At 47.1% G+C, this 281,804-nt stretch overlaps 9 protein-coding genes across 13 annotated transcripts; 4 read left to right on the top strand and 5 right to left on the bottom strand.

Annotated features, from left to right (window-relative positions):
• Positions 1-25,314: 25,314 nt before the first annotated feature.
• ARF6 (ADP ribosylation factor 6) lies at positions 25,315-26,773 on the bottom strand. The gene has a single exon (XM_008502186.2). It carries the CDS (start codon positions 26,448-26,450, stop codon positions 25,923-25,925), a length of 528 nt encoding a protein of 175 aa, XP_008500408.1. The 5' UTR covers positions 26,451-26,773; the 3' UTR covers positions 25,315-25,922.
• A 12,058-nt stretch (positions 26,774-38,831) lies between these two features.
• NEMF (nuclear export mediator factor) lies at positions 38,832-61,198 on the top strand. Its single transcript, XM_030452411.1, has 33 exons — positions 38,832-38,950; positions 39,801-39,869; positions 40,120-40,222; positions 42,271-42,396; positions 42,489-42,637; positions 43,411-43,478; positions 43,616-43,702; positions 44,667-44,743; positions 44,923-44,993; positions 45,080-45,155; positions 46,195-46,257; positions 46,582-46,659; positions 47,319-47,527; positions 48,942-49,130; positions 49,827-49,890; positions 50,571-50,659; positions 51,199-51,302; positions 51,707-51,769; positions 52,310-52,422; positions 53,317-53,374; positions 53,733-53,791; positions 54,260-54,380; positions 54,505-54,781; positions 55,648-55,690; positions 55,776-55,825; positions 56,178-56,325; positions 56,641-56,718; positions 56,803-56,991; positions 57,451-57,483; positions 58,448-58,554; positions 58,627-58,670; positions 58,769-58,848; positions 60,944-61,198. The coding sequence occupies exons 1-33, from the start codon at positions 38,892-38,894 to the stop codon at positions 61,019-61,021; spliced, it is 3,222 nt and encodes a 1,073-aa protein (XP_030308271.1). The 5' UTR covers positions 38,832-38,891; the 3' UTR covers positions 61,022-61,198.
• Positions 61,199-62,328: 1,130 nt separating this feature from the next.
• Positions 62,329-77,624, bottom strand: KLHDC2 (kelch domain containing 2). 3 transcript variants are annotated; one of them, XM_030452289.1, is made up of 15 exons: positions 77,450-77,624; positions 75,377-75,544; positions 75,114-75,281; positions 74,259-74,338; positions 73,483-73,600; positions 72,039-72,154; positions 69,109-69,190; positions 68,937-69,020; positions 66,655-66,735; positions 66,488-66,546; positions 66,041-66,150; positions 65,384-65,456; positions 64,385-64,472; positions 63,347-63,399; positions 62,329-62,640 (listed from the first exon to the last, which is right to left on the bottom strand). In XM_030452289.1, the coding sequence occupies exons 3-15, from the start codon at positions 75,267-75,269 to the stop codon at positions 62,517-62,519; spliced, it is 1,224 nt and encodes a 407-aa protein (XP_030308149.1). In that variant the 5' UTR covers positions 75,270-75,281; positions 75,377-75,544; positions 77,450-77,624; the 3' UTR covers positions 62,329-62,516. The 3 variants fall into 3 exon arrangements, with proteins under 3 accessions (XP_030308149.1, XP_030308150.1, XP_008502761.1); XM_030452290.1 differs by having other exon boundaries at positions 75,377-75,603; XM_008504539.2 differs by lacking the exon at positions 75,377-75,544 and having other exon boundaries at positions 77,450-77,622.
• Positions 77,625-78,042: 418 nt separating this feature from the next.
• KLHDC1 (kelch domain containing 1) lies at positions 78,043-107,160 on the bottom strand. Its single transcript, XM_030452291.1, is given in 14 exon segments — positions 78,043-79,037; positions 79,160-79,212; positions 79,536-79,620; positions 84,538-84,610; positions 85,366-85,478; positions 87,970-88,028; positions 94,050-94,133; positions 96,260-96,343; positions 97,245-97,323; positions 99,111-99,229; positions 100,126-100,243; positions 103,279-103,349; positions 107,039-107,047; positions 107,049-107,160. Coding segments are annotated over 14 exon segments (1,215 nt in total). The 5' UTR covers positions 107,142-107,160; the 3' UTR covers positions 78,043-78,862.
• A 220-nt stretch (positions 107,161-107,380) lies between these two features.
• POLE2 (DNA polymerase epsilon 2, accessory subunit) lies at positions 107,381-130,127 on the top strand. 3 transcript variants are annotated; one of them, XM_030452286.1, is made up of 20 exons: positions 107,381-107,549; positions 108,934-110,164; positions 112,477-112,577; positions 114,862-114,937; positions 115,939-116,016; positions 117,231-117,324; positions 119,273-119,347; positions 120,241-120,324; positions 120,879-120,935; positions 121,332-121,380; positions 122,566-122,638; positions 123,209-123,381; positions 125,102-125,191; positions 125,392-125,446; positions 126,255-126,314; positions 126,415-126,492; positions 126,882-126,990; positions 128,734-128,910; positions 129,019-129,086; positions 129,883-130,050. In XM_030452286.1, the coding sequence occupies exons 2-20, from the start codon at positions 110,097-110,099 to the stop codon at positions 129,899-129,901; spliced, it is 1,584 nt and encodes a 527-aa protein (XP_030308146.1). In that variant the 5' UTR covers positions 107,381-107,549; positions 108,934-110,096; the 3' UTR covers positions 129,902-130,050. The 3 variants fall into 3 exon arrangements, with proteins under 3 accessions (XP_030308146.1, XP_030308147.1, XP_030308148.1); XM_030452287.1 differs by lacking the exon at positions 125,102-125,191 and having other exon boundaries at positions 129,883-130,126; XM_030452288.1 differs by lacking the exon at positions 107,381-107,549 and having other exon boundaries at positions 108,942-109,060; positions 129,883-130,127.
• A 1,045-nt stretch (positions 130,128-131,172) lies between these two features.
• On the top strand, positions 131,173-144,643 carry DNAAF2 (dynein axonemal assembly factor 2). The gene is made up of 3 exons (XM_008504544.2): positions 131,173-132,771; positions 141,262-141,408; positions 143,220-144,643. The coding sequence occupies exons 1-3, from the start codon at positions 131,173-131,175 to the stop codon at positions 143,760-143,762; spliced, it is 2,289 nt and encodes a 762-aa protein (XP_008502766.2). The 3' UTR covers positions 143,763-144,643.
• A 1,478-nt stretch (positions 144,644-146,121) lies between these two features.
• MGAT2 (mannosyl (alpha-1,6-)-glycoprotein beta-1,2-N-acetylglucosaminyltransferase) lies at positions 146,122-147,661 on the bottom strand. The gene has a single exon (XM_008504545.2). It carries the CDS (start codon positions 147,632-147,634, stop codon positions 146,273-146,275), a length of 1,362 nt encoding a protein of 453 aa, XP_008502767.2. The 5' UTR covers positions 147,635-147,661; the 3' UTR covers positions 146,122-146,272.
• Positions 147,662-152,845: 5,184 nt separating this feature from the next.
• LRR1 (leucine rich repeat protein 1) lies at positions 152,846-162,155 on the bottom strand. The gene is made up of 4 exons (XM_030452032.1): positions 161,953-162,155; positions 161,777-161,875; positions 156,812-157,539; positions 152,846-153,846 (listed from the first exon to the last, which is right to left on the bottom strand). Exons 1-4 carry the CDS (start codon positions 162,130-162,132, stop codon positions 153,594-153,596), a joined length of 1,260 nt encoding a protein of 419 aa, XP_030307892.1. The 5' UTR covers positions 162,133-162,155; the 3' UTR covers positions 152,846-153,593.
• A 2,673-nt stretch (positions 162,156-164,828) lies between these two features.
• Positions 164,829-165,387, top strand: RPS29 (ribosomal protein S29). Its single transcript, XM_008504540.2, has 3 exons — positions 164,829-164,952; positions 165,086-165,185; positions 165,272-165,387. Exons 1-3 carry the CDS (start codon positions 164,891-164,893, stop codon positions 165,278-165,280), a joined length of 171 nt encoding a protein of 56 aa, XP_008502762.1. The 5' UTR covers positions 164,829-164,890; the 3' UTR covers positions 165,281-165,387.
• Positions 165,388-281,804: the final 116,417 nt, after the last annotated feature.

A 281,804-nucleotide genomic window follows, 5' to 3' on the forward strand; every position in this document is an offset into this window, starting at 1 on the left:
CAACTCCAACCTTTGACACCTTCGAATGCTTCTGGTGAGCGAGTTCCTTGTAGCTGTTGGGTGTTCCTCACACTGCTGCTTGTTGCATAGCAGTGGCTTTGAGATTTCATTCCAAAGGAAATGCTGTCACAGGAGCAGCCTGTGACATCCTGCAGCCCCGAGTGCACCCTTGGGAGGTGGGATCTGCTGGGATGGAGCTGCTCCTCACCCTGGTGCACAAAATGGTCCCTGAACAAACGTTCCCTCCTTAGAAACCTGAATTTTGAAGCTCAATCTGCTGAGTTCTCTCAGAACCTCAGCTGTTGGGTTTGGAGGAACCCGTGTTCACAGGATCCTGGGTGTTTTGGGGGATTTGGCCTGACCTCAGGTTCCCTGTATCTCCAGGAAGAGCGTTCCTGGCAAACTTCACACTCCATAAAACTCTGCCCTGTTTTGCAGGCTGCAGCAGCGATAAGGAGTGAACGTAATGGGCTTTGACTGCTTGTGTTATTTGTTCTCCTCTTATGAAAAGAGCTCCTTAATTAATTAGCTGGTGGCCTGCAGGAAGATCTTCACTGGTGTGTACACTAGTGTGTGACTTCCCTGATGGAAACTCATCTTGCAGAAGAGTTGTCCAGAGGTGTCTTGTAAGGACTGTGCCATTTTCTGCTTGCAGCTCTCTGGGGAGGAGGGGAGGAGCAGTGTTTCCCAGGGGTTTGGTGCTGATGGAATAGTTATTCCATAAATCATAATATTTTATCTATGGGTGCTTACAATTTCAGCACTTCCTTTTATTTAAGGGCTTGGATCTCTGAGAAGGAAGAAGAGAGGAAGTTGTGCTTTTCTCCTCCCCATGCTCCTCTGTGTCCTTTGTGCTCATAGTGCTCAAGTTGTGAATGTTGTTGGGCAGGTGGGGGAGGGAATGGGTCCTGTCACCCCCTGCCACCGCCTCCCCCTCTCCACCAGGGGGAATGTAAAACCCAACAGCCTCTTCTGATGGCTTCTTGTTGCAATATGTCACGACACAGCTGAGGGGCCTGCTTAACCTCAGCTCATAGAATACAGAATCTGCTGAGTTGGAAGGGACCCCTGAGGATCCTGGAGTCCAACTCCTGTCCCTGTGTAGGGCACCCCCAGGATCACCCCATGTGCCTGAGAGCATCATCCAAACCCTTCTGGAACTCAGGCAGGTTTGGGGCTGTGACCACTTCCCTGGGGAGCTTGTTCCAGTGCTCAGCTCTCCTCTGGGTGTAAAACCTTTTCCTGATACCTCACCTAAACCTCCCCTGATTCAGCTTCCTACCATCTCCCCCAGTCCTGTCCTTTGTTCCAGCAGTGAAGACATCAGTACCAGATCCACCCTTGGTGCTCTGTGGTTCTATTTATGTCCTTGTTACAAAGAGCCCGGGGTGGATGTGTTCATCCAGGAGCCATTCCCCTGCATCCCTCAGTGCTACTGGGGCCACCACCCCTCCACCCACTGCTCCCAGGGGGTTGGTGGCTTTGCTTGGGAAGTTGTGTCCTCTGCAGCTCTATCATCATTTTCAGTGGCACAGAATCCTGGCCAAATGGATTTGCCTCTTAGAAATGGAAACTTCTTGCCCTGTGGCATTCAGAGGTCGTGTTGGAGGAGGCTTTTCATGATGATGGATCAGCCCCCAGAGACCATGATGAGTCCTTGGCCTGCAAACTCTGTCTCTGGGTCGCAGAGAGGGAGCAGATGTCCCCAGGCTGGTGGCTGGGAGATGCCCTGGTGCTGGTCAGGAGCTGCCACTGATGGTGAGGTTGTCACCACCTTAGTGACAGGGAACACGGGGAGCTCCCATCCCAAGCTGTGCTCACCTCCTGCCTTGTAGGTCCCTGAAGGGGCACAGCATCCCAGGGTGGCACAGGTCTGCCTGGAGAAACTAAAACCCAACCCAAAACTGTAATCATTTCTTTTGTTGGCTGCAAAAGGGCTGGGTGGCACGGTGACAGGGATGGTGATGGATGCTGAGGTGGCTTCTCAGCCCTGGTGTGTGGTGCTGGCACAGTCCCAGGGGCAGGAGGGGAGGGTTTCATCAGTTTTTCCTGGTGCTGAGCAAACTGTGAGGTTTTTTGCAAAGCAAGTGCCTGATCCTACACTGGTGGGCAGCTGCAGTGAGTAAAAGTGTTTGGGTGCTCCCAACCTTGGAGAAGCACCCAGGACCTTGGCAGGGTGACTTTGGCCCCTGCTGGTGTCCCAGCTCTGTAGTCTCATCCGAGGATCTTCCTTCTCCTCCCAGCCACCATCCCATGGGATGGAAGGTGCTGATGGTGGCCACAATTCTGGCAACTTCAGGAGCCATCTCTGGAGGATGCATCCTGCTGCCCCATGGGATGAAAGATGCTGGAGCCTCATGGGCCTGGAGCTATGTGACCCCCGAGCAGCATCTCCATCGTGGTGTATGTAATTAGTGTGTGCTGATTATTTCTGCCCTCACGGGCTTCTGTGTGACACGTGGGGGCAGCTGTGGGCTTGTCAGGGTGACTTGGAGTGGGTGTCCCTGAAGGGCTTCAGTTCCATCAGGGTTTTATTCCTCTTGCACTTCTGGGTCTGCTTCACTTCTTGTTGTCCTTAAAAAAATAATAATAATAATTAAAAAAAAACAGCAAAAGCAGGGTAAGGGAGGAGATGGCAGTGTGTGGGAGGGAGGTGGGGACACCATGGGGAAGCAGCTGGGCTGGAGATGGCTCTTGCTGGGATGGGATGTGGTCCCTGGTGCCCTGCCAGCTCCAGATGGGAAGTGCCAGCAGCCCTGTGCCCATGGCCAGCCCTGCGTGTGGCAGGGCAGGGAGGACACGTGGCATGGCCCTCTCCATGTGCACCACCACGAGCTCACCCCTTTCCTTCCTCTTGCCATGAGCAGGGGAAGGGAAGAAGCCACTGTTCTGCCCCCCCTGCCTTGGAGGAGGTTTTGCTTGTGGAGATGCAGCCTTGAGGCCTCATCCCAGCACATCCCCATCCTGGCACATCCCATCCTTGCTGACCCCGTGCTTCCCATTGTGACCCAAACCTCTGACTCATCCCTCCCATGGGCCAAGCTCAGCTGCTGTGTTTCTGTTCCCCTTCTCAGTGGCAGGAATCAGCTGCTTTTCCTCCTGCTCTGACCACCTCTTAAGCAGAATCCCAGCCTGAGGACCTTCTGCTCCAGGGGGTTCCTTCTCCTCTGCTCCTCACCTGTGCCTCCACATGGGAGGAAAAAAGTGTCCTGGAGGGGATGGATCTGACCCTGGGCTCACCATACACATCCTTGCCCTGGGTGATGTGTGGACCTCTTCAGGCTCCAGGAATCTGTTCTGAAGCCATGGATGAAGTCCTTGGTGACATTTTCTGCCCATTTTGCCCCCCTGGCAGATCAGGCTCGCCCCAGCTGATGTTTGGTGGACTCCAAAGGCCACCAAGGTCATGTGGAGGCACTATTGCCAAACATCCCTGTGGATTCCCAAGCTCCAGCCACCCTCCATGAATGCAGGATCCCATTGGATGCTTTAAATACAAAGAAAGCACAGAAATAACCCAGCACATGCTGCACTGAGCATCTTCTGAAGGAGAAGCACCACTGCTGTGCCTGGCAGGCTGTCCTGGAGGAGCTTTGGGCTCCACCTCCTGTTGATGCTGGTTCATCCAGAACTCCCAGCCTGCACCTGAGTCCAAGCTCCTGAGCAAGACACCATCAGGCAGAGGTAAGTTTGTCAGCTGGGTGGGCAGGAAGGAGGAAGCAGCTCTGAAAAGCCATGTTTGGGGAAGCAGCAGCTCCCTGCACACCCATGCCACCACCTCCATCCTCTTTGCTGTGCTCCCAAAATACTCCTCGTAGGGAGATCCATGATGGAGAGCATGGCTCAGCTGTGCCCTGGCTCCTGCTTCACTGTGCTGGGAATGTTCAAATGGTAGGTCCAGCATGGATAGGCTTTGGGCTGTGCATCATCACTTTTGGGGGGAATGCAATAGGGTTTTTCTGGGGGGAGGAGTGCATCACTTTTAGGGGATGTGCATCATCTCTGTGGGATGTGCAGCATCTTTGGGGGATACAGATAATTTCTGGGAGAGCTGTGTGGTTCTGGGAGTTGCTTCCCACTTTGGCTCATGGCCTTTTCCATCTCATGCAGGACCTGGAAACCTCCTGGGGACCTGGCAGAAGAAAAAGAAGCCAATAAACATCCCATGCCCAGGAGCTCCTGAGGGTGGTTTCACGCCCCCCAACCCATTTTCCCATTTTCCATCTCCCCACCCCATTTGCCATTCCCATTTCCTTTGGATTGGAATGCAAAGAAGGGGTTAAGCAGCTACAGGCTCGTGTGGATTTGGGCCAGATATTTAAAGATCCAGGGCTGGGAAAGGAAAGGGGAGGTGTGATACTCCCCAAACACTCTCTACAAACACCTCAGGGGCTCCCACTGCATCCGTCCCTGCGTTCCTGGCAGCGGCTGCTGGGGGGGAGAGGCAGGAAAAAACCTTCCTCCTATTTTTGTCTCTTTGGTGGTGTCGCTGGAATAATCTGGGATCAGAAAAAAAAAATAATGTTGCTGTGCAAAATTAACCTGGTGAGAGTTAAGAAACTTAAAAAAATGTAACAGCCTGGGAATGCTGCAGGGTGATGGATGGAGGGAAACCACGTGGTGATGGTCAAACATCATCCAGGGGATGAGCAGCACTGAAGTGACACAGAGGGATTTCATAGCCATGTCCTTAATATTCCTGGAGAGGGGGTTTGAATAGAATCATAGAATACGATCATGGAATGGTTTGGGTTGGAAGGGACCTTAAAGCTCCTTCATTGCCACCCCCTGCCATGGTCAGGGACACCTCCCACCAGCCCAGGTTGCTCCAAGCCCCATCCAACCTGGGCTGAGACACTGCCAGGGATGGGGCAGCCACAGCTTCTCTGGGAAACCTGGCACAGGGGCTCAGCACCCTCAAATTAAGGAATTTCCTCCTCATGTCCAACCTCAATCTCCCCTCTCTCTCCAAGTTTTAACCCATTTCCCTTCTCCTCTCCCTAACCCCCATGTCCAAAGCCCTCCCCCAGCTTTCTTGTAGCCCCTTCAGATATTGGAAGGTTGCTCTGAGCTCCCCTGGGAGCCTCCTCTTCTCCAGGCTGAACAACCCCAATCCCTCAGCCTGGCTTCCCAGGGAGTTGCTCAGCACCCTGACATGAGGGCACCTCCCAGGGTGGGTTACCCAGCCCAGGGGACATGCTCAGCCCCGTGACAGTGCAGGGGACACTTTTCCAGCCCTGTCAGAGATACCACGAGGCTCCTCAGCATTTCCAACATGTTCCCTCAGTGCAGCCCTTGCCAAGGTCCCTCTGGAGGGAACAAAATCAGTCAGGGAGGGCTGAGCATTGTAGGAAAAGTTGAGCTGAATGAGGAGCTCAGCAAACATCCCTCTGCTGAACTGGGACCAAACCAGCAGAAATTGCAGATAGAAATCAAGAACTCTGAGCAGCAGCCCAGCTCCCAGCCACCCTCCTCCCTGTGCAGATCTCCTGCCCTCATCCTCTCCTGCCCCTTGGACAACTTGGCAAAGTCCAAAGCTAAACATTAGCTCATGGCCTGGAGCAGCTGCTGACAGCAGACGTTCCACCCTCAGTTGTGCTCTGGCTGGGTTGGACCTCGTCCCCTTGGACTCAGCCTCTACCTCTGGGCAGTTTCCTGCTTGATTTAAGGTGCTGCTTGTTGCTTCCACATCTGTCTGGGGCCAAACCACCATTTACACACCATTTCCCCCAGAAATGCAGCATCTCCCCAGCAGCACATCCCTTGTGGTCTCCATCAAACCCCCTTCCCAGCTTTACCTCCAGTTCCCCTCACACTGCTTCTCCTTTCTGTCCCACAAGCTTCATCCATCCAAAAATATCTGATTTCAGGGTGTGACCTTGCAGCTCGAGTTCACCCACATCACTGCAAGTACAAATGTTTGGCCTTCTGGTTCCTGATGGTGTTTGTTGGGGAATTTGTGGTTCCTTCATCCTCTTGTTGTGGGTTTTTTTTTCTTTTTTTTTTTTTCTTTGGCAAATTAGATGGTGAGTAAAGCCACGGGTGGCTTTGAGAGCATGGCTGGGTTGGAGAGCATCCTTCCCACCCCCTGCTGTCCCCTGGGCCAGGGTGGAGGAATCACAGAAGATTGGAAAAGATCTCTAAGAGAAGTTGAGGTTCAGCTTGGAGAAGAGGAGGCTCCCAGGTGAGCTCAGAGCAAACTTCCAATATCTGAAGGGGCTCCAAGAAAGCTGGGGGAGGGCTTTGGACATGGGGGTTAGGGAGAGGAGAAGGGAAATGGGTTAAAACTTGGAGAGAAAGGGGAGATTGAGGTTGGACATGAGGAGGAAATTCCTTCATTTGAGGGTGCTGAGCCCCTGTGCCAGGTTTCCCAGAGAAGCTGTGGCTGCCCCATCCCTGGCAGTGTCTCAGCCCAGGTTGGATGGGGCTTGGAGCAACCTGGGCTGGTGGGAGATGTTCCTGACCATGGCAGGGGGTGGCACTGGAGGAGCTTTAAGGTCCCTCCCAATACAAACCATTCCATGATTCTGTAATTCTAAGTCCAAGACTTGATCTTAAGGGGGACCAGAGCAGCCTCTTCTTTTTTCTGGGCTGAGGGTTGGACACTGATTCTGAAAGTCTTTTCCAACAGTGGCAATGCTGTCATCTGGCAGTGTGACACAGAACTCAGAAGCTGGTGTCCCCTGTCCCCCAGGGACCCCCTGGCTGTGCTGCCAGCTCCTCTGGGGGACCTGTGGGGCTGAGCGGGAGGAGCTGGGTGGTTGCAGGGTTAATTAATTGGATTTGGGTGCTGTGACAGAAGGGCTGAGGATTAGGAATGAGGGTGGGGGTGGGAGCTTCCCTCGGGGGTTTTTGTCCCCGGGGATTATTGGTGGGGGTGAGGGATGGGGTTGGGTGTAATCCCTTTCTGCAGCATCGTGGGGGCCTCTTGCTGAACCTTGGGGTTCAACCCATCATACACAAACCTGGTGCTGGGGGCTTGGTGCTGGGATCAAGGATGCTCTGGGCACCTCTGCATGAAGGGGCTGCTCTGTCTGCCACCAAGTGAAGGGAAGGGGCTAAATGGAGCTCCTCAAACCCACCCTGTAGCCAGTGGAAAATGATGGAGCCATCCTTCATCTTCCTTGGTGTGTCCTGAGGAGTTTGGCAACAGGCAGACACATCCTACAAGATGGGGGCTCCAGGAAAGCTGGGGAGGGACTGGGGACAAGGGCAGGGAGGGATGGGATGAGGGGGAAGGGTTTCCAGCTGGAAGAGGGGAGATGGAGAGGAGATGAGAGGGAGAAATAGTTTGGTGTGAGGGTGCTGAGCCCCTGTGCCAGGTTTCCCAGAGAAGCTGTGGCTGCCCCATCCCTGGCAGTGTCTCAGCCCAGGTTGGATGGGGCTTGGAGCAACCTGGGCTGGTGGGAGGTGTCCCTGACCATGGCAGGGGGTGGCAATGGAGGAGCTTTAAGGTCCCTCCCAACCCAAACCAGTCTGAGATTCTATGCCTTACTGGGGGGCAAAATATGGCCACAGTGTCACCCCCTGGGGTGGAGCAGGTGTCACCATGGGGTTTGTGTTCAGCTGGATCAGAACTTTTCTCCAAGAGGTTTTGGGCTGGTACCAAAAGGCAGGAGAGCTTCTTGGGTTTCCCACTGTGATGAGGAGCTCTGGACAGACACCATGCAGGACTTAATTAGTTTCCTGATGCTAATTGCCAGGAGGGGAGTGAGGAATGCCCGTAACTGGAGGGGAACTCATCCACGCAGAAGGGGATGGAGTTACCAACCCATGCACAACAAAAATCCTGCTGCTCACCCTCTCCATAGCAACAGGAAAATATGGGATCTGTTGCTCAGCCAGCCAAAATAAACCCCCAGGACGTCCTCCCTGAGGACATGGATTGTCCTCATCATCAAACAGAGCTTCCCAGAGATAAAAACTAAGGTTCAAACCCAGGTTTTTTAAGGTTTCAAAGACTCCAAGGAGCTCTTTGGTGGGATGGGGCTTGGTTGGAAGCATCTCATGGAATATTCAACCCTGAGGTGTGGGGAAGGATGTGGGGTTTGGGGGCAACCTGGGTCAATCCAACTTCTCCCATCTCTCTTCCCAGCATGCCCTAAATCCGGCCAAATGGGAAGAGGGGTGGGAGAAACAGATGTTCCCCCAACACAACATCTGGTTGGCCACCTTTGGACCAAGCCCATTGCTGGGCTGATGGTGAAGGTCAGGGTGGTATTTAGGATGGGGAGGGAGTCCTTAGGGGCAAGACACTTCCCTTAAGCAGCAGAAATACTGGAATAATAAATGATAATTAAAAATAATAATAATTGAGGAGCAAAGTTCTGCATGGATTAGATGGTTTGGAGAAGGAAAGTGCCAGGTCTGGGAACCTTCATCCACTCAACCCTTAACTGGTTGAGTTTTTGCAGGGATGGGGAGAAAAACCACACACACACCACCCCTCTGAGCCTTCATGATGGGGAGGGAAATGTAAGAGAGGGGCTGTGGAGAGACCTCAAGAGTTCAGCTGAAAACTGAGGAAAATTCAGATGTTTCCACCTCCAAGCCTGAAACATCTCTGCTGGGTTGGTTGGTTGCATGGGTCAAAAAAAAAAAAGAAAAAAAAGGCCACGTGAGTAGGGAAATAATATTGAAATGAGCTGAAAGTTAATTAGGTCACATCCTATTAATGCAATTTGTGAGCTGGAGATGCAAATTGCAGTCCCTGGGGTTGGTGGAAACCCTTGGGGCCATCCTTGTGCTGAAATCTGGGGGTTAAACATCTCCCTGATGGCATCTTGGGGGCTTGCAGAGGTACCACCCATGGGTGGAACTGCTGTCCTTGGGGCTGTGTGTAAGAGACGGGTCAGAACTTAAAAAAAAAAACAATAAATAAGGGAAGATATGGAGAGGGAGACGGGTGATGGGGGGACAGGGGTGTCCTGGTGGCTCTGTAAGCTCAGGGGTGGGAAATAGGAGCTTGCTGGTACCCCAGAGATTCAAACTCCTCAAACAGTCCCAGCTGTATTGTTATATTGTTATATTATTATATTGTTATATTATTATATTATTATATTATTAGTAGTAGTATATATTAGTAGTATATATATTATTATTAGTGTATACATATTAGCATTAATATTGTATTATATTATCTTACATAATACAGTTATAGTATTATATTATTATAATATAGTTATATTAATATAATATAACATAATATAATATAATACAATATTGTTAGTATTAATTATATTATATATTACTATTAGTATTAGTATATATTAGTAGTATATATATTACTATTAGTGTATACATATTAGTATTAGTATTGTATTACATTATCTTACATAATAGTTATATTATTATATTATTATAATATAGTTATATTAATATAATGTAATATAATATAATATAATACAATACAATATTGTTAGTATTAATTATATTATATATTAGTATTAGTATATATTAGTAGCATATATATTATTATTAGTGTATACATATTAGAATTAGTATTGTATTATATTATATTATCTTACATACTGCAGTTATATTATTATATTATTATAATATAGTTATATTAATATAATATAATACAATACAATACAATATAATATTGTTAGTATTAATTATATTATATTATATATTACTATTAGTATTAGTATATATTAGTAGTATATATATTATTATTAGTGTATACATATTAATATTAGTATTGTATTATCTTACATAATGCAGTTATATTATTATATTATTATAATATAGTTATATTAATACAATACAATATAATATTGTTAGTATTAATTATATTATATTATATATTACTATTAGTATTAGTATATATATTATTATTAGTGTATACATATTAGTATTAGTATTAGTATTGTACTGTATTATATATTGTAATGTATTGTATTATATTCTCTTACATAATATAGCTATATTATTATATTATTATAATATAGTTATATTAATATAATATAATATAATATAATATAATATAATATAATATAATATAAAACAAAACAATATTGTTAGTATTAATTATATTATATTATATATTAATATTAGTATATATTAGTAGTACATACATTATTTCCAGTGTTGCACACTGAGGCTCAGCCTGGAAAACCTGAGGGTGGGTGATGAGGAGGCAGCAGGATTGTCCTCTGGGTGCTGGTGGGGAGGGAATCAGGAGAAGTTGACACCCCCTGGTTTGCTGGGTGAGAACCCCCCCATGGCTCAGTTTTGGGGTGCCAGCCTGGTTCTGCCTGCACCCTTGTTTTGAGGGCAAACCCCAGGTTTTCTACCCAAGGTGGTGTCCAGGAGACATCCTGGGTGCTGGGTGTAAAACCATTGGGTGGTTTGGGGTGGAATGGACCTAAAAGTCCCAAGGCCACGGGCAGGGACAGGTCCTGCTGGGTCAGGTTGGACCCTGGGACAAGCACTGCTTCCCTTCCCCCAGACCCACGAGGGGCCCTCAGGAGCCCTCAGAGAAAACAAATCTCCACTTCCAGCTTTGCAGCCTCCAGAAATGAAAGGGAAAACTTCCCCCAGCCCCACCAGGAGGCTTTTTGTTGGTTGGTTTGGGGTTTTTTTTCTTTATTTACCCATGAAGCATCCTCCTGCACCCCACTTCACCCGTGGGTCTGCAGCCCCCACATGGGATTTTAGTTCTTGGTTTGGGAGGAGAAAGCAAGGCCACAGATATATTGCTTGGCAACCAAAGAAAAAACACCACCAAAAAAACCCATAAAACCCAAAAATAAACCCAAACCCAAGTATTTTAATTATATATATGTAAATATTTATATATTTATATTATACAAGATATATTATTATATAGTTTATATAATAAATTATATTTATATAATTTAATAATTTAAATATAATATATTTATATTATATATTATATATTATATAATAATATATTATATAAATATAGGAATATTACATAGGAATATTATGTAATATATAATATATAATATATGATATATAATATATATAAAGTTATCTATATATAAATTTATTATACAATATATATTAATAATATAATTATATTAATATTATTATTAATATAATAGTTATTAATGTTATTATATTACTATTCAAGATTAATATATAATATAATATATAATTAATTAATATGCAATATTAATATTATACTATTATGATATTATAATAATATTAATAGTATATATTTCTATAATAAATTATTTATTATATAAATTATAATATTAATCATTATATATTACATAATAATATATAATATATATTATAGATTTTATATTTATATTTATAAATATATATATATATATATATAAAACAGTTTAAAGCCCAGCAGGCAGCTCCCTGCAAATGCTGTTGGTGCATCTGGAGCTCTGTGGGTTTTGGGAAGAGGGATTCTTGGGGTGCTGGGGTTGTTCCCAAGGCACAGTTAAGGCAGAAGGGTTCAGCCCCAGCCCATGGCAGGAGGGTTGTGTCTGCCCCAAACCACCACCAGCACCTCCAGCTCCATCCCATCACCTCCCCTCAGCAGCACCCAGGGGATTTAAAATTAAGTGAAAAAACGGAGATATTGGTGTCTGGAGAGCCAAGGTGCTGGAACCCCAGATCCCAAACACCTCCAGCTCCTCCTGGACATCTGAGGCAGCCCCAGGTGCCCTGCAGGGACTCAGTGACCCAGGGAGGGGATGCACTGAACACACCCCAAAAAAACCTTTGTAATTTATTTATATTTATAGCTATGTAGATAAAAACATTTTTATATGTATTTGTAGCTATAAACCTTTGCTATTTAATTATATGTCCTTATATAGAGAGATTTTTGCAGTTCATTTATTGATCTATACAGACCTTTGTGATTTATTTATATATATATATGGAGATACAAATATAAACCTCTGCAATTTCTTTACATCTGTAGGTAGACATTAATCTTTGCAATTTAATTAGATAGATATTTCTATATAGGAATTTTTTGGATTCATTTTTAGATATACACAGATATTTGAAATTCTTTTTTTTATATAGGTAGATAGAAATAGAAACCCTGCAATATGTTTGTATTTAGATTCATATTTATATTTATATTTATATTTATATTTATATTTATATTTATTTATATTTATTTATATTTATATTTAATTTATATTTATATTCATATTTATATCTTTATATTCATATTTATATTTATATTCATATTCATATTTATATATCAATATTTAAAATGTATTTATATATACTTATAGGTATAAACCTCCACAATTTAATTATCTATTCCTCCATCTAAAACGTTGCAGTTCATTTTTAGATGCATACAAACCTTTCTAATTGGTTTATATGTGCAGCTAGATAAAGACATAAACCTTTGCAGTTTATTTTGACATGTATACAAACCTTTCTAATTTATTTCTATATATAGCTAAATCTAGATATAAACCTTTGCAATTAATCTATACATATAGCTAGATATAAACCTCTGCAATATATTTATATTTATATTTATATTTATATTTATATTTATATTTATATTTATATTTTATTATTATATTATTTATATTTATATTTATATTTATATTTATATTTATTTATAAACTTAAAAGTTATGAATATATATTTATAGATACAAACCTTTGCAATTTAAACATATATTTCTCTCTCTATTTTGCCATTCATTTTTAGATGCACACAAACCTTTTGAATTTATTTCTCTCTACAGCTAATTATGGCTATAAACCACTGCAACTTCATTCTGTGTATTTTTAACATTTATATGAAATTCTGCACTTTATTTTTAGGTATATACAAACCTTTCTTATTTAGATAGATAGATACCTTTTATTTATACATTTATCCATACATTTATACCTTTTATACGTTTTATTTTTATTTATAGAGAACCTTTGCCACTTATTTTTCAGCAGGCACAACCCTGTCTAATTCATTTATTTAGACCAAGAGAAACCTTTGCATTTTAGCTGGAGACACCTTTGCAGTCTGAGCAAGCAGCAGCCACCTGGCTCATTTTTGGGTTGGTTTTCTGTTTTTTCTGAGTTGTTTGGGGATGCACAGAGCCCCTCCAAAATCTTTTGGTTTATTATTATTATTTTTTTTTTCAGATATAATAATAATAATTTTTTTTTTTTCACCCTGGTGCTGCCTCCCCAGGTTCCAGCAGGATGGAGCAGGGGTTGGATGAGCTCACCCCAATCCCCAGAATTCAACATAAAGTGATTTTGATTTTTATTTTTTTACTTTTTAAAGGCATTTTTTGCAGGCAGTGCCTGACCACGGCCAAAGGGAGAGTGTTGGGTGTTGGCTCTGCTGCAGAAACATCATCCTGCTCTTTTTCTTTTTTTTATTTTATTTAATATTTATTCCCCAAAAGCTCCAAGCTGACAAAGGTTCTGGGGGAGCTGGAGCTGGATCACCCCACCCCAGCAAAGAGCTGCTGCTCCCCCTCCACGGTTTGGGCAGCACAGATCCCACCAGACCTCCTGGAGATGATTATTTTTTATCCCACCAGAGTTCCTGGAGATGTTTTTTGGGTTTTTTTCACCCCCTGGGAGATGCTGAACCCCACTTCTCCTGGAGTATGGACCAGAACCCCACAACCCCCATGCAACCCCTCTCCCATCCCAGGCAGGGTGTTTGCCAGGCCAAGTGATGCCAGCACAGCTGTAACCTGGATTTGTCTCTTTGGAAGGCAGCTTCACGCTGAGCATTAATTGCTTTTAATAACTATTCATTATTAATTGCAATTAATTACTGAAATTACCCTCTGCACCTTCCCCTGGCTCTGGCAGGGAGCTCTGAACCCTGATGCTTATTTCCAACACTGGGGTTTGTTCTTGGGTTGTTTGGTTTGTTGTGTTTTTTTTTCCAGCCCCATTTATTTCTCACCCAGCCTCACCTTCCAAGCCCCAACTGCATTTAATTTTATTTTTCTTGTGCCACTTGGCAAAGATTTTATTGACCCTGGAGAAGCTGCACCCCCCAGAGCCACCCAGCAGCCCCATCACCCCCTGGATCCCTGACCTGAACCCAAAGGGAACCTGGGGAAGGAGCAGCTGGGGCATCATTTGGGTTGGTTAGTTGGTTTTTTTCCCTTGTTCTCTCTGTGTTACTGGTGGAAAGCTTTGGCTGCTGGCACTGAGCTGACTCCAGACACACACTCTATGTGCACATACATTCCTTGGCCATGCGGTCAGCCCGGAAAAGATTGCAACTCCCAGGGAAGGAGAGCAGGGAAAAGCTGCATCAACCCCCACCAGAGCTCTGCAGCCTCCAGAAAAGCTGCAGTCAACACTTTTTTGCTTTTTTTTTTTTTTTTTTTTTTTGGTGCTAAAAGAGGAACAGCTGAGGGTTGGAAAAGCTGAGATGGATGGGGGGGAGGAGGGCTCGTTGGGGTTTTTTTTGGGGGGGGAAGGAGAGAAGAATCCTAAAAAATCCTCCTCCCTTCTCGTAACTGTCCAGGCAGAAGGATTTTGTGCAGCAGGACAAAGCTTCTTGGTGCCCTTCCCACTAAGATGCCACCAAACCAACCTCTCCCACCCTCCCAGAGGTTGTTGGTTGCCTCTCCAAAGCACAGCACAGTGGTGGCTTGGGTGCCACCCAGCCAAGGGGTGGCCAAGAGGACCTCACCCAGGTCACCCGGGGCCAGCTCAGCAGGACAGTGCCAAACCTCATCCCTGCTCAGAGCCATAACCACCTTCAAGCACCAACCCTGCCCAAGAGCAGCCCACAGGGAGAGTTTTGCTCTGATCCTTCAAGATTCATGCTCCAGGTTCTGTTTCCACTCCCTGTTCCCCCCAGACCAGCCCTCCCAAGTCAACACTCCACAAATTTGGCCAACTCAGGTCTCCACCACAGCCCTGGACACCAAACACCATGGGTTTTGGCAACACCAGGGTGGCCAAGCACCAGCCTTGCTGCTCCAAGGATGGGGTGTTTGAGCAGGGGTGCTCCCATCACAGTGGTTTGGGTTGGGAGGGACCTTAAAGCTCCTCCATTGCCACCCCCCTGCCACGGTCAGGGACACCTCCCACCAGCCCAGGTTGCTCCAAGCCCCATCCAACCTGGGCTGAGACACTGCCAGGGATGGGGCAGCCACAGCTTCTCTGGGAAACCTGGCACAGGGGCTCAGCACCCTCAAATTAAAGAATTTCCTCCTGATGTCCAACCTCAATCTCCCCTCTCCAAGTTTTAACCCCTCTCCCTTCTCCTCTCCCTACCCCCCTGTGTCCAAAGCCATCCCCCAGCTTTCTTGTAGCATCCTGGGATCAGGTGCTGATGGGATCAGGAGCTTCAGGAGCAGTGGGACTGAGCCCCCAAGCATCCCCCCACCCCACTTTGGGTTTTCCTGCTGAAACAGCTTCACCTGGAGCGGATGGGAAGCACACAAGGTCCCTCACTGGTGCTGCACCAGCATTTGCATAATTTCAATTATGTTGCCAAAAAAAGAAGATCAGGCTTTGACAAACAGCAACTCTGCAGAACCTTGGAAAAAAAAAATAAATAAAAGAAGCTGAGAAGATGAAAAATTGTCATCTCGGCCCCAGGTAGCCCTGCAAACTCTTCCCTTGGCTGGCATAAAGCCAAGGGTGTCATTGCAAGGAGGGGAAGGATGCTGTAAATCCACTGAATTCCAATGGAAATAAATGTGCCTGAGGAAAAAAAAGAAAAAAAAAGAGCCTCCTCCCAGGCTTGCTGCCTGGTACCTGTCACCCTCCCACCCCTCTGCATTGCCCAGGAGCATCCCAGGGGGGACAACTTCTGCCTCTCCCCAGTTTCATAGAGTCAGAGAATGGGTTGGGTTGGAAGGGACCTTAAAGTTCATCCAGTTCCACCCCCCCTGCATGGGCAGGGCCACCTCCCAGTAGATCAGGTTGCTCCAAGCCCCATCCAACCTGACCTGAGACATTTCCCTCCTCCACCAAAAGAACCCCAGGGCTGATGGAGCTCCCTGTGCCCCACTCCCACCTCCCAGTATCTGCCATCGGGGGGGTTGGGACATTGCTGCTTCCCAGGAGGGTGGAACAGGATATTTATCCTTCGTGAGTCACCTCACCCTCCCTATCTGTCATCTGCAAGTGCCCTGGCTTGAACTGCAGGTTTGGGAGCAGTCCCGACTCATGCAGCCTCGCTGAGGCTTCCCTGGTGCTGGGGTGCATGTTTTTGGCAACCTGGAGATGGTGAGGAGCTGGGAGCTGGTAAACACATCCCCAGATTTGGTGTCTCTAAATAGCCCCTTCTCTTTTCAAGGCAGGTGCTGGAGGAGGGTGAGAGCTCAGGAGTAAACCTGCTTGCTGCAAACCTCCCAGCCCAACCATGGGAAGCCCCAGCACAAGAATTCCAGGGCCTGGCATTAATCAACCTGAGCCACTGGCATTGCCTGAGGAAGGTGCCAGCTTTGGAGGGGAGATGTCAATTCCCAAAATGCTCAAGTGTTGGGAAATACCAGGTTGTTGGTTGGTTTTTTTTTTTTCCAAAGTCCCAGCAGCTGAATAATGCATCAGGCTGCTGAGGAGTTGGCAAATAGCGGGTGGAACGAGTTAATCCACAGATCCTGCTCAGATGCCAGCACTCCAGCAACATGATTAACCAGTTCCACTACTCTGAGCTTTTCCAGAAGAACCTGGAGCCACTGGAGTGCCTGGAAAAGGGGAAGGAGAAGCTATGGAGCCCCTTGTCCCACATGGCACAGTGAGGCTGGGGGGGGACAGCAGCACGGTGAAGAGGTGACCATGAGGAAAAGGTGAACATGGGGTTGGAGCACAGGCTTTCAGGCTCTGACCTTGGTTGAAGGAGGAAAAGCAGCTTCCAACAAGGTGGAAAAACTGCAGCTTGTTCTCACAGGGAGAGGCATCCCCCTCCTGTAAATCATTAATAAAATCCATGGTGGAAACAAAAGCTGAGAAGCTTTGGTACTGCCTGAAAGTATCAAGGGGAAAATGCAGATTGTTTCTTCATTAGGTATCAGCCAAACAGGTAGGGCAGGAGCTGAGATCCTGAGATTGCAGCTGCAAGGCTGCAGACAGCATTACTTCAGGGAGAAGAGCTTCTAGTCTGAGATATTCCCATCCCTCCCTAAACAGGGCCAGAGAGCTGCAGGTCCCAGGCAGAAAGGCAACTTTGCATCCCAGGAGCATCACCTGGGCAGCAGCATCCCAACAGCGACCCTGGCTGACACACACCACATCCTCAAGATGCCTGGAGGCAAGGGCTGGAGGACTTTGATTTCATTAACCCATCCAAGGTTGTAAGATGAATCAGAGTGGGATCCAGGGAGGGCTTTTTGGCATTGACTCAGCACCTTCCACCACACAGCATGGGACAGCAGCCACTTTCTCCTCAGCTCTTGCTGAGCTTGGCCCATCCTCCAGATAGCAGGGGCTGGAGAAATTCATCCTGAACCCTTGTATCAGGCAATAAGAAGAAAATCAAGCACACCAGCAGCACCCGTCCTGCTGCTGCCCCTTGAAATATTTTTATTTTCAGGCATGAAAACCAGCCCAGTGCAGATCCTCACAGCCAAAACAAGACTTCAGGTTGAAAATACAAGTAGCTACGTGATGCAGAGGGTATAATTTGAACGTTTAAACACGGTGCAATTTGCACACTTAAGACAGACTTGCTCTGGGGGGGAAAAGGTAGAGCCAAGATCACTGCTCTGCTTCCAAAAGCTTCCTGACCAGAGGGCCAGAGACAGGCTCTGGGTTTGGTTACACTTAGGGCAGGAGATTGAAAGCCACGAGGACGTGATAGGAAAAGCTTCCCAGAGAGCTGGGTCTCTTCCAGAGTAATCCATGGGAATAGGGACTTTCCTGGCTGATGTTCAGCTCTGGGGATAACTGCAGCAGCACCTCGGAGGGGCAGCAGCTGGGAGCGAACGGTCACGGGGAGAGCGTTGGCTCCACAAGAGATTCCCCCCAGGTTTCCAAAGGGAAAGACAGAAAACTCCTGAGGGGAAGAAGAGCAAACTTTAACAGTGCTGGGGTTACGCAATCCCACGCTCCACTTTTCCAAAGTGCAAAGTCTTCTTTTGAGAAAGGAAGGCAAGCAAACCTGAGCTTCCAAACTGGAAGCTGTTGGCACCAAGCGCTGGCGCCAGTTCCACCTTGCTGCCTGACTCCAGAGCTTGGTTGCTCTTCATACACCAGCTTCAAACAAACTCCAGAGGTATTTTGGGGCTGGTGTTGGTCCCATACACTTCCCTCTTCTCTGATCCTTGTCCTGGAGGCTGACTGACTGCTCCTTGCTCCTGGGGACCCTCACAGGCCTGGGGACAACCTTCACTGCACCTCAGGCATGTGAAGAGCAAAGGAGCTTTCTCAGTTATTCCTAATTAAACCTAGGGAAATGCTTTCTGGGCTCCTGAGGTCTACCAGCCAGCACACCCCATCCATCCTGCTCTCCTGTCACTGCAGGTGCCCCTTGGTGTAGGACAGCCAAGATGCTGATCCGAGATCCTTTACTTATCCTCTCCCCTCCCTACCAGAAAAAAAAAAAACTTGAATTATGAGTGCATCCTCACCACACAGCCAAACAACCATCAGCCTGCACCACGTTTTGCTGCAGCTTTTCCCCAAGTTTTCATCTCCTGCAGCAATGAGAAAACCTAGAAAACTTCCCTCCTGCTCCACCAAAAGAAACCCCAGGATGCAGCCAGCACCTGGCTCAGGCAGCAGCATTCCTCCTCCAAGTGTGATTTCAGACAAGGAATCCATTCTAGGCACAGACACAGCAACAAGTTCAGTTCAGCTGCTTATTTACACCTCCCTTTCCTTCTCTTTTTAACCACCAGGGAGTTTTCACCCAGTTAGGGCAGGAGGGGTCCCTACACTGAGCCAGGAGCTGCTGGTGGTTCCCTTGGAGGCTGCACTCAGCTGAATAATCCTGCAGGAAAATAAAGTGTTCCAAGTGTTACCAATTCCCAGGCATCACCAATTTCCATCTCTCACAAATTAAATCCTGGTTGGGTTTTTTTGGTCTTTTTTCCCCCTAACTAATGCTGTCCTAAAAGATGCAACTAAAGGCAGCAGTGACAGAGAAGGTGAAGCTCTGGAATGGAAAATATTTCTCTTGAGCAAGGGCTGAGGCTGTTAAACCACTGTGAGACTCTGAGGCTGGAGACCTCAGCAGATGACTCACATCTCAACTTTTGTATTTCCCCTGCTCTCTCTCTCTTTTTTTTTTTTTTTAAGGAGGCCAGAGATACCTGTTCTTAAGCAAGAACTTAAGAAGAGACTTCCTGGACAATCCACCACATCCCCAGCTCCCCACCTAAAAAAAAAAAAGCCTCCTGTGTCACCCCAGCTCTGGGGATGCACCCCTCATGTCCCAGCATCTCCCCAGGGCTCTGACTCACCAGCTTCACCCCTCCAGAGCTGAGGGCAGGGCTAAAATCACACAGGGTTTGAAAGCAAAATGGGCTGTGGAGCTCAACTCACCCACCCCAACCCCATTCTGGACTCACAGAGCTGAGCAGGGCTCGTGTTGTGCTCAGGAGGGCAGAAGAATGGAGTTGAAGAAGTGAAGTGGAGCTCTTTGAAAGCTGTTGCTTCCCCCACCCCAAGGTGAAGGGGAAAAGCTTTTGGGGTTCTTGTTTCCAGCAAGATCCAAGGAAATATCAGGTTCCCCAGTCTGAGCCTTTCAGGCCAGACAGATACTGGAGAGGGATCCAAGATAAAAAGCTCAACCCTGTGTTAATGGGAAGCCTGAGTCACCGTGCCCACACCAAGGCTGCTCCAACACCAGGTTTTCCCCTCCTGGCAGTCACTTCTCCCATTCCCAGGGAATTAACACCCGGGTCCAGCAGCCACCAGCTACCCCAGGTCTCCCAGCCAGCTCTTTTGACCATGGAACTCATTATTTTTAAACAGAACGAGGTTCCATCACCCCAGCAGGGGTTGTTTCCAAGTAGGGATGGCAGGCAGGTTTGGGTTTTTTTTCCAAGCCCTGTTCCATGAGGATTTTTTGCCCTATGACTGTGGAAAAAAAAAAGCCCTGGTGAGGGGTGAGTCAGGGGCAGCCAGGCTCACCCCTGCTGTACCAAAGCTCCGATGTGCAATGATAAGTGCTGACATCTTGACAAATGACTACTCCAATGAAAAGAGACACGAGTTTACTCCTCTGGAGCCTTGTCTTCTAACTCCCCAGGACTTTAATTAAGTCACAGTAAGTTCATTTCCACAGCCACACCCTTAACTGAAGCTCAGGTAGAGAGGAGCCCAGCCTAAACCCCCTGGAAGGCAAAGGCTTGGAGGAGGATTGCAGCTGGGGTGGGCCCTGCACAGACCCAGGGACTCCCACCTGCCCAAAAAAACAACAAAAAATTTCCCTGGTCATTCCCCAAAACCTTTTTTAACAAGGAGATGGCTCCCAGCAGGTGATGCCTGGCCTCACACCTGCAGCTGCTGGAACTTTGCTGCCCTGCCTGGGGCCAGCAGCTCAATCCCAGGAGGATGCAGCAGGGACAGGAACTCCATCCCAGGAGGATGCTCCAGGGATAGGAGCTCCATCCCAAGAGGATGGGGCAGGGACAGGAGCTCCATCCCAGGAGGATGGGACAGGGACAGGAGCTCCATACCAAGAGGATGGAGCAGGGACAGGAACTCCATCCCAGGAGGATGGGACAGGGACAGGAGCTCCATACCAAGAGGATGGGGCAGGGACAGGAGCTCCATCCCAGGAGGATGGGGCAGGGACAGGAACTCCATCCCAGGAGGATGGGGCAGGGACAGGAGCTCCATCCCAGGAGGATGGGGCAGGGACAGGAACTCCATCCCAGGAGGATGGGGCAGGGACAGGAGCTCCATACCAAGAGGATGGAGCAGGGACAGGAACTCCATCCCAGGAGGATGCTCCAGGGACAGGAGCTCCATCCCAGGAGGATGGGGCAGGGACAGGAGCTCCATCCCAAGAGGATGGGGCAGGGACAGGAACTCCATCCCAGGAGGATGGGGCAGGGACAGGAACTCCATCCCAAGAGGATGGGGCAGGGACAGGAACTCCATCCCAGGAGGATGGGGCAGGGACAGGAACTCCATCCCAGGAGGATGGGGCAGGGACAGGAGCTCCATCCCAGGAGGATGGGGCAGGGACAGGAACTCCATCCCAGGAGGATGCTCCAGGGACAGGAGCTCCATCCCAGGAGGATGGGACAGGGACAGGAGCTCCATACCAAGAGGATGGAGCAGGGACAGGAGCTCCATCCCAGGAGGATGGGGCAGGGACAGGAGCTCCATCCCAGGAGGATGGGGCAGGGACAGGAGCTCCATACCAAGAGGATGGGGCAGGGACAGGAGCTCCATCCCAGGAGGATGCTCCAGGGACAGGAGCTCCATCCCAAGAGGATGGGACAGGGACAGGAGCTCCATCCCAAGAGGATGGGACAGGGACAGGAGCTCCATCCCAAGAGGATGGGGCAGGGACAGGAACTCCATCCCAGGAGGATGGGGCAGGGACAGGAGCTCCATCCCAAGAGGATGGGGCAGGGACAGGAACTCCATCCCAGGAGGATGGGGCAGGGACAGGAGCTCCATCCCAGGAGGATGGGGCAGGGACAGGAACTCCATCCCAGGAGGATGCTCCAGGGACAGGAGCTCCATTCCAAGAGGATGGGACAGGGACAGGAGCTCCATCCCAGGAGGATGCTCCAGGGACAGGAGCTCCATCCCAAGAGGATGGGACAGGGACAGGAACTCTATCCCAGGAGGATGGGGCAGGGTCAGGAGCTCCATCCCAGGAGGATGGGACAGGAACTCTATCCCAGGAGGATGCAGCAGGGACAGGAGCTCCATCCCAGGAGGATGCTGCAAGGACAGGAGCTCAATCCCAGGAGGATGGGGCAGGGACAGGAGCTCCATCCCAAGAGGATGGGGCAGGGACAGGAGCTCCATCCCAGGAGGATGGGACAGGAACTCTATCCCAGGAGGATGCAGCAGGGACAGGAGCTCCATCCCAGGAGGATGCTGCAAGGACAGGAGCTCAATCCCAGGAGGATGGGGCAGGGACAGGAGCTCCATCCCAAGAGGATGGGGCATGGACAGGAGCTCCATCCCAGAAGGATGGGGCAGGGACAGGAGCTCCATCCCAGGATGCTCCAGGGTCAGGAGCTCCAGCCCAACCTGATGCTGGGGTCCTGGCCATCCCCTGCTGCACCTGCCTGAGTCCTTTTATCTGCTCCACAAGAACCCATAATCACTCAGCGACCCTTTTGTCCACCATTTTCTACACTGCCCTAACACCTTCCCTTTTCCAGCCAAGTCATTCCTTCTGTCCAGCACAGCACCCAAGTCCCTGAGGAGCTGGACACCTCCCCGGGCTATGTGGGGTGGTCCCTCAGGCAGTATGAATTTGACACTAGAAAGTTACCTGAAGTTTGTTAGCTGCCTGGTGAGGGTTATTCAAGAAGTGTCATCCTTTCCACTTATAAAAAGAGTGGCTCCACTGAGCCTCAAAGGAATCACAGACAGGCTTTCCAGCCCTGAGATACAGAACAGAGACCTCTTTATGTCACAGGACGCTCTACTCCAGCCACCACATTGCCCCTTTCTGTTCCTCTCATAATTAAATATTAAGTAACATACCAGGAGAGCTCCGCTGTATAATTGCTTTATTTTCTGCTTATTAGTTCTTTACCAACACTACAGCCATATTTGAGAACACAAAATTCCTGTTTTACTTTTGTTTGTTTGTTTAGGTCAGGGAGATCACAGTCTACAAACTCATTCACTTCATCAGACACCATTTTAACGCCATCCAAGAACTTCACTCCATGAATTCACAGGGACACAAATCGATGCACTTCAAACCCCAGATTTCAAAGCTTGGAAAATCTTGGAAAATCATTGGGATCTCTTAATAAATTGCCAACTTGATCCTGCAGGCTACGTTTACTGCCCCAGAGCCACTAGTTTGTGGTGAGGTTCAGCTACAACCCATAAGGGAAGGACATGTGGGAAGTGAAACCTTTTCTCTTTTGTTCTTTAGCAATGGCCATTTCTTTTTTTTTTTTATGTCTCTGCCACGTTTCTGTAACTTTTTCTCCACCCCCCCTTCCCAAAATAGGCATTAAAAAAAAAAAAAATAATAATTTCAGAAGCATAATCAATTTTCCTCTCGTCTACAAAAAGAGAACAACAAAGTTACTACGGAAATACAAAAACTCTGAATTCAACACAAAGTCTGATGGAGAAGTCTGCCCCAGCACTTGAAAACACAATAAATCAACTTAAAAGGAAAGAAAAAAAAAATAAAAGAAGCTATTGAAGTTTTTATGTTGACTGAGAATAGATTTAAGAAAGTTCAAGAACCATTAATAGAGCTTCAAGTTTTCCAGTTTAGGCATTTACTTTGTGCTTGGCTATTTTATTTATGCTCCAGAAGAAAACAGTAATCATATTCTTGTATTTCAGTAACCATATTCTTGTATTTTTAGTCTTTATACCACCACACTACTTGTTAAGTTACATCAACAGAGATTAAAAAAAGAGAAAAAAAAAAAAAAAAAAGCTAGAAAATAGAGCAATGACATTCCAATGGCAAAAAGCCTTGAGTGAAGAAAAAAGAAACCAACCTCACCTCCTCTTCTTCAGAGCTGAGATGTCAGAGCTGTTGCACATTAAGCTTTTGCAGACTCTCTTTGACTTAGGAAGGTTGATAATCAATGCTCTATCTTCTAGCACCAAGAACCCATCCAGTCCCATTTGCAACCCACATCAAGAGAAGTCGTTTTGAAACCATATTTAAAGGAACTTTTTCCAGTGGTCCAAAGCATTCCACTTCAGGAGTGAACTCAGGGGTTGTTTTATCTTCCCATACATCTTTGGTAAGAGCTCCATGTACAACGTAGCACGCAGAGTCCACGCTGCAGAAATGTAGTGTAATGCCCCCAGGTGTCATGTAAAAACTCTTAAAACTCATGTCCTTGGACACAAAAAGAAGGAAAAAAAAAAAAAAAAAAAGCCAAAAAAAAATTAAAAAAAAAAAAAAAAAAAAGCCATTTTCTTCTGGTTTTGTAGCATACATTCTTAGAATTCCCCAGTTAAGTTTTTAACTCCTTGAGGAAATCTGAAGTTAATCCATAAGGCTGAATAAGAACCAGCTGCTTTAAGGTGTTCTGTTTATTTTTGCACCCAGCATTAATACTTGGTTGAGTTTTATACCAATACTCCTGGCTGGGTGGGTTTTTTTTTTTCCTTTTGCCAGTCACACTTGCTACCTGTGGGCTGGCAAATGAGCTGCTTGCCCTTTAAGAACTTAATTATGGAAGTTTACATTCATAGTCGTTTACTCTCTCTCTCTTTCCCCTTTCTCTCCTCCCTGTTCTCATTAGCAGTTACTCAATGGGCTCCAGACACAGTTCCTACAGGAGGACAGCAACAACCCACTACCAAGAGGGATGGAAAAGGCTGCAACGACCTGCACAGAGTTCACTCTTGGAAAACTAAACCCAGGAGGGATTTCCTCAAAATGGCTTTGACCCAGATGTCAGAATTACCCAGCTGGGTTACAGCTTAGCACTGAGCTCGCCCCCTTTGGAAGTCTACAAAAAAAAAACCCAAAAAACACCAAACCAAACCCACAGAATCGTTCAAAATCTCTTTCTCCACATCATGCATGGCAGAGAGAATGAGAAAAAAAAATCTGTAAAGATTTAGATGTCTTCAGCTGCCTTGAGGTGAAAGCAATTAATCTTGAGCCCAAGACAAGCAAGTCAGTGCTGGGTATTTTTGAGGTGTGTTTTTTTTTGCCTAAACATCTGTGATTTAAAAGTAAAACTTGTTGCAAAGCTTATTGCTGCATTTTCTGGAAGGAAGCTGTCTTGGACTGAATGGGAGACTGACCCAAAAACTGCAGCTAAACATCATTTGAAGTTTACAATGCAAGATAAAAAAAAAAACCCACAATCAAGCCAAAAACCTGAACAGCCTCTCCTCTGGAACTATTACATCATTCATGTCTTATTTGCTATATTATGGTTGCTATGTGGTATGGGGAACTTATTTGCATCCCTTCTCATGCATGATGTATGGTACAGAACTTCCCAGCTGACATTTCAAAGGAGTTCTTACATTACTCAGTGAGCACTTGTGCCTGATCTGCACTTTGAACAGGTTACAAATGGTATTCTCATACCTGCCACTGCAGGCAGGAATTCCTTTGGGTATTAAAGTCTTGAGATATGAAGACAGACCCAGAGTCACAATTTAGTTACAGATTAAACAGAACTTTTTTTTTTTTTTTTCCCCTTAAAAAAGAAAAAAAAAAAAAAGAAAAAAGTCCTCAATATAAAAAGACAGACTGCAGTTTGATTTTTTTTTTTAAGCAATAATTTTCAGTTTACTAAGATGAAACAGACCTATCAACATATTCTGCGTGAAGGCAAAAAAGTAGCAATCTACAGCAAGTGATAGAAGGGAAAAAAAAATGTATAATTCAAAATAAAATTAAAAACAAAACAAAAGAACCAGAAAGCATACACTGAAAACAATACCCCCTCCCCCAGCCATCCCCCAAAATAATCAAACCATCTTAAAGGCTATCAAAAGAGGGAAAAAAACCAAAGAAAACGACAAAAAAAAAAAGTTACTTAGCAAGTCTACAATGTGCCTTTCCCCTGGAAGTCTGCCATAGCATCTAGTGCTTGTGTTCATGTCACATTCGGAGATTAGAGCATCCTAACGCCAAGCAAGAAGAGTTAACCCAGGAATCCAGTCAGGTGTGCAGAAGGAAAGGGTGGGAAATGGAGAAAGGTGATCGTAATCCTATGGATGCTTTTGTTTTACTTTTCAGTAGAGAATCATTCTTCCGGAAAGCCATGTGGGTTATTTATTTTGTTTTTTTCTTTCTTTTTCTGTTGTTTTTGTTTTTGTTCTGTTTTGTTTTCTTTTTAATTCTTTGTAGACTAAATAGTTATTCTCTCATTAGGATTTATAGTTGGATGTTAACCATGTCAGCCCTTCATAGAGTCCATCCCCTGTAGTAGCACAGGAGGGCTGCACGTACCAATTCCTATCCCTGATTCGGGTCAGGCCCAGTTTCTCCTGGATTTCATGGGGTTTCATGGCATCAGGCAGGTCCTGCTTGTTGGCGAAGATGAGGATGATGGCGTCCCGCATCTCCCTGTCGTTGATAATGCGGTGGAGCTCCTGGCGGGCCTCGTCGATGCGGTCGCGATCGGCGCAGTCCACCACAAAGATCAAACCCTGCGTGCCCGTGTAGTAGTGCCTCCAGAGGGGACGGATCTTGTCCTGGCCCCCTACATCCCAGACGTTGAATTTGACATTTTTATAAGTAACCGTCTCCACGTTGAAGCCCACGGTGGGGATGGTGGTGACAGACTGACCCAGCTTCAGTTTATACAGGATGGTGGTTTTACCGGCCGCGTCCAGACCCAGCATCAAGATCCGCATCTCCTTGTTACCGAAGATCTTGGACAGCACCTTGCCCATCTCGGCGGCATCCAAGGGGCCCGGCGCCTCCGGGGGGTGAGGGCTGGGGCGGGCGGGAAGGGGTTGGGAAAGGGGGGGGGAAGCGGAGGGTCAGCGGCGACCCACCCGAGCAGCTCGGGCAGGGGCCGGAGCAGGGCGGGCCGGGGCCGGGGAAGGGTGGCAGGGCAAGGGCAGGCGGGGCTCAGCGCCGGCCGTGCATGGGGCGGCTGCGGAAGGAGCGGGGCGGAGAGGGAAGGGGGGGGAAGGGTTGGGGAAGCGAGGGGAGGCCTGGCCCGGGCGCGGCGGGCGGGAAGAGGGCCCGCGCCGCGCTCCGCTCCGCTCCTCCGCCGGGGCCTGAGGCGGCGGCGGCTCCGCCCGGCTCCTCGCCTCGGCTGCCGCCCCGGCGCCTCAGCTCATGGATGCCGGCTCCAAGGAGGGGGCGGCTCCGCGGTTTTGCCTGCAAAGGGGACGGAGAGAGCGTGAGACGGGGCAGGGGGCGGAGGGGGCCGTGCGGATTGGAGGGGGTGGTGCCGCCGAGAGCCGAAGCCGCCGGGCGGGTTACCTGAGGGCGGGTTACCTCAGCGCGGCCGCCGTGCTCGGGGCCGTCTCCGCTCCGCTCCGCTCCGCTCCGCTCCCTCCGACAGCGCCGCCGGAAAGGGCGCCGCGCGCGCCCGCCTCACTTCCCCTCCGCCCGCGCGGCGGCGCCGCCCGCCCGCTGCGCATGCGCCACCGGCAGGGCGGGGCCCGGGGGGGAGGGGAGGGCAGAGGAGAGGGGGGTGAGCGAAGCTCCGCCCACTTCCGGCTCAAACCGCTTCCCGCGCGGCCTCAGGGGCCGTGACTGCGCCTGCGCAGCCCGAGCCCCGCCCCTCCAGCGAGGCGGGGAGCACGCGGGGAAGGGGCGATGCCCCTCGGGCTGCGCATGCGTGGGGCGGGGAGCGGGGGGCGGGGCCGGGGTGGGGAGAGGCGCCACGCGAGCACACGTCAGCAGGGGCGCGCGCGGGACCCCCTGGGCCGCTTCTTAAAGGGGAAGGGGCGGGCACGGAACCACCACACACACACACCCCCCATATAACCCCCATCCCACATATCGAGGGGACCCGGGACCACCCCCACACAGACACCTTGGGGAGTCCCGGGGCACCCTCCACACGCACACACCTCGAGGGGACCCGGGACCACCCCCCCCCCCCCACACACACACACACACACCCCATCCCACGCCTGGAGGGGACCCGGGACCACCCCCACACAGACACCTTGGGGGGACCCGGGACCAACCCCCCCCACACACACACACCCCCCATCCCACACCCCCCATCCCACACCTTGGGGGGACCCAGGACCAACCCCCCACAGACATCTTGGGGGGACCCGGGGCACCCCCCCACAGACACCTTGGGGGGACCCGGGACACCCCCCGCACGCACACACTTCGGGGGGACCTGAGACACCCCCTACACACACACACACACACACACACACACACCTCGGGGGGACCCGGGACCCCCCAGCCAGTCGGGCGGACCCGGCTCCTCGGGAGGGGGTCCCGGTGGCCCTGCCTGCCCCCTCATAGGGGTGGAGGTGGTTGGGTGGTTACAGGTGGAGAAACCCCCCCGCGCCTCCCATCGCGGGTCCTGAGGAAGGATGAGGCTAAGAGGGCTCTGGGGTTGAGCGCCCTGCGAGGGGTGCGAGTGCTGAAGGGACCCCCGGAGGTGTCCCCCGGCCAGCTGGGTGCTCCGGTGGCCCCAGGGGTGGTGTGTTCAGCCAGGTTGCCGGGCAGGAGGGGGAACACGAGTGGGGAGGTGACTCCGAGGAGTCCTGCCGTGGTACCTGTGACTTCCTGGGGTGTGACTTCAAAAACAGCCACCCCTGTGTAAAACTGAAAAGCTGGGGGATTTTTTTTTTTTCTATGCTGAGGGAGGTGAGACCCTGGCCTGGATTGCTCAGAGAGGTGGGAGATGCTCCATCCCTGGGAACATTCCAGGGCAGGATGGATGAGGCTCTGAGCAACCTGATCTGGCTGGAGATGTCCCTGCTCACTCTTGGAATGATTGGACTTAGAAGTCCCTTCCTGCCCAAGCGATGGTGGGTAGTGTCATTGTGTCTCCTTGTTTTGGACCATTCCCTGTGAGGGTGCTGAGCCCCTGTGCCAGGTTTCCCAGAGAAGCTGTGGCTGCCCCATCCCTGGCAGTGTCTCAGCCCAGGTTGGATGGGGCTTGGAGCAACCTGGGCTGGTGGGAGGTGTCCCTGACCATGGCAGGGGGGTGGAAATAAATTATCTTTAAGGTCTCCCCAAACTATTCTGTGTTTCCTTATGACTCAGACCAGGGCAATTCCAGCTGTTTCCAGGCACCAAAGCATTGCAGTGTTCATCTACCTGGCTGCAATCCTCCAACCTTCCGTGCCAGCAGAGCCCTGTGCAGCAGCTCCAGCACCCTCCACACATCCATCAGAGTCACGTTGGGCTGGTTTGACAGGCACAACTTGTCACAAACCCTGCGTTGCCTGGTGACACACCAGCAAGACCAGTAGAGGTGAGCAGGATGAAGCTGGTTCTCCAGGCTTGGCGTGGTGGAGCAGGGGGCTGCCCACCCCATCCCTGCCTGGGGGGGAGGAAGGCAAGGGGAAAGCAAACTCCTGGTGGTAGTTGCTTCTGAACTGAAGGAGTGGGACGCAGCATCCAGGACACAAAATGGGCAAAATGCTGTGGTTATTTTGGAATTGATCTTTGGAGAAGCCAAGTGACGTGGACACCTCCTGGCCTGCACAGGTCTCAGAGAGCACAAGGTCTGCAGACTGCATCATAGAATCATAGAATCACAGAATTGGCTGGGTTGGAAGGGACCTCAGAGATCATCAAGTCCAACCCTTGATCCACTCCCACTGCAGTTCCCAGCCCATGGCACTCAGTGCCACATCCAGGCTCTTTGGAAATAGCTCCAGACACGGAGAATCCACTACTTCCCTGGGCAGCCCGTTCCAATGTCTGATCACCCTCTCCAGAAAGAAATTCTTTCTCATCTCCAACCTAAACCTCCCCTGGCACAACTTGAGACCCTGCCCTCTTGTCTTGCTGAGAGTTGCCTGGGAAAAGAGCCCAACCCCCCTGGCTCCAACCTCCTTTCAGGGAGTTGGAGAGAGTGATGAGGTCTCCCCTGAGCCTCCTCTTCTCCAGCCTCAACACCCCCAGCTCCCTCAGCCTCTGCTCATAGGGTCTGTGCTTGAATCCCTTCACCAGCCTGGTTGAATGTCCTTCTGTCCCTTCAAAAATACCAAATACTGAGCTAATTTTGATGGCAGGCACATTTTGGACAATAACAGGGCACATGCAAAGCCATCCCCACCCCTGGGAACAGCGAAAGGGAAATTGTTTGGTGTCTTTGAAAGTCTGGAAGAATAGGAGGTTTCCTTGAGTGCACAATTAAACGGATGACAACAAGAGTTTCCAAGGAAGCTTTGCTCTTTTCATGCAGCAAGCAAAGAGGGAGGATGCCAAGGAAAACATACCATCCATGGCCTCTCCTAACGAGTGTGTGCAGGCTGTGCTGGGGTGGGTAGAGTTTGCTGACGCTGAGGGGTGTCCTTGATCTGCTTTTTTTCAGACCCCATGCCCTGGTGTTTGAAGCAGTAGATGATACAGCAGGGGATGGTGCTGGCATGGGATTTGCAGCAAGCTGGAGTGATCCCACTGGATCCAGCTGGTTCAGCCTCCTCTCACTAGCATGGGATGTTTATCTAAAAGAGATTTTTAACTTCTGAGCAGGGCTAAAATTAACCTCAGGATGTGGATGTTAAGTGGGTTTTGCCTTGGCTCTGCTCCGTGGGACTGTGTTTGTGCTGGTGAACATGAGCTGCAGTTTATTAAATTAAGCTGTGGTGGTAGGAGAACATGGGGCTTGGCCAAAACGTCTGGGGAAGGAGATGTCAGGAGCTCTCAAGCACAGCTTTTGCCCATGTGCAGGCACCCATTGCTCGACCCACTGGGCTCAGCACAGTGCTTTCTGGTGTCAGGAAATGGCTCTGCCTTGCTGGTGGTTTTGTTCCGAGGCATTCAGGGGAGGGTGCAGCCATGTGTCAGGTTTTATCTGCTTGAATTTTTAATAGCTGAGAGTTTGGTGCTTTCTCCTGGGATCCTCCAGTGGAGGAATGTGGGTGGATCTTGAGCACTGAGTAGGGCTGAGCTGGGGTAGGACTTTTGACATGGGGGTGTAGTGAGAGGACAAAGAAATGGTTTAAAATTTCAAGAGGGGGGATTGAGGTTGGATATTAGGAAGAAATAGTTTGTTGTGAGGGTGCTGAGCCCCTGTGCCAGGTTTCCCAGAGAAGCTGTGGCTGCCCCATCCCTGGCAGTGTCTCAGCCCAGGTTGGATGGGGCTTGGAGCAACCTGGGCTGGTGGGAGGTGTCCCTGACCATGGCAGGGGGTGGGAATGGAGGAGCTTTAAGGTCCCTCCCAACCCAAACCATTCCATGATTCTCTGAGTGTTCCAGTGCCTGGCAGCCAGCAAAGCAAGCAAAACACCCAGTGGTGTCTGGGACATTTGGGCTCTGCCACCCACCAGTTGGTACCACGAGGCACAACCCAAAATAAATAACTGTGGTGTGAGGAACTGCTTTTCCTATCATCTTCTCCTTCTTGTTTGGCCCCCAATGCCCCGTTCCTTGGGTCTGTCCTCTTGGATCATGGCTTTTTTAGGCTTGTTGGTGACTGCATTGTCCCTCATCCTTGGGGGCTGTCTGCAGGTGAGGCTTTGGCTTCAGCTGAGCTGCTTCTCTCCTTTCCCACCCCTGGAAGCAGTGGGAGCTGTGCAGTCCCTGCAGGCATGCCAAGGCAGGGGAGATGCTGTAGCACAGGAGCAGTTGTGGAGCTGCTCTCCAGCTGACTAAGCGGCAGTGCCACTTCCTGGGCTGCTCCTCTCCCCGCAGGGTTCCTGCCTGCCCGTGCTTGATACCTGCAAACCAGAGGGTGCTCCAATCTCTATTATCCCTCTGCCAGCACAGGCCCACTCCTTCCCTCCTGCGTGCCCTGCCCTGGGTGGGCTGTGGGGGCTGTGGGCAGCAGGTTCTGCTCGATTCCCCGTGTCCCTTTGGCAGCTGCGTGTCCCGTCCTTCCGCAGATTCCAGGGACAGGCTGGGCACTCCCTGAGCTTTCCCACTGCTGCCAGGCACCAGCCTGAAGCCTGAGCACAGTGCTGCTGTGTCACCTGCCCAAAGTGTCCAGAGTTGATCCTGCTGCCACCCAAGCCTGAAAACCCAATAAAAGGAAGCGATTCACCGCGCTGCGTCGCACTCGTGGAAATCCAGAATTTAGGATGTGGGAAAATGGCTTCGTGCTGGAGGGGAGAAATGGGGATCCACTCAGGCAAATGCTTCTTCACCTGCTCTGGGTTTTATTTGTGAGGCTCCACCCTGCCCTTCAGGGAAACTTTCTGCCCCTATGGTCTGGGCACCAGAAGATTTTTACATGCTTTGGCATGTGGGTTTTTTTTTTTTTGGTCAGGAATTATTACGGCTCTTTGGGATGATACATAGCAAAAAAGACATCTGAGAACTCAGCAGTTTCAATAGTTAAGATCTCAAATTAGTCACTAATAAACTCTGTGCACGTCACTCCTTGTAACTCACATTTAACCAGTCCTGCAGAGAATGGGTGAGAAGCTGGCGAGAGAGCACCACCTGCTTTTGAAACATTTTAATGTAGAATCTTATTAGTTCCCACAAATGAACAGAAAGGATGATAAACAGGAAGCAGAGTAACTTAGTAAAGCAAATAAAGGCTTTACTTTGTTTTCTGAGGAACCCCACTGCTCTGTCTCTGCCACAGAATTGCTGCATCTTACTTTGGAGAGCCAGGAGATAAGGTGGCTGATGTCACCAGCCTCTCAGAATGGGAATTTGTTGCACCATGAGATGTTTTGAAAGGCAGCTTATTTTTTAAGGTAGCAACTTAAGGAACCGTGGGATGAAAATATGTCAGCAAAGATGGAGAAGTGTGTTGGTGTGAGCAAAAAAAACCTCTTAACCTCAGTGCTCAGCCTGCAGAAAGTTGATACAAACCACCCCTCAGGGTGAAGAAGTGCAGGTTAGGCCTTTATCTGCTCGATACAGTGGAGGTTCTTACCTTGCTGGTTGATTTTCAGGGTCAAATACCAAAGAAAAGTAGTTACAACCCCTGAACATGTTCTAGATTACCTGAGAAATGTGACTTCTCAAGAGAGGTTTGGTTTCACATACCTGCTTAAGAATTAAAAACCTTCTCTGGCCCTTGGCAACACCCAGGGAGTTACTGGGTAGCCTGCAGAAGTTAAATATTTTATAAGTAAGCACTGTCTGACAATGTGTCACCAGATTGAGTGCCAGCATGGATTTACAGCCCTGAGAGTCAGAAACAATGGTGGTTATGAATTGAATATGGGTTAAAGCCTGGGGAAAAAGATGGCAAATATCTATGGGAGCTTTTGCTAACTCACCTGCTCCTTATCTTTTCTTCTTAAGGAATTTTGGGCAGTGCAGATACCAAGGTCTGTTGTTTTGTGGGGATGTGTTTTCTCCTTCACCTGTGATCCAGGTGCTGTCACAAGAAAGTGGTGAATGAAAGTGACACACCTTTAACTTTATGTAATAGCCATCGCACCAGAATGAGCAAACCTCAAGGAAATGAATCGATACCCCCCTTTGATTTTATCTCTTCGAATGTAACCCCCTTCCCAGTCAGGCTGGACTCAAACCTTATTCAATATGGTGAAGGTCATCCTGTTTACTTTTCTCTTTTGGCAGAGGGAGATGGGAAAAGGCTCCGTTGCACTGATCCTTCAAAGACCTTTGTGGCTTTCCAAGGAAGGAAAGGGGAATATAATAACGCTCTGGGTTTAATATCTTTGTTAGATAAATTATTCTGTTGTGAAAGCAAACAATAGCCTCGATGTTACAACTGCATTCCAATGCTTTCTTATCATCGAGGTATCTGATACAGTGGGCCAAGTGTCCTCTGTGGGGGTGGATTGGGTTTGAGAAGCATTTTCTGGCTTTGGTCACTCCTGCCTGCAGGTGGGGAGTGGCAGAACTGGTGTCTCAGCCCCAGTTCCTGTAATTCTGCCATGTAATTCTGTGGCTGTGCAGTCACAGCTGGGCTTGGCCAGGAAGCTAAACCTGCAGTCAGTGTGGGCTTTACCACCAGCCCGGCATTAAACAGATCCTTGGGCTCTTCCCATGAGATTAACATAACAGGGAAGGAGCAGAGGTGGAAAGGGAATGCTGAGGGTGTCTGACTGCAGCAGGTTCCTGTTTGCCTCCACATGTGCTGAAAAGATGTCATGGGGACCCTGATGAATTACTAGAAATCCTGCAGCCCCCATCAGGAGAAAGTCCTGTCCTGGGCTCCCTGGGGTTCCTCTAGCCTCCCGTGGGAGTAGGGAAGAGCTATTCCAAAGTGGATTATTTCCCTGCAGGAAAACCAGTTTGCCCTCCTGGCTGTTTGGGTTTGTTTTGTATCTCAAGCACATCAAAATGCCTTTGCAGGTACTGCTGGCAGACAAGCTGGCTTCTCCTTCCACAGGCTCTTTTCAGGACCAGGCAGAGGAAATGGAGCTGGAGGGAGTACAGCCTGACCACATTTCCATATGCCAAAATCCTGCATCTCCACCATGACAATATCAGCCTGACAAATCATGAAGCCTGGAGAAGAGTCAAAATAATTTGTGAGCCTTTTCCTACCCTCTCTGATTTCTGCATTTTCACACTCTCTACTTCCCAGCAGCAAAAAAGCAGAAGATACACCAGTGGCCTCCAGGACTCAGCTGGATGTGCTGCCTGACCCCATGGAGACCTTCATCACCCCAAGGTTTTTGGACACCCAGCCAGACCATTGCTGATGCCCAGATGTACTTCTGAGCCATCCTGATATCTTGCAAAGCATGGCAGTGACACAGGGGGGGCTGAAAAGCTGAGGGTGGGAATGCTCTGCAGTCAGTGCTGCAGGCCAGCAGAATTCTGCATCCGTGCACTAATGCAATGTTGGGTTTTTATTTCCCAGGGTTTTATTCAAATGTGTTTTAGTTGTCATTCAAAGGGTCTCAGTTGCTAGCAGTGCTTGGCCCTCACGTGGGGTGGAGGTTTGGATCTTGGTGAGACCCCAAAGCTGGTTCTTTGGGAGGCTGGAGTCCAGCTTACCCAAAGCCTCAGCTCCTGCATGTGGAGCAGCTCAGAAGGAGCCTGGAGCAGCTGCTCCCGCTGAGCAAGATGCAGCCCCCAGCTGTCAGATGAGCACAGGCAGAGCTGCCCCTCAGCTTACAGCTGAGCAACTTCAGTCCCCCCACTACGGAGGCTTCATTTTTAATTTCAAGTGGTTTTTATTTCTGGGAGCCACAGCAGGGCAACACCTCTGCGTTGCTGTCAGGACTCTATCTCCGTCCTGCCTGTTCCTTGTCTCTCTGTTTGCCAAGCTCATTCCCATCAGATTTGTTCAGGCAAAACAGGTAGTTTCACACCCATGCTATCTGTATTCATCCCTGCTGTGCTATTGTATGGGATGAAAAATTTGTGTATATGTGGCAGGAAGAGACAAGTCCCCTTGGTAGTGAGAGGAGGAAGGGGTGGGAGTGGGCTGCCCAGCTCCGGGCTGTTAATTCTGTGTAGACAGCTTGGCTTTTCCTCCATTTGTGGAGCCTACATCCTCCTCATCTCCCACGACCCCTAAGTCATTATCCTAATGCCTTTAACCAAAACTCCATCTGTCACTGAGAGCTCTTCTTTAAGTAGATAATAGGAGCCCAGAACATGATGTCTTCTTCAGCCCTGCCGCCCCTAAGGACTTCAGGCTTGTGGAGCACTGGGGAAGATCTTGTTTGCCTGTTCTGAGATGGGTTTGTTGTCTGTGTACTTCAGCCATGGACATTGGTCTACTAATTAGTATCAGGCAGTCTGAAAGAAATGCTTATTTACCTCCTTGGTGGCTGCTGCTGGGGCTGGCCTTGGGCAGGAGGTGTGCCTGGGCCTTGAGGAGGAGGAGGAGGTATCACTGTGCTTGGGCTGGAGGTACACACCCATGCCTTGACCTCTGGACTGAAGAAATGTGACACAAAAACACCATCCTTTGGTGTTTTAGCCCTTTAATCAGGGCTAAAGCCTCAGTGGGGAGAGCCTGGAGTGGTTCCATGGAGGTGGAGGCAGCGGCAGGAGGCTCAGCTGGAGTTGGTGATACTCTCCAGCAACATTTGTGATCTCAGCAGCTGGTTTCTCTCTTCTCCATGGAATCAGGGGTGGTTGCTGCCCTCAAAGGTGGTCTGCACACCACCAAAAATCCCCCTCATCCCTAGTGAGACAACGGGACTCGGCCTCTTTTGGCACCTTTCCCCTGCATGACCCTAAGATTGTCAGCTCCAGGACTGTGTCTATGCCAGGGGGCAACCACAGAAGGCTCGAGTAAGGCTGCAGAAAGGCACAAACATCTCCCACAAGATGTTCAACCCAAAGATGCTGCCCTTGGCCTTGCTCACTCTGGTGTGCTCATGTTTTGTGTGATTTCTTGCAGTACAGGACCCAGCCACACCATTGGGATCCCAATAAATGTAACCACTGAAATGAGAAACCACAAGCAGCAGAATTTCCTGTCGTGTTTCGGGCTCAGAGACCCCAGTAAGCATCCCTCAAACACGGATGAGCTGGGGCTCCAGCTCTCAGGAGTGTCTCATTAGTCTGCTCCATCAGGTATTTACTGTCACAGCTCATTTGTGTCTTCAGCTCTGAGGTTATTACACTCTTGGGAAAACACTGAAGAGTCAAGAAGCCTTTTCTACAAGGAGTATTTCAAAGCAGGGAGTGGGACATCTCGTCAGTAAATGAAGTGTACTGGAGATGGGGCTCCTTGATGTGCCTCACTTGGCTTAAAATGAAAATAGAGCATCACCATGTGCCTCTTCTGGCTCAAAAAAAAAAAAAAAAAAAAAAAAAAAAAAGCCTGGGCTTTCTCGTCTGCTTAAACCTTCTTGTTAAACTCAGAAATCTTTCCTCTCTGTCCAACCACCCATTTTTACACACAACATACCGCCAGCCTGAGATCTTGAGATGCCAGAACTCGGTTCCCCACTGCCACTGTGTGGCCAAGCTGAGCCTGTACATGATGGGTGTTGAGGAACCCGAAAAAAAAAAGCCTAAAAACAGCCAGGCACGGTGGCTTCTTCCCATAACTCAGTTGTCAAGGAGGCTGAAACTGATGGATGGCTTGAGCCTCAAGCTCCTCTGCCGAGGGGAGGATCTGTGATACGTTTGGCATCAGTGTGGTGGTACTGGGGGAGCTGGGGACCACTGGGTCACCAAAGGAACTGGTCCAGGGGGAAGATGGAGCAGGTGAAACTCATGTGCTGGTCAGGATTGGGGTTGTGCCCATGAAGAGTTCCTATAGCACAGCCCAGGCCAGACAGGGGCACCCAGTTTTCTTTTCCCTGTGAGGCAGTGAGGTGTTGGGGCTCTCTTGCACTGACAGACCTGAGAATCCCATCCAGGACAGAACAGCAGCACCCACATCTCGTGGAGGGGGTTTTCCAGGGGAAGAGAGGGGAAAAGAGTGGAAAAAATAACACTTCTGAAAGGGGAGAGGGTGTGTGTCCAGAGACACTTTTAAATTCTTTCATTAAAGTGACACAGAAACACACACACCCCCTGCCTGCCTCCTCAGGTGTGCTGTGGGGAGGGATAGAGAAATCAAGTTAGGATATTAAATTAAAATCAGATAAATTACAGCCATAAGTTTAAGAAATTAGGAAACATTTCTTTGGAGAAAAAAAAAAAAAAAAAAAAAAGAAAAAAAAAAAGGTTGTCAAGCACCAGAACTGCCCAGGGCAATCACCACTCCAGGAGGGGTTTGAAAGCCGCAGCGCTGAGGGACATGGGTGGGCCAGGCGGTGCCACAGTCGGAAAGCTCTTTCCCAAAACATTCTGTCACTTTTTAAATAAATCAAGAAACCCAAGGAAGGAACCAGGGCCGGAATAGGGCAGGGGGTTGAAGGGGTAAGGTTCATAAGGACCCCCGGGGATTTGAGAGGGTCTGTGACAGGCTGTGAGGATGTGTGAGGGGCAGTGAGGCTCTGTGAGGGGCAGTGAGGACCTGTGAGGGTCCGTGAGGGTCTGTGAGTGTCTGTAAGGGGCAGTGAGGATCTGTGAAGGGCAGCAAGGGGCTGTGAGGGTCCGTGAGGTGCAGTAAGGATCTGTGAGGGGCAGTGAGGGTCTGTGAAGGGCAGTGAGGATCTGTGAGGTTCCGTGACAGTCTGTCAGGGTCTGTGAGGGGCAGTGAGTATCTGTAAGGGTCCGTGAGGATCTGTGAGGGGCTGTCAGGATCTGTGAGGGGCAGTGAGTATCTGTGAAGAGCAGTGAGGATCTGTGAGGGTCCGTGAGGGTCTGTAAGGGGCGGTGAGGGGCCATGAGAGTCTCTGAGGTGCAGTGAGGGTCTGTGAGGGTCTGTAAGGGGCAGTGAGGGTCCATGTGGGTCCACGAGGGTCCATGAGGGTCTGTGAGAGGTAGTGAGGGGCAGTAAGGGGCAGTGAGCATCCGTGAGGGGCTGTGAGTGGCAGTGAGGGGCTGTGAAGGGCAATGAGGGTCTGTGAGGGGCAGTGAGTATCTGTGAGGGTCTTTAAGGGGCGGTGAGGGGCCATGAGGGTCCGTGAGGGTCTGTGAGGGGTAGTGAGGGCCACTGAGGGGCAGTGAGCATTCATGAGGGTCCGTGAGGGGCTGTGAGGGGCTGTAAAGGGCAGTGAGGGTTTGTGAGGATCCGTGAGGGTCTGTGCGGGTCCGTGAGGGGTAGTGAGGGTCTGTGAGTGGCAGTGAGCGGCAGTGAGGGTGCGTGAGGGTCTGTGAGGGGCAGCGAGGGTGATGGTCCGTGAAGGTCCGTGAGGGGCGGTGAGGACCTGTGAGGTTCTGTGAGGGGAGGAGAGGTGGCAGCGCGGGGCTGGCAGCGCCGGGCGCGGTGGCGCGCGCCTGTAGTCCCAGCTACTCGGGAGGCTGAGCCCGCCGGATCGCTTGAGTCCAGGAGTTCTGGGCTGCAGTGCGCTATGCCGAGCGGGCGTCCGCGCTAAGGCCGGCATCAATATGGTGAGCCACGGGGAGCCGAGGCACACCAGGTTGACTAAGGAGGGGTGAACCGGCCCAGGTCGGAGACGGAGCAGGTCAAAGCTCCCGTGCCGGTCAGTAGCGGGATCGCGCCTGTGAATAGCCACTGCAGCGTAGCCTGGGCAACACAGAGAGACGCGGGTTCCTTTTTTCCTAATCAACAACCGCAAACAAACACACAGATACACGCTGCACACACACCCCCGCGCTGCTAAACACACCCGCACCCGGTTACGCTACCGCCTCCTGCCGGTCTCATCCCGCACCACCGCCCGTCCCTCGGCGCATGCGGCGGGGAGCGGCCCGCAGCACCGGGCATCAGCGCAGGCGCGGGGCCGGGAGAGCTGCCGGTGGTGGTGGGCGCCATGAAGTCCCGTTTCAGCACCGTTGACATCCGCGCGGTGCTCGCCGAGCTCCGGCAGAGGTACCCGGTACCGCTTCCCCCCGCCCGGGCTGCCCATTGGAGCGGGAACCTCTCCCGCCCGCCGCGGCCCTGAGGAGCGGGGCCCGGCCGTGCCGGTAGCGCCTCTTTCCCCTCAGCGGGGCCCGATGCGGTGGTTCCTGGCCCGGCAGCCCCCGCTGTGGCCTCGGGGCTGTGTGGGACGGGTCTGCCCTTTCCTCCTCCAGCCCGGTTCCTCAGAGCGCTGAGCTGGGAGGGCTCTGTGCACACCCCCTGCTCTCCATCACCTCCTGACTGCCCTGCTCCTGTCCCCTCCGCCCCCAGCCTCTCGGGAGCCATCGTGAGCTCTCCTGGTTTCATGGGGAAGCTCCTACGGCCCTGTCATCAACTCTCCCGTCCTTCTGGGAAGCCCTAATGCTCCTTACATGCACGCCTCGTGGATCTCGTACCCTTCTGGTGTCCAGGGCAATCCGCATGTGCAGCTCCATGCTGGGGAATACAGTGCTAAAATCAACACTCCCCCCTCGGATTTCTGTGCCTGAGCTGGCAAAGAGCTCCCCAAGTGACACAGAAGTTAGCCTGGAGTAAATTTGGTATAAATTTTGTGTCCCAGCCCCCTCCTCTGCTGTCAGGGGTGTCCGCAGTGGCTGTTTGTCCTTGGACTTGTTTAGCTCGTACATTTTAATAGGAATTTCTCCATCTTTTGGTTGCTGGGCTTCCAGCTCATTCCATTAATCTTCCTTGGCTGCTGTTTCACTTTATGCTTGTTAATTTATCATGACTTGCACTTCTGTGTATTTTAATTAACGCTGGGATTTTTTTCAGCTGCTTGTGTGGTTTGTGTTCTTCAAAGTGTGTGTTTTCTTTTTGACAGCTTATTGGGAATGAGAGTAAACAATGTTTATGATGTGGATAATAAGACATATCTTATCCGCTTTCAAAAGTAAGAACTCCTTTAAATTTCTTTTTGCTGTTACTGTAGATATGAGAACTATTTTATTTATTTTTTTTTTTTGCACGTATGCATAGCCAGATTAAATTTTAAAAAATGGGTGTCCTTTCACTGTTGATTGTTTTCTGCAGATGGTGTGCCACTGGTTTGTGGTGCTTTGGTCTGATTCCAGTGCAAACTGGTGTGTACTGGGGGGGTGGCTGCTGATGTGCCAAGCAAAGAGTCTTTATTTTGTCAACAGACCAGACTGCAAGGCCACACTGCTGCTGGAATCTGGTATCCGCATTCACACCACAGAGTTTGAGTGGCCAAAAAACATCATGCCATCCAGCTTTGCAATGAAGGTAAACTACCCAACAGTTTAGTTTTAGTAATTTGGCAGCATTTGTGTTGTGCTCTTGGGAGTCAGGAAAGAAATAGTGTGAGGAGAAAGTAGTGGAAGGGTTTGAAGCAGGAGAGAACAGTGGAAGGGTTTGAGGCAGGAGAGAATAGTGGAAGGGTTTGAAGCAGGAGAGAATAGTGGAAGGGTTTGAGGCAGGAGGGAATAGTGGAAGGGTTTGAGGCAGGAGAGAACAGTGGAAGGGTTTGAAGCAGGAGAGAATAGTGGAAGGGTTTGAAGCAGGAGAGAATAGTGGAAGGGTTTGAGGCAGGAGAGAACAGTGGAAGGGTTTGAGGCAGGAGAGAATAGTGGAAGGGTTTGAGGCAGGAGGGAATAGTGGAAGGGTTTGAGGCAGGAGAGAACAGTGGAAGGGTTTGAAGCAGGAGAGAACAGTGGAAGGGTTTGAGGCAGGAGAGAATAGTGGAAGGGTTTGAAGCAGGAGAGAATAGTGGAAGGGTTTGAGGCAGGAGAGAACAGTGGAAGGGTTTGAGGCAGGAGAGAATAGTGGAAGGGTTTGAGGCAGGAGGGAATAGTGGAAGGGTTTGAGGCAGGAGAGAACAGTGGAAGGGTTTGAAGCAGGAGAGAATAGTGGAAGGGTTTGAGGCAGGAGGGAATAGTGGAAGGGTTTGAGGCAGGAGAGAATAGTGGAAGGGTTTGAGGCAGGAGAGAATAGTGGAAGGGTTTGAGGCAGGAGGGAATAGTGGAAGGGTTTGAGGCAGGAGAGAACAGTGGAAGGGTTTGAGGCAGGAGAGAATAGTGGAAGGGTTTGAGGCAGGAAGGAATAGTGGAAGGGTTTGAGGCAGGAGAGAATAGTGGAAGGGTTTGAGGCAGGAGAGAATAGTGGAAGGGTTTGAGGCAGGAGAGAATAGTGGAAGGGTTTGAGGCAGGAGGGAATAGTGGAAGGGTTTGAGGCAGGAGGGAATAGTGGAAGGGTTTGAGGCAGGAGAGAATAGTGGAAGGGTTTGAGGCAGGAGGGAATAGTGGAAGGGTTTGAGGCAGGAGAGAATAGTGGAAGGGTTTCAGACAGGAGAAATTAGTAGAAGGGTTTGCCTGGTGGATCCTGATCAAGCAGGTGACCAAAGACAAGGGAAGAGCGAATGTGTACCTGGTGTCACATCATTGATGTTCAGTGCATGAAACAGTAAAGATTTAAATAAATAGAATTTGCCAGACCACCCAGACCTTTTGGAATTTTACTCCCACAAAGTCTTTACGCTTCCAGTTGGGCTATCCAAATTTTTAGGTCCTAGGTGCAGCACTCTGAGTCTTGCTGCTCAGTCTGCTGGATTTGGAGGGTTCAGCTCTTGCTGCAAGGTGTTGGGCTCTGTTCCTGCAGGTAGATCAGCAGGGATGGACCCTGAGTGCTGACTCACAGGGGTCTGCTTTAGCCCACTGGGTCTGTGTAGCCACTGCTGGATGTGGCCTCGCTGAAATCAGTCAGCAAAGGTTCTCCAGGGTGGCTTTGCATGTCGTGTATGGATGTGGGGATAATCCAGGTTCTCTTTGTAAAATAAACAATTTTAAGTAGCTGCTTGCTTGTTGAGCTAAACAAATAGCAGGTTTTAATGGCCAAAAAAAGGATTAATGTTAAGAATCTGGAACAATTATGTTACCTGAAAATACCAAGGCATTGTTTTGATGAGAGCTGTCGTGTGTCTGTGTTACCAAGGTCTGTGTTTTTGACCTTATGGGATTTGTATTAAGTGGTCAGTGGCACAGGAGGGATCTACAGCCAAGAATGTTTATCAGCATAAAGATTTATGAGGAAATTCTTTACTGTGAGGGCAGTGAGGCACTGAAAGAGCCTGAGGGAGTTGTGGAAGCTCCATCCCTGGCAGAGTCTCAGGATGGGGCTTGGAGCAACCTGGGCTGGTGGGAGGTGTCCCTGACCATGGCAGGGGGTGGCAATGGAGGAGCTTTAAGGTCCCTCCCAACCCAACCCATTCCATGATTCTATGAAAACATCAAGAGAGGTTTTCATCACCTCACAGACATTTTCTCCATCGTTGGCAGTGCCGTAAACACCTGAAGAGCAGGAGACTGGTGAGTGTGAGCCAGCTGGGCATGGACAGGATTGTGGACTTCCAGTTTGGGAGCGAGGAAGCTGCTTATCACCTCATCATCGAGCTGTACGACAGGGTGAGTGCACAGCTCCAGCCTTGCCCTCGTGTCAGCAGCAGGCAAGGCTCAGGGTGGGCTTTGCTGATGGTCCTCCTCTGGTGTGCTGGCAGGGGAACATCGTGCTGACAGACCACGAGTACCTCATCCTCAACATCCTGAGGTTTCGCACGGATGGAGCGGATGACGTCAGGTTTGCGGTTCGGGAGCGGTACCCACTGGAAAATGCCAAAAGTCCTGAACCTCTGCCAACCCTGGAAAGGTCATTGCTGTTGGGTGATTGTGGAATAAGACTTGGGACTGAAAGGCAGTGTGTCTTTGGGTAGTCTGTTCACATGTGGGAGGGGATTCTCCCCCTCTGCTCCTGTGAGACCCCCCCTGGAGCTCTGTGTCCAGTTCTGGAGTCCCCAGCATCAGAAGGACACAGAGCTCCTGGAAGGTGTCCAGAGCAGAGCCACTGAAATGCTGGGAGTGCTGGAGCAGCTCCCTGGGAAGCCAGGCTGAGGGATTGGGGTTGTTCAGCCTGGAGAAGAGGAGGCTCCCAGGGGAGCTCAGAGCAACCTTCCAATATCTGAAGGGGCTACAAGAAAGCTGGGGGAGGGCTTTGGACACGAGGGGTAGGGAGAGAAGGGAAATGGGTTAAAACTTGGAGAGAGAGGGGAGATTGAGGTTGGACATGAGGAGGAAATTCCTTAATTTGAGGGTGCTGAGCCCCTGTGCCAGGTTTCCCAGAGAAGCTGTGGCTGCCCCATCCCTGGCAGTGTCTCAGCCCAGGTTGGATGGGGCTTGGAGCAACCTGGGCTGGTGGGAGGTGTCCCTGACCATGGCAGGGGGGTGGAACTGTATTATCTTGAGGATTATTTTATCCTCCCAACTTAAACCATTCTATGATTCTGTGATACTACAGGGCATTTGGCACTTTCTTTTTTTTAACTGAAAATGTTTTCTAGCTTCTAAGTGAGAAAAAAACATGTAATCTAAACAGTCTTAAACCCATTGTCCTTTGGAATTGCAACTCTTCATTGTCTTCTGCAGATTAACTGAAATGATATCAAATGCACCCAAAGGGGAACAACTGAAGAGGGTTCTTAACCCACATCTTCGTAAGTAATAGTGTGCTGTTAGAAACTGAAATGGGGTCAATCCACATTGTGTTTAGATGAGGTAGAAAATTTGAACTACTTCACATGCACTGTGAATGCTTTCTACAGATGATTCTTTATTATTATGTTTTTAACAGCTTATGGAGCCACTCTCATTGAGCACTGCCTTATAGAAGCTGGATTTTCTGGTAATGTCAAAATAGATCAGCATATGGAAAGTAAAGGTATGTAGGAAATTATATTTTAAAGAAATAGGAATTCTTATGTCTATGCAGTATTCTTTTCCCAAAGAGATGAGTAATCTTAACAGCTGCAGTTCTCACCAGATGGTTACATGTTTTAATGTTTTTAGGTTGGGGATCAACCTTGTTCACATTAAAACTCTTTGAGTTGTGTACATCGTAGTGATAAACCATCAGAGTCCTTCTGTAGTCTAAATGGTTTTATAAGTAGATAGCACCTTACACATCAGGTGAATTCTGGCTGTGTGAAGGGATGTTTCCCTAGAATCCTGTAGAGAAGAGTTAGCATCAAAGTCTCCTTTTATCTGTAGCAAACAGTGGGGTTTTGGTGAAGCAGCAGCTTTCCATTTGTTTGGAAATTATGATTTGGGTTGTAAAGTTGGAATAGATTTTTCTGTATTTTTTTTTTCTTGTGTGCTTTGTATTTGCTATAAATCAAAAGGAGCTTTTACTTGCTACTGGATTATGGTACTGTAATTAATCAACTTTGTAACAAACAAATAACTTCGCTCAGCTGCTGATTTCTGCTTTGCCTCTGCTGTTTGTTTTCTTGAAGTGCTAGCATTTGTGTTGTCTTTTTTTCTTTTTTGATCCCCTGAAACTTAAATCTTTATGTCTTAGATGTAGAGACATAATGACATAACCTGTGTAGGCATTTTCTATTAAAAATTCCCTAAGTGTAAAATGTGTTCTACAGCTTCTATTTTAAATGAACAGCAAGTGTTGCAGTGAAGCACCAGAGGTGCAGGATATCTCTGATTTTATTTTTGAGACATGCTGGAATCCTTTTTAACATGGTTGGGTTGGACAGGTTGCTTCAGGCTCTTCACTGGAAGAGCAGTTGCCTGGAGCTTTTGCTGCTTTGCTTCTGAGCTCTGTTGGTATAAAAATATCTTTCTGTTTGAGGTGCTTTAAAACTTTCCTTTCCTCTCCCCTCTCTCTTTAGAAAACATTGAGAAAGTGCTTAGGGCTTTAGAGAAAGCAGAAGAATACATGGCACTAACTGACAACTTCAGTGGCAAGGTGAGTCTCAGCTGGGCAGCTTGGTCTTGGGTTATGTAGGAGCTGCAGAATGGAACTGTCTGGCAGGAGTTGCTTGGTCCTGGTGTTAGCAGCTAGATTTTACTCCAGGAGCCTGGCCATGGAGTGGGAAGTGGGAATCCTTTTCAAAGGCAAATGCTGATGTTTTTGTGTTCTTTTAGGGTTATGTTATCCAGAAGAGGGAGAAAAAGCCTAGTCTGGAACCAGACAAACCAGCAGAAGATATCTACACGTAAATATTTGAAGTATTTCCTTTTCTACTAGTCTGCATAACATCAATTAGCTTTCAGGTGATAATATCAAATGTGTATTTTACAGATATGAGGAATTTCATCCTTTCTTGTTTTCTCAACATTCAAAATGTCCGCACTTGGAATTTGCCTCATTCAATAAGGTACAGTGCTGTTGCTGATACTGTACTTCAGTGCTTTAATTGACTGATGCTAAAAAAGAATAATTAAAATACAGTGCAAGGGTTGCTAATGAAAACACAGGCCTCAGAAGAGGCAATTAATTATATGGATAAATATTTTATGCAGAAGAGGCCAAACAAAACAGCCTTCAGGCTCTTGCTGAGCAGTGTTGTCTTTGTTAACTCAGCTAAATCCTGTAGCTGGAAAATGGCCTGTGGCACAGGATGGGTTTGTGTGGAACCACCAGGGAAAGTGGCTGCTGTCAGTCCTCCCCAAAGGTTTTGTCAGTGGAGAGTTCAGAGGCTCAGTTACCTTGGGAAGCAGACAGTCCTCACAGTAATCATTTATGCTTTCCTTGTGACTGCTTTGAAACCTTCAGACACCTGATTTAGTATTTCCTTGAGTGTTGTCCTTCCTGCTTCTTGACTCATTAACATCTGAGATCATTAATTGTGTGTTGTTCCTGACCTTGATCTCCTGAGTTCCCATTTCACTTTTCTTCTTCTTGGCTGAATTTCTGTCAGCTCCTTCACAGCACTGATGATCTAAGCAGTCTAAAACTTTCCTCTTTTTTTCTTTTTTTCTTTCTTTTTTTTAAGCACAATCTCTGGCAACTGAACACACCTCCAGGAGCAGTTCTTAGGCATCCTCTCTAGGGCTTTGTGGGTTTTGTTGTTATGTTTTGGTTTTTTTTTTGACAGACCTATTGAAGTAGCAGGAATTCAGGGCAGATAACTCTATATTTAATCTGAAGAGCACATTGTGTCAAACAGCAGCTTCCTTTTCATCATTTCCAAGCAAAAATGTGGGCCATAGTTTGTTTTGTGATATACTTGTGCATCAAGTAAATCAGTGTCTCACTGAACTTGTCTCATACAGAGATAAAATGAAGGTTCCTCAACACTGTTTCAGCATCTATCTTGTTTTCTAGTGCTTTGCTTCACCTCTCTTGAGCAGAACCTCCTCTGCCTGCTTGTTGCTGCAACCTGGAGTTCCTTAAAACTGATTTTTCTCTTGCAGGCAGTGGATGAGTTCTACTCCAAGCTAGAGGGACAGAAAATTGATCTGAAAGCCTTGCAGCAGGTATGCTCTCATCCACGAGTGGGCTCTCTGGGCTTCAAATGCTTCATTTGGTTCTTGCAGCTTGGGCTGAGGGAGGTGTCCTTCCTTGTTTTTTATATTTTATTTGTCCTTCCTTATGGAAAGGCTGAGTCAGTGGTGGTCAGGGAGTAGATTTCAAGAGGTACTATGTAGCAGGTGGTTCTGTTTGGAATACATTTGGCATTACAACAGTATTTTGGAATCTCTGCATCTGGAATTCTGGGCTGGAATGCTCTTCTTGCAGCAATTAGGTGATAGGGTGCCATTTGTATATATTTTTTTCCCCATTTTTCTTCTTTTTGAAAGGAAAAACAAGCATTGAAGAAACTTGAAAATGTCCGTAGGGATCATGAGAACAGACTTGAAGCTCTTCAGCAAGCTCAGGTAAGACTGAGATTGATTTTTATTTTATTTTTAACTAAGAAGATGGAATTTTTTTCTTGAATGTCTCTACCTGCTGTTCAGCATTGCTCTGGCAAGGTGAAGCTTTTCTGTGGTCACTGAGCATTCTGTAGCCCTTCATGGAGCCCAGACTTACCCCACAGGGCTCAGCTCCCTTACAAGTGCTCTCTTGCCAAAATGTGCTCCACTTGCAGGAGCCCAGTTGGTTCTTGTCACAGAACCACAGAATCTTTCTGGTTGGAGAAGACCTTTAAGGTCATCGAGTCCAACCCTAATGCCACCAACTGGTAACCAACTCTACCAAGTCCTGTGCTTAAACCATGTCCCTCAGCACCACATCTCTATGTCTTTTAAATACCTCTAGGCATGGTTATTCAACCACCTCCCTGGACAGCCTGGTCCAGTGTTTAATTACCCTTTTTAATTACCTTTTCCATGAAGTTCCATCTCGTATCCAGTCTAAACCTCCCCTGGTGCAACTTTGAGACCATTTCCTCTTCTCCCATGTGATCACCTCAACTCCACTCCTGGATTTCATCTCTATATTAATTCCTCCTTGGATTTATTATTTTTGTTTTGTTAAACTGTTGTGGTCTCTGTGTTTACCTTCAGTGGGTACAAACCTTTCTTCTCTCCTGAAGGAAGTTGATAAGATAAAAGGAGAACTGATAGAGATGAACTTGGAGATCGTCGACCGAGCCATCCAGGTGGTCCGTAGTGCATTAGCCAACCAGATAGACTGGACAGAGATTGGGGCAATTGTTAAAGAAGCTCAAGCTCAGGGAGATCCTGTTGCCAGTGCCATCAAAGAGCTGAAGCTTCAGACAAATCACATCACCATGCTGCTGAGGTGAGGACCTGGCAGATCCCCTGGGACAAACTCAAGTAGAACGGACTGCGTGGGCTGTGTAGGAGACAGATGGGTTTTTAGCTTGTGCATTGGTATTGGAATTGTTTGGGTTTTCTTACAGCAGCACGAAGAGAGCATAGTTCTGTGAGCACAGAGGGATGCCTTCTTTTTTGCTTTCAGAAATAAGTTATTTGGTTACTGCAATAGCTTTTGGTTTAGTACTTTTAGAGTCTGACAATATTTTAAATCACTGGAAGGTGTCCTAAAGCAGTATAGGTCCAAAGCTCCAGTCTGTCAGCCAACAGTTAACTATCTGATTTACAGTTTGTCAGCCAACAGTTAACCTTCTCTGATTTACTTCTCTTTGGTCTAAAATTCACATGAAATCCCACCCCTTTTGATGCTGCTCACTGCTGAGGGCAGCCCAGTGAGGGGCTGGTGTGAGCTGCAAGTTTTGATGCTGATTCTTGTAAAAGTTCTTACCTGTATTGAGATGCTAGAGCTTAAAAAAGGGAGAATTTCTTTCTTACAGCTGGAACTTTTGGTGTGAAAGCTGTAATGTGGCAGAGTTAATTTGTGAATTTTTAGTTACATCACATTCAGAAACGTTAGTGTGTAGAATAACCTGGTTTTCAGGAGTGAGCTCTGTGTTGACAGCTGTCACCATGTCTTTCCTCTCTGATGTTTTTTTTTTTTTGCTGATCAAACCCCTCAGTTAACCCAGCAAATGTTGAGTTGTGCATCCTTTGGACCATGGAGATACATTTTCCTTCATCAGGAGTGTCATTGTGCTGCTCCACCACTTTTTGCTACACAGAGAGTGGAGCACAGAGCTGTACTGAGCAGGATCTAATGTCCTGGTGAGAAGCAAATACAAACCCAGCTGGTGTGTGCTCAGCAGACCTCTCTGAAAACAGTGGAGCAGTTTGTTTTGGGGTTTTTTTGATGTTTTAAACCAGCTCATTGCTGTCCTGTTCAGTGAGTCAGCAGGATGGTGTAACTGTTCTCTTCCCATGCAGTGACCAGGCATGGAATGCTTTGTGTTTCTTTTACTGTTTGAATGTGGATTTCTGGACCTGTTTTTTCCCTAATTTGACATCATGTATGTGTATCTTTTCATGGAAGAAATTGCCTTAGAAAATGTCATTTTCTTGGACTGGAAAATTTGGCCTCTTTATCTGCTTCTTTCCTTGTCTTTTTTTCCCCCAAACTTCGGTTGACTCCAAGACATAAGTGGGATTGTGTGTACAGCATCCTGGGGCCTTCCTATGGCCTGCAATTCACATGAGATCCCAGTGAAAATGTTTAAGGGATCCTTAGGCCATTTCCAGTCTTCAGGAGAAAATAGGAGTAAGTGCCTAAAAACCAAACTAGCTCTCTTTATCTTCATCTCATGATGTTGTGTCTTTTTTAGGAACCCATATGTGTTGTCTGAAGAAGAAGAGGAGGAGGAGGAGGATGCTGAGGTAGAGAAAGAAGAAACGGAAGAACCGAAGGGGAAAAAGAAAAAGAACAAAACCAAACAGCTGAAGAAACCTCAGAAAAACAAACCCTCATTAGTTGATGTTGATCTCAGTTTGTCTGCATATGCCAATGCCAAGAAGTAAGGTTAACAGTGAATTCATGGTTTGGTGATAAAGTTTTATGTATGCTTGCAGTAATTGGTGATAACCTTGCAGGAAGGGCTCTGGGTATACCTTGTTAAAAATAAAAGAAGAAAAGTTAGAGCTCAGAGCCTGCCCTGTGCTCTAGGATGTGCATTTTCTGGTCCAAACCCAAGAAATCTCACTGTGGCTCAGCAGCTGGTCCTGGCTGTCACATTAATTTTGAGCACAATTCTGCAGAGTGACACATGGCACAAAATGGCTGCTTCTGCTACACATAAACCCAAACACAGCCCTCACTCTCTCTGAGGAGGGGACTGACTTCACCTGGATGCTTCTCCCAGGTGAACACTGAGCTGAAAAGCTGAGCTGAAGAAATAAAAATCTGTAGTGAAGTGAGGCAACCAAGTGCCACTAATTGCCAGGGAGTGAGCATGAGCTTGTGCTTCAGGACTCACCTTTTATTGGCCCCCTAATCCTGCTCATGTGCAGTGGGGGCCCACCCTAATTAGGCACAGGTGGGCTTGACACAAGCTCATGCTCACTCCCTGGCAATTAGTGGCACCTGGTTGCCTCATTTCACTACAAAAATCTTCTCAAGGCTGTCCAGAAAATGTAAAGGAGTGTGATGTGTGTATTCTAAAACTGAGCAAATCTGCTGGGGTTTCAGTTACAAACAAGCTTGTGTTTTGCAGGTACTATGATCACAAAAGACATGCAGCTAAGAAAACTCAGAAGACAGTAGAAGCTGCAGAAAAGGTATTTTTTTCTTTATTAATCAATGTCAGATTGGAAGGGACCTCAACCCTTCTCATCTTCTTGTTTCTCTGAGATGTCTCAGCACCCCCTCAAGCTGAGACTTCAGACTTTCCAGAGTGGGGGAATCCACCCCTTTCCCTGGGAGACCATTCCAAGGTCTGACTCTTCAGACGTGTTCTGAGTGACACTTTCTAGAAGACACTTATCAGCAAATTTCCTTCCACTAATCAGTGGAAAATCCTAACCTGGACTTGTTAATCCTGATGAGGCAAAAGGCAAAACCAACCAGCCAAGGGTTGCTTCATTCTTGTGCTTTAAACCTGACCTAGCAGAGGATTGCAGATCCCCCCTGTGTCACCTGGTTTCCTCCAGCAGCTTTGTGAACATGCAAGACAGGTGCTTGGTGGAGGTGTTGGCAGAACAGTACTTATGGAGACAGGAGTGGAAATCCATGGAAATCCTCATGTTCCAAGAGCTGATAATCTTCACGGGGGGGAGAAGGGAGGCAGCCATCCAGGGTGGAGGTGGCTGAAGGTTTTAGGAGAGTGCAGGCCTGTCAGTGGCACTATGTGGAACCTGCACCCTGGAGACATTCAGAGATGTTTCCTACTGACATTCCTGCTGTCCAGTGACCAGATTTGTGATTCCTGTGCTGGATTCTGTGTTTTCTTTCTAAATAGGCATTTAAATCAGCTGAGAAGAAGACAAAGCAGACACTGAGGGAGGTGCAGACAGTCACCACCATTCAGAAGGCAAGAAAGGTCTACTGGCAAGTACAACTTCATTTTTAGGTTGTCTGATGTACTGTGAGCCTGGGCAAATTTAGAACATCTGTGTCAGGCTGACTTTTCACTGGCTTAGAATTGGAGCTAATTATGATTTCTAAGTGTTACACTTTGTACTGATTCTTCTTACAATTGCCTCCTGAAGGTGCTGACCTGATCCTGTGAGTGCCTTTGCCTGGAAAAGTTCCTTTCAGTGGACGTGGACTTGTAGTTTTTTGCTTTGAACACATTTTAGGAATGTGGACTTAGTCAAAACAGGGAACTTCACTCTTAATGTCTGGCAGCTCTGACACCACAACAGTAGATTATAAAAAAAAAAAGAAACAAAGTCCCCAAAGCTTTTTATAGGCTAATAACTGGAATACTAAAATAAAAAGGGTGACATGACACTATTTGCAGTGTCTTCTGTTAGGAGTAGATGCTAAGATGGATATGCTTAGAGTTTGGTATATAAAAAAAGACCTTTGTGACCTTCTATTAGTTCCAGGTGTTTCTCACACAATGGATTGATATGATTTGGCAGGTTTGAGAAGTTCCTGTGGTTCATTAGTTCTGAGAATTACCTTGTTATTGCTGGAAGAGACCAACAGCAGAATGAGCTGATTGTGAAGAGATATCTTAAACCAGGTGAGAGTCTGATGGAGAGGAGTACATCAGCTTCTCTCTTAGTTCTCCAGTTGTGTAAATGTACAAGGATGACATGGAAAGCTTGGTCTGATTTGTTCTCAAGTTGGATCTTAAGTTGAAGGGGACTTTGGTGGGTCCCAAAGACTCTGTGTGTGTTGTCCATGAAGTGCTGGGTGGGTCTGCTCTGAGATCAGAGCAGGTTGGGTGGACTCCCCTCAGGAGCAGAGGAGCTGAGTCTCCCTGGAGCAACTGGGATGGACTAAAAGGCTTCTGTAGCCTCTTCCCACCCTGCTCCTCACGGCCAAAATGGCAGCTTCCAGTTAATGTTAGAAACCTTCACCTTAACTCAAGTGCTCTTGTGTAGTGACCATGTGTGTGAGTGACTGGAGTCACTTCTTTTGCAGGGGACATCTATGTGCATGCTGATCTCCACGGGGCCACCAGCTGTGTCATCAAGAACCCATCAGGTACCTTGTGTGGGGCTGGGGCAGGGGCTTCTCAAAGTGTCCCTGGGGACACTAAGGGCTCATCCCTGGGGCTGCAGGGCTGAGCCCAGCCTGGCCAGCTGCCCTCCCACCTTCCAGTGGCACCCAGCTCTAGGAGATGTGTCCTCTAGGATGTGAGGGGCATCAGAACTTCCCAGGTCAGGTTGTCACTGACTGCTGCCATGGCTCCATTCAGCTCCTGGGGGGATGGAGTGATGGGGATGTGCTCACAGAGACAGGAGCTGGTGATCAACAGTTTGGGTGCTGATCTCAGCAGAGAAGTGCTAATCCAGTGGGACGGATTAAGGGAGACAAGCTGTGCAAACCCTGCCCGTGCCCCACTCCTGGGAGGTGGTGGAAGATGGTCTTCTGCTCTGTCCTTCAGGCTTGGCCAGGCTGTGTTGTCTCTGTCCAGGGCCCCTGGAAAGCTCACACACTGGATTAGGACACGTGTGGAAGTTGGAGAACTTCATGGGTTGTGTGTGGATGAGATTCACTGATGTGCTGGGTGTTCCTTTGTAGGTGAACCCATCCCTCCACGAACCCTGACAGAGGCAGGCACCATGGCCCTGTGCTACAGTGCTGCCTGGGATGCCCGGGTTGTCACCAGTGCTTGGTGGGTCTCCCACAACCAGGTGAGGATGCTCGTTCCTGAGCTTGTCAGGCAGAAGGCCTGAAGGACTTGCTGTGTGGCTGCAGACAGAGTGGTTTTGTGGGGGAGCTGATGGATGGGGCTCAAACTTCTGTTCTCTGTTCTTGTTTGTGGGGTCTCCCTGGCTCTGCCACCCCTGCTGAGGGGTAATCTTGGGCATGGTGGGCATGTGGGAGAAGAAATGCTGCTGGCTTGGCTGCTTGCTAACAAAAGGGAAGGACTTGTATTGAAAAGGGAGATTGCATAATTTTATTTTTCAGTTAGGTTTGTGTATTAACTGCAGTCCTGCTGTGCTTCCAGTTAACTCAAGTGTAGGAGTGGAGAGATTACAGCAACCTGAAGGTCACAGTGCCTCTTTATTTCTTGAATAACCCAGTTGTGCAGCCTGGAGAAGAGGAGGCTCCATGGAGACCTCACAGTGACCTTCCAGTACCTGAGGGGCTACAGGAAGGCTGGAGAGGGATTGTTGTGCAAGGGCCTGGAGGGATAGGATGAGGGAAAATGGGTTTAAATTAGAGAAGAGCAGCTTTAGATTGGATGTGAGGAACAAGTTATGTCCCATGAGGGCAGTGGCACAATGGCACAGGGTGCCCAGGGAGGGGGTTGAGGTCTCATCCCTGGAGATATTCAAGGTGAGGCTTGAGGAGGCTCTGAGCAACCTGATCTAGGTGAGGGTGTCCCTGATACTGCAGGGGGGTTGGGACCTGCAGAGGGACCTGACAACCCCAATTATTCTCTGGTTCTACTCACCCAAGACTTCCAAAAAGTAGTGCCAGTGGTGTGTGAATGAACTGAAACATCTCTTTGGAAAGTACCTTACAAAGGACTGGAAGAACTCCTCAGAAATAGAATCCATGATTTATTTTTTTTTTTTTAGGTTTCTAAAACTGCACCTACAGGAGAGTACCTGACTACTGGGAGCTTCATGATCCGAGGTGAGACACTAAGGCACAGTGTGTGTTTTGTCTGAAGATGCTGTGTGTCCTGCAGCAGCCACCAGAGCTGCCCTCCTCACCATGGACAGATTCCACTCTTCTCCCAGAACTGTTCTGGGTGGTTTAGGCTGAACATCAGGCAGCTGCAGCAGCATTTCTGGCTGAACTGTTGGCAGAGGATTGGTAGTTAAGCTGCTTTGGAGTTTTCTTCTGTTCTTTTGTCATCAAGTGATAGAATGAGCCCCCAGTGTAATTTTTGGTAGCCTAGAGCCCTTAATAAGAATGAATTTTGAAAACAGATCATGGGATATAGCTGTTAAGCCTCCTCATGACAGTCTGCCATTATTTTTTTTTTCAGGGAAGAAGAATTTTCTTCCACCTTCATATCTGATGATGGGCTTTAGCTTCTTGTTTAAGGTATGGCTTTCTCTGTGCAGCTCCTGCTGCCTTTTCTAATTTGGTTTGAGCTGTAGGAGGCTGATTTTTCTGATTCAGTGTATTCCCAATGACTTCTTTCCTCACTGGGACAAATCCCATGAAGTGCTACTTGCTGAAGATTGCTCTGCTTCCATTTCCCCCTCATCTGTGCTGCCTTCATTTAAACCAGGCAGACACTGTGAGCATCACTGCCCCTGCCAGATGTTGGTACCATCTCTGTTTGAAGGATCTGCATGTTCAGGGAGCCCACTGGCTCTCTGTCTTCTCTATTTTCTTCAGTTGTCAGACTTGGCTTTAAATATGCTGGTACAGGGTTTGTGTGTTTTGCCTTTTGAACAGCAGAAAGTGTGCAGAGGTGCAGCATAAACCCAAATCAGGTATTCTCTGGGGGAGCCAAGGTTGCTGGAGCTGTTCTAAGCCTCATGTTCCATCCCCCTCTGTTGTCAGGTGGATGAAAGCTGTGTTTGGAGACACCGGGAGGAAAGGAAGATCAAAGTCCAGGATGAGGATCTGGAAACAGTTTCCAGCAGTGCTGGTGAACTGGTGTCTGAAGAAGGGGAGCTCTTAGGTACTGTGGCTGTGTGCAGCTCTGACAGACAGCCTGGGGGTTGGCATTTAATTCCCTGCTCTGTGTGAGGGGTTGTTTTGGCATTCCTGGTGTGAAGTGTGTGTTCCTCACCTGTCTGCTCCAGAGGGAGGAGAGAGCAGCAGCGAAGAGGAAAAAGCAGAGGCTCAGGAAGCCCTGGAGGATGTGGAAGCCATGTCTGAGAGCCATGGTGGTGAGGGTGTTGCTGACCTTGAGCAGGGCAGAGGAAACACAGCTCCTGCACCAGAGGAAGGTGACTCTGAAGAGGAGGATGGAGAATCTGAAGATGAAGTGGAACATCCAGAGTCAAAGAGCGAAGTGAAGGAGGAAGAGGTAAATTACCCAGACACAGCAATCGACCTCTCTCATCTGCAGTCTCAGAGGTAAGTGAAGAAGCAGCTGTCCTTGTCAGCAGCGTGGCCACTGGTGAGGAGCTCCATAGGGTTCACATGCTGCCAAGACAAGGGCTGGGATGAGTTGCCATCACTTCATCCCACATTCAGCTCTGCGGGCTGCCAGAGTGCAGGGCAGTGAGCCTGTACCACCAGAATGCTGCTGTACTGTGGACCTTTCTCTGCCCCTGCCCTGCACAGCTCTCCCTTGCAGGCTTTTTGCTTTGGGCCCCCTCCTGAAGCACACACACACATGCACACAGCTGCCTGGTCCCTGTTTGGGGCTGTCTGGCTCTTTGATTGGTGCTATTCCCAGTTTTGCCCTAAGCACCCCATGAGCTCCCCACACTGATTTGGCTTCTCAGGAGGTGGCTGCCCCACTTTTCTTTTCAGAGGTGTTCAGACCCAAGAAACTGAGTCACAAGCTGTTTCTCCTCTGCCAAACTGGTGCTGAGCTCCTGCTCTGTGGGTGGCTGCAAGATGAGCTCCCTGGAAATGTCCCTGGAAATGGCACTCAGAGTTTGTAGGGAGCGGGTGGAAGCAGACAGCTCTGCAGGGAATACCCCAGCTGAGCAGGGCTGTGTGCAGGGGGAGCTGAACCTCAGAGGTTCTGCTGTACCCAGGCTGGCTCTGTTGCTTCTTTGTGTGTGTGTGACAAGCTGGCAGAGACCTGAAGATTTGTTTTGTAACCTCAACCTGGTGTTGCTGCCCATTTCCCTTCCCCAGGGCTGGGATTTTCAAGAGCTAGAAAGCCAAAAACGATACAACTGAGTTAGCCAGTGTCTGGGCTGTGGTGATGAGTTCATGGCTGAGCTGCTCTTCATCCCCTGATGGGCTCCATTTCAATCTCTCCACAGAGCCCTGCAGAAAATCATCCCTCAAGAGGAAGAACCCAACTTGGTAAGGTCCCAGCTCAGATGTTTGGCAAAGAGCAGTGTGCACTGCTGCTGGACATGATGGGCTCTAACTGCCTTTCACTTCTCAGAGTGACAGCAAGTCCCAGGGGCGAAGGCATCTGTCTGCCAAGGAGAGGAGGTGAGAGCTGGTTTGTGTCTCCACAGTTTCCCTGAAGCACCATTTTCCCTCTCCAGAACCTGGGTGCAGGCCATGGCTTGCATCTCCCAGGCTGGGCTGCTCCATGCCTCTTGTCCATCCTGGATTTCCAGTGTGGGTCCTGGCTGTGGGGGAGTGACTGCTCCTGTCCTTCAGGAGTGCTGGTTGGGAACAGGTTGTTGTGTTCTCCTGGGATCAGGAGGTTTTCCAGGGAGAGACTTTTTCCCTCAGGTCCCCCCAAGGCCCCCTGGCAGGGAAGCAGGGTGGTAAAACTGACAGGAGTCAGCAAGAGTGAATGTTTTCTTGTCACAGCAAGAGTGAATGTTTTCCTTAGAGAAATGAAGAAAAAGAAGCAGCAAAATGACTCTGAGAACTTGGAGCCACCTGAAGAGAAGCAAAAAGAGCCAGAGACACAACCTCCTCCTGCTCCCAACACCACCAAGGGGGTGCCAGCCCCCCAGCCCATCAAGCGGGGTCAGAAGGTAGGAGGGGCAGGGACCAGGTTTACCCAGGGGGTCGAGTGGTTGCCAAGTGAATTGGGGACAGAAATACCAGGTTTCTGTCAGCTGTCTGTGGCTGCCTGATAGTTTTAGACTCCTGGTGGTTTCAGGATGCTGCTGCTGGTAGCCACACTGTGCTTTCCTCCCTGAAACCAGAGCCTCCTGGTGAGCTGTTCTCAAAGAGGTTCAGGAGGCCTGGAAGGAAAATGCACGTGGGGTCAGCAACTGGGTGTTTCTTGATGTAAAATGCTGCAAAATCCATTGTTTCTAAAGGGGTTGGTGTGTTTTCTTCTGCAGAGTAAAATGAAGAAGATGAAGGAGAAGTACAAGGATCAGGATGAGGAGGACAGGGAGCTCATCATGAAGCTACTGGGGGTGAGTGAGAGGACTTCTGCCTTCCCCCCATGGTATGGCTGCTTGGGTCAGTTGCTCTGAGCTCCTCAGTGTGTGCAACCACAGTCTGCAGGGTCAAACAAGGAGGAGAAAGGGAAAAAAGGGAAAAAGGGGAAAACGAAAGAAGAGCAAGCCAAGAAGCAGCAGCAGAAACTCAAGAGCACACGCCGAGGTGCTAGAGGGGACAGGGAGATGGAAGGAATCCTGCTGCATGAATCTCAGGAGCCAGCCCTGGAGGAGCAGCAGGATGAGAAGGTGAGCAGCACCCTCTGTCCACATATCTGTCCCTCCTCACTCTGCTGTGGCTCTCCTGCCACTCCAGCTCCCTCCCACCAGGGAGCCTGAGCAGCTGTTGCTGTTTTGGGGACAAAACCCCTGCAGCAAACAATGCACCCTGTCTTCCCTGCACAGCCACTCCCAGGGCTTGGTGCAGCCAAACCCAGTGCTCTCCAGGCCTGGTGCTGTCGGAGTCAGGGTCTCTGAATCATCTCTCCTCCCAGCTTGGTGTGTGCTGAGCAAATTGGAGCCTTGAAAGAAATATTCCTCTCCTCACCTTTGCTTCAAAATCCATGAAATGCTTTTTTGCAGTGAGGATGTGGCTTTGGGTGTACTGCTGAGAAATCAATTTATTTTCTCATGGGGCTGGGGGAGGAAAAAAACCAAACAAATCTGTGCTCATTTCAGCTCTGATGTCTCCTTTGTTTGTGTGTGCAGGAGGAGCAAGACCAGGATCAGCCAGGACTCGAGGTAGGTGCCTGTCATTGATGCTCCACTTAACTGCTGAGGGGAAGACTGCTCCTCAAAGCTGCAGCACCCAGCAACCTGAGAACAGGCCCAGAGGCAGAGGATTTTTCCCCATCTCTAGAAGAGTTCAGGGCCAGGTTGGATGGGGCTTGGAGCAGCCTGGTCTAGTGGGAGGTGTCCCACCGTGGTAGGGAGTTGGACCTAGGTGATCTTTGAGGCCCCTTCCCACCCAAACCAGTCTGTGACTGTTGTGTGAACCCTCTGAAGGACACAGATCTGCTATTCAAGTCCCCTTCTTGTCTGTGACTGCTCAAACCAGCAGCCTTCTATTTTTATAAAAACAACCTCTTTTTTAATTCCTGCCCTGCTCCTCATGTACATTCCCTGGGGAAACTGTGGGCTGGCTGAAGTGTCTCCCTTGCCTTTGCCTCCAGAGGTGTTTGCACCCCCCCAGTTAACTGGGCTCTGGGCTGGAGCACAATACAGTGCAGAGCCATCTGCTCTTTCATTTACAAGTTTATTTACATTTTAATTGGCTTCAAAGCTTTCTGTGATTACAGACTGGGGGTGTTGCTCAGGGCTGGAAAATAATAAGTAGATTTATTTCAGAAAGAAGGGTAACAGTTGTCAGGGGCAGGAGGAAGCTTGCAGTGCCCCTGGGAAGTTCTGACTACATTTGGAGGTCCCATTTGGGTCATTTAAATACTAAATGGGTCACTTAAAACTAAATCTGCCCTGTTTCAAATTATGGGGGTTTTTTTGTTTGTTTTTTTAAGCAGTGAAAGCTGATCAGTCATGATCAGCATGGCTTGGTAATTCCATATCAGTGAGAGGGGCCAGCAAGGTGAATTTAGTGCATTTTTGTCACAGTGTGAGCTGTGACACGGGTGGGCTTGCTGGGGTGGGGGAGACCCTGCAGTGAGAGCAGGAGGTGGGGACACTGGTGGGTTTTTCCTCTGTCCCTCAGGAGGGTGAGGCACTGCTGGACTCCCTGACAGGGCAGCCACACCCCGAGGACATTCTGCTCTTTGCTGTGCCCATCTGTGCTCCCTACACGGCCATGACCAATTACAAGTGAGTTGCAGCTGGTGCTGAGGGCTTGGGGGCAGCCTGCCTGTTACTCACAGAAACCTTTTCTTTTGGAAGGTATAAAGTCAAGCTGACTCCAGGCACCCAGAAGAAGGGAAAAGGTACTGTGTGAAAGCACTCAAAGCCTTCTCCCTGCTTTACCCTTTGAGACCAGCAGACTTTTACACACAGTTTACATCTTCCCTGTGTTTCTTTACAGCTGCAAAGATTGCCTTGCATAATTTTATGCAGTCCAAAGAAGCCAGTGCAAGGGAAAAGGACCTGTTCCGCAGTGTCAAGGTGACTGCTTTGTCTACTTTCTGTTCTACTTTCTTTTCTACAGCAGCAAAATGTCCACTAGTGCTATTTTGGGGTGGGGGTGGGTAAACATTTCCAAAACCAAGTGTGCTATTGCTTTTTTTTTTCATGCAGTGTGGTTTTTGTCAGTACCACCAGGGAAAATGTACTGCTTAGGATGGAAACTGAGCACTGGGCTTTTGGTTTCTGTATTGTGTTGCTCTCCATCTATTGTAATCCATCTTCACAGCCCAGACTGCTCTGGCAGCTGCTTGCTGGCTCCCAGCAGTTCCCTGATCAGGAGCAGCAGAGTTCATGGTGAACTCTGTAGCCCTCTGCTAAAAAAACCACCATTAATGGCCTTGAAATGAGGAGGTAGCAGTGCCCAGGGAGTCAGTGGCCCAGCCAGTGTGGAAATTGCCCAGAAAACCATGAAGTTCCTAATAAACCAGAGGGTGAGGGCAGCAGCTGTGTTTCCTCTGGAGGGAAGGTGGCAGAAATGGGCACCTCAGCTCCCAGTGCCTTCCTGCTGGGTTCAACTTCTCCCTAAAGCGGGAGGAGCCCTTCTTGCTCCTAGGGCTGATCCTGAGGCCTCGGGGCTTAGCCCATTCCTGGACGATGTCCTAGGGCTGTTCCTGGGGCTCCAGGATCTACCCCTTCTTGCCTGCTCCTGGGGCTCCTTGAGCTGTGGGCTTCTCGATCCTTACTGATGAGTGAGAGCTGTCTCTGTGGGTGTCAGCTGCTCTCTTATTGGCCCCCTGCTCCTGCACATGCTCAGGAGGGAGGCCAGACACAGGTGAACCCACACCCACTCATCAATAACTCAGGGCACCTGGTCCTGTCTCACTACATTTCCCCCTTCTTTTTTTTTTTTTTTTTTTTTTTTTTTTTTTACACAGACATTTACATAGACATTTACATATTTACATAGCACGATTTTTTATACACAAGAATACACTTACAGGATTTTTCTTCGGGCCCCGCAGGACACTCAGCTAAGAGCATCAAGGGGGCGCCGAGGGGCAGTACAAAACACACTTAGACATACAGGATTTTTACAGGATTTTTCTTCGGGCCCCGCGGGACACTCAACTAAGAGCATCGAGGAGGCGCCGAGAGGTTAGAGGATTTTTACACAAAAATATAACTTACAAGATTTAAACATATAACTTACATATAACATATAACTTATTTTACATATATTTTTAGGGAGAATTCTCAACCCTTACACGTATTTTGGGGAGAATTCTCAACCTTCTTTCTTTCAACCTTCTTTAAGGGGAATTAAGCATACCCATATATTCGCTCGATGTCAGCCCCTTTCTGGCAAAGTCTCTGCAAGCTGTCTGAGCACTCTTCACAAAGTCTCTGCAAATTGTCCCAGGCACTTGCCCTCTATTCCGGGGTTTCTTTCCTCATGGGCCTCGGGATTTAACCCTTCCTCATGGGATTTCCCTCTGCTCAAGGGCTTAGCCTAGGCATATTTCACAAAGTCTCTGCAAGTTGCACCAGGCACTTTTCACAGAGTCTCTGCAAGTTGTTCTTCTAGTTATTATTCTCCCTCCTGTATCTGCTCTTCTGGCTTGGTTTCCCTCTGTTCCAGGGTTTCTTTCCTCATGGGCCTCGGGATTTAACCCTTCCTCATGGGATTTTCCCCTCTGCTCTGGGGTTTCCTGTCCAGAGAGCTTGTTGAACATACCTTACTGGGAGAATGTTCTTGCAGTTTCTGTGCCAGCTAGGTTTTCTGCAGGCTGCCCGCATTCTCCACCAGATAAAGCGGGAGGAGCCCTTCTTGCTCCTAGGGCTGATCCTGAGGCCTCGGGGCTTAGCCCATTCCTGGACGATGTCCTAGGGCTGTTCCTGGGGCTCCAGGATCTACCCCTTCTTGCCTGCTCCTGGGGCTCCTTGAGCTGTGGGCTTCTCGATCCTTACTGATGAGTGAGAGCTGTCTCTGTGGGTGTCAGCTGCTCTCTTATTGGCCCCCTGCTCCTGCACATGCTCAGGAGGGAGGCCAGACACAGGTGAACCCACACCCACTCATCAATAACTCAGGGCACCTGGTCCTGTCTCACTACATCTCCCCTTTCATCTTTTGTAGGATACTGATTTGTCAAGAAATATCCCTGGTAAAGTGAAAGTGTCTGCACCTCATCTGCTGAACAGGAAAAAGAAATGATGCCATCATTCCCCACTGCCAGCCAGCAGCCAGGGTGGACAGACAGACAGACAGACTCAGTGTCTGTGGCAGGTGGCAGACGAGGAGCACAGTTCTGCAGCGTGGTTTGGATGGACTCAACATAAAAAACATAAAAACCTGCAAGTAAATTGCTGGTGTTTGTTCAGCAATGTGACCCCAGGCTGTTTGTTCTCCAGTGCTTTGGGTGCTGGAGCTGAGCAGTTCCTTTCCCTGATGGCTGCAGTGCACCATGATGATTTCTTCCCAGTTCCTGCTCTGTAGGGAACTGGAGTTTTTAGTCCTGAGGAATCCTGAGGAAAGGCAGGATTTTATTTTTCCCAAAAGATGCCTTTGGGCTGCTGAGAGGTGGAAGGTCCCAGCCCCTCAGAGAGAGCACTTCCCCCAACTGTGCTGTGTAATTATTGCCCTGGGGAGGTGTGGAACACCCCGGGAAGGAGAGCAGGAAAGTCAGAACAAACCCAGGGAGCTGTGAGGCCACAGCTCAGCCCTGACCCCCTGCACCACCCCGAGCTCTTCCTGAAGCCACATCTAAAGCTCACACAAGAAACCAGCACAGGAATCACAGGACAGGAATTCTTTTGTTCTACAATTCAAAAGTTTTTAATTTTTTTTTTTTTTTTTGAGGACAGCTTAAACATGATTTCAGCCCTTCCCCAGAGCAGCACAAGCCTGTTTCTTGTCCCTGATGTCACCTGCTGTGGCTGTGTCAGCACGGGCAGGCTCTGCCCTGTCCCACAGCCCCTTCTGGTGTCCTCCCAGCTGGAGGTGAGCTCCACAGGTGACTGAGGCAGCTGATCACAACTGGAGGCATTTTCAGTTATGCTTCTCTCTCACCTCCTCCTACCTGAGGTTCACAACTGAAGCTCCACAACATAAAAAAGAGTTCCAAAAAAACTACAAACGAGCAGAGAGTAGTGGGGGCTTTAACAGCTGCAGGTTTACCACAGTTTATCAACTCTGACACGGTACAAAATCCAAATCCTGAAGCATTTGTGGCAAAACATTAAGCAGGCAGTTTCCTAAGGCTGTCAGCTTCAAAGAGGGCTGCTGGCTGTCACAGACATCTTCAGCCTAGATGAGAGCAACCTTCCTCTCCTTACCATGCTTGGGTATTCCCTGCACAAACACTGAAGCCCTCAAGTCCATGCCAGGGCCTCCACAACAAAAACTCCCATGCACTCACACCCCTCATTTTTGCCTCATTTTGGGGTGACCCTCACCTCTCCTTCAGGGTGGCCAAACCCAGCACTGGTTTTAAGCTTTTAGAGCACAGGCTACATCTCCACTTGCATTAAATACATTTATTGCAAACATCTTTACACAAAAATAGGTTCTCTCTAAGCCATTCACATGCAACTTAAAAGGCAGGAAGCAGCTACCTACAACAAAACAGAGGTTTAACCTATACACGTTTCATGTTTGCCACACTCAGTAAGGTGATTACAGCTCAGCCCTGCACAGCTCCCGGGGGGGCTCAGGACCCCGAGGTGTTGTTGCTCCCGAAGCGCTGATTGACGCTGTGCAGCAAGTGCTTGGGGAGGCAGTTCCAGGAACTGGCCAGCATCTCCTTAAAGCAGATGACTGCTTCCAGGCACAGCCTCGGGGAGAGGGAAACACAGAATCACACAACAGTCGTGCTCGGGAAGGACCTCTGAGATCACTGAGGCCAGAAATACACACACACAAAAGGCACCCAAACCCAACCCTGAACAAACACAAGAACCACACAACACTTGAGCAAATAACAACCCCATCCCCTCCACCCAAAAAAAAAAGCAGAACAACACTAATCCTACAATCTCAGCCACTAGAGCATGCCCTGAAGTGCCACATGTACATGGTTCATAAGCCCCTCCAGGGATGGTGACTCCAGCACCTCCCTGAGCAGGCTGTTCTAGAGCCTGAGCACCCTTTTCAGTAAATAAATTCTTCCTAATACCCAACTAAAGCTCCCCTGCTGCAGCTTCAGGCATTCCCTCTGGTCCTGTCATTGTTCACTTGGCCAACACCCACCTCCCTGCAGCCTCCTTTCAGCTGGGGTTGGGATGGGTTGAACACAACCTGCCAGGTGAGCTTGATCTTTACAGCTGCTGAGTGAGGGCTTCTGCTCCTCCTCAGTGCCAAATGTGTGCTCTGGAAGGAGCCCCACTCCATCCCCAGCAGCAGCTGCTGTTCTTTCCCCATTTTTTAGGGGAAAAAAATGCTTCCAAGTGTTTTAGGGACATAATCAACAGGCCTGGCAGTAACCCCACACTGCATGTCTTCGGTGGAGACCCAAAAGTTCAATGCTGAAGTCTCCCTTACCTTACAAGAGATCTGGGCTGGAGGGAAAACACGAGGATTTCATTACTGTGAGCCTGTGGGGGGAGAGAGAGAGAAAGGATCAGTTTGGTTACAGATTCCCACTGCTGCAGCAGGAGCCAAAGCAGCTAAGACTCCAGCAGATGGACCTGGGACAGGAAAGCAGAGGGCCTGGCTCTGGGGCTGGACAGGCTGTGGGGGAGTCAGCTGGACTTGATGGGAATGAGATCTGAGGGCAGAACTGCTCTCCAAATCTTACAGTGTGGGAATGCTGGGGGGAATACAGCAGAATCCCAGAAGCTCCAGTGCCACCTCCTGCAAAGGGATGCAGCTCAGTGCACAAGTGGGGCCCTGAGCCCTGTGCCCCTGCCCAACCTTCATCTGCCCAGGGGGAGAGAGCAGGAACTCCAGCAGGTTGGTTTCTAAGTCTTCAGGGTTCTGCACTGAGGGGGATGTGGGACACAGGGGCTGTGCCAGGCTCAGCAGTGTTTGGGTTTATTTTTTGAATGGTTTTTCCTGGTTCTGGAGTGCACATTATCAGAAGTGCTGTCCCAGTCTTGTTTGCTTGTTCCAGCCCCAGTCTTGTTTGCTTGTTCCAGGTGGCACCCACTGGGTCTGTCCCCCACCTCCCTTTTCCAGCCAATTGGTGTTTTTCCAGACCTCAGGACAGCCCCAGCCTGGCTGAGGAGCCTCTCCCTGTTTGCCCTCTCCTCACCAGGACTCCCTGTAGGCACCACACTGAGGAAATGACTTTGGGAGGGGCTCCCAGAGAGCACAGGACAAAGGTAAGGAAGTAAAATAGCTGGGAGGCAACACAGGCTGCAAGTGAAACACAGGTGCAAGGGAAAGCAAGTCATAGTTTGTTTAAATAATAAATAACCACCTGGTTCCCAGCAAAGCTGTTTATGCACCTTTCTGTCAGCCCTCACGAGACCAGGCTGCTGACTGCAAGCATTTCCCACTGGCTGGAGCCAGGGGACAGCACAGCTCCTGCAGGAAGGGCCAGGCTGCACAGGAAGGGAAAACTCAGAATAAACTTACAGCTTTTGAATGGGCAAGCAAGTTGTTGGCACAGCCCCCAAAGATGATCACCTCTCCCTCTTCGCTTGCACAAGCAGTGTGCCACAGCCTGCAAAGAGAAGTCAGCACTTTGTTAAATCAAAGAGAAAAAAAACCCAAAACAAACAAACAGAAAAACCACCCCACCCACTAAGGCAGGAGGAGGGTTTGTATTTAAAGCTGTTAACACATTCAAGTTTGCCCTTCCACTGGTAAGCTGCAGATGTGACTAATGCATCAGTTTATGTTCAGAGAAGGAAAACCAGGCAGCAAACCCCAGGCTGTGTAAAGAATCCAACAATCACACAATTGTCACAGTTAGAAAAGCCCTCTCAGATCACATCCAACTGTCACCAAGCCTCCCAAATAAAATATATATCATCTCAATATCTGTACCACCCAGCAGAGCATGTCCTGATGTGCCTCAGTTTTTTAAATCCCTCCAGGGCTGGTGACTCCAGCACCTCCCTGGGCAGCCCATGCCAGCACCTGACTGCTCTCTGAGTACAGAAATTCTTCCTCAAACCCAGTGTCAGGTCAGAGCAGGGCTGCAGAGCTGTGGGTGAGCCCAGGAATGTGTGAAACCCTCAGCCCTGTGGCTGCAAGGAGCTGCTCACACAGCCTTTATTTCCACATTCCCCTTCAGTCAAAAGAGCAAAGGAAGCCACAGTTTGCAGTGCCCGCAGGGCAGCAGCTCAGCCTTGGGGCTGCCCCAAAAAACCAGATTACCAGCAGCAAGGCCAGGGAGCAGCACTGCCATAACCCACTGACCTCACACCACAACACTTCCCCAGATGAGCCTCACACCACTTCCAGCACCAGTTCTACACTGGTCGTCATCACCATCACCCCATTTTTGGGGTAGCAATCAGCATTTTTAACATATGAAGCAAAATAAAGAGGCACGTGTGGCCTCCTGGACAGCCCAAACAGAGCTTCCTTGTTTTCTTCAGTAAGTTTCCAGGGAAGTGCCAACCATACCTTGGTTTTTCAGAGTAGTTATGCTCAAACTGTATCCACTCGTTCTTGCTGATACAATAAATCCAGGCATCACCTGAAAACAAGCAAAACCCCAAACACAAGCAGTTTTTTGGTAGTTCTTTCACATTTACTGCAATACACATGTCCTCTGGTGTAACACAGCTCAGTTTTGTTCTTAAATAACTCAAGCCTTTTAGGAAAAACTGTGATATTTTGGGCTATTTGAGAAGAGGCATTTAATAACCAGAGAATCCTAGATTCACAGATAGGTTTGGGTTGGGAGGGACCTTAAAGCTCCTCCATTGCCACCCCCTGCCATGCCCAGGGACACCTCCCACCAGCCCAGGTTGCTCCAAGCCCCATCCAACCTGGGCTGAGACACTGCCAGGGATGAGGGAGTGAAGTCAGAAGGGAAAAAAGAGAGCTGTAAAGCTCTTCCTAATTGTACTCTGCACTAGACACATCCTTAGAGCAGACTGATTTCTGTAAATAACAGAGTCTGAGTGCACTCAGTGACTCCCACTCCATGAAATTAGCTGCTGACCACAAGCAGCTGGATCACAAGAGCAGGGAAGGAATTTAAAAAGAATTTAAGGTGACTGAGCACAACTCTTCAAGAGCACAAAGAGAACATAAATTCCTTTTGGAATGACTTACTTAATGGCTGCTTGTCAGTGGTGAATCCTCCAAAAAGAAAGAGGTGATCTGAGGAAATGGGTGTTAAGGAATGCCATGATCGGCCAACTGGGCAAATGCCTTGGGTGATTCTGTGTGTCAATAAAAACACCACAAATTACACATGTGCTACAACAAATCCCTGCTGCTCTTCTCTGTTCTGAATCTTTCTCAGATATTGGAAGGAAGCAGCTTCATACAGTGCATGGCCCATGACCCACCAGCAAGTTTCATTTCATTAGGCAGAGTAAATTAATTTTACTCTTATCAATACATAACAAATCCTGACAGCCACAGCCAGCAGCTTATCAGGAGGATCAGTTCTACCTGACTTTACTTGCTGGAGTTTCATCAGAATGATCTGAAGTGAATAAAAATGTCATCTTCATGTGGCTTTACAAACCAAAGACCCGCAGGTTGAGTACCTACATTTCATTCCACTCCCACGTATCCAAATTCAGGTAGTAGAGATCATTCATTCTGGACTCCTACAAAGAAGCAGATGAGGGTTGAAAGAATTTGTTGAGTTTTTGGTACAACAGAGTTAAACTGGGCAGGGGCTTACTCTAAATCTGCCAAAAAACCCAGGGGCTTACTCTGTATCTGCCACCAAACACGAAGCCTCTGTTCCCAACCGTGGCACAGGCGTGAGCTGCTCGCGGCGATGGAGTTTTACCCTGGGGAAAGAGAGGGTGAAGTGAGAGTGTTGTTATTATTATCTGATAGGACTTGGTTTGTTAACCAGAGAAAGAAAATGCCATTTCAGCAGAAACCTGCAGCAGATGAAGCTGAAGATGCCTGACACACACACACAGAGCAGCAGGACTGTGGCCACACCAGCACAGAGAGGCACAGAGAGGGGCAGGGGTTGGGCTCCTCTCAGGGTGTCCTGCTCAAACAAGGTCTCAGAGTTCCTCAAATCAGTCACCTGAAGAGATGAAAGGCTCATCTCGAGTCAGATTTAAGGAACAGAGGAGTGAAAAGGAACAGAGAGTGAAAAATCATCCATCAAGTCATTCTGTGCACACAAAATTGGGGTTTTTTTGATGGCTCAAAGTTCAGAAACTCATTAGAATGGGACTCTAGAAGTGGAAAGATACAGATTTTGCTTCCAGACAGGCACAGAAGACCTCAGCTTGTAAATGAGACACTGACACAATACATCATTAAACAGTATTGAGTTACTTCTGAAATATTTGAGAACTGCATGCAGCAAGACAAAGGGACTCTTTGGTGATGTGAAGAAGGAGTTACGTATCTCAGATTTCATTTCCTCCAATTCTGTGGCAGTATCACCCCATTTCCCTGTTCCTGCACACTCCTGGGACACCTCAAATAGTGTCTGTTTGCAATTAAGGAGTGTTTTGTTTTGACCTCAATCCAGCACCCAAGTGAATGCACCAAACCATCACCTTAAAGTGGGGATGACAGGAAACCACACATTCCATTTTCCTGAGCTCCCCATGAGCACAAAGCCACTGAAGCATGAAAAGCAAGCAAGTCAAGAGGGATAAAGATGAAGAGAGAAAGACAGGCTAAAATAAAAGGCATAAGGAGAGAGGTAAATGAATGGTTTAAATCCAGTTGAAATGGCCTCAAGAATGCTGCTGAATAGGCTGCAGGTAATTTTTATTTTGAGGGGATGTTCTAAGATGTTCTACCAAACCCCTCTCTCAACAGTCCTTCCCCTACATCTTTTAGGCAAGACTGCAAGCACAAGCTGAAGGCACCTCGTGTATATGGGGGAGAAATTACTAGTTCCACTTCACTGGCAAGAGAACAAGGCACAAGGAATGAAGAGAGGTGGCTCAGGAAGGAGGAGAAGGCAGCAAAGCCCTGGTCACACAGTCCTAAGCTTCCTCTCCTGGCCAGGTGTCCTCCCCTGGAGCCTATCCCAGGATGGAAGCCAGAAGACCAGAAACCAGGAGAGGTGCAGACGTGGTCCTGTGGTCCTCCCAGCAGGTGCAGCTACAGTGAGTGACCTGCAAGTCACCCCGTGGAGAAAACAACCCAAGGAAACACCCTGGAGACAAGATCAGCTCCACAAGATCCATCTGTGGTGTCCTGGTCTCCTCAAGGCACTTCTCCTGTCCCCCCGTTAGCTGGCACTGAGCCTTGCAGAGAGCTCTGCCACCTTTTCTAACTCCTGGCATGCATGGGATGATTGATACCCTGGAGAAAGCAGGATCAGAGAGCACCTGACACCTAAACACCTGCCAGTAAAAAACTGGTGACACAAGAACAAGGCTGTAGGGTGGAGCAGAAAAGTAGAAAATTGTATCTTGGGCCAATTTCCACACTTGTTGCTTGCAAACTGTTAATAGATCTTCTAAAATAATGACAGGGAGATAAAGACTAGAGATGGTCTGATAAAATGATCCAGGGGCTGGAGCAGCTCTGGCAGGAGGAGAGGCTGAGGAGCTGGGATTGTTCAGCCTGGAGAAGAGAAGACTCCAGGGGGACCTTAGAGCTGCCTTCCAGTACCTGAAGGGAACCTCCAGGAAGGCTGCAGAGGGACTTTTCCTCAGTGTCCAGGGAGAGGAGAAGGGGAAATGGATGGAAAGTGCAGGAGAAGAGGTTCAGGCTGGAGCTGAGGAAGAAGTTCTTCAGCAGGAGGGTGCTGAGACTCTGGAACAGATTGCCCAGAGAAGCTGTGGCTGCCCCCTCCCTGGAGGTGTTCAAGGCCAGGTTGGATGAGGCTTGGATGAGAGGTGTCCCTGCCCATAATAAGACCCCCTGAGAGATGCAGCAGGTCAAGACAGCTTCACTCAGCAGGTTAAATGAGCCATGCTTATTTTCACAGGATGCTCCAAGAGGTCAGGCACACAACACAGGGGTTTTTGTTAAGAGCTGCAACTGACACAGGACAAGGAATTACCGTAGTTATAGGCTGGCTCCAAGTGAAAGTTTCAGTGTCCAGAACATGCACGTGGTCGTTCCACCCTCTAGGGAGACCTGAATTCTTTAAAAATATTAAATAAGCAACTAGTTTTAATAAGTACTCATCAAATATTGACATTTAGACAGCAACTACTTTCAGGTTTACTTACCCAAAACGAGGTTTCATCAAATTCAAAAGTTCCCCGTTGTTTCCCTTCAGGGAAGTACCCATAGCCTCCAAAAAATATCAGCCTGCAACAAAACATGCATCAAGGTCTGTTAGGAGGCACATCACATCTGGCACAGCACATCTGTTGCTACAAATTACAGCTCTGCAAACGCTGTGCTCAACCAGAAGACAGAAAAAGCAGGGAAGCTCCTTTGACAGACTCAAAGCTTCCAGTCAGTTTGCAGTGCCAGTTTTCCAGGTGTGGGGCCCTGGTTTTTGCCCAGCTGACACTCCCACCCACACTAAATCCCTCTGCAGCTGCTTCCCAGCCCTCAGGCTTTCAAGCTTTGCTCAGGTTTCAAAAGTGTGAAGCTCCCATGCCTACCAGAGGCTCCCAGGCAGCAGCTACTGGAGTTTATTCCTGCAGCTTCCTGCCCTTTTCAAGCCCTCTCCCCCTTTTTCTCTCCTCCCAAAATGTTCACAGACACCCCTGGAAGAAGGGATGGGCACTGTGGAGACCAGCAGGAGGAGACCCAGCAGACCCTCCCCCAATGAAGCTGCCTGAGAAGCTTTTAGGGTATTTTTTTGGGGGGGAAAAGACATTTGTCTTTGCCTTTGTTGTGTTTAATTTCAAAGCCTGAAGCAGCCAGCCCCGTTTTTATTTACCTTGAAGTTTTATGCTGGGGTTTTAGCACTTATTAGAAATGAATGGCATGGTTTTATCAGGAAGTCTTATCAAGTTATGAAGTAATAGGGAACAATCTCCACCACCTGACTGAACACCCACAACAGCCCTGCACAGGTTTACATCTGAACAGATCACATCAAGTATGGGAAAAATAACTTTTCCCTCCACATTAAAAATCTGAATTCCACCCCCATGGGCAGTCTCCTGCCCTTCATGAATCTCCACAGCAAATCCCATGGCAAACATCATCACAGTGACTGCTCTCTCCACATAATGGATACAGCAGGATTGGCATCTGCAAATCACCAAGGCACCTCGAGTATATGGGGGAGAAATTAATAGTTCCACTTCACTGGCAAGAGAACAAGGCACAAGGAATGAAGAGAGGTGGCTCAGGAAGCAGGAGAAGGCAGCAAAGCCCTGGTCACAGAGTCCTAAGCTACCTCTCCTGGTTCAGCAAAACCACCAAAAGTGGCTCCAGCACAAGGACATTCTGGATTTCTTCTGCCTCAGGAGAGTCCCAGACCAGCTGTGCTGCCAGGCAGAAGATGCCTGTGCTGCCCAGGTAGGGTCTGGGAGGTGATGTGACTGTCCTACCCTGATGTGACAAGACATGAAGAAGCAACAACCCTTGCTGATTGTGACCAAGGAAGAACCAGAAGCCACATCAGACCACAGTGCTCACAGCCTGTGCAGAGAGCTCTGGCTCTGTAGGGATCACCTCTTCCATCTTCTCTTGCAAGGGGACAGTCCTGGCTACGTGAGCTGTGCCAGAGCATTTTGGAGTCCTGTTCTCTGGAAGCCAGTGTGGAAGTTCTCTGAGAAACCAGTCCTGGCTAAATGCTCCAAAAAGTGAGCCAACAGTCCCCACCCTCCCCTGAGATAATGTTAATTTCACCTGCAACCTCCAGAGCAGCTGGGATACAGCAAGCTTGTGGAAGCAGAAGACAACCCACCTACAGCAGGGGCTTTCCTTGACCTGTCCTCCAGAGCCAGAAGGCAGGACTGATCCCATCACACAGCTCCCTGCCTGCTTGGGGGACCAGCACTGCACCAAGAGGAGAGGAGGGCAGAAGGCAACAGCAAGGTTTCACACATCAGCTCATACGTCTTCAACACCTCCTCCCTATCTCCCTCATCTTTTCCAAGGTTTGCAATGCCAAAATGCCTTCTGGCACCTCTGGGACACCATCCCAACCCCTGAGATCAGATAATGGCAGCAGCAGCTCAGTTAACACATTCCTGGGTTGTGCAACCAGCACGAAACACACTGAACAGACCATGTGCACCACTGAAAAAGCCAGAGGCAAGATGAATGTTAAACATGGCTTCTGCTCTTCAACTACCACAGCAACAGGAGCTGCTCTACAAGGCATGACCAAAAAGACTGCATTTTGCCTGATAAAGGGAATTCTGGATCAGGCTTGTGTGACAAATAATTCCTGATGCAATTGCCAAGAGGAATGACACTGATACAGTAATCATGATGCAAAGGTTTCAAAGGGATGCACCCAGAATGCCCCATGGCAGATCTGCTCCTGAGGAGCTGACTTGGGACTGGGTCTCACTGGGACACTTTGCAACTCACATCCAGAATCCCAGAGTGTCAGGTGGGAAGGGCCCCCAAGGCCCCTCTGCTCCAACCCTTCTCATCTTCTTGTTTCTCTGAGATGTCTCAGCACCCCCTGGAGCTGAGACTTCCAACTTTCCAGAGTGGGGGAATCCACCCCTTCCCCTGGGAGACCATTCCAAGCTCTGACTGTCCTCATGGGGAAACATTTTCCTCTGGTGTCCAATGGGAATCTGCCCAGGAGCAACTTGTGCCCATTGCCCCTTGTCTTGTCCATGGGACTCCTTGTCCATAGGGAGTCTCCAGCTGCTCTGGACCCCCCTTGAAGTCCTGGATCATGGGCAGGAGCTCTCCCCTCAGCCTTCTCTCCTCAAGGCTGCACAACCCGGTTTTGTATTTACCCAAAATGGGATTTTTTGTAATCTACCCAAATTGAGAGTGAGGTTTTTTTGCTTCTCAAGGCTTAAAAGGATGGAGAAGTTTTAAAAGGTTGGCTGAGGGAGAAGAAATCCAGCATTGTCCTGAAGCATGTAGGTGCTTGCTTGCATGGAGGCAAGAAGTCCTTCTGCACCTCTTGTTCAAACAAAACACACAACAATAACAAGACCAAGAGTGATTAAAACCAAACACATGCACAGGGACAGCTGTGCTGATTTGGTTGCTGGAGCCTTACTTGTTTTTGTAAACCCAAACTCCAAGTTTGTCCTTTGATGAAGGGGGTACCCCCTGACACTCTACTCTGACCCACTGCAGCACTTTGTCCGTGGATCTGGAATTTAACATGTAGAACTGTAGAAAATAAAAAGAAGTTCTTTTTACCCACACAGTTAGCTTAAAGCTTAAATCCAACAGAGGTTAAAATATTAACTTTTAATTAACATGTATTAGCATAGAAATACTTTTAAAAGTTCTTTTCCCAGCTGCAGAGAACACTGACAATGTTTGGAACAAAATATGGATCCAAAGATCCTTATCTGTTTGCAGACTTGAGCTCCAAACACTTCTAAATGAAAGCAACAGGACTACAAATATTGGGATGTACCATCCAAAAGCTGAAATGGGCTAAAAGGAAGGGGTTTACAAAGTAGCTACTGTCTTGTAATAAAAGTCTTTAAAAAAGAAATGTTTTTTATAGTATCATCCCTATTACATCATTTTACACTGATAGAATTAGCTGATACAAACATATAAACTAACTGAGAGGTTAAGAATCCCCCAGCAGAAAGGAAACCAGAAAGCAGAAAGTGCTTGCTGACTGCAAGCACTGCATTGAGGCCCTTCCACTTTACAGTTAAGAGCAATGCCAAAAAAAAAATTGTTTAATATAAACCACACTTCTGGAACATCAGAAAATATTATCAGAGACTCCAGGGAAAAAAAAAAAACCCAAAACATTTCAAACAGCAACAGAGCAGTTACAAATCAGCTCCTGATATTGTTTCAGAACTCTGGAAAACCCCATCTTTCCAAAGGAGCAAATGCAATACAATTCACAGGGTGAATTGCTCAAGAGCAAGTGACATGAAAACAAGTAATAGGTCATGGTGTTTCTTCAGTGGTGTAAAGCTACCAGAGTGCAATCAGCATGTGAAATGATGCAGAGCTGAGGGCTGATCTGTTTTACAAGCACCACGTTATCTGACCTGACAGAGAAATTAATGCACTCAGCTGGTTAATGTCAGCCAGCTAATCACCTGCATGGCTAAAAGAGCCAAGCAGTAAGCACCAGAAAACCTCTCAGGCAAGCACAAAAAAGAACATGGCTTCAAGCAGCTGAGCTCTAGGGAAGCTGCTGGCAGGATGAGAGAGCTGGTTATCTGCTTCCAAGGACTAGAGATACAGCCAGGAAATGAAAATATTATGTTGCAGAAGCCATGTAGGACACAGGAACTGGATAGATGTTCAGCATCCTTTGTTATTAACATCTGAGCTCTGAAATGAGATTCCAGCCTGTCCAGTCATAAAGAAAATGTTTCTGTGATTTAAGATGATACATTCCAGGCTCTGGATGGATTTTAACTGACTGAGAAGGCCATCTCTGCCTTATAAGAAATGGGAACAAAATCTGTTGAGGAGAAACTTCTTGATGAGAAGGGGTTTACCTTTAAATTACTGACCTTGTTTGTATTGCCACGTGCATGGTGTCCTCCAAAGAGGTACACAACCCTGTCTACACACACAGCACAGCTTCCAGACATGGAAGGGGGAACATCTCCCTCTGTTTTACTCTTCTTCCTAGAAGCACAGTTGAGAACATTTTAATCTGATGAAAAACAAACAATAATGATTTCATCCAGAGAAGAATTTTCAGAACACTACCAGGATGTTTTAAATTACAACAGGTCACTGTCGACCATTCAGTTCTGAGTGTTCTCCACACAGGTTGAATGATTTACAGCATTAACTTGGTATGACACAGGGGGTGGGGAGAAGGCAGTTTGATGAACACATGTTTTGTAGGGGAGGAATCCTGTCTGCCCAGTCCAAGAGTCTGCTATGCCCTTCATGTTCAAAATCCCAGAAAAGATCCTCAGGCAAAGAGGATGCATCTGTCTAAACTGAAGGTTTCTATTTTTTCTATTTTCTTTGTAAACATTATAACCACACAGATGAGTTTCCAGCCCATGGCCAAAGCTCTCTCCCAGAGGGAACACAGCTCCACAGCACAAGGCCCTGGCTACAGAACTGCAGCACCATGGGTTCCCTTGCCAATGTACCCTGGTGAAAATAAAAACCTCATGTTCTGGAAATATTTTACACATTTATGCAACAGCTTCATAGGTGGGAATAAATAAATCAGATAATTATGTATACACAGACCCAGAAGGCACTGTCTATACTAGCTTAAGAATTTATCTCCTTCCCCCAAAAAACAATTAAATGAAGGCTTTACCATCTTCCAGTTTCCATGTTGTAGATCCATATTTCATCTCTAGGCAGATAGAAGTCATAAAATCCCCTAACTTGGGCATTCTGCAGAACAGGTCAGAAAAGAAAAAGCAACATCAGAAGGGTGCTCACCAGGCTGAATTCCAGACACCTGCCAATGTTTGCACCCCAGCACAGATCTCACACAAACCAGCAGGAGCAGAGCCAGCCCCACTCCTGTGGCTCTCACCTGCACAGCAGCCCTTGGAAAGCAGCTGTCAGCCTATTTTAGCTTCTGCTGGGGACCAGCAGAACAACCTCCCAGCCAGAGAACTGGGTAAACAGAGGTTAAACCTCCTCTTCATAACCCAAGCAGGATATCTAAGGTGCATAAATGCAGCAAAACTCCCTTTTTCACTTCCTCCACCCCCTGCATGACACCACAGAACAAGCTTTGTCTCGAGCTACTGATTTCTTTATTTGACAATTCACCTTCATTCCAGTGCAAATCATACCATGACTTGGTTCTGCTGGCAGTAACACCCACACTCCAGTGTGCTAATAACTGACCCGTGATCCTTAACACACAATATATGGGATAATGCTGTAAATAAAAGCACCCTTTTGCATGTCCTGCATTTTGAACCAGACAATATTTCTTTCCTTCTCCTTCCAACAGACACATGAGTTTACACAGCCACACATCCCCCCAAAATCACCCATTTGTAACCCCCACCATTTGCAATATTCCACATTCTGATTTCTTAGCTTTTCTTCTCTGGGGGAGGGATAATTTTAAAGAGTCACTCCCAAACTAATGGGGACATAATTCCCAGCACCAGAGGTGGCAGAAAGCTGGCATATCCAGGAGAGGACTTACCTTATATCCTCCCCAGACATACATGCAGCGCCCATCGGTGACGGCCACGTGGCCGCTGCGCTCCGCGGGGCTGTCGTTCTCCAGCTGCTCAAAGCTGTCCTCAGCTGGAGCTGGGAGCTCTTCATCTGCCTGCAGGTCTTCGTTATCATCAGCCATTTCACCACAGAGCTACGTGCAAAGAACAAAACAGAGCTTTGGAAACCATCCGGGGAAACCACCCAAGGTTAGGAAAAAAAAACCCAAAACAAAGGGAGAAAACGCACGGTGCTGTTTCTTTCAGAGTGATGTTTCTGTGGAGGAAGTTGTACCAGCACTCAGGAAAGCTTCAGATGGGCATTCCTTGGTTGTGTGTAATTTATAGTGGTTTCAGTTGCCAGTTTGAGCCCGGGTTGGATAGGGCTTGGAGCAACCTGGGTTAGTGGGAGGTGTCCCTGACGATGACGAACGAGATGATTTATGAGGTCACTTCAACCCTAACCAGTCTGGGATTCTGTGATAAAAAGGTCCTTATCTGGATTTTTAAATCACACTTATCTAGATACACATGCACAGATGACAAAAAACCCAACACACAGTGGAATAAATTTGAAAGCTTTCCATACAAGATGGTTCCCACAAAAGTGAGAACTCCTGCAGCTTGCCAGGTAAAGTCCCTCTGGACTGCCTAAGCCAAGCCTCCCCCACACAACCTTCCCATAGCTGGTAACTGCAGGACATGTCACCTGCCTTTAAAAACAAAACAAAACAAAACAGAAGAAACCACACCACAAAACAAAGCCCCCTGCTCCAAACCATGAAGCAAGCCAAAACCTGGAGTGTCCTGGAGAGACATCAGCTACACACACCCAACCTGCAGCTCCCGAGCACTCTGCAGCTTTGGGGAAAGAGCTCCATGCCAGGGCTTTGGTACTCCAGGAGCCCCAGGGCCACACTGTCCCCCCCCAGAGCTACACTGTCACCCGCAGAGACACACTGTCCCCCCCAGGGATACGCTCTCACCCCCAGGGCCAGGTTGTCACCCCCAGAACCAGGCTGTCATCCCCAGGGACACACTGTTACCCCCAGGGCCATGCTGTCGACCTCCCCAGAGCCACACTGTCCCCCCAGGGACACACTGTCACCCCCAGGGCCAGGTTGTCACCCCCAGAACCAGGCTGTCATCCCCAGGGCCATGCTGTCGCCCCCCCAGAGCCACACTGTCCCCCCAGGAACACACTGTCCCCCCAGGGCCACACTGTCACCCCCAGGGACACACTGTCACCCCCAGAGCCATGCTGTCACCCCAGAGCCACACTGTCCCCCCAGAGCCACCCTGTCCCCCCAGGAACACACTGTCACCCCCAGGGACACATTGTCACCCCCAGAGCCATGCTGTCACCCCAGAGCCATGCTGTCACCCCAGGAACACACTGTCCCCCCAGGGCCACACTGTCACCTCCAGGGACACATTGTCACCCCCAGGGACACACTGTCACCCCCAGGGACACGCTGTCACCCCGGGGTCACTGGAAATTCGGGAGGCAGGGAGCCAGGAGGAGATGTTGGGGTCACCCCTGTCAGCTCAGCCACTACCGGAGCAGAGGGACCCCCGAAAAAGCTGAATTCTCCATGGTGGAGTACCATGGATCAGCCGTTCCCAAACCCCCTTCTGCGTTTGGGTTTCCTACAGCTAAACCGACCCCACACGAAGGTTTCTTGAGACAGGACAGTCCAAGCAATGGTTTGGTGCAAGCAGGCAGTGCAGGAGAAGTGACCAAGGACCTCCATGAGCCCATCAAACCCCGCACCACACCGGATCCCGGACACCGGAGATTTCCCTTCCAGCTGAACCGCGCAGACACTACACCACCCTCGGCAGGCTATTTCTGAGCTTTAATTACTCTTTAAATTAGAAAGCCTTATCCAAACGTCGGTCAAACCAGCCTGCTTCCAGTTAACCAGGTTCTGACTGACCTCTCCCCACGGGATCACCACGCTTTGCTTTGCTTTTTAACAACTCTGCCCTCCTTCAGCAATTTATCAGTCCCTTTCAGTGCTTTAACAAAACCCCCAAACCCTCGATGGGCTCTGCCCAGCACACTCCTCATGGTGTTTTCCCCATATTTTATTTTATTTTGTTTAATTGTCGGGACGGAGCCATCACGCAGCCCCCCGGCTGAGCAGCAGCCGCAGTGCGCAGCGCCGGGCGCCATCACCGGACCGACCCCTCAGCAACCCCCCGGACCTTTTTCCCCATTTCTCTCGAATTTTGGTCCCCGCTCTCCTCACCCCACCCACGTTCCTTCACCCTCGGCTCACCCTCACCAGACCCACCTTCCCTTCCCCGGGGCCCTTACCTCGGTACCGGGGGGCTGCGGGCCACCCCCTCCTTCCCTCCCTCACCTCAGCGACAACATCCGCCGGAGCCGCCGCTTTCGTCAGCGCCGCGCAAGCGCCGGGGCGGCCCGGGGAGGGGCAACCGAACCGCGGGGTTCGGCGTTTTCGGGGGTTCCGGTAGAGTTCTGGGCTGGAGCACCTTCCCTGAGGTGCCCCAGGGCTGTGGAAACACGGAGTGGATCGTCCGCAGGCCCGGGACCGCCATGCAGGGTGGGGGAAAATGGCACCTGCACCTTCCCCTCCCCAAGTAACTGCGGGACCGATGGAGGTTCCAGGGTGTTTGTCAAGGGAAAAAAACCACGTTGGCCACAAATAAAGCCACCGAAGTAATAATAAATGTTTAGGCAGCTGCTAAATTGGACTCGATGATCCCGATTGGGTCCCTTCCAACTCGGCGTATTCTGTGTTTCGACGATTCTATGAATATTTCGGCACTGCTGCAATGCCCTCGCAAAACGGCCCCTTATGATACGATTCCACGCCAAACCCCTCCCTTCCCTTTCCCCGATGAAGTTTAAACGGTACAAGTGTCAAAAACTAGTCAAAACTGGTCTCAATTCAACTCTCTATAAAATTTTAATGACTGTGCTCCTGTTAACTAAATATCTAAAACAGAAAAATAGCAAGTACTACATATGCTCTTCTTTTTTAAACAATAAATAAGCATATTTTCTTTTAAACCAGAATTTAAATATAAACTTTACACATCCAAAATACCATATACAACCTGTTTCAAAAAGGACTCTGATTACAGAAACATAGTAAAACTGTGTTGTGTTCTGAACTGCACGGAAGGTTTCCTATACAAAGGGTGATGCTGCTCACTGCAGCTTTCTCTTCAAGTTCCACAGTTCTCTGAACCAATTTTCCTACTTGGACTAAGATGCCTGGCTCCATCGTTTGGATGGCCAGACACCAGTCTGGTGGAATTAAATCATCAGATTCCATGGTGTTAGCAAATTACCTTTTTCAAGACTGATAAGTGTGAATCTCCCCAGGATGCTGTGTTGAACTAAACTGTGTTGAGCTGGTTTTTCAGAAAGGCTGAAGGAAGATTTTTAGACTGAAGCAGTGTTTTACCCAACTGAAAACGTTTTGTATCACCTGTCACCTTCAAAAAAGAACAAGTGGTATGTGGACTCTCTCATTAAGACCACAACAGCAGAATTTAACAATATATACAAATGAAGTTTTATATCAATTTTCTACAATGCAAAAAACCAAAGGAGACTTCCATAAAAAGGATTTCTTTGTTCTCAATCTTCACTTAGAAACTCAGCTTAACATACAGTTGTTCTGTAGGATTAGTAAAGTTCACTAACAAAAAACTTTGTAGGCTGTAAATAAACCCAAGTGTTCAAGGTGGTCACTGTTCATGTGGTGTTCAGCTGACTTTGTCTTTCTGTTTCAGCTTTCTTCTCTTGCCTGTGGCTGGCTGCAGCCCAGAAGGTTATTTTTTTCAGCACCTGCTGCAAAAGTTTGGATGGCAGACACGGGATCTGATTCTGTAAGAGAGCTGCATTTTTACCAATGCAGTCAAGACACAACCTGGAGGAGAAAAAGAAAATAAAATAAAGATTTCAGCAAACAGGCTGTAACCTCCAGACCTGTAAAAGCTCAGTCCCACATGGATTTCCAACAGATTATTTGTGCCAGTAACCTCAACTCACCTGAGGAGTGAATAAGGTTGAGTCTGGAATATCAACAAATCACTGCAGTGACCCTGAGCAACAGAAAAAAAGAACTGTTAAAATGACACAAACTGCTTGTCTCAGAAATGCTGTGTTTTCTTGATTAATGTAAAATTTACTGCCACATGCATGATGTGAAACTGTAAATACTTATATAATTATTTAGAAAGAATCTGTATAACAAACTCCTTTTTATGAGCCCAATAAGGAAGAACCTCTCTTCAGTTCTTTTCAAGAACAGTCAAGGTCACATCTCCTAATCATTATGAATGAACCCAGTAGTATCAGTAATTGCATTATTTTATTTCAGTTTTAATTATTATAGTACTAAAGTTTCATTATTCATTTTACTGACTGTGTCCATGAAGTGCAAGTCATCTTTGCTTCCACCAAACACCATCACTTCTCCTTCTTTCCCCAGGCAGGCTGTATGCCACAGTCTAGAAATAAGAGAATAAATGGATTTAAGTGATGGAGTAACAGCAAGCAGTTACCAGCAGAACAAATCCCAAACTAAATATTAAGGGTTTCAGAGAAGCTGTAAGTTTACTTGCATATTAACCTCTTCATCTCACAGACTCTCCTCCATTCTTCATATCCAAGTTTCTCTTCAAATTACTCATTATAAGGGTACAACTTACTTTTAGCTAAAATGTAAGGTCATTTCTCCAATCCTGTGGTTCCACTACTTGAGCACAGAGCTCTCTTACTGGCCTCACCCAGGAGAATTTTACTATTTTAAATAATGTCTTTTACAAGTTGCTGAAACAATACAGCCTTTTATTTACCCAGGTGTGTCTCAAGGCAGCAGACCTTCCATTCTCTGGGAAGGATGGAGGAAAAGCCATTGGGAGTTTCTCTTTTCTGTCTGGCTATTTATTTGCACAGAGTATGTGGGGCCTTAGTACCTCCTATTTTTTGCTCAAATATTACTGAAATGGGTCAATTGATTCATCATGTCCATGGGCAGGAGAGGCAGCCAAGCATGTGCAGAGTACCTAACCCTTACTTCTTAGGAAAGCAAGACAAATACATTATTCTAAAAGTCTTCAGAGGTTAAAAAATACTTTTAAATTATGATATTATTAATTTAACAATATAAGAGGAGAGAGCAATATGACTATCTCATGAGAACCTTGCTGAATTATTACATTTTGTACAGCCCAATGTAATTTTTTGTTATTATTTGACTTTTTGGCACTGTTACCTATACTTTGTCTTATTTATCAGTACTTCAGGAGAAAGTGGAAAAAAATTTAGTAAACACAGTAACTATACAAATCAAGCTTTTGGAAAAAACAACCTTTTAGGAAAGGTTAGGAAAAAATAACCTTTTTTTTTTTTTCCCCCACCTTTTTAAATTTCCCACTATTTCTCTAATTCATAACTACAAATCTCATGGCTTCAATATTGTGGGGTTAGAGAGTCAGAATACTGACTCTTATCCCCAAGCACTAGGATGAGAGCTTCAGGAGGCAAGTTACCCTCTTTCAGTTTTACACTTCCCCCCCCAAGATCCCTGGGGATCAGTTTCTGTGTGTCCATTACTTACATCACACCCACAAGGTGTTAGGTAATAAAAAAAACAACTTAAAAAAAGCCAAAATTTTGCTTTAACAATGATTCTGCTACTTCAGCAGCTACACCTTGCTGGATTTACTGTAATTTTGCTACTGGTGTATGGCCACTGAAGTAAAAACCCCAAGGTGATCATCACCACAGAGCCCTTGAGGTCTGCTTCACCAAAACAACACCCACCACTAGAACTCTCATGCAAAAGGCAACGTTCTCACTTTCTCACTCCATTCACATCAGGAATTATTCCCCCTTCTCCTTAGGCTGAACTCTTTCCCACCTTTTCTCTTCCTCATACCTGTGGATAGATCTGTCTCTGCCTTATCTGCATTAGGATAATTCTGGCCTGGACTTCATCACCGAGGAACACTGGGAAGCCTTTCCTGCCTTCACTGGGATGACATCCTAGCTTGCAACCTGATGCTTTTATCTACAGACTGACAGAGTTTATGTCCTCTCACAGCTGCTCTAACTTATCACCTAAACATTCTGATAAAGCATGTTATTTAAACGACACAGATGCTGACTTGATGTAACCTTTTTACACAGCTCTTCTAACTAAAACAAGAGAATTGCATTGTCATGGAAACACTGGGAAACTCCAAGTTAAACATACAATTTGCTCTCTGTTTTAACCTGGCATGCAAACTGTTAGCTCAAGGACATCTGATGGACAGAGAAAGGAGAAGTGTTTTCTACCAATACAGAATCACAGATCTGTAACCTAGAAAACAAATTTTTTTTTAGAAATTACTAAAAATAGAGAAGGAAATTGTTCTTGATGGAATTTAAGGAATCACAGAATTCAGTGACTCAGTCATAGAATCAAGTCTGCAGAAGCAGCAGGAAAATATAGGAATGCATGTATATATAATAATATACATTGTTATAAGTTATTTTACAAAACATTCTACATATCTTATAAAATAATATAAATACATAAAAAAAATAAACCTATACATGTATGTCAGGGCATTTTCAATCCTGCTGCAAAGTTGTATGAGTGCTATAACTGACTTAAACCTTTTTCAGCTGCAGAGATCCTGCAATAATCCTGTGTAAGAATGGGGATACAATTATGGTAAAGGAAATCACATGCAAACTAGCTCAATAAATAGACAGGCTTTTGACAGAGCTCCTTTTATCCATGTTTCCAGGACTTCCTGGAAAAGGTTATTCAAGTATCTTTTTTTTTTTTTTCCTTTTTTTTTTAGTAATTATTTTTTAAAGAGGGCAAGGTTATTTACTTCAATAAAGAATTAGGTCAATGAAAAGCAACTGTCCTCAGCCTACAAACTGCATACCAAAATCTTCAGAGGGTGGGGAACCAAAGGACACCTCTGGGTTTGAGGGTGCTCAGAGTTTTTGTCAGCATGTGACCCAAAATGTCTCCTGAGAGTGTGTGCAGCAGGGTCCTCAGCAAATCTAGCAGTGTCAGCCTCAGGAACCCTCCTGCTGCAGCAAGAAGGTGGCTTCCCCAACAACCTCTCTGCCAGGATGGGATCTACCCACTAAAAAAAAGCCACTTGGGAGTTCAAGAGTTCCTGGTTCCTAACATCCCATCCCCACCACCTGAGGCACCAACATTATTCCAGCTTCACTGCAGAACAAAGGCTCAGCTGCAGCTCCCTGGGCTGCTGCCAGCTCAATGTTTGCCCCTTCCTGATCCTTTTTCATGATGCACCATTAAAAACAACCCCAATGAGGTGAGGCAGGCCTGTTATGAGACCAGCCATGTCAAGAAGTGAAGAGGAAGGCAGACAGGATCCTGGACTGCTACTGAAGGGCTTTGTCCCTTGATGGAACAGGTCACTGATGGCAAAAAGGGCAGGAAATACTCTGTGAAGCTAAGGGCTAAGTTTAATGGGGCTTGAAAGAGTATGAAAGCAGAAATTTGGTTAGCAATATACTGGATTAACAATAACAATATTGTTTAATAGTAATGATATACTGAAAAGACACCCTGGAATAGGAAAAACCAGGAGAATTTATTGAAGGAAGGATATTTCAGGAATAGAAAACAGAATTTAAGGCACTAATGCAAATGCCAGACATTTCAGATATGCTGAAAGACCTAAAATTGTGCTGGTTGACTGTATAAAAACTAAATCCATTAAAAACTGAGCATTTGCTATGTAAGCAAGTCAGTTCAATAGTATTTACATGATAAATAGAGAGAATGCTTCAAACACTGTTTTGTTTTTTTTTTAAACAAAGTCTGTGCTCTGACACAGCAGGCACCTGTTTGCAATGGCATATTCTAAATAATCTCCAGGTTCAGAAGATGAAACTTCCTTTCTTTAGTCAGAAAAAAAATAAATCTTTCTTTTTAATCTTAAATTAGAGAGGGTAGGGGAACAGAGTCTGGAAGAGACAGTATTGCTGCCAGGAGGAACAATACATGGTCTAGAAGTAGGACCTTTTTGGTTGGCAACTAAGTCCTCAAAATAACAAAACTGCACAGTCACTTATGGTGCTGTTTAGTAATCAATTCAGTGTTATCATAATTAGCTGCTTCTTGTCATAATTAGCTGTACAGACTGGAGAGTTGGGCTGATTCCAATGGGATGAGGTTTAACACGGCCAAGTGCCGGGTCCTGCACTTTGGCCACAACAACCCCATGGGGAGCTCCAGGCTGGGCACAGAGTGGCAGAAAGGGACCTGGGAGTCTGGATTGCCAGGAAGCTGAACAGGAGCCAGCAGTGTGCCCAGGTGGCCAAGAAGGCCAATGGCATCCTGGGCTGGCTCAGGAACAGCGTGGCCAGCAGGTCCAGGGAAGGGATTCTGCCCCTGTGCTCAGCTCTGGTGAGGCCACAGCTTGAGTCCTGTGTCCAGTTCTGGGCCCCTCAGCTCAGGAAGGAGATTGAGGTGCTGGAGCAGGTCCAGAGAAGAGCAAGGAGGCTGTGAAGGGATCCAGCACAAGTCCTGTGAGGAAGGGCTGAGGGAGCTGGGGGTGTTGAGGCTGGAGAAGAGGAGGCTCAGGGGAGACCTCATCACTCTCTGCAACTCCCTGAAAGGAGGTTGGAGCCAGGGGGGGGTTGGGCTCTTTTCCCAGGCAACTCTCAGCAAGACAAGAGGGCAGGGTCTCAAGTTGTGCCAGGGGAGGTTTAGGTTGGAGATGAGAAAGAATTTCTTTCTGGAGAGGGTGATCAGGCATTGGAATGGGCTGCCCAGGGAAGTAGTGGATTCTCCGTGTCTGGAGATCTTTCCAAAGAGCCTGGATGTGGCACTGAGTGCCATGGGCTGGGAACTGCAGTGGGAGTGGATCAAGGGTTGGACTTGAGGATCTCTGAGGTCCCTTCCAACCCAGCCAGTTCTATGATTCTATGATTCTGCTCAGGGAAGAAAAAGCAACCAATCAACCCAAGGTATTTTATAACTCCTGAATCCTGACAGGTTCATCAAAACTTTCATGGCCCTCTCCCCCATGTTTCTAATAATGTATAAACATGAATCAACTTTTATTATTATCATAGGTTACCAATTCCTCAAAAGTTAAGTTCTATAAAATTTCTCATAAGAAAGTAATTTGGATATTGGACACCAGGTTAGCTGGGCACCTAAATCCTTCACCACAAAAAATATTTTTATGCCAAGTAAGCATCAACTATAACAAGCCATAAAGTGATAATGCTCTGAGGTATGAAGTAAAGCAAACTATTCAACCATACTGCATTAATTTTCTAAAATATTCTTATAATGTAGTATGAAAATACTGTTCAATAATATAAAATTTTTCAAAATGCCTAAATGTCAGCAAACATTATCTCTTTTTCTATACCTAGGCCTACTCTTAGGCAAATGGGTCAGTTGTTTCCATCCATTTGTTGTAATGCTGTGAATCCAGCCATCACCTACAAACAAGAAGACACATCAGTATTTTTTCTTAGGACAAAATACCACCATTCCTCTGTATTTATACAAAGAGCTCTGTGTTTTAAGACATAATCACTACATTAACTTACATCTTTTCTATTTTTTGTAATTTAACTTAACCATTCATTCACAAAAAGCTCACTGAATAGAAATCTGCAATTAAAATATGCTTTACTTTTTTTCTTTAAGATAGATTGAGAAAACAGGTCAATGTCCCTCTGAAAAATCACCCCCTCCCAGTGGGATGTATCTGTGGCACTTAAAGCTGTTTTCACTAATTTCTGGGTTTTTTTTTTTTCAGGAAAAGCAGCTCTCTGTTCTAGAAAAGGAACTCTAAGACTGTACCACTTCCTATTTAACGTTTTGTAGCTGTGATTTGTTACTCATTCACAAAGCTGTCTTATTTGACATTATTATTTGCATCTTCTTACTGCAGTTGCTATTGATATCAGAAGTTACTCCTTGTTCCTATCAAAATGAATAAAACTGCCTTTAATCTTTTAGATGACAGACAGTTTGATGAAAGATTTATTATTATATGTTCTCACTCTACTATGCAATATGCCTCTACATTTCTATAAATACAGTAAGATAAACAGAGAGATACTCAAGTGCCATGAAAACTCTGCCAGATGATTTAGGTGTGAGTAGTTTGAGAAGCACAACAAATGTGCATGCTATACAAGATTAGTACTGAAGTTTACAATGGGAAAAGAATATTTAAATTACTTACTTAAAGGAACATTATCAGAACTTAGTCCACCAAAAAGAAAAAGTCTGTCATCTCCTATTGGAGTCAGTGTGTGCCAGGAACGATCTTTGGGCTTCTCTCCACTGATATTAATTCTTGGTGAAAAAAAAACCAACAACAAAAAATAATAAGTTTTCAAAGAATGGTGAAAATTAACCTTCCAGAAAGCATCATAGTTAATTTAGTTTGTCCTAAAAGAAGCTTGGCTATTTTCCCACTTTAAAAAAAAGCACTTAAAACAATCTGAATTAATTCTCAAGAGCAGTGTTCAAATATAAAAGAAATAATTTCTTGTAGGATCTGCTCTCTGAACAAGCAGCTATGTAAATATCAAATGTAAGGACAAAAGCACTGATGGTCACTTAGTTTGTTTGTTTTCTTAAGATCACTAAAGTCACTCCTTAAGGTACAGCTGAAAGCACTTAGGACAACAAAGAGAGGACTGTATGTTCAAACAAACTGTATGGGCTGTGTAAATAAACAGACTCATTTATTTGAGATAAAATTTAATTAATTCTAAAGGGCTACAGACTCACCACTCCTAGAAAAATTATCTTAAATTACACAAGGATTGTAGCTTTATCTTCTATCTAAAAGCTCCCACAACTCGCCAACTGCTGTAGCTTTTAAGACAGAAAAGTGGATCACCCAAACTGAGAGAAACTCTAGTAAAAAGTGGAATTCCCAAATACCAAACAGATGTAGTTTTACTACTCTAAAAAATATGGACAGATACAGTCCTTCCAGGTTATTATCTGTGGTTTGCAATTCAGCTGCAGAATTAGGTATGCTTGAGCTGAGGATCTGAACAGTCAAGAACCTGAACGTAAGGGTTGCCCTATAGTGGGTGGCCTGAATTCACCTCATCTTGGTTTAGGGAGTCAGGGGTACAGCTGCCTCAGGAGGATTCAGCAGAGCAGAGTAAGGGCCTTCAGAGGACATCAGTCCACCCTACTCTCTTGGTACTAAAACAGGGGCAACTTCTGCTGTAAAGCCCCTGAAGTCACACACAAAGAATCCAGACCACTGCACACTCCCTATGTCCTCATTTTGGAAAAATGATGGAAAAAGCAGGTACAAACACCTGGAAACTCCCAGATGGAGACTATCCAGAGCAGGTAAGAAAGGAATGTTCAATCTAGGTAAACCTTATCTCAAAGAACCACTTTTTTTTTTCTCCTGCTACAAGTGAGGTGAGTGTAGCACCCACAGCTGTGTGCACACTGCTTCATCTCCAACAGGAACAGCAGAGACCCTCATCTCCAGCTCCTTTGTAATCAATGAAGAGAAACAGGTCCTTGAAAAGACATTTATTTTGGATGTCTACCTTAGCAGCAGTTGCCTCATGCCTGAGAAGTTGCCTGTTTCTCTTAACTGAGCACAGAGGAAGCTCAGGGTGAGAAATAGGGCACCAGCAAGAGGAATTTCACTACTGGTGACTGCTAAGGAGTTCTCCATCTGGAAGCCAAGGCTGTAAAATCCCAGATAATTAAAAACTAATTGCAAAACTGCCCTACTAACTTCAGCACTGAAGTCAAAGCCAAGTCACAACGTTGGGAGTAGCTGCTTTGCACAACTCTTGTATAAGCTGTTTCCAAAACTGGGAGACTCTGCTGAGATCCACCAGGCTCTGGGGTTTAGAAAAATGCAAACCAGGTACTGATGGGTGAGAACACTTCAATCTTTCACACTACTGATAAAAACCTGCTACAGTAACAGAAGTAACTTAATATTGAACATTTTTTAGTAACAGGGGAAGCAAGGTAATTTCTGGGTAGCAGCAAGAACAAAATTTGCAATCTCAGGCTGGAAGATATTCCTGGATAAGAAGGTTTAGATCAGCAGTCAGAGGGGATTAAAGGCACCCATCATAGGAGCACGTAAAGCCCTGGAGCAGAATCAGCACTGACACATACTCAGCAAGGGTGGTTTTGATAGTTTTTAATGAAATTACTATCAGGTTACCTTGAGAACAGTAACAGAATAGCAGTTATCACCCATCAGATACTGGTTATCACCCATCACTTACTGGTTATCTTCTAGTTTGTCAGCTAACAATACAGCCACTGATTCTACACACACAGTAGGCAGCATTAAAACTCCACATGCAAAACAAATCTTAGGCAATATATTAATACTTGATTTAGCTTAAAACTGAAATATTGAGGTCATGCTTTTCCTTCATTTTTTTTTTAAATCATTAAGATGCTTATCTTTGGTAGGAGGGGGGAGATCTTTACCCAGTCTGTACCCTAATGAGCCAAATATAGGCAGTAAAAACAGTATTCAAAAAGACATCAAAACTAAAATTGCATATGGATCAATGTACCCATCCTGAAAACAAGGATGTTAAATCACTACATGCTGTGCTTAAAATAGCCTCATCAGGGCTTTGGTGCAGAACAGAAAAAGCTTAGTAACCACTATCAAATTAAATTAAATTGAAATCACAATATAACAGCTGTTAAGGCAGTCCCCAAACTCCCATTCCCCTCTTGGAAAAGCTACAAAATTAGCATTGGAACTATTTAACAATATGTTTCAATCTGCTGCATTCAACTTTAAATGTTATAGAGAGAAACCTACCTTCCAGACCAAGTCCAAGTGTCTAAATTCAGGCAGTGCAAATCATTCATCCTAGTTTGCTAAAACAAAGAAATAAGAGCCCAGTTTTGTTATATTCAGCAAATGATGAGCAAAATATTTCAATGAGGCCTTCCCAGGACAGAATATTCCACATAGCAATATTTTGAAGAAAACTGAACCCATGTGCTTTAAGACAATTCTCTTATTACGTGGCAGATGAAAAGCATTTCTGCTCAACAAACCCATGCAACTCAGAAAACTGTCAGGAATAATTTATAGAAATGCACAGCAGTATGGGGCCAATTTTAGCTTTTCAGAGTACTTTAATAGTGTGATATTCAGTTCCTGCAAATGTATTCAGCTTTCATCCATAGAACCCATGGTAGGTAATTGCAGAAGGTATAAATGCTTTACATATATTTTCCTTTTTTTTTTTTTTTTTTTAATGCCTCCTCCTGCCTTGCCACTTATTTCTTGATATCTTCTAGTAGGTTCTGTACACGAGATCCCACAAAAAGTTTATCACACCTGTGTTTTTCTCTTTTCTGGAAGGCAAGCCCTTTCACAAAGTTACTAGCAGCAACAGCAAGGTTTTATGACCCTTGAGGATTTGCCATAAAAGTCATAATATGTAACAAAAAGAACAATGGGAAATCAATATACTTGCATATCTGCCTGTCCTTTGAGATGAAGAAAGGAATTGCCTTAGAAACATAGTGGGGTGGGGAGAATATAAGAAAGAATTTCTTTCCTTTGGATTGCAGCAATCTTTCCCATGGCTTGCAATTCACTTGGCTGCTTTTTCTGGTCCCCTAAGGTACTACAAAACAGTATCTGAGAAGTAGGGAAATATATCTTGCCTTACCTTCCAATTTCTTTTCTCCTAGGGTAGTCCATAGATCTATTAGAATAAGCCTTTCTCCAGCTTGCAGATCCTTTGAGGCAGAAACTAGACTTGTCATTTAAGTCAGAACAGGAGTAGTTTTACCCTCGAGAACTCAGCCAGTTAGTGAGTTTGAGAGACTTCCAAAGCTGTCCACCAGAGCTATGGGAAGCCTCTCAGGGTACTGCAGGAAACAGCAAGGTTTTCAGGAGAGCTACGACCTCCTCTGATCAAGTACATGCTAGCCCTTTTCTGTCCTAGGGGAGAGAACTAGTACAATATAACTAGTTAACTAGCATTTTGGAACACCTTCAGAGAGGCCAGCAGGCTAAGGAAAAGCAGAACATGAGGGCTTTTGTGCATTGCCTGAGAAATTTGATCCCTGCAAGAGGGTGACTGTAACAACAAAAGGTGGTCCAACTGAGAGCCAATGGGACAGATCTGTCTTCCATGACAAGTCTGTTCAGTTTCCTGCTCCTTCAGGTGGCTTGGAAGGAGACAAGGAACAAATTACACAAGCAGAAAGCAAACTGTCATTACTGAGTATCTTCTGCTGTAGCTGCAGACAGCTTTAGAGACACTGAAAATATTTAAATCATCTCAGAATAACACAGGTCAATACAGAGTACATCTATTAAAGAAAGGGAAGGAAGAAAGTTGTTATGTTGGAAACAGAGGTTTCAAGAAGATCCTGTTCAAGACCTCCTCGCTGACTTTCCTTTCCTAGGCATTAGGCAGAAGATGGAGTGGTTTGCAGTTTCTTGGTCCCTGGGAAATCAATGTATTATAATCTTTAAGTTCTCATGATTCAACAGATTGACAGATGCATCATTACATCAACCTCATTCTGAATTCAAAACACGGCAGCAGTCGGACATTTATGACTCAGATTGAGTCCTTTAACACAGCTTTAACAACTGAATATTCCTTTCTACCCAACCCTTCTTTGGGCAACTGTCAAGCACACAGTCAGGTTACAGTACTCTCACTTGCTACATGCAAAGTTTTCCTGCAGTTTCTCATGTACTTCCAAATGCTGCCTACTATATTTAAACATTTAGCTGATAATCCCAAGATGATTGTTAATTGGCTTAAAAGCCTCAAGCCTCCTAAGAGGGTTTGCATTTCCTTTTGACTCCTTAGACATTCTACTTATCTATGGCATGTTCATTTATTTGCAGCCCAGTAAACATTAACCAGGATCTGCTTTGTCTCAGGATTAGCTTTCCAGCAGGATGGAAGGCATTAAGGGTAACTTACTTACAGCTCACTGCACTTACACTAAACTCTGTGCAGCTCTCTGCTCTGAGATTTACAATGAAACAGCTACTACAGCCCAAATCTTTGTTAAGAGAAGGATCAATGTATCTTCTGATCTTCAGCCACAGAAAGGGTAACAGGAAATATAAGCATGCATATATTAAGGCACCTGATGTGTGAAGAGCTGCTGGAAAGGCTTTGTTTTATTACTTCATCATTCTTTACATGAAAACTTTCCACTTAAATCAAACACGAGACTTGCATCAACTTTTGGACTAACTCTCCTTCCTTCTTTCCCACTTTCTCCCATTTCTGTGTTTTTCAGGGGCTTGCTTACCTGAAGGAACAGAGTCCACATAATACTTCTGAGCCTGTTTTCAAATGACTGCTGGTACAATTGATTTTGATCATCATCACCATCTTCTTTTACCAGTTCTAGCTCCAAGTTTGGAAAAAGGTGCCCTTTCCTCCCAGAAAGATGAATAGGAGAAGCCTCATGACACTTCCTGGCCCTTTCTGGTTCCTTGTAGAGCCTTTTCCCTGGGAAGATTTGTATTATGGTGAACTAGAAGGAGAAGGAGGAGCAGAGCAACCCCGTATTTGCTCCTTAATTTATGGAGAAAAGCAAGACTTCATCCTTTGGGGAGGTGTTACTCCTGTTGTCATGAAATGTAGTGGTTTTCTGATGTCTTTAGCTTTCCTTTCCTGTTTCATGAATTACATTAATTCCTCAAGCCCTGCTGAATGTTCCTTAACCTTTCTAAGTTTCCTTTTATTTATTTCTAGGACAGAAAGTGAATCAACCATAACCTAGAGGTGAAAATTACACTTGCTGCTCTGCCACCAAGTGAAATACAGCTTTCCAAATTTCACTCTTCACTGACATTGTTCCCAAGTGGTTTCACTGAAATTTAGCCAATGGTTATTAAGGAAGCTGATGCTACCTGAGGAAGAGAAAAACCTTTTCAGATCAGAGCCTTCTTTTATTTCTGAATCCTGTAGTCAAACAGGCAGTTAAACAGAAGCCAGAGGGCACGTCCTCTTAGGGCATATGTAATCATGCAACAGAACAGTGAGGAAGTGATAAGCAAGCTCCAGTTTACCAATAATTCAACTTGCAGGGGCTGCATCAGAATCCTAGCTTGAGTTAGTTCAGTTGCAAGAGGCACAGTGCAGCCACCCTAACTAGCAAGGACACTCAGTGCTGTTCAGTTTCTGGGCTGAAGACCTCCACACCCCACAGAGATTGTCCTTGCTCACAAACAGCCAGAGGGAGCAAAGGCTTTGAAGGCTGAGGAAGAGTTCAGAAATAAAATGGTAGGCCAGAAGGTCCTGAGCTGCATGTTTTAAGTTTTCACATCTAGGTTTCTTTCCCTCTCAGGTCTGCAGGCTGCTAAATGAGGAGCAGGATTGGGTTCAGCTGTGGTTAGCAGGAGTTCATTTGTACAGCAGATGTGCAAGTCCATAGCAGAGGCACTGGGCTCACCTGGCCTGGCTAACCCTCACACACAGGATTCAAGACTGAATTATTTTTCAGTCTCTTCTAAATACCCTTTCATTTCCTTACTTGCCTGCAAATCAAGTTTGTCCAAACCTACAGCTCTGGAAGCTACTACCTGCAGTTCTCCCTCAGGCTTTAGAACAACTGCAGAGATTGTGAGCCTGGGGGTAACACCTAATGCAGAATGGCAAGAATAAAACAAGGATCAGTTGTGGTTACTTTCTTTTCTGATTGCTTGTGTTCTTGGGTAAAAACTTTTCCTGCAGCTGTGGGAGGCAATTCAAACTGGAAAACTGGCTGGGCATTGGGTTTCTGGTTTCTGTCTGAGCAAGCAGGAGTAAGCCATTTTGTAACAGAACTGTAGACTTTCCCTGAGAAGAACACTGCATTTAAGGGCAGCTTTTCCAGCATGGAAAACAAGGGGTAGTAGGGAACAAAGTACAATTTTAACACTGTTTTATTTGCACCCACTTGAGAATATAGGGTTATGGCAGCTTTCCAGGGTGAAGCTGGCACATGTTCATTGTGGGGCATTGCCAACCAACAGTTAATTCCTTCTCTTTGATATAACAAAACTATAGAAACACAGCACTGAGGGCTTCCAAAAGCTTCTTCACTGTTACTTTTCATAATAGTAGAGATAGAAGGCATTAGGTCTCATCCTCTGGCTGAACATGATTAAAGGCTCTAAATTAGCTTTAGTGAAAAGAGCTAAAAACTTAAATTAAAAAAAAATTGGGAAAAGGACACAGTAATTTAAATCAGGGGGGTTTTGCTTGCATTACAGAATCAGTTTTTCACATTCCTGATAAACTCCAGCTCAGAAGCCTTTAAAATATAACTTCCCTATGCAACAGCTACAGAAAGAGACAGTCCATTTTCCAGCCCATAAAGAAACTATCCTTGCAAAAAACTTTACAAATGATAGGGCAGCCTGCATTAGTTAAGAGCACCTACTGCTATCCTTATCTTCAGAGACAGGACAGGAATATGTATTTTGCATTAGATTGCTGCCTCAGGCTTCAATTCTTACATTAATACTTCAGCAGAGAAGAAATAAAGAGAAAATCTCCTCTGACTAGAAAAATTATGTTGGTCAGAAGTTTTAGTATCTCTTTGCTTACCAGTGGTGGCTCCAAGCTTGTTAAGTTATTACAGATAACCAGGGGGATGATGTCTATGGCTTTTTTGTGTTTGGTTTAAGTTAAAAAGGAACAAGGAAGAGTTAAGATTATACAGCAAGAATCCGGCCTTGATTTAAATCTGCACTGATTGGATCCTACACAGCTCTTACACTGTCTTTGACTGCTTCTTAGGGCACAGCAGATTTAATATTCTCCCACAGTGTATTAAATGGAGCAGTCTTGGATCAGCTACCAAGAAAGCAAACACAAGAGCTTTACTCTTGTGGTAAAGAGCTTAGGTTGGATCCACAGAATAAAGCTGTGAGCAGCAATCTCTAGGGTATGCTGGATGTGCTCTGTATCAAGGGCATGCTAAAGGAAAAGCCTGAAACTGCAAAATTGATTTTCAGAGAGCAGAGAGGCTGTAACAGCACTGGGATGACCTGTGCCTGCAGTGGCCTGGGCTATCAGGCAACATGCTGCAGCATCCTGCACCAGCTCAGAGGTATGGAGACAAGAGTTTAATATCCAAATAATCTAATCACAGGCTGCTCTCCCAGACAGCTGTATTTCAGTCACTTATGCACAACAAAAAAGGTCAAAAGTTTAAATTATAAAGCCAACTGAAATCTCCTATTTCCTACCTTTCAGAACCATATGTTTTAATTACAAAATCCTGTATCCCAACAGCTATTCTGAACTCCATTTTCCCAGAAGGTAAACATCAGGGTGTTAAGAGATTTGTCTCTGAATACCTGACTACTTTTACACATTTCCTCTTCCTTTAGCAGGGTGGAGGGAGCACAAGCTAAAATCCCAGTTATATTTATTACTTGCTAGCATTTCATTAAGTGAAATGGCAAGAAAAAGCCAGCAGGTTTGATGTATAAATCTGCTAAGCTGTAGCAAGCACAGCATGCCCACATCTCATCATTTATTTAAACCTGGTCCATCAGCAGGCTTACTTTTGCTCAAAGAACCATCTCCTGCAGAAGTTATGCACACAATAACCTTTTTTATTTATTTATTTATAAACATCTGCATTTACCATACAGTCAACTGTTTTTTCTCTTTTGGAGACAATGTATGCTTTACCATGAATACTCCAGACAGAAAGACAGACTCTTCTTTTTTTAAGGTAGAGGGGGATGAAAAAAAGTACCCTGGATTTAGCATCCCTAACCTAAATTTAGGCTAAAGACAGGTTGGAATTTATTTCCTACCAAAAAAAAAATAAATTGCTATATATATATAAAAAACCTGCCAAGAAAATAATATTACTGCCAGGAAAATGCTTTAAATAAATACTAACCAGCACACGTCCTCCAAAGATGTAACCTTTATTTCCCAGCACAGCACATGTATGAGCTGCTCGAGGCTGAGGTGGATCTCCACCCTGAAAGAACCAAAGAAAGATCCTTCAGAACATCAGCAAGGTGCAAGTGGCAAGTCAGCTTCAGAGAGACTGCAAAACTAAGGCCAGTGTGCAGCAACATGCTGACACAACTGCAGCTTTAAAAGGAAATCATTTGTAGTCATGTCCAAGACTCCACAGACATGAGAAGATAAATTTGCCAAGGACAGCTTTAATTGAGTTCCCTCAGTTGCTAATGTTTAATATATTCCCTCATGGTCTGATTTATCATTGCTTTGCTTAAGTAAAATTCAGTTAATTTATCTTTGATTCCCAAGCATAAAATTACAGCAGTATATCAGTTATTGTTGAAATCTCCTGTGCAGCTTTATTTTTCCAAAGGGTGAACCATGAAGAGCTGGTACTAAAATCTCTGGGAATCAGATCATAGAAGTTTATGCTACATCCAATAGCTGCATGCCAAGAAGTCTTCCCTGTGTAAATCAGGAAGATAGTAAAGTAAATTAGCTTTACTTTTCAATGGTAATTTCATTTTTTTTATTTAGTTTTAGAAACTTTAGAACATCCTATGAAGACCATAAAGTAGTGTCAGACATTCAGTACAACATAATTCTGAGCTTTCACAAAAGCTCACCAGGATTTTATGAACCTTTATAGCATAGAATCATATTAATAACAATAAAGAGAGATGTGTGCATTACTATCATACTGGGAGAGTGAGTACACATGCCCCTCTGGGATAATTAAAATAACATCTTTGCTGAAGAATATCTGACCTGTTTACTCTAGAAATACAGCATGACTTGGAGATATTTGTTCAAAAGATTTTTCAACACTAACTTTTGAAATGAATACAGCAGCTCCACAGACACAAAGCTCAAAGTAATGAGTGTATAACTCTTGCATACTAAATATTTATCTTTACTTCACAAATTAAAACTGAAGGCCTAAACTAGCAAAGCAGGGAGTTTACTCTGCATCCTCTTGCCTTCTTGAACTCTGTGAAAGCTGAATGGTGGACCAAGGGAGAGTGGATTTCAAGCCCACTGTTGCTCTTCCCTGTGAGGGTGCTGAGCCCCTGTGCCAGGTTTCCCAGAGAAGCTGTGGCTGCCCCATCCCTGGCAGTGTCTCAGCCCAGGTTGGATGGGGCTTGGAGCAACCTGGGCTGGTGGGAGGTGTCCCTGACCATGGCAGGGGGGTGGCAGTCAGCTTTAAGGTCCCTTCCTGCTCAAAACCAGTCTGAGATTCTGGGGCTTTGAGACTTTTTCAGCCCAATATATGAAAATTTATGAAAAGGGGAAGCAGGGGAACAGAGCAAACTCCCCAGCAGACCCTAATCTCTCAGGGGGTCAACTCTCAGCGATCTGTTAGGTTATCCATGTTGCAGATTAATTATACACAGACAGACTCATCCAAATGGCTTCATATCAAAACAGTTCAGATGAATGGGGTTTGTTTGTTAACCTCAGTTTGATACCAGTTAAAACCATTCCTGTGTTCTTCATTCCTAGGCCTTTGCTGGGTGTCAGGTAGGACAGACACAGAACTGGCTCCAGCCATGAAACTCTTCCCTAACCAACACCCTGGCAGGATCTACAAGGGCACCTGAAGTTGGTTCACTCATCATCATCCACCTCTGCAGGACCCCAACTTGCTTTGTGAGGAGCCTCTGCACCCCATTCCTCAGCCCTGCTCTGGTATTCCTAATAAATGCTTTTCTGGAGTATTCCAGTGCTTTGTCTTTCCAGCTATGGAGCACTGACAGCAAGTTTATATTCTCAACAGTAATTTAAAGCTTGAATATAAAGCTTTATCTTAAAACTACCCCCTAGATACAGAATATTGTATCATCCAATATATCCAGATTTCCCATACCTCTCTGAAGCTTATGATATTTTTTTTGCATCAGAAACACATTATAGAGAAAAACACCAGCCTAGCAACACCCTCTGGAGGAAAATAAATCATTTCAGTTCTGCATTTTCCACATTTTCAGAGGCACTAAGTGTCTCCCTGTTTAATGCTGTAGGCCTGAGCAATACTAAGCATAACCCAGTTAGTTTTTGCAACACCCATTTCTAGAGCACAATAAAGTATTCAAAATGCAGAAAAATCACAATTGTGTCAAAAGACTAAAAAGCACTCACCCTAATTGCTGGTTGAGACCAAGTTTGTGTGGTTGTATCAAAAACATGAACATCATTATGCCATCCCCAGAATATCTGTCCTTCCTAAAAAAAAAAATAAAATTACAAAGTAAGAACATTTTGGGTTAAAATCTTTGTGTCTCTTAAAGATAACAAAACCAGAAGTGATCTATTGAAACAGAAAATAAAAGACAGAATTTTATTAAAATAAACATGCATTAATAGTTCTAATAATGATGCAGCAGCTCAGTTCTAGCTGGAGGTCAACAGCACTCAGGAAAGGTAGGGCTGATGACACTTTACAAATGGGCTTTGGGTCCCAACACCACAGCAGACAAATTCTTCTAGGTTAGTTTTAGTTTAACATGCTAAGAAATAAACAGACTGTACAAAGTTGTACACTTCTGCAAGTCACTATTTAACACTTGATGTAAGCATCTATACTCCCCTGAATGCACATCTCTTATTAATTCCTGTTACTAAATAATCAATCCCCTTCCTTCTCTTAACTGTAAGAAATCACTCTGGGAAAGAAGCTAATCCAGGCACCTTCAAGTAATGGCATTTACTCTGGATAACAAATTACAGAGATCAGCTGAAAGTATTTGTCACTTCAACTTGTGAAGCTATAAGTTCCCTATTCAAGAAAAAATAAATCCAAGGAAATAAAGTCTAAAATTTTCTGGGAGCTGCATATTTAAAACATGTCTTGAGATGCCTTTGTTCCTCCTCTGACAGCATTTTGGTTCAAAGCACTCCAAGCCTAGTGCTGAGTACTTGGAATATTCTGAACACCCACTGCTCCCCAACCTGCAGTTATCTGAAGTTTCAAATGGAAGTAGAAGATTCTAATTTGCATTCCTGCTGGTGCTACAAATAAAAGACAAATCAGACAGGGTTTTGTACTGACTGAGCACAGTACAAAAGATCCCATTTTGACAATGAGAAAGAACAAAATCACTCTGAATGGTGACAAAACTCTTACCCAAAAGGCATCATGGACATCAAAACAGTCACTCAGTTCATTATGCTTCCTACAGCCATAGCCACCAAAATATATTAGCCTGGAGGAATAACAACAAAAAAATAAATTAAGTGGGCTGTTTTGTAAGTTATATTTGAATGAATACACTGTAATAATTACTTTCAATTTTTGGTTTATCTGCTGTACTATTAGCAATAAAAAGAACTTTCATACTGCACCTAATTACACAGCAAACCTTCCTGAGATGAAGGCAACCAATTATATAACAAGCCTGACAGAAATCCACAGAAATAAGGAAGGAGGCTGAAGATACCTCCACATCTTTATCCACTATTCCTCCATGCACAGGTTTATTTATCAGTTACGTTTTCAGACATGATTCTCTAAATGACACCTAACACACAAGGCAGTGAAATGCCCATGCTACAGCTCGACTTCCTACCCTTTTCTACTGAAATCCCTGCTGGATTTCAGCCTTCCCTGCACACCTTTTCACAACTGTCCCCAAAGTTGAGCCCACAGCCTGCCTGTGACCCACAAAGTCTCTCTAGATTATAAAGAGATCCTTTCAGCTAAGCCCTGTGGAACAGATTGCATTGCAAGTATGGTTACACACCTCCCAGCCTAATATTCCACCCATGAAATGGCCATCCATAAGTAAGGGCTCCTAAAGTTTTGTTTAACTTCAACATTTGAGGATATTTGGTATAGCTGTTAGTGATCTTGGGAGAAGGCAATTTAGGAAATGATGGGATGGTGAAGGTCATTCCAGACTGACATTCCTAGGGAAACAGAGTTACTCAAAGCATCGTGCAATACACCAAGACATCCTGACCTGCAAATTCACATCTGGTGGAGTTTTAAGGTACACTTCTGAGCAGGTGAAGAGCTTGTCTCCAAGTATTCTGTTCAACTAAAAGGTTACACTCTGCCACCTAAAGTAGGTGATTTTCTCAGTATGAGGGTTACATGATGCTCTGCATAGATTAATTTGGTGTTGAACACCAAGTTAAGTTGTTCAAATATGTTTATTTTTCTGTACTTTGCAGTTAAAGTATAATTACAAAACTAACCTCTAGTACTATACAGTTTATGCAAAACCTCCTAGATGTGGATTTCAGAAAAAAAGAAATAATATCTATTTTATACTGCTCACTGGATATCATATTCTTACTTACAGTAACTTTTATGACAAATAACTGACATATCACTTTCTTGTGACCAGATATGCCACAATATCCAGACACTTTCCATAACAAACACAAAACCTGAAGTAGAATATTTATTTTTAGCTAAGTACTTTTTCTAAATACACTCAGTACTCTAAACACACTCAATAACTTTTACATCACCAACACCTAGGCTGACTTAGGTCTTACAAAGATACTCAGTGAAATGTCTGCTATTTTCAGGATTTATATGCTACTGAAATACTTGAAGATGTACTTCATGTATTTTACTGCAGGTAACAACTTAATGCTAACATAATGAAAAACAAACAATGTTATATTTATAGTGGTTTTTAACATATTAAAACTTGAACCATAAGTAACTGCATAAACACATTAAGTGTTTTTAAGTCCATCAAGTACATTTAAAATACACAGATTTTTTTATCTAAAGTCTCAAAGCATTCCAGAAGCTTTCACTAAAATTCCCACCCCTCTCCTAAAGGGAGTTTATACTTACCATTAATTCAGCTCACATGTGAGAAAACTGGCAGAAAGTTGTTAGGAGAGTTACACAAAATCCCATAGCAAGTCAAGCTAAGAATTAGAGTTTCATGAATCCCAAACCTGTGTTCTCTTCACTTTATAGTACTTCCTCTCTGCAATTAACACACATTAAATATTCTTAATATGTTACCTGTCCTTATACACCCAGCAGGAAAGCTTGTCACGTGGTGTAGGAGGTTGACCTTTAAAATTTGTAATTTTTTTCCACCTATAGGTTCCATTTTTTGTTCGCAAATTAACATAATAAAGCTTAAAAGAAAAAAATTGCAACATTTTCAGTATAAATGATGTTAAAAAATCCAGCACAAATCACCAACAACCCACCACCCCCCAAAATACACTACTGCCTTTGGAAAATAATAATAAAAAAAAGAAACTGTGACATATACAATATGTATTAACACCCAGGGAGAGTCCAACACACCACAGAACACAAAGTGTGAGAATTAGCAGTGAGCACTCAGCCAGACCAGGAAAATCCTGCTCCTTCCAGAGGAACTGAAGCCTCTGGAAAAAAATGGGCAAGACAAACAGCTTCCAGTTCAGTTCTTCTGGCAGAACTGTCAGTGGTTCTGCCTGACCCAACAGAAAACTCAACTGAGATGTGATTACAGGCTCCAGTTTAATTATTTTCTGGTCAGGACTGAATTCAGGCTCCTTTACAGTAAATGTTACATCAGCTCATTCCCTCTATTTTGCTGGTTCAGTCTTCCTGATACAAAGAAAACTGGTAACTATGTTTTTCTTATCATCTGATTATATAGGAAAGGTTATCACTAAAAAAGAGGGGAAATACAAAAGATATTCTGAGATCAATTTCAGTTATTGCTGCCAACATATTTAGAAAGAAAAAATTAAATCAAAAGTAATTGCAAAAGCACTGTCAGTTTTCAGATATAGACACAGGAAACTTCACCTAGCAAGTCTTATTCTGAAGTTATGATTCAATGAAAAATCCCAAAGCAATATATGGAGTTGAATATTAAAACAAAAAATGAATTTTTTTGCCAGTTAAAATAAAGCTTTTCCTTAAATTTTCCTTGATTCAAATGCAAAGTATATTAAATAAAACCACAAGGCTTTATCCAAATAAATAAATAAACAAATTCAAATACATTATGCTCTAAAAGAAAAGAATACAATACCCGATTACTGTATCCTTTATCATCAAATCCACCAAAAATGTACAGCTTCCCATTAATGCTTGCTCCACAGCTCCCTGACATGGAGGTAGGCAGTTCTCCTTCCATTAAGTGCATTGTCCTGCAAGTTAGCACATATATTAAGTCTTGTAACACTGCTTCCAAACATCCTAAAATTAATTTAATATTAATATTTTTCTACTTAGACCTAAAAATACAGCTTTTGCAATGTTTGGGCCATTATAGCACTGGAAGCTACAGATAAGAGATGAAGTCATGCTCCTGTACTATCAAAGTAGATTCATGTCAATGTTGGGCCTGCATTTATGAAGCTGCAGTTCTTCTGAAGGTGAAGCCCATGTTCAAAGAATATTGAGATTAAACATGAATTATTCAAAACCTGGCAATACTCTTAAATCCCTAAAATGCCTGGAATGAGCACTTGGCATTGCTGTTATTTTATAAAGAGACAACTAAGGCAGAAGTAGAAATAAAGGTCAAAAGCACCCACTGATTTTGGTACTCCCTATCCTACTCCTAAAACTCCATTTTGCACTGGGATTAGAACAGAAAAAAATCCCCAATAATGCAAATTTTAGCAATGAGTTCTCTGTTCTTCAGTTTCCAGCCTTAAGTCTCACTTACAAACCAGTAACTCCTCTGAGCATTAGCCCAAGAGCACACCTACAACCTTTCCTCCTCATTGCAAGCAGCTTTGCCAGGATCTCCCTCCAGTTTCTACAGAAGGCAGGGACCTGGTGTTTCCCACACACACTGTGTGTGATGTGATGTCTGTGGTGTTTCCACCTTCTCCCCACACCTTCAGCCTCTGCAGGTACAGCAGCCACAGCTGGAGGAGTTGCTGGCACTCAAATCCTTGCCCCAGCTTTGCTGCCAACATCTCAGCTGCTCTCACCCCTAGTTAAAGCTCCCTTCCCCTGATGTTTTCTTCTCAGCTTTTCTCACCTGTCTCTGTGCCTTCCAAGTGGGTCTTTAGCCCAGTCTCAGTCCTGGCTTCCCACCTTCAACGCCTGATTCCATTTCTTCTCTCTGCTAGATTTTGCTGACCCAGTTAATTCATCCCCTTCTTCAGTCCATCCACATTTACATCAGATGTCTTCATCTTCTACCACTGGTGGCTTTACTGATGAATTCTTACAACTTTCAAACACAGAGTCATTAAGGTTGGAAAAGACCTCTAAGATCAAGTCCAACCATCAACCCAACACCACCAGCCAATTAAAGCATGTCATGAAGTGCTATGTCTTCTGAACATCTCCAGGGATGGTGACCCCACCACTGCCTTAGGCATCCTGTCCTAATGCCTGACTGCTCTTTCAGTAAATAAATTGTTCCTAAGATCATCACAGAGTCATGCAATGATTTGGGTTAGGAGGGACCTTAAAGCTCCTCCATTCCCCACCCCTGCCATGGTCAGGGACACCTCCCACCAGCCCAGGTTGCTCCAAGCCCCATCCAACCTGGGCTGAGACACTGCCAGGGATGGGGCAGCCACAGCTTCTCTGGGAAACCTGTTCCATAGTCCCCTGGAGTCTTCTCCAGGCTGAACAATCCCAGATCCCTCAGTCTTTCCTTGCAGCAGAGTTGCTCCAGCCCCTGGATCATCTTTGTGGCCCTAATATCCAATCTAAACCTCCCCTCATGCAAACAACCTCCTTTGAGGTAGCTGAAGTGAGTGAGAAGGTCTCCCCTCAGTCTCCTCTTCTTCACACTAAACAATCCCAGTCCCCTGAGCCTTCCTAAGACTTGTGCTCTAGTTCTAATATTTGACCTTAGCCCAACCTAAAAGAACTGGAGGCAGCCATTAAAAGGAAAAGCTTTTTATGTGCTAGATCTCCAGACAGGAATGATCCACATGTAACCTGTCCTTGCTGGAAATGGAGCTCACTCAAAGCTGCTCAGGGCACTGCTTCCAAATCTCTTTGTTGTGGCACCAGCACTGCCCCAGCCCAACTTCCCCCTTTCTGCTTTCACTCTCTGGTGCCTGCTCGTTCTCATGTCATGCAACTGCCTGTGCTGTAAACTGAATGAGATCAAGAATGGATCCAGGTTAAAAATAAACAGATCCAAAAAAAGAAAAGTTATATCTAACCCAGATGACTTCTGGGATCCAATTTCCCACATGACTGTATGAAGAGCTGCACCAGAACAAGTGATACAGGGACACCAGGGGTGAAAATCAAGATAGAGTGTGAGGTTCCTTTTAGCCAGTCCTTTAACCAAAAAAAAAAAACCAACCCCAAAACAAAGAGGAAACCACCACAGTCTGAATGAGGGTACTTTTATCTTACTTAAAAATGAAGATTTTATATGGAACTTCACAGCTTCATGTGCAAACTGTTGTTTTCCAAGTCAGTGACTCGACCAGACAGATGTGGAACTTCATACATACTGTAAAACACCTTCCTGACCAAGCCCTCCTCCCCTTTTCTCTCCAAATTGTTGGGCTGAACATGGGCCCAACATATGCATCTCCTGAATATGTGTATGCAAGAAATATATAAACAGGTGGTAGAGCAGAAGGGCAGCTGGCAGAACACACATAGAAGCCCAAATGAATACTACTATACCAGGCTGAATGGAATTATCCTAACAGAAATCACTGGAAAACTTGTAAAAGAGGCAGTGTTATCTCTCCCCACATATGATATGTAAAAAATGAATGTAAAATGTAAAGATTAAATGACTACTGATGTGCAAAGTCTGATTAGTTTGAGCAATTTATGCAAATGCACTCATAACACAATTAGTTAAAAATATATAATCGATATAATTTTAAATAAATCAAATATCACAACATCCAGTGGTTTAGAATTCATTTTAACCTAAAAGTTTATGTATGGAGAACTAAGCCAAAATAAATGCCCAAATAAAATCATCTGTTTTCATTACAGAGCCTTATGTCTACCATTTCAAACATTCTTGAAAAAAAAAAGTTATATTTACAGAATGAAGGAGTTTCATACAGTTAATTTGCAAATAGTTGGTTTTCAGTCTTTACATTAAATATCTGCTATTTAAACTCCAGGGAACAGGACCAGTAACTCACCTGATTTTTTTTTTTCACCACAGCTAATTGGAATATATGCAAATATCAACTTTATCTCTTAACTAAATATAAACGATGCAACTTACCATAACCCACTATCCATTTCATAGATCCAGAGCTCATCATTAGGCAGATAAACTTCATTTTCTTCAATTGACTGAAACAAAGCCAAAAAAAAAAAGATTAAAGCAAAACTGGAAAATGTTAAATCAATTATGCATTACACACCAGACATTTTAAAATTAAATACCAAACCACGTTACTTAGCAACACAGAATAAACCTGAAGGAGATAATCTACCAGAGTATAAATCATACCCCAGCACTACTGCTCTGATCATTAAAATCGTAAACAGGCAGCTGAATAATGCTTGTGTTTTACATTTTTATCCTAGGAGTTCAAAAGAGATGCTTTTCATGTTTTGAAGGTGTTAAAAATACTGGGCTGGGTATTTCCTGATGTAATGGGAGCTCTGTTGGTTGTTAATAGCATCTTTAGTCACTCTTTTTAAGGTGTGAAGATTCTAAAACAATACATTTGGTGTATCAGAGATAGGGAGAGAAGTGTTTCAATATTCAAAAGGTAATATTAAGATAATAAAGAACCAATTTGTAAAAATAAGAAAATAGCACAACAAAAAGGGAAACGAGTCATTAGGAAATATACCCAACTGTTACTAACAGGTAATGTAACAGTACTATAATGTGAGCATGGATTTAAAAAAAACAACCCACAAATCTTATAGACTGTCAAAGCTCCTGCCCTGTACTAAAATGTTACTAAAGGAAGTTTTTTTTCAGTCGCTGATGTGATCACTCTGAGCAAACAAAAGACATCAAAGCATTAATGCTGCTCTTCAGGACTTCTTGCATTTTTATGTGAGAGTTCTCTCCCACCTGAAGAACATTTTTCCTCATTCCACAACCCTTATTTTTTCCTGAAACTGAGACTTTGCCACACTGTTTAGATGGGCAAAGACCTCAACAACTAAGCAGCAAATTAGAAAAAAAGTATTAATTTAATAACTTAATTCCTCACTCAGGCCCACTTGCTAAAGGCAGGGATTTACCAACTTAATGTTTTGCCAAGAGATGTGTAATAACAGAAAGCAGAGCAGATTTGGAGCTCCTGATTTAAAGCTAATTATCTTTTGTTTTGGGAGATACTTCTAATTAGGAAGCAATTCTTGGCATAATGTAAAAATATAGAGAAAAGTGTAATCAAAAAGCACAAAAAGAACAGTCACTTGCAGAGACTGAAGGAAGGGACTTGGAAGAACAAGATGCCAAATATAAGAGAGCTTAACCTATGCCAATTAATCCGTCTCTGGAAAACAGATCTAGAAAGACTTCCACACAAAGGCCATGTAAGAAATAAACATTATTTGTGAAATAATTATGAGGAATAACAAGCAGGAAAAGGAAGCCCCAAAGAATGTAATTGCAACACTCAGGCTGGGTTACAATTACACCATTAATCATTGCCTTAGCATTAGAAAGAAATGCAACTGTGAAAGAATCAGCAGCCAGACAGTGATAAAAAATAAATCATAAAGCAGATCAAAATTAAATGAATGTGAGGAACAGAAGCTAAATACAAACCTGAAATTTAATTATGAATAGTTTAGTTACTGATATTGATTACCTAACTTCAAATTATACTTTATTATTACCTTCCTAATTCAAAAGCTGCCAACCAGACTATACAGACTATGTTTGGTACAGTTTACCCTGGCACATACCTTTCCTACGGTATGCTCTCTGTTACATGCACCTTGCACTTTTCACAAAGGGCAAAATCTACTCAATTTAATCAAGATAAGCCAGCAGTCAGAGGCTGAGCATTTGCTACAGAACCAGCTCTGAGCAAATACAGTGATGTCAAAGTTTGGTGGGCAGCAGTCCACCACAAAAAAAAAAAAAAAAAAGAAAGATAATTTACCTGTGTAATGTGCTGCTTAAAAAGCAGCAATGATTTTTTTAATACTCTCCACAAGTAAATATAGAAAACTACTACAAATGTCTGCAGAGTTTATCTGCTAAACTTAACACACCTGTGCCATAAACCCAGGATGCTTTATAAGAAAAACCTCTGAAAACACTGTGCTAACCAATCCCACCTCAGTTTCTAAAGATCACAGAGTATTTCCAGCGATTTAGGTGCTGCACAGTGATCGAGAATATTGTGGAGTTTAAGGTGAGACAAGGACACTAAATCACTGCCAACTCACATTATGTTAAAAAATGCTTATTCTCAAGGTGGGTAACTTCTGGATGTTCTAAAAATACATATTCAAATCCTTACATGAACTGCAGTCATACCAGAGGGAAGAAGAGCAGTGAGAACAGCTTATAGGCTCCTGAGGGTTCCTCCATTTTATTACAGTTTGGCATTGGCAAGCCTGGTCATGCAATAGGGTAGAGAAACCCTGCTGCCCTGTTTCCTACCACAGCTCAGGGTGTGTGTTTCTGTCAGTAACACCTATTTGTGTTGTCAGGATTTCAGTAGTCCCCAGCACCACATCCCTTTTGAGGTCAAACAGATCAAGCTCAGCAGCTGAGCAACTCTTCAGAATTCACAAGGTGCCCAGCCCTACCCCACCTAAAGATTAGTTAAAAAACAAACAAAACACCAAAACCAAACAGAACAAAAAGAAATATCCCACTTCCAGAAGCTAAACAATAATGTCACTCAAGAAGATACAATTAGCCAACAGTACCCAAGAGCCCCAGAAATTTCCTTTACCCTACTACTGAAAACACTCATAATTTACAGTATTAACACTCACATCCAGGAGCCCCCAGGTAGAATTCCACCTGAGTTCAGAAACCTTTGCCCATTTAAGTTTACCTTTGTTTGTGAAAAACATAAATAGAATACTGAACATGTTAATAGAAACATGTTTTTGAGCTGTTCAAGACCAGGAATAACACCAAGCACCACTGCTTTCACGTTTCAGGGCCAATATGCAGACACTTCGGATAAAATAAACTGTATTTAATGTGGTATCATTCAGAATTCTCTTGTGGACAGAATTAATCCAGAGTTAAGAGTCATAAAGATTGATTTGTGCCAGAACTAATGCTCTTTCAATAGAGAAAAAAATGCAGAGGAGGCTTTAATCTGCCACCAGCTTCTTTTTAAATTACCAGAACTGCTTTCTGAGGGAGGAAAAGGCATTGTACGCAATACGCGACTACTAATAAATAAAAAATGCAGTGACTCGGAAACAAGAACGTAATTTACACACTGGAAAAAAACTCAGCCACAAATTACATCCGTCACCCCACAAAGGACGGGACAGCACAGAGGAACCGCACACGTTTTTAGGGCAGAGGAAGCAAACCGGCTCCACCAGCTCTTGCCCCGTGATGGAAGCCGCTCAAAACAGAGCGGCAGGCAAGCAGGGGCGGCGGCCAGGGACATTTATGCTTAGAGAAGAGGACACAAAAACAAAACACCGCGAGGGGAGCGACACAGAGAAAAGGAAACCCCACTCTTCGCGCCCTTCCCCTCAGAGCCGCCGCCATTTCAAACGCCCGCCCCGGGCAGGCGCGCTGCCCCCGCAGCCAATCAGCGCCCGCGTTGAGGTAAACAGCGCGGAGCTGCCGGCCCCGCCGAGGGCTGCACCCGCCGAGGGGGCGGACGGGGGCGACAGGGGGGACCCCTCCGCTCCCTCACACCCACCTCCCCCTCGCCCCCCTCACCCCGAGGCTCCTCAGGCCGCTTTTCCCCCGGCGGCTCCTCGCTTCCTCACCCGTATCGTCGGCCAACCCACTCGCCCGCCCCCCGGCTTCCCTCCCCCGCTCGCCCCCAGCGCCCGCCGTCCGCCTTCTCCCGCCTTACCACGTATCCCCCCCCACACGTAGAGAAAGTTCCCGTCCACTACGGCGCAGTGACCGCTCCGCTCCTCGGCCACGCAGAACTGCTCCGCGGAGTCTGCCGCCATCTTAGGAGGAGGAGGAGTAGGAGGAGGAAGCAGCTCGCCTTGCTTCAGTATTCGCGTCCCGCCACCGCCTCCTCCGGGAGAGGCTGCGGCTCTCCGCCGGTCGCTCCCCTCAGGCGGACGGGAAGCGAGGAGGGTCCAAAGTGTGGGGCGTCACCCTCCCCTCAGCGCAGGGGCTGTGGCGGACTCTGCCTCTGCGGCTTTACCTCAGTCCCGCCGCGGCTGCGTGCGGGGTCGGGGTTTGTCCCGGAGCAGCCGGGCAGGCCTTAAAGGCGGGTGCGGTGCTGTCCGGCGGCTCTCCGCCCTCCCGATGCCCGCCAATCCCGCCGTGCTGCAGCCAGGAACGGAGGTGGTCGTGTGGATGAACTTTGTTAGATTTGTCCTTGCACGGCTGCGGATCCTGGAAGTGTGGTGGGTACAGGTTTAGTGAGCCCCACAGATCCAGTGCTAGAAGGGAAGGAAGAGTTGGGTCTTAATATGAGAAATGGTTTAAGAACTGCAGCAGAACTTGCTGTCTCTCTGGAGGTAAAAGTTGGGCTCCTGACAGAAGTAGCAGCTGTGGAATAGTAGCTGATGTTAATTAAAATAAAACACTTGTATTAGGAGTTAAGACTGTTGACCCAAGAGAGAAACATCCTGTGGATGCAGCGATGGAATTAATTGAATTAATAATAAAACAGGTACTAGAGTAGAGCTTGTGAGAAATTAGAGCTTTAGCATCATGTAAAATGACACTGAAGTGTAATTGTAAGATTTTATTGTAAAATGACACTGAAGTGCAAGATTTTCTTACAAAAGTGGGACACATACTTCCTCTGCTGTATGTAGGATTTCACTATTTCTGTCAATAACTGCTAATATTAAAATGATTAAGTGTAAATTATGGTTAAAACAGGAATAAGGGTTTGGACGACTTAAAAATACGGGCAACAGGCAAACTGTCCCTATGTAGGTCAGGTAGAGTGTGATATATCAGAAATGAGCAGAGTCAGCAGCCCGTGGTTTTGCCACTGGAGCAGTGACAGATAGGTAAATGAGTAATCTGTCATGCTCAGTCTAACAAAACAAGTCCATCGATTCCCCTTTGGCAGGAGGTACGTCCAGTGCTGTCTGATTATAAACCAGGAGGCTGTCTCAGCTGGCTCTCAGGCTCTCAAACCATGTGTGCTGGGACTGTAGAGCTGTGATGTCCAACTAAGTCATGACAGTAATGGAAATGGAGAGCTTGCCATGGCTTCCAGAGCTCAAGACAGATGGCTCAGTGGAACAGAATCTACACTCATGCTGGAATACTTTTATATCTCTGGTGGGAGGCTCCAGGCAACCTAACAAAACCCCCAATATAGCAGAATGCTGCAGGAATATGCTTTATGTTCTTGGTTTACTCATATATTAATTTCTTTTTAGATAAGGGAAGTTCCTTCATCAGGTGAATCTTCCTTCTTTAGGTGAAACATGAGCTGAATGTCAAAACCAGATTTTATTTAAAGGAGAATAAGCAGTAATCTTAGCAAATAGAAGAACTTATGTAAGCACTGGCTTGGGAATTTGCACCTAGCTGCATGCCTGAGATGAAAACTGGATCGTATTTCCTGCCAAAATAGCTCATCACTGTCAGATGGGAGCTTTCCCACTAAAGAAAGTAGATGCAGCTTCACCCTTGAGCTTACTCCCAGGTGAGGAGGAGTGATTATAAATTATGCAGTTGAGAATGGACAATAGAAGGTAGGCTGGATTTTTTTTTTCATTTGTCTTTATATTCCTGCAGTCTTTTGATCACGGAATTTTCTTTCAGAGTTGCTTTGTGAGCCTTCTGTGGAACAAAGCTGTGCTTGGAGAGATGGAGCTCAGTATGTTCAAATCAAATGCCATTTTTTATCTGGAGAGGAGGTGGCTGCCCCACAAGATGGAAACTATATGAGGTGCAGTGTGTTTATTTATCATGCTCTATTACCAGGATTAGGTATGTTGCAAGATTGCTACTCCTCAGGGCCAAAGGAAAAACCCTGTACAACAGCAGGTCCCTGGTTTTGTTTAGAAACAGCCATGGAGACAGTTGTGTGCTTGTTGGCCAAAGACAGAACCAGCTGGAAGGGATCCCTGTGTGACAGTGCCAGCACATGAATAGGGATGAGCTGAAGAACAAAGGGTTTTTACCATGTACTGAACTCTCAGGGAGCTCTTAAGAAACTCAGCACCCAGGCAGCACGCTTCTTGTCAGTAAGAGCATAAGGGAAAGGGACAGGATCCCAGCACACCCTTCCAGCTAGGAAAGAGCCCTACAAAGCCATAATTAAAGGAAAAACAGAGTTATGAAAGAGATTAAAGATATTACACAACCAAGCAACCAACTGCAGAACCACAGTAAGGCTGCCACCAGCCCAAATTCAGGGCTGATGAACCTTTGGAGGGGCTGAGTGATGAAAAGAATGGGAGAGGAGCATCCCATGGCAGGCTGAAGTCATCAACGGGTGAAAACAAGACTCAAGTCACAGGAGTACAAGCAGAGCTGGTTGTTAGCCGTGTCTGATGGAGGTTTTATGGTGGAGAGAACTGAGAGAGACTCCAGGTGATCCAGCACAACCCATACCGGGACAGCCGAGGGGGCAGAACTTCTGCCCATGAGGCAGTAAAGTAATACCGTGGGTCATTGTATTACACCGTTGCCTTATTATTATCATGATTATGAAGTTCACTGCACCCTAACTCTGGTGGGTGACGCCGCACCCATCCATCCCTTCATCCAGCAAGTCGCAAAACCCGAGGCACCGGCACCACCTTCCCGGAGCCCGGGGTCCCTCATGCCCCCCAGGAGCTCACAGATGGAACCCCAGGCACTCCCCAGCCGAACCACCCTCCGCCCCTTGCACCCATCTCTCCCCGCAGCCTCCGCCCTCCCCGGGGCCGGGCCAGGCCTTGGAGGGGCGGTTCGGTTCCGTTTGGCGCCAAGCGCCCGTCATGGAGCCGGAGAGGCTGAGGCGGCGCCTGAGCTCCGCGTTCCGGCTGCGCGGGCTCCTGCTGCGGGCGTGAGTAGTGCCGGGATGGGCCACACCGTGGGGGTCTCGATGGGATCCCCGGTTCTCCCCATCCCGGGTCGGGCCCGTCCCGGCAGAGGCTGCCGCGCTGGTACCGCTTCCTCCCCTTCCCTCCTCCCCGGGGTGGGTGTTTCTCCATCCCGCCTCCTACTTTCGGGGGTTTCGCCTTGTGGGATTCGGTCAGGGATGGGTCCGCACCCCCCGCATCGCCTCCTCGCCCTTCTCTTCCTCGCCCCCTCTCCTGCTGCTCTGGGCTTCTTCATCCATTTCCCCCCACCCAGCACCTGCTGAGGGGTTCAGCAGCACCCAGGGTCTGCCCTTGGTACCTTCTCTGATGGGGCTGCTGGGTGTTTGGGTTGGTTCGACTTTTATATATATATATATATATATATATATAATTGTTCCCTGCCAACTCTGGGATCACTTTCCCATCTTGCACTTGCCAGTTTGGTTGTTCAGCATCTCTTACCAGGGGTAGAAATGGTATTTCCAAAGGTACATCATAATTTGTGTTAGTTAGAGATTGCAAGGAAAAAGAAAAGTGATTGCTGCTTGCAGAGGAGGGTGTCATGATTTATAAGATTGCCTGGGGCTCTTTTGCTCATATTTTTCCTCCCAAGATGGTGCATTAATATTAGTTCCATTTTGTTGCTGGCGTGGATGGGATGTGATTATTTTGGACAATGTTCTGGCAATTTCATTAGTGCAGGTTCAGAGCTTCCAACTCCCACTACAAAATGAACTGAGACATTTTGAAGGTCAGGCTGGTAAGCAAAATGCCAGTTTTGATTCACTGACAGGGGATGTTAATAAGAAAATTGTTGTCTTTAACTGTGAGCCTATAGTTTGAGGATGAGGGAAGAAGTGGTTTTCGAATTCTCAGGTTATTTAGAATTAAAGTAATTCCAAGACAGAAGAAATCCTACTTGCAGCAAAAGAAATCCCACTTGTCCAGTCCTAATCCCCTCTGTTCAAGAGAGACTTGAAAAAGATGGAGAGATTTTAATGGAAGACCACCAAGATAATCCAGCTCTGGGGTCCCCAGTACAGGAAAGAGAAGGACCTGTTGTGGTAGTTCCAGAGGAGGCCACAGAAATGATCTGAGGACTGGAACACCTCTGCTTTGGAAACAGAGAATTGGAGTTGTTTAACTTGGATAAGTCTCCAGGAAGACCTTAATGTGGCCACTCAGTATTCAAAGGGAGTTTATAAGATGGTGACAGACTTTTTAGCAGGGCCTGTTGCATTAGGACAAGGGGTGATGGTTTTAAACTAAAAGGGAAGATTCAGGGTAGATGTAAAGAAGAAATTTTTTATCATGAGAGTGGTGAAACACTGGCCCAGGTTGGCCTGAGAGGTGATTCCTGTCCCATCCCTGGGAACATACCAGGCCAGGGTGGATGAGTAACCTGAGCTACCTGGTGTAGTTGAAGATGTCCCTGCTCACTGCAGGAAAGTTGGACGAGATGGGTCTTACAAGTCCCTTCCAACCCAAACTCCATGATTCTGTTTAGAGGGTTGGAGAACTTGGTGTGGAAAAAATGCAAAGGATTTGGGGTTATTCAGCCTCACGCAGGGAAGGCTCAAGAAGATCTAATCCCAGTCCTTCTACCAGGTGGTTTTAGGGAAGACAGAGGTACTCTCTTCTCAAGGATGTACAGTGACAGGGGAAGAGTCAATGGGTGCAAGCTTAGAATAAAATCTTCACTGTAAGAACAACTTTGGAGTAGAGAGGTAGTGAAATCTCCCTCACTGGAAGCACTCAAGACTTGGCTTGGTGGAGCCTTGAATGGCATAATCTTAAATTCCTGATTTTGGCAGATGTGTTGGACCAGCTGGTCTCCAGAGGGCACTTCCAATGCAGACTTTTCTATAATCCTATTAAAAAAACTGTTTACAAGGAGAGTAGCTAACCAGCAGGACAGGGCTGAGAGAGGCTGTGAGACCTCTGTCCTTGGAGATGTTCACAATTTGACTGCAAAGTGCTGAGAGCAAAGTGACTGATGTGTTAGAGCACAAAGCTGGACCAGGTCCCTTAAAGGTCCCTTCCCACATGAGTCTTTGTGTGATTGTATGACAATGAGGTTTTCTCATCTCCTTTTTATCTCCAATGTTTTCAGTCCCCTTAATTTGTTTTCCTTTGGTTTAAACTAGTGCTATGTTATGCAGCACTAATTACTTCTGCTTTTTTTAGTCACAAGGCATTTATTAATTATGTGCATGTCTGCCAAAACTGGCATGGTTTGTAGAAATTGTATTGAATATTAACTGCTTTTTGAGCTGACTTTCTTCATTGGAATTAGGGATGCTCTGAAGTATCTTACTGAAGCTCTTCAGTCCATCAGTGAAGTAGAACTTGACAATGTAATTGAAAATGTCATCGATGCTGTTGAAAAACAACCTTGTAAGTAAACAATTTCTTTTCCTTAAGCCTGCTAACTTTATCTTGTGCTTATAAGGTTATTCTGACAAAGACAGAGTTAGTGGCAGTGTATGCACTCATGTGTCATTCTAGTCTACTGGGCTGATCAAGATAAATGTATCTGTTGACATTCTGTATTGTTAAATACTGAAGTTTGTCATGTCAGCAAAAAGGTAGTGTTTTGCTATTTAACAAGTTGGTGGCCTGGGACCTCCTGAATTTTGCAAGAGTAGGGAAATTTTTCAATGCTGGTTGCTAAGTGCACCTTGCTGAGTTTGTAGTGACATCTTTGCATCCAAAGCTGTCGTTTCAAATATTAAAATAAACCATAGAAATAATGAGAAATTAAATCACTTGCTATTCAGTAATCCAGGTCCAGATCAGGGTCAGGGTTACTCACAGCTGCAGGAAGGAAACAGTTGCATTCCTGCATGCAGAGATCACCATCGTGACTTCCAAGTGGAGTGGGAGATGTAAATGTATCAAGAGAATGGTCCAGCATGTTAACCTAAACCAGCTGTGGATGGGTTTAACCATCACCTGGATCTACCATCAGCTGCTGATCTGCTGTTACACCAGCCTGATCTCCAGATAGTAATATTTATTGGGCAGAAGAGGCTGGTAACAGCTGGGGCACTGTAGCACTGGAGAAGCTGTACCAGCTGTACCACTTGGAATGTGAAAATGGATCAAATTCTATAAATTATTAAGTCCAAAAGTGGAATCCAGAAGACTGGGAAATCTCATAAAACGTGAGGCACTCAAAGAGCTGAGCTTTTGCTGGTGAAGTTCTCATGAGCTGTTTGGTTCTGGGCACACCTGAAACTCCATCATCTTGGCAGGAGTACTTTGTCTGGGGACTGCCTCTTGCTTAGTGGGATCACTGTGTCCTGATGTGCAGATTCCTGTTCCTAAGCACCTTGAAAAGCATGGGGTTGTATTTCAGAATACACCTGACACAGCCTGACAGCACAAGGAGCTGTAGCACCTTTAATTAAAAATGTTCCTGACAAATATGTCACAGGTACCTCGTGTATCTCTGCTTACTGAGATCAGGAGAGCCAGGAAACTGGTTGGAACTGGCTTCTAGGTTTTGGCCAAGGAGATTCAAATCTATATAAATATGATCTAAAATGGATACTGGACCTTAGATGAGTTTGGGAAACCTCCTCAGCCTATCCTAGTTTTAATCTGAATTAAATCATGGGTGGGCACATGCCTGCTTGGTAGTTTATGTAGAGCACAGACTGCAGAAGTTATGGCTGTAGATTCTTGCCCTAACAATGGATTATAGAAGATCAAACAGGGAGTAAAAGCAGTTCAAAGAGCTGTTTCCTGATCTAGCATAAAGCCTGGTGGTACAAATTCACACATTCAGACTTTTGAACCAATTTGAGTCTGTACAGGAAGCTCCAGGGCCAATGTAGAACGTGCAGTCAGCACACTCACCAACACCTGACTTTGTCCAGGGGGAATTTTGTGCTATGAATTCCCATATTATCCAGGTAATATTCATGAGTTGTTTGAGGTTAGGGCTAGAGATGCAATTCAGATGTGCTGGTGCCATTTTTGTTCTGCTGGTCATCACTGTCTGACAGGAATTGTCACCTTACTTCTGCAGCTCTGAACTGGGAATTCAAGGAGAGGGAATTCAAGGTTTTCCTTTACTGGTTTCTGTTCCAGGAGCCCAGCAGTTATGTTCAGCCATGCTGACCAGGTTCTTTTGTGAACCTGCATTGATTGGTCTTCCCTTTAAATTCAGCAAAACCTAAGTGCTTAGAAATGTTTTTAATTTTCAGTTATCAGTTTACACCCATTAAGACAACAATGTGCTGATGTCCAAAATTTTGTTCAACTGTTTGAATACTTTTTTATTACAGCAATCTGTGTGCTAATATCCTGGAACAAAATTAACCTCCAGAATGTGAAAGCTCAGATCTAACACATTTGTAGCATATTTGGTGCCTTTGTATAAACTAGAATTTAAGTTGTTTTCTATGTTCAGGGAATTAATGGGGAGCACAGTTTATGTGGGGGTTATTTTTTTGCTCGAGATGGATCCTTCTGCTCAGATTATTAAGTGATCCATTTGTAAAGAGAAAACATCATGTGCCATTAGCTTATTGAAAATAAGCTTATTTCTGTAATACATTCCTCTGAGAAGACCAAACCATTTTTTAATATAAAATATTTGAGACCTACTTAACTTTCATCCTTACTCCTTTCCCTAGGCTGCAGTTTTAATCCTTCAAAATTTTCTTTTCAGTGTCATCTAATATGATTGAACAATCCACAGTGGAAGCAGCTGTTCAAGAGTGCAGCCAGGCATCAGATGAAACCATGTATGGTGACATGATTTTTTAATTTTATTGGAGGTTTATGGGAGTTGGGATGCATTCCCTTAGTTCTGCTTGGGAAATAAATGTCAGGCATTTTCTGCAGTGCTACACATGCAGTAATTGCTTTGTGCTTTTGTCTCCCTGGCACTGTTTTTTGAAGGTTAGTAGCAATCCTTCTAGGAAATTTGTTCTCCTGGATAGGCCTCCAGGGGATTCTAAATATAATGCTGATATTCTGGGATTGAAATGCTCTGGTTATGTGTTACATGTGGCACAGGTTGAATGTTAACCTATGAAATAAACTAACAGTTGTAATGCAGAGAGAACTAGTTACCTCTCTCCATGGCTTTATTGCCTTTTTTTCCTATTTTCCTTTATTTTTTAGAATTACCTAAGGGCATTTTGATGTCTCTAAGATACTTCTGTTCTGAAAGCACTTGGAAAAGCTTTCACCCAGGATGCTTCTTTCTGCTTTCTTGTATAGCAGGGCTAATTTTTGAAAACCATGATAGATTTTTACTCTCTGATAATAAAGCAAAGAGCAATTACTTGAGCTGAGAACTTCATTTCTGATTGTGATGAATGTGTTGCCTTTAGTATTTACATAGTGTTTAGTGTGTTGACATCACCATGGGAAGAAATGGTTTGCTGAGCCATCACTCAGATGCTGCCATCCCTCTGCTTCTCAGTGTGAAGCCAATTTGGATTTTATTTTCTTCTTTTATTTTCTTCTTGTTGCTGCTTTACACACTTGATGTATTTTTCACTCCAGAAGTGAAACCTGTGCAGAGAGAGCTGCATCCTTCTCTCATTTTTAAATACATTTCTGAAGAATTTCCTTTGTTGGGTTAGAAGGGGCAGTAGTATCCAATAGATGGAGTGATGTGGGAGAAATAGTGATTATGCAGGGTGATAGTAAAAACAAATACAGTTTTATTCCATGTGTTTTGCTCCTCTTTGTTACATCCACCTCTGATAATGTGGTAAATGTGTTCTTATTTCAGAGAGAATGTTTTCAACATTATTGGAGCCTTTGATATTCCACGTTATATTTATAATTCAGAAAGAAAGAAGTTTCTACCGTAAGTCCTGCATATTTTGTTTCAAGCACTTCTTTTAAGAAAAAAACTTCTATTTCTGCATGGTTTAAAGTCTGTTTTTTGATCTTTTCCTCTTGGTTCTGCTCATCTCAAGCTTCATTTGTCTCTAAAGAGCCAGTCAGACTCTTGTGATAAATCCTGGCTCATATCTAAATGTGCTGTTGGGTTTTTCTTAGTCCAGTTGGAGGAAGCTGAGCTGGGGATCTGGATCTCTGTGGCAGGGTATTCTCTGCTGCCTGTCATATTCCTGGCTCTGAAAATTAGGTGTTTATCAGAAATTAAAATGTCCAACCATCTTTATGCCATCCAATGAATAAAAGAGAGCCTAAGGCTAAGGGTATAAACCAATAAATGTATAAACCAATAAATGTACTTTGTTTTGTTTTGGTTTTTTTGTTTTGGTGGGGTTTTTTCACATTTGGCTGTTTTGTGGGGTTTTTTTAATATTTCTGTTCTGTCTGTTGCATGTATTATTTCCTTGGATTTTAGCTTGCAACTCCCTGAAGCCCTGAGGGTGTTTCTGAAGAGAGCTACAAAAGCTAAAAATGGGAAATTAGGAGCAACTGGTGATCTTCCAGGTTGGAGGAAGGAAGAAATAGTTGCAGGAGTTGGTTGTAAATGTTTTGCCAGCTAAAGAGTTTACCTTTCACAGCAGGCAGCCCTGGCTGCTGAGCCAAAAAGCTTGGAACAGTTTAGCTGAGGAATGGTGTGTGGTGTTCACTGCCAGAGATTGCAGCCTCTGATCTGCAACTCCTTTTCCAGCTTTGGTCCAGGATTCTGCCACTCCAGCACCAGCAATCTGTGTGTTTGCAGTGGGTGTTTTATTCCAGTGCCACTTCCCAGTGCTTTCCAAGCCATCACAGGCAGAGAACCCCATGAAGACAACTTGCTAGCCAAGAGGAAGAAAATGCACTTGTTCCTGGCTGCTTAAAAGACATAACTGCTTTTAAAAAGACTGATTTCTGCAGAGTTCCATTCAGGTGCACAGATAAATCTCAAGGACTGAGTTAGAGGGACATAAAATGCATGTAGCCTTTGAAATGCAGAAGCAGAGGGTCCATAGCAGAAATCTGCTTCATTGAGTAAATAAATTATGCAGTAGTGTTACAGCTTTTGCAGCCTCCTACAACTTCTTGATCAATAAGTCATTTCTGCATGGGCCTTTTTTAATCTTGGCTTTGTTAAACTTCTTGCAGCCTGTCAATGACCAACTTGCCAGCACCAAATTTATTTGGAACTGCCAGAGATAAAGCAGAGTTGTTTCGTGAACGTTACTCCATCTTACAACAGGTCAGAAAAAGGTTTTGCTTGTGTATAAACAAATAAAAGCCTGGGTTTTTAATATATTTTTACATGTAAAGCAGTCCTTTGTGCTGAGGTGCTTTTGAGGGGTACAGTTTAAATAAAATCTGAATAAGAGCAGGGTCCTTCCTAAGTTGTATTGGTCTCTGTAACTCTTCCCATGCAGCATGATGAATTCATAGCATCACAGAATAATTGGGGTTGTCAGGGCCCTCTGCAGGTCCCAACCCCCCTGCAGTATCAGGGACAGCCTCACCTAGATCAGGTTGCTCAGAGCCTCCTCAAGCCTCACCTTGAATATCTCCAGGGATGAGACCTCAACCCCCTCCCTGGGCACCCTGTGCCATTGTGCCACTGCCCTCAGGGGACACAACTTGTTCCTCACATCCAATCTAAATCTATTTTTCTCTAATTTAAACCCATTTTCCCTCATCCTATCCCTCCAGGCCCTTGCACACAGTCCCTCTCCAGCCTTCCTGTAGGAAGTTCTATTTAGCATCATGTCATAGGAGGGGATTATATGTTGTTATGTGTGTCCTGCTCTCTTCCCTCCTGTAGGCTGTCTCTGTGCTACCTTCAACATGTCCTTGTCTGCAGGGCTGGGTGAGATAATGCAAACCTGAAGCTCTGCAAAGCTCTCATCCAAGCTTTCCTTCAAGCACTGAAGTTTGCTTCTGCTTCAGTTCAGTTATTCAGCTTCCAGTTTTCAAAATGCTCAAGTGAGAGCCAGCCCCCCCCCTTGTCACCTCTTGGTGGCACATGCATCTTGTGAGCAGCTGCAGAACAGGGTTTCCCAACCATGACTGTGCTGGCTGTGGGCACTGAACCATAGAATCCTTTTGGCTGGAAATGACCTTTAAGATCCCAGTAAGTTGGGATCTAGCTGCCTGCTTGCTCCTGCTTCTGAATTGCATCCCAGTGAGAGCAGGGATGGGGTGGGAATTAGGGATGGGGAGCAGGGATGCAGTCAGCTGCCTGCAAGAGCTGCTGGACCAGGTGGTAGCTGCACTCAGACACCCCCAGCAGCAACAACTCTCTATCTACCAGGGGATTTGCTGCTACTAGGAGGATGTGTACCACAGTTTGGGAACCTCTGTCCTGGAAGACCAGTTAGCCATTAACTAAAGAAGCTTTGGTTCAAACATGAGTGATCTGGATTAGTAAAACCTGCTGGAATTGGCACACTCCCACCAAACAGCAGCAAGAAGTGTTTATCCTCAGTTTATCCTCTGTTGTGCCATTGCACCTCTTGGCCTGGTGGTTTTGTGGAGCCTCTTGGCTGGTTTTTTTTTGGGTTTTTTTTTTTTTGGTCTCTGGTTTTGTGTGTGGATGTCCCAGGGACTCCATTCCCACCTCCAGGAAGGGTCACTGGACGTGTGAAGGACACTGATAGGAATCACTGTGTGTGCTGCATGGGCTGGTAGCCATGGGCTTGTTCAAGGGGAGGCTTTCAGACTGCAGGAAAAACTGGAAGAAGTGAAAATTTCTGCAATGCATTTTTTTCATGCTCTCTGCAGTTCTATCTGTCAGTGTAGCTTGCTCCTCTTACTTAAAAAAAATGTAACTTGCTTACTTACAGGCCCTGCTCTAAAGAGAAACCTCCTGGTTTTCCACACAGTTAGCATTTAATACAGCTTACTTCCCCTTGCTTTCTTACCCCTTCCTTCCAGGTAGTCACAAATAACTTCTAGAGGCATTACAGATGCTTTGCTGTTACTTTTTGGGCTCAGTTTTAATATCTAGTGTTATTGATCATCCATTTCTCAAGCAAATTCTTGTCAAAAGAATTGATTATGCTCACCAAATTAAGTGTTGCTGGATAAAATGGAGGAAGAGAACTGTAAAGAATACTTTGTAATAGTGGTTATAATGAATTAGCTTTTTGACAGTGCTCATTTATTTGTAAACTGGATTACTTCAACCTTGGTTTCTGCAGAGGACTCACAGGCATGAGCTGTTTACACCTTCAGCAGTCGTTGTTCATCCTGATGACAGTAGGAGCAAATTCCAGGTAAAAAGCTCTATTTTTAATTTTTCTTGGAAGGGAAACTGTACTTGTGTTACACCTTAATGCAGTAATAGTTCTCTGGTGACTTCTTAGTTTGACATCCCCTATGGATTGAGTTATTTTCAATCATTTTCAGCCTGTCTGCCAGAAATGCAGTTGGTTGGCTCAGATCAGCATGATGCCCAAGCCACTCAAAAGCAGCTATGGAGTGCAAGAGAAATGTGGCTTCCTAGGATGGAAAGGCATTAGCCATTCAGCTGGTGACACTTTGCTTCCCTCTGCTTCCCTGCTTCTTTCTTAAGTACTAAATTCCCAAACCTACAGTTGAACAAGGTGATGACTTCAGGGTGTTCTGTTCCTACCTGAGCTTTCTCATATTAAATGCTCTCCCTACATTAGACACTTATTACTTATTTTTGAAAAATGATGAACATGTGTGTCACTGGGTGCCAAGTAACAGCTTTTGCTGGAGTGTCTTCTGTCATCCATCTCAAGTTCCCTCAGAAATATAATTGGTGTTGCTGTTCAGGCTGGCCCTTGGGTTCAGATTGGATCCTGATGAGGATCCAGTTACTACCCTTACTGTTCTTAGGCAAAAGCATAAATTGCCACTTATTCTTTTCAGTTTTAACCCAGTGGCAAACAAAATAATCTCAAGAAATGTACACTTGCTCAGTAGTTCTTTATGCCAGCAGCCACTATTGGGAATCTTTCCCTAAGCCCCTTACATTTGGCATTCAGAAACATGTCTCTGATTTTTCTAATGAGCCTGTTATTCTCTCACAGCTCATTTGTGTATTTCTGTAAAAACATGAGCTCTGTGGTGCTTTGTTGTGCTTGCTTGGGAATAGATACATGAAAAGTTTGATTTAATTCTTGTTTGCCTTTGGTTCCAGCTTAAAACAGTAGAAAGTCTATTGGGTAACACAGCCAAAGTGGGAGAAGTGATTGTGCTGGGGATGATCACACAGCTCAAGGAGGTAGGTTGCTTGTTCTTTGTAGAGTATCTGGGTCACCAATCATTCAGTGTTATAACATTAGAAAATGAGAACCTTAAATATTTCACCACTTTATCCTGTCAAAGTGGTTCTCCCATCAGTGTCAGTGGTGCAAGATCCATTCCCTGAGAAGAGACTTTTCCACACACAGTCAGTTCTACACCAAATCTGAGGGGAAATGTCTTTCTTCTCATTACAGAGTTTTGGAATGCTTTATGTCAGCAACCAGAACCAGTTCTGTTTTCTAGACATGCCTCTTCTTGAAGTGCTGCAGCTCCCAGTTTCTGTGTTTGGACTTGCTCTGATTGTAGGGCAGGGGTTCACCAGCAACTCAAAACTGCAGCAGCTCAAAGGGAAGGTGCAAAGCTGCATTTAAATCTAAACTACATTGTTTTCAGTCCTGCCAGTGTGTTTTATGCTTGCAGTATTAAAAACTGCTAAATTATTACTCACTGCTGAGTGGTAGTAGATACTTCTGATCAAAGCATTTAGATGTTTGGATATATTTTGCTTTATTAATTGCTACTGTTTTTTAGGGCAAGTTTTTCCTGGAAGACCCTACAGGAGTTGTCCAGCTAGACCTCAGTAAAGCCATATCCTTTTTCTGTGATGTAAGACCTATAGGCCTGGAGAATTTAAAATTGAATAGTAAATCAATACCCATAATTACAAATTACACAGTGAGGATTGCAGCTCTGTCTTCTCCCTTCTTCTCAAATGGTTTGGTTGCTGTAGCTCAGTGCCCTTTCCCAGAGGCTCTTAGGACAAGGTTAGTATTCCTCCTAGTGGAAGCAGAAGGTGTTCCTTGTTGAAGGGCTGTTTATAACCTTTACCTGCTCAGCTGCCTGGGGATTGCCTGGCTCTTACAGCAGCTTGGGAACTTCCAGGAGTGTCCAAATGTCTGACACCACCTGGAAAGCAAACCTTGGCTAAAGAACTAGTTCAAGGGTCGTGATCTAAGAAAAATATATTTCTTAACCTTCCTGCACCAGTTCCACAGTGGTTTATATACTGAATCATCCTTTGTTTTGGCAGAAGGTAAAGCAGACTCTTTCTCTCAGCTTGTAGTAAGTTATTCTGTTAATGGGTGTTTCTGCAGTTATGTGTCTGCCAGATGTGGCTGAACAGACAAGTCTGGCATTGAGGCTTGACCAGAAGCTGAGTTTGTGCCTGTGATTTTTGGCCATAAGCCTTTTCTGTTATCTCATGGGCTCTGGAGGAAGAAAACCTGAAACTCCTCTCAGTGGGGTGTGAGCATCCACAGCAGCTCTGAGGATTGGCCTTGGTCAGCCTGACTCCAGCATGCTCAGAGGAGATAGAGCTGCATTAGGTAGACAGAGCAGAATAATGAAACAGTATGATTTAACAGTCTGAAAATGCTGCTTTCTGTTGGCAAAGCTTTGGTCCCTATGAGGCTTTGGGGAGTCTTCTCACTAAGATGATGGATGATGCAGTCTTGGAGCACTGGACATGGCACAGGGTGCCCAGGGAGGGGGTTGAGGTCTCATCCCTGGAGATATTCAAGGTGAGGCTTGAGGAGGCTCTGAGCAACCTGATCTAGGTGAGGGTGTCCCTGATACTGCAGGGGGCTTGGGACCTGCAGAGGGCCCTGACAACCCCAATTATTCTCTGATCCTATGTTTTAGCAAAACTATTGATCATTTCTATTTGTAGGTTATTACTCCATGCACGATACGTAATCCCAGTCTGTTTTCTAAGAATTATGATTAAAATCTCTAAAATTAACTAAATAAAAGCCAATACCAAGAATGATAGTGGGGACAAGTATCACTTTGTTCCTTCTGTTCTCTCCCAGGTGAGACAGCTCTCCAGAAAGGGTGCAGTTTGATGGACACCCTCCCAGGGCAGGACCAGCAAAAACGATTCCTGCTCCCCTACATTCTTACCCAGTTGGGTTGATAAGGTTGTTTATGTGGCTGTGCAGTAAATCTATTTCAAGAAGTGACTGGGATTAAAAAAAAACAAAACCAAACCAAAATACAAACCAAACAGTAGTTGGTTTCTTGCTCAGCCTGTTTTTCAGCCAGATAGTTCCCTGGTCTGGGTCACCACGGAGCAGCACAGGGACTGGTGCTATCAGAGGAGAGGGGTTGGTGGAGGTTGGGACTGAGCTTTGCAGCACAGCTGCCAACTCTCTGACTAATGTCTGGGACATGTTGTTAGAAGAACTGAAGGTTATTTTGTTGTTTGAAAACCTCTTAGGTTGGTATGAAGATGAAGTTTTTCATGTGAACGCTTTTGGATTCCCTCCTACTGAGCCTTCTGCTACCACTAGGTATAAAACTGACTCTCAGCAGCCTCCCTCTATATTTTGTTACAGGTTTCTAAGTGAGAGGGCTATTATTTTATCATTTCTGTGACACTGAAGTGTGCTGTTCTTCCCCCTCTCCAAATGCTTAGAAATAAATACAATTTGAAGGAAGCAGTTCTGGTCTCCTGGGAGCAGGACTAAAGCCTGGAACATGAGCAGAAAAACCCTTCCAAAGGCTGTGGGGTTCTGCAGGTTAATAACAATTGAGATCTAAGCTCTTCTCAATTGCAAAACTAGGTAACTATGACATGAGAAGAAGGAATTCTTTGTTGCTCAAGGAAGGGATGGAGAGAGAAGCAGTGATAAATATTACCCCCAGAGATGATCTGTTAAATCATAGCAGGGCAGCACCCCTGCTTTACATCCAGGTGACTGCCATTTCTCTTCCTTGGTTTCTCCATGAAGTCCTGGGTGATTATTGATAGCATCTGAGCTACCAATGATAACAATAAAAATAGCTTAAGTAAGTCTTAATCACAACTACTAAAGATTTGGGAAGAAGACAGAGCTAACTGGAATGTTTTAATGCTGTAGAGCCTTCTATGGGAATGTAAACTTCTTTGGAGGGCCTTCTTCATCTTCAGTAAAGGCTTCTGCAAAACTAAAGCAGCTGGAGGATGAAAATGAGGATGCCATGTTTGTGTTTCTTTCTGATGTATGGCTGGACCAAGCAGAAGTACTGGAAAAGCTTCACACAATGTTTTCAGGTAGGTGAGAACCTCTTTGACTCAGATCCTTGTTTCAGAGAGAGAACTGGGACCATTTTACTTAGTCCTTGGCAGCACTGAGGGGTGGATCTGATGAGTTCTGGTCCTTGGTCCTCATCTATAGCTGTGTCCCCTCCTTGGCATGGAGCTGGGAAGTCTGACTCCATGGTGAGTTACCTCAGGGAATATCCCAGCAGAAAGCTAATTACCTGTGTTGGAGAATTAATTTCATGCTGTTTTAGCTTTGAGAACTCTTCATTGTGTGGTTGCTCACATTTTTGATTGCAAGAAAGCTAGAATAAGCCCAAACATTGCATTTTTTTGGTGGGATCCCACTGAACCAAAGCCCAAAGCCAGTGAAGCCTCATTCTAATTTTAGTGGCAGCTGTTTGCTTTGCATGGTTGCTGTATTTCTTTTGGATCTTTGTCTTACAGTTTTAAAAACTGGATTGGCTTGGATTATTGCAGGCCAACACTTCCTTTTCATAAATCACTTCAACCTTATTTTGGACAGTACCCATTTTCTGTGCTGTGATAAGAACATTTCCCTTGCTCCTGAAAGTTTTGTTTAGGCTTAGTACAAGGAAAACTTTTTACTCATTGGAGCTCAGCAGTCCCTTGAGTGCTTTCTGGTTCTACCCATGAAAAAAATGTCAGTTTAAAATACAAACTGCTTCTTCCACGCATCAGTACATGAGTGATGTTGACAACAGTTGGGCAGCAAGCATCTGCCAGCTCTCTGAATTGCTTCTTTGTATTCCAGAGGAGTTTGGGAACAGCTTGTCCTGTCTGTGTTAGGTAGAATGGAAGGGTGAGAGAGGGTGGCTGCTTGGAAAATAAAATTAAGGGTGGGGAAACTGCTGCTCACCTAAAGAAAACTGGAACAAATTGCCACACTGGGCCAGGAGTTAGGAAACCAGTTCACTATCTTGATCTAAGTTGGCAAGGTCCTTGAAGCAAGCTGAGCTGGAGCTGAGACTGCATGTGCTGAAGTAATGAAGGGACTTTGGCCAGTGAGGTTGATGTCCTCAACTCAACTGGCAAGGATGCATACGGTGTTATTCTGAGACCTTTTTTTAGTAGGGAAGTAATAAGCTTCATAATTACAACCTAAAATTAATAGCTGAGTGGAATAGCAAGGAATAAAAAAAGAACACAAACCACCTCAATGAGCCAGTCCTCTGGTATAAATAATTATGCCCTATTTACCAACTGGATGGAAAAATAGTGAAGTAAATCCAAGCCTGGTTCTGCATTTAGGAAAATGGAGAGCAACGTGGAGCATGAGATGAATGCCTGAGCAGATGCTTTCATTTTCCTTTTAGTGCTGGGAATCAGGTTTTTTTTTTTCATGCTTTGCTATAAAGCATGTGTTTCTGGGTGATTAGTGATATTGTGAGGATTCATCAGGTCCTTCAAATGCTCAGGCAGTTCCAGTTCCAGCTGCTTTGTAATGCCAAAGAGAGAATTAAGTGCTGGTATAGCCCTTGGGTCAGAACAATGTGTGGATGTTAATAGTAATCCACTGCTGCCTACTTCCAGTTCTTCTCTCTAAGGAAGGAGTGCATCTTAAAATGCTGAATTATTATCAGGGGTATTAAGAGCAGCAGAGCCTGAAGTGCTGCTTCAGTTTCTGCCCTTGGTGGGATGGAGTGGAGGCTGAGAGCTGGCAGACAGAGGTGGATGGATGTTACACTCATAGATAACTCTCTCTTCCCAGGTTATTCCTCTGCACCTCCAACTTGCTTTTTCTTTTGTGGGAATTTTTCCTCTGCACCATATGGGAAAAGCCAAATTCAGTCACTGAAAGGTAGGGAAGTCTTTGTGTGCAGCTGGCTCTGTACATTAAATTAAAATAATGCTGGCAAAACAAATAAGGAGAGTAGAAAAGAAACCTTTATTTTCTAAGTGACACATTTTTAATGTACTGAAGTACAAGGGTGATTCATTTAATATTTGTTTATTGTCTAACCAGGTGTTGTATCATAGGTTGTTTTTTCCTGACTCTAGGTTCTTTGAAGGCTCTTGCAGATATTATATGTGAACATCCCAGCATTCTTAAAAGGTACACAGCAAAGTGCTATGAAAATGGACATTATTTATTTTGTGAAATACTGATTTTAATTACTTCAAGAAACTGACAGATACCATGTTTTCTAATTATGGTGAGCCAGCTGTGATCAGATAGCAAGCTGGTCTTGTAAAAAGCCTGTAAGTTTGTTTTAAGAGCAGCATAAGGTTTGGATTTTATCTAAAATAGAGCAAATAGAGCCATGAAGTGACCAAAGGTAAAACTGCATCTCCCTGGGACATTTTCCCCATGATCAACCTGTGATTCCACAGCTGTGTTTGAGCAAACCCTTTCCCACTGAAATTCCCTTGAAATCAGCAGGGTTCTGCTGCTTTATAAACTAATACTGAACTCTTGATGCTGCCATGAGCACCCACAAGCTTTCTGTGCCAGCCCCCACATCTGAAACACTGACTCCTGCCTTCCTGGGTCTCCATGGCTCTCAGTTTGAGAACTAACCAGAGCAACACAATCCTGCAAAGGAATCTCTTTATTCATCCCTTCTCGTCTCCCTGCTCTGTGGGAGACCTTTTGCAGGCCTGGAGAACTAAATCCTTTCTGCATGTTTGTATATAGAAAGGAAAATGAAGCAGGGAGGCAAACAGGCTGAGGCTTTTCAGCTTCTGATCTTTGAATTTAGAAGAGCAACCCCTAAGTAAAGCTTGAATGAGCCCCAAAACCAGGACTGGGCACAAGCTGCATGATTGTTTGCATGCAATGTGGAGGAACAGCAGTGTATTACCAGTGCTGAGTTATCTCTAAGGTCATTTTGTATACAACTGATATGTTGAACATTTTACAGCAGTCGATTTGTGTTTGTTCCTGGCCCTGAAGACCCCGGACCTGGTTCTATTTTACCAAGGTCAGTTTGCTTCATCTTGTCATTTTTTTTTTTAATTTTGAGTTAAATGGTCAAAGCAAGTAAGTGTCTCAGTTGATACATTGGTTGCTGTTTATTTTAGGCCTCCCCTGGCTGAAAACATTACTGAGGAGTTCAGACAGCTGGTGCCATTTTCAGTTTTCACCACAAATCCTTGCAGGTGACAATGGAACTTACTGCTGTTTTTCCTGTTATTTTTTTACTAAATGACTAAGTTGTGTGCAGATGTAATTAAAAAAAAATAAAATTACAAGTTTTGGAATAATTTGTCTTAAATTTTCTTGTATTAACTGTAATGAGTTTTAAATAGAACAAGACATAAATAAATTAGTGGTGAAATAAAGTAGTGCTAAAAGTTTGATACTGAGTATAAAAATCCTGCTCAAAACCATTTTTTTCCTCAATCTGGAGGGAATGAAGGGAAGATGGGAAAGCATTAATTCAACTGTTCTTTCGTTTGGCTGTGTTAGAGGGAGATCAACTTTATACTGCAGCTCCCTGGGGTTTTTTTTTTGGGTCATCTCAATTTATTTTATGTTTTCCATTTAGGATTCAGTACTGCACCCAAGAAATAATTATCTTCCGTGAAGATCTGGTAAACAAAATGTGCAGAAACTGTGTCCACTTCCCTAGCAGCAACATGGACATTCCCAACCATGTGAGTGACTTTTCTTCTTCTTGCCAACATCACCTTGACCCCTTTTTTTCTTTTTACCTGCACTCTGGGTGCTCTGCATTCTGATGGCACGTTGCAAAAATAACCAAGAGGGGTTGTGAGAAGGGTTTATACATTTAGTAGTGGTAATTTTCACTTCCATCTTGGTAGTAAAATAGCTGAAGGCTGATGGCATTGAGTCACTGTCCCACTGCAGTGCCCTTCAGCACAGGACTTTGCAGCAGCTGACCTTGGTGTAGGTGCATCAGCCACACCAAGAAACCTTGATTCCTAAAGGCAAAGTTTAATACAAATTACTTTTTTTTCCCCTAAGATGTGACCAATTACCCAGTGACATTTGCAGTAAAAGCAGCATGTCACTTTCCCAAAAGGTCATCTGCTTCCTCTTGCCTTCTCACTTGAAATCTTAATCCTGCTTCTGATCCATCAGAGCTCCGAGTTGTGGCTCCAGTTAAGGAATGCACGGCAGGAGCTGATGGGGACTTCCTGAAATAACTGGATGACAATGATCCAGGCAGTACTGCTCATTGCAGGGATGCATGGAGCCAGTTTCTGTTTATTCTATAGTGGCTTTTTTATTTTGTTTGACTCAGAAACTTCTTTCAAGCTCTTTCCTCCTTTGCTCCACCACAACAGTGCTTGGTTTCTTTCTGAGCATGGGGAAGCCACCATGGGCACTGATGCCCCTTGGTTTGGGTGTTTATGTTTGCATACCTGGGTGTGTATTGTGCAAACCATCATTTCCCTGTACTCACACACAGCTTTCCCCTGCTTGGAAGGGAAGGAATTGTGAAGGAAATGTGGAATGACTATTGCACTGCTTTCTGCAGATAAAAACATGAAGTTGCTTTTGCATATTTCAGTTTTTCTCTGCCTTTGCTGCCTGTCATTAGTCTGCTTGGTTTTTTTTTACTTTAGCCATCAGTGTAAAAAGATGAATGAGGGAAATTTTACTAACAATAGGTTGAATTACCAGTGACTTTAGGCTTAGTGCAGATAGTGGAATAACCAAGCCTATGCTTTGTCCATTGTTTTCTTCCAGCAGAACCCCCCACACCCCAAATTGCTGAAGTGATTTTGACCCTTTGGGGAAAATGGAGCCCAGTGGCAGCTGTGTTGTTGATTAAAGATAATAAAAGCTTTCAAGGGGCTTGAGGAGAGAGTTTCAGGAACCAAAACACCCTGGGCTGGGAATCTGCAAGATGGAAAAGCAAGGGAAAGAGGACAAATGATGTCTGGAGCAGGGCAACTCCCAGAACAGCCCATGGGAATAGAAATAATTTGGGAATCAAATTATTTCCCCAGTTCAGGGAAAAGTCTGTGTTTAATTATGAGGTTTGTGATTAACCAGTGCTGCAAGCAAAAGCCCTGAAAGGAAAACAACACACAAAATAAAAGTTATGGCAGTGTTGGTACTTCCTGGGTTGGAGGAACAGGTAAGCAGAGTCTGTGGTTTGTTGGAGAGTCTGATGGATGAAATAGTTATGGCATCTTCAAGTGTTGGCCAATGGGTTTTAGAGAGGATTTAATGTATTTAACAAAATCCCAGCACAACAACCAAACCAGCAGCTGCCTGTAGAAATCACTAATAATCAGAGGGAGTGAGATACACAAAAAACACTTCTATATTCAAAGCTTCTTTATTAGCAGAGCATTAACATCTGTTGAAATGAGTTTGACTTGTCCCAAACCAGTCCAGGCTGACTATTGATGTGTCTCTTGCAGTTTGTAAAGACAATATTGTCACAGAGCCATCTGACACCACTGCCTCTGTATGTCAGCCCTGTGTACTGGGCCTACGACTACTCCCTGAGGGTCTACCCTGTGCCAGACATGCTCGTCATTGCAGACAAATATGACCCATTCACTGTCACCAACACTGACTGTCTCTGCATAAACCCTGTAAGATTTCCTTATTCTTTACTAAAATAAGAGGGGGAGTCACCTGGACTCCTGTCATTTGCTGTTTGTGCAGAATTTTACTGTGATGCAAACGTTTTTCCTTTACAGGGTTCATTTCCAAGAAGTGGATTTTCCTTCAAGGTATTCTACCCCTCCAACAAGACAGTTGAAGACAGGTAAATATAGTCAGTTTCTCATTTTGAAGTATTTTCTTAGTTGTTACCTTTTAATTATCAGGAAGAACACAGAAAATTGGTTCTGTAAACAGAGTGAGTATCAATGTTCTAGCAGTTAACACAGGCCTGTGCTTCATACTTAGTGTAAGAAATCCAAGTGCCTGGAACTAAAACAGTAAATTTAGAAATCAGTCAGATAACAATGAGAAGGGTGAGCCAAAAGTAAAAGGGAATATAAACTGTACTTCATGATTTTCAAGAGTTAAGACCCAATTTGAGAGCTGTTTCTGGAGATGATGCCTGTTACATAGGTTAATTACACTTAGGAATAATTCTTGATTTGTTTTGTCATCATCAAACCACTTCGATGCTTTTATTTCATGCATTTTACATCTGTATTTACTCATTCCTACTCTGCTCTTCCAATGGCTGGGCAAAAAAGGCCATCTGAAACAGCAAAAGCTGTCAAAAAGGATCAAAAGCTTGAAGCATAAAAGTTTGTCTTGGATTTGAAATAATGATGATATAAAGCAGTGGGAAAAATGTGAATTTCTCTTGTTGGGTTCAGTTTCATGCCTTGTGGCAGAAGCTGTTTTGCTCTAACATGGGTGTGTAAGACCCCAAACTCCCAGGGGAATTGCTTGTAGGTCAACCCATGGAACTTTGAATATATAAAATATCATCATACCATGAGATGTTTTGAATAGCTTTAAAATATTACTGAGTCTTTTGTAACATTATTTATTGTGAAGTAGCTCTTAAAAAATTAAATACAGTTTTTGTTTGGTATTTTCAGCAAGCTTCAGGGGCTCTGAATTTCTGCAAGACTGAGAAAAAGGAGTGAGCCTCTGCAGAGCCAGCTGTAGCACTCATAGGTGGATTGATTTTAGGATGTATTCCAGGCTGTTTGTAACAAATGCCAAAGCCCCAAATGATGTATTTTGTACACAAATAAACTTTTACAGGAAAAGATATTTGTGTCTGTTTAGATAACTCATGTGGAGTCACAGTGAATTACAGAAGCAGAAGGAAAGGCAGCTGGAGGAACCAAATGCACATGTATCAAACAGGATATATCTGTCCATAAAAAAAAGTTAAAACCAGGGAGAACTTTTCACCAGGCTGAGCTGAACTGATGTTTATCTGCAGGAGATACTGGAACATAGGCAAGAAAGGTCTGGGTATTTGTGAGGTGTTATTTAGTACCAGCAGTATGTAATGTGTGTGGATAGTGTTAGGACAAGGAGAAATCCAAAGGCAAGAAGGGCCAAGGACATGGTTTTCTTGTGCAGGGAGGAGGAAATGTTGCCAAGTGAGCAGTCAGGAAGGTGGGAAAGAGTCAAGAGCCTGAGTGCTGCATCAGCACTGGTTTTGGCAGCCCTGGGGAACAGCCATGGGGACTTGGTCCTTTGTGGGTGAAGTGAAGCCCAGAGCTGCTCATGGGTATCCAGAGCAGGGGAGCAGACTCGTGATACCCCAGGGGGCCCAGATCTGGTGTCAAACAGACTGGGGACCCTCAGCACAGGCTCTGTTGTAGCACAAACCCCTTTCCTGCTCTGCTGGCTCCGGGGCAGAGAGGAAGATGATTTGGAGGGGCCACCGGGGTGTGGGTGGGAGCCGGGTAGGAAGAGGTGGGAGCTGAACTACTGAGGGGTTAAACCCAAACCGCAGGAGGGACTGTGCCCTTCCGAGTGGGCTCCCTGACCCTCGGACAAGGCAGTGCCACCTTAGAGATGAGGAACGTGGGGGGGAGGGAGGAGATGGTGGGGAAACACCCTTGTGGGAGACCAGGGCTGAGGGCTGAGATCCAGCACAAAGCCCGAGCGGAAAGGAGGAAGGAAAAGCCCAGCGAGGCCGGGATGAAGGGCTCGGATCTGGAGCGGAATCGAGTCTGAGGAAGAGCACTAAGGGAGGGCCCGACATCTTGTTTGGCGTCTCCATAGCAACGGACCGGAAGAGTCCGACGCCGCCATCTTGTTTACTGTCGCTATAGCAACGGCCAAGAGGGGGGGGGAAGTAGCGGCCACCATTTTGTTTGGTGTCTCCACAGCAACCAGCGCAGCCGGACCGGGCCGGAGCCGGTGCCATGGCGGACCGGGGGTGCCTAGAGGATCTGGAGCTCAGCGCCGAGGAGGTGGAACGGCTCCAGCGAGCCTTCCGCGACGAACAGTTCCGGGCGCTGTTCGCCGAATACCTGGCGGAGCTGAACGACCCGGAGCAGCGGCGGCTGTACGAGGAGGAGGTGGCGGCCCTGGAGCGGGAGCGCGGCGTGGAGGTTCGCTTCGTCCACCCCACGGCGGGCTACGTGCTGCGCACCAGCCAAGCAGGCTCCCGCCGCTGCTACCTCAACATCTGCAGCAACCCGCAGGTCGGGATACCCCAGGCCCACGCCGAGCCCGGGGGCCACCGCTGGACCCTGCCCTACAGCCTGGCTCCGAAGGGCCGCGAAGAGCTGAGCCGCGGTGGCCGCCGCCTCCTGGTTTACGACGTGGTTTTCCACCCGGCCGCCCTCCGCCTGGCCGCCCGCAGCCCCCGCTTCCGCCGCCTGCTCAGCGACACGGCGCTGGAGGCCGTGGAGCGCCATTGCGCCGTGCAGCTCGACCGCGCCAACGCCACCGTGCTCCGCGGTACCAAGTACAAGGGCGTCCCGCAGGCCCCCGTCATCCGCACCCCGCTGCCCGGCGGTGCCCCGCAGCCTCCCGCCGACTCCCCGCTGCCGCCTTTCCCCTTCCCTCCTGCCGCTCCGCCGCCGCCTGCTGCACCCGCAGCCCCCGCAGCCCGTCCCGCCGGCCCCACCACGCCGCGCTGGAGCATCCGGCACCGCTACTACGTGGACCTGCAGGACTACCGGTGCAGCCGCGACTCAGCCCCCAGCCGGGTGCCGCGGGAGCTGGTGGTGACGGTGGAGCTGCCGCTGCTGAGCTCCGCCGCCCAGGCCGTGCTGGAGATCCGCGGCCGGGAGCTGCGCTTGGACTCGCAGCGTCCCGCCTACCGCCTGCGCCTCCGCCTCCCCTACGACGTGGAGGAGAGCAGCGGGCGGGCCGCTTTCAACAAGGCCCAGCGGCAACTCGTGGTTACGCTGCCTGTGGTGCCGCCGCCCGAACCCCCCGAACCGCCGGACCCGGGTGGGGAGCGGCTGGAGGAGGCTGAGCCCGGCGGGGAGACACCGGAGGAACCGCCGGGGGCTGAGACGGGCGGCGGGGCCGCTCATTCCCCGGGCCCCGCTGTCCCCGCCGAGCCCCCCGCGGGCAGCGTGCGGACACCCCCGAGCTCCGGCACCGCTCCCGCCAGCCCCGAGCCCGCCGGGGCAGCCCCTCCGTGCCCTCCCGAGAGCAGCCCCGGTATGGCTCCTCCCCGGGGCTGCGGCAGCCCCGAGCCCGCCGTGTGCCCGCCCTTCCAGTGCCGGCAGGACATGGCCTCCCTCAGCCTGCTCCTGCCCGTGGCCGGCATCCAGCCCCAGAGCCTCGGCGGGGAGGTGGGCACGAACCACTACAGCCTCCGCTTCGCCAGTGACACCGGCACCTATGCCCTCTTCTTACAGTTCCCTCAGGCCAACAGGCTGATGTCCCCCGAGACCTCCGTGAGTGTCACTGCACACAACGCTGCCATCGGGCTCGCCAAGGCCCCCGGCAGCTCCGGGCTCTGGGAGAAATTCCACTTCGGTATTGACGCCTCCACTCTGCAGGTAACGAATCACAGAATCCCAGGCGGGTTTGGGATGGAAGGGACCTTAAAGCTCATCCATTCCCAACCCCACTGCCATGGTCCGGGACACCTCCCACCAGCCCAGGTTGCTCCATGTCCCTGGAACACCTCTCTGCTGCCCTGGGTGGCTTCTGCTGTTGGATTTCTCTGCTGAGGAATGGTCTCAGGGAGGTGTTAGGGGAAGAAGGTGGTGGTGATGGAAGCTGCTTCCCTCAGAGAACTGTTGCCACTTGGTAGTGGAACAACCTAATGAGTGCTGGTCTTGTACCAGTTGTGGCACAGAGCTGACACCTCCCACCTTTGAAAATGAAATGACTTTTGCCTCCTCTGGTGATTTTTTTTTGGAAGGGAAATTCTGATGATGTGCAAAAACAGAGCCTGCCCCGTGACCTTAGCATTAGCCTTTAAAGCCATGTGAGTGGCTCATGCAGCCTGTTCATGAGGAGCAGGAGGTGTTTATCATACACCAGACATCATCATGACATGCAGATGTGTGAGTGGCCTGTGTCTGTGTCTGGGGACAGAAGTCCTGTTCACTGCTGAAACACCCAGGAGTTCAGCCTGAGAAATTCAGCAAGCAACAGCTCTGAGCTGCTGTTGATGCCATTTTGCTGGGTTGGTTCTTCATCCTCCCTTCTTCCCAGTCTGATTATGATGCCCGGTGAGATGTTCTGTTATTCTCTGGGTTGTTAGGCAGGATGCTCCCTGTGGCAGGAAGCTGATGGGACACCTGAGAACCAGCAGTGCCCCCAGAGGGATGCTCAGCACTCCTTACTGCCAGGAACCACTCAGACAAATTCTGTGGACAGCTTCATAAGCCCAAACAACTTGTCAGGAGCAGGGATTAAGGCTTCACAACCCCTGGGTAACCTTCCAGCCGTGTGATTTGCAGCTTGGTGTTCATTTAGAACAGCCAAATCCTTTGCCAGTTGGATCACGTACCATGGAGTGCAAGTCCAGAAAACTGGCAGGCTTAAAGCAGATCCACTGGGATGGTGGCTTGGAGTATCTTAATTGCTCCATCCCTGCAATTAGAAAATCCTGCAGGCTGCTGTACATTGTGCAAACTACAGCCCATTTTCCATATAGGTGCAGAAGGCCTGGGCTAGGAACCACAGGCACTCCATCCACTTCTTCAGGTACTCTGATGATTTTTCATCATGTTCTGTGGTGTGTGACTGAGCCTTTTTTGTTTCATGGTGTGCAGGCCTAAATACAGGTTTTAAGGTAGAACAACAGTTTTCTGTCACTCTGGGAGGGGATATAGCTGAAAATTCTGTTTGTGAAATGAAGTTTTGCTGCAGTATCTCATTAGTACTGTGCCTGATGGACACTTCTGCATGCCTGGAACTTGGTGTAATTATTTCAGATGTTTGCTGTCTGCATTCATTATTACAACTGGGGGAACAACTTTTGATTGAAAGTTGTTAAAAGGGCATGAAATGGTGGGAGTTGGGTTAGTATTATGTTTTTCTAAGTTAATAATTCAGCACATTCAAAGATTTTTTTTATATATATATATATTGCAAAATGTTCTGGGTGGAGTAGTAGGAGGACAAGATTTGGCATTAGTCATGGGCCTCCCAGCCATTCATTCATGTAGCAGGCTGAAAAAGATAGATTTATTTTTTTTTTCTGGACACTGGGCCTGCAAATTGAAGCAGTTGAAATAGTCTGAAGTAATTTGTTCTGTTTGCTTTTTTTTTTTTTAACTGCTATTTCCCAAAAGTGCCTGTGTCAGTGCTGATAGCTGCATTCACTCAAGAGTGAAGTGAGAAAAATTAATATTTAATTAGAGCTACTCTTAGATGCTGTCTTCTATCCATTGACTGTTTGCTTGTGGCAGCTTCTCTTTTGCTTTTCTTCACTTTTTTCCTTCACTTTGCTGTCACATCTGTTATTTTTCTGCTTTGAGTCTCTATAAATGAGCTGTGGCTGTTGCACTGAGGTTTGCAAGGAGCTGCATCAGTCAGGAGAGTGTTTGAGGAGCAGAGACAGCAGCAGGGCTCTGTTTTATCACCTCAGGGAGCTTTCAGTGGCCTCGCTGAGCAGGGGTTTTATCCTGCACCTCCCATTCTGCTTCCCTAATCTCCCATCACAGCACTGCCAGGGGATGGTGAAAGAAGAGATCAGTGGTTTTATTGGTTTTTTTTACAGGTCAGAAATGCCTATTCCCCTGTCTTCTGGGAAGTTGCTTTCTGTCTTGTTGATTTCTGTCTTGTTTTGGGGAGCAGCCTTGAGACAGTGACTTGAGGACTCTGCCTAGCTGGGTGCTGGCTGGTGGGGTTCCCCGTGGGGCTACCTGGGGAATGGGCTCCTGGGAACTCTCCCAAAAGCCAGGATAACACCTTAGGATAATTGTGCAGTGCAGGAGCACCTCTCCAGCAGGCTGGTCCCTGAGCTGGCATCTCCTGAATCCTGATTGTCTGCAACTCCTCTGCCCCCATCAAGGGTGCTGGGAATTGCACAGCCCTGCCTGGTCCCCTTGTCCTCCTCCTGTTATCTCACTGCCTTCTTTTCTTCTTGGAAATTGGTCTGATGCAGATACTGGTAGAAGAATGAGTTGAGCTTGTCCTCAGGATGCCATTCTTGAAACAGAATTTCAAGGACTAGTGTTCTTTTTGTAGTCAGATCCATTTGAATCCCTGTGCTGAAAGATGATATATTTAGAGCTCAGTTTCCATAGATGCTGAGCAGCCTGAATTCCCACCCCAGCAAGTGCTTATTTTCAGCAAGTCTTTACAGTGCAGTAGTCCTGCCTGGACTTTAACTGTGTCATTGCAAGTATTTCTTCATTTGGTAGCTCTTGATGTTGCTTTGATTTTACAGCTTTCCTGTAGATAGATAGTCAGCTCTGCTGGCAGTGAGCCATAACTTCTTATCAGTGCTTGCAGCCATTGCTTTTCTTTCTCTCTGAATAGTTTTGCTCCTTGACTAAGCCATCGTGTCCACACACTTGTCACGGTGAGCAGAAATCCTATAAAAACAAAGATTAGGTGACTTTGCACTTTGTGAACCGGGGTCACATATTTCAGGGGTTTAAAATCATCTTTTGTCACTGGCCTTGTGCTCAGTCACTGTAGTAGGGATCATGCAGCCTCAAGCTCTCTGTAGGGTTTGCTCCAACCCTGGTTTCCCAAGGAAATAGAGATTCATGACCTGAGAAAGTTGCTTGGCTTTCCCTCTGCCAGAATCTGCTGCTCTGGGCTGTGCTCCTTCCATTAGTTTCAATCACAGTTCATCCACTAATACCCTCAGCATCTCTTGCTTCCATTTGTTTAAACCCTGGGAGCTCAAAGCTAGGAAACTCCTCCATCAGAGAGTTCCCCTTCATTTTAAGACAACAATGCCTGGGGAGTAAATGATGAAAAAAAGAGTGGTTAAGAGTTAAATAACCATTAATAAAATCTGTAAGCCTGCCAGGCAAGGTTTCTGAGAACAACACGTCCCAGAATGTCCTGGTTTACAGCAGAGCTGGAGCTGGGCAATTACTGAGCTCGTGCCTTCGTAAAGCACAGGCTTTTCATGCTTGGTCTCCTGGGGTTAAATGCTCAGTTCTTAACAGAAATACAAAGCAGTTTTCTGGTGGGTGTATCTGAACTGCTGAGACTTGGAAGCTCCCTTATACTAACATGTGAAATTCAGTTGGTAGGTAATTAATTTTGCCTGCAGTTTTTGGGTCCAGCGTGCTCATTTTCATGTGATGGGAAAAAGATTGGGTGAAGTAAGAATTCCCTTTTATGCTGATCCACACCCTTCCTGAAATGAGTTTGCACAGAGGATGTGGCCGTGCTTCCCCCCTGGGGTCCCCCTTGCCAGGAAGGGAATTGCTGCAGTCAGCCCATCCCTTTTGTAATAAAACCCCATATTCTCTTCTGGAGAATATTAAGATTTAACTCGTGTAAACCCCCACGGGGCTCCAGAGAACAGCAGGGAGCAATGTTTCCTTTGCTTTACTGTGCACTGAGATGATGGTTTTTTTAACATTTGCAGTATGAAGCATTCCTGATGAGCTCATGGGTTGAACTAAGCAGGAATTGTGCTGGGGATCACTCGAGGTATCCAAGAGGGAACAGCACAGTGATCCAAAAGCTTTGTTTAACTTCTGTGGCCAAGTTGATGCCTTCATGGAGAGTGGTTCAGATGGGTGTTTTGCTGGGTGTAAACGAAGAGATGGGGTTTTTCTGCTTGGCACAGAGATCTTTTGAAGCTTTTGGTGCTTTTTTTTCCTGCAGAAAACGTGGGGAATCTCACCAAAGCCTTGTGCCCTCTGCAGGCACCTACTGTCACTTGGGGTTTGCTCAGCCCTGAACTCTGCTTTGGCAAAAGGGATGTTGTGGGGCAGCTCCTCCAAGGCAAACACCTGCTGTGACCTCTTTATATATATATATAAAAACCTCCAATCCATGGGACCTTATTTTTAGTTGCCTTTACAGCAAAGGAGCTGTCTGTAATTAGTCCTCTTGTTATCCCACTGAATGTGGTTTGTTGTGTTGCTGCTCTCAGATCTCTTGTGCCCAGGTAGATCCCATCTTCCCTCCTGGCATGGGGCTGCTGAGAGGCCCCATATTCCCTGGAAAAGAAAACATTGCTGCCAGCACTGAGAGTGTGCTTAATCCTACAAGAGTTTGGGTTTGCTTCCATTAATCGTGTGCTCAGCATTTCAGGACTCTTGGCAAGTTTATTTGGAAGAAGAGAACAGAACAAACTTATTATTTGATTTGTTTTTCAAAGTAATCTGTTTTCCCAAACTGCATTAGGAAACATAATTACTTTGCTTCTGCTACAAAACAAACTGATTTCTGAATAGCCTTTAATTGGTGGATGCATTTTGGGAATCATGTACTTCCACAAAACAGTTCTGTCAGGAAACTTTATTAACCTTCTGATTCAGCTCTTCAAAGCTTCTTTTGAGTTGCTTAATCTTTGCAAGCCATGAGTACCTTCTACAAGTTTTCATCCCCAGCACAGATATTTTCATTCACCAGAACTTTGAGCTTCAGGTTCTGAAGTCGAGCTGGTTTGCAGTGGGACCCTACAAAAATCCCAAGCTCTGAGTCCCTTTTCATGTTGGCATCAGCTTCTCATTACAGAAGAAGTGCAAATAATTGAAACCTGAAATCTGTCTGGCTTTCTAAAACTTTTGCAGCCCTCCTGGGAGGTGACTCTGGATGGTAATTGGGGAGGAGTTTGGATAAAGTAAATCAGAACAAAGTGTTTGAGCTCTAAGGGGGAGCAGCTTTGGGCTGTGTCTGCCAGGACTGCAGCCCCTGTGTGCTGTATCAGGGCTGGACCAGGAGGGGTTTGAATGCTGAAGTGTTTTAAAACCCAAAGACATTCCTGCTAAACATTTATGTTAATTTGATCTCAGTTTACAGCAGCTGACAGCATGTGCAGGGAAACCCAGACTTAATTCAAAGTTGCTAAGAGAGGATCATAAATATCAGAAAATAAACTGTTTAAACTGAAGAATTATTTTACAGGGTCGTTGAAATCATCTGCAGATGGTTGTCCTCTGCTGCTCTTCCAAGCCAGTGCAAACAGGCTTTAAAAGAAGTTCTTGAATCATTTTTTTTTTCCCAAGGTCTGTGCTTTGATAACATCTGCAGCAATATAAATGCCTGAGTGTATACTCAGGGGGAATGCAAAGTCTGCATTCCAGCTGCTGGCTGGCTGAGCAGCCTAATGATAATCATTAGATTGATAACAAACAGCACCGGGGGGGCGTGCAGCACAAGGTGCTGGGATTTATGGCAGCACTGGGTAGTGCTGTGATCAAACTGAAAATACTCACTTGAAATCTAAGTGTAGTGGCCTGGGAATGTGGTGTCGAGCTGGTAAACTGGAAAAATTGGTTGGTAGTAATTAGTCAAAATTGGAGGAACCCCATTGCAAGCTGTTACGTTTTGTTCTAGTAAAGGACTCATTGCTAGAGCTCCCATTCAGTTTTCCTTTGTTAATAGGATTTTGTCTGAAGAAAATACATTGTTTTGCTTTTCATCAGGACAAACTTCATTTTTGGGAGGATTTTTTGGCTTTGTTGTGCTGATGCTGTTGGTCAGTGGCCATCGCTCTCTCCTGGTGGCCGTGGCTCCTGAGCAGCACTGGTGCTTCTCCCTTTGGCCTTGCAGCCAGTTCATATGGAGCTCTCTCAGCCTCACCTTCTCTCCTAAGGATCCTCCTGGTTTTTTTGGTTGTTCCTGGGATTTGTGGGGTGCTGGGGGCTGAGCACTCCCTTTCCTGCTGCCTTGCAGGAGTTCCACCCCAGCGCAGACATTGGCTCTGCAGCATCTGCAAGTCACCCTGTGGTTAAAGTCCCTTCAGACCAAGAGATCTAGGGATGTGATTTGCAATATTTACACCTACACAGAGAACTTGTCATCACCTCTTGGCTTTTCAAGCATCTCCTCATCTGATTTCTGCACCTGGGATTTCTTTTTTATGGTTAATGCCACTCAGGACCAAGGTCAGGCACCAACTTTGCTGAGAGCACAGATGGAATCCTTCCACAAAAAGCTTTTGGTTTCACTGGGCAAAACAAATGAAGGTTCAGAGGGGAAAAAAAAAAGAGATTGTTTTCCCCGTTTTTGTTTTTTATAGGAAAAATGGAGGCAAAGAGACTTACTCACAGTCACAGTAATCCAGGAGAGAGAACTGAAGGAAAATTGCTGAGCCCCAGACCCCACGGGGGGGGGCTTTTCCCAGGCTGAGTGTTGAGATGTGGAGATGTGGCAGCAGTTATTTTGGAGGAAAACCACTGGCAAACAGAGGTCTCTGGGGTTTTTTGATCCTCACTCAGACTCTGAGTCTCCAGCTCTGATGCAAATGTTCTCTAAAACCCCATGGAAGGGAACTTGAGCTGTTCTGTCCGCTGTGTGTGGGCAAAGTGATCCTGGTGGAGGTGGGGATGTATCTCCCAAGGCCTTGCTGGTGATCTAGGTCATGAGTTTGTGAGATTTTGGGTCTGTACTCTCTGCCTTCTTTCTTTACTCCGAAACCTTTTTTTGAACTCTGCAGAATATTCCTACAAACCTCAGGCACTGGCAGGGTCCCTCTCTGGCAGGCAAGAAAGGAGCACGAGGGACTATAAGTACTTCAGGCTTTGTATACAGAAATGCAAGAAGTAGGGATGTTAATAGAGGGTTCTCTGTCAGGGCAGCCCTGCTGTAGTTTGGTTTTTCCACAAACTCTCAGCATATGATGTTGGATGTTTGCCTGGACTGTAATCTTTCTGGATGGAAAAATGAATTCAGGCCTCTGGTTTTGCAAACAAGCAATAGGGATGCTATGACTTTCCATATTGTGATTTTATTTTTGTCACACAGAATTTGTTGTTTTTTTTTTATTTCAGAGTAAAATTTTGTACCTTGGTGGCAGCACAGCAGCTGGCCCTGCATAAGGCTGCATCCACAGGGGGCCAAAAATGTGCAGAATTGCCTTTTTGCTTCTCAATCTGCAAGATGTCAGTGATAATTAAATTCACCTTTCATTGGGTTGACAAGAGGGTAGAGCTGGACTAAAGAAATTTCAGAAGTAGAGCTTAAAAGTAGAAGGTTTGCAGCTCTTCCTTTCTATTTCCCATTTAACAGCTTGTAGTTAAAGAGGAAAGATAATTCACAGACCATAAGAGTGGACCTCAAGGTTAGAGCATGGGTTTTTGTGCCAGTGTCTGTCCTTAACCATGGCAGATGATGGAGGAAGAACACAAGGACAGGGAAAGCTCTGCAGCTCTTATGAAACTGCCCCTCCAGGATATATTTTAGGCCCTTTAATTACCTGTAACAGATTTAAATCTTTAAACCTGTAGCAACATGTTTCAGATGGTTGGTGAGCTGCATATTAACAGCCCCAAAACAGGTCCCAGGACATCATCTTGAACCTGGGTTCCTCTCCCTTTCTTCCAGCTGGGTTGGAGTTTGCCTTGGGGGGACCTGTGGGGGCTCCATGGGTGGGTGTGGGATGGGTGTTGTCCTGCATCTTTCACAGCCTTGTCTTTAGCAGGTCTCATCTTGAAGCCTGAGGGTTCAAAGATCTTGCAGGCAGAGTCCAGGGAGGTGTTTGCCTATTTCCTAAAGGGGGAAGATTGAAACAACCCCATAGAAGCCCAGCACCATCCTGATGCTGAGGGGGTGAGGGCAGTGGAACAGCACTGGTGCAAATCATCCCTCACAGGGAGTCTAAATTTGGGAGATTATTTGTATTAGTCACAAATTGACTGAAAGAAAACCTAAGTTTCTTTTATCTTTGTTTATGATGCAGATCTGTACATTAAATTGAAATGAGCTGAGCCCTGGTCTTCACCTCACCTTGATCCTTCAGAATGTCAGGCTTGGAATTTCTCCACTGAGAGCTGAGAAATGTGTGGTGTGAATCCATGTCCTGCCTCTGTTTGGGGGGAGTTTCTTGCTCCAACACTGCTGAAATCTAATACAAAAAGAACATAACCTTCTCTTTCTTTTCTTTTCTTTAGGAAAGATTATTTCTCAGTGAAGAAAACGTTGGTGGATTTCTAGACACTGTTTTATGCCCTTCTCTTTGCTCCCAATCAGCACTGGAAAGTCAGCCATTAATTGAAGTGCTTGATGTTACTGAGGACAGAATTCAAATCAGGTTGGAGGTAAGGATCTCACTGGCAGTGGTACCAATTGCTGACTGATTTATGGACTTCATCAAGATGGGATCAAATCTGACTAAAACAGATTTGTTCCTGTTTTGTCTTAATACAGAAGAGAAAACAACCCTGGAGCAGGGTGTATTTGTGAGTATAAATGTCAGTTTTTAGAAACACAGGTCCCTGTCTGTGTCATTTAATGTGACCCCAAGTGCTTCCAGGACAGAGCTGATGACAACTTGCTGTAAACAAATCATGGCAGATATCATCAGAATAAACCCCAGAATGTTCTTAAAATGGAAATAAAGTGGTGAATAATGCACATCCTTCACATAGTGGAGTTTGGGCCCCTTGGCTAAAGCATGGACACCTTACCAGGGGTCTGGGAGCCAGGAGTGAACTTACCTGGAGGGATTTGTGGTCAGGAGGGAGCAAAAAGGTAAAGAACCTGAGAATCTGCCTGCTGGGAGAGGGGAAGCAGAAAAGGCTTCTTCAGATGGACACAGGGTGCTCAGTCACAGCTGCTGCTCCTCTCCCTCTGCCATGTCCTACAGGCAGAGAAAACCTTGAGAATTCTCTCTGTAAAGGATTGAGTCTCACTATATTTGGTCCAAGTGTTTGAAGCTTAGTGGTTTCCTATTGTGTAAATGATTAAACATGGGGCTACTCATCTTAAACACTGGTCTGAAATTCACTGCTTGTGATGTTTAAGGCCTCATCCTGTGGCTCAGGGTGCCCTTCCCCCTCAGTCACCCTGTCTCACTCACCCATCCTCTGGCACTGCAGAGGATGCCAGGTATCTGATGGCTGCCACAGCATTAAAATAACCTCCCTTTGCACAACAGGAGATGGACAGATGAAGAAAACAGAATATTAATTCTGTAAAGAGAAGAATGTGAGTGAAACCCCTGAACTGACTGGGATTTCTTGGTGGACACTGTATCAGAAATTCACTTCAAACTTTTCTTAAAGATAATATGCAGGTAGAATCAGATTACCTCTGTGGCCATGAGCTGGAGACTGCAGCTATAGTTAGCATGTAGAAGGCACCTTCAAATGAGGCATGTGACCTCTGGAACGAAGCTGGAGGACCAAGGACTTCACCCTAAAGATAGTGGCTCCAGCATTACTTCAGGGGCTTAACTTCTGCAGCTGGGGTGGATTGTACACACAGATTTAAAATTCAAATTCAGAGAGTGGATGTGTGTGTTTTGGCACCTGAGAAAGGGAAGCTAAGATACCTTAAATCATCACACTTTGACACTGGAGAATCATCCAGTGCTGAGGACTTTGGTTGGACTTTTGGGTTGGAAGGGACCTTTAAAGGCTGTTTAATCCAAGCCCCCTGCAGTGAGCAGTTTGCTCAGAGCCCTGTCCAGCCTCACCTTGACTTCATGGTATTTCTTTTGGTTCTTGTTGAAGTGAGCAGTGGCTCTGGGGTCAGGGATGCATCACCCCATGAATCCAGCTGCTCCTGGACAGCTGTCTGATTGCCCACTCATAGGGTAGAGTCACCAACTCTGCCTCTGCCCGTTCCCTGACTTGGAGAAACACAAAGATTTGGGTTCATTTGTTTAGTGGTGGCCTTGGCAGTGCTGGGTTTATGGTTTATGGTTGATATTAAAGGTCTTTTCAAAACAAAACAATTCTATAACTCTAAAGCATCCAATAGCTGGAGGTGGCATTGGGTGGCTGCTCTTTGGACAGCACTTCTGGAAGTAAAAATTGGAGGAAGAGGTGCCTTGGCTTGTCTTTATGTGGGTTTTGTGTGTCCAGTCTGTTTCACCTCTAAAACAATTCCTTTCATTTCTCACCAGCCACAGGAAGGAGTCCATTCTGAAGGTGGTGGGGAGGAGGAGAGGCTCAGCAGCTCAAGAGATCTCCCTGAGGAGCCAAACACCGACTGCCCCCAAACAGAGGCAGAACCAAACTCCCCTGCAGCTGGCACAGTCGAAAAACACCCTACAGAAACCAGCAAAACTTCCACATCTTTTGCAGCAGCTGAAACAATAGGAAAAGTAGGTTGTAGTTCACACCATTGTTTGCAGCACAGACCTTCTGACACCAGCTCAGCAATTCCCGGCGAATCCAAGGAAAAGGAACCAGATTCAGAAAGTGCTGGAGGCCAAGGGGCCGTGGCTGAGGACTCTGAAAAACAAGGTGGCCTTCTGCTGGGGGGACAGGGGACAGAGGGAGGGGACAGTCCCACTGCAGGGTGGGCAGAGGGCACCCAGCCCAGGTCCTCCTCCCCAGTCCTGCGGGAAGTGGATGCTGAGGACGGGAGCGTGCGGATCCTCCGGGATCACGTCACGCGCTGCCCCCTCGCCTTTCAGAGTTCTTTGCTGTATGAACTGGATTAGATTAATTGTTTGAGGATTTCCTGCTGTTGTTCCCATGTTTACTGTGACTGCCAAGTGTTGGTTTAGGACTTGAGGGCTAGGAGGAGGAGGCAGGTTCCTCCTGAAGCTGTTGTGTTTACCTGGCAGCGTGGAATGCTTCTGGTGTTAATCGTTTTTTAAGTTGATAGGTCAGAGTTTTGGTAATCTCTGAAATAGTTTCACTTACAAGAAAAGTGCAGTGAAAAGTGAATCTGAGCTGGTGGAAGGAAATGCATCTGTATTGTTTACATAACTTTCTTTGTGCCTTGCCAAATTGCAGGGAGTATTTGTAGATATCCTTTATCTAATGGCTCCCTCAGGGATTCCTGTGTTTGGTCCACCTAGAAATGAGCAGTATTCCTCATTTTTCCCAACCTTTCATTGTTGGATAACTGCAGGATTAAACTTGCACTGATTTTTAGCAATCAAATGAAATTTCTAATTACACAGCAAAGTTCTAATTAGTCTCCTAGAAATAATAAACATTGATACCATGTATTCCAGCCTCATATGTTAATGTTCTCAACACAGCATCCATTTGGTCTCTCAACCAAACAAATTGGATTGCACAATAAAAACACCAAACCAAAACAAGATCCCCTCTTGTTTCATCCCTGCTACAAAATATTTGTAGTTTGTAAAATGGATTCACTTCTCAAAAACAGTTCCCCATGTGCTGGTTGCTGCTTCATCTCCCTCCAGTGCAAAAGGTAACCAAGAAGAACTTAATTTATAATAATAATGAACTTCCAGTTCCCTTTTTCACTGCTTTGGAAATAACTTCTCTTACTGCTTTTGAGTTGTACAAGACACAAATGTGCTTTAGAAGAAAGTTAAATTTTCCTTGCTTTGCAGCTGCTCTGGAATGACTCTTACATTTTATATGTTAAGTGTAAAGCTTGCAGTGTAAGCTTTACTTTTGTAAGCCTGGAGGAAGCCACAGCTGCTAAAAGCATCTGCCCAGCCCTCCATGCCAGCACAGCACCCATCCAGCTTACCCAGTAAGTGGTTTGTGGGGTTAAGTTAAACCTTGATCAACTCCTCCTGAAGGTAGCAGAGGGCAGAAGCTTGGACTTTGTGAAACTCTGAAAATGGGGCAAATTCCAGAGCTGGTACAAAGTCATGGCAGTGACGTTGCCCCTGGGGAAAAAAAAAGAAAAAAGCAGCAAGCAGCATCTTCTCATGGTCAAAATAAACATTCTGCTTGGCGTGTTTCACAGGACTTGGCTCTCTCTCAAATGAACATTTAACTGATATACTCCCAACCCATAAAGTAGGTGACAAATGGTGAGAGGAAAGCCTGCCTCCAGGCCCTTCCATTCCTATCAGCTGCTGCAGCCAGAGTTCTAACAGCATCAGCCACATTTTCTCTAATTAAACAAAACCAAACAATCCCTTCTCCCCCCCTCACAACCTCTCAGCATATAAATCTACCTCTGGGTGCCACCTCTCCCCCACCTTGGTGTTTTCTTTCTCCAACAGAATTCTCTGTTCTGCCCAAAAGCTGCTGCTGGTGTTTCAGGGTGCCATGAGCAGCCCTACTTCAGGCTTAAATCAAAGAGGCACCACTCGGTGGTACCGGAGGGTTCTGCTGAACCCTTCCTGGCTTTCAGCTCCACTCCATGTTTCCATTACACAGCACTATTTCTCAGTGGTTGCTTTACACAGATGACTAATTTGAAAGTGAACTTTTGTTTTTTTTTGAGCCAAACAAGAGGTGTCACACCACACGTTTGTGCTCTGCATCAATTAGTGAGGATCATTAAAAATGTAACGAAGTTAAATGCACCCTCTTAGAAGGAGTGGTGGGAATGTGCTCAGCCCTTTGGGACAGACACCCCCACCATCCCCTGCTCCTGACTTTCTAAATTACTTTTTTTTTTGTGTGTGTGTGTGTGAAAATGAACAACAACTACAGTATTACAAAACAACTGGATTTTATTTCGGCAGAACTAAAAAAAAAACCCAAACGTATATTTATCTACATGGTAGTAAAAACAATGAATTATTACTTTTATATTTCTTTTTTAACTCCTTCATATATTCATCAACACAGAGCAACCAAAACCAGGATGCAGGTATCAGGCATGAGGTGACCCCAGGTACTGGAGGGGCTAGGGAGGGTTTGGTTCCCCCTGCTCCTCGCCACCTCCAACACAACCCCACGGGCACCACAACCCCACACCAGAAAAGATCCCATTAAATACAAGTTTTTTCCTCTCAGCAACCACAGCAATGGTTACTTTTTACTCAGGGGCTCTGAGGCTGCTCGGGGCGACCCAGCAGCAGCAGCAAGTGACCCATTTTCCAGCCCGTGGTTGCCCAACATGAAAGATTACTATTTTGGGACACCTTGTACATGAGTGTTTATTCATATTAAAGCAGAAACCAACTCATAAATGCTTTTTTTTTTTTTTTAATACACTTCTGTGCCTGTAAAAGACAGTATGGAACAACTCAAAAAAAAAAGAACAAGGCTGTGAGAAGGATCCTCACTGAAGTCGGCGGTAACTTTTACAGAGTTCGTGGTCCCTAATGTCTCCCCACCCTCCGTTTTTGACATGAGGGGACAGGGGTGCCATGGAGTACCTTTTACTGACACTCATCATTTCGGGAAACAGGTACTGTTGGTTGCTGTTCAAGAGAGAGTCGATTTTGGCACTCTGGGTGGACGGTCTGCAGGATTTCTTGTGGTGCATGCCACAGTCCCCCGTGTGAAAAATCCGGGGGATTTCGGGAACCAGCACTTTCCAGAACTTTGGAAGACAAGAGACAGTCAAGTGCTGCAGAGTCCAGTCCCAGTTGTAATCATCGTAGGTGCAGAAGGCATCCGTGCACTCGATGAGCTTCTGGTAGGTGTCTCTGCCGAAGGCCATGCCCATGTTGTGCTCGGTGGACTTCCATGTCTTCATCTCCACCTTGTCGGCTCGGCCGGCGAAGCCCCCGCGGACGGGGCTGTAGGTGCCCAGGGAGACGATTTGGCACTCGGGGCACTCCCGCTCCCGCAGGGCCCAGAGCTTTTTGAGGACGTGGTAGAAGTCAGGCGCCAGGTAATGGTCCTCCTCCAAGAAAAGGACGGGCCCCGCGTGGTCCCGCAGCGCCCGCACCCTCTCCCAGACGAAATGCAGCTTCCACCACCAGTGGTGTTTGGTCTGGGAGAAGCGAGCTTCGCGATAGTGCCCGAAGGAGTCGGGATACTCGGCGTTGATGCAGCCCAAGCGCAGGGCGGCCGCTTTGCCCACGTCGCGGGGGCAGTCGCGGGGGTCGTGTCCGGGGAACTCGCGGGGGTAGAGCTGGATGCTGAAGGGGAAGAACACCTGGAGGACGGGGCAGAAATCCACGCGTGCCGCCAGCCGGTTGAGCTCCTCGGCCCAGAGGTCGTGGCTGAGGACCAGCAGCACGTTCTCCACTCCCGCCGCTCGCCGTAGGGACTCCAGCAGCAGCCTCAGGTGCTCGGCACGGTCGTGCACCTGCACCACCAGCACCACGTCGGGGGAGGAGCGCAGCGGGAAGCGCCCGGCGTTCCGCACCGGCTGGTCAAAGTTCAGCCGGTAAACCAGCGAGCGGTAACTCAACGTCCCGTTCTCGGTTAACTCCAGCGGCGCTGCTGACACAACCGAAGCGTTAACAACCGAGCGGCGAGGCGGAGGAGGCGGATCGCTCACCCGAGACGGTTCCCCGGTGGTACCGGTACCGCCCCGCTGCTGCTGCTGCTGCTGCTGTTGTTGCTGCTGCTGTTGTTGCTGTCTCCTCCTCCCGCTGCTTCCGCCGCCGGTTCCCCACAGCGCCAGGGCGCACACCGCCAGCCCCAGCGCTAACAGCAACACTTTCCGCTTGTAGATCCGCAGCCGCATCCTTCACCCGGCGGCGGCGGCCGCCGATCCCCTCCCGCCCGCCCTCCTCCCGCCGCCGCCGCCGCCGCCGCCCCGCGCGCACACGTCGCCGCACGCCATAGGGCGGCGCGGAGGAGCACGCCGCGTTCCTATTGGTGGGGGCGGGTGTCACTCAAACGCGCTTCCGCCTGTCAGGGGCGGGGTGGCTGAGGGGGGTGGGCGGGGCTTGAGCGCTCGTCCGCCATCACCTCAGGGCGGGAGGCGGGAGGGGGTTTGGCTGAGGGGATTTGTGGTTAGTTAGTGGTAATTAGAGAGGGCTGGTAATTAGGTAAAAGGCACCGTGAAAGGGAGTTGGGGAGGAGAAGGGGGGTGTGTGTGGAATGGGGCCCTAGAGGGTGAGGGAAACGTCCTGGTGTCAGGAGAAAGTCGTCGTGGATTTGGGGAGAATAAAGTGTGAACTGCAAGGAAATAACTGGGGTGTCAGGAGGAGAAGGAGAGAGGGCTTGGGGGAAACCGCTCTGGGGTTGTGAGGAAACCATCCTAAGTGTGCAATAAGCTGTGATAAAATAATTCTGGGTTTGCAGGGTAATAAGACACAAGAAAGTTCTGCCCCTATACTCAGCCCTGGTAAGGCCACAGCTTGAGTCCTGTGTCCAGTTCTGGGCCCCTCAGCTCAGGAAGGAGATTGAGGTGCTGGAGCAGGTCCAGAGAAGAGCAAGGAGGCTGTGAAGGGATCCAGCAGAATTGCTGTGAGGAAGGGCTGAGGGAGCTGGGGGTGTTGAGGCTGGAGAAGAGGAGGCTCAGGGGAGACCTCATCACTCTCTCCAACTCCCTGAAAGGAGGTTGGAGCCAGGGGGGGGGTTGGGCTCTTTTCCCAGGCAACTCTCAGCAAGACAAGAGGGCAGGGTCTCAAGTTGTGCCAGGGGAAGTTCAGATTGGATATTAGAAAGAATTTTTTCACAGAAAGGGTGATCAGACATTGGAACGGGCTGCCTGGGGAGGTGGTGGACTCTTCGTCCCTGGAGACATTTAAAAAGCGACTCGATATGGCACTCAGTGCCATGGTCTAGTGACTGTGGCGGTAGTTGATCAAGGGTTGGACTCGATGATCTCTGAGGTCCCTTCCAACCCAGCCTATTCTATGATTCTATGATTCTAAAGTTGGCCTGGAATGGTTAAGAATAGAAGAAAATGAGTCTGGGATTGCAGGAATAAAGCAAAGGCATCCCAGAGTTGAGAGAATAAATAATTCTAGAGTTGCAAATAGCAGAAATTCTTTTGAGAATGTCAAGAAATTATTTTAGGACTGCAAGAAGAAGAGACATCAATTCCATAGCTGCCCAAAGAATTTTATTCTGGATTTGAAAGATGATATAAATAAGAAAATAACCCCAGGAGTGCAACAATAAAATAAGAAAAAATAATACTAGATTTGCAAGAATACAAAATGCATTCTAGACTTGCAAGGATAACATTCTGGATTTGGCAATAATAATAATAATACACACTAATGTCATTCGAGGAGTGCAAGAATGAAAGTTTCATTTTGTGATTGTGAGAAGACAAGAAAATCATCCCAGAACTGCAAGAAAAATAAACTATAAAATCACTCTGCAGTTGCTAGAATGATTCTAGAACTGCAGGAATAACACAAAATAATGCTGCCATTACGATCTGATCCTTAATTCCAGAATCACAAGAATATAAAACAACAACCACTCTAGGATTAGAATAAACTATAACATAGACAGTAAATCTAACCCCAGGAATCCCTGACCAGCACCCCCGTGTTTCAGGGGCACCCTTGCCCTGGGTGTTGCCCCATTTCCAGGGGTCTCAGCTGCACCTCATCCCTTCTAGCACTGAACTGCAGCTCCCAGGAGGCTGCTGCCACCTCCTCCTCCTCCTCTTCCTGAGGGTTTGGGGGTTGGTTATTTTTTATCCTGGGTAAACACGGTGACACCATTTTCCTTTCTGCCCTGGTGGTCAGGGGTATCTCACTGAGCTCTGCTACCTAAGCTTTTGGGGTTTTTTTCCCCCCCCAAGTACAGGTTTCAGCTGCATTTCAAAGCTTTCCATACGCCAGTCCCAGGGAAGAGCCATGGGTTTGGTTTAATCCCACACGACTAAAACCTGAGCAAGGCAAACACCAAACTTCTCAGGCAGAGCATGAGCAGAAGGGAGGGAAACCATGGTCCTGTTCAGGGGGTGTTTTGATGCCAGTTTCCCAGCCTGACCTTTGCTCACCACAGCAGAGGAGCTTTGCATAACTCAGCACACTTCATCACCTAGGTGCAAATAAACTACACACTACTAGGGGTGTGTAGTGAGAAGGGGAAATGGTTTAAAACTTGGAGAGAGGAGAGTTAGGTTGGATATGGGGATGAAACTGTTTGTTGTGAGGGTGCTGAGCCCCTGTGCCAGGTTTCCCAGAGAAGCTGTGGCTGCCCCATCCCTGGCAGTGTCTCAGCCCAGGTTGGATGGGGCTTGGAGCAACCTGGGCTGGTGGGAGGTGTCCCTGACCATGGCAGGGGGTGGGAAGGGAGGAGCTTTAAGGTCCCTCCCAACCCAAACCAGTCTGTGCTGTGCTATTCCATTCCAATTCTACTCCAATTCTATTCTAAATGAGTTTCAAGCAAGGCATAACAACAGAGTGCTCCTCAGGAGAAGGTCTGTATGCTACTACAAAATCAGTTTGGTTTGATCATACCACACTACTACAAAGTGAGAAACACCACATAAATGCCCTACAGAGTTCTCCAGGGGCACCATCCGTGAGGTGTAGGTTCTTCTCTGCGAAGGTTGGATATTGGGAAGAAATTCTTTCCAGACACTGGAATGGGCTGCCCAGGGAGGGGGTGGATTCTCCATCCCTGGAGGTTTTTAAGAACAGACTGAATGTGGCACTGAGTGCCATGGGCTGGGAACCACAGGGGGAGTGGATCAAGGGTTGGACTTGAGGATCCCAGAGCTCCTTTCCAACCCAAATGATCCTGTGAGCAGCTCTGGACACAGCAGTGGGGCCATGCACCCTCCTGCTCCTGCAGCCTCAAACAGAAAAGCTGCAAGCCCAGCACCACCACGAGCTGTGAGCTGCAGATGTGACACACTCTATCCAGTTGCTGACGGGCAAACTGCTGGAGAAGAGACTCCTGGAAGGAATGATTTCTGCCATGGCTTTCCCTAACTCTGAAGGACAGCTTTGGCTCTTGGCTCCTTCCCCTCCTCCTGGCTGGCTGACAGCAGTGCTGGCTGGGTGGGCAGGGAGCACTGCAGCAGCCACCCCAGCAGGGCCTTGGTCACTGTCCTGGCTGCTCAGCCCTCTGCAGCTGGAGGAACCCAAACCCAAACCATCTCATCAGGCACCTCACTGCCTGTCTCTGGGCGGAAGCTGCAGTCAGAGAACTTCACCCTGCTGAGATAAACGCTGTGCAGCACGGGGAGAGCTCCTGCACAGGGACTGCAAGGCACAGAGAAAGTGAAGTCGGCTGGAACAGCTTCTTAAGGGAACTTTGGGGATGTTGTAGACCTTTCTGCTTGGCTGCACAAGACTTCCCTTTTCTTCCTTTGTTGTCAGAAGGGGGGAAAGCAGGGAATTTAGAAAGCACGTTTGACCTCTGTGGAGATGGGTGGTGAGAGAGATCACCTGCCGAGCAGGTCACTGGGTGGGTGGAAGGTGCTCTGGTACAACACAGCAGTGGCTGGGGGAGAACCTCTGCAGTCCATTGTTCCAGAACCCTGCCACCTTCCTCCTGCTCCTGCTCCATGCTGTACCAGCTGCTGTAATTTCAGGGAACTGCAGGAAACCAGCTCAGTTTGGAGGATGGCAGTCGCTTCAGAGATAGCAGCACCCTGGGGTACACACACAGGGGATCTAAATAAAAAAACCAAAACAAAGCAGCAAGTGCAGAGCTGACAGCAAAACATTCCTATACCAGCATTCCCATTCCAAAACATTCCCATACCAACAGGCCTTTCCCATGCCTTTTTTCATGCTGAGAGCCTGCACTCCCTTGGCCTTCCCCCCACAGCTGCTCCCTCCTCCCCACACAGGAGGACTTCCCACAGTACTGCCCAAGCCCACCCATCCCTCACCAGTGCCCGGGGCCAGGCAGGTGCTGCCTCCTCCTCCTCCCCAGGAGGCTCCTGGCCACTGCACAGACACCCACACATCTGCATCCAAAATCCTCCAGGAGTCTCACAGGAGGCTGAATTTCTCTGTCTGCTCTACTTCCCTCCTCTTAATCATGCACTCCACCTCAAAGGTATTTTTCCAAATGAGTAATCTGCAGGCTGCTGCAATCAGGAGGAGATCTCTCTCTCTCCCTTTACAACAGCATTAACATATGACTATTTAAAACCTCCCAGGGCTGGCTCTGCAGCAGTTTCCAGAGATGAGTGTTGAGGTAAACAGGCACACTTCAGCTTTCTCTCTCCTCACAGGTTTTCTGTAGTTGAAGAGCAAGATAGAAGGAGTGATTCATCCGAATCTTCCTGTGGTTGCTTAAAAATTACTGTTTTACAAGCACTGTATGAAGAGAACACAGTCAAGTTACTTTGATGTTGGCAGAAAGGTTCAATAACACAGAATATTTCTGGAATAAAGGTTCCTCTTCCTGAGGAGGATGCATCTCCTGGCCTTGTCAAAGCAAAGAGCTCTTCAGTAGGCGAGCTTCAATATTTATTTTCGCTGTGAATCTCTCATCTTAGCAAAGAGTTTGAAACTGATGATTTTCAAAACATGAAAAAGAAGTTTGTGCTCACACAGGAGGTGTTAAGTGCTACCTGCAAGCCAGCACCTTCTTCCAAAGCCTGCTGCCACCCTGCAGGCTGCACATCCCATCTAGCTGTCACCTGAAGCCCAGCCTGGAGCAGTTCTGCACTTATAACTACCAATGTCTCCTTTCCCCATTGAAACTACACATAATTACCACAGTGGTGTATTTTTCCTAAAAAGATGAGATTCACTGCTGGGCAACCTGTACTGCTTCAACACTGTAACATGGTCCCTCCAAGCCACCTCACACTGCAGGACATGGGATGCCCAAGGTCTTCTCAAAGGGACTTCTGTTCAGTGCTGCTTGGATACCTCAGCCATGGGCCAGCTGACAAGACATGAAATGAGGGTGAGGGTACTCAAGGGCTCAACGTTCCCCAGGGAAAAAGCCAGGAGCTAATTCCTAGAAAACACTGGGTGGAAAACCTGTTAGAGAAAACACAATTCAGGTGTATATGGAAGGGGGTTCAAAATTTAATAAATTTGACACAGTGAACAATTCGAGAATCTTTAAAATGTGAGAGTTAAGAAACAAAGCTTAGGTCACATACCTAGAAAAAGACATTTCTTATATAACAAAGAGATAAAACCAAAAACATTTGCTCTGGTAAAAAAAAACCCAGCAGTGCTGGTCCCTGCTTGAAGTGAGAATGCTGTAACTGAGCATTTTTTTTGTTTGTTTTTTCAAAAAGCACCTGGAAAATGATGTGACCAGTTCTGAACTGCTCACACTGGGATTCCTTCTCCTGACATCTTACACCAAGCTGCTCTGCAGTAAAGTTGGGAAGAGTCCAATCCAGTGGTCAAGTCAACACAGTCACCTTCTGCAGGCAGAGCTCAGAGCCTCAGGTGTGAGTGAGGCAGTTTGACACGTGCCCAGCTGCCTTCTCCTAGCCAGGAGGAAGAAAAGAAACTGTCCTGATACTCCCAACACACCAACAGGAAAAAGAAAGCAAAATGCATTCTAAGGAAGGAAGGTTAATCTGAGCTAAACATCACTTTTTATTCCAACCAAAGAGATTCCAGTGGAGAAGGAACAGTGAAGCCACAGGACCAGGCTGACCGTGCCCCTCACTGCAGGACTGGTGTGTGCCATGGGCAGCAAATGCCCTGGGACAGCACCAGTGGGTAACAACAAAACCAATTTCATGCTCCTCCCTCACTGGGCAGAATTTCAGGCAGGGCTTTTACACCCATTCGTGGTCACCCATTACTCTGCAGGTACCTATCCAGGAACTGGGAATAGCAGTGCAGAGAGCAGAAGTAGGAGATGATGGGTGCTTCTGTCCCTCCCATGTTATCCACCAGGACCACGGTGTGAGCCACGTGGTGGAGGTTCATGGTCACTGTGATCTGGATGAAGCTGCTCAGGCAGGCACTTCCACACTGGCATGTTTTAGCCACGTCCAGATCTTCACACAGGTGAGAAGGAAGGAGATGACAACCATAAGGGATCCTGTTGGATGAAAGCAGGAACTGTGAATTCCCCACAGGATTAACCAATGTCACCCCAACGCAGCATCACGCCACACAGAGGGCAGAAACACCTTCTTGACAAGGTAAGTCTCGAATTCTGCCACTTGCAAAGTCAGATTTGTAAAATTAAACTTAGTTAATTGGATTAACTGTAGCTAATTTGGACTTTATTGTACACTACTAACCAAAACAGTCACTAAAAACACACAACCACATTACTGACCCTTAAGGAGAATCAGGGAATAATTGGGGTTGTCAGGGCCCTCTGCAGGTCCCAACCCCCCTGCAGTATCAGGGACACCCTCACCTAGATCAGGTTGCTCAGAGCCTCCTCAAGCCTCACCTTGAATATCTCCAGGGATGAGACCTCAACCCCCTCCCTGGGCACCCTGTGCCATTGTGCCACTGCCCTCATGGGACACAACTTGTTCCTCACATCCAATCTAAACTTATTTTTCTCTAATTTAAACCCATTTTCCCTCATCCCATCCCTCCAGGCCCTTGCACACAGTCCCTCTCCATCCTCCCTGTAGCCCCTCAGATACTGGAAGGTCACTGTGAGGTCTCCAGGCTGCACACCCCCAATTCCTCAGCCTGGTTCCATAGCAGAGGTGTTCCAGCCCCCTGATCATTTTTCCAGCCCTCCCCTGGACCCACTCCCTCAGGTCCATGTCCTTCCTGTAAGTACCAAGGACTTGAACTCCAGAAGACACTGGGAAGAACCAGGGAGTGACACCAATCCTAACTGCCTGTGTCACAGCAATAGAGAATTAACCAAATTAAAAAGGAGACAAAGAATAGTGAGACAACTGGGCAGGGAGCTGCTTTTCCCTCACGTTAGTCAGGAAAGTCACTGTATTACACCCTGGCCTGACAAAGCACTCCCAATTTACTCCTCACTCTCTAACATGAAGAAGTAATAGTATAAAAACACAACGTGAAGGGAAAATGGGAGATAAAAACAAACGTTCTACAAATGTAGTTGCTAAAGTGCAGTTTGCAGGCAGTTAAAGTCCTCTTGATACAGTGCTCATTTTGTCCTTCGTGTCAATAATGACATCCAGAGACAGGAAGGAGAATTGCTTCTTCATAAATTCACACCAGAGTGTGGGTTTTGCTTACAAAATACCTGATTTCCCTGCAGTGTTTTGTCGTGGTAACTTGAAAGTGTGTGCACCCAGTGGGCAGCTGTCACCCGAGGCTCACAGGATGGGTTTCACTGACTCACATCCTGACTACACCTACATCTTCCCCATTCTTTCTCCATACCATCATTCACATAGCTAAGACTCCTATGGGCTGTGGTTTTTTTCACCACCACAATTTCAGAACATCCTTTTCCATGTCAGGAAAAGCATCACCACAGCTCTGGAGCTTGTCCAGAGTGCCACTATGAAGACTGATTTCCAAACATTTGCTTTCACATCTTCCCTCCTTCTGGTTTCTTCCTTTCCCAAGGTCTCTACAGCTCACTGCTGCTTCTGTTTCTCATTTTTTCTTAGTTCTCAGCTCCAGTGAATGTTGGACAATAGCTTTAACCCACTTGTTAAGACTTTTTTTCCCCATTTAAGAAAATCAGGACCATTCTGACCAGTGTTGCCTCCTAATCATCACAGACCCACAGACAAGGGGAGTGTTTCCATTGCCCTCTTGCCTTTTTTTGGTTCTGTGTGGTGCCATTTCCTCACAGCTTGCTGCAGGCTGAATTAGTGATGGGGTAACCTTAGGTAACTGAGCCCCAAATCTGACCAGTATTGAGTGATTATATACCCTAGAAAAAAAACAAGCCAAAACAAAAGCCCACAACATGCCTTAACAGCATTTATACCAAACACACTACAATTTCTGTGAACCTGGGAAAGGAGTTTAACTACTCTAATAATATCAGCAAGGTCAGAAGTGGATAAGATTGGAAGCAGAACATTTGGTTGCTCAGCTCATTTCCAGGGTGTGCCCTGCATGCTTGTGGACACCTTCAGCACAGGCTTCTAAGCAATTAGCCCAGGTTTATGGGGCACTCCCCACCCCCAAGGCAGGAATGAGCACAGAATGTAGATGAGGAGCACTTCCAGGCTGTCTCTCACCCTCTTTCTGTTCCCCTTACTCTTTTCCATCTTGTAGCAGCAGCTCACACCACACAGATCACAGGCAGTGCTACGTAAGAGGTGTGGGGGAAGGAGACAAAACTGATCCTAAGCAGCCTGGCAAGGGGGAGGCTGACTTGGTGAAGTGATAGATTTTAAAATTACCTCAGAACTGGGCTTCTCTGTCTCAGACAGCTCCAACAACAAAGGAAACCAACAGCTCAAGGCAAACCCGAGGCAAGGAGAAGCCTGCAGGATGTAATGCTAACTCCCAGCAGCCGGTTCAGCCTCTCAGAAGCCACCTCGTGGTATTTTGTAATACTGCTCGGCTTGGGTAAGGTCCTGCCTAAAGCAGAGGAGCTGCAGGGCAGAGGGCAGCCTTTTGCCAACACACTATTCCCACATGGAAAGGGACAGCTTAGAGGGACTTGAATGTGAGCACAAGATGAAGGGCAACCATGTCTGAAAGCAATATCCAAGCCAAAGCCCAACACAAAATACCATCTGTGCCACAAAACCCACTGTAACACAAACTCTTCATGCCAGAAGTGATTCAGCATTGTAGAACTTAAATCTTTTCTCAGGTCTGGGCAAGAATACTCTCTCATGGTGCCCCCATTTTGTGGGTAAAAACCATTTCAATCTACATCTTGCTTTAAAAGCTTCTGCACCACACATTTACTGTTCTCCTGTTCAGCAAAGGGATGATTTTGCAAGTGGAATTCAAAGCTTTATGATTTTTAACAGGTGAAGAGCAACATCCACTGACAGGAAAAAAACTAAAAACCAAGTCAGGAGAGTTTAGACCTGAGGGGTTTGAAAGAAGAGAAGGTGCCTATGTACCTGTCACATTACTCTTACCTGTAGTTCACAGCTGCTCTGGCAGCACACTCCAGCAAAGTCAAAGGTATTTTCAGTTGTATGTTGGGGACGAGGGGGTTAGGCTGTTCAAAAGGATTGCCAAAGAGATCCAAGCTCTCAAGGCAGAGTTTCCTAAAATCACTGGGCAAGAAGGGAAGTTTGTTTCGAGCTGCTGAGAGGAAGCGCAGATGATCTAACTGGCCCATCTTGAATGGCAACCTAATCATCTCGTTGTCATCCAGCTTTAAATTCACCAGTGCCCGCAGCTGGCAGAACTGAATGGGAAGAGCTTTGATTTTGTTCTGGCTGAGGTCCAAGGACTGGAGAGATTTCTGAAGGGTGGAGTTGCAGAGGGCCCCACTGAACGACTCCAGGTGATTGTCGTGCAAATTAAGCTCCTGAAGACAAACCAGGTCACCGATGGTCGCCGGCAGCTGCTTGATGTGATTGTGACTCAGGTCGAGTTTTCTCAGTTTCTTCAGACAAAGCACACGAGTGTCGATCCGAGCCAGTTTGCAGTAGGAGGTCTGGAGGTGTTCCAGGGAGTAAGGGAAGTTTTTGGTGAGAGGATAGTCCCTTCTGGACGTTATGATCATTTTTGTCTTTGGTTTTTCAACTTCTGAGGTCTTGGCTGGTACCAAAGCTGAGAGCGGGAGAGCTCCTACGTCTGTCCCTTGGTGAGCCAGTCTCACGGCTGAGAGGAAATTCTTTAAATTGCTGGCATTTGCCTAAAGGGATTTGGGGGGGAAACACAAATGTGGAATTAAAAGTTCATTATTCTTTTGCTCATTTGTGCTAAACACCTTCTGAACCATTTCTGTACGTGTATCAGGAGATGCAACTCAGCAGGGCAATGAAATGGGAAAGGGACACAGCTCACTGGGGTGATGGGGCTGTTTACTCTGTTTAAGAACAAATGGGATGTGGTTTCAATGAGAAGTTACAACCCCTCTGAATAATCTAGATCAAACAAACTGCCTTGCTTTACTCCAAAAAGGTACAAAGCACCGAATTCACAACTGGAAATAAAGTACAGAGAAAAAAGAAAGAAAAAAAAAAGCCTGGTGCACTGTGATCTTCCTAAGCTGCAACACCAAACAGGGATAGTTTATAAAAACACACAGGGGGAAAGAAGCAATCTGAAAGTTGAAGCAATCATTTCTGAAAGTTGTGAGGAATGAAAAGGAGGGAAGCTGAGGTTAAATGTAACCTAAGGGAAGGTGGAAAGCTCCAAGGCAGGGTAAGTGAGTGCTTCGGGTTCCACACAGCTCTCTGGTTCTTCTGGTATCAAACAAAAGGAGATTTATTTGCAGTCCTTCTGCAAACAGTTGCCCAATTTTGCTTTAGGTGGGATCTAATATAATGGCAGTAACTCAGCGAGTCAGATCAATGGATATCAGGTGACCAGTAGCTTAAATAAAGGTCAAGAGAGCTGCCATGCATTTGTGGTAGTGATACAATTTAACCAATAACAGGGTGACCAATCTCTGCTAAATTTCCCAGCAAGTCTCTGTTCAAGCCGACCTGCAGCCGGGAAGCTACAGAGGGGATTCTAAAATCAAAATCATGCTGCACCCTACAAGTAAAAAGTCATTTCTCATTGCATCAAAGAACAAGTGTGGAGTTTTGGCATGTCTCAGTCGAGAGGTCTGCACTCTGCTCCCAGCCCTAACTCACCCCAGCCTAGTGACACCCATTCCTACACCCAAAAAACAGTTTTTGCTCCTCAATGTAGTTGTTTATACCAAATTCTAGAGTGTCCAGAACACGTTTATATAACATGCCACAAGCACCTAACACAGAGCAATGACCTTGGCAACTTCTGAATGTGATATAAAGAGACTGAAGGTCAAATTCATTTGACTGCATCACTAACCTAGGGACTGCTCTCCTCAGCCATCCCATGCTCCACTAATCTCCTCCTGATTACCTCCTGATGGGATATCCCATCAGGATACCTTACCTCCTGATGGGATATCCTCAACTTGCACAACAAAAACCTTTTTTTTAACCAAGACCAGAGTGTTCATTATCTCAGCCAGTCTAACTAAAACCTTTAGCTTAGGACTAAAGCTTGGACTGGACTTGGATGCTGCTCTAACTCTCTCACAAGAGGCAGATGTGTCACGTTTCCAAGGCTAGGAAGTAGCTAACTAAATTAGAAAGGAAGGAGAAAAAGTCCTCCCAGATCTGTAAAGACCAAATAAAAGAAATAAGTATAGATCAGAGCTGAGTTACATGCAGTATTTCTTTGATCTCAAAGCATGTGATGCAACAGGTACCTGTTTCTTGTAGCCAAAAGGTCTAGGGCATTAAGATTAGGTTTACACTCTTCATGTTACTACAAAATAAGAGCACTTTGTGTTCTGAAACCTTGAGGTTTCTGAGATTTCAGGTTGTGTTGTGAAACCTCCACGTTACCTTTGTAAAGGTAAACGTAGCATCTGTAAACCTTGTTGTTGAGAAATCCTGAGAAAAACACTAAGACACACCTAAGAAAAAAAGCAAAGCAAAGTTGGAAGTGCTCAGGACATAACTTTCTGCCCTCAGTCTGAAGCCTCAACCAGAGAAAAGATGTGTGGAAGAGAGGTTAATCTGTGCTAATGCCTTACAAGTCTCTTGTTTCAGAGCTAAATGAATGATGACAAGGCAATCAGAGATTACACCAGTTTGCATGCAATGCAGCAGGCACAGGCTTGCTGAAGGGGGGGAAAAAACAAACCCACAGTGACTTCATTATTTTTCACTCTGGGGCTGAATGCTCCAGACTGATGTTTCTCCACTTCACTTTGGATGTGGCTGAACACCATCTAGCAGAGTACAGAGACAGGGGGATTGCACAGTAATAGCACAGAGTTGGCATGGTCACACCTGGAAATCTCTTTTCTGCAAAGTTTCTGAGAGCTGAGAAGCCTTCTTGTGATGAAATTATGAAAAACCAGCAGAAGCTCTATGGGAAAATTATCAATCATCTCTAAGTTGGGTTTTTGGATATGGAGCATGTCATACAGCTTTGGAAGAATCTAGAGGATTTGTTCTTGGAGCTTGAACCTATGAGGACAAACCTTATGCTAAATATGGGGAGTAGCCTCCTCAGAGCTACTCTGGTCATTGGTCCAACTCCTGTTTTATTAGATTTGGTTGAGACTTTCTTTTCAGCCTAACAACAGCAAGAACCAATTTCTTACATGGAGAACAAGAGAGAAGAGTTCTTAACAAAATTACTGCCTGCACTGAATCAATGTCTGTCACAAGTTCCTTACAGGGCCCATAAAGTAATCTAAACCAGATCTTAAAGCACTAAGGCACAGATTTTTCCTGTCTCATTTGACACTACTCATAGCTCCTCTTACAACAGGCCTGCTTTTGTACCTTTATTCTGAGGTAAAACTTTCTGACTCCTCACACTCCAGCAGCAATACTCAAAGAATGCAGAACAAGAAGTTAGTCTGGATTTAACACAACATGCACGAGTTTTTGTTTTGCAAGATACACAGCACGTTTGCTTCTGAGGAGAAAAAACTTAATTGGATTTGGACACACACTGCTTCTTTTTTAATTAAGCCTGTAAGGTGACCTGCTCTCTTCATCAAATTAAGACTGCCTTCCTTACCACCAAAGACTTCACTCTTGCACTATTATTTCCAGATCACCATCATCCTGCAAAATCTTGGGCTACCAGAGCTATATTCAAACTTACATTCAGTCTTATTCCCAATAAAATAAACACTTTTTCTTTCTTGCTGGGTCCTATTCGTGTTCTTTTCAGGAACTCACTGTCCTGAGGACAGAGCCATTCACCCTGTTTCCCAAGCAGACCTTGCAGCCTGCCCCAAGCTCTTCTCCTCTCTGGTAGGGCTGTTGTCAGTGCCTGTTGCAGCTGCAGTTTAAACACACCCTGTGCACTTCTCCTTGGACAAGCCCTTTGAGAAAACATTCTGCTTCAGGAGTAAGCTTCACTTCTCCTGATAACAACTGCTCAGTCCGACAAACATCTGCTCAGTCTGACATCACTGAAATGACTGAAGGGTCTCCTTCAGGCCTAAGAATTACTGTTGCAACAGAAAGTCAAAACGCTTTTCTATATATAAAATAAATCAGTATTATTTTCTTTTATTTACATATCCTAACTTCCAGGTGTTAGAAAAGCTGTCCTGCTTTACTCTTCTACATGGCTACAAAAGATTATGGGAATAAAAACAGAAAATACCACTGCAACAACATTGAAACATTAATATGTGATTTCTTTGTGAGTTTAGTATTATTAAAAACACTCTTCAGCTTCCAAATATCACATAAACTGTAAATTAATACATTAACAAGTCCTACTACCAGCTAAGCATGAAGGTGAAATGGTGCCTGTGCTGCTGATCCATACTGTGTGTCTCCAGCTTTGAAAACCACAGTGGGCACCCTGATTATCCACCAAAACACGAACATTTTCCAGTTTTTAGTTAGCAAGCCTGTAAGCAATGACCTGCTTGATGGAACTCATGGCTGAAGAGCAGGACATTGTAACAGAGAGATGAAAAAAGCTGCTGCTTTCTAAATAAAAGATGGAGAATTACAGGTGGAATTAACTTTACTCCTACTGCTTCTCCATGGGGAGCAGAAGTGGGAATCGGAACACAACCCAGCAAAAAAACTGGGCTCAGCCCTCCTGGCACAAAACGAGTGAGCTGCCTTATATCTCCCTTTTGGCTGTAGCCTGCTGACGATACACAAAGCCGAGCTCCTTCAAGCTTACATCTCCCATGCCAAAACCGTGGCAGCTCAGACGAGGCTGTGTGGTACCGGCCGGCCGGCCCCCGAACCGACATCCTGGACCCTCCGGGACCAGCCCGGTACCTCCCCGACCCACACCGCCGCCTCCACACGGCGCTCGCTCGGGGTCGACCGGGTCCAGGGCACCCCAGAACCGACTCCTGGTTCTGCGGGCTCGGCAGCCTTGGCCCCCACACCCACCTTGCTGAGGCAGACGTCCACGGCGGGCTCCCGCAGGCGCACAGTGGCCTTGCCCTCCTCCACGAACCGGGTAAAGAACCGCTCGATGTTCTCCTGCACCTGCGGGGCACAGCGAGGGTTTAAACAGCTGAAAGGAAGGACCCAGCCCCGCTCCCGCTTTTCCCTCCGTCCCCTACCTTATAGCGAGCACCGACCCGGTCCCGCGCCGTGCACACCATCAGGTAAACCCCGCCGCCCTCAGCCCGTCCGGGCGGGCGGCCGAGCGAGAGGAGCGCCCTGGTCCCGCGGCCACGGCCTCGCAGCCCGCAGGTGGGCAGGAGCCGGCTGACCACCTCCACCTCGCACTGCAGCCGCATCCCCGCCGACCAACGGCCCCGCTCAGGGGCGGGAAAGCGGCGCGGCCCCGCCCCGGGGCCTCCGGAGCTTCACCGTGGACGGGCGCCCGCCGCGATGCCGGGCTCCCCAGCCTCATCCCCCGCCGCCCGCCCGCCCGCTCGCCGCCGATCAGGGTGAGCGGAGCCGCCCGGCGGGAGGGCTCGTAAGGCGGCAAGGGAGGGAGGCGGTAGCCGGGAGCACCGGCAGCCGCGGACAGCCCGAGCGGGGAGACCTCATCGCGGGGCTGTGCGCTGGCGCTCCCCAGAGGAGGCGGAGGGACCGCCTCGGCGGGAAGGGTCGTGTGAGGGTGGGAGGGATGTGAGGGGATGGTGGGTGTGAGGGGACACAGAATGGCAGAAAAGAGGGTACCAGGTGGGAAGAAACCTCAAGGAAAGGTCCAACCTTGCCTGGTAAAAGGGGTTCTAGACAAGGCGGGCCAGAAGTCTGTTCAGCGGAGTTAGAAGTGTCCGATGTTGGGGAATCCAGCGCTTCCCTAAGCAGATTATTCCAGTGGCTGATTGTTCTCACTGTGACAGATTTTCTTCATGTGTCCAACTGGAATCTCCCCAGGAGTGGGATGAGGGGATGGTGGGGAGGAGCTGAGGGGTCAGGGGGTGTGAGGGGACATGGAGGAGCTGGAGGGATGGTGGGTGGGTGTGAGGGGACATGGAGGAGCTGAGAGGTCAGGGAGTGTGAGGGGACACGAAGGAGCTGAGGGATCAGGGGGTGTGAGGGGACATGGAGGAGCTGAGAGGTCAGGGAGTGTGAGGGGACACGAAGGAGCTGAGGGGTCAGGGGGTGTGAGGGGACATGGAGGAGCTGAGAGGTCAGGGAGTGTGAGGGGGCATGGAGGAGCTGAGGGGTCAGGGGGTGTGAGGGGGCACGGAGGAGCTGGAGGGATGATGGGTGTGAGGGGACATGGAGGAGCTGGAGGGATGGTGGGTGTGAGGGGACATGGAGGAGCTGAAGGGTCAGCGGGTGTGAGGGGACACGAAGGAGCTGAGGAGATGGTGGGTGTGAGAGGACATGGAGGGATGAGAGGGGAACAGAGTAATACATTACAAGAAATCCTTCTGCATGTTTATTTGCAAAGGTCCCAGTGCTCTCTCTGAGGTTTTGCCCAGTGCAGTGACAGCAGAAAGACTGCCAGTGGCAGAGCATCACCTCAGTGATGCCCCCCTGTCCCCATTGTGGTGAGGATGGGACAGCTGAAGGGTGGGTTGGGAATCTCCCATTTAATAGTGAAATTTCAGCGTCTGGGAAGAGTTGTTTTAGGCTCGGGTCTGGTAGGAGTGGGGCTAATACTGCAGAATCTCACAGCATTTCTGGCTTGAAGGTGCAAGCCGAATGGTCTCTTCCCCCAAGTAAAAAGTGAGAGGATAAGAGGGCTCAAGTTGTGTCAGGTGGGGATGAGATTGGATATTAAGAGAGTTTTTTCCACAAAGTGTTGTCAGGACCTGGGCCCAGGCTGCCCAGGGCAGGGCTGGAGTGCCCATCATCCCTGGAGGGGTTTCAGAGCCCTGGAGATGTGGGGATGAGGGACATGGGGCCGGGGTGGCCTTGGACTGGATAATCTTAAAGCTTTTTTCCAACTAAACCGATTTTATGATTCTGTGAAGCCAACCCCGCTGTGCACAGCCCGGGCTGCTCAGGGAGGGGACACGGTGGGTGATATCCTCACTGCTGCCCACACCTCCCCTGATCCCTGCCAGGAGCCTGCTCTGCACTGACCAGAGCCAGGAGGGGAAAAAAATAGAAATCGGTGAATCTTTTCCCTTTCTTTTTTTTTTTTCATTTTCTTTTAGCCAGGTTGGAAAGGATCTCTGGGATCCTCAAACCCAACCCTTGATCCAGTCCCCCCGTGGTTCCCAGCCCATGGCACTGTCTGTTCTTAGAAACCTCCAGGGATGGAGAGTCCCCCCCTCCCTCCCTGAGCAGCCCATTCCAGTGCTTTTCAGTGCGGGTTTTCCACGATGAACTTTTTATAAAAATAAAAATAAATCACAACAACAACGAAAAAAACGGGTTTTTAGGCTTTGTAAGGTAATTTCCAATAAAGCTCTGCGGAGCTCGGAGCATGCGCAGACCCCGCCGCTGCCGCTGTCCGCCAGCAGGAGGCGGTAGTGAGCGGGGGTGCGTGAGGGGTGCGGGTGTGTTAAGCAGCTCGGGTGAGCGTTTTGAGGGGTGTAGGGGGTGCGTGCGTGTGTCTGTGTGTTTGTTTGCGGTTGTTGGTTAGGAAAAAAGGAACCCGCGTCTCTCTGTGTTGCCCAGGCTACGCTGCAGTGGCTATTCACAGGCGCGATCCCGCTACTGACCGGCACGGGAGCTTTGACCTGCTCCGTCTCCGACCTGGGCCGGTTCACCCCTCCTTAGTCAACCTGGTGTGCCTCGGCTCCCCGTGGCTCACCATATTGATGCCGGCCTTAGCGCGGACGCCCGCTCGGCATAGCGCACTGCAGCCCAGAACTCCTGGACTCAAGCGATCCGGCGGGCTCAGCCTCCCGAGTAGCTGGGACTACAGGCGCGCGCCACCGCGCCCGGCGCTGCCAGCCCTGCGCTGCCGCCTCTCCTCCCCTCACACCGCTGTGACGTCACGGCGAGGGGCGGGGCCACAGAGGGGCTCTGTGTGTGTGTGTAGGGCGGGGTGGCGCGGTGCATGGCGGGAGCCGCCAGGGAGCCTTAAGGCCGCCGCCCGGCGCCATCTTTGTCTCTCTCACCGCTGGGCGCGCAGCAGGGAGGATGGGGCACCAACAGCTCTACTGGAGCCACCCCAGGAAATTCGGACAGGGCTCGCGTTCCTGGTCAGTGCAAGGAGACACAGGGCCGCCTCAAATGGGTTTTTAAAAATCGCGGCACACCCCTCTCTTCCTCTTCCTCTTCCTCTCGCCGCCATTACCCGCCCTCACCGGCCTTGCTCTCTTCTCCCTTTCGCAGCCGCGTGTGCTCCAACCGCCACGGTCTCATTCGCAAGTACGGCCTGAACATGTGCCGGCAATGCTTCCGCCAGTACGCCAAGGATATCGGATTCATCAAGGTGAGCCCCGGCACCAGAGCCATGCGGGATGGGCGGGTGTGCCGGTTCCTCATGACTCCTCTCTCGCTTTTCTCGTTCTCTTGTAGCTGGATTGAGCGCCGGGAGGATGAGGCTGTCGCCAGCAGGTCCCAGGGCTCCCCTGGGCCTCTCCAACAAATCTCGACATACCTCTACTTAATAAATATTCTCCCTTCCCGACTGACGTGAGCAGTTGCCTTTTCTAAAGGTTATAGGGGTGCCAGGGCATCAGGTCCCTCACAGTGGCTGTTCTGGAGGGGTGGGCTGTATCTCAGATTGTGCCTAAGCTTTCCTTACTTGTTTAGGGGGGGTGGTCTAGGGCTTCAGGGTGGGCAAGGCTATGAATGATTAAAGGGTAATGGCATCCTGAGCCTGTGGCTGCTTTTGGACAGGGCAAATGTCTGCTGGAACTCAGGAGTGATGAGCTCTGCAGTCCCAACTTTTATCTCTTCCTCTGAAGGAACTCAGTGTGGTTGGAGCCATGTGCCCCTGCCACTTCATTGGGCATTTCCTGAGGTCTCCAGCCCCTTGAAGCGTTCTCATTTAATAGGGCTGAAGAGAGTGAGTGAAGAAACACTTGGTAGGTGTGCAGGAGGCCTGGAATTGGTTTTCTTTTCTTTAAAAATGGGTTAGGGGGAAAAAAAAAAAAGGGTTAAAAGTGTCATGACAGCTCCTCTGCTGTCAGGCTGGTTTTGGAGCATCTGCTGAAGCCACACTGCTCTGCACGGGGTCATTTACTAACAAATCCCCCTCATAATTAACAAACTAAACAAGATGGGGCACTGAGAAAAGGGAATGGAGCAAACCCAGGTGCTGGGCTGGGGGCTGAGTTGCTGGAAGGGACATTTTAGTGTCACCTCAGGGGGTGTGTGGCTGCTGAGCAGGGGGCTGAGGTGCAGCTGGGGGGGGAATCAGTGCTGAGCTGCCTGCTGCTGCTCCAGGTGGGTTGGTTTAGGAATTCCCTGGAAACAACGTAATGAAACTTGGAAAAATACTTGGGAAAGAACACAAAATTAATGAGAAAACACTAGTGAAAGCATGGCCCTTTTGCAGGAGGGCTGCAAGCTTTGGGGGAAGAAGAGCTCGTCTTGGGACACATAAATCAATAATTAAAGCCTGATGTAAAAATGAAGAGGTTAATTAACAGGTGCTGTCTTGCTCTGAGGATTTCCCCCTCTGCTTTGAAGCAGTGATATCAAGACAGATTCCTGCAGGGGCTGCCACCATCCTGTGCCTGCTGCAGCCTGGGAGGACACGGGGAGCCAGCAGGTCCCTTGGGCTGCTCCTGTCCCCAGGACAGCAGCTTTGGGGTCACTTGGGGTGCTGATCCAGGTTTGGTGCTGGACTGGGGAAGGGGCAGCATTCCTGCAGTTGGGCTTCTCACTTTCAGCCATGGTTAAATCCCTGGTTCCCTGGAAATCCTCAGTGAGGAAAACGTTATTTTAACCCAGGATACAATTTGTTTTCTGAGTGGGTAAACTGGGCAGCTTTGCTGCCACCAGTCCCAGCAGAGAACGGGCAGCTCTGGTGACAACACTGGGCTTGTGTCCATCACCAGTAAGGCTGCTGGGTCCTGCTCAGGAGGTGGTGGCACCCAGTTAGGGTGTTGCTTGGGCTCTGTGACAGGGTAACTCATGAGAAGCAGAAGGGATGGATGTGACACCACCTTTGTACTTGAGAGTTTTCTGCTTCTTACCCCTCTAGCAAGAAGGGTGCAACCCCCACCTGAACATGGAAACTTCCCATGCTGTGAAGGATGGTGATTCTTTCACTCTGCTTTTCACGAGCACGTGAATAAGTGACTGTGGTGTAAAAGTGAAACACAAAATGAGTCAAAATGCAAAATGGGAGAGCAAAGTGTTTGCAAATCCCATTGCTGGAGTCAGACTGTCAGGTGGGAAGGGTCCCCAAGGCCCCTCTGCTCCAACCCTTCTCATCTTCTTGTTTCTCTGAGATGTCTCAGCACCCCCTGGAGCTGAGACTTCCAACTTTCCAGAGTGGGGGAATCCACCCCTTCCCCTGGGAGACCATTCCAAGCTCTGACTGTCCTCATGGGGAAACATTTTCCTCTGGTGTCCAATGGGAATCTGCCCAGGAGCAACTTGTGCCCATTGCCCCTTGTCTTGTCCATGGGACTCCTTGTCCATAGGGAGTCTCCAGCTGCTCTGGACCCCCCTTGAAGTCCTGGATCCTGGGCAGGAGGTCTCCCCTCAGCCTCCTCTTCTCCAGGCTGCACAGACTCATTTTTCTCAGTCCTCTGATCATCCTTGTAGCTCTTCTCTGGATGCTTTCTATCTTGTCCACATCCTTTTTATGGACCAAACCTGAACTCAATACTCTGGGTGTGATCTGACAAGCCCCAAGTACAGTGGGGTGAGGATGATTTTCCTTTCTCCCATCAGTTCTTCTCTCTCTTTCTCAAGCTTGAGGAGGATCCTGGTGCTTCCCCTTACCCTGAGAGACTATTCCAAGGTCTGACTGTCCTCATGGGGAAACATTTCCCTCCCTGTCTGCACACAGCTGTGTTCAGCTCGTCTCCTGCTGCCCCACAGAGGTGACAGATGTGCTCGTGGTACTTCCCAGTGGGATGTGTCTGGGTGTTCCTGTCCCCACCAAGGATCAGGTGATTTTTAAGGTCTTGTCCAGCCCATTCCATGATTCCATGTGGGTGACAGGAGGAAACCCCCGTGTTGGGCACCAGGCTGAGAGCTTTGCCAGTCGTGGCAGTTACAAGAATTATCTGGACTCTCCAAAGAGACCTTTGGGCCTGGCAGGGAGTTGTGGATATTGGATATCTGTCTCTTTTTCTTGAGCAAATCTCCTTTCTGAAGGGAAAGTGGCTTTGGGGCTCTCTCTGCCCTCTGTGGGTACTGTTGTAGGGCAGTTCTGTGCTGCCCTAAAGCAGACCTGATCCTGAGAGCCAGAGCATCTCTTAACCCACGTGATGGAAAATAATAACATTAAACCCTGCTCTGTACCAGAGAGACAGGGACAGTGATGGAAAAGCAATTTCCTACCTTGAAAACAAAGCTAAAATGTGGTTTTGAGTTACTTGCTGCACATTAAAGTCCCTGAATTATCACCTTCCAATTCTGTAAACACTTTAGATGTTCTTGCCTTTTTCCCTATTCTATTTCTCCCATCTTTTACATCCAGTGGATAGGATGCAGAGTACCAACCATGATGCTTTTTTACCTCATTGCTGCCTTAACCAGGTATTTATTACCCAATATTACAAGGCAGACTGAGTGCCAAACCCATGAATTTCCTGAGCTGGTCGTGAAAATTGCATTTTGTTTCTACCTCAAGCTGATGGTTACAGACTTTGAAAGTGCACAGATGTGAAGCTCAAAGTTATTTGGAAACAAAATGACTTACAAGGAGCTGCTGATTCCCCTAAAGGACAGGTAAAATCAAAATATCCTTCAAGGACTTTGCTTTAATAGCCAACAGCTGATCCATGTTTTCCTGCAGGGAAATAACCTTGCCTCCTTGGAGCCAAGTAAAAGATGGTGATGCCTCAGCTTTCAAAGAGATGAACCTCTAATTGCTGAAATAGAGTTGATAGGGGATTTGGACTGTTGAAAATACACTAAATCGTGTTGGACTGTGACACCAGATAAAATCTATGATCATCAGAGGCTCCAGGAGGAATTTGCCAGGGTTTGGGTAAAACGCTGCCTTTTAAACTCATATTTAGGTGAGAAAAATGAAGCTGGCTGACCTGCTCAGCGTGGAAAATAAATGTCAGTCCTTCAGGTCAGCTGCAGCAGCCTGGGTGCTGTGACAGCTCCTGCCTCCTGAGGAACCTCAGGGTCTTTGGCTCCCTGGGGTCTGATTTCTTGTGGCTTGGGGGGACCAGGCTGGGGGTGATCTTATCCTGAGGGAATGTGGTGTCAGGCCCAGCAAAGAGGTTCCTCAACACCTGGAAGCTGAACAGGAGCCAGCAGTGTGCCCAGGTGGCCAAGAAGGCCAATGGCATCCTGGGCTGGCTCAGGAACAGCGTGGCCAGCAGGTCCAGGGAAGGGATTCTGCCCCTGTGCTCAGCCCTGGGGAGGCCACAGCTTGAGTCCTGTGTCCAGTTCTGGGCCCCTCAGCTCAGGAAGGAGATTGAGGAGCTGGAGCAGGTCCAGAGAAGAGCAAGGAGGCTGTGAAGGGATCCAGCAGAATTCCTGTGAGGAAGGGCTGAGGGAGCTGGGGGTGTTGAGGCTGGAGAAGAGGAGGCTCAGGGGAGACCTCATCACTCTCCAACTCCCTGAAAGGAGGTTGGAGCCAGGGGGGGGTTGGGCTCTTTTCCCAGGCAACTCTTAGCAAGACAAGAGGGCACAAAGGGTCTCAAGTTGTGCCAGGGGAGGTTTAGGTTGGAGATGAGAAAGAATTTCTTTCTGGAGAGGGTGATCAGGCATTGGAATGGGCTGCCCAGGGAAGTAGTGGATTCTCCATGTCTGGAGATATTTCCAAAGAGCCTGGATGTGGCACTGAGTGCCATGGGCTGGGAACTGCAGTGGGAGTGGATCAAGGGTTGGACTTGATGATCTCTGAGGTCCCTTCCAACCCAGCCAATTCTATGGTTCTATGATCAGGATTTGGGTCCTTCCCAAAGCTGACCCTCTGCTGTGGGGCTCTTTTCCCCAGCTGGGAAACACTTTTTTTGCCCCATGGGACAGGTGGGACAGACACTGCATCTTGTCCAGGGATGTGGATATTCCCAAAATTGACATAACTGGAGTCCTGCAAGGAGCAAGCTCCAGCTGGGAGGGCTCAGGGGCTGCTCCAACACGGCAGCTGCAGGTGATGCTTGGAGCTGGGAACTCTGAGCTTAAAGCTCTTCATTGCTCCAGCCCCAGGCTGAGGGAGAGGCACCTGGAATTTTGCATAGAACCAGAGTGTTTGGTTGTTCTGAGCAGGGTGGAACTGCTGCTCCAAATGCAGCTGAGTGCTCTGGGCTCTCAGAGACCACTCAGGTGGCAAGAGGGTAAAACCAGAGATGTGGGGAGCTGGTTGGTTCAGGCATAGGGAAAGGTCCTGTGACTGCCCAGGTGAAGGTGCTGTGGATCTGTTCCTCTGTGGAATCCCCGTGGGTCACCCCACGTGGGCTCTGAGGTGAGTGGTGATGGCACTTGCTGATGCTCAGGTGCCATGCTGGGCAGCTTTGCCCCAAAGTTACTCTGGGCAGGGACTCTCCACTCACACTGTGCTGGGGACAGGCTGGTGGCTTGTACAGATTTCCATCTCCAAAAGGATGAGGGTTTCTGGAGCCCTCAGACACTTGTGGCTTCAGTGTGTAAGGCTCAGAAAGAAATCCCAGTGTGGGAGGTCTTGGCTGAGAGCAGAAGCTAGATGGCACAGTCTGCCCATGGTTTCATCACTGGGAAGGCTTGGGTGAGACAGCAACCAAAATTCCAGTTCTTGCCTTGCCTTATTTTATTTTTTGTTTTTTTATTTTTTGTTCTTTGTTTTTTAAATTTTTTTTCATTTTTTATTTTTATTTCTTATATTTTTATTTTTTCATTTTTCATTTTTTATTTTATTTTTATTTTTATTTTTATTTTTCATTTTTAATTTTTATTTTTCATTTTTCATGTTTCATTTTTATTTTTTATTTTTTTATTTTTTTATTTTTTATTTTTATTTTTTCATTTTTATTTTTATTTTCTATTTTACATATTCACATTTTTTTACATTTTTACATTTTGTTGTTGTTTTTTTTTTTTTTTTCCCCCAGCTTCAGGATGAGTTTTGCTGCCAGCCTCATGCTCTGGTCCTACACATGTTATCATTTGAGCTTAAAACCAGCCCCCAGCCCAGGTGAGTGGATTCTATCCCCAGTCAGGTTCCCCTTGATGATCTCCAGCTTAATGCTGAGCTTTACCAGACTCTACAGAGTGATCCCCATCCAGGTTGGCACCACAAATACTCCTGAACCCGAGGGAATTGATTCCTACATAGATTCTGGAAGAGGTTCAGTTCAGTTCCCTCTCAGTGTCCCTGTCCCAAGCTCTGCTGGGTGCCAGCATCTCTCCTGCACCCACACCCAGCCCTGGCTCTGCTGACACCAAAGCCACATTTGGGTACAAAACACACATTTTGCACCCCTGATTCCTACAGGAGACCAAACCCAGACAGGCAGCACAGCTCCCACAGCCCCTGCTTTACACTTTGCTCCTTTGCCACCATCCTTTTTGCCATCTTCTTTTATGATCAGGTGACCCGCCTGGTGGATGAGGGGAAGGCTGTGGATGTGGTCTATCTGGACTTCAGCGAGGCCTTCGACACCATCTCCCACAGCATCCTCCTGAGAAAGCTGGCTGCCCACAGCTTGGACAGGAGCACCCTGTGCTGGGTTAGGAACTGGCTGGAGGGCCGGGCCCAGAGAGTGGTGCTGAACGGGGCTGCATCAAAATGGCGGCCGGTCACCAGCAGTGTCCCCCAGGGATCAGTGCTGGGCCCAGTCCTGTTCAATATCTTCATTGATGACTTGGATGAGGGGATTGAGTCCATCATCAGCAAGTTTGCTGATGACACCAAGCTGGGGAGAAGTGTTGATCAGCTGGAAGGCAGGAGGATTCTGCAGAGGGACCTGGACAGACTGGAGAGTTGGGCTGATCCCAATGGGATGAGCTTCAACACGGCCAAGTGCCGGGTCCTGCACTTTGGCCACAACAACCCCATGGGGAGCTCCAGGCTGGGGACAGAGTGGCTGGAGAGCAGCCAGGCAGAAAGGGACCTGGGAGTCTGGATTGACAAGAAACTGAACATGAGCCAGCAGTGTGCCCAGGTGGCCAAGAAGGCCAATGGCATCCTGGCATGTATCAGAAACAGCGTCACCAGCAGGTCCAAGGAAGTGATTCTGCCCCTGTACTCAGCACTGGTAAGGCCACACCTTGAGTACTGTGTCCAGTTCTGGGCCCCTCAGCTCAGGAAGGAGATTGAGGTCCTCGAACAGGTCCAAAGGAGGCAACCAGGCTGGTGAAGGGACTTGAACACAGATCCTATGAGGAGAGGCTGAGGGAGCTGGGGGTGTTGAGGCTGGAGAAGAGGAGGCTCAGGGGAGACCTCATCACTCTCTGCAACTCCCTGAAAGGAGGTTGGAGCCAGGGGGGGGTTGGGCTCTTTTCCCAGGCAACTCTCAGCAAGACAAGAGGGCAGGGTCTCAAGTTGTGCCAGGGGAGGTTTAGGTTGGAGATGAGAAAGAATTTCTTTCTGGAGAGGGTGATCAGGCATTGGAATGGGCTGCCCAGGGAAGTAGTGGATTCTCCGTGTCTGGAGATCTTTCCAAAGAGCCTGGATGTGGCACTGAGTGCCATGGGCTGGGAACTGCAGTGGGAGTGGATCAAGGGTTGGACTTGATGATCTCTGAGGTCCCTTCCAACCCAGCCTATTCTATGATTCTATGATCCTTTGCCAAACCCATCCCAGCACCCAAAACACCCCCAGGCTCAGGGGTGCAGCATCCACCCACAGCTCTGGGTCTTGAATCAGGTGGGGGGATGGAGATGGAGCAAAGCTCCTGGAGATGGGGTGTGGGTGGCTGTGCTGCTAAATAAAACATTTTCAAAGCCTGGGATGAGGCATCAGTGGCTCTCTAATTCGTGCTGCTTGTTGGGAGTGTGTGTGTGTGTGAGCCTGGCAGACAATGTTTATTTATGGCCTGTAAAAAATCTATTTCAATCAAATAATTTCCATAACTGAATATTTATGCCAGCAGCCGTCTGAATGCTCCTTGACTAAACTGAAAACTATTTATTCAGTTATAAACGTTTGTTTGTTTAGTGGTTAAAACTGCTTTAAACAAACTTCACAATCAAATTGGTGCCTTCCTCATCAGCGGGGCTGCTGCTGTGCTGGAGACATCAGCCTGCTGAGCCCTGTCTGATATTTTATTACAATTTCAGCTCAAATAGCCTCTGTGTATTTATACCCCCTGGTGGCACTGTGATCCAAGTGCTGGCTCCACTTGCAACAGAGATGCTGCTCTTCCCAAATATCTGGGTCTGATGGGGTCACATCACAGTTAGGGTGGCACCAAAGGCTGAGTGTTAGGTCTTAAATCATCTTCTGCTGAGTAAAATCATCTTAAATCATCTTGTGCTGCTTCAGCTCCAGGTTTCTGCCCTGTGCAGGAATGGGGATGAATGATCCTCCAGCCCCCAGCTTTGGGAATGAGCACAGCTCTGTGTGCCTCATCTGTGTGTCACATCTCTCAGGACCAAGAGAAAAACTCCAGGGAGACCTTAGAGCACCTTCCAGTGCCTGAAGGGGCTCCAGGAAAGCTGGGGAGGGACTGGGGACAAGGGCAGGGAGGGATGGGATGAGGGGGAAGGGTTTCCAGCTGGAAGAGGGGAGATATAGGTTTGGCATTAGGAAGAAATAGTTTGGTGTGAGGGTGCTGAGCCCCTGTGCCAGGTTTCCCAGAGAAGCTGTGGCTGCCGCATCCCTGGCAGTGTCTCAGCCCAGGTTGGATGGGGCTTGGAGCAACCTGGGCTGGTGGGAGGTGTCCCTGACCATGGCAGGGGGTGGAAATGGAAGATCTCTAAGGTTCCTCCCAATCCAAACCATTCTTGCATTCTATGATTTTGGGGAAGGGGGGAAGAAATCCACAAAAAAAGGATGTGAGAGGTACATAAAGGTGGAGCTGAAATCCTGAGGGATGCAGGGCTGAGCACCTGGGCTCTACAATGGGGTAAAATAACCCCATTGCTGGGATGAGTGGTCCTGCAGGGCTGGAGGACAGAGAGCTGCTGGATCAGCCAGAGGTTTGTTCTCTTGGGAGGGAGGCAGTGACCATGTTGGGCCATCAGCCACTGGTGCCTGGCCAGGGTCCTGCCTGTCCCACCCCAGTGGGCTCCTCAGGACACTGCCACCTGTGTCCTGGTGACAGAGAGAGGGATTGGAACCCCAATGCTGCTGCCCACACTGCTGAACAGGACTGAGGTGTTTCATTACTCAGAGGACACAAAATGAGTTATTCCTTATCTAGCATCACTTAAGAGGCTCAAGCAGCCCCTCCTCTCCCTCTCCTACCTTTATCCCACAGCCCTGTCAAGTCTCGACCTTTGCAGCCTGTGGGATTTTTATATAATTTTCTCCTCAAATGAGCCTTATTAGGAGGTGACAGAGGCTTAAAGTTAATATTTCACCCAAATGAAAGGTGGGAGGGAGCAGGGGGCCCTTTTGGCTGCTCTGACAGCTCATGATTCCCTTGGTGAATAAAAACAACCTCCAGCCCCCCGGAGTGAAGTTGCCCCCAGCCCTCTGCCCAGAGGGACTGATGGGGGAGCTCTGCCTGGAGAAACCTGTGCCAACACCAGGGATTTCTTGGATGGGATCTGAAGAAAGTCCTTCCTCTGGTTAAAGTCTCACTATTTGCTGTGGGGGCTCTGCTTATTCAGCACAGTTTCCATGCTGGGCTCTTCTCCATCCTCCTGTGCCTGCAGTAATGCTGTGGAGTTGGGATTTCATCTAGAAGAAGAAGAAAAAAAAAAGGTGAGAATTTTAACTAGGATTTCATATACTCTGTAGAAATCCCCTCCTAACCAAACACCTGGGATCCCACCATCTCTGCAGTGCCTTCTGATGGCTTAATTACTTTTTGCTCCTTCCTTAACTCCTCTGCAACGATGGCAAAAAAACCTTTCTGCTGCCTTGCTGGGAACTGCAGGTGAAACCCAGCAGCCAGCCCTTGCCTGGGGGCTTGGCTCTGCTCAGGACCACTTTTTATTTAGCTGATTTTCTAGAAGCTCAAGGAACACATATATATATATATATATTTTTTTTTTTTTTTGGTGTGTGCACAGGCGTTGTTTATCACTGCATCTACACCCTGGGTAAGCACGATATAAATCCTGGCTAAGAAATGGCCCGTGGCTCTGAAGAGCAGAAAATCCTCTGGAGTTATTCCCTGAGCTGATGACATCTTGTCTGTGACACCGAGGTGTTCACAGGAGCTGTAAAACTCAGTTGTGTTTCCTCTGCTCTTCCCCAGCCTTTGATGGGAGGTGTCACCAGGGCTGGTGGCACAAAATCGATGCCCAAGATCTGTTCCCTCCCAGGGTGTGTGGAATTTGGGCTGCCTCTGGTGGCTTCTTCTAAAAGACTTGGTGGGATAAAGCAGGTCCCACAAGTTTGGGCATTCTCAGGCAAAAAAAAAGAAAAAATTTGGGTCTGGTTGTGTGTTACTGGTGGAGCTCATGATGAATTTTTGTTGGGATGTGGGACATTTCCATCTGGTTTTTGGGAGTGTTTGGGTTGGGCTTGAATTCTCATGAGGGATGCTGATGTTTCCTCTATGAGAGGTGTAACATGAATCTGTGGCTAATGAAGAAGATTGTATTTTAGGATAATGCACATGCAGAAATGTGTCCTTCCCCTCTTAGCTGGTGGTCAGGTTGGAAACCACCTTGGGTGATCAGTGCAAACATGTGGCTGAAGACTTGGTTTCTATTTAAAATGTGAGGGTTGGTTTCTTCTCCCAAGTTGAAAGTGATGGGAGAAGAGGAAACAGCCTGGAGTTGCACCAGGGGAGGTTTAGAGGGAAGAAATTTCTTCACCTAAAGGGTTGTCAGGACCTGGCCCAGGGCAGGGCTGGAGTCCCCATCATCCCTGGAGGGGTTTCAGAGCCCTGGAGATGTGGGGATGAGGGACATGGGGCAGGGGTGGGATGGGCAGTGCTGGGGGAAGGGTTGGATTTGATCGTCTTTTCCAACCAAAATGATTCTGTGGTCAGTCTGCAGCAAGGGTATTTAAAGCTGTGAAACCCTTGATCTGCCACCCTCTTGTCCCCCTCCCAGGGCAGGGGGAGGCTGCAATCCCACCTGAGGTGTCCCTGACCATGGCAGGGGGGTGGATTAGAAGATCTTGAAGGTTCCTCCCTATCCAAACCATTCTTGCATTCTATAATTTTGGGGAAGGGGGGAAGAAACCCCCCAAAAAGGATTTGAGGTACAGAAAGGGGAGCTGAAATCCTGAGGGATGCAGGGACTTGCTGAGACCCCTCCTAAAACAGAGCTTAAATGCTTCCTCTCCTTTAACTGCTGGGCACAAAGCTCCCTTTGATAGCAGCCATGGAGGCAGCAAAGTTTGTTCCTGAGGGCTGGATGGGGAGCACAGGACTTCCCAGAGGAGCAGCCACAGGTTCTTGTTGCTGGGGAGAGCAGGGCGAGTCACCCATGGGTGACTGACCCCATCCTGAATGGACCTTATCTCACCCAGCACCTCCAGGGTCTGGTCCCTGGCTGGCAGCTGTGCCTCCTTCTGCTGGTGACATCAATTACAGGAGCTAAGGAAGAGGGGAGTTGGTCACCACTTGCTTCTCTTTTCTAAATGTCAGAGCTCCCTGAGCATATTCTGGCATTTTAAACAAATGACTGCAGAGGAGTCTTAGCAGCACAGGGGTTTATGAGGCTCACAAGGCCCCATCTCTGGTGGCTTTGTCCCTCTGGTGGCCCATGTGTCCCTTCTGCCATGGTAAAAACCCACAGGGATGGGTTTAAAGCAGGATTTTTGGGGGGAAGGTGGGATTCCTGTGGGGATGGTGCAAAAAGGAACCACTGCCCATGCAGACCTGAAGGCATTTTCTGCTGGGTCATTGTCCCTGCTGAGAGGCTCAGGTTCTGTTGTTAAAACAAACAGGTGATGGTTAAACTTGTGTTTCTGCAAGACCAGACTGAAATACCACTGCCAGGTGGGTCTGCAATGTTTTTTTTTTTTCTTCTTTCAGTTACCCAGAGGAACCTCAGCAGACTTTCCCTCTGGCTATGCCTTTTGCCAGCCCTGTGCTGGAGGGATATTCCCTCCCTGGAGGACAACTGGGAGCTGCAATGGTTTTGCTGTCACTTTGGGTCTTTTCCCACCTGCAGACCCCTGCTCCAGGGTTCTGGTCTGGGTGCTCCAGGGTGCTCTCATCTTGCCTTTGGGTCCCTCTGGGGCATCCTGCCCTTCCCTGGCCCCTGCTCAGCTGGTGCAGCTGGGCTTGAAAGCAGATTCCTGGATGGATACAGGATTCAAAACTGAAACCAACCTCTTGCTGTCCTCTGTCCTTCTTGGGATACTTTGGGGTCAGCCTAAATCTCCCATCTCTCCCAGCCCTGAGTTTGGACATGGACCCTGCAGCACCCACACATCCCTGATCTGGTTTTGGACTTGGATATTTATACCTTTGTCACTGATACCTTTGCAACCAAGGGGAAAAGACATTTTAGGTGACTTTAGGTGAAAAGTTGGGTTGGCAGAGGTTGTTCCAGAAGTACCAGGGAGATGGACAGACCAATGTTCCCCTTCCAGGAGAGCTGGCTCAGGCTGTGGATGCTCATCCTGCTGCAACACCCAGAAATTACCTTTTCTGGCTTGAGAACTGATCAAAGTGTTGGCTGTAAACTCAGTTTCTGGGGTAAGGAGCGGAGAACTGACAAACAACCTTTGAATCTTTTATTACACAGCAGCATCGTTTTATCTTATCCCTGCCAGTGCTGTGTTTCAGAATATACATCAAAAGGGAGATGTGTCTCTCCCACTTCCAGTTTTCCACCTCCAAGGCTGTCCCCTCTCCTGCTGGGGGACTCAAACCCCTCATTCAGCACTTTTAGGCTGTGGTTGCACTTGGGGTTCTCTATTTACTTTTTCCCTGTACCAGTGACACCAGGTTTGCACTGGGAGGACCAGCCCCTCAAAACCTGTGTCCTGGGCTAAGATGAGAGTAGAGAATAAAAGACAGAAAACATAAAAGGAAACATGATTTCTCTGGTGTTTTCTTTCAGAGGGTTGAGTGGATGGGCTGTAATTGAGATGGGGAGGACTTTGGGCATGGAGAAGGCATAAACTGGGCTGGTTTGGGGCTCTGAAATGGGACCTTATGGCTTTTGAGGACCTAAAGTGGCCTAAAAGTGTCTAAAGCTGAAACATCTTTTTTTTTGTACCTGTAGGTATATGAGCACATGCACGTGTGTGTATTTTCCCCCCACCTCCCCTCCAGGCAGATGCTAAGGATGTGACAACAGGAAAAATCCCTGGGTAAGCAGCAAAGCGTTTGCTCCCAACCTCATTGGCATGGATAGAGCTGTTCAAACATGTGCTGTCTGCAAGGGGTAACTTTTAATTACTTGGAAATAAACATGCATTTCTGGGTTTTTAATTTTTTTTAAGGTTTTTTGGCTTTGTTGGGTGGATTTCTCCTCTGCAGAGGGGTGAAGCAAGCCCAGTAAATAACGCTCTGTGGTGGCTGGGTGGCTGCAACTGGAAAGGTCCTGGCGTGTCTGGAGGGAAAGGAATGGATTGATTTATGATTTTAACAAGCATGGCTGGGCAGGGAATCGTGCCTGTATGGTTTTAAAGTCAGGAGGAGATATTAATCAAAATTAAGGCTGCTTGAAGAAAGTATCCGAGCCACTGGTCCGGTTCCTGGCTAATTGATTACACAACTCCAGCGAAGTTGTCCCTGCAGAGACAGTCAAAGGACAGCTTGGATGGGGGATCTCTGGGTTTAATGCCAGATGGAGAAGCAGAGGGTTGGAACAAAGGGCATAATGAGGAATAATAGGGATTGTTAGAGGGCCCGTGCTCCTGTCCCCATTGATTAGGTGGCACGTGAAGGGAGAAAATGATGAATAGAAAGCCCTAAATGAGAAGTGGCAGTGACATTTCAAGAGTTACAGCCTGAAGCCACAGACTGCCAAAGGTCAGAGCTGCTTGGACAGATGGTGAACATTAACACCAGAAAAAAGGGATGTTTCTGGGGCAAAAACCTGGCTGCCTGACTGCTGGACCAGCCCAGGGAGGGTGAACGTGGGGCAAACCATGTTGTCTGTACCAGGCTGCTGAGTTGTAGGGTGAAGATCAAGCTCAAAACCTTTTCTTTGGAAGGAAAAGAGCACCTGGGGTTTGGGGTCCTGCCTGTGGTCAGGATGCACACCAAGCTTTGCCTAATGTGGTTGACATTGTGTGGTTTGGCAATGGGTTTGACATCACATTGTCCTTGGGCTTCACTGCTCAAAGTGTCTCTGGATGTTTCCCTGTGGGCTGGGAGGTACAATGGACAAAGCTGTGATGCCAAATTAAGCTCCTCCCGTGGCCTGAACTCTGGAGGTGGTGCAAACACACCAGGAGGTCTCACTGCAGATCTCCACATCCTTTGGACCGACTGAAACTGGATGGGTAGGGATGAGTTGAGCTCTTTGTGAGGCTTCCCAGTGGAGCCTCCAAATCCCTCTCAGCATGCTGAGGCATCAACAGATTCCTTTGCCACAGTCTTGGAAAAATCACGTTGGAGATCTCAAGGTATCTCTCCCCACCAAGAACCATCTTATCTCCAACTCAGTGGGTGGCTAATTACCACCATCAGAACTTTCTATGCAGTTTACTCATGGCAGGGCATGAGAAACACAGTTTTCACCAAAAATCATTTGACAGCATCCATAGGTTTCCTGAGCAAAGGCACAAGGGGGAGATAAGAATCATTTAGGAGCCAAGAACAAGCTGAATGGGTATGAGGAGCTGTTGGATGGATGCAAGGGGAGTAGTTTTAAGATGAAAAAGTGAAGATTTAGAATATCTATTAAGGAGAAATAGTTTGGTGTGAGGGTGCTGAGCCCCTGTGCCAGGTTTCCCAGAGAAGCTGTGGCTGCCCCATCCCTGGCAGTGTCTCAGCCCAGGTTGGATGGGGCTTGGAGCAACCTGGGCTGGTGGGAGGTGTCCCTGACCATGGCATGGTGTTTGGAACTGGCCTTTAAGGTCTTTTCCAACCCAAAATTAGTGTTTCATGACTCTGTAGGTGGTCACTACCCCAGGATGAGCTGCAGAGTGATGAAGCCAGGACACGTGGGGCTGAGCCACCGCTTGCTGCCATCCTGTGACTCTGCTTGGTGCAAAGTACCAAATATCAAGGGATGACCATGTTACCTCAGTGTGGAAGCTGGTTTGATACCTTCAGCCCCTCATTCTCATACTCTCCTTGCTTCCAAAGGAGTTACCCACATGCCAAAGACACAAGAGTAATTCTCCTCATTAGAAGAAGCGATGAGGATGACAGCCAGGCTGCTCAGCTAATGCTACAATCACAGGGACTGGCCACTTTTGGTCCTCTCTGACCTTGAAAACCAAGCTGGAAAATGCAACCTTCCATTTCTTATTGCTCTCTGGGATTAGTGGGATGAGGTCAGCCCGTGGCACTAATTCACTTTGCTCTTAACTCATTTCATTACATTACAGGAACGCGTGGCACTCGGCAAGCGTAATCTCCAGTGCTCTTCTCCTCTTGTCTTTGCTTCTGTTGTAAATTAAATAAGCTACTGTCATCTTCCAGCTATAAAGATTGATTTTTTATTTATTTTTTAAACTATACTGAGCCAAGCGATGGTAATTTATACATCTTCAAGTTGCACACTTACTTCTCTCCCTAGCTGGTTGCTGTGCTGGACTTTGGCCCGGCTGCTTTGTGCTTTTCTCATGCTCTCAGGTGGCAAGCTCTTGGAAAAACAGATGTGAAATCTTCATATCTCCTGATGGAAGGAGTACAGAGAGAGCTGAGGTGGACAATCAGCTCCTGGGAATACCAAAAGCAGAGCTTTTGTCTGTAGGATGCACTGTCCCTCCTGTGTGATGCTCTGATGTTTGTTGATTGAAGCAAAGAGAACACAACGTAGCTCATTGAGCAAAATACAGCATCCAAACCCACCCAAGCTGAGCAAAAGCCATCTTCCAGAATAAATATGGAAGTTGGTTATGTGTGATACCCAGATTCTTTGGCAGTATTTGAATAGTGATAATAATCCAGAAGGGCATTCCCTGATTGGAAGCCTGGCTGTTGGCTTGAAAACTCAGCTCTTCCATGAAGGTGGTGTTGAAAGCAGTTCTTCAGAGACTCACAGAATCATGAAAGGGTTTAGGTTGTAGGGAACCATCATCCATTGCCACCCCTGCCATGGTCAGGGACACCTCCCACCAGCCCAGGTTGCTCCAAGCCCCATCCAACCTGGGCTGAGACACTGCCAGGGATGGGGCAGCCACAGCTTCTCTGGGAAACCTGGCACAGGGGCTCAGCACCCTCACAACAAACTATTTCTTCCTAATGTCCAACCTAAATCTCCCCTCTTCCAATCTGAAACCCTTCCCCCTCATCCCATCCCTCCCTGCCCTTGTCCCCAGTCCCTCCCCAGCTTTCCTGGAGCCCCTTCAGGCACTGGGAGATGCTCTAAGGTCTCTCTGGATCCTTCTCTTCTCCACCATCACCTGTACCAGGTGGAAGACCTGGGAATGGATGAGCTTTAAGGTCCCTTCCAACCCAAACTGATCTATGTATCTATGATTCTATGAACAGTGGGGAGGTGCAACTCATGATATCCCAAATTAGCCCACACCAATTTTCATTCTATCTCAGTGGTAAATCTTGGTTTTTCTTTTTTTCTTTTTTCTTTTTCTTTTTTTTTTTTTTGTTTTTCTTTTTAAGGTGATCCATCTGTGAGCTGAATGTTTCTGGACCCAAAGCTGCTTTCAGTGCTCACTGAGGACTTGTTTACCTCAATTTTTTTTTTGTTATTTTTTTGTTTTGTTCAAAGTTCTCTGGCCTAGGGACAATCACACCTTTCCTTCCCAGCTGATGGACTGGGGCTGCTGCCAAGCCTGGCTGGGAGCTGGCAGCCAACTCACCATGGTTTGAGCTTGGCACTGAAGCCTCCAAATGAGGTAGGAGATGAATTTCATGTGGATATGCTTTTGGCTGGTGGAACACTCATGCTGTTGACTGCCTGAGACCAGGAGGGGCTTTGCCAGTGATCATGCCCTTCTTTTCAGCTGCTTCAGGATGGGAATAATTGTATTTCCTTGTGCAAATGAGCTCTGGCTGGTGGGTTACAGCCACCTGGGGTCCCTGCTGGTTCTGCAAGATGAGCCATTTCCATGCAAAACCAAAAAGGAGCATTCAGGTGAAAATTTTAAAGCTCAGAAATCTGAGTCCATTGCAAACACAGACACAATGCTGATGATTCTGGGGGTTTCAGCTCCATTTGTGATGCTCACCCATGAAGCACACTATGTGTGTACATGGGATTTGGCACTCTGGGCTCTCTCCTTGTCCTTCCAGGTCCAGGAGTCTCCTTGGTGAGGACAGACATTTACTCTCTCTTTAGCAGCCTGGGCTGTGTTTTCTAGTTTGGCTTCTTCAGAAAATGAAATAAATGCAATTGCTGAGTTTTCACTTCATTCTCTACCTTGCTGGCTGATCCCTACCCTATTTGAGAGAAGAGAGTTATTAAATTCCCACATTTTATGAGGACAGCTGGCTGAGCAGAGGAGAGACTTTTTAATAACATTTCTCCATGGGGAAGGATGAGGTGTGGGCAAAGCCCTTCTTAGACAAAAAAACTTCTCAGAAGAGCAAGAGCCACAAATAAATAACACAGAACCCCCCCCAGTTCTTTGATGTTTTGTAACACCAAGTGATGGAAGGGATGAGCACAACCACTGCTGAAAAAGCAAATGGAGTGGTCAAAGGGGGAGAATTCTGCTCCTCAAGGCTTTTTTTGGGGGGATGGACATCTCTGGCATGGCCATGGTGATCTCCCATACTCATGCCTTCAGGAGTCATCCCTGGGATTTGTGGAAAGATGCTTGTTTCCCTTCATGAGATTTTGGGATGGCACAGCCTGGAAGGGTTTCCTCCAGGCTTTTTACATTGCTGGCAATGATCAGAGACTTTGCTCTCCTGGGACACTCCATTTCCTGTAGCTCCTGTATCTAAAAGCCCACTTATTGCAGACATCCTGCTAGGACATGGCCCATTTTGTCTTCAGCAGCTGCTCTGGGCAGGAGTGGGAACAGCAGTCACAGAATCACAGAATGGTTTGTGTTGGGAGAGATCTCAAAGAGCATCTGGATCCATCCCACCAGCCCAGGTTGCTCCAAGCCCCATCCAACCTGGGCTGAGACACTGCCAGGGATGGGGCAGCCACAGCTTCTCTGGGAAACCTGGCACAGGGGCTCAGCACCCTCACATTAAAGAATTTCTTCCTCATGTCCAACCTAAATCTCCCCTCTTCCAGTTTGAAACCCTTCCCCCTCATCCCATCCCTCCCTGCCCTTGTCCCCAGTCCCTCCCCAGCTTTTCTGGAGCCCCTCCAGGCACTGGAAGTTTCTTTGAGGTCTCCCTGGATCCTTTCCTTCTCCAGCATCAACTGTGCCATGTGGAAGACCCACTTGCTGTACCAGGTATTGAAGTAGGAAGAAAGTCTTTAAATCTGTTCAGCAGTGCTGATTTTATTTTTGCATTTTAGTACAAGAAAGGAAGAAGTGCCTGCAGCTGGTGGTCAGGGAGACCATGACCTCTTTGTCATGGGAGGTTTGTGAGGGAGGTCAGACAGGGATCTCCTGGGAACAATGCTATGAAGTTGTTTGTGGATGATCTCAGTAACTTCTTCATCACCTCCAGCCCTCTAGATCTTATTTTTTTTCAACCTTTACAGCACAACAGCACTCACCAGGCTCAGCTCCCCCAGTGTGCCCTTGTCCCCAGTCCCTCCCCAGCTTTCCTGGAGCCCCTTCAGGCACTGGAAGGTGCTCTAAGGTCTCCCCATTGCAGCCTTCTCTTCTCCAGCCTGAACATCCCAACTCTCAGCCTGGCTCCAGCCCTGCTCCAGCCCTCCCAGCAATACAATAAATTGCTCTGATGAACCCCACCAGTGTCCCCAGTGTAAGAGCAGTTTTGATCTTTGCCTTTGTCTCTTTGTGTTAGGTTGGATTAAAAGCCAGCTGCTTTTCTGCCTATTATTTTGCTATTTTCTTGGAGGGCAGCCATTTCATCTAACTGCTGCCTGGCTGCTGCCAGCAAAGGAATATCCAACAATTTACTTTTAAATAGCTTGCTTGCAAAAGTTAGTGGTCAGCAGGCAGGTGGGGATGGTCGTGGAGGTTATTCAGCACTGGCTCCCACACTTTGACACTGGCATTTCAAAGGATTTAATTCAACTGTCTCTGCAGAAAGAGTTTCTTTCTTTATTTCTTGCTTCCTTTTCAACCCCCCTCCTCCTCCAGCCATGAATGTCCCAGTGAGTGGTTGTTCTGCTTCCACAACACTGTGTTGGCTTCAGGATGGAGCCTGGGCAGCTGGTTAGGGTAGGTTGTGTGAAAAGCCTTTTTACAGCCCCCTGAAAATGTTTCTCTGGGGTAGAAACCCATGGGAGAGCTGGGAAAGATGAGGGAGCACCTTGGGAGCATCCTGCTGGAGGTGGCCTTGGGGCAGAAGGAGCAAGAATGGGATCTGAAAGAAAAATGGATTTCTTTTTGTTTTTTTTTTTTTTAATGTTGCTAGGTCTGAGATTTGTTTATTTCTCATTTTCTGCTTGGTCATTTGGAACTCTTCCCAATCTGTGCTTGGAGATGGTACCAGGGATCACCAAGCTTTGCTGGGAGCAGGGTGAGTGTTTTAAACTGCCCCAGGCTACTAAAGCCATGGGAAACCTAAAGCATCAACCAGGACCTTCTGGCACTCCCAGGAGAGGGTCCCTCTAGCTGTAATGGCTTGAAGGTAGACAAGAAAGCTCCAGGGAAACCTCAGAGACCTTCCAGTGCCTGAAGGGGCTCCAGGAAAGCTGGGGAGGGACTGGGGACAAGGGCAGGGAGGGATGGGATGAGGGGGAAGGGTTTCCAGATGGAAGAGAGATGAGATGTGAGGAAGAAATAGTTTGTTGTGAGGGTGCTGAGCCCCTGTGCCAGGTTTCCCAGAGAAGCTGTGGCTGCCCCATCCCTGGCAGTGTCTCAGCCCAGGTTGGATGGGGCTTGGAGCAACCTGGGCTGGTGGGAGGTGTCCCTGACCATGGCAGGGGGTGGAAATGGAGGAGCTTTAAGGTCCCTCCCAACCCAAACCAGTCTGGGATTCTGGGATTGATTCAAGCCCTCTTGGTTCAAAGTTCAGAACCATTCTCCTGTCCCACAAAGGGCCCTGAGGATGGGTTTTGGCAGAAGGGGTTTTGGCACATCTGGTGGCTCTGCTTTGGATCCCATGATGCCAGCAAAGGGGACTGCCAGCTCCAGAAGGAGTAAGGAAAAGGAAGGTATTTAAAGCTGTGAAACCCTTGAGTCTGCCACCCTCTTGTCCCCCTCCCAGGGAAGGGGGAGGCTGCTGGCATGGGGCAGGGCTGTGGCTGCAATCCCACCTGAATGGGGAGTAGTTTTTGATCCTGGAAAGCCAGCTTGTTCAAAGCAAAGCACAACAAGGCTGCAGAATTAGCAGCTTAGCCCCGGGCAATCGACAGATTGACAAATGGGGCCTTTTATATCCACGGCCTCTTTTGAAAGGAATATTAAAGCTACGACATCCATAAAACACCAAGTTTGGAGGAGTCGGAGCTGGAGCCACTCTGCTTCACTTCTCCTCAAGAGCTGCTCATAGAGGGAGCCTAAAAAAAATTATGCTCTCTCAACCCCATCTTCCCATGGCAAGATAAACACTGCCCTGACCCAGAATACACTTTTTATTTTGGGGGGGGAGAGGGAAGGGAAAAAGCCAGACAGGTCCTGGTGTGGCTTCCTGGGGAGCTCCCACCTCCCCATTGGAATTGGGGTGTGCCAAAAAGGCACTAAATCTATACAGATAAAGAGCAGGGGTGTTGATGGAAGCTGAGGAAGCAGCATCCTGCATCCCAGGTGGACAAGGGGTGGTGATGAGCAAGCTGATGGTAATGAGGGTGAATAATGAGTGTTGCTTGCCCAGGTGGTGTCAGAGTGAGCTGTGTTTGCATTTTCCCTGTGTTGCACCTTCCTCCCTGTTGTTGTCACCTCACTGCTGGTGCCTGGGAGAGGCTGGAGGGATTTTCATCCTCCCAGGAGCCCATCCTCCTGGCCGAGGAAGATCTCGGGGATTGCGCCGCGTCTGCCTGGGGTGGAGGTAATGGGGACACAGCTCTCCCCTGAGCATCCTTGCAGGCTGGGGAAGAAATGGTCATTAAGTCTTCTAATCACCCCTGGCAGCTCACCTCAACTCATTCCAGCGATGAAAATCTAATTATAGGAAGTGGCTCTGGCAGTCAGCACCGGCTGTGGGGGCTCCTGGTAAACGGCGGCTGCTGTCTGGGAGAGAAGAAATTGCCTCTGGTGCCATGGAGGATGTGCCCAGCAGAGAGAGGTTTATTGCCTCCCTCTTTCCTTCTCCTCCTGAACTCTCCCTGCCAAAAAAACCCCAGCTCTGCATGGTGAATCCTGATGAGTTCTTTGCAGGTAGGACCTGTGTGACAAGGAGCATCTTTGGCACAGAATCCCAGAACATCAGGGCTTGGGAGGGAGCTGTGGAGCTGCTCCAGTGCCAGCCCTGCCCCAGCAGGATCCCCCAGGGCAGGACACACAGAACACATCCAGGGGGGGTTGGAAAGGCTCCAGAGAAGGAGACTCCACAACCTCTCTGGGCAGCCTGGGCCAGGGCTCCCTCAGCCTCCCAGCAGAGAAGTTTCTCCTCAGCTTCAGCTGGAACTTCCTCTCTTCTCCCTTCACCCCATTATTCCTTGTCCTACTCCTGGGCACCACTGAACAGAGATTGGCCCCTTCCTCTTGCCCCCCACCCCTCAGCTCTTGATGGACATTCAGAGATCCCCTCTCAGCCTTCTCTTCTCCAGGCTGAACACCCCCAGGGCTCTCACTCTTTCTGCCCAGCAGAGATGCTCAAGTCCCTTCAGCATCCTCAGAGCTCTCCCTTGGCCTCTCTCCAGCAGATCCCTGTCTCTCTGCAACTGGGGAGCCCCAAACTGGATCCAGTATTCCAGGGGTGGTCTCACCAGGGTGGAGGTGAGGGGGAGGAGAATCTGGATCTGCTGGACACTGTTCCTGATGCATCCTAGGGTACCAGTGGGGTCAGTGGGGTGGATTAATGCCCTAAAAAGATGTTTGGATCAACTCCTCTATCACTTCTCCATCAGTCCAAGCCAAACCTTTTTGGTGAAACTCATGATTCTGCAGGAAAGGGGAAGGAGGATGAGGAAGGGATGAAAATCAGGATTTGTGGCTCACCAGGGAGGAGAAGTTGGTGACTGAGCCACCCTGGGAGCCCTGAGAGGGGTTGTGACTCTTTGGACCTTTGAAGAGCTATTCCATGCAGAGGGGAAAAAAAAAAACCATCACTTTCCAACAGAGCATCCACCTGAATATGACATTTATAGGAAGAACTGGCAAAGGGAGTTTCAGGTGGTCCATGACATCCCTGGCTGAAAACACCCATTACTGCTTCACATCTTTTCCCAGTTTTCCCCATTTTCTCCTGTTGGTTGTGCTGTTAGAGCCCAGCTCTCCTGCCATGCCCCTGGGGGCATCCGTTGCTTTTTGTAGCCTAAATTTAAGTTTGAGTGTTACAGGGGGTAAGAAATCCTCCAAGGTTTCTTGATGCTGACCTCCAGTTTGCTTTAATTAATCTTTGTAATGACCTACAATGCAAAGATGCAGAATCACCTCCTGGTGTTTTCTCTTTCACCACTGAGTTTCCCACACTGTGCATCATGTCCCCCCTCCTCCTGCCTCTGCTTTTTTTTTTTTTTTTGGCTGTTAGATAACTAGGAAGGAGATAAAAGCAGATTTATCTGTTGAGAGTAGAAACACAAATTAAAAAACACCATCTGAGCCACAGGGAGAGGTAAAACAGCTCCAGCAGCTCCCCCCCCCTCCCTCTCTCAGGGACGTATTAAACTTTAACAAATAAATGAAACTCAGTTTCATGAAGTGGTGTTAAAATTGCATAAGGAACATTTGGTTGTTCTGTGTTTGCTCTGATCTCTGCTTGGCTGAAAATCCACCTGGGATGTGGGGGTCCCTGCCAGCCCCATGCAGGACCCCCCAGCTCCTGCTGCACATCTCTGGGGTGTGGAGGAAATGTGGATTACACCTGGATTAAACCTGGATTAAACCTGGATTAGACACTTTCACCCTGGGTGGAAGCCTGGGGAGCTTCCCTATGTCCCTGGCCTCCCAGTTGAGGAGGGATTTCTGGTTTGGGAAAGAGCATCCTCTGCCAGCCCCTCACCCCTGGTGCCACTCCAAGCACAAGTGGTGTGAGCTGAAACTTCTTTTGGAGAATTGCCCTGTTTCAGGGTTGTTTCTTTCTCATTTCAATCCAGACACATATTGAAAAATATGCTCAGAACAAGTACACCACAGCACTGCCAGGAGGGCTCCTGCCCTGACATGGGAACCTCCTTTCCTCTTTCCTAGGAAGAATATTCCCAGACTGTCAGGTGGGAAGGGCCCCCAAGGCCCCTCTGCTCCAACCCTTCTCATCTTCTTGTTTCTCTGATGTCTCAGCACCCCCTGGAGCTGAGACTTCCAACTTTCCAGAGTGGGGGAATCCACCCCTTCCCCTGGGAGACCATTCCAAGCTCTGACTGTCCTCATGGGGAAACATTTTCCTCTGGTGTCCAATGGGAATCTGCCCAGGAGCAACTTGTGCCCATTGCTCCTTGTCTTGTCCATGGGACTCCTTGTCCATAGGGAGTCTCCAGCTGCTCTGGACCCCCCTTGAAGTCCTGGATCATGGGCAGGAGGTCTCCCCTCAGCCTTCTCTTCTCCAGGCTGCACAGACTCAGTTTTCTCAGTCCTCTGATCATCCTTGTAGCTCTTCTCTGGATGCTTTCTATCTTGTCCACATCCTTTTTATGGACCAAACCTGAACTCAGTACTCTGGGTGTGATCTGACAAGCCCCAAGTACAGTGGGGTGAGGATGATTTTCCTTTCTCCCATCAGTTCTTCTCTCTCTTTCTCAGGCTTGAGGATCCTGGTGCTTCCCCAATTCCATCATCTCCCTACATCCAATTATTCTGGAAGAGCTCTGTGAAGCAGAGACAGGTTTTTTTGTTTTTTTTGGGGGGGAGGAATCTGTGTTCCTTGGGGGGTGTTACTGATGCTCATCAGGGCATCCCTCTGCTCACTTCTGCTTTTAACATCTCCCTCTCTTTGAGGCAACCCTCTCCCTGCAGGCCTCTTGGCAGGGATTGTAAGGTGATAATCAGCTCAAAACTCTTCTCTCAGGGCTTTTAACAGCTCCCACACATTTCTCTTTATCCTGCCATAAACAGCCCAAAATGGGAAACATGTTTGGGCTGGTGGCTCGGCTGCCATTGATGATGCTGGGGACAAAGGTGTTGAGCCCAATCTGTCCCCACAGGATGTGTCCTGCAGCCAGGAAACATTGGGCATCTCCTTGTGAGGCTGCTCACAGTCAGGTCTTTTTGTAAAGCTTTTATTGGGGGCCTTTTTTAAAGGATTTTGGATAAGTTTAATCCTGCAGTCACATGGGAAGGGGTTCCCTGGAGGAGGCAGATGTGGTGGAAGTCAACAGACCTGGTGAAGAGCTTCTGCTGCTCAGCACAGTGGGGAAAAATGATGGTGCTCACCAGCTGCTCCACAGGCATTTCTTGGGCTGGTTGAAGATTTTGGGTAAAGTCTTTCTGGAGAGACCAAGCTCCAATGGGTACCTCCATCTGCAGTTTGGTGACTTGGACCTTGTGAATCCAGGGCATGAAAGCCCTGGGAGGACGATGCTACATGAAAGGGAGGTTTGTGGGGCCATTTCTGGTTCCTCAGTGGGGGCTCTGTATGGATGGGGCTGCTTTCCCACTCCCCTCCTTGCTGTCTTTCTTCAGTCACATGTACATTCATCTCCTGGGCTTCCAACACTGAAGAGACACAACATTTCACTTGATGAGATGACAAGAGATCAAATTAATGTCAATTAACTGCAATCCAAAGGGAATTCTAATAGAGCTGGGTCAGGAGGAGGCACGGAGCTGCTCTGGGAGAGCTGGCACTGGGATGGACCCTGGGATCTCCTTGGCCTTTGACTCCTTGGGCATCTCTGGATGCTGCATCCCAGCTGCTGTGGGGGTCTGGGTTTTGGAGGTGCTGATGTCAGTAGATGGAGCTGTTTATTAATGTTTCCCAGTGATTTACAGAGCAGGAGGAGGTTTCTGTGCAGCATGGAGGCTGCAAGTGCTCACAGCCTACGGGAAGGGTCCCCATCCCATCCCAGTTCCACCACCCCACCTGGGGATGTTGGGAGCATGGGGCAAAGGCTCCACATTCCTGCCTGATTTACAGGAGAGGAAATGATTCCCCTCTGCCGTGAAGAGCAGGTGAGTGGCCAAAAGCAGGACCTTCCCCTTGGGGACACCTGAGAGGGATGCAGAGATTGGGTGTCCCAGGGATGCACCAGGAGGATGACTTGGATCAAACCTTCACTGGGATCACAGCCCAAACACACCAGTGCAGTACCTGAACACAGTAACAAGTGGATATTGGGGCTGTCACCCAGAAGGAGGCACCCCAAATCCAAACAAACCCAAGATCTCATCTAAATCTCCCTTCTTCCAACTTAAAGCCATCACCTCTCATCCTATCCCTGTCCAAAGTCCCTCCCCAGCTTTCCTGTAGCTTCTCCAGATACTGGAAGGCTTCTGTGAAGACATGAGGCCAGTGATGCTGCTTCAGAGCTTGCATCTTGCCCAGCATCTCACTCTGATGACAGCTGAGCATGGACAACCAGGAGAGAAGAGCATCCTGCAACTGGGCTCTGGGTCAGGACAACCACTCAAGGTCATCCCCAGTGGTACAGCCAGGGGACACCCCAAGGTTGGACCTGTCTGATGGCAGCAGAGCTTCATTCTTCACATCCTCCAGGTCTGTGCTCTCCTCTCTGCAGGCATCTGGGAAATTATCCCTGGTTGCCACAACACTAATTTTAATTTTAAAGAAATGAGCCGTGAACTGGGGAAAATAATAATTTTCCATACGAACACCTGAGAGGCTGATGTGGATATCTGCCAATATATTAATTTTATCTTAGATTCCAACAGGCTGAAAATCCCCTTGTTAGCAACACTGAGAAGAAAGATGTGGAGCTGTGAGTAAGTCTGTTGGGCAACATGAGAGGAAAACCCATTCTGGTGGGTTAGGAGGAGGTTCCTCTCCTGTCCTCCCACCTTCAGTGAAGTCTTATGGAGAGAATTAATTTCTTCCTCAAAAAAAGCAGAAAATTGTTAAGCTGGGAGGGAGGGGGAGAATTTGGATGATCTGAAGAAAAAAAATCCAAGCAAAATCAAGAGGCAAAATTCTGCTTTTAGTTTTTGCATGATCAGTGATGTTACTTTATTACCTGCAGGCCAGCACAGCACTTTGTTTCTGCTTATTTTTAAGTGCTTGACTATTCTGCTTGGAAGATGAATGAACTTTGGCCCTGGCCAAGAAAACTTTAGGAGTGTCTTGAATTTAAAAACTCAAAACAAAATGCCATGGAAACCACAGAGCTGAAGGGTGACCCTGAGCTTGCTGGTGCTGTACTGGCAGGGAAGGGCAGAACCACCACGGAAGGACCTTGCTGTGATGCTGTAAAGTTGCTTTTAAGGTCTGAAGAAGCAGATTTCATGTTAATAATTTGGTATTATTACTGACACAGCTGATGTTATCATCTGATGTTGTGTCCTCTGGGTTAGGTGAGTCCCACAGCTGTGGGATATGCCGGTGGTGGGGTACCCAGTCCCACACCTGCTCTGCAGACAGAAAAGCTGCTGGCACCTTGAATCAGAGGAGCTTTCTCAGTTTAGAAGCTTGTTTGGATTATTTTGGGATGGTTTTTTTCCCTAGCCACATCTCTGGAGAGCCCTTTAGAACCACGGGGTTTGCTTTTGTTGGAAAGCATCCTGACCGTGGGGTGGGGGAGAGATGTGGGTGCTGCAGGATACACACAAAGGGACAGAATTGGTTTTCTTGGAAATGGCAATTTTGGCATTTTGCCTGCATCATGCTGGCACCTCCAAAGGCCACTGGGTGTGTGCACATCCCAGTCCCTTTTTGGGCAGCTCTGGATGTGGCTAAATGCAGAACTGACATCTCCTTCCCATCACTTGAATATTCAAAGAGCCCATGGAAAAGAATGATGAGGTTTTGGCATCTAAAATCTGTTCCAGAGTCATTCCAATGGCCCTGGGGGTGCTCTGGTCCCCAGAGAGATTGCTTTAAGTACCTGGTGGATGAGCAGTGGACATTGGGAAATGCTAGACCAGATGTGTCCTGCTGGTTATGGACCAAATGTTAACATCTCATCCCTCAGGGGAATTATTCCTTACAGGATCCTTCTGATGACAGGCACAGGGTATCCTCCTGCACAGCATTTTTACCCATCAGGCATCTCAGCAGATGCTGTGAGCATGGGGTTGGTCACTGCAAGGGTTTTTTTAAGGAGGTTCCTCTGCAGGACCTCCCACCCTCCTTGGTTTTATCTGTCCCCTGTGGTCTGGTGGTGGGCTCAGCTTCTCCTGCTCTGAGCATGGATGGAGAGAGGGGCTGCTGAGATGTGTTTCCATGGAGCAGCTGAGCTGGAGGTGAATATTCCCCTGAGCACTGAGATAAAGCTGGGGTTGCTGTGGCAACATGTTTGGAGGTAAAAAAAAAAAAAGCCAAAAAAGAAGGTGGAGAGGAAAGTTTTGGGAGAGGAGTTGCCTGGGTGCCTGAGGTGAGGAAAGTTGGGAGGAAAGTTGGGATGGGGGTCATAGGAAATTACCTGGGACAGTGAGTGGTTTGGTATAGGGTTGTGGAGAAACCATGCCTGAGCTCACTGTGTCCATCAGAAAAAAAAAAAGGCTTTTAATTTCCCCAAAGCAGAATAACAGGAGAGTGGGTTTGACCCAGGTGCTGCTGATTTCTTGCAAAGCAGGAGAGAAATCTTGGCACTGGGCTAAAACAATTCCAGCAGCCACCCCAGGTGGGAGATTTCCAACACAGGGTTGGTCCATCCTATTTGTCAGGATCTTGTAGGGGAAATATTTCACTTCCTTGCTCTGCTTTTTATTTAGGGATGTTGTGAGCAGAACATAGCAGCCATCTGTGATTCTGTGATTCTCTGATCTGTGAATGGGGATGGTTTTCTTGCTTGATGATGCTCAGCCTCCTGGATAGGAACTGGAGCAGTGCTGAGTGTCCCTTTTTTCCCTTTTTTTCCCAAATGGAACAACCATGAAATGATCCAAGGAAATCCCTTTCCTGGAGCTGGAAAAGCAAAGCTGACTCCTGTCATCTCCAGCCTGAAAGGGAAATTTTATGGTGAAAGCTGTGGGTTTTCTTTTCCCTCCTGGTCCCAGGAGGCCAGTCCTAAATTCCCTGCTCATTTATCTGCTTTTTTCCTAATTCCTCCTGAATGTTCCCCTCTAAGTGTACTTAAAGGCAGTTAAGAAGCAACAAGGACTGGAGGGGTTTTTGCTCCCAGCTGAATGATGCTGCACAACTTCATGGGATCCCAAGCAGGGCTGGAGATGCTTTTCCACAGTTGGTGAACTTTTGAACTTTTTTGGTCCAAGAACTTCTTGGACCACAGGGACTCAGGAGAAACATTCTTTGGGATCACAGAACCCAACCTCCTTCCTTTCCTGAGGGATGAAATCACAGAATCCCAAACTGGTTTGGGGTGGGAGGGAGCTTAAAGGTCATTCAGTGCCACCCCCTGCCATGGTCAGGGACACCTCCCACCAGCCCAGGTTGCTCCAAGCCCCATCCAACCTGGGCTGAGACACTGCCAGGGATGGGGCAGCCACAGATGTCAGTTCTCTATCATCTCCTTTGGTTGTCATCTGGGTTGGGAGCTGCTGGAGGTGGAATCATCCCCAGCTGGTTGGATGTGCTGGGATGCACTTTCTGCACTGGGTACCCAGGGCACAGGGATGCTCCATCACTCTGCGTGCTCCAGATGTTTTGTTTCTCATTTTCCTTTGTTTTGTTTTGCTTTTCTTTTTTCCTCCACTCCCTCCCCCCCATCTTCAGCTTCTCTTCAAACAAATCCAAGCCATGGGTGCTATAATTAGCAGGATAATGTCATTTTTCTTCGAGCATAATTGGAAAGTTTACCATTTAGGGATAACACTTAAAACTATCCTATTTTATGGCTCATTTGCCAGAAAATGCCTGGGAAGCTCACAGCTTTATCAAACCTTAGCAATGGGTAAAGAGTGTCAGAGGAGGGGGTTGCTGCTCCCTGGTGCTGCTGGTGTTAAAGCTCCTCATTTTCCTCACTTCTCCTCCCTGAACACCCTTCCCTTGTGCTGGGTGACAACAAGAGCTCCTGAAAAGCCATGGCCAAGACCCAGAGTGGGGATGGGGGGAGCTGAGGACTTCCACCTCTTCTTCTCTGAGCTAAATTGAGATGGATGTCCTACCTGACCTCACCTCCTGCCTGCAAAGCTCTGCCCAGCCCCAGGAGGGGGTTTAATCCTGCCCACACCTCCTCCTCCTCCTCTTCTTCTTCTTCTTCCTCTTCTTCCTCCTCCTCTTCCTTCTCATTGGGGCTCTTGGTGCTACCCAAACCCAGCCATGCTGGCCCAGTTGGGGTGAATAAACCTGGCTGCTTGGGGCAAGTTGTGGGATTGGGGCTGGGATAGGTCCTGATGGGGAAAAGACAAAGCATGGGGTTCTCTTTGCTCCTAAAGGTCCTCCTGGGGGTTGTGGCAGAGGTTTGAGCTGTTGGTGGGAGGTGTTGGGGTGCTGGCAGTGCTCTGATAACCCCATAGGAGAGTCTGGAGATCCCAGCTGGGTTTGGAATCCATTTGGAATGTGTGCCCCAAGAGAGCAGCTCCTGGACCATCCTGAGCCCCCTGGTCTTGTTGTGCTTTGGTGAGTGGTTCTGCAGGGTCTGTTTGTGGAAAACACTTCTGGGCCTGGAAGTTTTTCTTGAAATGTGATCTGAGTTCTGTTAACTTTTAATCTTTTTGATTTTTTTATTTTAAATTTTCATTGATTTATTTATTTCTTTATTTTATTCTTTTCTGGCACCAGCAGAGATTTATGAAGTGCTGTGGCCTTGGCAAGGATCAATAGACAGCCTGTTAAACAAAGGCTCAGAATTTACTGTTTGGGTGATTTCAGGAGGGGGAAAAAAAGAGAAGAATATGAAATATGAAAGATTCAATTCAGTATTGAGCAGAGTTTCATAATAAGGAGGGAGAAAGCCTCTATGAAATGTGAAAATTTCTCTTTTTTTGCCCTCAGATCTCCTGAAGCCTTTAATTAAAACCCTGAAGAATATTTGTAGTGATCAGTACAAAAGTCTGAAATATTGGAGCAGAGGGTAGGAAGCTCCCACCTCTCTCCTGCTCTCCCTCATCACCATCTTTCCTTAACCCCTTGAGAGCCACCCAGAACCCAAGTGGGGGTCTTCCTTCTCTCCTCCTCCTCTCTACGAAGCTCTTCTGGACTTTCTCCTTTTGATCATGACAAATTTCATCATCTTCCAGCCTGATCATATTTGTCATCCACTTATCCTAATATTTTCCCCTTGATAACCTTGTCTGTCAGCCTCAAAAGTTGTTTTATTTTCTTTTTTTTTTCCCTCTCTCCTTTGCTGCCCGCCTGCTGCAAGGGTAGAGGACCCAATTCTGAGGTTCTCCTCTGGGTCCCAGCTTTCCTCCTGCCTCTCCCTTGTGCTCCAGGTGAAGTGGAGCTGATTTTGGCTCCATGGTTGGGATTTCCCAGCATCCTAGGTCATAGAATCACAGAATCTTTCAGGCTGGAAAGATCCTTCCTGTTCTCCCAGGGCTGCTGGAGGTCTCTCCCAGTCCAGCCCATGAAAAGAACTCCTCTTTCTCATTTGCTCCAGTTTCTCCTGTAAGAGAGGAAGGTTTGTAAGGTTTGCTCTTCAGCTTGACTCCTTTCTCCACCCTATGCCCAAATGCTTCAGGGTTTTGTAGCCTCTTACTCTGGGTTCTCTTTGGCCTCTCCAGCAGGAACCTGGGAGACCTCAGCTGGCTGCAGAATCCACCTCAAAATTCACTCCCTGCTGCTGGGTGCAGCTTTCTGCAGAGGGTTCAGATGGTGGCTTTAGGACTCATTCTCTCTGGGTTTGGAAAGACACTGACATCACCTTCTTGGGAGGTTTCCAAAACTGAGGCAGATTGGAGGAGCCTCCAGTACCAAAAATCCTTTGGCTACCAGAGATCCAGCTATGTGATCCAGCTCAGGTGATGCTCCAGATGTTGTGTTGGATCTTTGGGTGGGGAAAATCCCTCCTGAGGACACTGCCTTGCCCCGTGCCTGTTTATGATTAGCTCAGCAGGAGGGAAATATTGCCAAGAAGGTGGAGAGGAGGCAGTGGAACCATCCTGTTGTAGCTCTCTGGAGATAATGAAGCCAGGAAAGTTTGCTCTTTCCTGATGGTTTAAATTTCCAAAAGTGAACAGTAATTCTGCAGCCTCTGAGAGTGAATTGTGGGGGAACCAAAGCTCCCTTATTGACTTTTCTGGCTGAAGCAGTGCAGGGAACATTACTTAGAGCTCCACCACGCTAAACTCTAATCCCTGGAGATGTCTTTGTTGATGCATAAGCTATGACCTAAAATATTGACTTTCTAAAGTAATTGAATCCCAGAATCATGTTTCAGATGAAAAGCACTTGACGAATGACTACAGGAAGGAGCTGAGCCCAAAGGCCTGAGCGTGACTGTAATGGGATTTACTCTGCTCAGCTCCCATCAGCATCTCCAGAGAAAAGTCCACACCAGGCAGCTCTGCTCCAGGCTTGGGGTGAATTACGGGGCAATAACAGGTTTTTCTTTTTTTAAAGAATTTTTTTTTTCTTTTTTTGACATGAAGAAGGTTAATAAAGCCTTCTGGCTCTATAAGAGAGGTGGAGATAGAGCACTGGGTAGCTTGTGAACATTTTGACAGGGGATCATGGGTTCAGGTTCAGCCTGGAGAGGAGAATGGGGGAGACTTTAGAGCACCTTCCAGTGCCTGAAGGGGCTCCAGGAAAGCTGGGGAGGGACTTTTGAAGTAGGTGTGTAGTGGGAGGACAAGGGGAGATGGTTTAAAGCTTGAAGAGGGGAGATTGAGGTTGGACATGAGGAAGAAATAGTTTGTTGTGAGGGTGCTGAGCCCCTGTGCCAGGTTTCCCAGAGAAGCTGTGGCTGCCCCATCCCTGGCAGTGTCTCAGCCCAGGTTGGATGGGGCTTGGAGCAACCTGGGCTGGTGGGAGGTGTCCCTGACCGTGGCCAGGGTTGGAACAAGATGATTTTTAAGGTCCATCCCCAACCAAAGCATTCTTGGATTCCAGGGAATTTTTTTGCAGATGCTGAACTTTCTCTCTTACGTGCTTTGCCTTGCTTTTGTCCACGGGTGATACCAACTTGTTTCTGCATGAAAACTGAGATTTAGGGCAAGTCCTGGTTTGAAATCTCTGCTTCATCCTTAGGTATGGCCATGCTCACCTCGTGTCACCCCACCACCCAGAGCAGAGCAGCTCCTGGGAGGAGAAAGGAGGATCCAAAAGGGAGATCCTGCAAAGGCAAAGGACCATGGTGAGACCCCACTGGAGCTCAGGTCTCACTCCTGGAGCACAGGGAGGAGAGGGGCTGAGGGGTATGAAGGTGAAGTGCTGGAGGAGGAGTTGTGCATCTCTTGGTGAGAAATGATTTTGCCCCCAATGTTGTGGCCCACTGATCATTCCCCCCTTTCTCTGCTCTTCAAAGCAAATTCCCTTCGTTAATTGAAGAGAGAATAATTATATCATTATTTCAAATGGCTCAATTTAAACAAGGCCTTTAGTTCTGACTTACAAATTGTTACCTGGCTCATCTTGCAATGTCTCCTTTTCTTTTAAGTGTGTTAACCTCTCTGCTTTCTTTACTCATCCATTTTGCATAATATTATAATAAGCATTTAAATAACTGTAAAGGTTCCATCAGTTCTCACTTTCAGATCCTGCTGTTGCCATAGCAACTGGATATATTTCTCTTTTTTTTTTCCTAAGATTTGAGTTTCTCAGTCCAGTTGCTTGAAGATTGAGTTGGATTCCCCACTTGTTTGGGTTTGGGCTGTGGCACAATCATTGTTTTCACTGTTGGCTCTTGAGGAGGGTGCTCTGAGCTGAGAGAGGGGAATATGGGGTTTTAATCTGTGCAGTGCACTAGAGGACACTGAAATGTGCTGTGGTAGTTACTGGGATTTGAAATTCCAGCCTGACATCAGAGAGAGTTCAGTTGAGTTCAACTCAACTTTGGTTCACAAGGAGCTCTCGTTCTGGTGCTGCCACGGAGGGATGAAACACAAAATCCCCCCCAGAAATGTGATGATGTTTTTGTCATGGCACTTTTTAAAAATCCTTGATGCTGTGGGTTGGGAGGGACCTTAAAGCTCCTCCATCCCCACCCCTGCCATGCCCAGGGACACCTCCCACCAGCCCAGGTTGCTCCAAGCCCCATCCAACCTGGGCTGAGACACTGCCAGGGATGGGGCAGCCACAGCTTCTCTGGGAAACCTGGCACAGGGGCTCAGCACCCTCACACCAAACTATTTCTTCCTCACATCTCATCTCTCTTCCATCTGGAAACCCTTCCACCTCATCCCATCCCTCCCTGCCCTTGTCCCCAGTCCCTCCCCAGCTTTCCTGGAGCCCCTTCAGGCACTGGAAGATGCTCTGAGGTCTCTCCCATTCTGTTTTCCAGGCTGAACAACCACAAATTCCTCAGCCTGGCTTCATGGAAGAATTTTAATGCCTACTTTCTTCATTAAAAAAAAAAGATCTTACAACACCCTAATCCAGGATAGATCCAACAGCCCCAGAGCTGTGCAAACAAACTGGAAACCTTTTCATGCAGACTGCTAAAATGAACCTGGGAAGGACTAATTCAATGGGTTTCTCTGCCACTGGCATGAAGTTCCAGCCTGTCCAGGGACATAATCTTTCCTGGCAAAGCAGAAGTGAGCAGAAGGTAGTGGTGAAGGCTCACAGTTTGTGCCAATCTGCATTTCCATCTGGAAGTAGGTGCTCTTGATGATAGTAAAATGGCAGGTGAAAGAATCCTAGAGAGGATGCTCATTTTCCCCCTCCTCCCCATAAATACAACCCACTGACGTGCTGCTGCCTGGGAGCAGCATGAGGAGAAAGAGGCACAGATGGAGCACGAGGTAAAATAAACCCCTAAACAAACAGGACAACAAAAGCTGCTGGCATTTTACTGCTATTTATTTCTAAGGCAGCTCAGAAACGTGCCACTGGTTTTGTGCAGGATGTGTGCAGGATGTGTGTGGGGATCATGGTGTCAGCACCATGGTTTTCCACTAAAAACACTTCTGGTTTTCCATCCTTGATTTGCAGAAGCAGGAGGGAACCTGGGGGATTGGTGCTGGTTCTTCTTCCCCAGATCCAGTCTAAACCTCTTTTTCATTTTAAATCCATTTCCCCTTGTCCTGTTGCTGGACAATCTGAGGAAAAGTCCCTCTCCAGCCTTCCTGTAGGTTCCCTCCAGGGACTGGAATTTACAGTACAATTTTTTTTGTTTTGGTTTGGTTTTTTCCCCCTCCTATTTATTTCTTTGTACCACGTGTCTATATAAGCACCTCTACAAAGTTCAGAACAGTTTCTGGTATCTGATATGTTATTTGGGGCAGAAGAAGGAGGTGTCTTCATTAACTTTTTTTTTTTTCCCCTTTTATTTATTCCTCCCCATGTGATACCTCTCCCATGGCAGGATCTCAGAAGGATGAAGTGAGGGGATGGGGAAGGGATGCCACAAGATTCTCCATGATGAGGAAAGGGTCATGGCTGGTGCTGCTCTCTTTCAGGGCTCCCCACGTTTGGCAGGAGGGAGGAGATCAAAGCAGAGGCTGAATTAATAGAGGTGGACACATGGATGGACCACATCTGTGCTGCCCCTTAGAAACACTTGGTGTGTCTGCTTAATTCATCCAGCCCAGGGGGAGCTGACAGAGCAGCTTTTCTGAAACATTCTGTTTGGTATTTTGCTGTACACTGGGCAGTCATGTTTAATATGGAGTATTGTAATTGCATCACTCATTAAATCCAAAGCCTTAATGCATTTTGCAGCAGAGAGGCACAAGCAGCTGTCCTGGTTCTGCTGCCTTGCAGGTTGGCTTTGGAACAAAGTCCTGGTGGGTTGGGTGGGACCTGGAGCCTTGGAGAGGCTTTGGACCAGTTGCAGAGAGAGAGGGATCTGCTGGAGAGAGGCCAAGGGAGAGCTCTGAGGATGCTGAAGGGACTTGAGCATCTCTGCTGGGCAGAAAGAGTGAGAGCCCTGGGGGTGTTCAGCCTGGAGAAGAGAAGGCTGAGAGGGGATCTCTGAATGTCCATCAAGAGCTGAGGGGTGGGGGGCAAGAGGAAGGGGCCAATCTCTGTTCAGTGGTGCCCAGGAGTAGGACAAGGAATAATGGGGTGAAGGGAGAAGAGAGGAAGTTCCAGCTGAAGCTGAGGAGAAACTTCTCTGCTGGGAGGGTGAGGGAGCCCTGGCCCAGGCTGCCCAGAGAGGTTGTGGAGTCTCCTTCTCTGGAGCCTTTCCAACCCCCCCTGGATGTGTTCTGTGTGTCCTGCCCTGGGGGATCCTGCTGGGGCAGGGCTGGCACTGGAGCAGCTCCACAGCTCCCTCCCAACCCCTGGCATATTTTCTATGATTCTATGCACCTGGAAACCTTTTCCCAGCTGCTCTTGCATCCTGAGCTTCCCTGCCTCACCCCTTCTTGCTGCAGTGTCAGTGGTTGCTGCTTGCTTGCCTTCTCCTGGGCAATTTTTGCATTGTTTTATATTCTGTAGAAATTAATTTTCTGCAAGGTGCCTGCTCCCTTTTTAGCACATCAAGCAGGATGTGCTGCTGACTGTAGAGAAACAAGATAAACCAGGTGCCTCGAGTTGCCAAAGAGTGGGTGTGAGTCCACCTGTGCCTGGTTAGGGCAGGCCCCCTATTACCAGGGGGCCAATAAAGGTGGGACACACACCCACAGAGAAAAAGCTCAGCTCACTCTGGTGTGAGGCAATGCAGAGGCCAGCAGCTCGTCGAGCCTCAGGTACAAGAAGAAAAGCTCCTCTGGCTACAGCTGACTGTCTTTGGAAGTGATCTGGATGGTGGGATCAAGCATACCCTGATGGAGTTTGCTGATGATACCAAATTGGTTTGTTTAAGTGGACACTTGGGAAGAGAAAATCTGTGTTGGCTGGAAGAATGGGCTAACAAGAACCTTATGGACTTACAGCAAAGTGTAAGGTCTTGCACTTGACAAAATATAATCCAGGAGCAGCTCCAGGAAGGGACATTGGTGGACAGCAAGCTCAGAGTGAATGAATATTGTGCTGCTGTGGCACAGAAAGCCAAGAGGACACTGGGTGGATGGCATCTTGGCTCCAGAGCTGCTCCAGCCCTCTAAACATCTCTATGACCTCCTCTGGACTCACTCCAAGCCCTCCATCTCCTTCTGGGGAACCCGGAGCTAGATCCAGGGCTGCTTTCAATTAATTTTCTGTCCAACCTGTGTTTCTGCTTGGGACAGCCCCAAGCTACGTGCAGGACCTTGCACGAGTTTATTTACAGGTTTCATGTCTGATGGAGGTGAATAAACTTGCAAAGCAGTTTGAGTGGGGCACCCAAGGAGTGGAGAAGCCACAGCTTGAGTCCTGTGTCCAGTTCTGGGCCCCTCAGTTCAGGAAGGAGATTGAGGTGCTGGAGCAGGTCCAGAGAAGAGCAAGGAGGCTGTGAAGGGATCCAGCAGAATTGCTGTGAGGAAGGGCTGAGGGAGCTGGGGGTGTTGAGGCTGGAGAAGAGGAGGCTCAGGGGAGACCTCATCACTCTCTCCAACTCCCTGAAAGGAGGTTGGAGCCAGGGGGGGTTGGGCTCTTTTCCCAGGCAACTCTCAGCAAGACAAGAGGGCAGGGTCTCAAGTTGTGCCAGGGGAGGTTTAGGTTGGAGATTAGAAAGAATTTCTTTCTGGAGAGGGTGATCAGGCATTGGAATGGGCTGCCCAGGGAAGTAGTGGATTCTCCGTGTCTGGAGATCTTTCCAAAGAGCCTGGATGTGGCACTGAGTGCCATGGGCTGGGAACTGCAGTGGGAGTGGATCAAGGGTTGGACTTGAGGATCTCTGAGGTCCCTTCCAACCCAGCCAATTCTATGATTCTATGATTCTAAGCACAGAAAGCAGCCCATGAGCTGGGAGATGCACCTTAGGTGCTCAGCTTTCCTGCAGAAGTTGGCAGATGGTGTGGAGGCTCTGGGTGTGCTTGGTGTTGCTTGTGGTTGGGTGTTCAGGGATGATTTCTTTCCTGCAGTTTGAAATCTTTATCCCACAGCTCCCTGTTGGTGCTACTGGGTCACCCCTCCCCACAGCCCTTCTTTTTGTGGGGAGTGAGGATTGGGTGAAAACCTTGATGGGAGAAATAATGCCATTTATTTTAGTGAATGAGAGCTCTGCAGTCATTTAAATAACTCAAAAATCTGCTGAGCAGCAGATCAAGCCAGTTACTGGTTTTGCCTGATGTGTCAGTTGCAGATACACACCAAAAAAAAAAAAATTGTTCTTCACCATGAGGGTATTAAGACACTGAAATAGGTTGGTGCCCCATCCCTGGCAGTGTCTCAGCCCAGGTTGGATGGGGCTTGGAGCAACCTGGGCTGGTGGGAGGTGTCCCTGACCATGGCAGGGGGTGGCCATGGAGGAGTTTTAAGGTCCCTTCCAACCCAAACCATTCCATGATCTGTTGCTGATCTGCAGCCCCTGTGTGATGCCAAAGTGACAGCACTGTGGAAATTACTGGAATGGAGGAAGTTAAAATAAACAATGTCATTCTTCTGGTAGTGCTTTCATTAATAAAATAAAACCTCAGATGGGGAAATAGTCAAGTTGGTGCTCTCTGTAGGTTTGCAGAGTACTTAAGATGCAAATAATTAGTCTAAGAATAGACTGGGAGCCTTGCTGCTGGCAATCCTCTGCTCTGCTTATTTCTGGAAGTTGAATGCTTGATGGGGAGAGAAAAAAAACCACCTTTTTTACTGGTATTTCAGGATGTTTCATTTCTAACCTCAAAACTGACTTGGAAAACTCTGTCTTGTGATCATGGATCTTCTAAAAGGAGGCTGGAGCAGGTGACAGAGTTGTTTCATTAATCATTGCCGGAACATTTTATGAAAAAAAAAGGAAAAGATCAGTTCTCTGGCTGGAGGCATCCTCCCTCTTTACCTGGCTGGTCTCCTGAGTGCCTTTGCTATCCAAACCACCATCTGATGGAGGCAAATATCCTTCTTGGAGCCGTGGTTCAGGAGCTCTGTGCTCAGGGAACACAAATGTCCCTCGTAATGTGGGATCCACTCCCCACACCTGGGATGCTGGGGGATGCTTGAGGATGGGTTGGGGTTGGTGTGGGTCTGCCCTGGGGTTTTCAGGCCTCCAAAATGTTGCTTTACTTGTCCCCTTGAGGTCTTTGGGAAGGAAGACCCCAGCAACTGCATTATCTGGACAAGAAGAGAGGGATTGGTGTGACTTGGTCTCTTTGGATCAGTCACTGATGATCCCATTTCCACGTTGCTTCAGTCAGCACTGACTGGGGTAGAGAAAGAATTTTCTCTCCTGTTTTCATCAGTCCAGTGGAAATGCCCTTTTGCAGTGGGAGGAATCCTTTCTTGTTTGTAACTTTATTTTCACTGGCATTACTTTAAATCTTCTTGAAATTTAGCCTAGAAATCAACGTTTGGGCACAAACCCCAGGATAAAACCTCTGCGGGAGAAGTAGGTGTTCAGGATACTGCAATCTCAATCTTACCTCTTCCACTTTAAAGCTCTTGCCCCTCATCCCCTCCCTCCCTGCCCTTGTCCCAAGTCCCTCCCCAGCTTTCCTGGAGCCCCTTCAGGCACTGGAAGGTGCTCTAAGGTCTCCCCATTGCAGCCTTCTCTTCTCCAGCCTCAACACCCCCAACTCTCTCAGCCTGGCTCCAGAGCAGAGCTGCTCCAGCCCTCCCAGCAGCTCCAGGGCCTCCTCTGGACTCACTCCAACACCTCCATCTCCTTCTGGGCTTGGGCACCCCAGAACTGGACCCAGCACTGCAGGGGGGGGTCTCAGCAGAGCAGAGGGGGACAATCCCCTCCCTGCCCCTGGGGATGCAGCCCAGGACAGGGGGGGTTTCAGGGCTGCAGCTCCTGTTGAGCTTCTCCTCACCCAACACCCCCAAATCCTTCTCCTCAGAGCTGCTCTCACCCCATTCTCGATCTGGGCTGTGTTTGGGATCCCCCAACCCATGTGCAGGACCTTTCTCTTGGCCTCACCATGGAAGGAGATGCTTTTTGGGGAAGTCTGACCTCATTCCAGTGTCTTCTCACTGCATTCCCCATCTCCTTCTCTTTGCTGCCTGCAAGCACGATCCAGGTTCCCACTTTTTATCCCATTGACATCAAAATGAACATTTAATTATCTGGAGTTTAGTCACCCTCTTTGTTTTCATTACTGCAGCTGCTTTTACCCTTAGACCTTTAGGGATTTAATTGCATCCAGCTCAGCTCTCTCTGCTGAGCAGAACGTGACATTTCTTCTCTGTGTTCCTCTACCTCTTTTAAAATGGTCTCTCTAAGTCTGACAGCAGTGGGAGAAATCAGAAATTGGCCCAGGCAAGTTGTTTTTTTTTTTTTTTTTTTAAAGTCCAGCTGAACATCCTGCCCCTAAACATTGGTTTTCCTCCCAGTTTCAGACTGAACCTTGCCCTGGGTTTTTTTCTTGGCTTGCTGACCAGAAGACCAGTCCTGAGGACTCTGAGACCATGGTGCCTTTTCAGTTTTGCTCCAAATAGGTGATGCCTTCTGGGATAAAATTTGTATTTACAGTTATCTGCTAATTAGGGTTGCAAAGTAATTATGGAGCTGAGGAGGCAGGGTGGCAATTTTATGAGTTTCAGGCTTTTTGGGTCATAAGTGTAGAGCTCAAAAAAATGGGGACTGTGGTTTTAATCCCTCTGGTGTGTGGATGCTGGGGAGTTTGGAGGGAGATTTGGGATGTTGGTGGGATTATCAGTTGTAGGGGTGAGACTGAGAAGCTGGGGTGAATATGGGAAGTATTGGGGCTGGTGGAGCATCTCAGTGGTGGCCTGGCTCCTCTCCCTTGTGCTTTCTTCCCATTGCCAGGAGATGAATGTCCCCACAGTGCCATCTCTGTTCCAAGCCTCCCAGTCCTTCCTGAAGGATTTCTTTCTGCAGCAGTTTTTGCAGCTCTCTTGCTGAATCCAAACGAGTTGCCTTCAAGTCTGGGGACACTGCTGTGATAAGAGAGCTCCTTGGGGAGACCCTTCAGGGAGTGAGTCCTGCACCTGGACCCAAGGAAAGGACGATGGTGAAGGAGGTGGTGGGATGGCTTTGATGTGCTTCATGCCCCCATTTCATTGCCTTCTGTCTGTGAGGTCTGAGAGGAAAAAAATTCAGTCTTCTCCTTTAAGGTCTGCACCCCCAGTGCCTCTTTTCTGAGGGTTTGTTCCTCCTGGTGCCTGCAGAAAGCCACACCAGCTCCCAGTCTGTGTGTTTTCATGCATTTTTATTTCTTCCAGGTGGAGCTCTGGGTGTCACTGAGATGTGGCACAGCTCTGGGGAGCTCCTGGGCTTCTTTCTGCAGGGCTGAGATGAGGGTGTCCTGGGTCACTGTGGAGTTTCCAACCAGTGGATGTCAAGATTTGCTTTCCCTGATGGGCAGCACCATCCTCTGGTTCCTGATGCTCTCTGTGCTCATCATAAACCAAATCCCCATGGGCTGACACTTGGTTCAGCTCAACCAGGAGTCCTCCAACTGTGACAGCACTTCTCAAAAAACCTTTAATAGCTTTTTGGCTTTTTATCCTGAGCACCATTACACCATGTCCTAGTGGCATCTCCACTGGAGATACCGTGGTTATTCCTCATCCCAAATATAGGGAACATCTGTGCACACATCTGCAGGGTTCCTGTTGGCACACGTTGACTTCTGGATGGGGGTGTTGGGACAGAATGGGGCACGATGCTCTCCTGAATGCTGCATTGTGGAGTGGCTGTTGTCACCTCCAAAGAGTTGGGGCAGGGAGCTGGCTGAGCCCCTGGCTCAGGCTGTGCACACCTGAGAACAAACTGTGTGGGGATGGATGGAAATAATGCGTGCAGTCAGTAATGAGAACTGGAATTTTGGTCCTTTGCAGGCTGCCTTGTAAACCCAACCATGAGAACTGGAATTTTGGTCCTTTGCAGGCTGCCTTGTAAACCCAACCACCTTGGGGTGACAACCAGAAGTGGAGGGATGCTCCAGAGCAACCTGGAGCAGGAGCTGATCACCTGGGAGCTGTCAGGCAGAAGCTGGTGGTGTCCCCAGCCTTGAGAGTGCAGAAATGTTGGATCCTGGGCTGATCCTCTTGGAGAGATGGTGGGATAGGTGCCTGTGTGGCAAGAATTCTTCAGGAATGTTGTTGGGGATGGGGCCAGGAGAGGATGGGAAGGCTGATTTCATCTCTCTGGTGAAGGAAGGTTGGTGAGAGGACAACCTCTATTTTTGGGGGAGTCTGCCAGGATCTTGAGTGCTTGTGCTCTGAGACCTCCCCATCCAGGAATCCTGGCAAATGGGAAAGGGATGGTGGATGGATGGACCCTTCTCCATCTGCTCCAGATGAGATGTCTTCATGGTGGAAATGTGAAAAAGCCCCAAAGTCACACCAGGCATGTGCTCAAGAGAAGTTTCTGGGAGAGGACTGTGGTGATGTATCAAGCTGCAGTTGGCTCCAAACGTTAAGTGTTATAAATGTGGCTGATTTAACCCCATTTCCAAAAGCCTCTGAGGTTTGCAAGAATAAGCAGAGCTTTTTAGTGCCAGGTTTATTGATGCAAAGGAGTTTAGCAAACTGAGCTGCTCAAGTGCAGATGCCACAGATTATTCATCAGATGCTTTCTTTCCACACATTGCAATGTTCCCTGCTCCTGATGCCACCACTCTTGGAGAAGCTCTTTGGTGGGAGCCAAATGATGGAGGCTCAGACCCATCCATCAAGGCAAGTGGCTGGGTCTGTTGTTGTCTTCCAAATGGAGTTCATAATGGGCAAAGAGGCTTAATTAATGCTTCAGAGTAATGTGTCTGTTTATAAAGAAATAATGGACTAACAAATTAGGCAATGCATAGTGAAATGTGCCTCCTAATGGCCAGGCTGGCGTTTTAAGTGAGCAGTAAATCACTTCAATATTAAGACCTTCTTGAACAAGGATAATAAAGCAAGAGATTTGGAAATGGTAGTTACTAGTAGTTACAATTATCCACTAAATAAAACATTTTTATAGTGATCATGGAGTTAATCACCTTACAGAGCAGACAGGTGACTGGGACAGGGGAAGAAACGTGGCAGTTTTTGCCTGTAGAAAAAACAAAAAAAAAAAAAAAGGAGTTTCAGATCTGTTCTTTCAGGCCAGAGCCAACAAGAAGAAAAATCTAAACATTTTCAGAACTTCTTATCTATTCTTTTGATGAATAAATGCAAAGAGCCTTAGTTATATAGAAAGCTCATGATCAAAAATATGACAGACCAAGAATATTCCCCTGACAGTGCTCATGCAGTTGCATGGCAGAAGAGTGATGATCTATGAATATTGTTTTCAAACTCTTGCTTGAAATATTTGGAAGTGTTCTCAATTGCCTCCATATTTTTAAATGCAAGTTGGGCAAAAAAAAAAAAAAAAAAAATCTTGAATTACTACTTTGCATCTCTAATAGAATAAGGTTTTGCAGCACTTCAGTTGTGTTCAGTCAGAGGAAGGATCCAGGAGGAGACTCTCAGGTTTCCACTGCAAAAAGTTTTGGCAGCTCTGAAGGCAAAATGAGATTTTAATGAATGGAATGAGATCCAAATGATAGGGATGCTTCTCAAGTTAAATATACAGAAACTAATGGTCTGTAGGAGATGCAGTGTTTGAATCCACATGATTTTTTCCTTTTTTTTTTTTTTTTTTTTGTCCCAAACTGGGAAATTATCATCACAGTTTGGAAAGTGTGGGTAATAGGATCATGGAAAGGAGTGGCTCAGACAGCTGGAGACACTTAATGGGTGAGATCCAGATGGACAGGACACAGAGATGTCTGTGCCAGGTCCTGCACTTTGGCCACAACAACCCCATGCAGCGCTGCAGTCTGGGGACAGAGTGGCTGGAGAGCAGCCAGGCAGAAAGGGACCTGGGAGTCTGGATTGCCAGGAAGCTGAAGAGGAGCCAGCAGTGTGCCCAGGTGGCCAAGAAGGCCAATGGCATCCTGGGCTGGCTCAGGAACAGCGTGGCCAGCAGGTCCAGGGAAGGGATTCTGCCCCTGTGCTCAGCCCTGGTGAGGCCACAGCTTGAGTCCTGTGTCCAGTTCTGGGCCCTCAGCTCAGGAAGGAGATTGAGGTGCTGGAGCAGGTCCAGAGAAGAGCAAGGAGGCTGTGAAGGGATCCAGCAGAATTGCTGTGAGGAAGGGCTGAGGGAGCTGGGGGTGTTGAGGCTGGAGAAGAGGAGGCTCAGGGGAGACCTCATCACTCTCTGCAACTCCCTGAAAGGAGGTTGGAGCCAGGGGGGGTTGGGCTCTTTTCCCAGGCAACTCTCAGCAAGACAAGAGGGCAGGGTCTCAAGTTGTGCCAGGGGAGGTTTAGGTTGGAGATGAGAAAGAATTTCTTTCTGGAGAGGGTGATCAGGCATTGGAATGGGCTGCCCAGGGAAGTAGTGGATTCTCCGTGTCTGGAGATCTTTCCAAAGAGCCTGGATGTGGCACTGAGTGCCATGGGCTGGGAACTGCAGTGGGAGTGGATCAAGGGTTGGACTTGATGATCTCTGAGGTCCCTTCCAACCCAGCCAGTTCTATGATTCTATGATTCTATGTGTCTGAGTGTAGCTGTTACCATCTCTGTCAGTCATTGACTTCTGGCTGGCCAGACTGTGTCTGCTTCAGGACTTCCACTCTAAATATTTTCCACAACTCCCTGCACTTCATGAAAGAGGTTTTTCTTACCAGCTTTGAGATTTTCCCATTTAAAAGGAAGGCATCAGTAAGCACAGAAAAGGATTTTTAAAAAAAAAAAAAATTCAACTGCAGAAGAATAAAGTGATAAACTTGTGTGAGATGATCTTTAAGGTCCCTTCCAACTCAAACTGTTCCCTGATTCTCTGTTTCTGAGATATTTTGCATCAAGTGAAATGACTGCTGATTTTGATGAATGAAGAGTTAGCTCTTGGTTAAGAATTCAGAGAAGTTAAAATGTCTCTGAAGATGAGAAATAGATTGCACAATTGCAGAGGCTGTTTTCATTGGTTGGTGTTTTATCCTTTCTCTATGTGAGCAAAATAAGCAAAATGCCTGAGCAACTTTGCATAAAGAGAAAGAAGAGATGATGGGATGGATCCCATCTTTGAGTGCTTCCAGATCTACCTAAGGTCATGACTGTCACAGACTGAAAAAAAAAAAAAAAGAAAAAAAAAAAAAAAAAAGGAAAAAAAAAAGGAAAAAAAAAAAAAAAAAAAAAAAGAAAAAAGGGAATGAAACAAACCTCAGCCCAAGCACCCTGGCTGCTATCTGAGCTGCACTGAAACAGCATCTTCTAGAATATCCCCCATGTTTTGTATTGAAAGGCTTCATGTCAGAGCCAATACAGAGAGTTTAGGAGCAGCTCTGTTTGGTTGCCAAGTCTTAACTTGAGCTACTTTTATAGGATAAAAATTAATTTCAAAAAAATAACTTTCACCATCAGTTAAAGCTTGGAAATGCTTCTCAAAGGAAGAAAAATGTTAACTTCAAAAGCCCTTTGGTAAGAGGGATGCTTGAAAGATGACAGTTTCACAAGAAATGACAGCACTTTTCCTACAAGAGGTTTTTCAAGAAGTATTTCTCACTTCTGGGGACCAAGCCCTGTGCTTTCTGTGCTTTTTGCAGTGCTGCTGGGCCCACGAATCCCACAAATTCTGAGATGAACTGGCCCAGATCTCCTCCCAGATTCTGTTCACGGCAGAATGAGCCAAGTTAAATTAGGAACTGACCCTTAGAACCTGTGGAAAAGACTCTGCAGATGAGAAGAAGTAATTTATTCTGATTAGTGCTGACTGCTTGTCAAACAGCAGCCTAACTATTCCCCATCTTCTGCCCCAGAGGTCAGGGAGCTTGACCTTAACTCCTCCTGGATTCATCTGGAATACCAGGGAGGGAAGGGAGGATGATGTTTGTAGGAAGGGGCACTTGAGGAAAGTCTATTTTGTGGTTGCTTGGGTAATTTGCAGCTGGATTTTGTTTTTGACCTTTCTGCCCGAATCGTTAACAGCAAAAAGGTCCCTCCCTGATCCTTGTCTGCTGAAGAAAGCTGTCAGACAACACTGAAAACACTTTGGGCTGGGTTTCCTCTGCAAACAAACCCCATTTGGGGTGAATATTTACCATCCTTGACCTTTTGGTCCTGATCATTAGAGGAGAGGAACCATGGGGAGCTGGGCCCTGGGGGTCTCCATGGAGAAGAGCACCTTGGGGACAGCATCTTCTCACCATCAGTGTCCAAGCCAAGGATGATGCTCCCTGGTGCCCAAACAGCAAGCAAGGTATATTTTAAAATCTTTTTTATCTTTTATCTTTTTTTTTTTTTTTTTTATATCCCTTTGAGGGGACAGACTTGCCCTGGACAAGTACAATCAAGCTGGAACAGTCTCTTCAAAGTCCCTGCAAACCTTCCTAGGGCACCTTGCTACCAAAAGAATCAGCTGACATTTAACTTACATTTATATGGCAATCAGAAAACTCATCTGCAAAGAATTTTGCTGCTTCAAATACTTGCATTCTCAAAAGAAAGGGAGTAAAAGGGACATTTTGGTGATAGGAATTCCAGGAAACCATTTGCTTTAGAAGGACCATACAGCTTTCTTCCAAATGGAATTTTATTTTCTTAGGAAATGCATTTAATTTAAAAAAAAAAAGACTTATTCACACAGGGCAAATCTAATGATTTTGGAAATGGGGGCAGAGCCTATAAATGTAACTGAAATGCTTTAACCTAAATAATGTATTACTGACATTACTGAGGGTTTGAGAGCATCCAGACTTGGATGAACACGCTCAGTGCTCAACACCTTGCAAGCTCTTTGAGAAGTCCATGTGGCAGGAGCATTTCTCCTGATTTGATTTGGGTGAGGGTCTTGATCCTTCCACTGCAGCTGAGAGGATATAAATACTTCAGTTTGTGTTAAGATCATAGAATAGTTTCAGCTGGAAGGGACCTTTAGGGTTCATCTAGAGAGCAGGGACATCTTCAACCAGACCCAGGTTGTCCCCATCCAACCTGACCTGGAAAGTTTCCAGGGATGGGGCATCTCCCAGCTCTCTGGGCAACCTGGGCCAGGGTCTTGCCATCCTCATGGTATTTATTTTTTTCCCCTTATATTTAGTCTAAATGAGAGCCCACAGAGTTTCCTTTCCCCACCTGTGATGGGGATGTTGATCTTCAAAGGTTCTCCCAAGTGGCAGCTGTCCACGCCAAAGCAACTTCTGTCCTTCTTGCCTTTACACAGATTATGCAGAAGACTTAACTCAATTTACACCCTGGTGTCCTCACATCCACAGTTCTCTTTTCCCAGGTCTGATATTGGGGTTGCAAGAGGTAAGGTGGAGCTTTACTTAACCAAAAGCAAGATTTGTGCCTCTCTGCCCAGCAGGGAGCTGGGTCTGCACCATCAGCTCCCATGGAGCTCTAACCCTCTCCCCATTTAATCTGTAAAGTCTTTGATAGTTTTTTTCCTTGCAAAAACCTGATAACAAATACTAGATTCCACCCCTACCACCTCCTCTTGCTTTTAAAGCAGTTTGTATTTTCTCTTTCTGTATATTTTGGAAGCAGGGGAAGAGATTTCACCATTCTGCTTTGCTTCCTTCCCTCTTCTCCCTGCTCCTGCCCCAGCACCTTCCACAGGGGAAATGCTAAAAAGTGGACACCCCCTAATTTAAAATCACACAAAAGCTTCCAGCATCAGGTACCATCCTGGAAAAAAAAAGAGATTTTTTTAAAAAAAACTGCTTTTTGCATAGGGTATATATAGCTCTCTGGTGGCAGGTGCAAGTGGTCATGCTCTGAGCATCACCACCCATCAAATATTTGATGAAAAAGTTGCTGCTGGAAGAAAATGATTTACTGGACCAGGTTGGATGAGGCTTGGAGCAAGTTGGGCTGGTGGGAGATGTCCCTGCCCATGGCAGGGGGTGGCACTGGGTCATCTTTGAGGTCCCTTCCAACCCAAACCTCTCTCTGTCTGTGGCTTTCCCTCCAGCTCTCTGTTTTTGGAGGGTTTTGAACCAGGGGAGAGGTTGACTTGGGTGCAGGAAAACTCATCTGAGCCTCAGTGGGAGCAGGTGTTTTTGGGATGAAGATGGGAGGAAATGTGTGCAAAAGGAAATTTATTTAAATACGGTTTTACACTCATTTCATAATAGTAGCATTTTATCTTTTTTACATTGATTTATGGGCACTGAAGCAGAACTGAGGAGTCAGAAGAAAGCAATTAATGACTAAAGAAAAAAAAAACCAACAACCCAACAACAAACCCTGCACAACTGCATGAAGATAAAATGAAAAATGAAAAAAAAAAAAAGATATCTTCCAAAAGCTGCAGAAAGGAGGATAATTGATGGCTCCATTTTAACCTAATGTTATTTCTGGATCTTTTTTCTAATGTTATTTACTGCATAGCTTAGAACTGGCAGAAAATAAACAGCACTTGCAATATAATGTTGTTAGCACCCTGATGCACTTGCTCATCCTACTTGGCTGTCAAGTTCCAGCTCTCACCAACATCACTCAATGCTGGCTGTGATGGAGGCTGTTTTTAATAAGCAGGGTGCTATAATTACCTTATTGCCAAGTTAAAGCCAAATGACACTTGTGATGAAGGTTTCACAGTTAAACAGCAAAGCCAGTGAAGCATTCGAGTCCCAACTGTCAGCTGGGAAAGAGCTGCTGGAGGTTTGGGGTTTTTTTATGGCTTGGTGAGGGTCACTTTGTTTGTCCTTTGGCATGAGATAAGAGGTGAAACTTGAAAGAAAAGGGCAAATCTTGCTGAGGCTGGAAGTGATTCTGCCCCTGTGCTCAGCCCTGGTGAGGCCACAGCTTGAGTCCTGTGTCCAGTTCTGGGCCCCTCAGCTTAAGAAGGATGTAGAGGTCCTGGAACAGGTCCAAAGGAGGGCAACCAGGCTGGTGAAGGGACTCGAGCACAGGCCCTATGAGGAGAGGCTGAGAGAGCTGGGGCTGTTCAGCCTGAAGAAGAGGAGGCTCAGGGGAGACCTCATTGCTGTCTACAACTACCTGAAAGGAGGCTGTAGCGAGGTGGGAACTGGACTCTTTTCACAGACGACCTTCAACAAGACAAGAGGACACAGTCTGAAGTTGTGCCAGGGGAGGTTTAGGTTAGATATTAGAAAGAATTTCTTCACGGAGAGGGTGATCAGGCTATGGAATGGACTGCCCGGTGAGGTGGTAGATTCTCCGTCCCTGGAGACATTTAAAAAAAGACTGGATGTGGCACTCAGTGCCATGGTCTAGCAACTGCTCCGGTGGGTCAAGGGTTGGACTAGATGATCTCTGAGGTCCCTTCCAACCTGGCTAATTCTATGATTCTATGATTCTATGTGATGGGCAGCTGCTGAGGGGTGGGTGGGATTTAATGGGGATTTCAAGGGATTTGCTCCACCATTAATTCCTCCTCCTTCTTTAAACCCAATGGGCACCATGTGGGAAGGGGTGAAAAGAGTATTTAGAGTTGCACTGGTGATTCTGAATTTTGTTACAGGTTCCCAATGTTTGGTGCTTCCTCTCCCAGGTTCTGCTGGTGCACAGGCCAATTGTGGGGTTGTTTTCATTGAAATTAATTTTTTACCTTTTACAGCTGCTGAAAAAAGGCTGGAAGGGTGATAACAGCCTGGTTTTCCAGCATCAAACTGGAACCACTTGGTGAAGTAAGTAAAAAAACAACCACCAAACCATTTTCTAGAGAACTTTATGAGAAATTGCCCATTAATGGTATCTGCTGTAAACTGCACTATTTAAATCATCTTCCAGTTGCAGTTTTCTGGTAGCTGTGCTCCCTGTTCATGAGCTGTTAATCCTCTGGAACTAAAAAGGCTCTGCCTCGATGAGCTGGGTCTTCTAGATGTTAAATTAAAGAGGGATTTTTGCCCCTGACACTGAAGCATTTGCCATTAGGTTTAAATCTCTCCCTCACAGTTATCAATAGATAGACTCTAAGGTCAGTTAATATCAAGAGCAACCTTTAAATTTCTTATTTCTCTGCTTTTTTTGCACTGTAACTGAATTCAGGGGTTGTTGTGTCTTGTTCCCTCTGCAGCTTTTCTGATGAGGGTATAGAATGTACCCTCAGCAAGTTTGCTGATGACACTAAGCTGGGAGGAGTGGCTGACACACCAGAAGGCTGTGCTGCCATTCAGAGAGACTTGGACAGGCTGGAGAGTTGGGCAGAGAGAAACATGATGAAATTCAACAAGGGGAAGTGTAGAGTTTTGCATTTGGGGAAGAACAACAAGATGTCCCAGTATAGGTTGGGGGCTGACCTGCTGGAGAGCAGTGTAGGTGAAAGAGACCTGGGGGTCCTGGTAGACAAGAGGATGACCATGAGCCAGCAATGTGCCCTTGTGGCCAAGAAGGCCAATGGCATCCTGGGGTGCATTAGAAAGGGTGTGGTTAGTAGGTCAAGAGAGGTTCTCCTCCCCCTCTATTCTGCATTGGTGAGGCCGCACCTGGAGTATTGTGTCCAGTTCTGGGCCCCTCAGTTCAAGAAGGACAGGGAAGTGCTTGAAAGAGTCCAGCGCAGAGCTACTAAGATGATTAAGGGAGTGGAACATCTCCCTTATGAGGAAAGGCTGAGGGAGCTGGGTCTCTTTAGTTTGGAGAAAAGGAGACTGAGGGGTGACCTCATCAATGTTTTCAAATATGTAAGGGGTGAGTGTCAGGGAGATGGAGTTAGGCTCTTCTCAGTGGTGACCAGTGATAGGACAAGGGGTAATGGGTGTAAATTGGAGCACAGGAGGTTCAAGTTGAATATCCAGAAAAATGTTTTTCCTGTAAGGGTGACAGAGCCCTGGAACAGGCTGCCCAGGGGGGTCGTGGAGTCTCCTTCACTGGAGACATTCAAAACCCACCTGGACACGTTCCTGCACGATGTACTCTAGGTGGCCCTGCTCTGGCAGGGGGGGTTGGACTAGATGATCTTTTGAGGTCCCTTCCAACCCCTATGATTCTATGATTCTATGATTCTATTCTATGGGAGGTCATCTCTGCATCCAGCAGCCAGAGGAGGAGGAGGTTTGGGAGGTTTTCAGCTCCCTTCATGCTCCATTGCTCCAGGCTTTGCCATGGGAAGACCATGGAGTGGGAAAAGGGATGTTTGGGCAGGAGGTAGAGGGTTGCAGACCAATGGGGCTCCTCTGCCCTTCCTGGGGGAGGTTAAAATATTGGCTGCAGGCAATGTGTCCACCTTGCCTTGGTGTGGTCAACCCAAGGTCAAGCCACCAGAGTGGGCATTGGGATGGTGTAAGGCAAGATTTAGGGTGAAAACCTCAGTGATGGCATCCAGGCTTCTTGCTTCCAAACAGCATCTGGTTAAACACTCATGGGGATAATTTTACTGGGGAAAAAAGAAAAAAAAAAAAAAAAAGACTTTGGTGTTCTTGGGCCTGGTGCAGAAATGCTTTTCATTTGAGCTTTTTTGAATGCTCAGTTTAATTTCTCTGCCCAGAGAGCCTATTGACTCAACTCTTAAGATAATTACTGGATTTCACGTTGAAAAGCCTTCATACAAATATTTTATAATACAAAAGAACAAAGACAAAATAGCTTCATGTTATTAATCAATGAGAGGAGAAGGGCGTATTGTTATGAAAATACAGCACCCACTCCTCCAGCTTGCTGGGAGCACCAGATGGTACAACATTTGTGGAGACATTTCTTCAACAAACAGCCAGGATTAACCATTTCACACTCCCAGCTCCTGTTCCTCTTCTCCAAAGCAGCTGGGGAAGGCTCTAGGCTGATGTCAAGAAGAGGCTGAAGGTGTCCTTGGCTTAATGCAAGTGGCTTTCTGTCCCACTGAGATTGCTGCTTGCTTCTTTTTGGCATGCCCAGCTTGGTGTTTCTTTTCAGAGGTTTAGAGGGGATGGTGCAGACAGGTTGGACCCAGTCCTGTCCATCTGAAAGGCAAAAAGTGGTGGTGACCCTGCTGCTGTCACTTGGATCCCACTTCCAAGGCAATGAGAAAAGAAACCAAGGGTTACAAAAGATGAGTTCCATGGAAGGGTTAAGGTTGGAAAAAGCCTCCAAGATCACCATGTCCAGCCATCAACCCAAGCATTGCTTTTTAGTTTGTAGCAGTAGAATTGCTCTGGCCCAAGTCTGACCCCTGCTCCCAGCAGAACTGAGCAGAGTTCTTGTTCTGGAGCTGAGTGAAGATCTGAGTGGCTCAGAGAGGTGCCTGAGCACATCCTCTGCCATCTCCAAGGATGGTTTTTTTGGTACAGAAGAGCAGACAGGAGAGGTCTGGCTGCACTGCTGTGGCATGAAGCCAAATCCCTGGGTCCCCTTTGTAATCCTTTGAGTTGACGTTTTTGCACAAAACTACATGGATGTTACAGTGCTAATGCACTTCTCCAGCTCTGCACAATTCCAGAGACAGAGGAGCTCTCACTTGGCACCTCCTCTTGTGCTCAGGGCCTTGCAGACCCTCAGCAGGGACCTCACCCCAAAAGAAGTTTTTATCTGAAAGGGAGAGACACCAAAAGGAAGGAAATCTCCATCAGACTTGCTAAGCCCACCTCCCTCATGGTCCAACATTTTGCTTTGTTCACAGCCCTCTTCCTGCTCTTCACAAACCAGAACTTTGCTTGACCATCTTTATATTTATATAATCCACTCCTCCCGTCCCCACTCATAATTATTAATTAATTTATATTAATGGTTTGGGTTGGAAGGGACCTTAAAACTCCTCCATTGCCACCCCCTGCCATGGTCAGGGACACCTCCCACCAGCCCAGGTTGCTCCAAGCCCCATCCAACCTGGGCTGAGACACTGCCAGGGATGGGGCAGCCACAGCTTCTCTGGGAAACCTGGACCAGGGGCTCAGCACCCTCAAATTCAAGTATTTCTTGCTAATGTCCAACCTCAATCTCCCCTCTCCAAGTTTTAACCCATTTCCCTTGTCCTCTCCCTACCCCCCTGTGTCCAAAGCCCTCCCCCAGCTTTCTTGTAGCCCCTTCAAGTATTGGAAAGTAAATTTTCATTTACTGGTTCCACGTGAGGTTTAAAACGCCAGAAATATAGAGACAGAAGCACAGAAAACCACTGTCCCAGAACCAAACCTGACAAGCAACAGAGGAGGGGACAATCCATTTTCCTCTCCAGCTCTTCCCAGAACAAAAGGGAAACTGTATTTATGCTTTCATTTCTCTAGGGGACTTCCCCAAGTTATTAGAATCTGCCTTATTAAATAATTGAGAAGGCTTGTCAGAAAGTGACTTCACCCTCCCAATCTATCATTGAGATGTGCAGAAAATGGCATGTCAAGGAACATTTGCTGGGAAAGCTTCAGGGACCATTAACTCTTGTCACCACTTAAGTGATTAAGGAACCAGAAACAGGGATGCTGTTTCCCAGCTGGTTTGTAAATATTGAAGTGCCAGATCCTCCATCCTGCTCTTGTAGTGAGGTCAAAAGAAGGAGTGTTGGGGTCTGGGCAGGACAAAGAGAATTCTCTGGCATCTTGCTGGAGTTTGTCCCCTTGGGGAACCCACTCTGGGAACCCACCACAGCCAGAGCCCTTCCTACCTGCTGACTCCATGTGCTGTGGCCAAATCCATTTTCATCCTTCCCCCCACCCTGTGATCATGCTCATCCTCACCATCTGACCAAGACCCCCATGACAGCCCCTGGTTTCCATCTATTTCCTTTGGTCTGGGAACAGCTGGGTTTCTCCTCACTCATCCTTACTCATCATGATGTGGGATGTCTGAACTCCTCTGTCTCTCTGCCACCACCACAAAGTCCCCCAGCACTGATATCTTCCATTCCACCCTGAAATGATGCTTCTTGCATCCTGGATCAGGCAAACAGGAATCCCCTCTGCAGAGCCACAGCAAGGTTCACACCTTCTCTGCCAAGATGGTTCATGGGCAGCTTTCCTTGCCCAAGAACTGAAGATGCAGAGAAGAGGAGGGGTTTTAACCTGAGGTTTAAAAATCATGATCTCTGGGTTTTCTGCTGGCAGCCAAGCATCAAGAGCCAATAGTGGGTGTTGTAAGGTCCACCCTTGAGGAGCCAGAAGCTCCTTAAACACCCTTTTCCTTCTACAAGGACATCAGTTGGCCCAGAGATGCCTGAGTCTGCTCCAGTCCCATGCTTTCACCACCCAGAGCAGCATTTTTGTGCCAATCCAGCATCCCCAGGTCTGTGCAGATGAAGTCCAACCATGCTGGTGCGCAGGATCCTGAGTTTCATCCAGTGAAGTCAATGGCATCTGAATATTCCTCATGTCCCAAACCACCTCAGCCAATGTCAAGCTCTGGAGCTCCATAGGTGGGAGAAGCCTCAGGTGGGAAATGTGAACTCCACACCCTGCTGCTGCTGGACCAAAATGGTTTCCTTTCCTTCAGTTAAATTAAGGCAATCACAGAATGTTGGGGACCTTGAGAGATCACCAAGTCCAACCCCAGGTGTCCCCAGCTGGGAACACTGGGAATATCCCATGGCCAAAGGAAGCTGCTGGTGACTACAAGAAGGTTGACACAAACCCCAGGATGCAATTCCAGTGCTAACATCTCCAAGGGACTCTTGTCCCCAGGACTACCCCAGAAAAGTCTAGAGCCTCTAGTTGGACATCACCAGAACCATGCTGAGGGCACAGTCATGGCTTGGAGGAGGTGAATTTGGGAACTGGCTGTTATTTTCAGGAATGTGTCATGCAAGTGGGATGATTTAACACAGCTTTATTCAACATCCCCATCCAAGGAGGAAGGACTCAGTGCAGAGCTGGAACAGCCAAGTGTTTTCTCTTGGGTTGTTGGGGTTCTATATTTTAGGTCAAGGTGAACCCTGAGCTCCTAAATGAATATTTGCAAGTGTTGGCTTCTGCAAGGTGAGCAGTGCCCTTAAATCTTTTCACCCAAGTCTTCTCCCAGTGAGTTGTTAGGTTGCAGATAAGATCTTCGACAGATTGTGCTCAGACAAGTGGAGTCCTTTTTGTTTCTAAAAGGCTCAACCCAGAAGCAGTTTCAGACTCTGAAGGGGAAGGTCACTGCCTATCTCTTACACTTATAAAATACCAGCCCTTGTAATGGGATGATGAGCAGAGCTGAGTCCTGGGTTTTCCCCTCTGCTGGCACTGCTCCTGTCAGCTGCTCTCTCCCCACATAACTCCTGGTTCTCCATAAATCACAGGGGTGTCAGCTTTGGTTTCACAGCTCAAAGTGAGATGCTGACACTTCATTCTCTGTTTCCAGCAGATTTTTCTTCCTGTGCTCAGGGAAAACTGTCCCCTGGAGACAATTTATTTGATGAATTCAGTCTCACTTTCCATCTGTGAACTATCAACTGAGATATTGGGCTGTTTTGACAAAGACATTTACTTCTTCAGTTGTGTGATGAACCCAATGGAGACACCAATGGCAAGTGGTGCTGAGACAGCACTTCTGAGGATCATGGACTGGTTTGGGTTGGGAGGGACCTTAAGGCTCCTCCTGCCATGGTCAGGGACACCTCCCACCAGCCCAGGTTGCTCCAAGCCCCATCCAACCTGGGCTGAGACACTGCCAGGGATGGGGCAGCCACAGCTTCTCTGGGAAACCTGGGCAACCAGAGGCTTACCACCCTCACATTAAAGAATTTCTCCCCCAGATCTCATCTCAATCTCCCATCTTTCAGCTGAAAACAGTTCCCACCTCATCCCATCCCTCCGTGCCCCTTGAAGGGGCTCCAGGAAAGCTGGGGAGGGACTTTGGACAAGGGCCTGGAGGGATGGGTTGAGGGGGAACAGTTCTAAGCTGAAAGAGGGGAGATGGAGATCAGATTTGAGGAAAAAGCTTGTGTGGTAATAACAGAGTCTTCAAAATCCTCTTACTGAGTTGGGCTGTGGTGGGATCTGTGCCCTTCCTTTGCAGGCAGCCTCCTGGTCCCAGCACTTCTTCCCTGCTTCATGGGCTGAGTCACTTCAGGGCATTATTTTTGTTCTTTTAACAGAGGAGTGGGAGTCCAATTCCCCTCTCAGGTTCCCATGGTTGGTACCATACTTGTTATCCAATTATTTTTAATGAAAAAACCAATTTATTCCTCTGCCTTCTGGTTGTTGGATGCACTGAGAACAGCTAAAGATGGTCCCTAACTTCTCATTGCTCAGTCCCTGCCTCTTACCATTAATTGGCTGGGAATGGATTTCCCACTCAGATAATTATTTCTAATTGCCACTTCCATTATCTTGCCACTTGGATTCTTGCAGGTCTAGGCCTGATGTGGCTGAGGAGAAAAGGTTCCACCTGGATCCCATCCCTGGGTGCAGCCAAAATCAAGAGAGGCAGCTGGCCCCAGGGTGCTCCTTTTCCTTCCGTGACCCCATGGATGGGTCCCCCCTGGGCTCTTGGCTGACCCTGTGCTCTGGTTACCCTGCCAAGAAACATGGAGATTGGGATGTCCAGGATATATCTTTCTGGATGGTATTTGTAGGTTACAGGTGTTCTTCCCAGACCTTACAGCACCTTCCAGTGCCTGAAGGGGCTCCAGGAAAGCTGGGGAGGGACTGGGGACAAGGGCAGGGAGGGATGGGATGAGGGGGAAGGGTTTCCAGATGGAAGAGAGATGAGATGTAAGGAAGAAATAGTTTGTTGTGAGGGTGCTGAGCCCCTGTGCCAGGTTTCCCAGAGAAGCTGTGGCTGCCCCATCCCTGGCAGTGTCTCAGCCCAGGTTGGATGGGGCTTGGAGCAACCTGGGCTGGTGGGAGGTGTCCCTGACCATGGCAGGGGGGTGGCACTGGAGGAGCTTTAAGGTCCCTTCCAACTCAAAGCACTCTGTGGCTTTTGCTTGAACCTTTATCATCTCCTCTCACAGAAATCCAAGTCCATGGTGGGATGTGTCTGTTGAACTGTTGTTGGACAGTTTCTTGTGGAATATCAGTTTTGGATCTGTTGGAGGAGCCATCTCTGGCACCTGTGATGCTGCCTTGTGTGGGGCACTGCTGGGGTGCAGCCCTTGGAGGGTGTGGGGCAGAGTCAAGGTGGAGCTGCCTGTGCTCAGCTGGAAGTGTGGGTCTGAGCCTCAGCTGAGCTCCCTGCTCCTCTCCAGGCATGGTAACCTTGGCATCACCTGGGGATGGTCTTTTTTGAGAAATTATTTTCTTTGCATCCCACCTTCCTGTGGGTTCTTGGGTGTGTAGATCTGCCCTTGTCCCTGGATCTCATTTTTTTCTGCCAGGATTCTCCCTTTCCTTTGTCTGCTTTGCAGGTGAGCTGTGGGGCTTCTCCTTGCATCTTACCTGGGATCTTCTGCTGGCTCAGGTGGATTTGGACCCCAAGTGAAGATGGTGCTGGAGCTGGGAAGAGTTGCAGCCAGTAGAGAAGTAGCCATGTCCTCAGCCCTGCAGTTTTCTTCCCAACCCAAACTTCCCTCTTTGGGACCCTCCTGCTAAAGGGCCAAGCCTGCAAGTTCTTTTTGTGCTCTGGTTGGACCATGGTTTGTTTATTCAGGTCCCAGATGGAGGGGAGCCCCTGATGCATCTCTGGGGTGCCTGAACACTGTGGTTTGGTGTTGGACCCTGTTGCCTGGCCATGAGCTGGGTGAAGGCTGAGGATGCTGACACCAGAGTGTGTCAGACCTTTTCCTTGGAGCATCAAATCCATCATGTGTTCATCTGAGGAGCCATTAGTCTGCTTGTGCTCCATGCAGGCATCCTGGGGGGCTTGGAGAAGGACAGATGGGCTGCCAGCAAACTTCAGTCAGCTCTTCCTGACTCTTCACTGGGATCTGGTGGTAATTTAAAAGCCTTGGGTGTTTTCATTTGCTGGGTATTGGAGAATACTCTTTTCTGTGCCTAGTAGACATCTCTAGATTTCAGAAATGAGAAATTATAAAGAAGAGGCAGAGCAGAAATGGCTGCATTGTGTGGGTAATGATGCTCTTCTAATGTTCCATAGCTATATGTGAGGGAGAAAGAGTTAAAATGTAAAGTTATGGAGGGTTTTACTTATTCATCTGTCTCCTGGAGTGCATCACGATCCCAAATTCTTGTAACAAGATGAGATTTTAAAGCTCTGAGCAAGTGTCTCTCTTGGTGAAAATACTACTGCAAAACATGAAATAATATTCTTGTCATGATGGTGCCTCAGGAACATCTGACAGCTGCTGCTTTGTCCTGAGCTTTCCTGCTCTTTTCTCTGTATTGAGTGGAATGAGACAGTTCTGGGGTGGGGAGAAGACTCCATTATTACCATATAAAAGTCTCTCACAAGCTTTTTCCTCAAATTTCATCTCCATCTCCCCTCTTTCAGCTTAGAACTGTTCCCCCTCATCCCATCCCTCCAGGCCCTTGTCCAAAGTCCCTCCCCAGCTTTCCTGGAGCCCCTTCAAGGGGCACGGAGGGATGGGATGAGGTGGGAACTGTTTCCAGCTGAAAGATGGGAGATTGAGATGAGATCTGGGGGAGAAATTCTTTAATGTGAGGGTGGTAAGCCTCTGGTTGCCCAGGTTTCCCAGAGAAGCTGTGGCTGCCCCATCCCTGGCAGTGTCTCAGCCCAGGTTGGATGGGGCTTGGAGCAACCTGGGCTGGTGGGAGGTGTCCCTGACCATGGCAGGGGTGGCAATGGAGGAGCTTTAAGGTCCTTTCCAACCCAAACCAGTCTTGAGATTCTGTGACTGTGTTGGGGGAGCACAGTGAGTACTCTCAGTTCTCCCAGAAGAGAAGCAGCCTCTGTGTTCTGTAGTACACGGTGATGTTTGATCAGAGGAAATTTAGAGCTGTTTATTTCCTTTTCAGAAGCACTTGAAAATCTTTTTTTCTTGATCTCTCATCTCTGCAGGAGGTATCAGCCAGTATCACTGCACGGGATTGGAGGACGTGAGGGATGGAGGCGATTTCCAAGAACAATCCTTCAGTTATGCAGTTTTCCTCCTTTTGTGATCTTTGGTTCAGGTGCACTAAAGTGTGACCTCCCCATCTTCCTGCCAAGGATGTTTCATGGCTTTAAACCAGCCCTCTCCTCCTGGAGAAACACAAACATTTGGAAAAGTGCTAATCCAGGGCATTTCCCATCTCTTGGAATCATGAATGGAGGTAATTCAATAGAAGTGGAAATTGTTCTTAAGGCTTTTGGCTGCAGCACAGTGAGGGAAAACAAACATTTTAGGTCACAGTAATTTAAAATAAGAACAGATCAAATTAATCCTTATAGAAAATGGGACTGATGAGGGCAGAGGGGCAGCTTTTTCCTTCTCTGTTTTACTGTGGAGCTATCACAGATGGTGTGATATTCAGGAAGACTGAAGCAGCCTCTCAAAAGCCTGGGTCAAGGGTTGCTTGTCTAGGAGATGTAAAACACCCTGAACCACTTGGGGGTGGAGAGGAACTCAGCCCAGGGACCACCGTGGTTGCTCTGTGTCACCTCTGGGGCATATTATGACCTCCTGAAGGGGAAATTGACCCTCACTCCACTTTCTGCTGCTGCTTTTGTGCTTCTGGGCAGCCTAAAGCTGAGCTGGATGAGGGGCAATGGGTTTAAATTAGAGAAGAGCAGCTTTAGGTTGGATGTGAGGAACAAGTTGTGTCCCATGAGGGCAGTGGCACAATGGCACAGGGTGCCCAGGGAGGGGGTTGAGGTCTCATCCCTGGAGATATTCAAGGTGAGGCTTGAGGAGGCTCTGAGCAACCTGATCTAGGTGAGGGTGTCCCTGATACTGCAGGGGGGTTGGACTGGGGGACCTGGAGAGGGCTGGTTGGTACCTGCTGCTCTTTTTGCCTTGCTGGTAATTTCAGGTAGGGGACTGAACAGGTTGTGTGGTCTTGTTAGGAGTTGCAAATTATATAAAAAAGCAAAAGAGGAAGAAACAAACCCACTTTTCCCCTAAAGTTCTGCACTATTGAGGTGATACAGGTCACTCCTCCTTGGGACACATGAAAATGAAGTGTGGATGGATCACTCATGAACTGTGTAGGTCTGAACACTGGGGGGCAAAAAAATGGGATAGACCCAGGAGGAAATGGGAGGAAAATTGTTGAATATTTGCTTTGGAGCTTGGTGGAGCTGGGGAAGGTGGTTTTGCAGGGTGTGAAGCTGGGGGTTGGGTCTGTGGTTGGTGGGTAGAGCCTTCTGGGGAGGCTTCGTGCTGCTTGACTGGGTGGTCAAGGGGTGGATGGACCTGGGCATGCTGGGATGCTCAGCTTGCAGTTGAGATTTGCCTGAGTAATTCATCTGTCACTGCAAACATTTTAATAACCACGAGTTCTCTGTAGGGGGTGGCTTGGGGGATGCTGGGCAGGAGCCCACTCCACACCACTGACAATCACTGCCCTCGCTCAGCTCTCCAAAGTTGGGCTCTGGGTGCTGAGTGACCTTTATTAAACAAATCGACCAGTTCAAGTAGACAGTTTAAAAGTTCTGTTCAAACATGGTATTTCGATCCAATTGCTGCTTCCTTGGAAAATTAAGGATTTAATGCTCCTATTCCAGCTAAATGGACTTTACGGCGTTCAGGCTGAAAAGGCTGCATGGTGGATTAGAAAGCCATTGTGAAAAGTGTCATTGAAAACCTGTAATTTTCTTGTCTCTCCCTCTTACTTCAATGATCCATTTTCATGCCAGATTTCAGGAGACAAATGCATTAGTTCAGCTGGGCTGCAAGGGCTTTGCTCTTGGTACACATCTGGGGCCTGGCATGGGAGTTTTAAGGTGGAAAATGTTCAGCTGGGAACCTGCAAAAGGGAAAGGTGTTGCCCAACAAACAGTAGGTGCTTTAAATGTTGGGAATTTATGGTTAGTATCAGATAAGACAATTTTTTTGTTGTTTTTTTGGTTTTTTTTAATGCTGAGATGTCTAATTGCATATCACCCAAAGGCTTGTGTAATTTATTTGGAGGTTTAACTGATGCTAAGCATTCATCTTGTACGACTCTAAAAATCCACATGCTTTTGGCAGATCTTCTACTGCCTATAAAAAACATCTAATAATCCATTAACTAGTCGACTTGAAAGCCAGGCTGTGAGAATATTATTGAGTTCTTTCTTTATTACTAAATTTAATGCCATGAATTCTCACCTCACATGGCATGATTTACTTCTCTGCTCCTGCTGAACCCAACCACAAGACAACTGTAATCTCGAAGCTGCCTTTGGGTGGTCACTCACTTGATACACTCACAAAGAGATATATCAAGTTATAGGCACTTAAACTCAAATTAAAGGCAGTGGTCTTGCTCGTGGAGCACTAATTTAGGCTCCATACTGTGCCTTTTTATAACCCTGTTAATATCACTGTATCCTGATGGGGTCTTTCTAATGTTGGTTGTTGGTGGGGAGCCCTTCTGCTTGTGCCCCCCAGTGTGTTCCAGAAGGGAGCAGATTCTGCCCATGCTGATGATGCCTCTTTTGTGCAGGGGTTTTACCTGGGTACCTGAGAGAGGGGTTAGAAAAGATTGGGAGTGCTTGTAAATTAGAATCATCATAGAATCATAGAATCCTTGGGGTTGGAAGGGACCTCGAAAGATCAATTAGTAAAAATTAGTAATTAGTAAAGTAATTAGTAAAGGCTGGGATTGGTCATGGGAGCCACGCTAATAGCAGTGTCTGCAGTGGGATTGCTGAGAGATGTTGGGTTTTCACACTGTTGAGGTTGGAGAAAAGCCTTTTAGTGAGAGCAAGGGGGGGATTTCTGATGTGTTTGAAAATATATGTAAGCAATTTTTTTGGGTGAAAAGTGGGTGAAACTTTTGATCCACAACTTGAACTTTTGGCCACAACAACCCCATGGGGAGCTCCAGGCTGGGCACAGAGTGGCAGAAAGGGACCTGGGAGTCTGGATTGCCAGGAAGCTGAACAGGAGCCAGCAGTGTGCCCAGGTGGCCAAGAAGGCCAATGGCATCCTGGGCTGGCTCAGGAACAGCGTGGCCAGCAGGTCCAGGGAAGGGATTCTGCCCCTGTGCTCAGCCCTGGGGAGGCCACAGCTTGAGTCCTGTGTCCAGTTCTGGGCCCCTCAGCTCAGGAAGGAGATTGAGGTGCTGGAGCAGGTCCAGAGAAGAGCAAGGAGGCTGTGAAGGGCTCCAGCAGAATTCCTGTGAGGAAGGGCTGAGGGAGCTGGGGGTGTTGAGGCTGGAGAAGAGGAGGCTCAGGGGAGACCTCATCACTCTCTCCAACTCCCTGAAAGGAGGTTGGAGCCAGGGGGGGGGTTGGGCTCTTTTCCCAGGCAACTCTCAGCAAGACAAGAGGGCAGGGTCTCAAGTTGTGCCAGGGGAGGTTTAGGTTGGAGATGAGAAAGAATTTCTTTCTGGAGAGGGTGATCAGGCATTGGAATGGGCTGCCCAGGGAAGTAGTGGATTCTCCGTGTCTGGAGATATTTCCAAAGAGCCTGGATGTGGCACTGAGTGCCATGGGCTGGGAACTGCAGTGGGAGTGGATCAAGGGTTGGACTTGATGATCTCTGAGGTCCCTTCCAACCCAGCCAATTCTGAGATTCTGTGAAAAAAAAATGTTGATGGTGAAAATAAAAACCTGAGACAGAGGGCTGATCATCAGAAGGCTGATTTCCCCCCCCCCCCTCCAATTTCCTCCATTCCTGTGTTTTCTGATGAGTCTGCTTTTTAATTGACAAGCAAAGGAAATGTTGGGCCCCTCGGGAGCCGATGCAGCCGGGGGGTGGGTGCTGGAGTTGTTACAGACTCGTTGCTTCCAGCAGAGCATCCTCACAACTCCATTGTGTCAGCTGCCCATTAATGAACTGCAAAGATTTATGCCACGAGGATTAAGAAGGTTGCACAGATAAATAGCACTGAAGATGAAAAATCCTTGAAGTTGCAATGCAACCGTGCTTCCCGGCACCTTTGCTGTCACCTCTGCAGAACCTGCTGCACCAAGGTGGAGCTGTGAACTTTAGAAAGCCCCTATTGCATCTTTGAAGACCATCAACCTTTTGGTTACACTCCATTTCATGTTGCTTTTCCAGGATAAAACCAGCCTGGGGAGCACCCAGGACTTGCTGAAGGCAGCAGCAACCCCCAGCCCAGCCAGGCAATGCTCCTCCTGCAAACTGCCCCCCAAGAGCAACATCCCCCAGCTGAAAAATGGGGTTTTAGATGAATTATCTGGCAGGGAGAAGCTGCTAAACATCTTGCTATGTCATGAGTGCTCACAGCTGGTTGAAAAACCCCAGGATGCTTAGGAAATGGGATGTGTTCTTAAGGGCTTCCTCGGGTCCATCACCTGAGGGCTGTGGGAAGGTTCTTTTCTCTTTGCTGGAATTCATCTTGAAATTTGGGCTCAGGAGTGACTTTGCAAATAGGTTAGTGAAAAATCTATATGTTAGAATAATGCTGAGTATAACGAATGACTTCTTAATAGCCAGGAAATACAGCTAGCTAAAGAAAGCTTTGTGGCTCTGCACTCTTGCCTCGTTCTACACGGGCTTTTAAAATAAACCATAAATTCCCTGAGTTTTACTATTGAGATACTTATCTATTCAAGTAGGAAAGCTGAAATATATATTGCACTGGAAGAAAATTAATGTCTGAGCCTTCTTTATAGTTGAAGCAAGACTGACTATGGCAGGCTACATCTTTTGAGGGGAGAGAAAATACTAATTTGCCATTTAGCTCGGTATCAAATGCATCGTGAGCAGCTTCTGGTGGTCCTTGCCATAATTTCTTCTCCACAAGAAGTGTCAGGTAGGCTTGAGGAATAGCTGAGTCCCTTCTAAAACTTTTATTTGGCAAGTGCTGTAAAATAACCTCATTCCCATGTGTCTCATAGTTCTACAGTACCTGGGTTTAAAACCCCCCATTCCCATTTTCGGGAACTGTGTTATATATGGTTTGGTTTTTGAAGCCAATGCTATAGGAATGAGGTGAGGAATTGTCCTCCTGTGACATTAATCTCTGCAAACTTCTCTGTATCCTCTGAAAACACCGGGAGGGCTCCAATGAGCTGCGTTTATGGGGGAATTTGGGAGGACCTTGAGGGTTGCTGTGAGAGGTCCAGCTTCGTGGTGGAAGGTAGGACCAGTCCCCTGCCTCTACTCCTGGAGAAGGGATGAGGCAAGGATTAAGGTCAGAATATTTAATCCCCACATATCCCCTTTGTGGTGGAATCATTCAACTTTTTTGATATTGTTTGGTATCTATCTTTCCAAAGTGGGTTTCATGGTCCTTGTCTTCAGGGTGAGTTGATATTGGGAGGAAATGCAAAGGGAATTCAGATCTGATGTTTGAGCCTGGTTATACAAGGCTTTTTTTTTTTTTTTTTTTTTTTTTTTTTTAAACTTTTTTCTTTTTTTCTTCTTTTTTTTTTCCCCTAGGATATGTCAGAAAGAAATGTGTCTGATAACTGAGAGCTGAACTTCATCAGTCTGGGGTATGGGAGGGGATATGGCCTCTTGGGGACCATGTGCACAAATCAGTTTGTTTGGCTTTTCAAGTCACTTTCAGTCTTCAGCTCTGATTCAGAGTTACTGCAATTAGGGGACAGGCAAACATTTATTTCCTGGGATTTCAAACTGGTTAATAGGTAAGTTAATCTCCTTGTAACACCCACCTGTTATACTTGGTGATCTGAATTTTTTTTTCAGTTGAGGTTGGGTTGCTGCAGGGACTCACAGCTGGCTGGGCTTCTGCATCTGTAAAGCAGTCCCTTGATGGCCATAGTTTGGCAAACATGATTTGTTTTTCTCTTTTTCTTTCTCTTCTTTGGAAATTTTCCCCAATCACTATATTTATTGTTAGACTAAATTGCCTCTGTTTGGAAAAGTACAATATATTCATATATATACATATGATTTTTTCCCCTATGCTCTAGTGCTTGAGTTTCTTTGCCTGCAGGGGGTTCCCAGTGCTGTTGGGAGGGGAAACAGTGTGGAAAAATGTGATGGCTTCATCAGGGAGGTTATACACTTGATGGCATTTTAATATAGCTTAATGTCTAATGATGTTACTCCTTCATTTAGACAGGAGGGACGTGGCACGTTCCAGTAGGTGGAAGCTGAAGTTAGATAAATTACACCTGGCGTGAGGAGGCACTGATTAAAAAGTAGCAGTAATTAATCATAGGGACCACTTTATAAAGGAAGTGGTAATTGCATCATTACCTGGAGCCTTAAAAGCCAAATGGGAGAGATTGTGGCTTTCTGAATTTCTGAAGCTTGGCCCAGCTGCAGGCTGAGGGATTTGGCATTGTTTGTGATCCCAGGGAAGAAATTTCCACTACTAGAAAATCTTGGGGTGATGTCCATGAGGCATCTGCCCTGTGCAGGGTGTCTGAGGGGACTCTTGCTCTTTCTGTGTCCTTGGAGTTCATAGTAATAATTCATCAGGCTGATAAATGAATGCTCTTTTCTCCCTCTTCCAGAGTGGTTTCATAATTATATGTTAGTTTAAGGGGAAAAATTGAATTGAGCTCCTTATTCAGAACCATTTTCCTTGGATAAGACCTTTAAGATCAAGTCCAACCATCAGCCCAGCACTGCCAAGGCCACTACCAACCCTCAGCATCACATCTGCACCACTTTGGAATGGGAGCTGGCAGCTTTCCAGCCTCTTTTTCCCAAACCTGGAGCATTGCCTGGGGCTGGTGTCACCCAAGTGCAGGACCTGGCACTTGGCTTGGTTGAATGTCATGGAGTTGGCCTTGGCTCATCCATCCAGCCTGGGCAGGTTCTGCTGCAGAACCTTTCTCATCCTCAGGCAGATCAAGGCTCCCACCCAACCTGGTGCAAACTGACTTGAGGGTGCACTCCATTCCCTTGTCCCATCATTGATGGAGATATTAACAGGACTGACCCCAGTACTGACCCCAACACTGGCACCTGTGATGCCACCAACTGGAGTTAACCCCATTCCTCATTTCTCCCCTCTCTCCCCACAGAATGGCTCCAAAAAGTGGGTCACAGAAACTTCCACCTGCCAGGAACAGCTCTGAATTGTGCCTGGATTTGCTTGACCTGGCTTTTTTTTTTTTTTTCCTTATACATAAAAATGTTTAATTAAATCCATTTCAAGGCCCTGAGCTGCACAAGTGCTGTTGTTCTTTAATTGCCTCAAATAAACCCTCCTTTTGTGCCTGTTGCTAATGAGAGATTTGCTCTGTGGCACTTGCAGCTCCAGCAGATGACTCTGGCAAGCTGTTGGCTGGTAATATTTGCCTCTTAATTTTATATTTGTATTATTTTATTATTTCTCTCAAACTGCTATCAGTGGGTGTATGGAGAACAGCCCATATATATATGTATATATAAATATATATATACACACATGCAGCCTGAGATCAGAGTTCCCAGCTGAACAGTTGCTGTGCATTAAGAGCTGTGTAAACAGCTTTCTGGTTCTACACCAAGGTAAATATTAATCTTTTTGCATGAAGTAGTGATGGAAAAACCCAGGGTAAATAGCAATATTAATAAACCTTAACAGCTGGAAGCAGCTCTGGGCCAGGGCTCCTTCATCCCCTTTGTGCTGGGGTGGGGGGTGCAGCTCTCCTGGGTGCTGCCAGGGGGTTTTGGGTGGGGAGAAGCTGTGGGTGGGTGGGCAGGAGGTTTGGGTGTCAGCTGGATGTCCCTGGGAGAGCTGTGGCTACCCAGTGGGAACTGTGAATATCTTGTATTAGCTGAAGGCAAAGAGGTGGAAAGTGCTGACAGTGGGAAGAAGACTCTCTGGGTGATGCTGAGAGCCAGAAGTGACCTCCAGCAGCCCTGCCACAGGGACACTTGTCCTTCTCCCCTTGCCAAGGGAGTCTTTAGGATCCACTGGTGGTGGTACCACATCAATCCTCTGCCTGGTGTCCATCCCTCTTCCCAACTCAATTCTACCCTTGCCTCTGCCCAGGAGATGAGATGAAGTGGTCTGGGCTGAGCTAAGGACTACCTCCAACATGGTCAACTCCTCCTTCAGTTTCTCATCACCACGCTCACCAAAACCCCAAGAAGAAGCCTCCTTAGACATCAAAACTCTACCCAGCCTCATAGAGCAGGTGCTGGAGGTGGGCAGGAGCTGCTGCAACAAGTTTGATGAGGTCAGTGTGGCTGTGATGGAAACCAGAGTTTCATCCTGCATCCTGGCAGGGCAGGAAGGTGGCTTTGCTGCTCTGTGTCCTTGGCAAAGTCTGCTGCTGATCTCTACCTGGTAGGACAGGCTTTGTGTCCCCTGAGGAGTGGGATGCAGGGAGGACCAGGAGATTTTCTGGATGAATTTCATTGTGAAAATCCTGGAGCAGCTGCTCAGTAACTCTGAGCTTTCCCTGGGAGCTGGGTCACAGAACAGCTTCCTTTAAAGCCTCCATCAAAAAATTACTGCTCTGCTCAGGGCATAATAGAGAAATATGGGTTGTTTGGCTACATCACTCTGAAATCCTTTACCTCATCACTGTAAAAATGTCTCTGAGCTCTCTCTCAAACCTGCTTCTTTCCCTCTGCCCACCACATCCCTCTGTTTCATTTTACTGGGAAGCTGTGACTGCTCTGTTGGGAATTAATTTCTGGGTCAGTACTTCCCAACCTTTCAGTGGACTGCTTGTGGTGTTGTAGCTTCGATTAAACTGCAAATTGGTTCCTTTCTTATTTGGATTTTCAAATTAATCCTGGGGGTGATCGAGCACTTGGAGCCTGGTGATGCTTTGGTGCTGTCACTCTTTGGGGGGGAGGTAGGGTGAGAGTCTCTCCTTGTCTCAAAAGGAGGTGGAAAAGGATGTGAAATCTGATAAATCTGACTCTCTGGAGAAATTTGGGCTTGGAAATCACTTGTTTCATCTCATTTTTCTACTGGAAAAAAAAAAAAAGTCCCTTACATGGGCACTTGGGTAAATTGTCTTCTCTTTAGGTACACATGGAGAGCCTGGCCCTGCACCTCCCTTATCTTGATTCATGCTTGATTTTAAATAATGTTCCTTTGATATGTGATGTTTTCACTTTTAAACTGTGGTCCAGGTTTAAAACCAAGGCTGAGGTTTAACAAAGCAGCTAAAATCCTGATTCCAGGAACAGGGCAGTAACATCTGTGCATGCAGAGCCCCATTCCAGGAGCTGTGAGAGAGGGGTGAGACTGAAGTAAAAATTAATAGTTGCTGAACAACATGAATTTTACACTGATGTTGAGACTGGGAGCCTTGGAAGAAGGAGATGTGGGCTTGGTGGAAAGTTTCTGTCCAGATCAGCAGCTTTCCTTCCGAGTCAGCACCCAGCAGCCTGCTGGGGTGTTCAAAAGGATGTCCTATGATTAGATGGTTGGAAGTATTTTAATCAAGTGCTGCAGCCTGGGTATTTAAATTTAAATTTAATTAATTTAAAATGTATGTAAATAATTTCCCCAGCCTTGCATGCACTGGGCAGAAATGAGGTATGAAGAACGTGGAAACTTTGTGTGATTTTAGGATTAAAATGTCTCCAGTTGCTTAAGTTGCTTGTTTTATTTTAGTTTATTTTATTTTTTAAACTTTTTTTTTTTTTTTTTTTTTTGGTGTGTGGTGTTAACAACAGTGACTGAAGGTGAACCAGAGTGGCTTCCTCATCTCTGGAACTTGATAACCCGGGGTATCCATCAGCCTCCCAGAATTAGCATTTCTCTGATAGTGATGCACAAAGCCTTTTAATCAGGACTTTCAAGTCTCCCAGCTCTGGGTTTCTGCCTGCTTGTTCCTTAGCAACAGAAGGGATTGGCAGGCAGAAGGGTTTTGATGTATTCTTACATAAAGGATTTACAATGCTAGAAATGGCATGCAAAAATTAGGATAATTGTGGTTTTGTTGTTTTGGCACCACCTTCAAAGATAAACAAACAACCTCTGGGCCCCCAGAAGCTTCCTGTTGTGTTCCTGTTCCTTCCTCTGTTCTTGCGGAGAAGTTACCCACCAAGTCTGAAGTTTAAATTAAATAGAATTTTGTCTTTTTTCTTTTTTTTTTTTCCCCCCTTTTCTAGAAGTTTAAGCATCAGAACAGAAAAAGCAGGGCCCAGTGATCTGCATTTGGAAGGAGAATTAATGAGGGCTCTGCTGAGACACTTGGGAAGGGAACATCCTGCAACACTTCTGCAAAGCTGCAGCTGCTCATGGTGGCATCTTCAGGGGGTACCTCATGGGATGTGGTGCCAAAATATCCTGCACTGAACCACCCTCTCCTCCTCCAGGTTTTGGCATCTTCAATCCCTTTGGTGGTTTCCCTGTCTCTGGGCAGAGATGGGGCAGCATCTGCCTCCTGGTAGGCCAAACCTGCTCAAATGTTAATGGCACTTCTATTTTTGGGATGTGCAATATGCACATTTTTGGGTTATGGCTGCAGGTGTCCTGTGGGGTGAGCCAGCTTGAATGCTTGATTCAGTGCTGGGCAGATATTTTTTATCTGTCTTGCTCAGCTTAGATGTCCTCGTCAAGGAATACCCTGGGAATGGGATCCTGCTGGGTGTTGTGATGGACACCAGCACTCAGCTCTTCTTTTCCATGCTTTCCATGCCTGCTTGGTCTCCTCTGCTCCTGCTCTGACCCCTGCCTGCTGCATGGGGCTGTCACTGGGCATCAGAGCTTCTCATTCTGCTTGCCAGGCATTGTGCTGAGAACAGGCCCTCAGCAATCACAGAATCAGAGAAAGGTTTGGGTGGGAAGGAACCTTGAAGATCACCTAAACCCCTGCCATGGGCAGGGACACCTCCCAGCAGCCCAGGTTGCTCCAAGCCCCATCCAACCTGGGCTGAGACACTGCCAGGGATGGGGCAGCCACAGCTTCACTGGGAAACCTGGCACAGGGGCTCAGCACCCTCACACCAATTTCTTCTTAATATTCAACCTAAATCTCCCCTCTTTCAGTTTAAAGCCCTTTAGATCTTATCTCGGTCTCCCCTCTTCCAGCTTAGAACTGTTCCCCCTCATCCCATCCCTCCAGCCTCTTGTCCCAAGTCCCTCCCCAGCTTTCCTGGAGCTTTCTTCTTAGGTTCTCCAAGCTCTCCCCATTGCAGCCTTCTCTTCTCCAGGCTGAACACCCCCAACTCTCAGCCTGGCTCTAAACCCAGCTGTGCTCCATCCCTTGGATCATCTCCATGGCCTCCTCTGGACTCTATTCAGCTATCAAGCCCCCAGCCCCTGCTGCCTGCCACACATTCCCCTGGGGGTGATGGATCCCTGGGGCTCCCCTCAGCCCCTTTTTTGCTTTCTGCTCCAGCAGTCCCAGGGATGAGAAAAGTATGGAATCTGTTCCCTGGTTCTGCCAGTGGGCTGTGCCACTCCACTGTGCTATGTGCTGGGCAGGAGCTGCAAACCTCACCCAGCTCCAGCTCCTGCTGCTCTTGGCTGGAGCCAAGCTCTCTCTTTTCCTTCCCAGTGCCTGGGAACTCACACCTCTGACAGGCTCTGGGTCCAGGTAACTGGTTTAGGGGTGATGTGCAGTGGTCTCCTTCCTGCTGCTGACCCTGGAGGACACAGGGGTTGGTGCCAGGTGGCTCCTACACAGTGACACTTTGGCTCTGGGGACACGTTGGGACCCATGTGTGACTGTGCAGAGCAGATTGTGGCATTCAGGCACTGTGTGGTGACATCCACCTCCTAGATTTGTGGCCAGTGGTGATTTCTTGCTGGTTTTCTGTCTAAGAATCAAGCCTTTTTTTTTTTTTTTTCTTTCAGAGTATCAACTCATTTGGATGTCATTATAGAACCATAGTATTTTCAGGGTTGGAAGGGACCTTAAAGCTCATCCTGTCCCCCTGCATGGCCAGGGACACCTCCAACCAGCCCAGATTGCTCAGATCCTCATCCAGCCTGGCCTTAAAAACTTCCAGGGATGGGGCCTTCACCACCACCACCTCCCTGGGCAACTCTCATGGTGAAAAACTTCCCAACATCTCATCTAAATCTCCCCTCCTCTAGTTTGAACCCATTCCCCCATGTCCTATCACTCCTTGACAACCCTATCCATGTCCCTATCACTCCCTGGTTCAACCAGGCACTGCCCCATTTTGTCCAGAATACTGATGATTAATCCTTATTTATTATTTTTTTTTCTTCATCACATAACTGCAATTTGAAGGAACTTTGCAGATGATGTTTATTTTTTTCCCAGGGCCCATGCTAACAACGTTTCATATAAAAAAAAGATCAAAAGTTTGAGGAGCAATAGATGCCAATTGCAATATCAGGGCTGTCAGTTGGTCTCCAGCAGTTTTCTAGTCAATTAATTCACTGAAACTGTGCAACACGAAGCTGATCATAGGAGATGCTTGACCAACATGCCCATGGAGGCCCTGGACTTGTTTTTTTCCAGCAGTCTGGAGATGTCCAAGCATCTCCTCTGAGGACAGAAGGGCTGTGGGAATGTCCCCTATAAAACCACCCATGTGCACAGCCCCAAGGGCTCCCATCTCCCCCCTCTCTGCTCCTTTCTTCTTGCCCCTCTCTGAATATCTCTGAGTTTTATTTCTGAAGAGGATCTCTGGAGCAAGGAGGTTGCTACACCCCAGGCACTGCAAAGGTTGGAATTTGGAACCCTGGCTGCATATTCTGCCTGTTTGAAAGGGAAGCTGGGTGTATTTTGTTTGATAAGGAACTGGATGGGATGTTATTTGCCATTTTCAATGCATCTAGATGAAACCCCCTCTCTGACATTTCCTTCACTCAACTCGGTGGCTTAATATTCAGCAATCTACCCTTCATTATGTTAAATGCCTTTTAAAAAGTAACCAGAGTGCTATTTGGAGGAGGCCCACTGGCATACAAAATGGCTTCATCCCCATAAAAATGCAAATGAAGTCTCTGGAAGTGTAGGTCTAGCTCGTTTGTATAGAAAATAAAAAAGCCCTTTGAATAGAGCCCAGAGGAACTCTGCTAACAACAAGATATTCAATGACATCAGCAGCCCAATACGTTGCAGCAAAGATTATTTCTCAGCTCCTTCCCAAATTTCCTTTTTTTTCTTAAATTTTATTTTTATTTTTAACCCTGACTTCCCACCAGAACCCAGGTGAGGAGAACCTGCTCTCCTTACACCTTTCCTGGACCTTCATAAGTGGTGCAATGCCATGGAAAAAAAAAAAAAAAAAAAAAGGATTTTTTTTTTCTATCTTGGCCAAGCAAAAGTGGCTGCGTTGGCTGTAACGTGCAGAAGGGATTTGTTCTGGAATGGGATTATCATTTCTGGAGGACCAATATCTGTTCCTACCTGCAGGTGAGGAAAAAAAAAAATAAATCAAAGCACATTGTAATGAGTGCTCAAGAGAAACAGGGATCTGCTGGAGAGAGTCCAGATGGAGGAGGGCAACAAAGATGATGGGGGGGTTGGAGCATCTTTCTGATGAGCATCTCCCCTCTTCTGAAAGGAGAAGGTTGAGGGGAGAGCTTATCAATTCCTCCAAGTATCTAAAGGGTGGGTGCCAGGGAGATGGATCCAGACTCTTCCCAGGAGATCCCAGCGAGAGGATGAGGGGCACCAGGCACAGGCTGGACCATGGGAAGTGCCCTTTAAACCTAAGGAAAAACTTCTTTACTCTGAGGATGCCAAGGCACTGGCCCAGGCTGCCCAGAGATGTTGTGGAGTCTCCTTCTCTGGAGCCTTTCCAACCCCCCCTGGATGTGTTCTGTGTGTCCTGCCCTGGGGGATCCTGTTTTAGGGGGACATTTGGAGATCTCTGGATCCCTGACACTTCTGTAGGATCCTGACCGTGTCCCCAGGGTCTCACCTGGCTCTGAAGGGCCAACAGCCAAGCCCTCAGCTTGCAGACCTTGCCCAACATTTCAGGGCTTTATTCCTCAGTGCTGGCTGAGGAAAGGCACTGAGACACATTTCCATTTTTTTTTCCCTCCCTTTCCCTAATTTCACTAAATCTGGAGACTTTTCCCTTCCCCTGCGTGCCGTGCCTTTAAAAATTGCGATAGACTGGCGATAGATTGGCGATAGGAGCCGGGGCTGGGGAAAAAGAAGGTCTCGGAGCCAGGGAAACCCGAGGGAGGAGCCCCGAACAGAGTCGGGACTCGGCAGCTATCGCGACAGAGCCGATAGGCTGAGGCGGCTGGGGGCGTGCCGGGAAAGCTGCGGGAAATTGAAACGGGAGGAGAGAGCGGTGAGTGCTGTGCCCTTCGCATATCGCGATAGGTCGAGACAGAAGTGTGTGCGGGGGGTGTCCCGGAGCCAGGGAAACCCGAGGGAGAGCATCCATGGGTTCGGTCCTCTCGGGTCACGGGAACAACCCGGCCCAAAGGCACTGCCAGGAAGGATGCGGGGACCTCGGACAGAACCCTGGACGTGCGGATCTCTGGGTGTCTGAGCCCGGTACCGGTACCGGAGGGGTCCGGAGACACGTGTGAGGTGTGATGGGATAAAGCATCTGCTCAGGGAGGTGCTGGGACCGAGGGGGGAGGTTCCGAAGCATCAGAGAGGGGAAGAGAGGGAGAAATGTTTTGGTGGAGCCGTGGGCTGAGGCTCTACAAGAAGTGGAAGATTCCCCTCCCCTTCTGTCACCAGCAGGAGGGGACCCAAGGGACAAGGAGAGGAGAATGGAGACGGATCTGAACCTCTCTTTGGTGAGCACTTGGGTTGGTTTAACAGGGACTCAGCAATGGTCACTCTGCCCCTTGGCCCAGCTCAATGGGATCAGCTCTGCCTTGGGTGACACCTGGGTCTGGGGCTCTGAGGGGCATCAGGAGATCACAGGGATCCAAATAAATACCCTCCAGAGAAATCCCAGCTCTGACAGCCCTGGCAGGACCTGGCACTGAGAGCTCCTGGCCAACCACAGGGGGATTTGTCATTCCTGAAAGGTTTTCTTACTTCCAGGAAACTGGGAAGGGTCCTTTCTGCCTCTCAAACACCTCTGAGGGTCTGTGAGATCTCCTCTTCCTCCTGCTGGTTCTTCAGAGAGCTGTTGATGAATTAGGATTCTCCACTGTTGGATCTCTTCATGCTGATGTTTTCCCTACCTCTGTATCACAGAATGAGCATGGGATGGGTGAGGTTGGAGGGGACCTTAGGGATCATCTCCTCCAAGCTCCCTGCCATGCCCAGGGACACCTCTCATCCAGACAAGGATGCTCAAAGCCTCAGGGTCTGCTGCCTCCCTGGGGCTCAGGTTAGAGATGTGAAAAAATCTGGTGTAGCCCTCTGGTTGTTACCTCCTGCTGGTCACCCAGGTTGGCAATGATGAGGTTGCAGAGAGAAATCCAAAGGCAATGAAAAAGGAATTGAAGGCACTGGGGTGACTGGTTGAAGGCTTGGGTGCCTTGGTGGTGTTTTCATCCATCCCTCAAGTCGTAGGGAGAATTACAGAGAGAGGGAGGAAAACACACCTGATGAACGTGTGGCTCAGAAGCTGGTGACACCCTCAGCATTTTGGGGGTTTTTGAAAGTTTGGGATCTTTGGAAGTTTCTATGGCACTGGGACTGCTGGTGAGAGCTGGAGAACATCTGTCTCAAAGGGGGAAAAGGATCCTTGGATGTGAGTTGGTGGAGGCCACTGAAGGGGCTTAACATAGGGTTGAAGGGGGCAAGGGGCTAAAACCATCTCACCAAGGATGGCCACCAGTTTGTCACCTCTCTTGTGGTGGGAGATGGAGGTACACGTGGCTTTAAGCTCTTCAGAAGGGGCAGGCAAGGAAGGAGAGGAGGTGGAGTGGCACTGTAAGGGATGGTGATGACTTTTTAAGATGTTGGTTCATCTCCAGGGTGCTTGGTTGGGTTGAGTCAGGTGATTTCCCCACGATGAGTCCTGGTGACACCATTGCAGAGGGCAGGAACAGCCCTCGGGTATGACCTGGGAGAGGAGGCCCAGCCAGGAGAGGATGAGCAGTGGGAATGCCCAAATTTCTTGTATTTATGGTCTTTTATGATGTATTTATGTTTCATGTAGAACATGAAAATTCTTTCATCCAGGTTCCATCTGGAGGCTTCTGTTTACAGACTTTGTTTTGTTCCACTCTTTGCTCCAATTGCTTTTCATCAGTGCCAGGAGAAAAACGTTGTGGTTTTATTTTATGATTTTTTTTTTTTTAGGATGTTCTTGAGATCCAGGAATGTCACAAACCTACCCACTGCTTGTTTGACTTTCATCATAAATGGAGCTGCACAGCAAGTCCTTGGTCCATTATTTCAGTGCTTTTTTCCCTGATTTTTATTTGAATGCCATTTCCAGACCTTTCATAATGTAATGAGTAACCAAAAGCCCTAACACTCACCTGGTTTCTGTGTCCACTATCACAGCAGATAATTTCCTGTGCTCCATAAGGTGAGGCTGGGTCTGGTTTCCATGTATCCCTTCGCAGAGCCAGCTTTGTTTTCTACAGGTGTCTTTAATCCTGGCTTTGCACTTTTCACCATCTTCACCAATCCTTGTGAACTCTTCTCTTCCCTGCAACATTTCTTCACTCCAGATGCTTTACACCTGCTCCAAAGTTTGGCAGCAGGAAACAAAAAACCCAACCAATCAAAAAAAAACCCACAAAACCCCCCCATAAATGGCAAGAATGATGTAGGCTGCTGCCTTTTGGAGCTGTGTATTTATTAATGCATTGAGTGAGGTTGTGCCAGGGACACCCCCCCAGGACTGAGGGCTCTGTGAGCACCTCGAGGAGCTGAAAGGTCCTGACAGCTCTGCTGGAAACTCATCTCCAGGCACATGAAAAGATTTAGTTAATCAGAACCCCTCAAGGTATCTTCTCCAAGGCCAAAGGAGGTGCTAATATCATTCCCAGCCCATCACTCCGTCAAAGAAGAGTGAGGAATTGCACCAGGAGCCAAGAACAAAGTTGGTTGCGTTGTCTTTACAGAACAGGAGCTTGATCTTTGTGGAAGAAATAACAAGCTTATCAAGTTTTTCTTTCTTTTTCTTTCTTTTTCTTGTTCTTTTTCTTTTTCTTTTCTTTTTTCTTTTTCTTTTTCCTTTTCTTTTCTTTTTCTTTTTCTTTTTCTTTTTCTTTGTCTTTTTCTTTATTCTTTTCTTTTCTTTTTCTTTTTCTTTTTCTTTTTCTTTTTCTTTTTCTTTTTCTTTTCTCTTCTCTTCTCTTCTACTTCTCTTCTCTTGCTCTTTCTTTCTCTTCTCTTCTCTTCTCTTCTCTTCTCTTCTCTTCTCTTCTCTTCTCTTCTTTTCTCTTCTCTTCCTTCCCTTCTCTTCTCTTCTCTCCTTCTCTTCCTCGTCTCTTCTCTTCCCATTCCCTTCCACTTCCCTTCCCTCCTTCCCTTCCCTTCCCTTCCCTTCCTTCCCTTCCCTTCCTCCCTCCCTTCCCTATCCCTTTTCCCTTGCCCTTTCCCTTCCTTCCGCTCCTCCCTTCCCTTCCCCTCATTCCCTTCCTTCCCATTCCCTCCTTTCCTTCCCTTCCTTCCCTCCCTTTCCCTTCCTTCCTCCTTCCTTCCCTTCCCTTCCTTCTTCCCTTTCCCTTCCCTTCCTTCTTCCCTTCCCTTCCCTTCCCTCCCTTCCCTTCCCTTCCCTCCTTTCCTTTCCTTTCCTTTCCTTTCCTTTCCTTTCCTTCCTTTCCTTTCCTTTCCTTTCCTTTCCTTTCCTTTCCTTTCCTTTCCTTTCCTTTCCTTTCCTTTCCTTTCCTTCCTTTCCTTTCTTCCTTTCCTTTCCTTTTCCTTTTCCTTTCCTTTTCCTTTTCCTTTCCGTTTCCTTTTTCCTTTTCCTTTTCCTCCTTTTCCTTTTCCTTTTCCTCCTTTTCCTTTTCCTTTTCCTTTTCCTTTTCCTTTTCCTTTCCTTGTCTTTGTCTCTTTCCTTTCCTTTTCTTGTCTTTGTCTCTTCTCTTCTCTTCTCTTCTCTTCTCTTCTCTTCTCTTCTCTTCTCTTCTCTTCTCTTCTCTTCTCTTCTTTTCCTTTGAACAAAATAATTGCTCAGGAAAACCTTCGTTTCTCAAAATATGAAAATTGTGATGTAAATTACCTGATGCCTGGAGCAAAAAACTTAAAAAACGTCAGGGTTGTCATGGCTTTAAATACAGAGGCAGCCAGTCCTTTGTCAGCTAATACTGGAATTCTAGCTTTCCAGATAAGTTGTTCCTGCACACAGACACACACACACACACACACATATAGACACACATATAGGGCTGCTTTTTTTTTTTTTTTTTAAATCATGAACCTGCTCTTCAAAGGTTGCTGCAGAACCCTTCAATTCCCAGCTTCCAGCAGCATCTGTAAAAGGAACCAGCTAATACCTCCAGAGCAAATCCACCTGGGTATGGGGAACATATTTATGTAAGGTTTGGCTGTATAAAATGATTTCTGGTACTGCATCCATTTATGTTTTTCTCTTGGTGTAACTAATGGATACAGCAGCAGCCCATGATGGAGGAACATTAAAGAAGAGCAGACTGGCTTGATCCAAATAATGGATCTGTAAAAAAAAATCCAGTTGTGAGCAAATCTTTGAATAGAAAACTTGTCTCAGGCTGGATTGTCTTTCAAATTACACACCCTGTGAAGAGAAATAAAACATGTCCACCTCTTCTGAAGATGTGGTGGGCCTGGATTCCAGAGATCTGGCACCTGGAACATCCCTGGGGCAAGCTGGGGTAGGGGGATGCAGAGCATGAGCTGATGGGGGTCAGGGCAGAGCTGGGGTTTCTGAGGTTTAGCCCTGGGGTCTGTGTCTGGATAAGCTCAGAGGGGATTTATAAAGGTCTCTGTTTAACTGACCACAGGTTTACAGCCTCCATAAATCCTTTGTCCCTGCTGGATAGGGAGTGTTCCTGGGATCTCATTCCTGAGTGTGCAGATCTATCAGAAGGAAAAGCAGCAGCCCTTACCCTTCCCTTTGGCATGGGATGGTTTGTGCATTGTCTTCATGGGTCATTTTTGGGGACTAAATATCTTTCCAAGTCTGTAACAAAGATTTATACAAAAGAATCTGGTGTGCACACAGGAATCAGCACTTCACAGGCTGGGAAGTGTGGGAGGAGGAATTCCTTAATAACCTTACCTTCTGTCTGTATGATATATGACTGCATAACATAGATATAAAAGTATGGCTTCTATAAATTCTTCTTCCAACTATCAAGATGTTTTTTAAAGCTCTGTTGGAAGTTAAGACAAAGGTGGATGAGGTTACTGGGACTCTTAACCAGTACCTGCCCAGTAAGGACATGGTGATGATGCAATTCATGTCGAGAGTGTGGCTCATGGCTCATCCTCCAGCTGAAGCTACTTCGATGTCTTGCCTGTTGTTCCCCCTCTGGGATCTCCAGCAAGAGGTGGTGGTGATCTATGCAAAGGTGGTTCCTTCCAGGTAACTCTTGTACCAACAGCTATGGATCCATGTACAGAAGACACCATCCCTGGCAGTGTCTCAGCCCAGGTTGGATGGGGCTTGGAGCAACCTGGGCTGGTGGGAGGTGTCCCTGACCATGGCAGGGGGTGGCAATGGAGGAGCTTTAAGGTCCCTCCCAACTCAAAGAACTCTGTGGCTTTTACTTGAACCTTTATCATCTCCTCTCACAGAAATCCAAGTCCATGGTGGGATGTGTCTGTTGAACTGTTGTTGGACAGTTTCTTGTGGAATATCAGTTTTGGATCTGTTGGAGGAGCCATCTCTGGCACCTGTGATGCTGCCTTGTGTGGGGCACTGCTGGGGTGCAGCCCTTGGAGGGTGTGGGGCAGAGTCAAGGTGGAGCTGCCTGTGCTCAGCTGGAAGTGTGGGTCTGAGCCCCAGCTGAGCTCCCTGCTCCTCTCCAGGCATGGTAACCTTGGCATCACCTGGGGATGGTCTTTTTGAGAAATGATTTTGTTTGCATCCCACCTTCCTGTGGGTTCTGGGTGTGTAGATCTGCCCTTGTCCCTGGATCTCATTTTTTTCTGCCAGGATTCTCCCTTTCCTTTGTCTGCTTTGCAGGTGAGCTGTGGGGCTTCTCCTTGCATCTTACCTGGGATCTTACCTGGTGGGAGGTGTCCCTGACCATGGCAGGGAGTGGCAATGGAGGAGCTTTAAGGTCCCTTCCAACCCAAACCAGTCTGGGATTGGTTGTACTGGAAGTGCCTTGAACACTGCCAGGGATGGGGCAGCCACAGCTTCTCTGGGCACCCTGGGCCAGGGGCTCAGCAGCTCACAGTGAAGAAGTTTATATTCACTCTTCTGTTTAACTCCTCCTCTGATGAAATTCTGCATCCTGAGGTCCTTGCCTTTTCTTGGGCAGCAGATGCCTGACAGCAGCACTTGGCATTGCTTGGTGCCTGTTTGTTTGCTGTATCCCACCCATCCACCCTCATCAAGGGGCTGATTTCATTGACCTTTCTTTGTGTTGCTGATTAAAAGGGAGCATGAGAGAGACTGCAGCCCATGGCCTCACTTCTGCAAGTTGGAGCCTTCAGCACAAAGTGATGGGAACGCAGGGATACTCAAGCCCAACTACATGGATACTTTCTTGTGCACCTCAGATGGCTGTAGTTGTCTTTTGAGGTGTGTCCCTCACACTGTTGACCACAGAGGAGGCTGAGACAACTGATTTAGGTTAAAAGTATCCTTTGAAATGTCTAAGGTATCATGAGGATCCATCCCATCCTTCAGCTGCTTCAGTGGTTCCCACCCCAGCACCAGCCACCCCATAGTGCCCTACCCAGGGCATCTCCAGGTCCAGGGAGCAGCAAACATACCCCAAACCATCCTGTGTGGTGCCTGTTCTGCCAACACAGGTATTTCAAGCCTTGGAAGGTGCTACATAAACCCACCCCTTAAGGAAGCACCGTGTGTGAGGACAACATCAATCTCTTGGGGTTTTGAGGCCATCTGACCCCGAGCAGGGCAGTGCTGGCCCCTGCCCCAGGCACTGCTGCCTCCCCTGAGTCAATGTGTTCTTGAATCAGTCATAATTATTGTGTCAAAGGAAGCCAGTTTGTACTTGGGCAGAATGACAACTGGTTTTAGGTGGCCAGCAGCCTCCTCTCCCTCTGTAATTGGAGTGATTGTTCTTCGTGTGCCTTGGCAGAAAATGACATCCTTGGTGACATCCCTGGAAGTGACTGATATTCACTCTGGAGGTAAAGAGATATTGTCAGGGCCAGGCTGACAAGTTCTTTTCTTCTCTTAGGAGGAAATCTCATTACCTCTGGTGATAACAGATAGCAGCCCCACAGCTCCTGGAGGGCTGCTCGGGGCTGAGGGGTGCTCAGGGGGGAGGTGAAGAGGTAGAGCCTGGGCAGACCTATGTCTAAACCCTCACCTTGCAGGGAGGAGGGATGGAAAAAGGGATTTGGGGGTCCTGAGCACACAAAACCCCTCCTGAGGATAGAACAGTGCTCTGTCCCTACAAATCCAGTCCTGTTCTCTCACTGGATGTAGGTGCAAACTGGAGAGCAAGGTGAAGAGTCACCCAAGCTGGTGACTTTGCTTATTTCTTCATGTAGGCACCCAGGGATCTCATCTTCCCTCACCTGCAGCTCCAGCACTCTTTGGGAACCCCATTTAGAGGGAAATTTTCCCTGGTTTGTGCCCCCAGTGCCATGGTTGCCCTCGAAGCCATTCAGGAGGAACTTGGGTGAGGCTGTGGCATGGTGTGACCATGACCATGTCCTACACCACCTCTCCTGCTTACTTCATCCTTTATCAGACTTCATTGGTGAAGCAGCACCATGGAAGAACAGGCATAAGATCTACAGCCAACCCCCCCATCTAAGCTTCCATATTCCAGCATGGAATCACACAACAGCTCAAGTTGGAAGGGACCCAAAAAAGAACATCAAGTCCAACTCCCTGCTCCTCACAGGGCTACCCAAAACCCACCCAGCAATCAGAGTATTTGAGCCTCAGTCTCTCGAGGAGGAAATTGGGAAGAATGGAAGAATCTGCTAATTACAACCAAGCTGTTGTTTAAGGAATATTTTCTTTTGTGAATTGCTCTCAAGATTATATTGAGAAGTCTGTCAGAGATGGCTCATTTTGTATTTGTTGTGTGTAGGCTTTTTTTTTTTTATTATTATTAAAAAATGGTAAATCCTTCTCTCTAATAATTCTGGTGTGAAAGTGTGTGAAATTGAAAGAATTTTAGATCTTTTGATTATTTTCTGCTACATTTATGACCATGTAATGATGGAGAAAACAGCAGTACCAGGGACTCTCTCATCACTTGGTGAAGTCGGTCTCCAAGGACTGGAACGGATATTGCTGAACACAGTGCAGGCTTTTGAGTTTTCTAAAGCATCCAAAGCACAGAGAATTACTTTAAATTGCACTCAGCCTACTGGAATTTCTCCCTAATCCTGTCTTCCTAGATATCTGCACTCATTTTTTAAACACTGGTTGAGTGTCGGTCTAGTTTAAAGGCGAAATGTGCAGGATGGTTGCAGCTGGAGATCATTTCAAGGCTAGGGAAAAAACCCCAAAACCCCCAACAAAAAAGCTAGATTGTAATTAAAAATTAAAGGTTTTTTTTCTTTCTTTCCCTTTTCTTTAATTTAAGCCACCTCCAGCTTCCTATGACTAAGAAAAGGGAAATGGGTTCAAGTTGTGCCAGAGGAGGTTCAGATTGGGTATTAGGAAAAATTTCCCCACTGAAAGAGTGGAGAAACATTGGAAGAGGTTGCCCAGGGAGGTGGTGGAGCTGCCATCCCAGAAGGTATTAAAAGAACAGGTAGATGAGGTGCTTTGGGAGATAATTTAGTGGTTAGGGGGGTGTAGGATTGATGGTTGGACTGGATGACCTTGAGGGTCTTCTCCAGCCAGGAGGATTCTGTGATTCTAAAGCTCTGAATCTTCCTGCAATAGTCAGGAGCATCAGGAGGATGCTGCCTTTCCTTTATAAATCTGGGGATGTTGATTATATGAATATAATAATACTAATTAATAAAAATAAACATAATATTTTCTATAATAAAAAAAGATACTGGAACAATCCCCTTGCTGCAGGTAAGTACTGACACATCTGCACCACGCAGCTGGTGGGAGTTAAGGGTTCATTATGGACACTATTTACCTAAAATACAGAAACTTAAACACACCACTGAAAGGAAAGAAAGGAAAGAAAAAAAATCTCATAGAGGGCAAGACAATAAAAGCAGATTAATTATTTGCAAGAGGTTTGTAGTTTAACAGATTTAAAGGAAGCAACTTCTTGGGTGCTGTTGTTAATTGTAAGGGAAGAAAGTCCCAAAATGGGGGAGAAGTGATGCCATTTGTCACTGCTGGTGATTTCTGTGTTTTGATGCATTTACTGGAGCTGTTTGTGTGCTGAAAATGTGTAATACAAACCCAGCAAAATAAATGATGAGGGCAGGGCTGGTAAGAGTGAAAGGGTTGGAGGATGCTGAGAGCTTTCAGTGTCATTACCTGCTTTAGTGTCTGAGAAGCAATACAGCCAGGAGTAATGTGGTTGTTTTTTTGGGTTGGATTACTTCATCATTTTCTTTTCTCTGAGAGAGTCTCTTTGGGTACAACAGGGAATTAAGCATTTGAAAGCTGGGAAAAGTGCATTGTCAGGGTGCAAAAATCATGTTTATCACTTTGGTGAGAAAAGAGCAGCCTAGAAGGAGGGAAAATGACAGTGAATAAGCTTGTGGAATAAACCAGTTATGTGTCATGTCCTGAGCAGGCTCCAAGTGTGGGCTGCTGCCTTTAGAGGCTTCTTTGCCACACTTCTTTATATTAACAATTCATATTCTTTTACCTGACACCACACAGAGAAAGGGGCACGGGGAGGGGCTGGGGGGAAGGGGTTGGTATTGTTAAGGTATAACACACACACACAAATTCCAGATATCTGTCAGACCCCCAAAACAAGAAGGATGTGGAGGTGTTGGAGTGAGTCCAGAGGAGGCCCTGGAGCTGCTGGGAGGGCTGGAGCAGCTCTGCTCTGGAGCCAGGCTGAGAGAGTTGGGGGTGTTGAGGCTGGAGAAGAGAAGGCTGCAATGGGGAGACCTTAGAGCACCTTCCAGTGCCTGAAGGGGCTCCAGGAAAGCTGGGGAGGGACTGGGGACAAGGGCAGGGAGGGATGGGATGAGGGGGAAGGGTTTCCAGATGGAAGAGAGATGAGATGTGAGGAAGAAATAGTTTGTTGTGAGGGTGCTGAGCCCCTGTGCCAGGTTTCCCAGAGAAGCTGTGGCTGCCCCATCCCTGGCAGTGTCTCAGCCCAGGTTGGATGGGGCTTGGAGCAACCTGGGCTGGTGGGAGGTGTCCCTGACCATGGCAGGGGGTGGCAATGGAGGAGCTTTAAGGTCCCTTCACACCCAAACCTTTCTCTGATTCTCTGATTCTGAGCAAAGGGTGTAAACCAACACCACCCACCTGGGATGTGCATGGGTATAACCAGAGAAATCCCTTCAGGAGTTTTTGTGCCTAAATCACAGGTCCCCCATGGCTTGGAATCAGAGCACTGGGAAGGATTCCCCCTTTCCTAAGTGTAGGAGTTAGGGATGGCTGCAGGGATGGCCCTTCCCAGCTGAGCTGCTTTACATCATCAGAGGGCTGGGTGCTGGGTGCTGGGTGGTAGCTGGGTGGTAGCTGGGTGGGTGCTTCCCCAGCTGGGTGGGGTGTCTGCTCCTGTAGGTTATTAGGAGGAGGAAATGAGGAGTCTTTCTGCAATAAGTGGTGTCTGCACAGGCTGGGAAGCTACAGAGATGCTGGGAACCAAACCTATGAGGAAGGATCTCTCCTGCTGAGACACAGGGTAGGAAAATATGGACTTATAAATTCTTTGCTTTTTTATTGTGGTTGACCCTGTGCTTCTTTGCTTGAAGTGTTACCTGCTCTCCCAAATGTTTTGCTAAACTTGTGTTTAATTTTGGCCTTCCTGAGGTGGTGATGTTCCTGGTGGCTGCTTCAAACCTGGGGGGGTCCTGGCCTGGGTGCTCTGTCTGGGGCTGTTTGTGGCTGTGCTGGTACAAGTGGGATGCAGGGGGTAAACCCTCCTTCACTTGGTGAACCTCTGGGCAGTGCTCTGTTCTTGTAGAAAGGAAGAAATGCCTCTTCTCTGGCCAGGTCTTCATTGTGGGTGTTGAGATATATTTCCTTGAGCTGTTGTGTGATTTTGGAGCTATGGACACAAACCAGAGTCTGATTGTAATAATGATTTTTTTTTCTGTGTGTTTCCTTAAGCCCATTAGTCTGGGGATCAGGATGTCTTGCAGCTATATGTAGCAGTAATTTTTTGTTGTTTTTGTGGGTTTTTTCTTTTATTTTCTTGGTTTTTTTGTTTTTTTTTTTTTTTTTTTTACTGGGAATTACTTAAACTCAAGTTCTTGCAAGTTGTCTGAAGTTTTCTGCATTACATGGACAAGGGCAATGCTCTGTTAAGTATGCTGTGGTTTGTGGAAAAGCATTTGACATGTGTGTTGGGGAGGATCTGTTTCCCTAGTCTGTGCATTTGATGTCCTCTTGTGATGGAGGTTGCAGTAACAGCCCTAAATAAGGACATGGGTTTCCTGGCCACCTCTCAGCCATTTTTCTCAGTGTTGTTGTTTATTTGAGGACAAGATAAAATTAGATTTTCAGTTTCTATGTGAACTTTTTCCATCTCCCTAAACCTCCCCTGGCACAACTTGAGACCCTGCCCTCTTGTCTTGCTGAGAGTTGCCTGGGAAAAGAGCCCAACCCCCCCCTGGCTCCAACCTCCTTTCAGGGAGTTGCAGAGAGTGATGAGGTCTCCCCTGAGCCTCCTCTTCTCCAGCCTCAACACCCCAGCTCCCTCAGCCCTTCCTCACAGCAATTCTGCTGGATCCCTTCACAGCCTCCTTGCTCTTCTCTGGACCTGCTCCAGCACCTCAATCTCCTTCCTGAGCTGAGGGGCCCAGAACTGGACACAGGACTCAAGCTGTGGCCTCCCCAGGGCTGAGCACAGGGGCAGAATCCCTTCCCTGGACCTGCTGGCCACGCTGTTCCTGAGCCAGCCCAGGATGCCATTGGCCTTCTTGGCCACCTGGGCACACTGCTGGCTCCTGTTCAGCTTCCTGGCAATCCAGACTCCCAGGTCCCTTTCTGCCACTCTGTGCCCAGCCTGGAGCTCCCCATGGGGTTGTTGTGGCCAAAGTGCAGGACCCGCCACTTGGCTGTGTTGAACCTGTCTTGGCTTCTGTAAGGCCTTTAACATGGCCCCACACAGCATCCTTGGTGATCACTGGGGAGCTGGAATATTTGATGGATAAGGAGTTGGCTGGATGCCTGTTGCCCCGAGAGGTGGCAAATGTCCCTGGATACATCCCAGGTTAGATGGGGATCTGAGCAACCTCATCTGCTTGGAGATGTCCCTGCTCACTTCAAGGGCATTGGACTAGATGACCTTGGGAAGTTCCTTCCATTCCAAATAATTCTATGGGGTTTTTTATTGGTGGATAAAAAAACCTGAATATGAGCTTACAGCCCAGAAAGCCAATCACATCCTGGGCTGATTCTGTGATCAGTTTTATTCTTATTTACAGTTGGGAAAATCAAGGTACTGTGCTTGTCCATCATTAGCAACCCCCTGAAAATTTCCTTGTTGCCAGAATGGAAGAGATCAGGCTTTGATTTCTGCTCTGATGCAATTCCATGCCAAATATCCCAATTGCAGTGGAAAGCACCTCATACAAAACTTTTTTTTCTTGTGTTTTCCTCCTCTGTTGTGTTTTCCTCCTCTGTTGTGTTTTCCTCCTCTGTTGTGTTTTCCTCCTCTGTTGTGTTTTCCTCCTCTGTTGTGTTTTCCTCCTCTGTTGTGTTTTCCTCCTCTGTTGTGTTTTCCTCCTCTGTTGTGTTTTCCTCCTCTGTTGTGTTTTCCTCCTCTGTTGTGTTTTCCTCCTCTGTTGTGTTTTCCTCCTCTGTTGTGTTTTCCTCCTCTGTTGTGTTTTCCTCCTCTTTTTTTTTTGAATTTTTTTTTTCTTTTCTTGTGTGTGTGTTTGCTTTCCCTTCTACATCAAAGGTCTGGTAGGACCAGGAGCAGGATGCTGTGTTATACTCAGCATCTCCCCATGCTCACAGCACCATCTCCTAGGAACCTCTCTTCAATCCTATCAAACCAGAGCACTCATCACTTTCTAAACCCAACCCTTGTTCTTGCATCAAAAACTTTTCAGGTTGGATTGCTGTATCTGGCTGGGATTGGGTGTAGGGGGACTGTGTTTTAGTATTGTGGGTTGCATATTTAAAATGCAAAATGCTTTTGGCTTCCTTTTGCACCTTGGCACTGTTGCTTTGGGTCTGGTTTGGAGGAAGGATGTGATGATTTGGGGTGGGAGGCAAGGTGGGTTCCCTTCCAGATGCTTCCTCCTGTCTCTCCTCTGCAGATCCTGATTTAACCCATCCAAAGTCATCACTCAAATCCCAGAACATCAGGTGGGAAGGGCCCCCAAGGCCCCTCTGCTCCAACCCTTCTCATCTTCTTGTTCCTCTGAGATGTCTCAGCACCCCCTGGAGCTGAGACTTCCAACTTTCCAGAGTGGGGGAATCCACCCCTTCCCCTGGGAGACCATTCCAAGGTCTGACTGTCCTCATGGGGAAACATTTTCCTCTGGGAATAAATAAATATCTGGGCTCAGCCAAGGGGTGGAGGTTTCATGCCCAGCCCAAGGCATTTCTGTGGCTGGAAGGGTTTCCAGCAGCTTTACACCTCTGAGTAATGATGGGTCATAAGTTTGGATTGCTGGAGTTCCAGACTGAAGCTGTGCAGAGAGCAGAGGTTCAGCTTGGGGAAAGGCTTTTAATTTATTTATATTTTTGGAGAACTCATGTTGAAATATGGCAGCTTGGTCAATAGCAATGAAAATGGGAAATTAAAAGGCTTGATGGAATTGGAAGAGCAAATATCTGTGAGAAATGGGTGGTTTATGGCACGTCTTTTCTCACAGGTCTCTTTTTCATATGTCTCATGAAATGTTCATTTTTCTATGGCACTTAAAAATGAGAAATCCTGGGACTCTGATCCTTTTGAAGGTGAGATTTTAAGGTTTCTCCTCTGTAGAACAAAATGTAGATAATACTGGACTCATTCTGCCCTTTGAAAAAGCATTTTCTGCTGGAAAAAGGCTTCAGCAGAACTTTTTTGTGCCCAGCAAAGCACCTGAGGGTCAGATCCCTTTCCGAGGGGGATGGAAATGGGATGTTGTGTTCCAGGCAGGTGTTCCCAGGCTGGGGAGCTCTGCCTCTGTTTTGGGTATGTAACAGTGATTCTTGCTCTGTCCTGGCCCATCCATGCTCATTCCAGACCTGTTCCAGGATCAATTCCCCTAAATAAAACTTTGAGGAAAAGTTTCTCCCCTCTCTGGCTTGCAGCTTCTGTTTTCTGGGCCTGGATTTGTGTGCTGGAAGCCCAGGAAAGCTGGGGGCACCTCTGCCTTGGTGAGAAGCTGGGTTTAGGCTGCAAGCTTTTAAAGAGAGGCAAAAAAGCCAAAGTTGGTGATGTTTAATGAGTTAATGAGGTGCAGTGTGTTCCCTGAGCCCATCTGTCCCCTGCCAATGGCATTGGTGTCAGGAGCAGTTTTGGTTCCTTTATAATGAAAGGAGATGGTGAGGAAGGGCTGAGCTGCTGCCTTCCTGGGCTTCAGCTGGAGGATGAGATGAGGATGGATTGACTTGAGCTGGAGGAGTTAAGTGTCTCCTGCTTCTTTATTTGGCTTCTTGGGCTTTTCCTGCTCTGCTCTGGTGGCTCCACTTGGTTCCTGATGACTTCCTAACCTCTCGTGATCACCCCAATTGGGGACACCTCCTTTCTTGCCAGCTCGAGCATCATCCCAGTGTAGTGATGATCTCCAATTATTGCCATGCTCAGCTGTAAAAAAAAAAAAATAAAAAAGTGTTTTGCTTTCTTCCAGGGGAGAAAGAACTTAATTACAGAGCTGCCAGTGTTGTGCTCCCAAGTGTCAGCACATCCCAGATGACAATAAGGGATTCATTAGCAGAGCTGCTCCTGGGTGCAACCAATGTTCCCTCTCCTCTGCATTAAGTCACTGAGCAGCATAAATGTGAACTTGTTGTGGAAACCCAAGCTTACACCTTGACCCCAGTTCCACAGGCAAGGGTGGGGAAATGTGGAGAATTTTGGATATTTGGAAACCAAGCTCAAAATTGGGAAAACAGGCTCAGCCCTTGGCAGGCTTATATGAAATGTGTTCTTTGTCAGCTCATTGAATATGCAATAATGATTATAAGCTCTAATAATTATAAATTAAACAATTAACAAGGCTGAGCTTGGCATGGGCTTAAGAGAGAAATGCTCTAAGTCTTCAACTAAAATTGTTTCAGTTTCTAATTTCACTAATTTCTCCTCAATAACAGTTAAATGAAGTGCTTGAGAGGTTGGATGTGGGGCTGGAAAGCTGTGAGTGCCTCTTCTCCTATTTTCCATCCATAATCATGATGGGACACTGGCACCAGGCTGGAGAAAGGTGGAGGGGATCTCTGTAGCTCCCTTGGTTTCTGATGAGCAGCATCAAATAGAGGCTTGGTCATCAAATGTTTTGGGCAGTGATTTCTTACCTGTTTATGGTAATTCTGGGAGGTGCAGATGGTGACAATTTCAGTACTGGGAGACCTGGAACAAGATCTGAGGAAGCTTTCTCCATCAGGAAGTTTTGATGCCTGCCCTTAAAGCTTATTTAAAATTATTTTTTGGACATAAAAAGTGTTCTAATAAAATTATTTATCTTTTCCCATGGCTGGAGTCCCCATCATCCCTGGAGGGGTTTCAGAGCCCTGGAGATGTGGGGATGATGGACATGGGGCAGGGGTGGCCTTGGCACTGCTGGGGTGAGGGTTGGACTGGATGATCTGAAAGATCTTTTCCAACCTAAATGATGCTGTGATTCTTCCACCCTTTGGGAATCCTGACATTATGGGGTGTTCTCTGGTCTCCTTGTCTCTGTGTCAGCCCCATGGGGATGAATTTGTCTCCTTGGGAGCCACCACATCTTGTTTCCTGCTGGTGTGGGTGGCTCTGGTCTCCAAGTGTGTGTTGCCACCTTGGCTGCAGGAAGAGTTGGGGGGACTTGAGTAGCAACTGGCATAATAAAACCCCCTCTGTTCTGCTTTCAGAACCTCCTCTGGTTGGCTTTTCTCACTGCTCCAGCTGGGCTCTGGGCAGCCTGACTGGGAGCTGAGTCCCATTGGACAACTCCTCCCAGTTTGAGGGATTACTGGGAGCCCAGGAGTCTGGAAGATTGGTGCAGTCATAGCAGGAACAGATTTTTCTGCCAGTGAAGTCTGGGCCAAAAATATAACACCAGGCATCCACATGTCATTCCACAATTCCCAGTTAGCAGCTGGTGGGAGAGCTGAAGGAAGCTGCTGGGATGGTGCTGCCCAGCTTCCCTCTCCTGGTGTGTTGAAGGAAACCAGCCCAGGGCTGCAGCCCCATGGACTGGGAGAAAAGGCTGGATCAGTGCAATAAAAATGAGCAATAATGTAAAAAATGCTAAGCCAACCCTGAGGTTATTGGCTCAGCTCCATGAAGAGGTGATGGCTGGAAAGCAAAGCTGCCTTGGGAGGTCTGACACCAACTCCATGCTTAGCAGGTCCACTGGCAAGGCCAGCTTGGGAATTAACAGAAGAAAAGCAAATTCTTGCAGTCTCTCATCAGCCTCATATTAGAACAGAGCTGGGAGGTTCTGGTGCTTAATATGAAGCAAAAAACATGAAGTGTCCTCAGGTATCTTATTGACTCTTGAGTGCAATCTGCTCTCCCTGGCACCCATTTCATTGATAGTTTGGTTTTTTGGTTTTTTTTTTTGTTTTGTTTTGTTCTGTTTTTAAAGAAAATCTTTTAAAAGATGATTTGTAGTGCTTTTAGATTTGCCAGGGCCTGCTGGTGAGTAATGTTTCCCAATGACAAAGGAGCTCTGGTGACAAATCTCCCTAATCCATCATTCCCAAATCGCATCCCAGTGATGGGCAGTGTTAATCCATCCTCAGGAGCCCAGCCTGCTGGTCATTAAAGCTTTAATGATGTATTTCTGGGAACTCTGATCAAAAAGCTGCCCTTCTGCTGTTACTTTGCCTAACAGCATAACCAGCCCTGTTTGGCAAAAGGGGAAAGCAAAAAACCTGAGTTTCCTACCATGAGTTGGAGGTGGGATACATCTCCTTGGTGGTGTTGTGGGGATGAATGCAAGAAAAAAAACTACTTTGAAGGCCACGAGATGCTTTAGGGGCTTCTACTGAAGTGCAGGGCATTAATGAATGGGATAACAAAAGCTTAAAAGCTGTTTTCACATGGGCTGGAAAGCAGCAAAGGAAACTCTGCTCATGTGGTGCTGATGTGCTTGGTGGTCATTCAGCCAGATGGTGTGGAACCTGTTCAGCCCTGCTAAGTATCCATTCAAGGTGTTAAAATGTTTTTTTCTGGGTTATTCTGGTTGGGTTCACTTCTGCTGAGGAAGGGAGGGCAGGGAAAGTGTCTCATGAGCTCCAGCTCTGTGTATCCAGAAGTTCACACCATGGCCAGGTGCTCATTTTGCTTGGAGGAGAATCTTGAGGGACCTCTGACAAATTCTGGTTATGGGACAGTTTCAGCTTTGTTATCATTGCAGAAAGATGCTCTGTGTTAGGCAGGTTTTTATTTATTGATAGAAAAGTCTGTGGTGGGGAAGGAGGGAGACCAGCAGGAGGAGATCTTTCTCTGAAGAAAGAAGTATATTGGATTTTTTTAATTATTATTTTTTGGTTGACTTTGGCTGAATCCTGGTGCAACAGTGCATTACCTCACTTGTGGCTGAGTGTCTGACAACATGAATGCAGCCTTGGTCTTGGCTCTGAGCTGGCTGTGCATGAATAAACTCCTGGCTACCTTCTGGATCAGTCCTGGATCCCTGGCTAGAACCCCCCCCTGCAGTGCTGGGTCCAGTTCTGGGGTCCCCAAGGCCAGAAGGAGATGGAGGTGTTGGAGTGAGTCCAGAGGAGGCCCTGGAGCTGCTGGGAGGGCTGGAGCAGCTCTGCTCTGGAGCCAGGCTGAGAGAGTTGGGGGTGTTGAGGCTGGAGAAGAGAAGGGAGCAATGGGGAGACCTTAGAGCACCTTCCAGTGCCTGAAGGGGCTCCAGGAAAGCTGGGGAGGGACTGGGGACAAGGGCAGGGAGGGATGGGATGAGGGGGGAGGGCTTTAAGTTAGAAGAGGTGAGACTCGGGTTGGGTATTAGGAAGAAATAGTTTGTTGTGAGGGTGCTGAGCCCCTGTGCCAGGTTTCCCAGAGCATCTGTGGCTGCCCCATCCCTGGCAGTGTCTCAGCCCAGGTTGGATGGGGCTTGGAGCAACCTGGGCTGGTGGGAGGTGTCCCCGACCATGGCAGGGGGTGGGGATGGAGGAGCTTTAAGGTCCCTTCACACCCAAACCATTCTATGAGTCTGGGATTCCATGATTTGTGCCAGGCATGGTCCCAGGCAGATGTTTACCCCAATTCTTTGACCCAGCTCCCCCAAATCCCTGGGTTTGTTGTTTTTTTTCTTGAGCATTTCAGTGGCAGCAGCTCTGTGGGCAGGAAAGGGTAACCCAGGAGCTGAAGATTCAGCATCTTCCCCTGCAGAGTGATGCCTTGGAATTTCAAGTCTCCAGGTTGACAAATGGGTCTGTACCCCAGCAAGAGCTCCTGTGATTGCTTCAGAAACTTCCCTGGCACATCCTGCACCTGCTCTGCCAGAGCCTCCTGGAGCAGAGTTTTATCTAATTGTGATGAGGCTGCTTATGAATTGCATCCATTACTGAGATTGCAGGAGTCCTGTCAAAATAGGGGATGAGACATGCACCAGATACTGCTATTTTAGCAGCTCATTAGGGAACACAACCAGATGAAAAAGGTAGAAGGTGGGAGAAATAGATATTGTGAGTGAATCCAGAGCTTGGGGACAATTTTTTTTTGTTTTTACTTGGATGTTTTTGTTGTATCATAAAACTTCTCTGATGCTTTTTAATTAAAAGGCCCCAAACCAGGACTTGAGGAAGAAATACGTTTATTAACTGTGGACTAGCTAGTCACATAATGGTGATTCTGATCTTTAAATGTTAAATCCCAGGTTTCCTGGTAAAGACAACATAAAATTTTAAATGTTGCTCGTAGGAGCATGTGTTATTTTACAGCTTCTGGAACTGCTTTCTCCAAGTAGGGACCAATTGCTTTCTGACTGGGGAAAAAAAAATTCTTAAGATAATATTTGAGAGGCAGTTCCCAATATGTAGGTATTAAGAGCAAAAAAGAAACCTTCTTGCCCTTTTTCAAGTGTGTGCTTCCTTCTGATGTCTGTGAAATTAAGTGTAGGCCAAAATGGTGGCTCCCAAATAGAGGATGTCCCTGTCATGATGAAGATGATGGAGAAGAATCATAGAATCATGGAATTGGCTGGGTTGGAAGGGACCTCAGAGATCCTCAAGTCCAACCCTTGATCCACTCCCCCCGTGGTTCCCAGCCCATGGCACTCAGTGCCACATCCAGGCTCTTTGGAAAGATCTCCAGACACGGAGAATCCACTACTTCCCTGGGCAGCCCATTCCAATGCCTGATCACCCTCTCCAGAAAGAAATTCTTTCTCATCTCCAACCTAAACCTCCCCTGGCACAACTTGAGACCCTTTGTGCCCTCTTGTCTTGCTGAGAGTTGCCTGGGAAAAGAGCCCAACCCCCCCTGGCTCCAACCTCCTTTCAGGGAGTTGCAGAGAGTGATGAGGTCTCCCCTGAGCCTCCTCTTCTCCAGCCTCAACACCCCCAGCTCCCTCAGCCCTTCCTCACAGCACTTGTGCTGGATCCCTTCACCAGCCTGGTTGCCCTCCTTTGGACCTGCTCCAGCACCTCAATCTCCTTCCTGAGCTGAGGGGCCCAGAACTGGACACAGGACTCAAGCTGTGGCCTCCCCAGGGCTGAGCACAGGGGCAGAATCCCTTCCCTGGACCTGCTGGCCACGCTGTTCCTGATCCAGCCCAGGATGCCATTGGCCTTCTTGGCCACCTGGGCACACTGCTGGCTCCTGTTCAGCTTCCTGGCAATCCAGACTCCCAGGTCCCTCTCTGCCTGGCTGCTCTCCAACCACTGTGTTCCCAGCCTGTATTGCTGAAGAAGGCAGTGTTTGGGTTGTGAATTGGGGAAACCTTTGCTGGGATGAAATGGCTCAACACAGATGTGCAGGAAAGAAGCAAGAAACTGTGTGGGACTGAAGTTTTCTTGGGTTTCAAATGAAGCACTGGAGAGCAACAACCAGTGATTGCCCTACCTCTTGTCAGGCTCAATGTCAAGCAGACATCATGGAGATTTAAGGCCTCAGTCATAAGGGCCCAATTGAAAATGCATTTCTATTATGCATTTATAGCAATGGGAAATTGCCTGTTAACCAAACAGGATTTAAAACACTTAAGCCCTTTGAGATGCAGTTCTCATGATCTAACACCAATTTTCATTTGATCACTTTTTATGACTTTCATCATCTTTGTGAGATGCAGCTTCTGCTGCAACCTTGAGGCCACCAGAATTTGGGAATAGAATAGCCTGGGATTTGCTAACGAGGGATGCAAATGTTTGTCTGGGAATTGTTGGAATCCAGTCTGGGCATGAGGTGATTGTAAGGCCCTCTTGGCTCTAAGGAGGGTTTGCTGCATTCAGTCTGGATAGAAAATCCTAATGGGACCCAGGATTGAGGTGAGCTGCCTTCAGGGTGATGGGCTCATGGTTTTCAAATGGTGGTGTGAGCTCTATCTCCAAGGACATTCTTTTTTTTTGTCCCTGCCTGGAAGAGATTTGATATGAGTAGTAAAGAAAAGCTGTCCATCAAATGCCATAATCAAAGTGTTTTAAATCCTGGAGTGCACAGGACAAGGGACACGTGCAGGTCAAGCAGTTGTCCTGTACCAAATGGGTGTAATGGAGGAATTAATAGAAATACCAGTGAAAAATCCAGTTTTACCAATAGCTTTGGAGAGATCTGAGTCCATATAGCTGACTTCCCTCAGTTCAAGAAGGATATTGAGGTCCTCGAACAGGTCCAAAGGAGGCAACCAAGCTGGTGAAGGGACTCAAACACAGATCCTATGAGGAGAGGCTGAGGGAGCTGGGGGTGTTGAGGCTGGAGAAGAGGAGGCTCAGGGGAGACCTCATCACTCTCTGCAACTCCCTGAAAGGAGGTTGGAGCCAGGGGGGGGTTGGGCTCTTTTCCCAGGCAACTCTCAGTAAGACAAGAGGGCAGGGTCTTAAATTGTGCTGGGGGAAGTTCAGATTGGATATTAGAAAGAATTTTTTCACGGAAAGGGTGATCAGACATTGGAAGGGGCTGCCTGGGGAGGTGGTGGACTCTTCGTCCCTGGAGACATTTAAAAAGCGACTCGATATGGCACTCAGTGCCATGGTCTAGTGACTGTGGCGGTAGTTGATCAAGGGTTGGACTCGATGATCTCTGAGGTCCCTTCCAACCCAGCCTATTCTATGATTCTATGATTCTATGACTTTCCATGTGCAGAGATAGAATCAAGATAGTAGCTGTGGTGATTCACAAGTTAACATCATTATTGGACACCATAATTTCTTGTAATTGTCTGAAACTTTAAATGCCACTGTTTACCTCTGGCTGTGCCTGATTTAATGAGGATAAGAAATGCACATCTTCTGGTTTCTTTGCTGTCACCCTTCAGGGCATAAATATGCAATGTGAACTTTTCCCAGCTGGAATGGTTATTCTGGCCAGTTGTTAAATTTCCTTTCTCTGGAATTATATATATAGATACAGATATACACATACATTTCTGTCTTTCTATCCTTCCTTCCTTCCTTCCTTCCTTCCTTCCTTCCTTCCTTCCTTCCTTCCTTCCTTCCTTCCTTCCTTCCTTCCTTCCTTCCTTCCTTCCTCCTTCCTTCTTCCTTCCTTCCTTTCCTTCCTTCCTTTCCTTCCTTCCTTTCCTTCCTTCCTTTTCCTTCCTTCCTTTCCTTCCTTCCTTCCTTCCTTCCTTCCTTCCTTCCTTCCTTCCTTCCTTTCCTTCCTCCTTCCTTTCCCTTCCTTCTTTCCTTCCTTCCTTTCCTTCCTTCCTTCCTTCCTTCCTTCCTTCCTTCCTTCCTTTCCTTCCTTCCTTCCTTTCCTTCCTTCCTTTCTTCCTTCCTTCCTTTCCTTCCTTCCTTTCCTTCCTTCCTTCCTTTCCTTCCTTCCTTTCCTTCCTTCCTTTCCTTCCTTCCTTTCCTTCCTTCCTTCCTCCTTCCTTCCTTCCTTCCTTCCTTCCTTCCTTCCTTCCTTCCTTCCTTCCTTTCCTCTTCCTTCCTTCCTTCCTTCCTTCCTTTCCTTCCTTCTTTCCTTCCTTCCTTCCTTTCCTTCCTTCCTTCCTTTCCTTCCTTCCTTCCTTTCCTTCCTTTCCTTCCTTCTTCCTTTCCTTCCTTCTTCCTTTCCTTCCTTCTTCCTTTCCTTCCTTCTTCCTTTCCTTCCTTCTTTCTTTCCTTCCTCTAATTTTAGAGAATTCTCTGGCCCCAGTGAGTGACATTTTTGCCTGGATGATGCTCAGAGGAAAAGCCAAAGCCCACAACTTCTCCTGGTGGGCACTGCCAGAGCTTCCTGGGTGCTGCACCAATTGGCATCAAAAATCTGTCCTGGTGGCTGGGAAAAGTTCAACAGGAGCATTGGGTGGCTTGGGAGGAAAAAGAGCTGCCTGATTTGTCAGGAAGGTGTCAGAGAGAAAAGCACTTGCTAGAGCCAACCCCTTAATTAGGGCTTTAGGTGATGCCACCCTGGCTGATGTGTCCCATTCTTTGGGATTAATGAGCAGCTACTGGTAGAGTTTCATCACCTTGGGTCCGGCAAACATCCAGCAAAATGAAAAGAATTAGGGGGGAAAAAAATAATAGAGCTTAAAACAGTGATATTTAGGAAGCTGAACAGGAGCCAGCAGTGTGCCCAGGTGGCCAAGAAGGCCAATGGCATCCTGGGCTGGCTCAGGAACAGCGTGGCCAGCAGGTCCAGGGAAGGGATTCTGCCCCTGTGCTCAGCCCTGGGGAGGCCACAGCTTGAGTCCTGTGTCCAGTTCTGGGCCCCTCAGCTCAGGAAGGAGATTGAGGTGCTGGAGCAGGTCCAGAGAAGAGCAAGGAGGCTGTGAAGGGATCCAGCAGAATTGCTGTGAGGAAGGGCTGAGGGAGCTGGGGGTGTTGAGGCTGGAGAAGAGGAGGCTCAGGGGAGACCTCATCACTCTCTCCAACTCCCTGAAAGGAGGTTGGAGCCAGGGGGGGGTTGGGCTCTTTTCCCAGGCAACTCTCAGCAAGACAAGAGGGCAGGGTCTCAAGTTGTGCCAGGGGAGGTTTAGGTTGGAGATGAGAAAGAATTTCTTTCTGGAGAGGGTGATCAGGCATTGGAATGGGCTGCCCAGGGAAGTAGTGGATTCTCCGTGTCTGGAGATCTTTCCAAAGAGCCTGGATGTGGCACTGAGTGCCATGGGCTGGGAACCACGGGGGGAGTGGATCAAGGGTTGGACTTGATGATCTCTGAGGTCCCTTCCAACCCAGCCCATTCTATGATTCTATGATTTACAAAAAAATAGCTAACTGCTTACATGCAGCCTGAGGCAGGGGTATTACAGTGCCTGGTTTTAATTAGTTCCTACACATATTTTTAACTTGCTGTATCTCTGGGACTCTCTTGCTGGGGCCAGGACTAATTACTGACACCAGGTGTGTGGTGCTGGTGGTTACAAACAAGTTAGAGCAAGAAAATGCTGACAGAGTTCAGGCTGAAGCTTCCCAAGGGTTCAGAGTCTGTCAAATTAGCAGGACAGAAATATCTGGTCCTGTGCTTTGAGTTGCCTGAGACTTTTCTTTATTTTTTTTTTTCTCTCTGTAACATCTTCACTTCAGTGGACATCTTCATGGACCAGGTGCTCACATCTTTATTTTTCCACTTTCTGAGCTGTTTTGCTCCTCCAGGGTTTGCTGGTCTTGTTTTCTGTCCTTAGGCTTTGGCTCTGGGGCTGCTCAGTGCAGATGTTTGTACCTAAGATCTGCCTTTACAAATCCCATTGGTGTGGGCAGATGTGCATTTTTTAAGTGTTTTTTTTTTTTCTTTTTAAGCACAAAATTTATCAGTAAAGAGTGGTAGGATGAAAATAACTTAAACTTTCTGAATAGGGCTGGGATTTGTTGGAATAATGTCTGGGATTATGAGCAGGGATCTGTGTGCACATAGAGCATGTGGGCATCCATGGCAGTGAGCACAGGCAGAGAGCTGGCTGCTCAGGCTTTTCACCTCAAAAAGGATTGAATATATAAAACCCATCAGTTTAGGGTCAAGATAATTTAGGTAGCTTTTGTTTTATTTCTTTATTTTCTTTTTTTTCTTTGTTTTATATGATTTGGGGGGTGGGGGTGGAAGCCAAAACATGGATTTCACATAATCCTTCCATACAGCAGATTGAAAAAAAACCCCAAAAAGTGATGTTGTGAGCAGATTACAAAGTTGTAATGGAGGAGTGAGAATACTAAATCAGCAAGTGGCCAAAGGACAAGCCCTTACCCATGGGCTTTTAGCAGGAAGAACCTTTCTGTAGCCTGTGCTGAGCTGTATCCCAGGATGGGGCTCCCACCAGGGACAAAAAGAAGTGATGAGCTTGGAATTCCAGTTCCATTTTCTACTTCTTTCTAACTCCATCCTTTGGCAAATCCTCCCAAAGTTTTCCTACTTCTCGTGAGCAAGTGAACAATTAATAAATTTAATTTCAAAGAATCACTGAGCATAGAGAAAGAATGATCTGATTAATCAAAACTATTCACTGCTGTGAGAACTTTGGTTTATTTTCTCCTCCCAATGAATGCAAATTCTTGGCAAGACAAGGTTGGAATGCTTGAAGGGAGCTTGAAATTGCAAAATAAGAGGGTGTGCAAGCAAAACTATTGCATCCCTGTGGCTTGAACCCCCCTTCCCTCCCTGCTGAACAAACCCCATGGTTTCCAACAAAAGGGGGAAGGCACCACCAGCCTGGCTTTTTAAATAAGTCTCTTTTCTCAAGAAAGATGTTGATCTCTGCCACCTGAGAACATTGGGGAAGGAGGGAATGAAATTTTTCCCCCAGTTTTCCCATAAATACCTGGGTTTATCTCCATTCTTCAGTTTGGAAGCACAAGGATTCACGTTTGAGCCTTGTGGTTGTGGTCTGAGACATCAACTGCTCAAAGAGAAGTTACCAATTCAGATTTTTTTTTTTAAAAAAAAATGATTTCTTTATAAGGTGTTTGTTTTTATTTATGCACCAAACCACAACAGCTAAAAATGTTCTTGCAGTTTTTCTGTTGGTTGGGACTAGCCTGAGCCTGTAAAATAAGGATTGCTAGGAAGGTTTTCAGGGGAAATTCAGGATTTTTCAATAAAAAGGAGGGAGATGTAACTTCTGAGGAAATTCCTAGCTTCAAGAAACCCACTGCTTGTTTCTCAGATGGGAGAGGAGAGAGTTTTAAACTGAAAAAGGGGAGATTCTGACTTGATATTAGGAAGAAATATTTTACACTGAGGGTGGTGAGACCCTGGCCCAGGTTGCTCAGAGAGGTGGGAGATGCCCCATCCCTGGGATCATCCCAGGTCAGGATGGATGAGGCTCTGAGCAACCTGATCTGGTTGGAGATGTCCCAGCCCATGGCAGGAGGCTGGGACAAGATGCCTTTAAATCCTTCCAACCCAACCCATTCTGCGAGTCTGTGGTCATGGATTATTCTCCTTGTTTTGTGTTTTGGGGGTTTTGCTTGGGGGTTTGGAACTCCAGAGCTTTCCAGGGAAGAGCAGAAGAGACAGAGCCACACAAAGTGAAGATGTGGTGGGTTGGGTGTGGAGAGGGACATCTCCAGATGAAATGGGAGGTGTAGGGATGCTCCTTCCATTGCAATGGGGTAGAGAAGGACCAGGCTACAGGATGACAGAGAAAGGAGGTGGCATCAACCAAAGGCAAGTCCTAAACATTCCAGAGATCAAAAGGTGGCTGAATGCATCATCCCAAGAGCAGATGTGCTGCACATGGAGCCAATCCCCACCACCACCAGGCTTGGATCTCCTCCCTGGCATGCAGCACAGCCCTGGCAGGGATGCTAAGGAGGGTGATGGCTTTCAGGAGGGTCCTAGTGAGCAGGTTTATTTCTACCAAACTATTCCTCACTTCATCTTTTGCCAAGTTTGAAGTGTTCTCCTTTGGGATAATGAAGCCAAATGTGTTCCTCCCTCCTGATGTCTCATTTTTCTGCAGGGGAAGGTAGGGTGAGCTGACAGCTTTATTCATTGACTACTGTTAAATACTCATATTCTGCATGGAGCTATTATGTGTGTGGTACTTTAGATAATGGGCTGTAAATAATAACAAAAGCCAGGAGCTGAATGCTCTTATAGGGTGCCATTAGATTTCATGAAGAAATATGTTAAAGCCATGCAGGAATCATTTCCACCAGGCAGCCTTAATTTCCAGCTGCAATTTCTAACTCTTGCCATTAGGTTCTGTGGCCTCTGGAGGTTTCATTTTTATTCAATGATGACAAATGTCTTTTTTTTTATTTTTTTAAGAATATCTTCTCACCAAAGAAGACCCCCTGGTGTATTTATTGGTTTTTTTGTTATGCTGAGAGCCTTAGAGCAGTGCCTGCCTGACCCCCTCAGTCCTGCACAGGAGAAACTTCCCACCCTAACACCAGAGGAGTGCTGGAGGATGGAAATTTATCCTTTTTTAATCTCTTAAATGGTGATAGGTGTTCACCACTTGTTCTCAGAAGTCATTATCAGTGTAATGGCTGATAGGGTTTCATCCCTCTGGAGATGCTAAAAAAAAATAAATTAAAAAAAAAAAAGTTGTTTCCATAGATGCTCAAAAGGATAAATAAAATTCTCTTCCTTTTTAAAGAGAAGGAACCCCCCTTGCTAAGGCTGTACAGGTGTGGACATGGTTTCTCCTGCCCTTCTCTGCTGGCTGTTGTGTGATATTCCAGAGATCTATTTATTTATTTGCTTATTTATTTTTAATCTGTAGTTTTCCCTCCCCTCCTCTTTTTTTTTCCTTCCCTCCCCTCCTCTTTTTTTTTCCTTCCCTCCCCTCTTCTTTTTTTTTCCTTCCCTCCCCTCCCCTCCCTCCTCTTTTCCTCCCCTCCCCTCCTCTTTTCCTCCCCTCCCCTCCTCTTTTCCTTCCCTCCCCTCCTCTTTTCCTTCCCTCCCCTCCTCTTTTCCTTCCTCCCCTCCTCTTTTCCTTCCCTCCCCTCTCTTTTCCTTCCCTCCCTCCTCTTTCCTTCCCTCCCCTCCTCTTTTCCTTCCCTCCCCTCCTCTTTTCCTTCCCTCCCCTCCTCTTTCCTTCCCTCCCTCCTCTTTTCCTTCCCTCCCCTCCTCTTTTCCTTCCCTCCCCTCCTCTTTTCCTTCCCTCCCTCCTCTTTTCCTTCCCTCCCTCCTCTTTCCTTCCTCCCCTCCTCTTTTCTTCCTCCCCTCTCTTTTCCTTCCCTCCCCTCCTCTTTTCCTTCCCTCCCTCCTCTTTTCCTCCTCCTCCCCTCCTCTTTTCCCTCCCCCCCTCCCCTCCTCTTTTCCTCCCTCCCCTCCCCTCCTCTTTCCTCCCCTCCCCTCCCCTCCTCTTTCCTCCCTCCCCTCCCCTCCTCTTTTCCTCCCCTCCCCTCCCCTCCTCTTTTCCTCCCCTCCCCTCCCCTCCTCTTTTCCTCCCCTCCCTCCCCCTCCTTTTCCTCCCCTCCCCTCCCCTCCTCTTTTCCTCCCCTCCCTCCCCTCCTCTTTCCTCCCCTCCCCTCCTCCTCCTTTTCCTCCCCTCCCCTCCCCTCCTCTTTTCCTCCCCCCCTCCCTCCTCTTCCCCTCCCTCCCTCCTCTTTCCTCCCTCCCCTCCCCTCCCTTCCTCCCTCCCCCCCTCCTCTTTTCCTCCCTCCCCTCCCCTCCTCTTTTCCTCCCTCCCCTCCCCTCCTTTTCCTTCCCTCCCTCCCCTCCTCTTTTCCTTCCCTCCCCCCCCTCCTCTTTTCCTTCCCTCCCCTCCCCTCCCTTTTCCTTCCCTCCCCTCCCCTCCTCTTTCCTTCCCTCCCCTCCCCTCCTCTTTTCCTTCCCTCCCCTCCCCTCCTCTTTTCCTTCCCTCCCCTCCCCTCCTCTTTTCCTCCCCTCCCCTCCCCTCCTCTTTTCCTCCCCTCCCCTCCCCTCCTCTTTTCCTCCCCTCCCCTCCTCTTTTCCTCCCCTCCCCTCCTCTTTTCCTCCCCTCCCCTCCTCTCCTCTTTTTCTTTCCTCCCTCCCTCCTCTTTTCTTTCCTTCCCTCCCCTCCTCTTTTCTTCCTTCCCTCCCCTCCTCTTTTTCTTTCCTTCCCTCCCCTCCTCTTTTTCTTTCCTTCCCTCCCCTCCTCTTTTTCTTTCCTTCCCTCCCCTCCTCTTTTTCTTTCCTTCCCTCCCCTCCTCTTTTTCTTTCCTTCCCTCCCCTCCTCTTTTTCTTTCCTTCCCTCCCCTCCTCTTTTTCTTTCCTTCCCTCCCCTCCTCTTTTTCTTTCCTTCCCTCCCCTCCTCTTTTTCTTTCCTTCCCTCCCCTCCTCTTTTTCTTTCCTTCCCTCCCCTCCTCTTTTTCTTTCCTTCCCTCCCTCCTCTTTTTTTCTTTTCCCCTCCCCTCCTCTTTTCCCCAAAACCATTTCAAAACTTCCCTTCCCTTTCCTCACCTCACCCACCTCCACTTCAGAGGTTTTGGTGTGACCCAACCCTTAACTCCCTTTTGTAACCACTGGAGACAAAAGAACATATGGAGAACATATAGAGGAATCCCTGCCCATGGCAGAGGGTTGGGATGGATGGATGGATGGTCTTTAAAATCCCTTCCAACTCTATAATTCCATGATCTTTTCCAAGGATACCTACCATGTGCAGAGATTTAAGCTGGTCTGTGCCTGCCACTGGTAGCTTCAACAGGTGAAGGCTGTGTTGGGAAGTGGGGAGCTGATGATCCTCCTTCCAGGGAGGTTAAAATAAAAATAATTATCCACAAGAGTCTGGGGAATGAGGAAGGATTTTTTTTTTCTCCCAGGTCACATAACCATAACTCAAAGGTCCAAAGTTCATAGAATCATAGAATAGGCTGGGTTGGAAGGGACCTCAGAGATCATCAAGTCCAACCCTTGATCAACTACCGCCACAGTCACTAGACCATGGCACTGAGTGCCATATCGAGTCGCTTTTTAAATGTCTCCAGGGACGAAGAGTCCACCACCTCCCCAGGCAGCCCGTTCCAATGGCTGATCACCCTTTCCGTGAAAAAATTCTTTCTAATATCCAATCTGAACTTCCCCCGGCACAACTTGAGACCCTGCCCTCTTGTCTTGCTGAGAGTTGCCTGGGAAAAGAGCCCAACCCTCCCCTGGCTCCAACCTCCTTTCAGGGAGTTGTAGACAGCAATGAGGTCTCCCCTGAGCCTCCTCTTCTCCAGGCTGAACACCCCCAGCTCCCTCAGCCTCTCCTCATAGGGTCTGTGCTCGAGTCCCTTCACCAGCCCAGTTGCCTCCTTTGGACCTGCTCCAGCACCTCAATCTCCTTCTTGAACTGAGGGGCCCAGAACTGGACACAGGACTCAAGCTGTGGCCTCCCCAGGGCTGAGCACAGGGGCAGAATCCCTTCCCTGGACCTGCTGGCCACGCTGTTCCTGAGCCAGCCCAGGATGCCATTGGCCTTCTTGGCCACCTGGGCACACTGCTGGCTCCTGTTCAGCTTCCTGGCAATCCAGACTCCAGTTAAAGATGGATGGAGTGATTCTGACACAAGATGTTTATCAGGTGTCTATCAGGTGCCACTCTATCTTGATAATGAATTCTTTCCTCCAGTACATGCAGAAAGCCTCTTCCAGGGATGGGGCATCAATAGCCTCCCTAGGAAACCTAACCCAGTGCCTTACGACATGAGTCCAGAATCTTCTGGACTTTTCCCAGTGTGCTGTGGCCTGACTGTGGATGACTTAAACCAGGGAGCAGAGCATCCTCATCACTGTCACCAGAGCTTTGGTGGAAATGAAGGAACAACTGACCCAGACCACTGCAGCCATGGGCAGGATGCTGGAGAAGGTGATGAATTCCCAAGTAAAATCATGCAGAGAGGCAGCAGAGATCCCAGCAGAAATAAAAAAGGACAGAAGGGAAATGGGACAGGATGAAAACTTCTCACAGAATGTTGCTGAGGAGATCCCAGAGCAAGGCAGGGCCAGCAGAGCTGTGTGTTCCCTTTTGTGTGGCTGGAATGAGGAGATTTTAGGTTTTGGCTGCCACAGGAGTTGTCAGATCCCTCTATTCCTGAGCTCCAGCTCCTGGCACTTTGGGTCAATAAGACTTTGCCACCTTTTCCAAGCATTTTCCAACCCGTGGCTGGGCTGGGGAGCGGGCAGGAGGCTGTGGGGATGATTCCTCAGGTGCCTCTCTGCTCTGTTTCATCTCCCCATCCTCAGCTCCATCACTTGGACACCAGGGCTGGGGTTGGTACAGCCGTGGGCAGGGGCAGAAAGCAGAGAAGTGGAGCTGGGGCTTCCCAAAGGGAGACTGCAGGTTCTGACCAGAACCAAACAGACTTTACAGCTACAGACACACCTTTTCTCTCTCTCTCTCCTTTTCTACCTCTCTCTTCTTTTTCCCCCCTCCTTCTTTTCCCCTTCTCTCTTCTCTTTATTTTTTTTCTCTTTATTTTTTCTCTTTATTTTTCTCTTTATTTTTCTCTTTATTTTTCTCTTTATTTTTCTCTATTTTTTTCTCTCTATTTTTTTCTCTCTATTTTTTTCTCTTTATTTTTTTCTCTTTATTTTTTTCTCTTTATTTTTTTCTCTTTTTTTTTTCTCTCTTTTTTTTTCTCTCTTTTTTTTTCTCTTTTTTTTTTTCTCTTTTTTTTTTTCTCTTTTATTTTTTCTCTATTATTTTTTCTCTATTATTTTTTCTCTATTATTTTTTCTCTATTATTTTTTCTCTATTATTTTTTCTCTATTATTTTTTCTCTATTATTTTTTCTCTATTATTTTTTCTCTATTATTTTTTCTCTATTATTTTTTCTCTATTATTTTTTCTCTATTATTTTTTCTCTATTTTCCCCCCTTTATTATTTTTCCCCCCTTTATTATTTTTCCCCCCTTTATTATTTTTCCCCCCTTTATTATTTTTCCCCCCTTTATTATTTTTCCCCCCTTTATTATTTTTCCCCCCTTTATATATATCTTTTCCCCTCTTTTTCTTTTTCTTTTTCTTTTTTTCTCCATCCCCTTCTAATTTTTCCCTACCCTTCATAACAAACAGCTTTTTTCCCTTTCTTTCTGAGGCCAGAAGGCTCTTCAAAAAGTTTCTTAGAGGTCCTGGGATGCAGAGCTGTGTTTTTTTTTTTTTTTTTTTTTTTTTTTTTTCCCCTTCTCTCCCCACTGCAGACTTTAAAGTGCTTGTGGGGTAAAGCGTTTTGATCAATTATTGTGATAACGACACAAGAGTGGAATGATGAGTGAAACAATTACCATTTTAATGTGCACTTAATTAATCATAAAATACTGCATTTTCTGTTTAATGAAATTCATTAGAGGCCCCTGAAGCCCTGCATTTAAACAGATTAAATGGGGCCTGGAATCAGTTCATAGAATTGGCTGGGTTGGAAGGGACCTCAGAGATCATCAAGTCCAACCCTTGATCCACTCCCACTGCAGTTCCCAGCCCATGGCACTCAGTGCCACATCCAGGCTCTTTGGAAATATCTCCAGACACGGAGAATCCACTACTTCCCTGGGCAGCCCATTCCAATGCCTGATCACCCTCTCCAGAAAGAAATTCTTTCTCATCTCCAACCTAAACCTCCCCTGGCACAACTTGAGACCCTGCCCTCTTGTCTTGCTGAGAGTTGCCTGGGAAAAGAGCCCAACCCCCCCCTGGCTCCAACCTCCTTTCAGGGAGTTGGAGAGAGTGATGAGGTCTCCCCTGAGCCTCCTCTTCTTTAGGCTGAACAACCCCAGCTCCCTCAGCCTCTCCTCATAGGGTCTGTGCTCGAGTCCCTTCACCAGCCTGGTTGCCCTCCTTTGGACCTGCTCCAGCACCTCAATCTCCTTCCTGAGCTGAGGGGCCCAGAACTGGACACAGGACTCAAGCTGTGGCCTCACCAGAGCTGAGCACAGGGGCAGAATCCCTTCCCTGGACCTGCTGGCCACGCTGTTCCTGATCCAGCCCAGGATGCCATTGGCCTTCTTGGCCACCTGGGCACACTGCTGGCTCCTGTTCAGCTTCCTGGCAATCCAGACTCCCAGGTCCCTTTCTGCCACTCTGTGCCCAGCCTGGAGCTCCCCATGGGGTTGTTGTGGCCAAAGTGCAGGACCCGGCACTTGGCTGTGTTGAACCTAAACCAAGTTGCTAAACCAAGAGTTGGGGAGGTGGTGGTGCTTGGAGGAGAGATGCTCTGCTTAAGGTTCCTGGAGGGGAAACCATCCCACATCTTATGAGGGAGAAGTTCTTCTCCATGGACCAGGTTTCAGCTTTCCCATGGGGATTGATGCAAAGAGAAGGCTACAATGGGGAGACCTTAGAGCACCTTCCAGTGCCTGAAGGGGCTCCAGGGAAGCTGGGGAGGGACTGGGGACAAGGGCAGGGAGGGATGGGATGAGGGGGAAGGGTTTCAAGTTGGAAGAGGGAAGATTTAGGTTGGACATGAGGAAGAAATAAGGGGAGAAAAAGAATTGAGTATGGGGCCAGGGTCAGCCTGCCTTGTTGAAACACTTCGACAGCAAGGGACTGACCTTCATCAGTAGCACGTGGCAGAGACTTGCAAAGGAACCTCCTGGAGTATGTTAACTGTGTGGCAAAGTCCAGGGTTTGGAGTTTCAGAGCTTTGAAAGAAGGAAGGTTAAGTTTCAGGATGGGAATGGCAGCAGGGAATAAATCCCAACCAGCAGAGCATCATTACCCCACACTGGTGTGCTCTCTGTGGAGCTGGGCTGAACTGAGCCCAGATCCCAGAATCCCAGGTGGTTTGGGTTGGAAAGGACCTTAAAAACCATCCATTCCCAACCCTTTTCCATGGTCAGGGACACCTCCCACCAGCCCAGGTTGCTCCAAGCCCCACCCAACCTGGGCTGAGACACTGCCAGGGATGGGGCAGCCACAGCTTCTCTGGGAAACCTGGCACAGGGGCTCAGCACCCTCACACCAAACTATTTCTCCCCCCCATCTCCTCTCCATCTCTCCTCTTGCAGCTGGAAACCCTTCCCCCTCATCCCATCCCTCCCTGCCCTTGTCCCCAGTCCCTCCCCAGCTTTCCTGGAGCCCCTTCAGGCACTGGAAGGTGCTCTAAGGTCTCCCCATTGCAGCCTTCTCTTCTCCAGCCTGAACACCTCCCACTCTCTCAGCCTTTGTTTCCTCCTTGAGACGCTCTTTGTTGGAGGAGAACAAGCAGCCAGGTGGATCCCTCAGGGACATCTCCAATGAGCAGCAAAAGAGTCAAAAAAGAGAGAGCTTGGCCACAAAAATACTTTAGTTATGAAGCAACCCAAGAGGAAGGACAGAGGTCATCTTGATGAATCTGGGTTAGTTATCTGGAGGGCTTGGTCAGTGTCCTGCTCCCTCTTACAGGACATGATGGGTGACCTCTTCCATGAGGCCACTTCTGAGGCCATGAGGGGCTGGTTGGGGATGGGGTGGGAGCTGTGCTTGGGTTTCTGGGGTGGCTTGGTGGTCATCTCCCTGCTGGTCCCATCAGTGAGGACCTGGCAGAAGGTGAGAGCATCCTGAGAGCTTTCTTGGTGCTTCTCATGCCCCTGGCAGGGACAGGGACTGGCACCCACCTTCCCCATCCCTCTCAGGCAATCTCATCTCTGTGAAAGGCTCTCTGGGGCTCAGAGATGGGTTTGGGGTTTTGTTTCCACTGGTGTCTGTGTGCTGGGAAGAGCTCTGGGAGGGATTAAATGATCGATTTTCTCACAGGTACTCAGCGTGCTGGTTGTTAGGGTTGTTTTTATTGATGCCTGATCTGAAAACAGATTGCAGGTTTGGTTGTTTTTAATACAATGGGACATGTCTCAGCATGCAGCCATAGGAATATAAAATAACATGAAACAAGACTGTTTGGAAAGCACAGGCATTGCTTACTGCCCTTTGGCTGGAAAACATGCTGCTGGGTTTTTTCTTTTTTCTTTTTTTTTTTTTTTCTTTGTCTCTTCTTAATCAAGGAAGCCAATTCAAACCTTTGGCAAGATCTGTGTTTGTAACTACATCAGCACATCATAAGAAATATGGACTTGTGGTTTTGGGGGTGTATCTAAACCCAGGCAATCTGGTTGGATCATGTAATATGTTCAGAGTCACCTCAAGGCTTCCTCTCAGCACCAGAAAGTTCCATTTTGGCCACTTAGGAGTTTTTGGGCAGCAGAATTACATGGATGGTGGTGGCAGAACCAGGTTGTGAGCTGGAAATGAGGGTGATCCTTGGGAGGTTTGGGAACTGTGAAGGTTGGGGGTTATGTGGGTGACTGTAAAGCATCCCTGGGGAAGGGAAGGGGATGGCAGGGGCAGAGCAAAGGCTTGAGGGGGATTGGAGTGGGTGGGAGAGAACTGGGAAAATAACTGAGGAGCTTTGAAAGAGCTGCAGCTGCTCAGCTCTACCACTTGGCCTCCCTCTAAGAGAGGGGAAGAATGCTGTGGGTATAAATCAATGGGATGCTCTGCTGGTGTGAAGCCAGCACATAAAATTATTGCTCTCACACTGCTTTCTGTGACTGGCAAAAGAATGTCTGAATTGTCTGTTAGATTCTGTCCTTTCCTAGGTCTATTCAATTTGTATTTTAAAATTTTTATTTATTTTTTTTGTGTGCATTGCATGGGAGGTGCTGCACTGGTTTGTTGTTGGAAAGGAGAGGGGGAAATACCCAGTTTGGGCTGTTGAGCCCAGTGCTGAAACCCTGGTGTCTCCCATCCATCACAAGCAGCTATGGAGCAGGATTGCTGGCACCTCCTCAGGGCAGGGAGGATAAAATATAAACCATTTGTGTCTTAAAATACAGAGATCTGGAGGGCACAGGGGGCTCATGCTTCAGGCTGGCTTTAAGGTGCTCTGAGGTCTCCCCATTGCAGCTTTCTCTTCTCCAGCCTGAACACCCCAAACTCTCCCAGTCTGGCTCCCCTGGTGAAGCAGGAGAAATGCAGGTTATGAAGAGGATCCTCTTTCAAAAATACTTGCAGGAAGCCTACTCCTTTTTGGTAAAATCACTTGGGTTTCATATTCTGGGTTTTATTTTTAGCCTCTCTGCTGTGCAATCTCACTCACAGAGACCAACCCCAGCTCTCTGTTTTCTGGCATAAAGTCAATAAACTTATAATAAGAGGAATCTCTGAGGAATTTTCCTCCACTTTGCTAGGCTGACAACAGGTGGAGGAGGAAAAAAAACCCCATTATTGGCTCTATTTGAACCACTGTGATTTGAGGCACACATTCCTGTAGTAAACTCATGGCTCTTCTCAACTACATCCTTAAACATCCTCAACTGTGCCATGGCACTGGGGTTCATCTCCCTCCCAGGAGGTGCTGGGATGTTGTTAGGAGCAGGTTTAGGAAATCAACATTTTGAGCCTCCCTTCAGCATGGTGCTGGAACCCAGTGTGATAAAAATGAACCTAAACCTCCCACTGACCCCCATTCAGCCTGGAGATCTTACACAGGGAAGACAAACATTAGGACTTGCAACTCATTCTTCAAAGGAGAGCTATAAAAGCTTTTTAATGGCAGCCAGAGAGGTAAAAATTTATGGCTTTCAATAGAGCAAGCCCTAAATTTAAGTGAAATATTGGCTTCAAGATACTATTCTTTTCTTTTCCTTCCACTGCATGCTTTCTCTGCCCCCCCCAACTCTTCTAATTTCTTCCCTTCTGTATTGCCAGAAAGGGTGATCACCACTTCTTTGCCCTACAGGTGCATTTTCCCTTCAGTTTCTCTAATTGGTTAATATAATTAACTTAAACCTGGAGCAACTCTACTAATCTGTGCTGAGCTTGAGGTTTTCAGCTCGGGTCTTGCTTGAAAAGCATCTCCTGTGCCCCTGCTCATTATCCTTCCTGCTGCATCCCATTGATTAAACCCAAAAATGCTGCTGCTTTCTGAAAGCCTTGGCTGTCTGATAAATCTTTAGAGCTACAAAGCAGAGACTTTGCAAATCTCACTGCCCTTTGGGGGTGTGTGGGGATGCTGAGGCTGTAACACTGCTTGGGTTAGGAACTGCTGGTGGGGTTTGTCCCAAATGGGACAGGATTGAAGCTGAGATGTTTGTGTAGAAAACAGAATTTCTTGTGAACAACAAAGGATCTTAAAAGCTGGGCTAAAAAGGGATGAATGGGATTAGAGGAGTGTTAGGATATTAGGGTAGCAGAACAAGGTGTTCAGATAACAAACAAGATGATATCTTAACAATAAAACATGCAAGGAACCAAAGATCTGGGTAAATGTCACACAAAGCTAATTGTTAGCAAGTCACTTCTCAGGGGGTCTCAGACTTGTTCTGGAAGAATGATAAAAGTAATAGCTCTAGGCTATGTGATAATACAGTGACTGCAGGTTTGTAAGGCTCCTAAAGACTTAAAGTATTCATATCTAGGGATTTGCTCCTTCCTACCCTCCCATGGCTCTGGTTTTTATCAGGAGCAATCCCTGGAGCAGCCATCCCTGCACATCCAGCACCCTTTCTAGGGAAAATACACAGGATTCTCACTGATCAAAACCTGGGACCTGCCTTTTCTGGAATAAAGTGATTATCTGCAGTCATTTAACTACTCATCTTACCTCCAGCATCTTCTGTTGGAGAACACCAGGGAAGCAAAGTAAAGCTAAGGAAGCTTTTCCCCTCATTATTATCAGTTCTTATGTTTCTCTCACATATTACACAGTGTGCAGGACCTGCAAAACTTCTAACCTGAGGATTCTCTCTTGCTGATGTGGCTCCTTTGCTGCTCTGGATATGGACACATGTGAAGGACACAGGCAGGAATATCCTGTGCCATTTCTCCCCAGATTTGGAGAGCAGTGCTTAATAGCACTCATCAAAAAAATTAAAAATTACCCTGCTTGCAGCACTGAAAAGCTCAGCTCCCCCTGTCCTTTATTGAAAGACATTTCCCCTCTGCTTGCCCCTTGCATGTAACTGCAACTCTTAATGGATGATTAATTGGCCTAATGCAAAAGATAAATTCATGGAAATGATCTCCTGAGATAGAGCCCTGTGCCCTGCTAAGCTTGGCTACTCATCAGCCAGTCCCTTAGGATATCTGATGTAATTTGCAAGGAATAATCCCATAAAAGGTTTGGAGTTGATAGGGTTTGTCACCAGCCTGCCTGTCCCTGACACAAGTGACATGCTGAGGAAAGGAGTGGCTTGTGCTTGCAACCTTCACTTTGCTTTATGAGTACTTTGGCCAAAGCCAAAAAAGGTGAAGAAATCCAGAAGGTGCCCATTAATTCTTTTTTTTTTTTTTTTTTAATTCAATTCCTGGGCAATTTTTGATTTGGGAGCTACTCCACTGCTTTGAAAACAATGGGATCTTAAAAACAAAAGGAAAAAAAAAGGAAAAAAAAAAAAGGAAAAAAAAAAAGGAAAAAAACCCCAAAGCATCAACCAAGTAGTTTCAGAGCCTTCCTGTTTTCTTTGGTGAGCACTTGGGTTGGTTTAACAGGGACTCAGCAATGGTCACTCTGCCCCTTGGCCCAGCTCAATGGGATCAGCTCTGCCTTGGGTGACACCTGGGTCTGGGGCTCTGAGGGGCATCAGGAGATCACAGGGATCCAAATAAATACCCTCCAGAGAAATCCCAGCTCTGACAGCCCTGGCAGGACCTGGCACTGAGAGCCCCTGGCCAGCCACAGGGGGATTTGTCATTCCTGAAAGGTTTTCTTACTTCCAGGAAACTGGGAAGGGTCCTTTCTGCCTCTCAAACACCTCTGAGGGTCTGTGAGATCTCCTCTTCCTCCTGCTGGTTCTTCAGAGAGTTGTTGATGAATTAGGATTCTCCACTGTTGGATCTCTTCATGCTGATGTTTCCCCAACCTCTGTATCACAGAATGAGCATGGGATGGGTGAGGTTGGAGGGGACCTTAGGGATCATCTCCTCCAAGCTCCCTGCCATGCCCAGGGACACCTCTCATCCAGCCCAGGTTGCTCCAAGCCTCATCCAACTTGGCCTTGAACACCTCCAGGGAGGGGGCAGCCACAGCTTCTCTGGGCAATCTGTTCCAGAGTCTCAGCACCCTCCTGCTGAAGAACTTCTTCCTCAGCTCCAGGCTCAACCTCTTCTCCTGCACTTCAATCCCTTTCCCCTTGTCCCTGTAGCAGCTTTCCTCCCTGTTCCCATCAAGTTCTTCCATCTCTCTCTGGTACCCTCTCATGGATGGGAATCTCACTCCAGCTCTGCATCCACCTCTTCAAGATTTCTGTCACCTCTTTTCTTAGAAGCTTCATCTCAGGGGAGATGAAAATACATCTCAGGGGAGGGAGTTTTTCTGTTGCAGAAAAGCCCTTTTAGTAGCAGAAGAGGCTTCACACTGAATATGTTTTTATGGCCATTTTTGCAGCTCTCATTATACCTTAGATCTCAAACAGATCCTTTACAATTGTTGGTAATTGTTGGTCTTTGGCACTTTAGAAATTTTCTTCCTCAAAATATGCAGCTGGGGAAAAAAAAACAAGAAATCAACCTACCCTGCCTGGTAAGTGACTCTCATATAGGGAAAATAATGAGAAATGTGAAGTGTGGAAACAACAGGCTTTCTGGACAATTGTAAACAGCAATTGTGTTTAAAAGCATCAGCATCTGATGGGCCAGCAGACAGGGACAGAAAGGGAAATGCTGGGTTTAATGAATTAAATTGGTCATTATAAATAATGAGCCTTTTTTGACTTGTAGGTACTTAGCTGGCTGGTGGTGATGCTGGTTGCCCTTCAGCAGGGGGTGGGAGCAACTCCAGCCTGGGCTTTCTCCAAGCCTGGCTGCTTGTGGTTGGTGCTTGCCATGCCCCATTTGGCTGTCCCAGCAGATGGCTGGATGCACATTCTCTTGCAGAAAAACCTCTGCATCTTAACAACATAAATATGTGGAATCACAGAATCCCTGGCTGGCCAAAGCCGGGTGGGATAAGGTAGAATAAGGTGGATGGGATAAGATGGGATAAGGTGGGAGCTGTTTTCAGCTGAAAGATGGGAGACTGAGATGAGATCAGGGGGAGAAATTCTTGAATTTGAGGGTGCTGAGCCCCTGTGCCAGGTTTCCCAGAGAAGCTGTGGCTGCCCCATCCCTGGCAGTGTCTCAGCCCAGGTTGGATGGGGCTTGGAGCAACCTGGGCTGGTGGGAGGTGTCCCTGACCATGGCAGGGGATTTAGAACTTGATGAGCTTTAAGGTCCCTCACAACCCAAACCAATCTGGGATTCCCCAGTTTTCCCTAGGGCAAGCTCTTTACAGCTGCATGAACACAAACCAGCTCCTCAAAGCATCAAGCAAACTTATTCTTAAGCATGGAAAGTGGTTGTAAAGACATCACAAGGGGTAAGGTTGTTCCAGATGAGAGGATCTGTATAAGCTAGGAGTTCTTTATGGACTTTTGACAGTGTGTTTCCACTCTCCAAATGACTCCAGCCAGCTCCTGGATCCATTTCCTGGTGGCCATGGTGTGGCTCCTGTTTGCCCCAAGCATTTTTTCTGGAGAGGTGGTGGAGCTTCTGATGGCAATGAGTAAATAAATCTTCCTGCTGGTATCCTAACCTGCTATTTCACTCCTTCCTTGTGAATAGCTGCAAATGTGCAAGCAATGAGCCTCAAGCTTGTTCTGAGCTCCTCAGTGTCGAGGAGGAGGTGTGCACATATTGAAGTATGAAGAGAGTGGCTGGAAAGGCTCTTCCTCCCACACCACATCTTCCAGCTCAGGTTGGCAAAGGAGGGGACAGGGGTTTAACACCTTTGGATATTTCCTGCATGCTACCATAGTTTGGAGGTGTGAAAAGGGGCAGGAGAAATCTCCTTTGGATGGCACGTGCTGTCCTGAGTTGCTGTCTGTGCAGGGCTTGTCTGCCTCCAGATGTGCTCACATCTGGAAGGGCAGTGCCAGAGGTCATGTTGCCTGATACCCCATGGTCCAGAAGAGGATCTGGGGTTGGTCTGTGATGGGGGACATGGGTGGACTTCTCTACTGGCACTACTGGTGGTTGTGGGGGCTGCTTTTCCATCCCCAAAGGCTTTGGTGCTATGGGGAGCAGTACAATTCCTTGGATTGTGGCTCTGGAATTTGGGAGTCCTTTCCACATCAGTGGTGATTAAACAACCCCTCCCAGGAGCTGGTGAGGTGGAAACTGCTGTGATTACCAAGCTGATATCCTGGGATTGCTATTGACAATCAAATTGGGCAATTCTCCTCTGGCTGATTAGACCAGATGTGCAGGACATCTTTAATAAACTGCAAAACAATTGAGATGATTTGATAGCAAACCTGAAGAGAATAGATTAATAATTTAAGGCTCCAGAAAACATAGCAATTGAAACTCATGGATTCTGGCAGTTGGGCTGATGCTCCCATCTTGGCAGCCAGGCTGTCCTACTCTTCCTCCTTCTCCAAAAGAATCCTACCAGACCCATGCTTTGTGCTCCACTTAAGATAAATCTAGTTAGAATCATAGAATTTTCTGGGTTGGGAGGGACCTTAAAGCTCCTCCGTTGCCACCCCCTGCCATGGTCAGGGACACCTCCCACCAGCCCAGGTTGCTCCAAGCCCCATCCAACCTGGGCTGAGACACTGCCAGGGATGGGGCAGCCACAGCTTCTCTGGGAAACCTGGCACAGGGGCTCAGCACCCTCCATGGGGAAGAACTTCTGAACATCCAATCTCAATCTCTTCTCCTCTATTTCTCAGACTCTGTTTTCCCCTCCTTGCTTTGTCTAAAGAAGAGACTGCTGGTGCTGATGGGATGAGGGATATGAATCATGGAATCCTCATGGCTGGAAAAGACCTTCAGGGTCTGAGTCCAACCCTCAGTCCTACACCACCTTAATCACTAAATCCAGCACATCCACCCATTTTTTGAACATCCCTGGGATGGTGACTCCACCACTTCCTTGGACACCCTTTTCCAATGCTTCCCCACTCTTCCATGAAGAAATTTTTCTCAATACCCAATCTGAACCTTCCTTGGTGCAACATGAACCCACGTCCTCATTGTCCCACCACATCCTCATTGTCCCACCACATCACTGGGGAGCAGAGCCCAAACCCAGCTCCCTGCAGGCTCCTTGCAGGGAGTTGTAGAGGACAAGAAGGTTTCCCCTCAACCTCCTCTTCTCCAGGCTGGACACCCCCAGCTCCCTCAGCCTCTCCTTGTCAGAGGGACAGGAAGGGACAGGTTGATGTGGAGGTTGGGTGGGTGGTTGGAGCATCACAGAAGATGTAGTGGAGGTGTTCAGCATGGCCAGAGAGATGGAGAAACCTTCTTAATGAAGAGACCATGTGCTTATCAATGCCATCCTTGCAAATTAAGCCTCAGGTTAGGTGGAGCAAGCTGTGAGAATGCACAGGAAAGGGGTTGCTGTATACTGGGGAAGGGCTTTACTCTTTTGCTCCAAACTGGGCCCACTCTGAGTTGTCACTTTCTGATAGATGGGCCCCAAAGCCATGGATGTCACATCCCCATTCTAACATTCCAACTTTTATTTTTAAGAGGGAAAGAACCAAGCAGAGCAGGCGTGCTAATAAATGCTGACACAAAGCCAAGTGTTGGCCTGTCCAAATCAGTCAGATTAGAGAAATGCATTAAAGAAATTAAAATTTGATGAAAGCTCATTAAAAGGGACAATTAGTGGGGAGCAGGATCCTTATCAAATGGCAACTACAGCTTCAACATACAAGGGGAGCACCAATATGGGGATGATTAGACCAAAGGCTGTGGGTCAGGCACTGGGTAATTAATTTATTCCAGAGCTTGCAATGAGGAATCAGATGGCAGGATATCAGGAACCCTGTCATTATCAAAGGATGCCTTGTAAGAGCATTTTGCAGGAAACTGCTCCTTTTTCTGTGATATCCCACCACTCAACCTGGTGCAAGATGCTCTCCCTATGTGACCTCCCTGAGGAAAGATGCTCTCCTCTGCTTGGAAATCTTCAGATCTTGTTTGGATTGTGTGTGTGAACGGCTGTCAGGTGGTCCAATTAAAGGCACTTTGCCTTTGGTGGGCTGGAAAAGAGCCATTTCACAGTTTAGCACTGGTGGACACTCAGGCTTTTGCTGTGCTGATCCTTTTAGAGGGCTGGGGAGCAGCAGGAGGCTGCTGCTGAGTTCAAGTGGCTCATTATTATCTGTACATGAGGGCTGCAGTTCATTTCTCTGCTTAAGAAGAGGCAAAGCACCACACACTCTGCTTCTGTTCCTGAATATAAAGACAAGAAGCAGGTTACAAGTTTCTCCAGGCATCTTGTGTTACTCACGCAAGAAGGGTTCAGGAGGGGAGGTGAAACGGGTTATGTGCTTCTCCAGAACAGTTGTTCCTGGGGCTTTTGGTTGCTTTGTTCAGGAAGTTTATGGGGCTTTTTTTTGTTTGTTTTCTGGTTTTTTTTTTCTTTTCTGTCTGAATGCCACTTTCCCTCTTCCTCCCTAAGCCAGGGCTTTGTACTGTTGGCTTTCCCTGACTGTGCACCACAGGCAGCAAACACACTGCTTGCCCATTTCTGTGTCTTGCTGTTTCTGTTTATGAACTATTTTTTTTTTTTTCCGTTTTCTGACTTTGTGACATGTGAAATAAAAGCAGTAGATCAGCCACAGCTAGTCAGAAAAATCCTGATCTTTCCTTGGGTCTTGGTTTCAGCAGAAACCCAAAGCAGAGCCCAAGGAACAGGAGAGTTAGGTGACTGGGTAGGGGTGTGACCTCCAACTGCTGCTCCCAGACTCCAGGAATTTGTTTCATTGATGTTTCCTGTCCCAAGATTGATGTCTTGGTGTTTAATAGCTAGCTAAGTCATCTCTTGAGTGGCTTATTTTCATCTTGCCTGGAGGGAGTGCAGCGTGGCCGTGGTTGGGGTCACCCTGGGAACACATGCAGCATGATGGACACAAAGCTCCCTGCTCAGGAGGGGATTCCACTTCTGAATTTATCCAAGAAAAGTCTTTCAGGAAGGCAAAGGACCACACCAAAAGCCACTGATCCATTTGCAGTGCTTTGAGTGTCCTATCTGGCTCCTCAGGCTCTACATGATGCTGGAGTGGTACTTGCTGAGACACTTAGCAAAGTGACAAGGATCTGAGAGACTCTTAGAGCTTTGTGGGTTATTTTAACAGGAAACTGATTTTCTATGATGTTTCTCACTGTGGTGGCAGCTGGAGAAAATGAGCCATTTAGACAACTTGATTCTAGCTTATCATTAGTTTGATTTTTAGACATTATCTCTGTTCAGTTGGCTTTCTGGGGTTTTCTGCATTAAACCACCATTTTTTTTTCTTAAGAGTCTGAAGTGAAGAAGCTCTCCAGGTGCTTTTTGGGTAGAGGTGGTCAGAAATGCACACTCACTCACTAGATTATGAATTTAGATTTTTTCCTATGGCAAGGTTTAGCTGACACAGAACAGCTCAGGGAGGGACCACGTAGAGTTGTAAAATAATTTGGGTTGGAAGGGACTCAAGTCTCACCTTGAATATCACCAGGGATGAGACCTCAACCACCTCCCTGGGCACCCTGTGCCATTGTGCCACTGCCCTCATGGGACACAACTTGTTCCTAAATCCAATCTAAATCTACATGAACACTGAATGATAATTTGAGTCATCTCTAAGTGCTGCAGAGGTGTTGCCTTGCATCCCAGAAGTACAGGAGATGCCTCCTCAGGAGCCCCCGTGATGGGCAGGGTTGTTCCACATCCTCTTGTCTGAGGCTGATCCCAAGCACCTAAGGCAGGTTGTGATCCATGGTCCAAAATCAGCAGGGATAAAAAGCTTTCAAGCCTGCAGATGCCTGTAAAGCACAAGAAAGTTATTCTGGAAGTGTTTTATCATGCCTTTAAAGAACTGCTTTGGTTCCTTTCCTGATCTGCCACAACTCCAGCTCTGCAGGATTGAGAGGGTATTAAAACCAATAAATGTAAAACATCTCTCTATATCTTTTTTTATGTATCTATGGAGCTGGGCCTATGGGCAAGTCAGTTAACCTCTCTGCCTCCTTCTCCTCATCCATAAAATGAGACTAATAATCCCTTACACCACCAGAATATTCAGAGAGTTAATGTGCTTTGAAGGTGAGAAGTGGGCTGTGAACAGTGATCCAAGGGAAACAGAAGGGGCAAAAGAAAAAAAAAGAAATCTTCCCTGTAACAAAACTTTGTTTATGATATCTCTCTTTTAATGGAAGTGCTGGCATGAGCTCCTGTTCATGGGGTGATGGAAATTTAGGGCTGGAGAAAAAGTTTCCAAAGGAGTAATTTAGCTAGTTTGCATTTGCCTTGATTTACTCCCTGTGTTTTATGCTTCCAGCACCTCTGTACAGCTTTGCCAGGGGCTGGCTCCTGTGTTTTAAGTATGTTTTGGAAGTGGAGGTGTCTGAGCATGAGGACATGTACAGAAGGGGGTTCTGAGGGTGTTTCAGTGGCCCCTGAGCTGAGCTTTTATCCTGAAGGAGGCAGAGTAACCAGACTGCTGTGGGTCTGTGCATCTGCTGTACACCTCCACCTCCCCATCCATGGTCTCCCAATTGTGTCATTGCCTGAAAAAAACCCCAACAAACCCTGGTGTGGAAAATCCTAATATTTTAGGAGTCTTTACAAGAAGAGCTTTGTTGCACATTCCCATACAGTGATTTTTTGTTGTCAGACAGCGTGTAGAATCAATATCACAGACTCTGAGCATCTGAAGCCCAGTTGGATTTTGGGTGCTAAGCAATCTTCCA

This window comes from Calypte anna, chromosome 5A, assembly GCF_003957555.1.
Source record: "Calypte anna isolate BGI_N300 chromosome 5A, bCalAnn1_v1.p, whole genome shotgun sequence".
Classification (NCBI taxonomy): domain Eukaryota; kingdom Metazoa; phylum Chordata; class Aves; order Apodiformes; family Trochilidae; genus Calypte; species Calypte anna.

Coding starts and splice junctions, on each gene's coding strand:
- NEMF (XM_030452411.1), top strand. CDS start 38,892: ATGAAGTCCCGTTTCAGCACCGTTGACATCCGCGCGGTGCTCGCCGAG. Junction 57,484..58,447: donor AGGATCAGCCAGGACTCGAG/GTAGGTGCCTGT, acceptor TCTGTCCCTCAG/GAGGGTGAGGCACTGCTGGA. Junction 58,555..58,626: donor ACGGCCATGACCAATTACAA/GTGAGTTGCAGC, acceptor TTCTTTTGGAAG/GTATAAAGTCAAGCTGACTC.
- LRR1 (XM_030452032.1), bottom strand. CDS start 162,132: ATGCGGCTGCAGTGCGAGGTGGAGGTGGTCAGCCGGCTCCTGCCCACC. Junction 161,876..161,952: donor GGGTCGGTGCTCGCTATAAG/GTAGGGGACGGA, acceptor TGTGCCCCGCAG/GTGCAGGAGAACATCGAGCG. Junction 157,540..161,776: donor TGGACGTCTGCCTCAGCAAG/GTGGGTGTGGGG, acceptor AAATCCCTTTAG/GCAAATGCCAGCAATTTAAA.
- ARF6 (XM_008502186.2), bottom strand. CDS start 26,450: ATGGGCAAGGTGCTGTCCAAGATCTTCGGTAACAAGGAGATGCGGATC.
- DNAAF2 (XM_008504544.2), top strand. CDS start 131,173: ATGGCGGACCGGGGGTGCCTAGAGGATCTGGAGCTCAGCGCCGAGGAG. Junction 132,772..141,261: donor TTGACGCCTCCACTCTGCAG/GTAACGAATCAC, acceptor TCTTTTCTTTAG/GAAAGATTATTTCTCAGTGA. Junction 141,409..143,219: donor GAATTCAAATCAGGTTGGAG/GTAAGGATCTCA, acceptor ATTTCTCACCAG/CCACAGGAAGGAGTCCATTC.
- POLE2 (XM_030452286.1), top strand. CDS start 110,097: ATGGAGCCGGAGAGGCTGAGGCGGCGCCTGAGCTCCGCGTTCCGGCTG. Junction 114,938..115,938: donor CAGGCATCAGATGAAACCAT/GTATGGTGACAT, acceptor TTCTTATTTCAG/AGAGAATGTTTTCAACATTA. Junction 116,017..117,230: donor GAAAGAAAGAAGTTTCTACC/GTAAGTCCTGCA, acceptor AACTTCTTGCAG/CCTGTCAATGACCAACTTGC.
- KLHDC2 (XM_030452289.1), bottom strand. CDS start 75,269: ATGGCTGATGATAACGAAGACCTGCAGGCAGATGAAGAGCTCCCAGCT. Junction 66,736..68,936: donor GGAGCCAGCCTATAACTACG/GTAATTCCTTGT, acceptor CTCTTTCCCCAG/GGTAAAACTCCATCGCCGCG. Junction 62,641..63,346: donor CAGCCCAGATCTCTTGTAAG/GTAAGGGAGACT, acceptor CCTCTCCCCGAG/GCTGTGCCTGGAAGCAGTCA.
- RPS29 (XM_008504540.2), top strand. CDS start 164,891: ATGGGGCACCAACAGCTCTACTGGAGCCACCCCAGGAAATTCGGACAG. Junction 164,953..165,085: donor GGACAGGGCTCGCGTTCCTG/GTCAGTGCAAGG, acceptor TCCCTTTCGCAG/CCGCGTGTGCTCCAACCGCC.
- MGAT2 (XM_008504545.2), bottom strand. CDS start 147,634: ATGCGGCTGCGGATCTACAAGCGGAAAGTGTTGCTGTTAGCGCTGGGG.